Genomic DNA, 220978 nt, shown 5'->3' with positions numbered 1-220978 from the left:
TCTAGGCCAGTCTCTGCTACACAGCAAGTTCAAGGCCTGCCTGGGCTACATGATACCCCATCTCAAATAAAAACATAATGGGGGGGGTGGAGAATGACTGAAGTAGTAGTCTCTGTAGCAAGTACTCACAGGGAAGAGATGCTGTACTTAATAGCACGAGTATACTGTGTTTAGAGTAACCATGAGCTGGAAAGATAGCTCAGTGATTAAGAACATTTGTTGCTTTTGCAGAGGACCCAGGTTTGATTCCCACTACCGACATAGTAGTTCACAATCATTTGTAACTCCAATTCCAGGAGATATGATGTCTTCTTCTGCTCTTTTCAGGCACAAAACATACACACTAATTCATAGACATACATGCAGATAAAATACTCATCCACAAAGTAAAATGAATAAATCTAATTTGAAATGTTTTCAAATAAAGATTAGTAGTAAATATATGTCAAAATTAAATAGGGTTCCTTAGAGGAGCAGAACGAATATATATTACAAAGGGGACGTGTTAGATTGACTTGCACAACACCTGGAGAGGTTAAGAGCCCTGCAGCAGCTCAGCAATCCCAGTCTGTCACTGGATGCCTGGAGAGCTGAAGAGGCTGAGCTCTGATGTCAGGAAAGAGTGGCAGCACTGTAGCAGCAGCAGAGTGGATTCACTTACCAGCAAGCGGCAAAGTCAGGCAGGAGGGAAGCAGCTTTTTGGTAAGGCCTCCTTACATCTGCTTGCCCCTCAGTGAGAGGACACGCCACTGAGGAGGAAATACAGGTCTTTACAGTTGGTTCCAGCCAGATCCAATAAAACTGACAACCAAGATTAACTACCACACCATATGCTCCAGTTTTTCTAGATAACTCCCAATTTTGAATATTTGCTATCACATAAATTAGGTTCAATCATGTATACCATAATTTGTTGCTTTAAAAAGAAATATTACCAACTAAAATCAAAGTGGGAATATTTTCCATATCTTCTATTTTTTGTGTAAAAGAGTAACAGTGGTTACATTATTGGATTCCTATTTTAAGTCACCATTTTAAGCACTTTAAAGTGTTGGGCCTTTTTTTTCATAGAATATCTGTAACAGCCCTAAGAAATTATCTTTATTTATAGGTGATTTTTTTTTTGTAATTTTTGGGGTGGAGTAGGGAGATGAGCCAGTGGGTAGAGTATTTGTTGTACAAGTCTTGAGAACTGGAGTTCACATGCTCAACAGGGTAGCCAATATAGGTGGGTGTGACAGCCACCAGTATTCCCGGCTTGAGAGAGGTTGGGATGGAGGCTCTCTGAAGGAAGCTAGCTAGACAGACTAGCTGAATTGGAGTGAGAGATCACACCTCTATATATAAAGTAGAGAGCAATCAAAGAAGATACCCAACGTTTAGCCACCACACACAAACACACCCATGCACAAAAATACTACCTTCTTTCATAACACAACTAAATAAAAACTAAAGGCAACTAAATAATTAAATTGTCTTTCATATAAAGACAATCTTTTCTGATTCCACACTTTGCTGTTTTTTATTTTATTTTATTTTTATTTATTTATTTATTTTTGTTATTTTGAGATAGGGTTTATCTGTAGCTTTGGAGTCTGTCCTGGAACTAGCTCTTGTAGAACCAGGCTGGCCTCAAACTCACAGAGATCCGCCTGCCTCTGCCTCCTGACTGCTGGGATGAAAGGCGTGCGCCCCCACCGCCTGGCTGATTCCACACTTTGCAGAGATTCATACGGATTATGAGTTTATTTTACTAGGCTCTTTGGTAACGGAAGGGCTAGTGTTTACCAGCACTCTAGTGTTTACTACCACCACTGCTAGTGTTCAGCCATGGGGTTTTTTTTTTGTACTAGCTACTGTACAGATTCACAAATACAAAAGACTACAATTCCAACTCAAGTTCAATTCCAAAGTTGTACTATTATCACAATGCTAGTCCTTGAAAAGATATGTCTTTACTCTGTAGCCATCCTGGACTCCCGTGTCTTAGCTGGTATTTGCTCCCCAGAGTCTAAGGTTTCAGAAATACTTATAATCACAACCAGTGGCTGCCACAGGTATGAGTTTCACCTTGAGTTTCAGAAAAACTAGATCTATTAAAAACAGTTTAGTAGGGCTGAAAAGATGGCTTAGTGGTTAAGAGAACTGGCTGCTCTTCCAGACATCCTGAGTTCAATTCCCAGCAACCACATGGTAGCTCACAACCATCAATAATAAGATCTGATGCCCTCTTCTAGCATGCAGGTGTACTGATGTAGAGCACTCATACCTTAAAAATGTATAAATAAATACAACTTATTTAAAAAACAGTCTAGCATACATTAATTGCACAAAACAATGGATATCACTGCAACCTTTTCACTCATGTACATAATAAGCTTTGATCACATTTCAATCACCCCCATTACCCTCTTTTGTCTCCTCGTCTTTCTCTTCCCAAATATTTCTTTCTACTTTCAAGTTACTGCTGTTTTTAATCTAGACTCAATTCATGAGGGAATATGTGATATTTGTCTTTTCTCAGTCTGGTTTATTTGGTTTAACATAATGATCTCCAGCTCCACCCATCTTCCTGTAGATGTCATTATTTCATTTGTCTTTATAACTGAATAATACTTCACTGTGTATACAGACCATGCTATATTTATCCATTCGTTTTTTGATGGGCACCCAGTCTAACCATGATGCATTTTGAATGAAACCAGGAAATACAATATAAGCATAGTGTGCTTGCTTGTTTGGCTATTTTTCTCATAATAGAGTAGAGAAAATATATATATATATACAAGTGAAAAGGGCAATATTCAGTTTAACTTCAGTACAGCTCTAGATGTATGTTGATTTTCTTTTTTAAAAGCATCATTTAGACGAGAAAAGACAAATCTAAGAAATAAGGCAGAAATGGAAATAAATCTCTGTCCCCTCTATTGGATCATTTTCCTCTCATGAAGGGATGCCATGAGTATAAAAATTATCTAAACCTTTGGGTGGTTTAAAATTGTAACTAAGATAAAAAACTAAATGGACAGTCATGTGTCTTTTAAAATGACATACGTAAGTAAGTGAAAAATCAAACTGAACAATCATCCCAGATTGCAGGGAGCATAATAAGCAGAGGCGGGGAAAACAAACCTGCAAACATCAACTGAAGCAGAGAGCAAAAAAAATCAGATGTGGAGCATGGCAGAGACATGTCCTCCCCACACATTGCTTCACCTTTTACATAGGAAATTATACATCCATGAAAATGACAGCATTTCAAAATTCTGAACTGTTGGTAACATATGAACACATGTGCATGATTTATCCTACTGTCTTACATTATCTTCCTGGACAGCCAAAGCTATTATTTTCCATATTTACCTGCAACTTAAAAAATATGTAAAATTTGAGCTTCTTTTCTGACTTATCTGTTCTCAAAACCTCTGGGCATATTTCTAGGAATCCATTCTCTGGCTTTCTCAAGACTATTGCAATACATACTCAAATTCCAGAGCATTTGTGCTTTACAGCTTGAAGGACAACCTGGTATATAAAAGCATTTTGAAAACAGTAAAATAATTTTTCCAATCATTACTACTATATTTAATATACACTTAGGGTCATATCTGAGACCGTTGTAATGCCAGTAATATTGTTACCTATACAGGAAGCTTCCATATGTGTGAGGTAGTCTGTGTCCTTTAGGAATTGCTTCCAAATTTAGTGTGTGTGTGTGTGTGTGTGTGTGTAACTGCTGCAAAGGTGGAAAGACAAATGGCTTTACTGAGTGACTTATAAAAAATACTGAGTGGGTTTGGGTCTGGGTTTAATTGTGTACTTTCAATGTCTCTACTGAGTGAAAACAGATGCGTTGATGTTGTTTGGCTATAAGGAATCATTTGTTTTCGTTCATAAAGTTTCAAAATGATGGCTTGCAGTTATGTTGTTCATTTCTTCAGACTTTACCCAACAGACATGTTCTCCTTGTAATTTTGACCCAGTATGACAATATCCAATACATAGCCACCATACTGAAGAAGCAAATGGGTTAACCAGATTTGAGTTTTGAAAAGGTGTATGTTATCATGTAGAGCAACTCCAATTAACATCTGCATTACACAAGCACTTATTTGATGTGGGAGTCCCCTCTGTATGCTGTGAATACAACTGGTGAATAAAGGAACTGCCTTGGCCTGCTGATAGGGCAGAACTTAGGTAGGTGAGGAAAACTAAAGGGCATGCTGAGAGAATGGAGGCAGAGAAAGGGAGAAGCCATGTAGCGTCGCCAGAGACAGACGCTGGAACTTTAGCCGGTAAGCCACAGACACATGGCTATACACAGATTAATAGAAATGGGTTAAATTAAGATGTTAGAGTTAGCCAATAAGAAGCTAGAGCTAATGGGCCAAGCAGTGATATAAATAATATAGTTTCTGAGTGATTATTTCGGGGTTGAGCAGCCAGGAGCCAACAAGTGGCCTCCTTACAACACTTATTTAAAACGTCTACTACATGTGGTGCACAGACACACATGCAGGCAGAGCATCCTTCCAAACAAAATAAAAAGATTTAAAGAAAAGTCAACTAACTACAGAGGACTAGTGATATAGCTTGGAATCGGAGAGTTTACTGAGTATTCATTCATGAGGCCTCATCCTGTCGGCAACATCACAAATTTAAAGACACAAATTACAGAATCAATTCGTGTACCAAATGCAGAAACTTTTGAAACTATTTACATTGTCTCATCTAGGATTTACTAAAATGCATATCCTTCATACTGTGTGTTATACAATGAAATCCTAAAATTAGGATGCTAGCAATGTGTTATGATGACTTGCATGCTGGCAGTTCCTGCAGCCTCTAGCCAGCAAGTCACAAAGGTCTTAATGAGGTTGTAGTGCCATCTACTGGTCATTTTCATAGCACCTTATCACTAATATGGACACCTATATACATGGCTAATGAAAATGTTCAGGTTGGTTGGAGTACACTTGTAGTAGACAGCTTGCTCAGTCCCTGTGGGGTTGGAGAGGGGGAGGAAGAGAGAAACCCAAGGGAGGATCCTAAGGATACCAAAAGTTAAGGGAAATGACAAAGGACGTACTGCTAAAAACACAGGGAGTAACCAAAGGAAGGATTCCAGAAGGCAGTGATCTAGACTGTCAAACCATGGAAGAAGAAAGGAAAAGAGTGACCAATGCCCTTTGGATTTAGCCACATGAAAGCCCCGAGAGAAGAGGAGGACTGGGAGAAAAGGCACCGAGTTGACTGTCTTTAGGCGAGAGCTTTATTAAGACATTAACTCCAAAGACAGCACAGCTGCGGTCTGAGGGAAGCGGCTCCAGTCCCTGTCCTTCAAAGCCATGGCAGGTGTCCACTCTTCAAGGTTTCTAAGGGAAGGGATGATCCTTGCATACTGAGAAAGTAGGTCTAGTTAATATATGACCCAGGCCGCAAGGCACGCATGACAGGAGTCAAGGAGACACTGGACAGCGAATGGAGCTGGTTAATGTGTGACATTACTCAAGCTGTGTTGGACCCTGGGCAACAGCAGGGTGGCGAGGTGAGGATTTGCTTCTCCTGAGTGCTGGTGAGGAGAGAAGAAGACAGGTCTATGAGGCTACTGACAGCTGCACTTAGAGCTAAGTTCCTTACAGCAACTTTGAGAGGAGAGAAAGATTCTAGTTGGGTGTGGGGCTGCTCCCGAGAGCATCTGGAAGGTCTGTCCAGATGTCTGTCTAGCACGATCAAAGGCATGAGTCTTAGTTACTGTTCTATTGCTGTGAAGAGACACTACGGCCAAGGCAACTCAGAGAATAAATAGTTTACTAGGGGCTCACTTAGTTTCAGAGGCTTGGAGTCCATGACCATCATGGCAGAGACCATGGCCATGGGCAGACTGGCATGGCACTGGAGCAGAAGCTGAGTCCCTACATCTTTTTCCACAAGCACACACACACACACACACACACACACACACACACACACAGAGAGAGAGAGAGAGAGAGAGAGAGAGAGAGAGAGAGAGAGAGAGAGAGAGAGAGAGAACAACTCAGGGTGGCATGGGCTTTTGAAACCACAAAGCCCACCCCTAGCAACACCCCTCCTCCAACAATCCTTTCCCAAAAAGTTCCACCAGCTGGGGACCAAGCTTTCAAATATATGAGCCCATGGGGACATTCTCATTCAAACCACCACACCAGGTCCAGTATAACACAAAAAGGATGTAGTGCCACATGCTTGTTTTCCTAGCACCCAGAAGTAGAAGCAGAAGGATCAGCAGTTCAAGACCACGCTTAGCTACACGAGTTCAAGGCCAGCCTGGGCTATTAGAGACCCAATCTCAAGAAGCAGCAATAATAGTAAGGACAACAAGAAAAGAAGCCATTGGTGCTTCTGGTGAGAATGGAGGGAGGGGCAATGGAAGAGTACAATTTACAGTAGTTTAGGGCTCAATGGGAGATAAAAATGAATCAGCCTTATGAAAACTTCTTCCATGAAGTGTGGCAGAGAAATACAGAAGTACTCAGAAGAAAGGTATTTGTTTGGAACACCGACCTTGACATCAGTTGCTCATTTATTGATGCATTGCTAAAGCTGTTGCTATAGATATGGCTATTAGCTTCCTTTCCTTCTGACTCACACCTTCTGCCATATTCAAATGGAGCTTTGACTAGTTTTGCTCCAGTTTGAGCTGGGGACTCACTACATAGCCCAAGCCAGATCAAACTAGGGGTCCTCCTGCCTCCTCTAAAGTGCTAGAATGATGGTCATGTACCACCATAGCCAGCCTATTGTTACTCTATTAAGAACAATGGCAATGGGTTTCTGATCCTACTGCACGCACTGGCTTTGTGGGAGCCTAGGCAGGTTGGATGCTCAACTTACTAGACCTGGATGGAGGTGGGGGTTCCTTGGACTTCCCACAGGACAGGGAACCCTGATTGCTTTTCGGGCTGGGGGGAGACTTAATTGGGGGAGGGGGAGGGAAATGGGAGGCGGCGGCGGGGAAGAGACAGAAATCTTTAATAAATAAATAAATAAATAATAATAATAAAAAAAAAACCATTAGTGCCTTTCCTCAATTTACTGGTGTGTCCTTATGACACTGGGGTTTGATGTTGTCATTTACAGATGTGTTGGGTCACATTCAAAAACACCCTAGGATATATGTAGCCTGCCAATGGCGGCCTGCCAGTGGTGGGCTACAGGTTAGACATACCTGTTCTAAATGTTCCCTAAATGCCAGCTAAGCTGGACCATGCAAGCCCTCTGCATCCTTCAGTTTATAGTGTTGCATTTGGTTAGAGTATTTGTCTCCTGTCTTTGTTTCTTCCAGTCCTGCTGGACCTTCAGATCCCATCTAATATGTAGTCACACCTCCCTTCCTGAGCCAACCCCTCTATCTGCTGCAGTTCGTCTGAGTGCTTCCTCCACTGGCATCTAATGAATGCCGGTTCTCTCGCTTTCTGCCTGTCTCTCCAGCACATTTGGCCTTGTTATATTGGGGGTTGTTATATTCCTGTATATTACTTGAAACTGGCTTTGTCTTCCTCATTCTTCTCTCTCTCTCTCTCTCTCTCTCTCTCTCACACACACACACACACACACACACATACCTTTTGGAAGCTGGAACAATAGCTCAGCAGATTAGAGCACGTGCTCTTGCAGTTCAGTTCCCAGCACAAACATGGCGGTACATAACTACCCATATCGCTAGTTCTACAGGGTCTGATGCTCTCTCCTGACTCACTGCTGCACAAGGCACACACATGGTGCACATACAACACACAGGCAAAACACTCATACATATAAAAATAAATCTTTCAATCAAAGTAAAAAATAAAATTACTTTTTGGATTAAATTAGATTGACAGAGCTCTGAGGTTTGGGGTCCCAAGGATGGCCTTGAACTCTTGATCCTTCTGATTCAGTACCCAAAGAAAGGGAATTGTAGGCATGCGCAACTGTGCCTGATTTAATCATTATTTTAAAATGTAGTTTGCACTGTACTGCATGTCAAACCCGGAGCCTCACATGCTAGGCTAGTGCTTGCCACTGGGATGCATCCTCAGCTCTGTCATTACTGTAATCTTTCTCAACATAATTTAAAAGTGGCAAGCATTTCTTACTTTTTAATTGATGAACTATTTGTCATACGTGATTGTCCTCATTAGGTTTCTATTGCTGTGATAGAACACCATGATGAGAAGATACTTGGGGAGGAAAGGGTTTATTTCATCCTCCAGTTCCACATCACACTCCATCACTGAAAGAAGTGATGCAGAGCTCAAGGCAGGAGCTACAGGCAAGAGCTGATGCAGAGGCCATGGAGGAATGCTGCACGCTAGCTTGCTCTTCGTGGCTTTCTTTTTTTTCTTTTTCCTTTTTTAAGGATCCAGGGCTACCAGGCCCAGGCAGCATCACCCACAGTTACCTGGAACCTCCCACATCAATCATCAAACCCTAAGAAGGCACCATAGGCTTCCCCACAAGCCAGTCTTGTTGGAATATTTTCTCAATTGAGGTTCCTTCTTCCTAGCAGACTCCAGTTTGTGTCAAACTGACATAAAACTAGCTAGCACAGGACTTATAATTTAAGCTTTAAAAAGTATACTCATTGGTAGTGGCACACACCAGTAATTCTAGCATTTCAGGGGCTGGAGAATGGGATCCTTCATCAGTGCCAGCTAGGGATCCATAGTGAGATTTGACTTAAAAACAAAGGGAGGGAGAAGAGAAAAAGAAAAAGAGAGGGAGAGGGGGAAAGTAGCAACGGAAATAAATGACATTCTATTGTCTGACTCTGTCACCTCCACCAAAACTGTACTCTTAGGAAATGAAAAAAAAATGGAAATAAAGAGATTAAGTATTTTCCTGAGGCCATATAGCTTCTAATCCTGTTTCTTCTAACATTCAATAATTCATTCAAAAATGTTGACTAAACACGAACTATGTCCAAGCACTGTTTTAGTTCCTGGGTTGCCAGCAACAGGCAAAATAAACACGACCTTGCTTTCAAAACCTTATATTCTAAGACACAGCCTACATCATTAGGTGCCAAGTGCTCTGAAGAAAAACACAAGAAGGTGAAGAGGGAGGAAACGTGAGCTTACGTTGCTGGCCTCTATACGACGCACGTCATTTTATCAAGCAAACCTAAAGGGTAATGGGCAGAAGGAAGGGCGGTCATGGTACAGCAAATTCTAATCCTGCAGTCCGGAGCACCCCTGGCTGCCATTCCGCCACTTCTTTATTTTGGGGGGCTATATCACTATCTTCGTGTGCTAAACAGCGAATGTAAGCGGTACTGCGTGGCCTTACCCAGTTGAATACGTAATTTTGACATAGTGAAATATATAACTTTGTCGGGTCGCCATATCCCTCTCCAACCCAAATCCTGGGGTCCGCTTTGCTGAGCAGCCCAGTTTGAGTCTCAAAGCGGAAAAAAAACCCGCGGGAGGTCACGTGTCACGGGGAGGCGGGAGGAGGAAAATTGGGCGGGCACGTCCGCTGCCGGCCCCGCCCCTGCCGCCTCCGGGATTTCCCCCAGGTCCTAACGGAAACGGAACAAGCGCCAGGGGGTTGCGGCCGACAGCGGCTTCCGGGAGGAGTTTTGGACCGCGCGGGCCCCCGTCGGCGCGCCACTTTCTCCTGAGGCGGCTGTGGAGAAGCCCGGCCCCGGCGGCGGCTGTTTTGAGAGCCGCTCGGTGTCAGCATGGGCGACCACGGGCTGGAGCTGGCGTCCATGATCCCCGCCCTGCGGGAGCTGGGCAGGTAGGGCCGCGCGTGGTCACCAGCCTCGCGACGCCGGCTCTCCGCAGTCGGCGCCGCGGCCTCCTCGCGACGGTTGGCGGGAGCGCGGTCGCGTGCCGGGTGCCCGGGTGCCGGCCGCTCCGCGCGCGAGGACTTGCCCGTGCGAGTTTCCGCTTTGCGTGAAGGGTCTCTGCTGTGGTTTTAGCACACGCCTTGGCTTCTGGGGACCCTTCCTCGGGTCTGTTCCCTCTGATCGCTGCCGGGGGCGTGACGGGCTGCCCCGGCTTCTCAGCCGGAGAGAAGCCGTGCTTCGGTCAGCTTAAAGATGTGACCCCCTCCGGGTTGACCGGCCCGTCATTTTAGTCAGGAATCCGAGGGACTCCCCAAGGTCCGCAGAGTAAGGTGCACAGCGCCCCTCAAACTCCGAGGTGGGGTCCATGTGTAAATGCCTCTTTCCGGCCTGACGGAGCGTCGCGCGCCTTTAGTCCCAGAGCGCGGGAAGCAGAGGCAGGCGCACCCCGAGGCCACCCGGGTCTAAACACTGAGACCTTGCCTCAGAAAAAGCAAGGGAGAAACCAAACCTGGTTTCTGTCCACCCCAAGAGTCAGTCCCCTGATGAAAACCAGGCTCCAGGGTGAAGATGGTGCTCGCCACGCCCCTCGCCGCTGGTAGGCTCCCTCTCCGGAGGCCAGAGCCGCTTCTCGGTTTGCACGGAAAGTCGGTGCTCACCCTAAGTCTGTGGGCTATCTGCTGCCGTTTATTTTTGCACCGCAACTGTGTTCATTTCTTCCAAAAACCTAAATTAGAGAATAAATGACCACTTTCGTCCTAACTGCATTATCACCCTGTGATTTTTTTTTCTTACTTTGTATAATTGTGGCAAATATATTTTATGGGAGCATTTGGTAATTTTTGTCTAAAAGTATTTGAGTAAAAGTGGTGATTTGGGGAAACTGATAATACAAATTTAGGTGGTCATTACTGAAATTCTGTCTCAGCAAAGATGGAAGCAATGACCAACTAACTCCCAAGGTTGTCCCCTGTCCTTAACACATGCACCAGGGCATGAGTGCCCGAACTCACATGAACATGTACATACATACACCATACATAGAGACTTAACAAATAGTTAAAAATTTAAGAGTTTAACAGCTGTTACTATATTAAAAACTTATATAGCTCAACATAAAAAAACTCATAATTCGATGAAAAAAAATGGATAAGAAAATTGAACAGATTTTTCTCCAAAAAGGGTATAAAAATGACTAATAAGCAAATATAAAGATAAGTGTTTGAAATGACGAATAGTAAGGGAGACACGAATCAAAACCTCAAGGAAGCTGTTGTGATGGTGTTTGAGGACAGCTTGAGCTACCAAGGAGTTAAAAGGGGCTGTATAATGAGGCCTTGTCTCAACCTCCCTCACAAACTAAACAAGAAGATACCATTTCATACCATTATAGTAACTGTTGTATATATTTTAAAAATTGGTTAAGGTATGGGGAAAGTAGAATGATATAACTTAAATCCCTGTGGAAATGAAATGAAGGTACTACAAAAAAGGAGGAGAATAAATAACGTAATTACCCTATAATCTAGCAAGTGTTTTTAATATATACCCAAAATTAATTTATTTATTATATATACTGTATTCTGTACCAGATCTCATTACAGATGGTTGTGAGCCACCATGTGGTTGCTGGGAATTGAACTCAGGACCTTCAGAAGAACAGGCAGTGCTCCTAACCTCTGAGCCATCTCTCTAGCCCCCTACCCAAAAGAATTTAAAGCGGAGATTTGAGCAGATATTTTTACACTGTTCACACAATATCTAAATAGTGGAAGCAAATGTTCACCAGCAGATAAGTAGACATAACCCTCCCAAATGTGGCATAAATATAGAGAATATTATTCAGTGTGAAAAGGAAAGAAATTCTAACATGCTACAAGATAGATTTTATACTAAACCAGTGGTTCTTGACATGGATCATGATCCCTTTGGCAAACTGCTACCTCTAAAAATATTTACTTTACAATTCATAACAGCAAAATTACAGTTATAAAGTAGCAATGAAAATAATTTTATGTTTGGCAGGCACCAAAACATAAGGAACTGTATTAGGAAGGTTGAGAACTAAATGAACTAAGTCACACGTGATAAATACGATACACAACTAATATAAGATTCCTAGAGTAGTCCTGTCCATAGAGATAAAATAGTGGAGTGAATATTGCTAGGAAGCTTAAAGGGGAAATAGTAAGTTACTGCTGCTAAGGTGTAGAGTTGCGGTATGGGAAGGTTCTGGGCGTGGGCAGTGGTAATGTGCTGAACTTAATGCTATAAAAGTATACACTTTACAATCATAAATGGTAAAGTATATAATTTATATCTATCAAAACAATCCCAAAAGATATTTTCTAAAATTGATCTGATCCTATTCTCTGTTTCCTTTGTGAAATTCCTATCTCGTTGGCATTTGAATCAACCTCAGATTTCTATTTGTCTGGCCTTCCCGTGTCTCCTTGTGACTCTTCTAACTGTAGCTTAGGTGTTTCCCTGGTGTTGTTATTAATTACAGTTGCATTTGTGTCCCAGGCTTCCACTGACAGGAGTTGTGTGACTGAGGTGATTTAACTTCACTTCATCAGATCCAGATTAGCTTTAGCATCCTATCTTGTTGCTTATGAGTTGGAGTAGCATTGACAATGTTTAGTCTCATACATATTGTATGGTTATATCTCCATGCATCTTAAGATCTAGACGTATCTATTTATCTTGTAGTTATCCCATTTAGTTATTGCCTTGAAACCTCAAAGAGTATTTCAGCTGGTTTTACTTTTCTCCCAGATATGTGCTTCTTATGTTGACTGTTTGGTAAAGGGCCTCATAGTCTACCCTAATTTATCAAGTCTCCACTGAGCTAATGCTTTTGCTCTCTCAATATTAGCTTTTTGTGCATTGTGCTCAGTAAATTTGCATTGACTATAAGAATAGCTGTCATCATGGTTGTAGCACAGATTAGCTACATTTTCTGTTTTGTGAGATTTTATGTAAAGTCACAGAGCTCAAGCTGAATTCATTCAGAATTTTAGGGAACAGTTCTGTTGAATTGTATTTTTCATTCTCCTCTCCTCCCCCAATTCTGATTGAACTCAGGGTTAATTAAAGAGATATACAGTGCTCTGCCACATTGTATTTCTCTTTAATACTTTTTCTTGAGAAGCCTTAAGAATAAATATATTTTTTCTTAGCATTTTGTTACCTTTTTATTATGAAAAAAATTAAATACAACAAAAGAAAGAAGAAAAAACAAAAGAAGAAAAAATTGTATATTGATTTCCTCTTTCATAGCCTTCTTTCTCTCAGCACATATTATTCTGCACTAAATCCCAGATATGATTTCATCCATGTCAATATTTACCAGTAAAAGATAGAGACATCTTTTATAGGTTTATTTATGTATTTTATTTTGTGTGTGTAATTTATTTTGACTGCATGCATTTGTGTGTGCTGGTGCCCTCAGTGGTGCCCTCAGAGATCATAAGAGGTCATTGGATGCCCTAGAACTGTCTTTATTGATCATTGTAACAATGTGGTGGTTGGGAACCAAACCAGGATCCTCTGCAAGAGCAGCAATGCTCTTAATACTGAGCTGTCTGCCCAGTACCATGAGCAAGATGGCTTATGGTTCCACTAGTGATTGAACCCAGGACTTTACATGCATGACACAGATGTGATGGCTGCTACACGACGGTCACTTGTTTGAGACTTATAAAATATAATCATGGTACCATTATCAATTTAAGATTACTAATGCCCATGGTACCATTATCAATTTAAGATTACTAATGCCGTTTGAGGTCTAGATGGCATCACAAATTGTATTTATTTGATGTGGCTCTTAAGTTAATTATAGACTTTACTTTCTTTTCTACTCTCAGAATTTGTGGTTGGTTTGTTTGAGGCAGGGTCACTCTATGTTTGTCTAGTGTCCTGAAACTCACAGAGATCGCCTGTCTCTGCTTGCTGAGTGCTGGGATTAGGTGTGCCACCATGCCCATTCACAGAATTCCTTCCTTTCCCTTTCTCACCTGCCTGCCTTCCTTCCTTCATTCCTTCCTTCCTTCCTTCTTCCTTCCTTCCTTCCTTCCTTCCTTTCTTCCTCCTCCTCCTCCTCTTTTTTTACTTCCAAGATAGGGTTTTTCGGTATCTAGCTCTAGCTATCCTGAAACTCACTAGACCAAGATGGCCTTGAACTCAGAGATTCACCTGCTTCGCCCCTCCTGAGTGCTGGGATTAAAGGCTTGTGCCACCCCTGCCCGGCTCAGAATTAATTAATTAATTATGGTTTTTGGTTTTTCGAGACAGGGTTTCTCTGTAGCTTTAGAGCCTGTCCTGGAACTAACTCTTGTAGACCAGGCTAGCCTTGAACTCACAGAGATCCCCCTGCCTCTGCCTCTTGAGTGCTGGGATTAAAATCATGCACCACCATCACCCCAGCAGAATTTATTTCTTAAAGAAGCTCTAGATCAGACTGTTTAATGGGACTATAGTAGAAGTTACATATGTAATTATTGAAAATTTTCTAGTAACCATATTTGAAAAAGTAGGAAGGAAAGAAGTAAAATTAAGTTAGTAATGTGTTTTATAAGCTGTGTATTAACTCATGGTATCCAAATATTACCATATGTTTATATGTAACTAGTATAAGATGATTAATGCTATGTTAACTCTTTTGTGCAAGTATTTGTAATCCAATATGTATCTTATACTTACAACACATCTTATTTTGGAGTAACCTCATTTTAAGTATTAAATACCGTTTTAAGTGCACATTTTTAAAATCTGCAGATCAGATTCCTGTGCTGGCATTTAGGACCCTTCCACCCTCCCCCCAAATTATTAATGTCTTTAGATTTTTTTTATTTTTAAGAAGTAGAATACCATCTATGCCAACACTTAAACTAATCACATTTTACAAGTACAACTTTAGAGAGCTTTCTTACAAATTAAAAAGTGAGTCCTTTTAAAGACTAAAATCTTTTTGTTGGTTTATTTTGTGAGACAGACCTTTCTAAAGTATCCTATACTAGCCTAGAATTGCTAGCCTCCTGCCTCAGCTTCCAATTATAGGTGTGTTCCTGAAATTTTTTTACCTGAATTTATCAGGAGGTTGAGGTCACACACACTATAGACCAGGCTGGCCTTGAACTCACTGGAATCCACCTACTTCTGCCTTCCAAGTGCTGGGATTAAAGGCTCGAGCCACTAGAGCCCAGAGAAAAGGAACCATCAGTCCCCTCCCCCCCCTCGTTTTTTCAAGACAGGGTTTCTCTGAGCCTGTCCTGGAACTTGCTCTGTAGACCAGGCCGGCCTCGAACTCAGAGATCCGCCTGCCTCTGCCTCCCAAGTGCTCCCTGTTCTCTTCTAACAAGCTTTTCTTTGTATTTTAGTGCAACTCCAGAGGAATATAATACCGTTGTACAGAAACCAAGACAAATTCTCTGCCAGTTCATTGACCGAATACTTACAGATGTAAATGTTGGTAAGAAGGAATTATTTCTTACACAAACTTCAGGAATTAGGTGGTTTTCCATGTAACCTTATACTACCATTTTTTTCCTCTAGGCAGTTTTAGTTATACAGTTAATATTTGTTAGAGATACTAAATTCTAGCAAGTTATTACTCAGTGTTGCTTGTTACTTAAAACATACATAATTTAGACCTTAAAGCAAAGTTTGTGTTTCTGTTAATAACCATGATTTTCTACTGGCTTCCTAAAGATGTTTGATGTGCTTTAAAACATTTGATCAACTCCAATCACATGGATTTTTTTTATTGACAACTTATGCCGATAGTAGACATATAGCAAATGCCACAAACAAAACAAAAGAAAAACAAAAATAAAACCTGTCATAGCAAAGGGAAGGGAAAGTGGAATTTGGTACCAACACATTGTATGATTTAGATTTATCATAGTCATTTAAACTTGTTGTTTTCAATCCACAAAGTTTTAGGTTGCTGGAAAAAATAGACAAGGACTATGAGCACTTAAGGAGATGTGGTTTTGTATATGTTCCCTCTGTTTTGGCCACTTGCCTTTTCCCTCTGCCAACTTCTCATCTAGGAAATTCCTCCCCATATTTTTCCAGAACTGTTTCCTTTCATCCTGAGTTACCATGTTCACTACTATTTTTAACTTTTTTGATTCCTTCACCAGATTATTGCTTTTGTTTTCGTTTTTATCTTCAGATTTTAGCATGCTGCCTGGCATCTTATAGGCCTGCCATCTTGCAGAATTGATGTATAATAAATTAATGTATATGGTTATTATAAAATTAGGTGGCAGACTGGAAAGATGACTGAGACATTGAGCTGACTGCATAGCATAAGGACCTGCCTTTAAATCCCCAGCACAGTTTTAAAAAGCCAGCTGCCGTGGTGCACACCTGCAGTCTCAGAGCATATCCAATGGAGCTTTCTGGTCCAGCCAATATAGCTAAATTGGTGAAGTCCAGGTTCAGAGAGAGAACTTGTCTCAAAAATGATTGAGGTAGACACTCAACATTGACCTCTGACCTCCACATACACATTCACACACATCCACAAACATTTACAAACACTTATACTACACACATACTAAAAGAATATTAGATAAACTCATATTTCTCTATATCAGTTTAGCATGAATACTCTGCTGGACAAAAGTTTTGATTACCAAAGATTAGTTTCCTAACAAAAGCTCTATTTAGTTTGTTGTGACTTTTCTTTTGTCTCTTAGTTGCTCTCGAACTTGTAAAGAAGACTGATGCTCAGCCGACCTCTGTGATGTTACTTGATTTCATCCAGCACATCATGAAGTCTTCTCCACTTATGTTTGTAAATGTGAATGGAAGCCAGGGACAAAATGAAGCCAAAGACAGTTGTATTGGCAAGTGGTGTTATTTTATGTAAATTGTCAGTTTTATGAGATCTCTTTTCTGCTTTTCTGAATATTGTTATACATGATCACATACTTCTAAAAGTCATATTTCTAATATATTGAGGGGAAATGTGGTAGCAGTTTTTTGTTTGTTTTGTTTTTAAGTTAGGATCACTATGTAACTGGCTGGTCTAGAATTCACTTTGTAGACCAGTCTGGCCTGGAACTCAGAGATCTGCCTGCTTTCTGAGTGATGGGATTAAAGACATGTACCACCACTTTCAGCTTTTAGCTACTTATTTTATTTATTTATTTATTTTTTATAAGGTTTGCTAGAACATGCTCTCTAGTTACTACAAAGCCTGTTTAGACATCCTATTCAAAAACACTTATTTATGCTGGGTATGGTGGTACATGCCTTTAATCCCAGTGCTCAGGAGGCAGAGGCAGACAGATTTTTTGAGTTCAAGGTCAGCCTGGTTATGGTATGAATTCCAGGACAAACAGAGCTACACAGAGAAACCCTGTCTTAAAAAACCAAACTAAAACAATAGCAACAAAAACTTACTATATTGCCTTTTAAGAAAAATTTTCTTTTTGTATGTTGAAGCTTTTTTCTAGGCTTTTACCTTATTGCTACTACCCCATTGATCTTTTTTTTTCCTAGTTCCCTCAAAGGGATGCAAAGTAAACTTTTTCTGTGTAATGAAATATTTTAGAATTTGTTGGTAGTATTACAAGTATCTGCTTTGGAAATATATCCTTCAAAATGTATTTTTTTGACTCCTCTTGGCCGCCTGGGACTGCCTTGGTTGCTGCTGCTTTATATGTTCTTATTATAGAGGTCCTGTATTTTTTTCTGTCATAAGTTCTTAATTTATGCTGTAATCATGTCAGTTTTAGCTATATTTTCTAAGTATGGACTATAACCCACGAGTGGGTTATGAAATAACTTTAGAGTTAGTAATATTTAAAACAAGATGAACTGGGTGTGGTGGCACACGCCTTTGATCTCAGCACTTGGGAGGCAGAGGCAGGCAGATTTCTGAGTTCAAGGCCAGCCTGGTCTGCACAGTGAAGTTCTAGGACGTCAGGGCTATGTAGAGAGACTGTTTCAAACAAACAGGTAAATATATAGACAGACTCTGTCTCAAGTAAGAAAATGACATGTACATATGAATAGGAGTTGAATCTAGCACCTTACATGGAGTAGATAAGTAATCTATTACTGAACCACACCTACAACTCCACAATCAGTAACTTTTCATTGAAGGAAGCTGGGTGTTGTGGCTTATACATTAATTCCTGGCACTTGAGAGGTGAGAGCAGAAGGATCATCAGAAGTTTAAGGTCATCCTTGGCAACATAACAAGTTCAGGGCTGTATGAGCTACATTACATGAATGAGACCTTGTCTCAAAAAAGAAAAATAGGATTTTTGTTGATGCAGTAATAGTAGCTATTTGTTGAATATTTATTATGCTTTGGGAACTATGCTATTTCACATAAGTTACATTACTTATTCATCACAATAACCAATAGCATAATGCATCTTCAGAGAGGTGGCGTTGATATAACTAGTAAATGGTAAACTAGAACCTTTTTTTCTGTAGCTCAAAAATTGGTATTCTGAGGTACAGCCTTTGTACTTTGTGGGAAACCTAGATTGTCCTCTTAGTGAGATTTATACTTTAAAAAATCAATCATAATGCATTTAGCAAATTCACACTTAATGGTATACTTGCTTATTTAATATATTTTCTGTTTGTTTCAAAGAATTCAGTCATTGGATCATTACAAGACTTTTACGGATTGCAGCAACTCCATCCTGCCACATGTTACACAAGAAAATATGTGAAGTTATCTGCTCATTATTATTTCTTTTTAAAAGCAAGAATCCTGCTATTTTTGGCGTACTCACAAGGGAATTACTCTTTCTTTTTGAAGACTTAATTTATCTCCACAAGAGAAATGCAGTGGGTAATGTTATGGAATGGCCAGTGGTTGTTAGTCGATTTTTAAGCCGATTGGATGAATACCTGGGATGTTTGCAGCCAGCTCCTTTGCAATTCATGAACATGCAAAATGTAGAATTTATTGAAGTCACTTTATTAATGGTTCTTATTCATATTGTTCCAACTGTGTTTTTTAGAAGACAAGAATTGTTGCTATGGCAGATAGGCTGTGCTCTGCTAGAACATGGTAGTCCCAAAATCAGATCTTTAGCAATTAGCCTTTTAACTGAGCTCTTTGAGCTTGGAGGATTACCAGCACAGCCAGCAAGCACTTTTTTCAGCTTATTTTTGGAATTACTACAACACCTTGTAGGAATGGATGCGGACCAATTGAAACTGTATGAAGAGCCGTTGTCAAAGCTGGTAAAGACACTATTTCCCTTTGAAGCAGAGGCTTATAGAAATATTGAACCTGTCTACTTAAATGTGCTGCTGGAAAAACTCTGTGTCATGTTCGAAGATCGTGTGCTTATGCGGCTCAAGTCTGATTTGCTGAAAGCAAGTTTGTGTCATTTACTGCAGTATTTCCTTAAATTTGTGCCAGCTGGATATGAATCGGCTTTACAGGTCAGGAAGATATATGTGACAAATATTTGTAGAGCTCTTGTAGATGTTCTTGGAGTTCAGACACATATTGGGGTAAGTAATTATTAAGACTACACATTACATGTTTTGTTCATTTAAGCGTATAGGCTCTATTAACAAGAAAAGAGAATATCTCACACAATGATGCATGTCGAGGGCATGATGATTTTCATCGTTTGGTTTCATTCCCTATCATAGACTTTTTACTTCCATTTCAGAAAAATTTCATTATGTTAGTGAACTGCCAATGGAATAGATTGTTTTAAAGTAGAATTTATAAAATATTTGTTTATAGCAGCATTAATTGATTTAATCATTGAGATTTTTATCTGTGAATGATTTCACTTTAGAATGAGTAATGATATCCTGTTTGGACTGTGGGAAAAGACAGGCAATAAAATATTCAGATATGTAGTGACTTGATTCAGGATTTTATACATTGCACATTTCATTTAAACTTTAGTCTATAAGTTTTGCTAGATTTGTAGTATGAAAAAGTTAGCAATTCCCTTATAAAAATTTCTGTATAGCATTTTGAGAAAGATTATAGTATATATGTGTTGTAGACCTTTTTAAAGCTATAGAACCATTCTTAATTGATAGAATGCAAAATAATATGGATTAATGTGGATATTTGATTTGCCTTATAAGATTCAGAAATAGTTTATCTTCCTAGAAAACATGTAGCTAACACCTAATGCATTTTTCTGTTTATAAATAATGTAAACATGTCTCCTAAGAGATAGTATTTGAATTTTTTTTTTGTTTTCTCAGTATTTGTTGGGACCATTTTATGCAGCCTTGAAAATGGAAAGTATAGAAATTATCGAGGGAATTCAGTGCCAAACTCAACAGGAAAATCTCAGTGGTAATAATGATGAGGTGTCACCAAAGAGACGTAGACTCAGCTCTTCTCTCAACTCTTCCAAAAGGTTATCCAGACAGTTTGAAGACTATGATCTCATTCTGTTTTATTTTAGACAGTTCATAAATTTTATTTACCTTAAAAAATGTTAAGTGTTCTGGTTTAGAAACATCTTTCTAAACATAGGCAATGAGAATAATTAAAATATTTTGCTAGTCACTGTGATTTAATCTAATCTATATGTACATAGTTTCTTTGAATGTTTTTGCATGCCTGTATTTGAAAAGTGTCAGCCTGTGTTTCTATTGTATTTTAAATCTTAACAAATACACTATTTTTTATATGTAGCCAAAGAATTGCTATAGTTCAGCCAAATTGAACATTGTTTTAAATCTACCCTAATGTAGATAAAAGTTGATAATACATTGCAATTTTTGTTTTATTATTATAATTACTGGTGTGTGTGTGTGTGTGTGTGTGTGTGTGTGTGTGTGTGTGTGTGTGTGTGTGTCTTGTCTACATGTAAGTATATACCACAATTACTGTGTAGAGTACATTATGTGGCTCAGATCAAACTCAGATTCTTAGGCTTGGTAGCAAGTGCCTTTATCTGCTGAGCCATCTTGCTGGCTCTTTTGTTTTGAAAAGAGTTGTTTACTTATTAATTTTGTGCTGGAATGTAAGCCTGTGTATACTAAGTAAGCATTGCATTCCTGAGCTGTATATTTTGTTTGAATGAAATACATTTGTATTATATATTAATACCTTTTACTGTAATTATAATTGTTTGTAGAATTACTCATGTGGATATGGACAAAAAGAGCATATTATGGAATGTACTGAGACAGAAAGCTGAATCCCTTCAGATTTCTCTTGAATGTGGTACTCTAAAGAATTCTGTTGCTGAGAAGTTAGAAGGAATCACTGTTGTATTACAGCTGACTGCTCTCTGCACTGTTCACTGTTCTCATCAAGACATGGATGGGTAAAAAAAAGAAATATTAAAAGATTTTTTTAAGTATTTTATTATGTATGTGTGGGTGCATGCATACCATGGAATGCATGTGGAGATCAGGGGACCAACTTTGTGGGGTCAGTCTATGCTTTTACATAGGTTCCGGGGATGAAAGTCAGGTCATCGGGCTTTTAGGACAAGTGCTTTACCCACTGAATCAGCTTACTGGCCCACCAATGTTTTAATTTTCTATGTGGGCTTCCTTTAATGAATTTGTATTTACCATTTTAAGAAACTTCATTACTTACTTGATTTTTGTGACCTTAGGACACAAACCTGGTAGTGAAGTAGTTAAGAAATTTTCTACTGAGTATCTGCTAAACGAGGTAATATGCTAAAAGTTGCTTCCATCTTAATCTTTATGTCAATCCTAGAGGTAACTGCTGTTATACCTATTTTACTGAATAGAAGTTAAAGTGCAGAAAAATTAGATTTTTTTCTTAAGCCTAAATAACATCCCAAGGATACATAATATGAAGGTAGCAGAATATATTTACATACAATCCAGAAATTCATGTTCATTTGACTATATTTCTTGAAATAGAGTAGAAATTTAGAATGCAGAAGAGGCAGACTTTCTGTTTAGTGTCCTTATGTAAATTTTCTATCAAAAGAAACAAGTATGACCTTTAGAAGACTTATTTTTACTGTCCCAATTTAGAACAGCTTGTGATCGATCATTCTGTGCTGATTCATAACTAACCAATACAGAGCTATAAAAAAGGAGATTTTAGGAAAAAAATAAATTAATTCTGATGCCACTAAACTTAGAATTTGAGATGAATTGAAGGAATAGATTAGATTCTTCTCCTTTTCTAAAGAGCATTTGCCATATTAGTTGCTAACTACACAGGCATGTTTTCTGTCATTATTTCAGCCTGGTAATGCCAACATTCAAAGATCCTAGATCAGTTCCCACATCACGAGTGATTTAAGAAATTAAGACAGGAGGATTGTCACCAGGCTGGCCTAGGCTACAGAATTAAACTCAGTGTATGTGTATGTCTCCTTCACATCACACACATACTACAAACAACAGAAAAAAAACAGTGACATACACCAACATTAAGAGAATACACTTAAGGCCAGGAGATGGTGGCACATGCCTTTAATCCCAGCACTCAGGAGGCAGAGGCAGGCAAATCTCTATGAGTTCGAGACCAGCCTGGTCTACTGAGTGAGTTCCAGGACAGTCAGGGCTACACAGAAACCCTGTCTTGAAAATAAAAAAAATATGAGAGAGAGAGAAAGAATACACTTAAACAAAAGGTTGGTTTGCATACTGACTTTAAATTGAGTTAAGGTTATAGGTTAGTTCTGTATTTAATTTTGGCTTTATTAAAATATAATAAATGTTAAAATAAAACATTAAAATATAAAAATATTGGACTCTAACAAAATTTTAATTTTAATATCTTTTTAAAAAATATACTCATTGCAGCCATAATTTGAAGGACTGTCAACACAAATATAAGAAGAAACCTCCAATAGTGATAACTTGGATGTCTTTGGATTTTTATACAAAAGTGCTTAAGAGCTGTAGGAGTTTGTTAGGCTCTGTTCAGAAACTTGAACTGGAATCAGTCATTGATAACGTGGTAAAAATTTATGATGCTTTGATGTATATGCAAGGTGAGTACAAATAAGTGAGACATTAACCTTAGTCGTTATAGAAGTAGGCTTTCTGTTTCTACCTAAAGTTTAAATGAAGAAGTGTGCAATATCTAGAATATTATCAAAATTTCTGTTAATTAAGCTTTCTGAGTTTTACATTTATTTGTGTAATATTTTGATTAATTTTGTGAGTAGATATTGATTTGAAATATTTAAATGTTTTGGTTTGAAAATCTGAAGAATACAATGATCTAGACAGTGCATAGATGTATATGTTTTTAAATAACATCTGATTTTATTGATCTCACAGACTTCAGCATGGGACTAGAAGTACAGCTCAGTGTTAGAGTACTTGTTTAACATGTGCAAGGCCTGAGTTTGCCACAGACCACCCCCAGTTAAAACAGAGGATTGTTTATGGCCCTTCGTTTTAAGAATCCTTGTTCGGGCGGTGGTGGCGCACGCCTTTAATCCCAGCACTTGGGAGGCAGAGGCAGGCGGATCTCTGTGAGTTCGAGACCAGCCTGGTCTACAAAGAGCTAGTTCCAGGACAGGCTCCAAAAAAACCACAGAGAAACCCTGTCTCGAAAAACCAAAGAAAAAAAGAAAAAAGAATATAAGAATCCTTGTTTATTGAATGTTGATTATAATTCCACTTGATGTTTTGGATGTCTACAGTCTTGAAAATAAATATGATGAAGGAATTGGTATAATTTATGTCCTTTGTCTATCTCTGTAGTTAAAAGTTCTTTTGAGGATCCTATTCTAGAAGAGTTATGTGGAATGCTTTCACTTCCGTGGATTTGTTCCCATTCTGATGATAACTCTCTAAAGTTGACCACATTTGCTACTAATCTTCTGCCATTAAGCCAGAGGGTTTGTGATAGTTACTGTAAGTAACCACAAAATTGTCTGATGTATGTAGCTTATGTTATGCATAATTGATCTCTGTGTAGAATTTATAACACTTTATCACTTATTTTTCAATAATTAAAAGAATACTTCGAAGAGCACAGAAAGGAGTTTGGCATATAAACAGAGAAGGGATGCTTGTCCTATACCTATGTCCTTTCTAGCTGTACAGAATTGGAAATGTATACTTGAAGCATGATTAATAAAAACTCAAAGAGAAAAATTGGGATTCAACCTGAAGATCCGAAAAGCAAAACAGCCATCCACTGGCTCTTACCTCGACTTCCGAAATGGCGGCCCTGCCTCCAGGAATCTCAGAATGAGACAGTGACTGCAAACTGTCTCCCCCCCCCCATAGTCCTTTCTGGGGTTGAGATTAAAGGCATGCACTGCCTGGTTTCTATGGCAACTAGTGTGGCTACTGGGATTAAAGGTGTTTGTTTACCACTGCCTAGTCTATAAGGCTGACCATTGGGGCTGTTTTACTCTCTGATCTTCAGGCAAGCTTTATTTATTAAAATACAAATGAAGTGTCACTACATATACTAAAGTATCTTTATCTTAAACTGGGTTTGATGACTCATACCTGCCATCTCAGCACTGAGGAGACTGAGACAGGAAGATTGCCATGAGTTCTAGGCCAGCCTGAGCTACCGAGTAAGTCTTCAAAACAAATCAAAAATGACAAAAATCTTCATTTAAGAAATCTATGAGATATTTTAGGACTATACATAAAAAGGAGAGAATAGTATTCTAAACATACCAATTTCCTACTTCAGTAAATAAAATGTTAGTGCTGGGAATGTACCTGTTCAGTAGATAGAGCTCTAACCTAGCAGATTAGAGGCCCCAGGTTTCATCCTCAGTGCCACTAAAAATGGAATGGTGCAGCCTTTAGGCTTGTAATGTCTCAGAACAAAAAAAAAAAAGACAAAATGTTAAGGGTTTAGAGAGAGTTCTTTGAGGTGAATGCAGTGGTGCATGCCTTTAGTTCCAGCACTTGGGAGGCCACAGCAGGAGACTGAATTGCAAGTTCAAGGCCAGCCTGGACTATATAATGAGACCCTGACTCAAAACATGAAAGATAAGTAAATAAGTAAACAAACCCTTTGATTGTTCTTTGCTAGTTTTATTTCTATTTTTCCTAGCCATAACTACTATCCTTGCTTTATTACTTTTATTATATATGTATTATATAATATAAAGAATTATCTTCATTTTCACAAATTGTATTTTGTTAGTCAACATGTCTTTATTTTTTAGAATGGCTTTTATATAAAACAGGCTAGCCCCAAATTTGACTGTGTTGATGAAGCTGGCCTTCAACTTCTGATCCTCCTAAGTATTGGGATTACAGGCATGTGCCCTTGTGACTGACTGGGTCGGCATTGTGTTTATGGGATTTATTCAGATGATTCATGTATTCTCTCTTATTTTTTAAATTAATAAGCAATTATACGACAAATAGTATCTGGGCTGGAGAGGTGGGCCAGTGGTTAAGAGCATCAGTTGCTTTCTCTTCTAGAGCACCTGAGTTTGTTCTCAGCATCATATCAGGCAGCTTATACTGTCTGTAACTCCAGCTCTAGGAGAGTCCAATGTCCCTAGCTTTCTCAGGCACCTACATTCACATGCACAGTCCCACTCCTCCACCTCAATTCGTAATTTAAAACAATACAACTAAATCTTTTAAAAAAATAAGCATTATCATGGCACTGACAGACAATTTAGTTGCTGACAATCTTAAGTCTGTGAATATTTTCAAGAAACTCTAAATCTTCCCAAGGCCTTGATCTTTGAACTATTGCCCATAGACCAGTAGTGTAGCTTGTGGGAACTTCTTAGAGTATCTTCTGCCTGTAACTCTTGTTCCAGGAGATTTGATACCCTCTTCTGACCTCTATAGAGACCAGACATAAACATGGCAAACAGACATACATGCAAGGCAAAACGTTCATACAGTTAAAGTAAATAAAGATAGAAGATTTAAAAAGGAAATAGAGTATCTTATGTTCTGCTAGAATATACTGGTTGAGAATCAGAATTTTCAGAAAAGATCGGGATATTCATATGCATACTACTTAAAGCACTATTTGAAGTTAATTACCTGGGAATGGAATTACTAGGCTGTAGAGATTCCACATATTGTATTCTGTACTGTTGTATTGCTCCCCAAAGATGCATCAGTTTACATTCTTGCTAGTAGAATATGAGAATTGTGTTCAGTCCTTGACATCACCAGGTTTAAAATATCTTATGTAGAACAATAAAAATTCAGGGAGAAAACTCTCTTAATGTTATTCAATCTGATACATGTGATTTTCAATTTGCATTTCTATAATTACACAAAGTTGTATGTAAACTATCAGTGTTCTTGCTTTATTTTCTTAGAAGATTTAATTATGTTTGATAGTGTATGTACTTTAAATGCTAATTTCACAGCATACATGTACAGGCATGCATGTGTACACATGGGTGCATACACACACATATAAAATTAACTTCTTAGAAACTTTGCTTACTGGCTGACAAGGTGGCTCAGTGTGTAAAGGGTCTTGCCACTGAGATGATGTCCTAAGTTTGGTCCCTGGGACCTGTATTGTGGAAGGAAAGAAGTAACGCCCACAAGTTGTCCTCTGACTTCCTCACAAGAGTTTTGGCACATTTGTGCACCACCCCCAATAAGTAAAAGCTTTTTAAAGAAATCTTGTTTAATAAAGTTTATTCTTTTTAGCTCCACAGGCACAGTCACAATGTGTGTTTCTTCTGACTCTGTTTCCAAGAAAAATATTCCTTGAATGGAGAACAGCAGTTTATAATTGGGCCCTGATGAGTTCCCATGAAGTAATCCGGGCTAGTTGTGTTAAAGGATTTTTTATCTTATTGCAGCAGCAGAATTCTTGTAACCAAATTCCCAAGATGCTTATGTATGTATTAAGACTTTAATTTGAATATGTGACTTGATTATATAACCCATTAATCTGAATGTCTCTCTCACTTATTATTGCAGAGTAAATAAAGCAAATACTGCTTTTAGCTTGAAAATTATATTTTTCCTTTTGAAGTTTTATCTTTTCTTTCCCTTTGTCTCAAATTAAGGAAATCTAATCCAAAATATTTATTAGGAAGATTCAGTACTTTTTCTTTTTTTTTTATTTTTCCCAGAGATAGAGTCAAAGATGATTCTGACATTGTCAAAAAGGAATTTGCTTCTGTCCTTGGTCAGCTTGTCTGTACTCTTGATGGCATGTTTTGTCTGACGAGTTCCTCAGTAGAGCCTTTCTTTGAACATGTGGACCTGTTCTGTAAGAACTTGAAAGCCACTCCTCAACATGAATGTTCCTCTCAAGTACGAGCTTCTGTCTGCAAGCCATTCCTTTTCTTGCTGGAAGAAAAAACACCTAGTCCAGTAAAACTCGGTGAGCAGTCAATTAGGGTTAAACACTTTTCCAGTGACATTGGGTATGAACTTGCTGGAGTGTTGAGATTGCCACACACACTTGGACGATCCTTGTGTTTAGTAGTAAGTTGCAGTTAATTCACAAGCTTTCATATAGTTGGTAAGTGTTTATAGGAACACCCTAAGTTCCGTAAAATTGATAAATCTAAGAGCCCTTTTAGTTGAAAGATTTTGTTTTAATTAAAGTTTAAGTCTAAGACAATGATCTACAAGACCTAAAAATGATCATTTGATAACTTAGATTCTAGAATTTATTTTAAATTTGTCATTTATTACCTTCATTGAGTATAAAATAATGTAAATTGGTAAATTTGCTAGCTGTAGTGGCACATGACTTTTTTAATCCCAGCACTTGGAAGACAGAGGTAGGTGGATCTCTGTGAGTTCAAGTCCAACGTGGTCTACAAAGTGAGTTCCAGGTTAGCCAGGTTTCCACAGTGAGAACTGTTTCAAAACAAACAATAAAACAAAATGACCAAAAAAACTAAACAAAAATAAATTGATTAATAAATTCTAATCTCTTTAAAATATGTGAGCTATGTATGTCTAAATATTGACATAAAGGCAGCAGGGGATTGTGTTCTGTATCCTATTTGCTGGCAGTATTTTTAAGTACAACTTTGATAAATGATGTGTCAAATTAGAAAATATATATTGTCTCACTTTAGCTTTCATAGACAATCTGCCTCATCTTTGTAAACATCTTAATTTTCAAGAAGATGAAACAGAGGTAAAAGCAGTTCTTGGAACTTTATTAAATTTGATGGAAGATCCAGACAAGGATGTTAGAGTTGCTTTTAGTGGAAATATTAAGTATATATTGGAATCGTTGGACTCTGAGGATGGATTCATAAAAGAGGTTAGAATTTTTAAGTTAAAATTTAAATTAAAACACAGATTTTTTTTTAATAAATGTAGCACTAGAACTTTTCTGATCAATAAAGTTTGCTTTTCTAGCTTTTTGTTTTAAGAATGAAGGAAGCTTATACACACGCCCAAATAACAAGAAATAACGAACTAAAGGATACCTTGATTCTTACAACAGGGGACATTGGAAGGTACGTTTGACAGTGTTTAAAATGAAACTTACTATTTTTCTTACTGTCTTATTTGCTGAGCATTAGAGACAGTGGGGCTGGAGATGTAGTTCAGTGGTGGAATACTTGCCTACTGGATTCGTTCCTCAGCACTGAGGGAAAAAGAGTAAATGGTGATATGAGATGTATATTATAGAAAAATATGATTCAGCATATATTTATGTGGATCTGCATTAGTTTCTGAGACATTAACCTTATGTATACCTGTGTTTTTATTTTCAGGGCAGCAAAAGGAGATTTGATACCTTTTGCACTCTTGCACTTACTACATTGTTTGTTGTCTAAGTCAGCGTCTGTCTCAGGAGCAGCGTACACAGAGATTCGAGCACTCGTTGCAGCTAAAAGTGTTAAACTGCAAAACTTTTTCAGCCAATATAAGAAACCCATCTGTCAGGTGAAAGCCAGCATTCAGCCTTTAGATAGACAATAGCAACATTTTGCAGGCATTGAAAAAGAAGTAGAAACCAGAATTACTTTCCTTGGAAAGCTGAGTTGGTATGGTCTCTTAAATCCATACTGGGCTTAAGAAAAACAACATGCAGATGGGCTGTGGTGCCACACGCCTTTAATCCTAGCACTTGGGAGGCAGAGGCAGTTGGGTTTCTGTGAGTTCGAGGTCAGCCTGGTCTACAGGGTGAGTTCAAGGACAGCCAGGGCTACTGCTAGAGAAACTCTGTCTTGAAAAACTAAAAAAAAAAAAAAAATCCAAAAGAGAGAAACGTGTATGTAAGTCTTATCTTGTTTGTTTTAAAGAATTATTTTTAAGATTATATTTATTTAGAACTGAATTGCTGCCATTTGTATTTAAGTATATTGGTCTGAAGATATGGGTTATAAATGATAAGGAATATCATCTTACAATAATTTGTAAAATTACTATATTCTTGATAAGCTTTAGAGAGTCATCATTTTTTAGCCTGGTTAGTGATGCTAAATTTTTTTATATCTTGATATTGCCAACATGACACTTATTTTCAAAAAGGTATATTAATCAATGACTGAAAAGTTAGACCAGGTTAAAATACTGGTTTACCCTGTGTTTGTGATATAATCCTTAGCATGATATTAAAGTTTCTTAACTAAGTCTGGTTGCTTTTCTGTAAAATGGAGATTATGACAAAATTCACTTCATTAAAATTATTACAAGAATTGAATGAGTAACTCTGGCAGTGTAGAACTGGATACTACTCTCATGCTAGCTTGAAAAGTATTAGCTGGTGGGCAGAGAGACGGGGTTAGAATGCCTTTCTTGTTTGAAAACTAAAAAGAGTATTCTTGCTTTAGTTTTTGGTAGAATCTCTCCACTCCAGTCAGATAGCAGCACTCCCAGGTACGCCTTGCCAGACTGCTGAGATGCGAAAGCAAGATGTAGCTCACCACAGAGAAATGGCTTTAAATACCTTGTCAGAAATTGCCAACGTTTTTGACTTTCCTGATCTTAATCGTTTCCTCAGTGTAAGTTGCAGTGTGTGTTTAATTGATTTATTTGAAGTTTTTAATTAAATATTTCATTTGTTTGTTTTTAAAGAAAACCTTACAAGTACATTAAAGACCATATGGACCCAAGATTTTCAAAATCTTGAAAATTTTGTGTGTGTGCATGAATGTGTCTGTAGGTTAGAGGACAGTCTTGACTGTTGTTGCTGTGTGTGTGTGTGTGTGTTTAGGACAGGGTCAGTTACAATACCCTGGAGTTTGCCAGGTAAGTTTGAATGACTGACTACCAGTAAGCCTTTAATATCTCCCTGTCTCTGATGCATTAAGAGACAGTGGAATTACAAATGTGTCACCATGCCCAGTCTTTTTCTGGGGATTGAACGCAGGTCTTCATGCTTACATGGCACCTGAGCTATTAACCTAGTCCCTAATTGTCTATTTCTTTTTACTTTGAAGAAATTATTGCTTGCACAGTAAAACTTAAATTTATGTATATCTTTATTTACTGTTTTATGTATCATACTCATTGATAACATATTCAAGTTAACTATTGTGAGTCTTTGTTTTTAGTACCATCCTGAGTTCTACTGGTTATTGAAAAACTAATATTTACCTTTAAGAATTGAATTATGAAATACAGAATTGGTGGTATGATTTGTTATGATTTCAGATGACAGGCTTTGCAACATGGCATGGCTTAGGAAGCCTGTGGAATTCATTAGGCATAAGTCTTGAAGGATGATGGAACATACCATTTTCTCGTTTTTGCCCCAAAGTCAGTGTATTGTCAATCTGATAAATCGTGATAACAGTTTGTACAGCGGCTTTCCCTATAACATTATTTTAACAAACTTATATTGCTCATAAATTGGTTATATATACAAAGAAAGTGGGATGGTATATTATAAGAATCACAAAGATATTCATGCCTTTTTACTCATTAATTACATCAAAACCCACAGATGTTTATTGCAACATTACCCATTGGCAATATAAAACTGAGAAGAAACTAAATGTCTAAGTATGAGTCATCTTAATCTTAAAAATAACCATGTTAATCTAAATATAACTATGTTAAAAAGAATAACATAAAGTATGTCTGTGAAGACAGACCTATTTATTTGTTGTTTTGTTTCTTTTGTTGTTCTGTAGCACAGACTGGCCTCAAATGTGCTGTCCTGCCTGAATCTCTTGATGTCACACCACTTAGGCAAGGGCTGGATCTTGTTCATTGTCACATTCCATGTTTAGAATAATGGCATACATGTAGTTGTATTTTTTATATATGTATAGAATAAGTAAACAAAATTATAATTATTTTAACTTTGGATTTTGTGTGAATTTAATGAATTAGATCTTAAAAGAAATAGACCAAAAATGAAAGTAGATTTATTGCAGTATTGGATGTTAGATGTATTTAACTGTTTTCTGTAATGTTGCAGCATCAATTCTATAATTGAATTTTTTTTTTTTAAAGAAAACTTTTTTTTAGCTGGGCGGTGGTGGCACTCTAATCCCAGCATTTGGGAGGCAGAGGCAGGTGGATCTATATGAGTTCAAGGCCAGCCTGCTCTACAGAATGAGTTCCAGGAAAGGCTCCAAAGCTACATAGAGAAGCTCTGTCTCAAAAACAAACAAAAAATTATAAAAACTTTTCTTTTAATGTTATATACATTGGTATTTTTTCTGCATGTATGTCTGGGTGAAGGTGTTGGGTCCCCTGGAACTGGAATTACAGACAACTATGAGCTGCCATATGGGTGCTGGAAATTGAACCCAGGTTTTCTGGAAGAGTAGTCAGTGGTTTTAACCGCTGAGCCATCTCTCCAGCCCTAAAAAATTTTTTAAGTTTTTATTTATGGCTATTGTTTATATGCTTATTCTCTAAATGTAGGAAAGGATACGCCAGACTGACGACCTTTACTTTAGATCGTGCATCTGTTTTAACAACATACTCATGAAAAATTTGCTTCTTTTGAGTTACATACAATGTAATAGAAATGAAGAATTAATCCAATCTTCATTCCTTATCGTTCACTATCTCTTAATGCATATAATAGAAGCTCTATGCTGTTGGTTCTTGCTTGTTTTGTTCATTGCTTTATATATAGGACCCGAGTCATAGTAATATACACCATTGTATTTATTATAGTCAAGTGAGTAAATGGCAAGGTTGAATACAAATATGAATTCATGTATAACTCCCTGTGGTGTTAAAGAATGTTTTTGTGGACAGCTTGTTTAAAAAGTTTATCACCCAGACAAATGTACTTTTTGATAATTATTGTGCTCTTTTTCAGAGGACATTACAAGTTCTACTGCCTGATCTTGCTGCGAAAGCAAGCCCTGCAGCTTCTGCTCTCATTCGAACTTTAGGAAAACAATTAAATGTTAATCGTCGAGAGATTTTAATAAATAACTTCAAATATATTTTTTCTCATTTGGTTTGTTCTTGTACCAAAGATGAATTAGAACGTGCCCTTCATTATTTGAAGGTATTTAATTATTTGTGTGTGTTTTATTCTTTTGTTTAGTTTAGCATTTTTTGAAAAACTATTTTATCATTGTAATGTAGAAAGGACAATAATTTATAGCATAAGAATATGTATAAATATGTTAAATAATCATTGTCTTGGGAGAATTCTAAATAGAATTATTTTGATATTTTTTCTGATCATTTACCATAATGGAATAGAATAGTCATCCTTTCATGGATTAGGTACATTATTTTAGTAATTTGGAACTGATTACAGTTACAAGTTACCTCATAATATACAAGTAGTTATAGGAAGAGACAACTACATTTAACTCTATGCCTGTATTTGGTTTAGTTACTTGCTACTCTGATTATAATTTGACTATAATTTTTCCTACTTTTTAAATAATTAATAATTTAGTGGGTCTGGAGAGATGACTTAGTGGTTAACAGCATTTGTTCTAGTAGAAGACCTGAGTTCAGTTCTCGGTACCCACATGGCAGATCTTCCTGTAACTCCAGGTCCAGAATCTGATACCATCTTCTAACTTCTGTGGCACCAAGTCCATGTAAACATATAAACATGTAGGCAAAACACTGTAGGCATGGAAATAAAATAAATCAATCTTCAATTTTAGAGTGAGTGTGTGTGTGTGTAAGAGAAACAATGCGTGGGTGCATATGGACCATTGTGCATGTATAGATCAGAGAACAACTTTTGGGACTTTATTCTCTCATTTCATTATGGGTGTAGACTGTTAGGTTTGCATGTCTTGCTAGTTTTTTTTTTTTTCCCCACCCCCTTTTTTTTTTTTTTTTTTTGTCTTGCTAGTTTTTAAGCTTAAAATTGTAGCTTGGGCTTTTTTTATTTTACATTAACGATGTCTTTGGGAATATAAGACTGGAAATAGAAAATCTTAATTTTATTTTTCTCTAAGAGGACAGCAGATCTCTTTTTCACTTGAGAACTAATGACTATCAATTTGTTTTCATTTATCTCAAGAATTTAACCATATGTTATGGAGACAGAATGATAATATTTATGGTGTATATACTTTATGTCAGAAGCTTCTCTGTCCACATACATCCGGGTCATTTCAGATGTTTGACAAGATAGAGGTCTTATTTCTTGTACATCTTATTTCTTGCACAAAAATGCTTAAGACTAGATTTCAGATTTTTCTTTTTTTTTTCGCACTTTGAAATATTTGCATATACATAATGAGATATCTTTAGGATGAGACCAAAGTCTAGACACAGAATTCATTCATGTTTTATACATATCTTAAATGTACAGCCCAGCTGAGTGTGGTGATACAAACCTTTAATCCCAGCACTTGGGAGGTAGAGATAGGTGGATCTCTATGAGTTAGAGGCCAGTCTGGTCTACAAAGTGAGTTTCAGGACAGCTAATGCTGTTATACAGAGAAACCTTGTCTTGAAAATCAAAATAAGAAAAGAAAAAAGTACAGTTTTCATAAAATATTTTCAAGGTGCCTACATTTTACTGCAACCAATCAAATAAAGTCAAGTATAAAAAATTCTACAAAGGGAGTTCCAGGACAGGCTCCAAAGCTACAGAGAAACCCTGTCTCGGAAAAAAAAAAAAAAATTCTGCTTCTGGTATCATGACAGTGTACAAAAGAATTGGTATTTGGGTTTTAATTAGAAATGTTCAACCATTGTTTCTCTTTACAGATGATAGAACTAAGGCAGTGAGTGTTTAGATTAGCTAACTTGTCCAAATCACAGGACAACCTATAAATGACAACTAGAATTTAAACTCCAACATTCTGATCAAAAGCCTGTTGTGTAGCACGGTCAGAGGGTTTGTGCATCTGTAAATACTGTGTTGCTGGTGTAAAAAGACTTTAGGCAAACATAGGGCTTTTTCCAGTTTTTTCAAAATTAAGTCTGGTCACTTTTCTTCATTACATACAGCTCATGGGAGACCTATCAGAAAAGAGCAAGATTAGAATTCTTTGCCAATGTCTTTTCTTAGTTCTATTAGTAAGCTATGCTATCTTACCTAGAACTCTTGATTTACAAATAACATGTTAAAAATCAGTGTACTTATTTTTAGATGCTAATGTGAGAGAAAAATAATTTTTAATATCTTTAGAATGAAACAGAAATTGAGCTGGGGAGTCTCTTAAGACAAGATTTTCAAGGATTGCACAATGAATTATTGCTACGTATTGGAGAACATTATCAACAGGTTTTCAACGGTTTGTCAATACTTGCCTCATTTGCATCTAGTGATGATCCATATCAGGGACCACGAGATATCACATCACCTGAACTGATGGTAAGGTATTTGTTTTGTTTTGTTTTGTCCATTTTGTAGCCTACTTAAGAAGCTGAGGAAACTTGTCACCCCTATTTTCTAATTTCTCTGTAGTTTTAATTAAGATCTTTTAGAAAAGGTTAAAGTTGAATAGTCACAGAAATGTAAGCTGTATATGTATCTTGAAAATGTGGATTTCCAGGTGATTCCTAGGATTTTATTTTTTCCTAAGTCCTCGTCGTCGTCTCCCCCCCCCCTCTTAGAGGTCTCCCTATATAACCCTGGCTGACCTAGAACTCACTTTGTAGACCTAACTGGCCTCAAACTCTCAGAGATCTACTTATGGGTGTTGGGATTAAAGGCATACAGCACCACACCTGGCATGATTTATATTTTCATTTAAGTAAACAAGGTTTATTTCTCTTCCCTAGTTGCCAAATATGCATTAAAATGTATTTACAGCTTTTCCCCTCATCTTGTTTCTTCTTAGAGCTAATTCTTGATGAAGCAAGCTAAATTAAATCCATTGTTAGGTAAAAGAAAGATGTGTTTTCCTTTTTTATGTGTTCTGCTTTTGTTGTTGTTGGCTTACATGTTAGTTCTAAGACAGGATCTCATAAAATCCAGATTTACCTCGAAGTCCCTACCTATTTGAGAATGGCCTTGAACCCCCTGTCTTTCTGCCCTACTTGCTGAGTTCTGGGATTACAGGCTTGTGCCAAGGCATACAGCGTTCTCTTTTCTCTTTATTTTTCAGCTTTATTCTTTTTGTATTGGAATGATTTGGAATAATGTAATTGGCTCTACCCTCTCATCGTAATCTCATTTGATCTCTTGCTTTGATGGGATGATTTTGGTGATTCCATTGTTTATGTTTCAGTTCTAACTTTTAAACTGTGAGCTTTGAACTTTGGGGTTTATATAGGTTAGATCCTAGAAGGAAATAGATGGCATGGACAAAACTGTTTATCTGAAAATATATTTAGTGAATCGTGCTAGTTCTTGTTGCACGAATAAAAACCCAGAGAAAGATATAGGGGTTCCAGCTGAAGATCAGAAAAGCAACGCAGCCACACCGCTAGAGAGCTCTTACCTCTAACAAGGATCAGACAAAAAAAAGGGTGATCCTGCCTCTACTAATCCTCAGATTGAGATTGATACCTGTCTCCTCCTGTCTTATATTCCTCTCTAGTGCTGGGTTTAAAGGCATGCACCACCATCATCCAGCCTCTGTGACTAACTAGTGTGGCTGCTGGGATTAAAGGCGTGTGCCACCACTGCCTGGTCTGTATGACTGTCTAGTGTGGCAGCTTTGCACTGATCTGCAGGCAAACTTTATTAAAACACAAATAATATACCACTATATGTTCTCAAAGGGAATTTCAAGGAATCCAGTTTGCAGTACTGGGGATCAAACCTAGAGCTTTGTACGTGCTAGGCAAGTATCTTAGTTAGGGTTGTTACCTCTGACATGATGAAACATCATAAAGAAACTTGGGGAGGAAAGCATTTATTTACAGTTCTTCATCATAGGAAATCAGGACAGGAACTCAAGCAGGGCAGGATCTTGGAGGCAGGAGCTGATGCAGATGTAAGAGTGTCTGCTTACTTGCTTGTTCCCCATGGCTTGCTCAGCCTGCTTTCTTATAGAACCCAAGACCACCAGACCAGGGGTGGCTCCGCCCTCAATAGATGGGCCCTACCTCATCAATCTTTTTAAAAAAATAAAATGGCCTACATGCTTGCTTACAGCCCACTCTGATGGAAGTGTTTTCTTGAGATTACCTACTCTCAGACGACCTTAGCCCGTGTCAGGTTGTCATCTACCATAGCAACTGCCTTATGTTGAGCTGTCTAGGTGGAACCCTAGACTCCAAAGAAGTTTTTATTATTCTTCCCTGACTTGTTTCCCCAAATCTTCCCTGCTTTGGGCAATGGTATTTTATATCATTATCTACCCATTTGCCTGAAAATAATGTATAAGCTCTTCACAATAAATCTGTAAGACCATATGTGGCAGTGTGCCTTTCCACCCTCCTTTTGTTAAACTCTCCCTTTCACTGCTTTAGCTCTATTTGCTTTGTCTTTTAAAATTTGTAACTGTTGGCTTTAGATGGTCTCTGTACTTACAATAATAATTTCCTGGATGTTTTTTACTCTTCAAAGTTTTTTTATCACCCCTAACTAAATTCATTTTTCCAGTTTCTACCACATGTTCATGTTTATTTTCTTTTAGCCCTTATCACAACCATATTTATGTGTGAATTTATTCAGTGCCTCCTACTAATTTGCCTTGTGTATTAGTGTTTATCTTAAACACATTACCTAGCATAATAGAATAGAAACACATATATTTGCTGAATGGCAGATATACATACTAAAGTACTATTTGTCTGGATGCCAGGGACTTTAAAATTTGAATATTTATGTAGATTTGAGTGCCACCTATACCTATATTTTATTTAAGAACATAGACTAGAACCATATAATTAGGAAATTGTGATTTATTATGCTAAAGTTTAATTTCAATCCAAATAAGAAATTTACAAAATGCATATTATGGAGATGCTATGATTAAACCCAATACTTTGCTAACCTAAAAAAAATTATTGATGATTTTAAAAAAATGTTCAAAAACCAAAAGGTGAATTGGAGCTTGAAAAACAAGACCCAGTTTCTTTGCTTGGTAAGTTTCTGTATGCTAAAAAGACATGTAGCATAGATACCTAACTCCTGCTCACTGTACACTAGTAGAATCTTCCTCTTCTGCACTTATCAGGGACTATAACCCCAAAAGAACCTGAATCAGCCGCCTCAACAGTAAGCTTTGCTACCTTGGAACATGTTTCAGTTACCACCTTTCACTAGCTGTTTGTCTTGCTGTTTTATGTGCCTGATACAGTTCATTGGTACTGCCCAGTAGGAGTTCTGTAATAAATCTCCAATTCAGAGGGAAAGAAGAGAGATACTTTATATATAAAACATATAATATCTTTTTTTTCAATCCATAGGCGGATTATTTGCAACCAAAATTGTTGGGCATTCTGGCCTTTTTTAATATGCAATTACTGAGCTCCAGTGTTGGCATTGAAGATAAGAAAATGGTAAGTAGTGGTATCTGAAATCAAAGGAGCCTAGAATAAAATTTATATTGAATATTCAGGAAACATAGTTCTGTTTCTGGTTACAAACATTCAAATATAAAAAGTCCTTGAACAAGCTGGGTGTGGTAGCTCACCCTGTAATTTCAGCTTGTGGAAGACCGAGGCTGAAAGAATATCTGAGAGTTCGATGCCAGTGTGGGCTACATAATGAGCTCTAACCAAGCCTAAGTGTGAGACTTGCAACAAACTTTGGTTGCAAGAGAAGCAACCAAACGTTTGATATTTATCACTGAATATCAAATATTTGTTTTTTAGACATTGTAAAAATAGAAACTGTCCCAGCTTTCACTGACGATCACAAATACGAAACCCAACTTAAACTGGTCTGAAGAATTTGTCAGCTCTGTAACTAAATGTAACTTCAGTCACAGCTTGATTCTAGATTCCAAGAACATTCACCCAAGTTAACTTTATGCATTTGTTGTTATAGCTCAGGGTGCCTTTGAATTTACGGTAGTCTTTCTGCCTTGGCCTCCTGTGTGCTGGGATTATGACGGCCACCTTGTTCATCTAGCTTTATACTTGTCAGGTAATAATAATACTAATGGCTGCAGGCCCATACCATCATAATATCTAACCCAGTGGAAGACATAAAACAGCAGTAACTGAGAGCTTGAACATCTGTTGTATAATTTAATTTTATGGTTCACCTGAGTCTGATGTTGGTATTTCTGTTCTTAGTGTGCATGTGTGTTAACATTAGTGTGCAACAGTGCTCATGTAGAGGCCAGGGACAATATGCAGTAGTTAGTACACTCCTTCCACTATATGGATCCTAGGGCTAGAACTTAGTTATAGGCTTGGCAGCAAAGCCTTGGGAGTCATCTTGCTAGCCCAGTTGCAGCTTTTATTTTAGTATACTCTTCCCTTCTGATAACTTTAAGGATCCATGTAAGACATAGAAAATTTTGCTATAAATTTTAAGTCAGTGCCTGTTATTTCAGTGTTAACTAGTAAATTTTCAGTAACTTCGATTCCATCTATATGGCTTCCTAAAACATTTATGCCAAATAAGAGAATAAATGACTTTAAGGAAAGTGGAATTTTCATGCTATAAACTATAAAGAGCTTACATGTTTAGATACATGTGTTACTAGTTTTATGTCAACTTAGGTAGAATCATTGGAGAGGAGGGAGCCTCAATTTAGAAAATACCTTCAAAAGATCAGGCTGTAGGCAAGCCTGTAGGGCATTTTCTTAATTAGTGATCCATGAGGGAGGGCCCAGCCTGTTGTGAGTAGGGCCATCCCTGGGGCTTTGTGGTCCTGGTGCTATAGAAAGAAGCACCCCTCATGGCCTCTGCTTCAGAACCTACCTCCAGGTTCCTGCCCTGTTTTGAGTTACTGTCCTGACTCCCTTCAATGATGAACAGTGATGTGGAAGCATAAGCCAAATAAACCCTTTTCTCCTAAATTGCTTCTGAACATGATGTGTTTCAACACAGAAATAGTAACTTCTAAGTACATACATAAGATTGATTGGAGACTTTCTTTACTCATTCATTAGAACCTAGAACTATTGATGCAGTCCTCATTCTCTTTCTATTCTAAGTATGTCCAGCAGCTGTTTATTGTGTTAAATTCAGAACATCTTGAATTTATGATCATTAAAACCATTACTGTCCATTGTTAAGCAATCTGTTTAAATTTTATAAATAACTTTTAAGTTCTGGCATCTTGTTTCTAAGTTCTGTTTTTAACTACTATTTTTTTGTAGGCCTTGAGTAGTTTGATGTCTTTGATGAAGTTGATGGGACCCAAACATGTTAGTTCTGTGAGAGTAAAAATGATGACCACACTGAGAACTGGCCTTAGATTCAAGGATGATTTTCCTGAATTATGTTGCAGGTAAGTGACTGTCTTAGTTGATATGTTTTCTTGTATTTCTAGGAAACACTAATGAGTTCTTACCACAGACTGATCTGGTGCTTTCTTCCTAAACAACTATAGTTTATGCATCAAGTTGACATTAAACTAGCCAGTAAAATTGACCCCTTGTCAACTTGACATACAAACACATCACTTATTAACCATAACCTTATGGTATGGTTAATGTCACATACAAAACAGTCTAACTTTTTAAAAGTCCCAGTCTTTAAATTCCAATTTTAAAATTTAAATTCTAACTTTAAAAGTTTAATTTCTGTAAAACATTTAAATCTCTCTAAAATTCCAAAGTCTCTTAACAGTGGGCTTCTATAAAATCAAAAATATGTTACATGCTTATGTACAGTCACAATCTGAACAAATCAAAGCCAAATTCCCAACAGTATAAATAACTCAGTATCCAGTGTCTAGCCTTAACTTATGCTCTTCTATGCTTCAAGTAGTTTAGACAGTCATATTCCTCTGTCTCTGCCACTCACAACATTTTCACCTTTTCATCTTTGATCTGGTCAGCTCCACTTCATAGTTGCTGTTGTCCTCATAGTTGTCCATGGTACTGACAGCCCTAAAAATGCTGGGGTCTCTGCTGCAATTGGACTGCACTTTCACTAGTAGCCTCTACTGGGCTCTTTTCAGGGATCCTAACCCTGCCACATGGTGCCAAGCCTCAGCCTCTCTCCAGTGACTCCTTTATTTCTTCAAAACAAGTACTTCATGGGTGACTCTTTCACTACCCAAGTTCAGCTGCCAGCATGAGATGCAGTCTTGGACCCTTTGGACCACAGGTTCTTTGTCCTGGCCCTAAGAAAATATTCCCAGACTTATGATCTACAAGGGTGCTTATCTTTGTTTTATTCAGTGCTAATTTCTCAGCTCCAACTAACCAGCATCAGTTGAACTTGTTATTAAACAAAGGTTTCACTTCAGTGGTACTTGTTTCTTCTTATAGTGGATTCTTAAGTCCCACTGACCAGAGCTACAGATTCTTAATTCAAAATATCAAACGGTCTCAGTAAGTTAGGCCTCCTTCATCTGCATTGCTCTCAGCGTACTTACGTTCCAAGGTCCCACAGAACTCTGTACTCTGAGCACTCAACAGCTTTCTAGCCCAAAGCTCAAATGTTACCACACTCCTCCCCAAAACTCAGTGGTCAGGTGTGTCACAACAGTGATTCATGCCGTGATTCTGGTACCATTTAGAATTTGTATTGTTGTAATAAAACAACAGCTTTTAATTCTCAGGTTAAAGTCTATCAGTGAAGTCAGGGCTGGAACTCAATCAAAGCAGGAAGCTGGAGGTGGAAACTGACACAGAGTCATAGAGGAATACTGCTTATTAGATTGCTTCTTATACCTTGCTTGGTGAACTTTCTTATATTGTCTAGAACCATTCACCTTGGGGTGGTACAACCCCATATGGGATGGGCCCACACACATCAATCAAGAAAATGTGACTGTAGGCTTCTACACAGGCTGATGTCTTGGAAACATTTTCTCAATTGTGATTACCTCTTCTCAAATAACTCTAGCTTGTATCAAGTTGACATAAAACTAGCCAGCATGCTTCACCCAGCTCTTTCATCTTCATTCCTAGGCTAGCCTGGAATTTTCTGTGCGGGCAGAGCTGGAATTATAAGGGATACCACCACACCTGTCTTTGTTTTCTTTTGGCCATACTGCTACCTTGGGTTCCTGGCTTCTGGAATTACAGGCCTGGACCAATATACCAGTCTTTAATTTTATTTGTTTGTTTTAAGCAGAGTGCAACCCAGGCTGGCCTCAAGTTTAACTTGATGTAGATAGTGATGACCTTGAACTCCTGATGTACCTGCTGTTCAGGAAGGATAACAGACCTGCACCACCAGGCCCAGTTAGCCCTCTTTTTAAAAAGCATAGCTAGTTCTTGATTTACAGGAGTGGGGAGAGATAATGACATTGTGATAAACACATTGTAAGTTGAAAATATCACAAATTGGAACTTTTTTGTATGTTTTTGAGACACTGTCCTGCTGTGTAGCCTAAGCTGTTCCAGAGCTCAACAGTCTTCCTACCTCAGCCTCCCAAGTATTGAAATTATAGGTATTCACCAGCAAGCTGGGGCTGAAAATACATTGTTAATGTACCTAACCTACCACACAGTGGAGCCTAATGTAGCCCAGCTTAAATGAGCTCAGAACACTTACAATAGCTTTCAGTTGGCCAAAGTCATAACAAAAAGTGTTGAGTATCTCATGTAGTCTATTCCACACAGAAGTATGCTATTAAGTACCATATCCATTGTTCACCCCATGGTAAAATGAAACCTTTGACTAGAAACTGTGGGTTGCTATCACTGCCCAGTATAATTGTGCCATATTATTAGTTCATGAAAAGATGAGAATTCACTTCCACTTTTAATTTTTTTTGAGCTTCTAACATAGCCCCAGTTGTTCTTGAACTCTGTGTTATTCTACAAGTACTGAGATTAGAGATGTGCATCACCACATCAACAGTTTCTTCTAAAAGTCTGTACAGCCGGGCGGTGGTGGCGCACGCCTTTAATCCCAGCACTTGGGAGGCAGAGGCAGGCGGATCTCTGTGAGTTCGAGACCAGCCTGGTCTACAGAGCTAGTTCCAGGACAGGCTCCAAAGCCACAGAGAAACCCTGTCTCGAAAAACCAAAAAAAAGTGTGTACAGCATTGTGACGTTAAAAACTCTTTTTAAAGCCAGACAGTGGTGGTGCATGCCTTTAATCCCAGCACTCGGGAGGCAGAGGCAGGCGGATCTCTGTGAGTTCGAAGCCAGCCTGGTCTACAAGAGCTAGTTCCAGGACAGGAACCAGAAAAGCTACGGAGAAACCCTGTCTTGAAAAATTCAAAAAAAAAAAAAAAAAGCAAAACTCTTTTTAAGTTGTATTATCCTTATGGATTATCTGTGTAAGCAAATGTATAAATACCTAATATTCAAGTTTTCTTTTTAAATGATCTTCACCTTGGTTTTTGTTTGGTGTTTTTAAGGTTTGTTTGACTTACTATTACTTAGAGATCATTTTATGTGTGTATTTGTATATACAAATTGATTATTTATTTATTTATTTGGTTTTTTGAGACAGGGTTTCTCTGTGGCTTTGGAGCCTGTCCTGGAACTAGCTCTTGTAGACCAGGCTGGCCTCGAACTCACAGAGATCCGCTTTCCTCTGCCTCCCCAGTGCTGGGATTAAAGGTGTGCACCACCACCACTTGGCTCATGTTGATCTTTATATCAAAAGCTACTTTAATCTCTTGTATGTATATGACTATATAAAATTGATGCTATTTTACAAATATAAAAATATTTTGAATTAATTTTTGTTTTTCACTTAGAGCATGGGACTGCTTTGTTCGTTGCCTGGATCATGTTTACCTGGGGCCCCTGCTCAGTCATGTCATAGTAGCTTTGTTACCTCTCATACACATGCAGCCAAGAGAAACTGCTGCTATCTTTCACTACCTCATCATTGAAAACAGGTATTGTAACTGAAATTAAGCATAAAATAGTTATTTGTGTTCATGGACTTTTTGAAACCAGAAGTGACATTGGGTATCTTCTTCAATCATTCTCTACCTTATTTTTGTTGTTGTTGTTTTTGTTGTTTGTTTGATTATTTGAAATAGGGTCTCACTATGTAGCTCTGGCTTTTCTGGAATTCACTATATAGATCTGGATGGCCACACACTTGCAGAGATGTACCTGCTTCTGCATCTGAGTGCTGGGATTAAATGGCATCATCTTATTTTTTGAGATAAAGTGGTTTTTAAAACCTGACTGATTTGTGTAGTCTAGCTAGTCAGCAAAGCCTCAAGGATCCTTCTCTTTGCTTCTTTGGCTCTGGGATTACAGGAATGCTTTTCTGTGATTACTTGGGATCCCATCAGGTCATAGCAAGTGCTTTACCAAATGATCAAGCTCTCCAACCCTAAAATATTCTCAAATATATTTTTATGTCTCAAAGTATTGGTATTATTTTGATAGTGTGGAGTTACTATTTTAAAATGTAGAGTCCTTGAATAAATTAAAATTATTAGTATGTAATTACTACTACATATGAATTTTTAGTGGGTGTTATTTCTGTTATAAATGTTTAAAACTCATTGGCTAATAGATCAGAAATTAAGTTTTTTTCACTGATTTTCAGTTGGTAAAGGTAATTTTACCTTTCTTCTTAACTAAGTCAGGTACCCTGAGAAAGGTTAGGAGGGATACTTACCACTTTCTTCGCCACACCTTAGTTACTTGGAATTCCTTATTGTTTCATTGCATTAACCTTTAAATCAGCCTCTCCTACTTTAGACTTTTTTTTTTTTTGCATTTCTGTTACTTTTAAAAAACATTCTTTAAATGTATTATTTCAACATGTCAACATGTCCCCTGGTTCTCTATCTTCTAACTATTGAGTTGCAAATTGGTTGGCTTGACCTTTAAAGCTGGACACATCTTATTGCTTAAATTTTTTTTTCTGCTGCTTTTCCAGTCCCACTAATTACTATAGCAGGAGGCCGTAGCAAATATGGACTAGTGACAGAAGAGATCACACTTTATCTGCACTTAAATTTTCACTAAGGCTGCTTCTTAACCTAAAATATTTGTAAGCTTTTTTTCCTGTTACTTAACTAATTCTTCTGAAAAGTTAGGATTTAAGTACTACACACCTGCCCGCCCATATGTTGTTGCCATTCCTTTAAATTATTCTGGTAACCATTCAGGCATGAAAACACAGAAGAGAAGATTAATATCTTTTTATTCATTGAAAATACTTTTATGGTTTTATTTTAGTTTTCTACATGCTAAAACAATAAAATCACTAACATCACTTTACACATCTCTTTTCAGTTTTTATACAAATATTCAAATGCTTATTGTTATAGATGGTAGAATAATTTTTCTGACATTTTCATGTCTTGGGGGCTGGAGAGACGGCTCAGAGGTTAAGAGCACTGACTGCTCTTCCAGAGGTCCTGAGTTCAATTCCTAGCAACCACATGGTGGCTCACAGCCATCTGTAAGGAGATCTGGTGCCCTCTTCTGGCATGCAAGCATACATAGAAGGAATGTTGTATACATAATAAATAAATAAATAAATAAATAAATCTTTAAAAAAAAGTTGTCATTCACTTGGTACCCGGTAGACCCTCACCTCCTGAGTGAACAAATTGTCCTGGGTTTTTTTATTGTTTCGTCCCATATCTAGCATGGGACTTAGCACACAATAGCACACATGCCAGCTATTTCTCATTTTTTTATACATTAATAAAGACTAGAATTAAAAATGTATTCAAACCTAGAAAGATTTTTATTATAATTTAAGCAACTAAGAGAGCATCAATAACGATTATTTGCATATTTTCCTCTAAAATATTCTTTATGTAAATATGTATTTGGGGATTAATTTCTTTTACTTTCTGCTATTAAAGATCACTCCAAATGTAGTACTTTAGAAACAGGGAACTCAGGCCTGGAGAGATGGCTCAGCAGTTGGGAGAACTGACTGTTCTTTTAGAGGATCTGAGTTCAATTCCCAGCACACACATGTCACCTCACAACTATTTGTAACTCCAAGATCTGATACCTTACGTAGAGATATATCCACACCAATGCACATACAATAAAAATAAATAAATTATTTTTGAAAAAAAGAAACAGGGAACTCCTTTATTTACTCATAATTTTGTAGTTTAGGCTGAGTTCAGCTTGTTATTTCTTCTGTTGGTCTTATTAGAGATCACTGGTATGGCTACGTTTGGCTACCCTGTCCATGTAATGTCAGAGCTTTTTTCTCAATGTGTCTTGTCCGTGTTGATAGACATAGTTCTTGCATGGTGACTCAGTATTTTTCTGAGCACAAAAATTGAAACTGCCAGGCCTATGCTCTTTCCTATCCACAGCATATCTTCTCCTGCATCCATTTAGCAATAAAGGAATTCTTGTACCTGTCCTGGGTTAAAGAATAAGGGGCTATAAGTGCATACTGAAAAGCATATTTTATTGTGGGCCACTGATGTGACAGACTAACAAGGATGATTTTTTTTTGTCTGTGGTTATTTGCCATTAAATATTTTAATTTATTTGTTTAATTTATTTAATTTTTAATACTAGGGATTGAGCCCAGACATTCTGCATGCTAAGCTATCGCTCTACCACTCACTGACTTATTCCTAGTAGAATTGCTAATTAGTTGTAATTTTTAAATTGTTAATTTACCTGGGACTCTAGACATGGCCAGAAAGATTATTTTGAAGTGAATAATCACAATGAACTTTTAAGTATGACTTTTATTAGCTTTATCTTCAACTTTTGCTTTACATTCATAGTCTTGCAAATCTTTCTAACTATTAGGGATGCTGTGCAAGATTTTCTTCATGAAATATATTTTTTGCCTGATCATCCAGAATTAGAAAAGATAAAAGCAGTTCTCCAGGAATATAGAAAGGTATTTCATTTCTTTACTTATGGTATGGAAGATCTTAAATACAAAATTGCTCCTGACTTCTGGTATACTGAAAATAGATCCTTCACAGTCAAAGCTGAGTGTGGTATCATGCATGCACTTGGAAGGCAGGAGCGGCAGATCTCTGTGAGTTTAAGGCCAGCCTGGTCTACAGAGTGAGTTCCAGGACAGCCAAGGCTACATAGAGAAAACCTGTCTCCAAAAAAAAAGAAAAGAGAAAGAAAGAAAGAAAGAGAGAGAGAGAGAGAAAAGGAAGGGAGAAAGAACAATATAATCTTTGTGAATAGATAATAGTACCGTGAATCCATGACTGAGGGAAGTCTCCATACCCCACCCCCACTTTGGCTTTTTTCAAGATAGGGTTTCTCTAGCTTTGGAGCTTGTCCTGGAACTCACTCTGTAGGCCAGGCTGGCTGCAAACTCATAGAGATCCACCTGTCTCTGCCTCTAGTGCTAGGATTAAAGGCATACACTACCACCACCTGGCTGGGCAGTTTTATCATTTTTTGAAAAAAATGTTTTATATTGTTTTGAAACAGTCTCTGAGGCTGTCTTCAAATACACTATGTAGCTGAGGCTCATCTTGAATACTTCATCTACTTGCCTAGCATTCTAAATGCTGGAATTAAAATCATGTGCCACTACCACGTCCTATTTAGGTGAGAGACACATTAGCATTAAATAGAAGTCACCCTCTACATTCCTGAGGGGAAAATGTGGTATGATTCCAGTTACATTGTGCTTTATGAAATTATGAAAATACATACAGTGATTTCATAGAATTTCAAGGTAGAAACTAGAATACTTTGAGTTGTGAAAGGATTGAGTAGAATTATGTACAGAGTTCACAGACCTGGTTCAAGGTCATTGTGTAACCAACCTGTGTAAATTAGTGAAAGCTTGTACTTATTTTCAGAAAGCACTTATTTTAGATACATTTTTATTCAATTGGGAGAAAATCTCTAGTTCTAAAGATGTTCAACTAAAAATACTTTCCCCTAAAAAAATACTGATGGCATAGACTTTGCAAAGAAAGGGATGAAAAAACTTTTAGTTGGGTTATGGTTTAGCTGTTTTAATAGTAACTGTTACATAGAAAACACAGGTCTTTCAGAGGTTGTTAGGATAGTTAATAAAGTATGTCTTTCTGTTCTTTGTCTAGGAGACCTCTGAGAGTACTGATCTTCAAACCACTCTTCAGCTGTCTATGAAAGCAATTCAACACGAAAATGTAGATGTTCGTATTCATGCTCTTACCAGCTTAAAGGAAACCTTATATAAAAATCAGGTATGCTAAAGAGATATAATTCAAAAAAAGTGTTGGGAACTTAAAGAAAAAAGGATAGATTGACATTTTTGCCTGAAAACTGTAAAAATTTGGTGTAATTAGTCTTTTTTATTTTACCTAAACTATCAGATCTGACTGAAAAATGAGTAATACATAAGATAGATAGATGCCCGTTAGCTTCAGTCTCACAAATTTGCAGAATATTCTGCTGTTTTGAAGGGTCCTGATTTCATAGTTGTACTTTAGACTACTGCATCTTGAATTTTAAAATATTGTTTTTATTTTTGGTGTGGTATTTGTGGTGTATTCTCATGTGTGCAGGTGTCTTTCTTTATCACTCTCCTCCTTTACGATGGTCCCTCACTGACCTGGAAGCTCACTGTTTAGGCTAGGGTGACTGACTACTGAACTTCTAGAATCCTCCTATCTCTCTGTCCCAGTTCCCAGTTTCCAGCCATAGACAACCATGTCCCACTTTTTCAAGTGTTAGACATTTGAACTCAGGTCCTCATGCTTGTACAGTAAACTCTTCACTCACTGGCCCATCCTCCCAGCCTTGACGACTTCATCATTTTAAGTAAGGATTTGAGTGTTTATCAGTTTGTGACTCTTATGTAACTACCTCTTTGATATCTGTTATATGAAATGTCAATAATTTTATTATTTTATAGTTGGACAGAGCTAACTTTATTAGTTTTTGTTTATTTAATTTTGAGTAGTTCAAGCTAGCCTCAGACTTTGAGTAGAGCCAGAGATAGCCTTGAGCTCATGATTTTCTTGCCTTAGCTTTTTGTTCATTTGTTTGTTTTTTGAGACAGGGTTTCTCTGTAGCTTTGGAGCCTGTCCTGGAGCTCACTCTGTAGACCAGGCTGACCTCAAACTCACAGAGATCTGCCTGTCTCTGTCTCCCAAGTGCTGGCATTAAAGACATGCGCCACCACCACTCAACTTTGCCTCTGCTTCTTGAGTGAGAGAATTACAGGCTTATACCACCATGTCAACATTTCTTTCTCTCTTTCGTTTTTCCCTGCTTCTATCCTTCTCTCTGTTCCTTCTATATTTCTAGTTGTAGTGCTCATATTAAAGGGATCTTTTGGGGCAAATTCCAGAAGAATAAAAAGATTGTAAGAAACTCAAATTAACCTTGATGGGATGCAGAATTCTATTTAAAAGTCATAAATTACTAATTATTTAAAGAATTCATTGGAAATGAAATGCTAGAGACTTCCAGATTGTCCTGAAATAAAGATGAATGCCTGAATCAACTCTCAATCTCTCCAACATCAAAAGAATAAACAAGGAGAGCACATTAATCCTAGTATGCTATCCACCCCCTTCAGTATCATTACAAGATAGGATCCTGAGAACTGGAGATTCTGAACAGTGTGTATAAAAAGAGAAGTAAGACCAGATCTAGAACTTCACTTCCAGTGTAACAACACTGGCAATGGTTTCTGGGTACTGGCTACAGAGAAGATACTGGAAAGTATATAGATGCTAAGGTCTCAGACAGTCATCCATGGGAGAAGTAAAAGAATAGGGAGGAGGAGGAAAACATGCTTTGAAGACCTTGTTATAAATAGAAAGAAGAAAGATAGGAGGAAGACTTAAAAGTCTTATAGAAATTTATCAAATCATACCTCTGATACCAAAAAGAGAAAATAAAATGGTGCTTTATTTATAAACAATTAACTGTACTATACTGGTACAGGTGTTTATAAAACGAAAATCTTAAAGCCATTACAGAATGCTTATTGTTAGAGCCTATATGGAGGATTCATAATATGAATAGAAAAAATTACATATAAGAAAGCTGAGTGTTAGCTAGGCAGTGGTAGTGCATGCCTTTAATCTCAGCATTCAGGAGACAGAGGCAGATGGATTTCTGTTAGTTCAAGACTGCCACCCAGGTTTACAAAGTGAGTTCCAGGACAACCAGAGCTAAACAGTGAAACCTTGTCTCAAAAAAAAAAAAAAGAAAGAAAGAAAAAAAAGGGGAAAGGAGCTGGGTGTAGTGGTGCACGTCTTTAATAATCCCAGCATTAAGGAGACAGAGGCAGATGGATCTCCCGAGTTCAAGGCCAGCCTTGTCTGCATAGAGAGTTCCAGGCCTGCCAAAGCTATATAGTAAGACTCTGTCTCAAAAAACAAAGAACAAAGTAAAAAAAAAGTGAAAAAGAAATCCAAGCATGGTACTTTAATCCCAGAACTTGAAAAGGCTGGCTGAGGCAAGAAAGATTGCTTAGGACCAACCCAAGGTACAGTGTGAGAACCTGTCTCAAAGAAAAAAGTCCTTCAGTTGTGACAGTTCTTTCTTAAAAGCAACCAAAAAGTAAAAGAAAACTAGATTTAGCACTATAACCTAAATTAAGAATTTCAAATATTTGCAAGTTCAGTAAAAAATTGCATGAGAATTTTAATTTTAATCAGAGTGCTGGACAGATGGCTAACTGGTTAATAATGCTTGCTTCCAGTCATGGCTACCAAAGTTCAGATCCCAACACCCATGTAACAAGTCATGCATTCTATGTATGCCTATAATCCCAGCTCTGAGTTGGAGGGGAAAGAATTGCTGGGGTGGTTTTCAGCCCCTTGTCTCAAAGGAATAGGTACAAAGTGATAGAGGAGAACATCCAATATCTTCTGGCCTTTGCATGCTACGAGTTTATATGCACTCACTTAAACACAGATACACACACATACACACACATGCGTGCATGCACACACTTTCACACATAAACAAATAAATGAATGTAGTGATATATTGTTGTGTTTTAACAAATAAAGCTTGCCTAGAGATAAGAATGCAGAGCTAAGCCACTAGAAGCCAGGGAGTAGTGGTGCACACCTTTAATCCCAGGATTAAACAGAGACAGAGACAGGGATTTCTGTTAGTTCAAGGACACTCTAGGCTACACAAGATTGAATCTGTCTAAAAGAGAAACAGAGCTCACACAAAGGTGATTCCAGCACTTGAAATCCCACGCCTTTGATCCCAACACTAGGGAGGTGGAGACAGGAGTGATATGGCTGGGTGGAGAGAGGAATATAAGGCCGGAGGAGACAGGAGAGCAGTGCAGCCTGAAGTTTGGTGGAGATAGTTGCAGTCTGAGGTGCAGTCTGAGCTTGCAGAAATAGGATAGGATCTCCCTTTTGGTCTGAGAATGAGTTAAACGTCTCTCTAGTGACTGGCCGCTCTGCTTCTCTGATCTCTCCTCTAATATTTGACTCCAGGTTTTTATTAAGATCAATTAAAATTCATGCTACAAATGAAATTTTAGAAAAAGTAAAGTAAGTAAATAAATGATATAAAAGACATAACCAAGAAGATATGAGCCACAGGCGACTGAACTCAGCAATCAAGTTGAAAAAAATGAACAAATTATGGATTAGACAGAATACATTTGACTATAAAATTTAAGTGTCATTGATAAAGCATTAAAAATAATTACTATATTAAGATATTAAAGCAATAGGGCAGAATTAATATTTAAACTAATTCAAGAGATCTTTCTGGAAAAAAAATCTGTTATAAATACTAAAATAATCCATTTTATATGAAGAAAATACCAAGTAGTCAACTCAGAGAAATCATAGATTTTTAGTAATTTAAAAAAATTCAGAACTTCCAGACCAAAAAAATGAAAATTTGCTTAATTGTTTTAGACTTCCATGTCTATTTTTTTCTATGTATGAATATTTTTCCTGTATGTATGTATATATATCATTCATTGTACATGCATGCCCAGTTCCTACATAGGTCAGAACTGGAACTGGAGTTTTTGCATGGTTTTGAGCCACACTGTGAGTACTGGGAACTGAACCCAGGTCCTCTGTAAGAACAAGAAATACTCTTTAACTATTGAGCCATCTCTCTAGCATTCCCACCCTTTTAAAATTAATTGGCAAAGGTATGGAAACTAGATTGTTAGGGGCGTAGAGATTCTGTCTTAAAAAAAAACAAAACACTCCAGCTGTGTTTAGAGTATCATGGTTAGGAGTGGTTTTAAATCCAAAAGAACTGAAGAAGTACTATTTTTACAAGTGAGTCCTTCCTAAGACTTTTATTTGAAGATGGGTTTCATTTTGTCTAGATGACTTTTTAGAGGAGAGTTTATAAAGAAGACTGATAACTACTATTTATATGTTAACTGTAAATCTAAGGTGAAATAATACTTGGTCAAAAAAATAAAAAAAAAAGAAATAATACTTGGTCAAAAGGAGAATCTCCATGATTGTTGCACCTTCTAATAAATAAGCTCAGTAATTGTTACATGAGCAATTCCTAGAAGCAATAATATATGTGTGTCGTTATATACCACTTTAAAACTGGCAAACTAGATATAGGCTTAATAGAAAATTACACTAAAATGATACTATCTAAAAGATAATTCTTGGGTGAGAGATAGCTTAGCAGTTAAGAGCACACACTACTCCTACAAAACATATTGTGAGCTGTATTATGTAAAGTCATCAAAAACCGACTGAAAAAATTGAAGATACAGGATTTTAATTTTGTCTGTGTTAATGTTTTTAAGCTCTAGTTTAGAAAAACATGCTGTAAGAATGTTTTTGTAATGTAAGGTGTAAGAATATGAACTTTCTACTTTTACTTTAGGAAAAATTGATAAAATATGCAACTGATAGTGAAACAGTGGAGCCTGTTATCTCACAGCTGGTGACGGTAATTTTGAAAGGCTGCCAAGATGCAAACTCTCAGGCTCGCTTACTGTGTGGGGAATGTTTAGGAGAATTGGGGGCAATAGATCCTGGACGATTAGATTTCTCAACAACGGAAACTCAAGGAAAAGATTTTACGTTTGTGGTAAGTAATGATAATTTTGAGTGATAATATTTCTCTAAGTTATTTTTGTTTTATTTGAATTTTTTATCTTGTATATGAGGGTTTTACCTGAATGTATGTCTGTACACCACATGCATGCCTATTGTCCACAGAGGCCAGAATAGGATGTGAGACCCCCCTAGAACTAGAATAACAGACAGTCGTGAACTCCCAGTGGGCACTGGAAACTGAATCCAGATCCTCAGCAAGACCAGCCAGTGCTCTTCACTGCTGAACAATCTCTCCAGCCCTTGAATTGAGTTTTATATAATTCACTTGTATAGTCAGAAATTTTAAGTATCTTTTATTACTAAATTCTCTTATGGATCTCTTTAACCAAAAGCCATAGTTTGAGCCTAATAGTTGATCTAATGGTTGATCTAATTTGTTCTATTCTTGGAAACAAAGCTTATTATCTAAATATGATAGTAATTAAGGTCTAATAAGTTATCTAAAGGTTAACATTTAAACATAATTTCTAGTGCTTCCATCAAAAACTAGTTTTTCAGGATAGTCTAGTAATTGTGTATATTTTAAGGATTTCCGTGTATAACTATCAATTTGTACTTTTTTACTGGTTTTTGCTTGTATGTATGTTTGTGATTTTTTTTTCTGTTCTTTGGTTTGTTTGGTTTTTTTTTTCCCCCGATACTAGCGCTTGATCTTAGGACCTTGCTACTAGGCAAGTGCTTTCTCACTGAGATATATCACCAATCAAAATGAAACTTTTGATATGTTAGTGTACTTGGTGAATTTGAGTAGAAAGAATGTTGAAATTACCTTTGAGTAACTATATTCTGTAAATCAACTCTCAAGTGTGTGCGTGTGTGTGTTTTTATACACAGGTAGAGGTCAGAGAATAACTTTGAGACGTTAGTTTACTTCTACCTATAGATGGGTTCTGAGGATTAAACACTCGGGTCACCAGGTACACTGCAAGTGCCTTTGCCCACTAAGCCATCTTAGTAGCCCTACAATTTGCTTTCTGCCTGTTAAAACACAAACAGTGCAAAATGATCTAACTATTCAAAGATGAATGATTTTGATACAGTTTCATAACATCCTAAGATAGCATTTGACTTCCTAGCCATGGATCATTTCAGCCATGATACCAGCTTTGTTTGAGCTTCACCCTCCTTTCCCATTTTGAAGTTGACCATGGTTAACACAGTAACTAACACCTGAAGAAAATGTGTGTATCAGTTATTGAGGGTTGTTGGTTTTTTGTTTTGTTTTGTTTGCTTTTATTAAGACTGGAGTAGAAGATTTAAGCTTTGCCTATGGATTGCTGATGGAGCTAACAAGAGCTTACCTTGCATATGCAGATAATAGCCGAGCACAAGATTCAGCTGCTTATGCTATTCAGGTAAGTATGTTTGTATATAATAGCCATTACTGACTTTACAGTATTAAATGCTAGTAGAAAAGCTATAAATTTCTTACTTGTAAAATACTTAGCTATTATCTTTATCAACTAAATAATAAATACAGATTCATAATATTTTAGAGGACACATAAGGGATTTTTTGTGAATGAAAAAGAACAAGTATAATAACACATACATATGAAAATGCCTTAATGAAATCCATTACATTGTTGCTAACAAAAATAATTTTAAAAAGCATATATTAATTTTTAAATGTATTTAACATACTACAAATACTTTAAAATTTTTAAAAGCTATACAAATACAAAATGTCTTTTATGTTAAATAATGTGAAATATTATTTATGATCTTCAATTTTATTTTCTTATGCTTAATGACCTATCTTGGAAAATTATCTGTGTTAGTAATATATAGCTAATTTATTCTTTGTAGAAACTGAATGATACTCAATATGAATATAGTACAGTGTATTTAAGAATTTTCTTGAGGGCTGGAGACGTGGCTCAGTGGTTAAGAGCATTGCCTGCTCTTCCAAAGGTCCTGAGTTCAATTCCCAGCAACCACATGGTGGCTCACAACCATCTGTAATGAGGTCTGGTGCCCTCTTCTGGCCTGCAGACATACACACAGACAATATTGTATGCATAATAAATAAATAAATATTTTTATTAAAAAAAAGAATTTTCTTGAAACATCTAGGTTGTTCTGCTACCTTTAGAAAACATTACTCATGCCGGCCGGTGGTGGCGCACACCTTTAATCCCAGCTTTAATCCCTCCTTTAATCGGGAGGCAGAGGCAGGCGGATCTCTGTGAGTTCGAAGCCAGCCTGGTCTACAAGAGCTAGTTCCAGGACAGGAACCAAAAGCTATGGAGAAACCCTGTCTCGAAAATCCAAAAAAAGGAGAAAAAAAAAAAGAAAAGAAAACATTACTCATGACTTAGGAACCAGGAATAGTGGTGCACACCAGTAATTTGAGCACCTCAGAGACAGAAGCAGGAGGATCACCACAAATCTGAGACTAGCCTAGTTGCAGAGCAGCCTGTTTACATAGTGGGGCTTTCTTTGTCTTGGAATATCCCACAAATTTTAAATTTTTAAATAAAAACAAATGCTTTTAATCCCAGTATTCAGGAGGCAGAGGTAGGCAGATCTCTATGAATTCAAGACTAGCCTGATCTACCTGGAGAGCCAAAGATACATAGTGGACACTCTCTCAAAAGTAAATAAAATAAAATTAAAGAAAATTTAGAGAACATGTATTTTATACATATGTGACTATATTAGTTGTATAAATAACTGAACATTAAAACTAATCTTAGACCAAGTATATAATTTGCAATGATAGATTTTATTTTTATAAATTCACCCACGTAAGATGGGCAGTGGTGGTGCCCGCCTTTAGTCCCAGCACTCGGGAAGCAGAGGCAGGTGGATCTCTGTGAGCTCGAGACCAGCCTGGTCTACAGAGCAGGTTCTGGGACAGGCTCTAAAACTACACAGAGAAACCCTGTCTCGAAAAAACAAACAACGCCGGGCAGTGGTGGCGCACGCCTTTAATCCCAGCACTTGGGAGGCAGAGGCAGGCGGATCTCTGTGAGTTCGAGACCAGCCTGGTCTACAAGAGCTAGTGCCAGGACAGGCTCCAAAGCCACAGAGAAACCCTGTCTCGGGAAAAACAAACAAACAAACAAAAAAAAAAAACGAAAAAACAAACAAATAAATTAGTTAATTCCCCAACTTGACAGCTCTGCCTTTTGTAACTGTTTAAGTTAATTTTTTTTTTTGTTTTGAGTTCATTACACCTATTCTTTCCCCTTTTGGTGTGTGTGGGGGCGGGCATTGGTTGTTCTGTTAGACATTTAGATCTGGAATTACACAAATGTCTAGGTTTAGATATACATTTGGATATGTATATCGATACAGAAATACATATATAGATATTCATTATGGATATGGCATTTTAAAATGCTGCATCTTGATGAAATAATCAAGAAAGGAAGTATTGATTAGAAGATTCTATAAGTCAGTAGTGGTACTTGCTTGTGGTCCCAGCTGCTCAGAATGCATAGGAGGATTGCTTTAGCTAAGGTGTTTGAGGCCAACTTATCAAGACTGTTTCAGAAAGGGAGGTGGGGTATTCCAGTCTTTAATCTTCATGAGAAGTTAGAGAATAGAAAAAGATACAACAAAGAAAAAAGCAGACAAAACAGAGCTGCCAGTGATGGTAGGAGAATGTGCTGTTCTAGAAGATAAAAGTTTGGAGACGTCTTCTCTTTGTGATCTGTATTAAATGCTGATGGCAGCTATAGTAGTTTAAGAACTGAAAACTACCCACTGGCTACGGAGACAATAGTTGACCTTGACAAGATCAGTTTCAAACATCAAAAATATAAGAAGAGAGAAAGAAAAAAAAAAGGCAAAAAAACAGTTCTTGAGGAATTTTACTATCAAGCCCAAGAGAAGAATGGGAGAGGAGCTGGGACATAAAGAACAGTAAAACTTAATTTTAAAAAATAGCAGTATTTCTATATTGCCTGGGAACAGATCATCAGAAAGGAGACAGTGATAGTGTGGAAGTGAATATAAGGTACATGATTTGCCTGATAGTGTTTATTTTTTTGAAAGTATCAGAAAAACATGTATCAGTTGCACATGATTATTTTCAATAGAACAGAAAAAGAAGAATACTATGTACTACAAGATATAATACCCTAAATTATTTGTCTTGTTTAAAAGATGGGTATTAGTGACAGGAAATCCTTCCCCCACGCCTCGTTTAAAAACATCAAAATCAATTTCTCTTCCTCTTTCCTCTTCCCCTACCTCTCCTTCCCCTCTCTCCCTTCCTGTCTCTCCCTCTTAGCTTTTCTTTTTTTTTTTTTGTTTTGTTTTGTTTTGTTTTTCGAGACAGGGTTTCTCTGTGGTTTTGGAGCCTGTCCTGGAACTAGCTCTAGTAGACCAGGCTGGTCTCGAACTCACAGAGATCCGCCTGCCTCTGCCTCTGCCTCCCGAGTGCTGGGGTCCCTCTTAGCTTTTCAGACAGGCTCTAATTATATATTTATCCTTGCCTCAAATTCTAACCTATTTCAACCTCCTGAGTGCTGGGATTACCAACATGTACCACAATGCCGAGCTGTGTGTGTTTTGTTCTTTACTGGAACAAAATAGAATCATTCAGACTCTGAACTTGACTAACAAGTTGGTGGTTTGGACTTTTTTAATTGTTTTGTTTGTTTGTTTTAAGACAGTACCTCCCAATGTAGACCAGGCTAGTCTGGAGTTCCCTGTGTAGTCTGTGGTCTCAAGCCCATGGTTTGGAATTTATAGACATCCTTGTGTGTCACTGTCGCTAATGCTGGGGTTACAGGTGTGCTCTTCTGTACCTTGGTATGAACTGATCCTTAACATTTGCATACTATTTGGTTGGATTTTAAGCTCAGTTGTTTTTTTTTTTTTCATTTTTCCCTAGGAAGGGTTTCTCTGTGTATCCCAGGCTATCGTAGAAGTCTTTGTAGAACAGGCTGGCCTCAAACTCAGAGATCCGCTTGCCTCTCCCTCTGCAATGCTGGGATTGATTAAAGGTGTGTGCCAACACTGCCTGTCCTTAAGCTCAGTATTTTATATCTAGAAGTTAAGGTGTCTTAGTTTATACACTCTTTTGGACTTCTAGCTACTTTCATTATAACTCCAAAGACATCAGGTTCTCAGGGTCAGGGCCTGGGTGTATATCTCAGTTACAGAGTGCATACTTAACATGTGTAGAGGGGTCAGTCCTTAGCACCAAAAGAAATACTCTAAGTAGTGTAATTTTGTGAATATAGAAAATTCTTTTTGTTTCAAAATAGTTATTAATTTTATATTTTAGGGGCTATTTTACAGGAACTGGCATTATAATTAAGTATTGTCTTAGCTATGTGACCCCCAAGTCTCAATGTTTCAGATCATTGAAATAGATGTCCTAAGGAAGTTTGGAATCTTAAAAGTTTTCATTTGTTTGTTTCACTGTGGATTTACTATTTTAAAATGTATTTGTAGGAATTACTTTCTATTTATGACTGTAGAGAGATACAGAGCAATGGCCCAGGTCACCAGTTGTGGAAGAGATTTCCTGAGCATGTCCGAGAAATATTAGAACCTCATCTCAATACTAGGTAATGTCTATTCATTTAAATTACTTTCACATACCTTTTTTAATTTTGTAAAATTTAATATTACCTTCATAGAGTTTTTAACATCAAACTATTATTTTTTTTTGTGGCTGGGGTCTCAGTAAAGTGCCTGCTGTGTAAGCATAAGGATCGACATTCGGATCCATGAACCTATGTAAAAAGACAGACCTAGCACATGTCCATAAGTACTGTCAGCAGGGAAGTGGGACCCATAGGTCAAACGGAATTTGTCTCAAAAAAGAAGTTGTAGAGGGATTAAACACCCAGCATTGGCCTCTTTCCTCCACACATAACATACACGTGCATTCACCACACAAATACAAAACAATAAAAAGTAATCTAAGTATATTCTTATGTGTGTTTTATGCCCATACTCATTTAAAACAAGAAGTAAAGTCAGCTCCATTTGGTTAAATTTTATAACTTTAAATATTTAGGACTAATTCATTGAAGTTAAAAGGATTTTATATCAGTTCATTCGTCAGTAGTGCTTTGAAATATCTACGCTGAGTATGAATTGGTACTTTTGCGTTCATTGTTTATGTGTATGAGGATAGACTTGTGCCTATAGGTGTGGAGGCTACAAAGGCTGGTGTCTTCCTCCATCACGTCTCTCTTTATTTTAGATAGGATCTCTCACTGAGCTTGTAGCTTACCAATTAAGCTGGTTGCAAACCAGAGGGATCCATTCATTTCTGCCTCCCTTGCTATGAGACTGCAGTTGCAAAATTTTATTTGTATGCTAGACATCCTAACTCAGGTCTTCATAAACTTGCATTTGGAAGTATTTAAATAATGTAAGCGTTTAGAACTAGTCAAAAACCCCGATTATAGATTTTCATCCTTCCTGATTTTCCATCATGAATATCTTTTTTTTTCCCTCTACTTTAAAAATGTGTTTTCTAAACCGGGCGATGGTGGTGCACGCACCTTTAATCCGAGCACTTGGGAGGCAGAGACAGGCAGATCTCTGTGAGTTTGAGGCCAGCCTGGTCTACAGAGGAAGTTTCATGACAGAAACCAAAGCTACAGAGAAACCTGTCTTGGGGGGGCGGGGAGTGTTTTCTGTTTATTTCTTCAATAACTTTGATCATTACAATTACTAATTTTAAATTTTGGATTTTTTTTAAACCGAAGTCTTTAATTTTATAGGTACTTAGGGTCATGTAATTATTAAATACATGACCTTAGGAAAATCACTTCTTTGAAGCCTAGTCAAGTACCTATACTTCTACTGAAATTTCTTATAAGAATCCTAAACCTTGTATTTGTATTTGCTGGATAACTATTTTATATTTAAAAGCATTTTTTGCAAGCTATGTATTTCTTCTGACTAGTACTATTAAAGATATGTCAATATGGAGTTTAAATTAAAATTTGGCTTTTCTTTTTTGAAGATTCCACACATTCTTCTCTTCATTCCCTCTCTCTAGCTCCCCTCTCTATGATGTAGGAGGTCCTTCTGTCTATGTGTTGTTTTTATTGGGTAATGGATAAAGAAACTGCTTTGGCCTATAGCAAGGCAAAATTTAGCTAGGCTGTGAAAACTAAACTAAATGCTGGAAGAAAGAAGGTGGGGTCAGCGAGATACCATATAGCCACCACCTGGGAACAAACAAGAAGAAACCTTGTTGGTAAACCACAGCCACGTGGCAATACACAGTCTAATAAAAATGGGTTAAATTTAAAGATATAAATATAGCCAAAAATATGCTTAAGCTATTGACCAAACAGTATTACAAATAGTATGGCTTATGTATAATTATTTCAAAATTGGGCAGGACAAAAACCTCATACTACATCTCTAGCTTTCCTTTTTAGTAGTCTCCTATATTCCCCAAGCTGGCCAGGAACATGCTTTCTTACCCATTCTGATATCAGATTCACAGTCTTATTTCCTTGGCCTTTTCAGTGCTGGTATTACAAGTGTGTGCTATCCTACCCAGCTTCTCCACTTCTTTATTCTATATTCTGGCACACCTCTATTTTTAAGACTTGTTACAATCTACCGGAAAGTTCATAGTGCTTTAAGTCATAGATATCTAAGTCTGAGTCTAGGCTCTATGTTTGCTAGTTCCCAAGTCTTGATTAAATTATTTAACAAATGTAACTTCTGGGTTTTTATTGTTATTTTGTTTTCTCTTTGGTTGATTGCTCTGAGATAGCCTCACTCTATAACTAAGGATGGCATAGAACTCACTCTGTACCCGGGCTGATCTTGAATTTGTGACAGTCTTTTTGTGTTAGCCTCTCCAGTGTTGAGATTGCAGGTATTAGCCACCTTGCTGACTGAATTTTAAGATGGGTCTTTCTAAATAAACCAGAAAGACCTGAAAATTGAGCTCCTCCTGTGTCTGCCTCCAAAGTGCTAGAATTACAGGCATGCACCACTATGATTGGCTTTATTGTTTTCTTCTTAAAAATGGATATTTTTACTCACTCATACTGATTTTTATTAGGATTATAGGAGATAATAAAGCATGAATAGAGTGGCTGACACTTAGCTGATACTCAGTAATGAATGCTTTGTTAATCTCAGCTTGTTGAATAAATTCCTTGGATTGGGGGGAGATAGTTTGTGGGAGTGGCTGTTTTTACTTATTAGGAAGTAGAAATCAGGCTGGGAGATAGCTCAGTTGATAAATTACTTGCCTTGTATTATAAAACATGAGATTAATATCCAGAATTCTTGTGAAAAAAAGCATTTGTGATGGTGCATTTTTGTAATCATAGCACTCAGTAAACAGACATGGAGATTGTGGAGCTGGTCAGCCAGCCAGCCTAGCCTACTTGACAAGCTATAGACTCTGTGGGGTGGTGTGGTACAGACCTTTAATCCCAACCCTTGGAAGGCAGAGAAAGGCGGAAGTCTGTGAATTCAAGGCCAGCCTGGTCTACAGAGTGAGTTCCAGGACATTTAGGGCTGTTACACAGAGAACCCCTGTCTTGAAACACCAGAAGGGTGGGGGAGGGGGAAAAGAGAGCTTGAGAGAGAGAAAGTATACTGCATCTGAGAAGACACCCAAGGTTGTCTACTGGGCTCCTCGTGCATGCACATTAATACCTGAACACACACTTACAGGCACACAAAAAGTAGAAGCGCACATTTCTGCTCACTTTTAAGTAGTCGTGTACAAGAAGTGACCTTAGGACAGTAATGAGAATTTGTACATGATTTTTTTTTATTTTTCATATTTATTTGTGCTGTGCGCACACACCCACGCAACCTTATGTACATACGTTCTGCAGCTTACTTGGAAGTTGTAAGGCAACTTATGGAAGTTGACTCTTTCCAACCATATTGGTTCTAGGGAGCAAGCAAGCTTAAATCATACTTGGCAGCAAGTAACTTTACTTGGTGAGCCATCACACTAGCCCAGGATAATGACACATTTGTAACTTAAAGATTTAAGGAACTTCCCAGATGGTACCATTGAGCTTTTTGATATGTAGTCTCTAATCCTAGATGACAGGTGTAAATGTTATCTATATTTGGAATATTTAATTTTAGAAACAGATAAATTCAGTGTAGTTCAAAGTTGCCCCAGAAGTAATTTGTGCCAAAAACTTGAGAATGTGACTACCCAGAACCTGACTTGTAGTTCAAACTCATTGATTTTTTTTTTTTTACTTTTATGTTTTGTTTTGTTTTTTTCAAGACAGGGTTTTTCTGTGTAGTCCTGGCTGTCTAGGAACTCAGTCTGTAGAACAGGATGGCTTTGAACTCAGAGATTTGCCTGTCTCCTCCTCCCAAGTGCTAGGATTAAAAGTGTGTGCCACTATCACCCGGCCAAACTCACTAATATTTTAAAAATAAATTCACATAAGCATTTTAGTTCCGTAAAAAAATTTCACATAAAAGTTTTTCTCCTCTTTTAGATTTGAGATGCGGGATTTCTTGTTTTTTAAAACACAGAATATAGTAAAATGAATCTTGCTTGCTTGAGACCTAGAGTATATTTATCAATTCCTGAACTTACATGATGATGAACTTACGTGAAAGAACCATGGCTTTGAGAGTCCTGCAGCTTTGTAGTTAGTTGTAAGATGAGAGCTGTTTGAACTTGTTTAAGAAAATAAAATGCTAAGGACAAACAGGAAAGTCCTATTGAACTAATGAGAGAGAATGGTACCAGCTGGGTTTACAGATTAAATTTTGAGAAAGACTAGTGGTTTATTTTTTCCTATGTGAAATAAGAGGTACAGGAGATGAGATCATTGTCCAAAAGTGACAGTAGACATGGTACAGATAGTTTGAGGGGCCCTTATAATTTGAGTGAAGGAGAAAATTCTTTGGAAGCTAAGCATTCGATTAAGTGGTCCAGCCAAAAGATTGAAGTCAGTTATGGGTTATAAAACCTGAGGAAGAAAGAATACAGCAGTGCACTGGAATTGTCAATTAATGTGGTAGTCAGTGAGTTTGGTGGATGCCCAAAATAGAGAATAATGTAACTGAGAAGCTTGAACTTGACTAGAACTTGATTGGAAGGCTCCCAGGGAGAGATGTCTCACATCCTAAAGTATACACTTGAGAAGTTTGTAATGTCCTCTTATTCCACCCTTAAGACAGATAGTAATAGAATAATACTGTCTTTTACTAGAATTCAGCAAATATAATACAGTACAGTTCTCAGTGAAGAGGTGCATTTAAATCCTTATGTTTTCTTTACAATATTTTCCTTTCCTTTTTTTTTTTTTTCCGGGTTTTTCAAGGGTTTCTTTGTAGCTTTGGAGCCTGTCCTGGAACTAGCTCTTGTAGACCTGGCTGGCCTTGAACTCACAAAGATCCACCTACCTCCCGAGTTCTGGTATTAAAGGTGTGCACCACCACCACCCGGCTCTTTACAGTATTTCTAAATAATTTTTCAAAATTACAGATATAAGAGTTCCCAGAAGTCAACAGATTGGTCTGGAGTAAAGAAGCCAATTTACTTAAGTAAATTAGGTAATAACTTTGCAGAATGGTCATCATCTTGGGCAGGTTATCTTATAACAAAGGTAAGAGAACCTAGTTTAGAATTTATTCCTTGCACAGAAATTCTGGAGGACTCCAGAACATATACCTGAGTGCATAGCATACAAGAGGATATTTCAGGCTGACAGAATTAAAATATTTTAATTATTATCTTTACATATTTTATGAAAACAGTATATTATGGTTAGTGATACTTTTGAAAGAAGATGTATCATTTGTAATTTAATGAAGTTTCTTGGAAAACTAAAGGTGTATTATAATTTTTCCTTGTTTGGCATTTGTATGAGCCTAACTAATGAAATTAAACTGTGCATTCTAAGGAAATGCTTAAGGCATGTTTAAATATAGCTTTTACTTTAAATTTACATTTCTGTTGTTAATTAATATTTTAAAATATTTCAAATATTAAATGGCAATTTTAAAGCATTTTATTTAACATTTTTAAGAGCACACAAAAATATGTGTGAAATGTAGAATATTATTAAAGTAACTATTTGTAGCTCCAATTCGTTTTTCGTTTGTTTAGTTCTTTTTGTGTTTTAAGTCAAAATTTATTATTGAGTTAAAAATAAACCTTTAAAACATTTTCTAACAGTTCAGTAATCATAAGTAGAAGATTATATCATACATTTGACTTTAAATTAAGATCTGAGGATTGTATGTTGATTTAAAGTATACATGATTTGAACTTTTTATGCTCAATTAACTTAATTTTCTATTTCTTGTTTTTTTATCTTATAGTTTATGATTACACACTGCTTAAAGTACCAGTCGCATACTTAATGTGCTGACTCACACTTTTTTGTTGCTTCACCTAAGGAATTAGCACACCAAATTTAACAATAGCTAAATAAGATATATTATAATTAGGGAAGTTAATCTATAACACATTGAAAAAGAGCTGTAAAAGAGCTAAGGCTGTTTATACTAGTGTAAACTAGCAGCTAGCTCTTTGTTGCCTAAGGGGTCTCAGGCGGTCTGGCATTTGGGATTTAATTAGAGAGATCATCTGATGTTTTAGTTGCTTGAATGTACATCCTTCACTGCATGGACAATGACCTACTCAGTCATGAATTATCTCACATGATACATTTTAACATCCAATCAATAGAATAAAATGTATAAAACTACTAATCTTTCTTAAACCATTTGAGTTAACAGGTTCGGCATGATCTTGCCAGTAAAATCTTTACATGCTGTAGCATAATGATGAAGCATGATTTCAAGGTCACCATCTATCTTCTTCCACATATTCTAGTATATGTCTTGTTGGGTTGTAATCAGGAAGATCGGCAAGAGGTGAGTTATTTGGTTTCAGACAGGTGACACAAGTTCTGAACAAGTGAAACTTTATTTCTCTAACATATTAGTATTAGAAGCTACAGAGAAGAGGCCAGTAAGATGGCTTGATGGATAAAGTGCTTGCCACACAAGACTGATGACCTGAGTTCAATCTCCTGATTCCACAGTGGAAAAAGAGAACCAAACCCTAAAAGGTTTGCCTTTACCTTCACATGAACACTGTGGAACCCTTGTAATCACACTCTCACTCACATAAACAAATAGTAAATTCCAGCACTTGGGAGGCAGAGTGGTAGGAGCATCAGGAGTTAGAGGTCATTCTCAGCTATGTAGCCAGTACAACTTGTATTACATGAGATCCATCTCAAAAACAAAAGCCAAAATCTTGTCTTACTAGCTTTAAAAAAAATGTTTACTACAAAAAGCCTAATAACATTATCAGTATATTTAACTATTTACTCTGAAATTAATTTTAATCTTCCTAAAATTTTTTATTTAAATATGGACATCACATATATTTGCAGGTGCCCAGGGAGACCAGAAAAGGGTGTCAAAATCCCTGGAGCTGGAGTTAATAGGCAGTGTGAGCTGCCTACCTCTTGTGTGTCTTCTGAACTCCCATCCTCTGAGTGAGCAGCAAGCACTTTTAACCACTGAAGCATCGCTCTAGCCCTTTTTAATCACTCTTTTATGTGTATGGTGGTTTGCCTGCAATTATGTCTGTGCACCATATATATACCAAGTGTCCACAGAGGCTAGAAGAAGGTATTTGATCGCCTAAGACTGGGAGTTATAGATGGTTGCGGGTCAACATGTGGATGCTGGTAATTAAGCCCAGGTCCTCTGCAAGGACAGCAAATGCTCTTAACCACCAAGCCATCTTTCTAGCCACCTGTTTAGTCACTGTTAATCAGTTTTTTTCTCATTGATTTAGCTATAGATAAGAAAGATTTTTATTAATCTACTATTTTAATTATTGCTATAATGTTTGGTCCTATATATCATATATTAATAAAATGTTACTATATGGATGCATTATTAACTATAAATTAAATATTTAGGTTTATGCAGAAATTATGGCAGTACTAAAGCATGATGATCAGCATGCCATCAGTACCCAAGACAGTGCATCTGATCTGTGCCAACTGAGTACACAGACTGTGTTTTCTATGCTTGATCATCTTACCCAATGGGCAAGGCACAAATTTCAGGCATTAAATGCTGAGAAACTTCCACAAAATAAACTAAAAGGAGGTAAGGTCAACTTAATGTGTGAATATTTTCCTGTAATTTCCACTGGTTAACTTGTCCTTGTATTAATTCTACAATTTAAGCATTAGAGGGTTTTCTGTTTGTTTGTTAAAGACACTGTCTCAATATGTAGCCTCAGCTGGCCTAAAATCTCAGTATACATACCAGGCTGGTCTCAAACTCAGAAATCTGCTTGCTTCTGCCTCCCGAGTGCTAGGATTAATGGTGTGCTCTATCATGCCAGCAAAGCATTAGTTTTATAAAGTCTGATTTTTTTCATTTGTTTTTGTACTATTGAGGATGGAATCCAAGGGCTTATACATAGAAAGCAAGCATTTTACTACTGAACCACACCTCCAGCCTATGTGCATTTTTAAGTTGTAATAATATACACTTTTCACTGAGGAAAAAGCAGTGAATGTATATGACCTCACTTTAGGATTAGGCTGTACTTCAGAGATAGAATGCTTATCTAGTATGTTAGAGACCCAGGGTTTTTACATCCAGAACTGCAAAAATAAAAACTAAAACAAAGAAACTGCTCTTTTAAGTTCTTACTCTTATACCCATGGACGAAATATGTACCTAATTTTTTTATATAAGATTTGGTGAGGATTGATGAGATGATATGCATGAGTGTTAAGTTGTGAGCTGTGAAGGAGATGATAAGGGGATATTGTGGCTTTGCTACCCCTTACTGTTAGCTCATTTGCTCCCCGTGCTTCAGTGTATTAGTTTATGTGTGTCATTTTCACATCTTTAAGTTTTAAATGTTGAAGAAGATTCTTATTTCATTTGCTTTATTTTCCTGGGTTCAAGTAGTGTCTGTTTATCTAGAAGAATCTGCAAACACCCTGAGCATGCTGTAGTACACACAGTGTTAGAGCTACTAGTCTGTAATCTTGTTTTTATGGTATTACAGCTTTCACTAACAAGATTAAAGAATCTTTCAGAGTTAAGTGAATCTCTTTAGAGTTACCCTACCAATTAGCCCGTGAACATTTGGTGACAAGAATTATATTGATCACACAGTAATGAATACTTTTCATGGTTTTGAACCACTTTTTTTATTGCTCTTGCAGTTCATACATGGTTATAATCACATTGCTACTGTTATCCCTCAGCCATTTTCATGGCTGTTAAATTTTTCTTGCTAGGTTTTGGGGCTACTTTAAAACTGACAATCTGATAATTACTAAACAGAAATCCACTTATAAAATTTGTAGTTTGTAAGCCACTCCCTCTCTTACTCATGCATATTAAGGACAATAGATTATTGTTTAACAAATTTTTCTATATTTGCAGATAATTACCTGTTTTCAGGAATGTTTTTCTATGGAGTATTATTAAGTAGCAATTAAGTGTTTTGTTTGTGAAATCTTATTGTTAAAAGCCAGCACTAACTTGACTGTTATTTTCATTACACTGCAATTAATATTCCATCTAACACTTGGAGGCAAGGAATACAAATGGCCCAGAGAACTTTTCCCTAAAATGAACAAAGGCCAGGACTCATCCTCAGCACTCAAGGAGGAAAATAAAACCTTCTATAAACTTCAAAATAAAAAGACCTCTTCTATAATTCTAAACTTTCTTTACTGAATAATTGTATCTTATCAGTATTTTGTAGTAATAAGTAATAAATAATTTTATTCCTTTTAGTTTTCATATTTTTAAACATTCAATCATATTTTTGCATTTACTACTTGAAATAACTTGTAAGGAAGGCAAAATAAGTATCGGTATTTCCCTTTAACATATGAGAATTGGGTTCAGTGAGTTGAATAATGTCCAGAGTTAAATTAACAATAATGGTAGAACTGGAGCAAGATTCTATGAGCAGTCATTTTGTTCTTTATTAAGATCAAACTATTAGTCCCTAAGGCATTTGTATTATTTAATGAAAAAATTAAAGTTAAATGCTTCATCTTCTAAATTTTTATCTTACCAGTCTTTAACTACTTTTTTTTTTAAATCCAGTATCAAATGTGAATTTTGAAGACTATCAGAGTGTAACTCGTTTTCTAGACCTCATACCTCAGGATACTCTGGCTGTAGCTTCCTTTCGCTCCAAAGCATACACACGAGCTGTAATGCACTTTGAATCATATATTACAGAAAAGAAGCAAAATATTCAAAAGCATCTTGGATTTCTACAGGTTTGAAATTAATATAGTGAATTTAATAATAAAAGTAGCATTGGCAGTCATGGTGATATTGTTAATTTTATTGACTATTTCAGACACTGTGCTAAGTACTAAATATTTGTAATACTTTTAGATGTTTACGGATAATGGGAAGAGATTGAAACAAATTTGGTAAAATATCTAAGTGTTTTGATGCATTTGTCCTGAAGAAGGGCACTGAATTGTCCTTAAGAGTAGGGAGATGACGGATCCAGGAATAACTTAATGTCAATGATGTTTAAAATAATCATAGTTATTAGAGATAGCTCCTTGGATTTGGGAAAGAGCTTCTTGTATGCAAACAGTAAAATGTCAGTTTTATAATGGCATTTAACAATGATAAAGGAAAGATCCTATGCCATAGAGAACCTTAGAGGATGTGTACTGGGGCAGTGGTATAATATCTTAGCTAAATGTCTATAGTAGTTGTGGAGGAAGAGTATAAAGGGTTATAAATCAAGGCACTACTGTTGTCCTTGGCAGAGGCAGTGACCTAAGTTTAGGGTAAGTAAATAAGGAGTTGTGAGAATGCTGGTGAAACAAAGGTTTAGAAGATAATATGCTGTGTGAGAAACAAAAGAGTACGTACATGGGACTAAGACAGCATACCCGCTTGTCCCAGTACTATTCTTGATGAAAAGATCAGTGGCCTCCATGTTACCAAGTTCAGTCTTTATTTTCTTAAACTCACAGTATTATTTCATGGACCTTTCTATGCTCATCAAGACTTGATTTTAGCAGATTTGATGTTACACAATGGTAAGCCCAACAGTAGGGTGGTAGAGGCAAGAGGATCAGGTGGAGTTCAAGTTCATCAAGGCTATCATGGGCTTCATACAACTCTGTCTAAAACACACAAAACAAGTGTTTTATTATTGTTTTCTCTTTTAATCTGGGAGACATTTGCTTACCCCAGGATTCAGTTCTATTTGTTTTCTCTTGCCAACGCATTTTTCCTACCCCGAAATCTACTTTATTGAGTCATAGCTGGTATAAAGAGTTGGGCTTGTGCAACATGATGTTTGTAACTAACACACAAAAACAGTCATCATAATAATACTAGGAATATCATTACTTCTAAAAATTCCCCCCATACTCTTTATTGATGGATTGACTGATATGTGCGTATATTAAAAGCATTTAACATCAGAACATTTATTGAACTCTAAACATACGATGCTGTGCTATTAACTGTAGTCAGTGTGGTTTATTCATCTTGTATAATGTTGTGCCATTGTGTAAATAATTCCCCAGTCTTCACATCTCCAGCCTCTGACAAGTACCATTTCTCCTCTCTATTTCTATGAAGAACCTAAAGTAGTGATCATATGTATCCATCCTGTGTCTGTCTTATTTGCCCTACAGTTCTTGAAGAAAAAGAACTTAAAATTAAGTGCTTTTTCCTCCCTGTAGTCTATTTGTAACTTCATTTTGCTTTTACAGGATTTTATTATTATAAAGATAATTCAAGCAAGAAACATTTTCAAAATTGTACGGTTATAGCAATATAACAATATAAATATAGCATACATATGTCCACCCTCGGAATTCCCCTTTTTTTTAGTATTTGCTTTATCTGTTCATCCATCCCACCTTCAGGTTTGCTTCAGCTTTTTTGTATTTTAGTGTAAGTTGCTGGCATTTGTGTTTTAGGTCTGCTTTATTCCTAGTTTTCCCCTCCTCCCATAATAAAGCCTGAACCCAGATCAAATATCTTAAAAGTAGTGAGTGGCATTTATCAATATCTTCTACATTTCAGATATAAATAAATGAGCTTCAAGGACAGAGCAGGAAGTTCTTTCGAATGCTCATGTTTGCTCAGTTATCTGAATTCCACATTAGTGAGCTGTTCATTTGTGGCATCTCTTGTTCTTTCACAATTGGTTGCAGAAAGTGTGGTGGTCAAGATCAAATATCTTTCCAGTTATAGATGTGGGCTCATTCTTGACTCTACTTTTTCGTAGTTCTATGTCAAATTTATCCACATAGCCTGGTTCCATACTTACCTGTAACAGCTCATTCTTTACATAATAAGTAAAGTCTCTCATTTAAAAGCTGTTCAGTTTTGTTGAGATTAAAGCAAAGTTCAAAACATGCCATTTTGAAAGTGTACATGATAGTCACAATAAGATACTACTTCACATCCACTAGAATAGAGTTCTGAAAACACCTCCAGCAGGTTCAGTTGTCCTGACAGTGACAACTGCACTTCTCTGCCTCAGAGGTGATGTCCTGCAGTTGCATGTGAAGCTTCTTATGAGTGCAGTCATTTTCAGCAGCACCAGTGCTGCTCACTGTGTGCAAGGTAGAAACTCCAGCATCTGTCTTTAGCTTCCTTTCTTCTGTTTATTTCTAGTGTTATTTTCTCTGCCTCTACAGATTTTTATCAGTAAGCCTGAATATCCCCCTTTAAGCCAGGGTGGTTTTTTTTGTTTTGGTAGCCTTTTGTGAGTGTTTTTTAGTTTGTTTATCGTGGGGTTTTTGCTTGCTTGCTTGCTTGCTTGCTTTTGACAGGGTCTTATATGGCCTAGGCTGGCCTTGAATTTAATATGTAGCCTATTATTCCTTATGTTTCTTCCTCTCCTTAACAAATGCTGGGGCCAAAGTGTGTACCCCTATATCTAGCCATGCCCAAATTATGAATTACTTGGGTTTATTGAAGTTTTCTCAACATCAGTATGTTAAAATGTTTACTTAAAATTTTTTTAAAAAATTAAAATGCAATAAAACATAGATGATACTCCACAGAAACTATTTTCATTTGGACTCAAAGAAAATTTGGGATATGAGGCTCTCTGTAGTCCTCAGAATCAATATTAGTTACTAATGTCAATTTGTATTTAAGTGGAATAAAAGTGTCAGGGTAACAGAATGTCTGAAAATTGTCCTGGAAACAAATATAAATAATAATAAAAAAAACAAACAAGTAAGACAGAAGTCTTATTTCTAGTAAAAATTTCTCATATGCTGTTTATGTATGATTTTGGCTTTATTTTTTATTATGTTTTCCCCTCTTATTTGATTGGTTTGTTTTTGTTTTTTAATGGATCAACAAAGAAATTGTATGCTGCTATGCATGAACCAGATGGAGTGGCTGGAGTAAGTGCAATTCGAAAAGCAGAGCCATCCCTAAAGGAACAGATCCTTGAACATGAAAGTATTGGCTTGCTGAGGGATGCTACTGCATGTTATGACAGGGCTATTCAGCTAGAACCAGACCAGGTGAGGTGATCATTTAAAAGCTGCTAAATAGGAATGGTAGCAACCTTGGTTTCAAAACTGTTTTTCTCAACATCACAATGTATCTGGAAAATATTTAATACTGCTATTTAATTTCCAGATCAATAATATATGAGACTTCTGCTTTATGGTTTCAGAAATTCTTTTCACTGTCAAATTCCTATGACTTTAGAAATTCCTCAAATTAGGGCTGTAGAAATAGCTCAGTCAATAAAGTGATTGCCATGCATGAAGACCTGAGTTCAGTACCCAGAATCTACGTAAAAACATAAGGTGTGGTGGCATGTTCTTGTAACACTAACACTAGGGAGGCTGAGACAGGCAGGTTCTTGGATCTCTCTAGTTAACCAGTCTATCAGACTTGGAGAGCTACAGGGTTTGAGGAACTGATTTCGAAGGCGGGTGGGAGGGAGACCAAACTGTAATTTTATTCAATCTTTTTTTCTTTTTTTTTTTTTAAGGGAGGGTGTCATTTAGCTCAGTATGGCTTCAAACTGTCTTGTCATGATGTTTGGTATTGATTATCATCTTGACAGAATATGGAATCACCTAGGATATAAGACTTTAGGCATGCCTATAGAGGATTATCTTGATGACTTTAGTTGATGGCTAGGACTATTCTCTGAGGGTTCTTGAACTATATAAGGTGAAGAAAATGTGCTGAACAGTACCCGTGAAGTATTGTCTCCTGAATGGCTCCAGATCCCATCAAGTTAGTAATTAACCAAATCTATATTAATAATATCTGTTGACTTATGATGCATAATCTTGAAGCAGGATGTTAAAGATATTGAGTATGTTTACATTCTATGTTTGGTCTAGAATTGGAACAAATTTGGAAAAATAAAATAAATTCAATCTGAAATTATTTTTAGATTTTTTTCATGTTACTTTCAGTATATAAGGACATTCATAGTACATGCTGCTGTATAGCCAATCCAGATAGTTTTGCTAAACTAGGAAAAGTAAACATAAGCAAGAATATAGAAAATTAAACTGCTCTTATTGCTTCAGCTATATTTAAAATGAAATTCCTGTCATAAATGTGTTTTTTTCCTAGATTATTCATTATCATGGTGTAGTGAAGTCCATGTTAGGTCTTGGTCAGCTGTCTACTGTAATCACTCAAGTGAATGGAGTGCATGCTAACAGGTAAGGTTTGATTAAAGAATAGGGACTTTTTGATTAGTGAATTGCATGGGTTTAGGTTCACTAAAGTAATGAAATATTTTATATGCTTTTATGATGTTGGAGAAAGCACCAAAATTATTATTGTAGGGGCAGGGCTTGAAGGGATAGGCATGCATGTTTGGAGGTCAGAGGACAATGTCGTGGATTACTACTCTCCTTCCACCCTTATGTTGCTTCTGGAATCAAATTGAGGTGTCAAGCTAACACAGTAAATGTCCCTCTCCACTGAGCATTCTTGCTAGCCCTTTTCCTAATTTTCAATATTTTAGTCTCCCAGTTAATAGCTTATAGAGTCATTCGTGAGAATCATTCTTGAATTAGATTGTTCTTTTTGTTTTATTTAGTTTCTCTTTGTAGCCCTGGCTGTCCTTCGATGAGTAGGCTAGCCTCAAACTCAGAGATCCACTTGTCTCCACCTCCTGAGTGCTGACCTCAAAGGTGTGTGCCACCACACCCAGTTAATTAGATTGTTCTTTAAGGCAGGACCTCTTCAGAGTTCACCTGACTCATACAGATAATTGACTTCAAAACTCATCCAGGTTCAGACAGTATGTAGTATTAACACTGGTTGTTTCCTATGCTAGAGGTAAAGGAACAGGAGAAAATTTTTGAGTCATTTTTGAAATACCACTATAGAATTGATTTTATTTAAAAAGATCCATCGTTATGAAAGCAATCTTCCTAAAGAAAATGGACTTGTAGTAAATTGTACATCTCCTATAACAGCAACAACAGAATGGTTGCTCATGGCAAAGAGAAAGGTTAAACACTTCTTTCAGTTAAACTGTTAACTGAGGAAATTATCTCTGCTATTAAAGCTGCTTTCCCTGAGATTAAAAAAAAATTCTATTTTGTTATACATTCCACATCCCAGCTATTGTAGGTAGGCATATTTGATCCACAAGGAATGGATCTCACTTAATTAGAAAATGCAGATTGTGTTTGTTGTCAGACACTTTGAACAAATTTATTTTCAGTTTCTTTAAGTTAAAATCTGTTATTAGAGGCTGGAGAGATGGCTCAGTAGTTAAGAGCACTGGCTGCTCTTTCAGAGGACCTGGGTTCAATTCCTAGCACCCACATGGCAGCTCACAACTATCTATGACTCCAGTTTCAGGGAACTTGACAGCCTCATGCAGATGTACATGCAGGAAAAACACCAATGCACATAAAATTTAAAAAAAAATCTGTAATTAATAAGGTCCTCCATTCAGTCAAGACTGGTGGAGAAATCCACAGAAACAGCTGACCCGAACTAATGGGAACTTACTGACTCCAGACTGACAACTGGGAAACCTGCATAGGATGAACCTAGGCCCCCTGAATGCAAGTGACAGTGGGTGGCTTGGGCAGTTTATCGGGCCCCTAGCACTGGACCCATGAGGTATACCTAATGAATGATCTGGCTTTTTGCAGCTTATTTCCTACGAAGATATACCTTGCTCAGCCTAGGCCTAGATGCAGGGTGGGGGGGAGGGGCTTAGCCCTGCCTAAACATGGTGACTTCCCATAGGAGGTCTTACTCTTTCTGAGGAGCAGAAGGGAAGTAGGATGAGGGGAAGTTGGGAAGGAAGGGGAACTGGGATTAGTCTGTAAAAAAATAAAATTTTATATATATATATATGTAGGATATATATATGTAGAATATATATATGTAGGATATATATGTAGAATATATATATATATATATATGTGGACCTCTATTCTACTTTGTCAGAGACAAATACACTTATTTTAGTTTGATAGTTATCATAGTGGAACTGATGAAGCAATGGGGAAGTTGTACAGACCTGGGGTAATTGCTGCACGCTGTAGTTATGTTTCTGCAAATTGAGAGACCTCATGAGTAAGGGATTACTGGAGTTTGAGAGGGGACTTTGTCAGGGCACAGATTGATGTGTCAAGTTCTTTAAAATATTCAGTGTACAATTAGACTCCAGTTAAACAATTAGACTTGTTTTTTGTCTGAGACCTAATACATCTCAGTCTTTGGGCTTTGGTCACTTTCATGAAAGGATACTGTATCTTAGTAAAACAAAATGGTCAGCAGGGCCACATATTTTCAATGGGAAAGATCTCTATTTGCATTTAAACAGACTTTTTCTGTGCTTAACCTATACATAATTTCCCTTATTTACTTATATTAATTATAATAATAATTTACTTATATTCTCATATTCTAATCCTCATCATTTGGTACCTTTGGTATAAGGCTTGGCATGATACATCTCTGATACTTTAATAATAATTATATTTTTATCCTGAAATTTTGATACTTTAGCATCTGATGCTAAGCTTTTAAAATTGTTTTCAGTTAGACTTTTAAATTTTAAATGTTTATTACCTTGCTCTTAGCTTTGTTCTACATTGGTTTTGGAAACTTTAATATTTAGAAATTGAATTATTCTCAGTATACTGCTATTCAGACTTTGGGGACAGGACATTTTTCAACAAGGTCTCATGTAGCCCCAACTGGTTTCAAGTTCACTGTGTAGCCATGGATGACCTGAATTTGTGATCCTCTTGCCTTCACCTCCCCTGGGATTATGGCTATGCTGCACCACAGTGGGTTTATATAAACCTAGGGTCTTGTGCATGTTAGGCAAGCACTCTACCAGTTGAGCTAAATACCAGCCCTATTTGTAAACCTTTAAACTAAAAATTATTAGGCTACTTGTCATATTTTCTTCTTTTGCAGCAGAAAGACCAATAAGGGCTTTTAAGGATAATGGTCCTAGCCCAGCCTGTTACTTTGTTCATTTGCTTTCATTGTTGTTTGTTTTTTAAATAAAATGGTTATATATGTACCTTTATGTGATGTTATTAGATAAGGAATCTTTTTTTGTTGTTTTGGTTTGGATTTTTCAAGACAGGGTTTCTACATGTAATAGTCCTAACTGTTCTGGGTAGACCAGATTTGTAGCACGATTAATAAAAACCCAGAGTTCAACTTGAAGATCAGAAAAGCAAAGCAGCCAAGCAACTAGAGAGCTCTTCCCTCTAAGAAATCCTCAGACTGAAAAAGCAATCCTGCCTCCACGAATCCTCAGAATGAGACTGTCTGAGAGATATCTCCTCCCGTCTTATATTCCTCTCTAGTGCTGGGATTAAAGGTGTGCACCACTACAACCTGGTTTCTATGGCAAACCAATGTGGCTACTGGGCTTAAAGGCGTGTGCCATCTCTGACTGGTCTGTGAGGCTGACCAGTGTGGCTGTTTTCCTCTCTGATCTTCAGGCAAGCTTTATTAAAATATAAATGAACACTGGCTAACCTTGAACTCACAGATATCTGTCTACCTCTGCCTCCCAAGAGTGCTAGGATTAAAGGCGTGTACCACTACTGCCCAGCTCATTTTCTTAGTTATATATAACATTGAATTTGAATATTGGCTATATGCTAGATTCTTTACCTAGATTTACCTAGAATCTATCTTATAACCAATATTCAAGTTATATAATTTTTAAAAAAATGAAAAGACTAGCTGCTACCATGCAATTATAACCCAAATATCACTGTTAATCCTAGTATCACCTAGTTACTAATGATGAAGGAAGGCTCAGCCCACCATGGGTGGTGCTGTCTCTGGGCAGGTGGGCCAAATCAGCATAAAAAAGTTGGCTGAATGTGAGACTGGGAGTAAGCTAGTAAGCCTTGCTTCTCCTTGGTCTCTTTGTTGTTTATTAAAGCTCCTGTCTTAAGTCCCTTGATGATGGACTGTAATTTCTAAACCAAGATAAAAACTTTCTCCTCCTCCTCAAGTTCGTTTTGGTCAGTGTTTTATCACAGTAATAGAAAAGCAAACTAGAATAGCTACCCATACCCAATTAATGGACTATTTTCTTCTAAGGATTCTACTTAACAATCAAGAAAATGCTCCATAACAGGCCACAAGCCAGGCTGATGGGAGCAGTTCCTCAGTTGGGTCTCTGTTCTCAGATGTATCAGACTGACAACTAAAGAAGCAAAGACTGCTGTTCCCCAGGAGGTTGAGACAAAAGGATGGTATAATAAGCCCAGGACTTTGGGGCCAACTTTGCTAATATAATAAGGCCACCTTTTAAGAGACAGAGAATTATATAGTGTAATATTGTCTGTGTTTTAATAAATACAGCTTGCCTGAAGATCAGAGGGCAAAGCCAGCCACATTGGTCAGCCATTCAGGCAAGAGAGTGATAGCATACACCTTTAATCCTAGGCAGAAGGATCTCTGTAAATTCAAGGCCACCCTGGGCTACACAAAATTGAATCTGTCTAAAAGAGAAACAGACCTCCCACAAAAGTTACCCCAGTACTCGGGATCACACACCTTTAATCCCAACACTAGGGAGGTGGAGACAGAAACAATAAATATAAAGGGGACGAGATAGGAATTCAGTGGAGTGTGGAGTCAGGTTGTAGAGAGCATTGCAGGATCACCCCTTTGACTGAGCTTTGGCAGAGATAAGATCTCTCTAGTGACTTGACTGGGTTCAGTCTCAATGACCCACATGATAAAAGGAGGAACAGCCTGCAGCAAGTTTTTTCCCTCATGGGTGCTCTGTGACACAGATTATATACACACAAAATAAATAGGTTTCTTTGGGGAAGTTCTTTGTCTGGTTGTTTGGTATTTTGAGACAGAGTTTCACTGTGTATCCCTGATTGACCTCAAACTCACACCTGGCCCTGCCTCCCTGAGTGCTGAGATTAAAGATGTATTCCCTCATGCCCAGCTCAATGAAAACAGTGGAAATGTTCTTCAGCAATTAAGATTTTCTTGGTTGTTTTGTGTAATTATTTTGTATCAGACTAAGAAATATAATATAAATACAATAAATAACTAAAACATCTAAACCTATAAAATATAATGCTACTTTAAATGTAAGTAGATTAAAATGTAGTTGATATGCATTTCTCCTAATAGGTCTGAGTGGACAGATGAATTAAACACATACAGAGTAGAAGCAGCTTGGAAACTGTCACAGTGGGATTTGGTGGAAAATTATTTGGCAGGAGGTAAAGTTACTTCTTAAAATATTAGCAGCTGTAATTTACTATAAATATTACAATTTAGGTAGCTTAGCAACATTCACAATTAACCTTGCCTATTTTATGATTGCCTGTTTAGTTATTTGAAGTAAAGCGAAACCATCTGTTCAGTATTTCTACTGCCCATCTCATAAAATACAGCAAAGCTAGATCCTGGACTTACTCATCACAGCATTTCTTGACTTGTATTTCAGATGGGAAATCTACAACGTGGAGTGTCAGACTAGGACAGCTCCTGTTATCAGCTAAAAAAAGAGATATGACAGCTTTCTATGACACATTGAAACTAGTGAGAGCAGAACAAATTGTACCTCTTTCAGCTGCAAGCTTTGAAAGAGGCTCCTACCAACGAGGATATGAATTTATTGTGAGGTATTTTAAGAATACTACTTTTATGTTCCTCATTTATATATGTCACCTGGTATAATTTTTATGTGTAAATAATTCTGATAATATCTTTGGTATATTGCTTAACAACACAAATTAGCTCCTATATTCTTTTTAAAATATCCTAACATAATCTCCTTTGTCTACTTATTCATCTGAGAAAAAATGATTAAAAAAATGCTATAATTGAAGTATTACAGGTTTAAAAAACAAATATAGGTTTTTTTTGTTTGTTTTTTTTACAAATATAGTTTTTAGTTAGAATTTACTATATTTTATATGGTCTTCTGTAATATCTTGGGGAAACTAGATATTGGATCACTGAATGTAATTTCATTCTGTAGCTACTCTGCTATATTTTTGTGCCTTCAACACAGTCATAGACACTGATTATTATAAAAATGCAGGAGATAGTGTGACTATATCATGGCTTCTATGACTATCACTTTACAGGTTTATTTTTACTGTATTTACTGTATCAGGCTCTCTTATATTATTACCAGTATTATATAAATATTTCATATTCATTCATAATGAGTTCGTATTTTATTTTCATGTTGGCAGTAAAATTTGATTTTAGTTTTCATATATTCTTCAGTTTAATTCACAGGAATTTTGGTGTGACATCAAGGCACTAAATGTTTTCACTAGAATAAATTGGTGTTTACACTTAGTTTTTAATCATAAAAATGTTGCTGTTTATATAGTAAGAAAATATATTAGAAGTTTGATTTTTTTCATAGCTGAGGTAAAAAGTCCATACTTACTGAGATTGATAAGACTGAATGAGGTAACATTTTAACATGTTCTGTCTGTTTTCAGATTGCACATGCTATGTGAGTTGGAGCATAGCATCAAACCACTTTTTAACAAATCTCCAGGTGACAGTTGTTATGAAGACTCTCTGAACTGGGCAGCTCGACTAGAAATGACCCAGAATTCCTATAGAGCCAAGGAGCCTATCCTGGCCCTTCGAAGAGCTTTATTAAGCCTCACTAAAAGGTGGTTCATATTACTTTAAAAAAAAAAAAAGTCAGTTCTCTTGAATTTAGTATCATGTTTATATTTTCTTTCTACATCTACATTTTCTATTTTCAATACTTATGAATTCATTACATAGTTGTAACAAACCTAGACCACAATAACCAATTTTACCAAGGACTGTAGAGATGGCTCAGTGATTAAAAAGCACTTGCTGCTCTTGCAGAAAATAAGGATTATGTTCTAGGCACCTCCTTGGTGACTCACAACCACCTGTGACACCAGTTCCAGGGATTCAGTACTTCTTCTGGCACACACGTAGAAGCAAGCTACTTTTATACACATAAAAGTAAATAAATAAATTTTAAGATAAACTGAATTTTAAACCATTTAAAGAAATTTTTAAAGAATCAATTTTATAGCCAAGCATAATGTTGCTTGCCTATAATCTTTGTACTCAGGCTAGTACAGGAGGGTCTTCTTAAATGTCGGTGAACCTTCTTAGAAGACCTTGTTTCAAAAAAAAGTTAATATAATACATATGTATGTTTTTATCATTTTAACTTTTTTTTATGTAACTAACATATCTTGAGAGGTAAATACCAATGCAAGTCAAGAATAAAGTCTTTTGCTGGGATGTTCCTAGTAGAGTACATACCTATCAAGTATTAAACTTTGGGTTTGATTCTCAAATACCAAAAACGAAAGAAAAAAGGGAAAAAAGCCTAGATAGACTTCTAAGATACAAATTAAATAGCATAAAAAACTTTTAAAACCAGTATTTGTTTGTTGTTGCTTTACAAAGTAAGCATTAAAATAGTACACCGAGAAAGTTCTATGTTGAGAAGAACTGTTTAAGTTATTGATATACACTTACAGGTGTTCTTTTTCTCCTATTTTTGCTACATTTTTTTCTTAGGCCAGATTACAATGAAATGGTTGGAGAATGCTGGTTGCAGAGTGCCAGAGTAGCTAGAAAGGCTGGGCACCATCAGACAGCCTACAATGCTCTCCTTAATGCAGGAGAATCACGACTTGCCGAACTGTATGTGGAAAGGGCAAAATGGCTGTGGTCCAAGGTACTGGCCAAGTGAACTTCATCAGAAAATGTTCTGTTGGAATTACATATTTCTATCAACGTTGAGCTGGGGAAACCCTGAGTCCAAATTCAGAACTTTCTTTCTCTGTCCTTTTCTTCATTCTCTACTGTAGTCTAGGTAGGAAGATTGCTTCTATTCTGCAGTCCTCAAATACCTATTTTCAATCCTATGGTAAAGTTCTTTCCATTTTCATCTGAGAGAAATTTCTGAGGAACATTCCAATTCTTACTTTAGTTTACTTTCTGTGTATGTAGTAGGTTCTCAGTATGCACTTCATAAATGCTTGTAGCACTTTCTTACTAGTCGCATTGGGAAACACTGTGTTACTGTCAAGATGTACTTCTGTCATCACCTGTCAGGAAGGCTTAGTTTAGGCATAGACACTTCCCAACAGCCCCCAGATTCCAGCAATAAAAATAGTAATTTTTTAAATGTATGAGCTACTTACTAATTTTATGTCCCATATTTAAATGATAGTCATTTAGCTTAGAATTTATAGTAGGCATAGCATATTTTGCAGTTGACATTTTGTAGCTGTAGGTGATGTCATATGTGATTGTAGAAACTTGGTGGTGACTAAGAGAGGACAGGGATATGTTTCCTGGACCAGTGCGGAAAGTGGTAATTGAGCCTGTGTTAGATGTCACCAGGTCATTTTATGAGCTAGCATTAGTCTTTGTATTGCCTAAACTCAGTATGCTGGAAATGCAGTCCATTGCCTAATAATAGCTATTTCTCTTCTACCTCTATCCTTTTATCTAAAACAAATCTGGGCTTTACCTGAAATTCTTTCCACATCCAACTTTAAGCTAAATCTTTGCTCTAACTTTTGAAATGTTTCTTGAATCATCTCTCTTTTTCATCCTATTCTAAATACTGCCATTATTTTCAGCCTCTAACAATTCTACAGCGTTCTTATGTATCTCATGTATTCTCTGTTTATATTTCTGTAGTCTGTAACCTTTGCAAAATGCTCTTTGAAACATACTACTTTTTCAAAAGATTCAATACTTGAAAGTATTCTTGTATTTTAGAACGTCTGAACTCTGGGAAGTACACACGGCCGTTTCTGGTTGAGTGCTGTCCTATTCCTTCAGCTTCATTTGTCCGTCTCACAAATGCTTTATATAGATTTCGCCTAAAATGAGGTTACTGGTGCTACTCAAACTTAGGTTGGGGAAACATCCCAATAAGCTCATTGTAAGTTGAAAATGCCTTTAAGTCAGAAATGCATCTAATATATCAAAACTAACAAATGCTGAAGTTTAACAGTGGTAAAGTAGCAGCCTTCATATCTTCAGCTTTGCTTTCGCTACTTTCAGTAACCTGAGGTCAACCTATGGCTGAAAATATTAAATGGAAAATCCCAGAAATAGTCATAATTTTTAAATAACTTTCACTACAGTGTATTGTTTAATTATAATTATATTACTCGTGATTGTTACTAATCTCTTATTCATAAATTTAACTTAACTATGGATATATACATAGACACATACATACATATTTGAGAAAATACTAGGATCTGTAGGGTTTTTACTGTTCACAATTTGAGGCATCCAATGGAGGTTTTCAAACATCTCTTGTAGAGAAAGAGGACCATACATACTGTTAAGTATCAGCTGTTTACTTTATCTGTATTGTAGACTGGGAACGATGGGCTCATTATCACTGCTTGGTCATAGATCATAATTTAAAGTATTGCTTTGCCAGGTATGGTAGTGTAGGCCTGTAATCATAATACTCAGGAGACAGATGCAAGGGGATCATCATAAGTCAAGGGCAGCCTGGTCTAGATAAAGAGCTCCATGCCAGCCAGTGCCATATAATGACCCCATTCCAAACCCTCAAGAGCCAAAATTAAAAATTGGTGTTTCTGGAACTGGAGAGATGACTAGTAATTAAGAATATTTGTTCTCTTGTAGAAAACATGGGTTTCAGCTACAGCATTCGTATCAAGGGGCTCATAACCACCTGTAACTACAGTTTCAGGGCATCTGATACTCTCTTCTGGCCTTTGAATATACCTGTACATATGTGGTGCAAACACACATACTCAAGCCCACACTTGTACACATAGAATAAAATCTAGCTAAAATGCTATTCACTAAATTGCATGCAGAAAAATTCCCCCCTCCCCTTTTTTTTGTTGTTGGTATATTTTTTTGTTTTTCGAGACAGGGTTTCTCTGTAGTTTTGGAACCTGTCCTCTTGTAGACCATGCTGGCCTCAAACTCACAGAAACACACCAACCTCTGCCTCCCGAGTGCTGGGATTAAAGGTCTGAGCCACTACTGCCCGGCTAATTTCCTTTTTTTTTTTTAAAGATTTATTTATTTATTTATTTATTATGTATACAACATTCTGCCTCGATGTATGCCCGCAGGCCAGAGGAGGGCGCCAGATCTCAGTACAGATGGTTGTGAGCCCCCATGTGGTTGCTGGGAATTGAACTCAGGACCTCTGGAAGAGCAGCCAGTGCTCTTAACCTCTGAGCCATCTCTCCAGCCCCTGCCCGGCTAATTTCTACTCATTTTTAAGACCAAATTCAGATTTTTTTTTTCTGAATCAAAACCAGATTTTAAAAAATTAATTTATTTATATTTTTATGTGTATTGGTGTTTTGCCTGCATGTATATCTATGTGAGGTGTTGTATTCAAGAATTAGAGACAGTTGTGAGCTGCCATGTGGGTGCTGACAATTGAACCTGGGACCTCTAGAAGAACAGTCTGTGCTCTTAACCACTGAACCATCTCTCCAACCCCCAGGTTTTTGGGTTTTTTTGGGGGGGGGGGCGGTGTAATCTTTCCTGACTACTGGTTTCTTTTATTTTCCTGTACCTTTAGATAGATTTTGGAGACTCCTTTCTCTATCCACTAAAGTATTCATCTGTGTTTTATGTTATAGCACTTAAACATGTTGGGTATTTTACATAGTTTCTTTCTTCAGTTGATTGTGAACTTCTTTTATTCTTTTTGTTTGGTTGCTTGGTTTGTTTTGTTGAGATAAAATCTAACTGTAGCCAAGGCTGACCTTGAACTTGTGGTCCTCGTGCTTGCATCTTCTGAGTGGTGGGAATATTATACACATACAACACCACATCCAGTTAACTGAACTTTTTAAGCCAGAGTTTTTAATTTATGGATTATTGTTATTCCACATCATCTATGTATGTATATCTATATCTTCAGATCCTTGTAATTTAATTTTAAAATGAATGAGTAAATGGATGCATGAAATGAATCAGTGCCACCTTACGACTTTAATTGAGAGTATAAACATTAATTTACAAGTGAATTTGTGAGGCAAGGTTTCTCCACAGAGCCCTGGTGGCCTTGAACTCAGAGATTCAACTGTACCTGCCAAGTACTGCTATTAAAGACATGTGCCACCACTGTCTGACTAAGAATATATTCTTAAATTAAAAATTTGTTAATTGCCTTTTTTTCCTTTTAGGGTGATGTTCACCAGGCACTTATTGTTCTTCAAAAGGGTGTTGAATTATGTTTTCCTGAAAATAAATCTCCAACTGAGAGTAAGCACATGTTAATTCATGGACGAGCTACACTGCTAGTTGGCCGGTTTATGGAGGAAACAGCTAACTTTGAAAGCAATGCAATTATGAAGAAATATAAGGTAACTATATATGTAATGTAAACCATTTGTTTTTTATGTATGAAATTATTTTTTAATTTAATTTTTTTTTATTTTTTTGTGCACATTTGTCTGTGTGGGGGTATCAGATCCCCTAGGAACTGGAGTTACAGAAAGTTGTGAACTGCCATAGGTGTGCTGTAATACCAGCACTTCATAGGAGGGAATAATCAAGAATTGATAGTCTTCTGTCTTATTCACTAGCTCTTCAACCAGAGCTGTATTAGGTCTGTTTGAAAAAGCTGGGTGCCACAGTATGCACTTTTAATCTTAAGAGATGGAGAGATAGGAGAACCCCCTAGGACTTACTGGCGTGTCAGTCCAGCTGAATCAGAGGTTAATAGACTATGTCTTCAAAAGAAAGTTGAGAGCAATCCTGGGTTTTTTGTTTTTCCATATGAAGTTGAGTATTCTTTCAAGATCTGTGAAGAATTGTTTTGGGATTTTGATGGAGATTGCATTGAATCTATAGATTGCTTTTGGTAGGATTACCATTTTTATTATGTTGATCCTACCTATCCAAGAGCATGGGAGATCTTTACATTTTCTGGTATATTATTCAATTTCTGTCTTCAAAGACTTAAAGTTCTTGTCGAACAGATCTTTACTTCTTTGATTATTGTTATCCCAAGATATTTAATGTTATTTGTTACTATTGTGAAGGGTGATGTTTTATTATATTTATTTGTGTATATGTTTGTATGTACTTGACATACATGCACACAATACATTTTTATTTTTAAAAACACTTCATTTATAATTATGTGTGTGTGTGTGTATAGTGGGGTAATGTGCAGGTGAGTTGAGGTATCTAAGGACAACAGAAAGGGTGTTGGGTCCCCTAGAGCTGAGGTTATAGGTTGTAGTAACTGTGTGCTGAGAATCAGACTCTACAAGAGCAGCAAGTGCTTTTAACCCTAAGTCATCTCTCTACCCTTTTTAAAAATAATTTTAAAAAATAAAAATGAAAAAAATCCCACAATCTACAAGTAACTGTTTGGGAAGCTAGAAACCTATGTGAGAAAAAGATAATATTGGACTATCTAATTAGCTAAATTTACTTCAAATTGGACTTTAATATGCCTAAAACTGAAAAGCTAAACTTATAAACTTAAAGATAAAAGAAATCAAAGGAAATCTTTCTTACCTTAGTTTAGGTGAAAGTTTTATAGGTTAAAAAAATAAAATAAAACAAACCTTAACCACAAAGGAAAGTCTTATAAACTGGAGTTCCGTGAAAGCTAAAACATACTATAGAAAAGACACTGTCACGAAAGCCGTGGACTGGAGGGGTGGGGCAATATGCTGTGTATCTACAACAGGCTATATGCAAATTATAAAAACTCAGGAAAAGTCACTCAATATATCTATCAAAACTTGGAATAGACACTTCTTACAGAGTACATATAATGGATGAAAGACACATGAAAAGATGTTTAAAGGCATTAGTAGTAAAGTGCAAATTAAAATCACACTGAGGTAGCTACTTCAGAGGATAGAATGGCTAACATCTAAAAGATTAGCAAACCTATTATTGTGACAACTAGATCTCTCTTCATGCCTGGTAGCAATATTTGTCATACACCTAAGATATGTCAGCCATTTTATTTCTAGATATGTAGCCAAGATAAATAATTACATAACTTCATAAAATCAGTTGTATAAAATAATTGTTATTTTATTCATTAAAAACAAAATAGGTCATCTGGTCTATGACAGAAAAGTGGATAAACTATGGTATGGTCCTGCAATAGAATGCTACTCCACAATTATTAAAAAATAAATTTTTAAGGGTGGGACATAGTGGTACACACATTTATGATACCAGCACTCAGGAAGTAGAAGCAAAAGGATCATGAGTTTAAGGTCAACCTGGGCTATATAATGAGACCATGCCCCCCCAATAAAAAGAGAAATGAGTTTTTTATGTATATAACAAGGCACATGTATATCACAGATGTGTTTAATGAAAGAAGAGGGATGTGATATATGCATTGATTATGTCATATTAAACCAGTATAAGTAAAAGTAATGTGTATTGACACATAATATCAATACTTGTATGGCCAGTAGGTATAGGACAAACAGGAACTCCAGAAACAGTTGTATTAATTAATATTTATTATTTTGATTGGTGCCATTGCTCCACAGATATACATATTTGTCAAACGCTTATATGTCAAACTTATATGGTTTATATGAAAATTATGCCTCAGAAAAGATACAATTTAGGGGGCTGAGGAGATGGTTCAGCAGTTAAAGTGCTTGCTATCCTAGTATGAAAACTGTAGTTCAAAAATCCTAAAAACCTACATGAATGATGGGAACACGTGGTAGTTTACCTCTAATTTCACCCTAGGAAGGCAGAAATGGGCCAGCCCCAGAGCAAGCTAGCCATATTGACAAACTCTTGGTTAGATTGAGGGATTCTGTGTCAATTAATAAGGTGGAGATGGTTCTAGAAATAAAGCTCAGGCCCCTACACATGTGCACTCGCATGCAAAAACATGCATACATGTATACATTCATACACGAAAAGTGGAAAAAGAAAAATATAAAGTAAAAGCCAAAAACATTTGGAATCGCATCAAAACTATAAAGTATCAGGATAGGGTATTTAGCTCAATGGTAGAGTACTTTAGCAATTGCAGGGTTCTGGGTTAGGTCCTCACTTCAACAAAAAGAAAGAAAAAAAGAAAAAGGAAGGAAGAAAGAAAAAAGACCAAAAAATATGTAAAACACCTAGGATTAAGTTATTCAGAATTTTTTAAAACGTGTCTAGGTTATCCAATATCAAATGGTTAAACCCTGAAACATATACAAATATCATGCAAACTGAACATGTTGTATGTATGCATTTAGGAATATATGTGTATATGTTTATGAAAAGGAAGCCATTAATTTGAAACCAAGGAGTATATGAGAAGTTTGGCAGTGGGAAATGATGTAATTATAATCTCACATTTAAAAAAAAAACTATAGTAAAAAATTATGAAAAATTATTGAGTGAGTTTTTAATTTTATTTATTTTTATGTGTTGGGTTTTTTACCTGCATGTATATTTGTGCACCGTATACCTGGTGCCACTGTAAACCAGGCAGATCCCCTAGAACTGGAGATACTGGTGGTTGTGCGCTATTATCTTGGTGCTGTGAATTAAACCTGGGTTCTTTGGGAAAGCAGCCAGTGCTCTTAACCACTGAGCAGTCTCTCCAGCCCTTGTGTGCTAAATAAAGACCTAAGTAAATTGGGGGTGTAACACAGTTTTAAATGAGAAAACTCAATAATGTAAAGGTGTCATTTCACTATAAAATGTCCTGTAAGTTTGATGCAGTCTTTATCAAAAAACAAATAGGTAATTGACAACTGGAATTTAAAAGTTATGTGGAAATACCAAGGCTGATAATAACAAAGACATTTTGTCTTACTAGTATCTTAGTTTTTTAATTTTTAATTTGAAATCATCATAAACTTAAAAATTAGCCAAAGAAGCACAGAGAATCTTGTATAGAATTAGGCTTCTCTAATTTTAGTAACTTGTACAACCATAATTCTATTTTCAGAAATTTTACCTCTTTTGTCAGTAATGTCTTTTTCTTTCTTTCTTTCTTTCTTTCTTTCTTTCTTTCTTTCTTTCTTTCTTTCTTTTTAGATTTATTTATTTATTATGTATATAGTATTCTGCCTACATGTATGCCTGCAGGCCAGAAGAGGGCACCAGATCTCATTACAGATGGTTGTGAGCCACCATGTGGTTGCTGGGAGTTGAACTCAGGACCTCTGGAAAAGCAGCTAGTGGTCTTAACCTCTGAGCCATCCCTCTAGCCCCAATAATGTCTTTTTTCATGTCTAGAATACAGTCCAGGATCCTATAGATTGTTAGCTGTCATAATAGCGTAATTGCCAGCATATCCAAGATACCTTTACAATATTGTATGAGGCTGGATACAGTTAGAAAATAGATGGCAACAGAGAGTGGTGAATCATTACCACTTCTGGATCAGAAGGAACAAGATGGGAGAGCATTTACTGAATTAAAGGATTATTACTGTAGGAAGGCAACGCTGGACCACACCTTGAGTGTAGGAGCAGAGACAGCTACAACTCAGCAGGAAGAAAACCAGAGTTTTAACAACCTTGACCCACTCCTACTCCCTAATCTCCTATATCTGATTAGAAGTTAGCAGGTTAAACAGGCTCAATGATAGAAATCATCAGTGCCAGTCTTTTGCATCCCTAAGCAGGTTGAAAAGCTATAGTATAATAACTGTTGGGGAAACCAGAGACTAACCAGCATACATACATGTCAAAACTTGTAAAGGTTTTATAATCAGAATACTATATTCTTATACAATTAGATAAACCAGTAGAGCAGAACAATTTTATAACTAGACAGGTTATAAATTATTATAGGGCACTAAAAAATACTTCTCAAGACATGGTGCTCTGTCATTTAGATGTTTCACAGTAGGGAAAAATTTATCCCATCTTCACATCATAAATAAATCAACTGTTAGTCTAATCCAGGACCTCCTTTTTAGGGTAAGTAGGTAGTTAAAATCAGTTCATGCCTTCTATCTGTTGCCCGCTAGGAACTCAGTTGTGCAAGTCATACTAGCGCCAAACTCATGGCACTTTTCCCTCAGCAGCCTCAGCACAACATGGTGAGACATGTCTATAAACAAACCAGTAACATTAACCATAGAAGAAACTGTAATTTCATAAGAGCCTCATATCATAAATATAATCTGACCTAGCATGACTGCATAGGTTATGTGCAAGAATATTTTGTTTGAAGGAGGTTTTGCTTTCTGATTGTTTGGGGCTGTGTGTGTGTGTGTGTGTGTGTGTGTGTGTGTTGTTTTGAGACAGGACTTTACTTTGTATCCCAAATTGGCCTATAACCCACTATATATATGTATCCCAGGTTTGTCTCAAACTTACTGAAACCCTGCTTCCTCAGCTTCCTGAGTGCTAGTATTACAGGTGTTGTCTATCACTCCTGACAAGAATGTTTATCAACACCATACATTTGAGCTTATTCTGATGGAATACTATGTATTAAACCAAAGTTACATACAACAACTTGAATTTGCTGAGTACTGTATTTTTGGTTTTGTTTTGTTTGTTTGTTGTTTTGTTTTTGTCTTTTTGAGACAGGGTTTCTCTATAGCTTTTGAGCTTGTCCTGGAACTAGCTTTTCTAGACCAGACTGGCCTCAAACTTAGAGAGATCCACTTGCCTCTGCCTCTTGAGTGCCGGGATTAAAAGCGTGCATCACCACCGTCCTGCTTTTATGGGGGGGTTGTGTTGCATATTTTTGATATTTAATCACATATTAGTACATTGTGCACCAGCCTACTATGAAATTTGCATAGATATGTAGCCTATGTCTTTTTTATAGGATGTGACCTCGTTTCTGCCAGAGTGGGAAGATGGACATTTCTACCTTGCCAAGTACTATGACAAATTGATGCCCATGGTAACAGACAACAAAATGGAAAAGCAAGGTGATCTCATCCGGTATATAGTCCTGCATTTTGGAAGGTGGGTATGAGAACTGCGTGTTTGCGATTAAATATGAATGAATTTTATCACATACCATAGCATATTCAGGACGTTTTCTGCTTTATAAAGCATGGATTTATTCCACCAACTTAACTGAGAGAAAATACTTTTCCTTCCTTTTTCTAATGTTTCATTTCCCTTTATTTTACATGTATGAGTGTTTGCCTACGTAAATGCATCTATATTTACCATGTGTGTGTATAGTACTCTTGGAAGCCAGGAGAAGGCATCAGATCACCTGGAACTGGAGTTATAATGATTGTGAATTGCCTTGTGGGTGCTAGCAACTGAACCTGGGTGCTCTTTAAGAACAAGCAGAGCTGAGCCATTTCTCCAATCCCAGAATATTTTTCTTCATGTAGTTTTTCCTTAGTCTTGAAATATTCCATGTGTGTGTGTGTCTGCGTGCGCATGCGTGTGTATGTGTGTACACAAAGGGTATGTGTAGATATAGTTTTAGAAAATCAACAGTGCTGAATTGCAGATATAACTTAATAGTAGAGCACTTGGATAGCATTTTTAACAACAAAAAAACTTTTAATCTACCATTTTCTGGACATGGTGGCCCGTACTTATAATTCCAATATTCAGGAGGCTGTGACAGTCATCCCCCAAAAATTTGTATAATATTTCAGAGGACCTTAAACCTAATATGTTTAATTGTTAAATTTAATGTTAATTGAGTAATTTCTCCTAGTCAAGTCCTGTAAAAAAAATTAGCAAATATAAACATTATTTTGAAGTTAGACTAAATAAAGACTTGTCTTTTTTGTTTGTTTGCTTTTGAATTTTAGGGGTTTGAGTCTTGCTTTATAGATCAGACCATTCTTGAACTCATGGTTCTCTGCCTCAGTGTCATCGGTACTAGAGTGTCAGGAATGTACCACCATGCCTGTCAGAAGTTTAATCTTGAACTAGGCAGAAAATGAAATACAGCTTTTCATTTTGTTTTGTGAGGTGGGATCTTATGTAGCTCAAGCTACCCTCAAATTCACTATGTAGCTAAGTTTGAACTTAAACTTCTTAATCCTCCAGCTGTGGTTAGAATATAACTTTTAATTTCAGATGCCAGTACACACACACACACATTGTATTTCATAATTTTTCTTGTATTTCCATGTGCTGTTATTTTCTACTGAAGGATTCTGTGTTAACAGCAACAACCTTATGAAGATCTCTTATTTTCGCGTTTTATCATTTTTCGGTTAAATATTTATAACAACGTTTAGCCAGATTTCTTTTTGCTAAGGAAATTTCTGTTTTTGTGAGCTCTAAACTCAGTTTCATTCATTTGTTTCCATAGCTGTAATTACTAATAATTATGAATATCACTGCTTTTCTTTTGTTCATTTTTTTGTTTTTGTTTTTTGAGACAGGATTTCTCTGTGTAACAGCCCTGGCTGCCTGGAACTAGCTCTTGCAAACCAGGCTGGCTTGTTTGTGGTGTGGTCTTGCCTATATAGCCCAAGCTGACATCTTAGTCTGCCTATCTTAGCCTCCTGAATACTGAGGTTATTAAATGTGTGACACCACACTCAATACTTTTTTTTCCTTTTTTCTTTTCTTTTCTTTTCTTTTTTTTTTTTTTTTTGGTTTGGTTTTTGTTTTTTTGAGACAGGGTTTCTCTATAGCTTTGGTACCTGTCCTGGCACTTACTCTGTAGACCAGGCTGGCCTTGAACTCACAGAGATCTGTCTGCCTCTGCCTCCCTAGTGCTGGAATTAAAGACGTGCACCACCACCACCCAGCATCCACGCTCTACTTCTACTGTATACTTACAGCTTAATACTTAAAATTTTGGAATTTTTTTATGCTGGCATTTAAAGTTTTTTTTAAATTAGATTTCCTCACTTTATTTTATGTGTCTTTTGCCTGCGTGTATGTATATGCTTGGTGCCTATGAAGGCTAGGAAGGCATCAGATACTCTGGAAGCTGGAGTTATAAATGATTATAAATCACTGTGTGGGTGTTGGGCATTGATCCTGGGTCCTCTGCAGGAGCAATTTTTAAATTTTTAAAGGAGTAAAAGTTAGCTATTGTGGTATATTCACTTGAATAACTGAATGCACCTTGAATAATTATTACTGCTTTACTGTGAATGTTTGTCCTCATAAAGTTTAATTGGGGAATGACACTTTAAATATACAAAACATTCAGGAATGTAATAGAATTTCTATGCCCATATAAAAATGAATGATATAAATATTTTAAAACCTTGTCTGGCAGGGGAGAAGTCATAATTACAAAGATCATGAGTAGTATCAGGAAGATGGTTTTCCTGAGATAAGCTTAGCAAATATAAGCTTAGCCATTATACTCTAGGTTTGCTGATGCCCATGGTTTCTCTAATGTGGGAAACCCACTGCATAATTTGTGATAGTTAACACTTTTTTCCAGGAGTGGATGAAGATATATATGCAGCATACCAGAAATAAAGCAGATACATCTAAAAGTTACATACTTAGGGCAAGTCTGTGGTAAAAGCTCAGGCTGCTGGCTTTGTGGTTATAAAAATATATCTCTTTGGGCTGGAGAGATGGCTCAGAGGTTAAGGATGCTTACTGTTCTTCCAGAGGTCCTGAGTTCAATTCCCAGCAACCACATGGTGGCTCACAACCATCTGCAATGAGATCTGGTGCCCTCTTCTGGCCTGCAGCCTTACATGGAGGCAACACACTGTATACATAATAAATAAAATCTTTAATATACATATGTATATATATATCTTTCATCATCAACTGTAAAAGAACAAAACATAAAAATGCAGAAATGTAATTTCCCAGAAATAGAATGACTAATGCTGACCAAAGCTTATTGCCATGGAATACAAATGAAGGTACGGATTGTAAGGATCATTTGAATGAAGTGTTAAAAACCTTTAACTCTTAAAACATCTGTTATTTTTAATGCTAACTAAATACTTTAGCTAGAAAAGATGAACGGGGGGGGTGGGAATAAGCTACTAGGAAGAAATATCAATACTGTTATTTCAGGGGCTGGGGTGTATTTCAGTAGGTAAGGTGATTGTTTAGCATCCATGAAGCCCTGGGTTTGACGTGTGGCATCAAATAAACACCCATGCTTGTAGTCTGACTTAGGAGTTAGAAGCAGAGGATTCAGGGTCTCATCCTTTGCTACATACTGAGTTCAAGAGCAGAGAGATAGATAGACAGGTGATACCATAGTTTTTGTCAGAATGCTGTACATAACTGAAGTGGAAGTTTAAGATTTTAAATTCTAATTCATATAACCTAAAAAAGAACTCTGTGCTAATCATATTTCTCATTTATATAATTGCAGATCTCTTCAATATGGAAATCAATTCATTTATCAGTCAATGCCACGAATGTTATCACTATGGCTTGATTTTGGTGCTAAGGCATACGAATGGGAAAAAGGTATAATTCTTTTTGTAAAAATTCTAAAGCATTAGGAAGAATTATAACGTTGGTATAAAATAACATTTGGCATTACAATACCACTAGAAAACAGTAATTAATTTGATAATTAAAATGCTATAATCTTGTGAGAGACTAAGTATGAGGGCTACAGAGATGGCTCAGCAATTAAGAGCACATACTGCTCTCACAGACCTGAGTTTAATCCCAGAACCCATGTTAGGCAGTGGATCCAAGCTTCTGTCCTCCGGGTACCTGCTCTCATGTGCACGTGTACATGTTACACACACACACTCACAATTGAAAAATAATAAAAGTAAATCTTAGGAAAAGAAGCAGAAAGATAGACTTTTAATGTAGTTATAATTCAGGAATGAAGTCTTTTTGTTTCTTGATAACCTTAACACTTTGAAAGATGTCAGTTTAAGTGTGTGATTTATCCTAAAATTTACAATGAATGATAAAAACAAATGCCTCTGAGACTAAATGCTTTCCTATTTGCACAAACTATCTATTGACAATGAACTAGCTGTGGGCATGGAAATAATGTATTTTTTTTTCTTTTTTTTGGTTTTTCGAGACAGGGTTTCTCTGTGGTTTTGGAGCCTGTTCTGGAACTAGCTCTTGTAGACCAGGCTGGTCTAGAACTCACAGAGATCCACCTGCCTCTGCCTCCCAAGTACTGGGATTAAAGGCGTGCGCCACCACCGCCTGGCGAGATAATGTATTTTAAAAGCAGTTTTTTATCACATTTTTTTCTGTGAAATGAATTGATACATTGATGTTTATTTTTTCCCCTGACTTAAACTCTTTTTCTTTTCCTTTCCCCTAGGTGGCCGTTCTGATCGAGTACAAATGAGAAATGATTTGTCTAGAATAAATAGCGTTCTCACAGAGCACACAAACCGTTTAGCTCCGTATCAGTTTTTGACAGCTTTCTCACAGTTGATCTCTCGAATTTGTCATTCTCATGATGAAGTTTTTGTTGTCTTGATGGAAATAATAGCCAAGGTGTTTCTAGCCTATCCTCAGCAAGCCATGTGGATGATGACAGCTGTGTCAAAGGTAGTACATTAGCTAGTGACCACAATGCCTCGTAATACTTATTATGGCCTAGATTTTTATAGAAAATATATAAATAAAAGTTCCAATGTTCTGACCTATATTGTTAGTAATAACAATAAATACTTTCTAACAGAAAAATATTACCTTGTTTAAATATTTTAGGATACTTATCATATGAAAAGAAGTGACCAGTATGTTAAGATTAAAGACTTGAACATATGTTTTCTTCATGAAGTTTTTAGTGAATAGTTGTAATAACCAGTTTTTTAAAGATTTGTTTTAGGTGTATGAGTATTTTTCTTGAATGTATGTTTGTACACCACTTGCATGCCTGGTGCCCACAGAGATCAGAAGAATGTGCTCAGTCCACTGGAGTTTATAAACAGTTGTAACTTGCCATGTGAGTGTTGTAGATGGATGTTTCTGTCCTGCCAGGTCCCGCAGCTCTTCAGTCCCAAATAAACAGACAGAGATTTATATTAATTATAAACTGTTTGGCCTATTAGCTCAGGCTTATTACTAACTATCTCTTACAACTTAAATTCTTACCTATGTTTAGCCACATGGATTGGTACCTTTTCTCAGTAAGGCATTCTCATTTTGCTTCCTCTACTTCTGGATGACAACAGTGTCTCTTGCTTTTCTCGTCCCAGAATTCTCCTAGTCTGGTTGCCTTGCCTATACTTCCTGACTGGCTACTAGCCAACAGCATTTTATTAAACCAATATGAGTGACAAATCTTTATAGTGTACAAGATCATTATGCTACAGTAGTGTGCTGGGAATTGAACCCAGGTCCTCTGTGAAAACAAGTGCTCTTAATCACTGAGTCATCGCTCCAGCCCTATGATAACTTTCTTTTCCTGAATGTTTTAATTCAAAATACTTAGTCTAAACTGAAACAAAGACTACATAATTAGTGCCCATTAGTATATTTTAATGGGAAATATTATAGAAAATTTATTATGCAGATAAAAAAATTCAGACTATTCATTAGTATTTTCTTATAACTTATATATATTCTAATCATAACAGTAAATTTAAATTGATAATTTCATATTTTCACTTAAATATTAAATAATTAACGTAACAATTGATAAATTGTATTAATACTCTTTTAGACACATTTTAGTACTTATATAAAATTGTAAAATGCTCTATTCATTAAATCATTAAGCTTTTCTTTGTTTTATTTTTCTTTTTTCTGTTTTACTACATATCAAAATATCAGATTATTTCTTCAATGTAGATCCTTTCAAGGGAATTCACAAGTTAATAAGACAGGGTTTCTCTGTAGCTTTGGAACCTGTCCTGGAACTAGCTCTGTATACCAGGCTGGCCTCAGACTCACAGAGATTCGCCTGCCTCTATTTAAGAGTTCTGGAATTAAAGGCGTGCACCACTATTGCCCGGTGGATTAAAATTTCTTTATCGCTTTTGATGTTATCAGATTGATTTCCTGTATGCTTATCATTATAAACTCACCTCATGAATATTCTCTTTAATTGATTTTTGCCAATCAGATTTCATATTTAATTGAATTTACTCTTTTTATTTGACAGTCTTCTTATCCCATGCGTGTGAACAGATGCAAGGAAATTCTTAACAAAGCTATCTATATGGAAAAGTCTTTAGAAAAGTTTGTTGGAGATGCAACTCGCCTAACAGACAAGCTGCTAGAATTGTGCAACAAATCGGTAATGTCACAGATCTTAGTGATTATCAGCCAATGTTAAATGTTATACAGAAACTTACATGTGATTTGAGCTGATTCTTTTCATTAAATTAAGATTTTTAAATATGTCAGTATACATACATCAAAATGTATTGAATGATATATTTTAATGAATCTTCTACCTCTCCCCCCATTCTTCATAGTACTAGAGATTGAACCAGAAACCACCTCTTGCCAAGCAAGTGCTTTACCACTGAGCGACATCTCTATGTCTATATGATTTATATAATAAATCTATTTTTTTTAAATTTGTAACATCTGTCCTTCTTTCAGGTGTCCTTTATATTTCTGAATTTTTCTGAAAATTTAGTTTTATTAGTTATCAAATAGTTTTAAGTCAAAGAATAAATCAACCATAAAAATATATGTAAAATGAATTAAAGCAGCCGCTAATTATTTTGTCATTTCCTTAAGCTTTGAAAACTTATCTGTTAACCCACATATGTGATAGGAAAGAGAATGGGTGGTTTTGTTTGGTAGTCTTTGCCTTTTTGTAGTGTTGGATTATGAAACCCAAGGCCTTATGCACAATGGGCAAGCACTTAACATATGATCTCTAACCCAAGCCGTTGATTTTCATTTTTTCACTATATTTTTCAGTGCACAGGCACTGTGCTGAGGTAACAAAGATTCCTAATAGAAACCTGCCTTGAATTGCTGATAGATTTGTAGGAAAATAAGCAGATGGCTATCACTTAGAATAAAAAGTATTATCTTCAGTGTACTTGTGACTGACGTAGGAAGTGATTATAGGAGTGGATCACTATTCTGTGTGAGGAATTAGGGGGAAAAAGGCAAAAGAACGTAGGGGAGCTAAAAGTGTGGGGGGTAATTATTAAAGAGAGAGGTTCTTTGTCTGTCAAATAGCTAGTGTTGTTTGCCAAATAATCAAAATCCATTAACCATTCCTAGGTAGAAAGATACAGGTGACCCTATTCCTCTACCTCCTCTCATGAATACATTCTCAAAAAGTATAGTCTTTCATTATTCCCATTAATTCTACTTGACTTCTTATGTACTTGGCACTAGGGAAACTTATTATTTAGATATCAGCCTTGTAAGGTACCACTTTATCTCAAGTGCTTAGTTCTTCATCTGAAACCTTCATGGCAAACTACATTTGGAATTTAATTCTTTTTCTGATTTTAAAGGTAATCATACTTTATATCGGATATTGTAACTGATGATAATCTGCTGGCATATCTCTTAATCAAACACACATTGCATTGATCTTTACACTAAGAAATTCAGGTATCATTTTGTTGCCAAATGAGATTTGATAACCAAAAGAAGTTATTACAGATTTTCACATGTCTCATAATAGATCACTGGTTTCTACTCATCCTCTCCTGTTTAGACACTCCTACGATAGAGTCATGTCATGGAGTAAAAGAGGTAGTAGGTCTGCATGAGGTGATTTAAAATACTTAGGACAGTGCAGTGCTGAGCAGTTGAGATTGTAAAAATGAAGTGTTTACGTGCTTAAAGTTCTCTAATTCAAGGTAAACTCAGAAGAATTGAAATGTACTATTTGTGTTGGTTTTTCTTTTCTCAGGTTGATGGAAGTAATTCTACATTAAGCATGAGCACTCACTTTAAAATGCTTAAAAAACTGGTAGAAGACCCAGCGTTTAGTGAAATCCTCATTCCTTTGCAGTCAGTCATGATCCCTACTCTTCCATCAATTTTGGGTGCCCATGCTAATCATGACCCATTTCCTGGGCATTGGGCCTACCTTGCAGGCTTCGATGATGTGGTAAACTTCAGTTTTATATTACTATAATTTTTAAGTGTAGTTAAACTTACGACTTCAAATTAAGCTAAAAATCTCAGTTTATTTGCAAAGAAAATTCTAGAAGTGTAGAGAAATGGAACTGTCTTGTACTGTGGTACAAAGGTAAGTGATAAGGAATCAGATGCACATATTTCATGATGGCCATGTTTTTACAATTTTATTTTCCTATATTTTCTTTTGTCTTAATGGAGAGTGGGTGACACAAAATATGTTTGATTTGCTTCTTATGAGGAAACAAAATTCAGATAACTTTTTGTCTGTGTGTGCACAAGTTAATGTGATCATGTGCCACAGCCTACAGATGCTCAGAGGATAACCTCAGGTGTTGGTCCTCACCTTCCACTTTGTTTCAGAAGGAGTTGCAGGCTAGGTGGTCCATGAGCTTCCCACAGTTCTTCTGGCTCTGCTCCCATCTCACCGTAAAGCTCAGGATTCCAGACATGCTCTACACTGAGGTCTTCATACTTGGGTAGTAAGTGCTCCTCTCACTGAACATCACCTCAGCTGCTGCTGAGTAATGAGCCTGTGACCTCTTCTCTGCTAGGCATAACCTTTCTTCTGTTCCACATGCCCACCCATGAGATGTGGCAGTAAATGTATGTTTATTTTAAGGAACTAGTGTTGAAGTAATTTTAGGGGAAAGCTTTTGAAAACTCCATATTTTTTCTGAATTTTCTATGGCTTAAGAGATTTTAAAACTGTTTTGAGAGTCATTTCATTGTACATTTAAATAACCATGTTTTGTTTTTAACTTAAGTATTTTTTAGTTTACTCACGACGTAGGCTCATTTTGGAGAAGATATTTTTAAATTATTTTTAATTTATAAACTTATTCTTTGAACATTTATATAATGTATATTGATAATACTTTTCCAATATGATAAACATTTTTTATGTTTAATTTTTATGTTTATGTAAAATTTTGTGACTGCTTTACAAGGACTACCTGAATATGCATTGTAAATATCTGTTTGCCAACAAAGTTGTGATTTTGGTTTGGGGAAATTTTCTTTTTTGATTTATTTATTTATTTATTTATACTTCATATCCATTACTAATATTTAAGAAACTATGTCCCTATTCATAGACAACCTTCTTTTTTCGCTTCTAGGTAACTAAGGTAAAAGGAAATTTGTAGCTCGAATTCTAATTGGTCATAATAAAAACCCGAGTCAGATATTAGGGTATGAAAGTTGAAGGATCAGAGAATCAGTGTAGTCAGCCACTAGAGAGACCTTTTACCTCTACCAATGCTCAGGTCAAAAGAGTCTTCCTGTGCTCAGACTGCAGGGCCAGTCTTCAGACTGCACTGAGATCTTGTCTCTGCCTAGCTCTATCACTCCTGTCTTTACCTCCCTAGTTCTGAAAGACATGGGATCCCAAGTGCTGGGATCACCTTTGTGTGAGCAGTTTCTCTTTCTGACAGATTCAATCTCCTGTAGCGCAGGGTGACCTTAAACTAAGAGAGATCCCTCTGCCCCTGTCTCCCTAGTCCTGGGATTAAAGGTGTATGCCACCACTCCCTGGCCTCTAGTGACTTAGCTTTGCACTCTGATCTTTAGGCAAGATTTATTTGTTAAAACAAACAAAATATCACTACAGAAATTTTGAAATACTAATTTACTACATACTCCCCCTATTCTTTTTAATATGATTTATAACTCAGTATTTATAATATTCAAGTTTAACAAAGAATGTCAGCCTTGTCTTAAATATAACACTCATTATTTTTTAGGTAGAAATTCTTTCTTCTCTTCAGAAACCAAAGAAGATCTCTTTAAAGGGCTCAGATGGAAAGTTCTACATCATGATGTGTAAACCAAAAGATGACTTGAGGAAAGACTGTAGACTAATGGAATTCAATTCTTTGATTAATAAGGTTGGAAATAGTTTCCTTTTTTATAGATTATTTTTATTATTTTCAATATGTGTTTGTGTGTAACAGACACATATTGTAAAAGAACCTGCTTTTTTTTCCCCTAGGACTGAAAACAAAAGTCTAAATAAATCTAGATACGTAGAGAGTTTTTTTGTTTTTGTTTTTTGAGACGGGGTTTCTCTGTAGCTTTGGAGCTCGTCCTGGAACTTAATGTAGCATTAATCATCTTTAGGTTAAAATTCTTGTTTCTGTTCAGAAGCTAAAGATCTCTGTTAAAAAAGTCAAATGCGCTGGGCGATGGTGGCGCACGCCTTTAATCCCAGCACTCGGGAGGCAGAGGCAGGCGGTCTACAGAGCTAGTTCCAGGACAGGCTCCAAAGCCACAGAGAAACCTTGTCTCGAAAAACCAAAAAAAAAAAAAAAAAAAGTTCTAGAATTAAACATTCTACTTTTTGTCCATACCTGATATATCAGGATTCATCAAATGAGACGTAACGCTTTCTACTAGATGACAACTTTTAAATAAAACTGTTAAAATTAAAGACTATTAAGCCGGGCACTGGTGGCACATAGCTTTAATACCAGCGCTTGGGAGGCAGAAACAGATGAATCTCTGCGAGTTCGAAGCCAGCCTGGTCTACAGAGTGACTTCCAGGATAGCCAAGACTACACAGAGAAACCCTGTCTCGAAAAACGGAGGGAAGGAGGGAGGGAGGGAGGGAGGGAGGGAGGGAGGGAGGGAGGGAGGGAGGGAGGAAGGAAGGAAGGAAGGAAGGAAGGAAGGAAGGAAGGAAGGAAGGAAGGAAAATTTTAACATCATACAACTCTTGCTTTTTTTCTTATATTTTTATTATAATTATTTTATTTTTTTGATATATTCCATCATTTCCCCTTGGAGTGGAGCATTGTCAGCCTAGACAAGAGAATTTAAACTGTATATACACAGATACTATATGCATTAATAAGGTTTTCCTATAATTTTTTTTAAAAACTTATTCTTCTCTCATATGTTGCATCCCGACTGCAGTTTCCTCTCTATTCTCCCCTCCCAGTGCCTTTCCCTTACCATATCCCTCTCCCCCACCACATCTCTCTCCCCCAGATCTACTCCTCTTTTCCCTTCAGAAGAGGGCAGGTCCAAAGATATCAATCAATCATGGCATATCAAGTTATAATAAAACTAGGTACTTCCCCTCATATCAAGGATGAAGAAGGCAAGCCAGTAGAAGGGGAAAGGTCCCAAAAGCAGGCAAAAGAGTCAGAGACAGCCCCCGCTTCCACTGTTAGGAGTCCCCCAGGAACACCAAGGTAGACAACTGTAACATGTATGCAGAGGGTGTAGGTCAGACCCATATAGACTTCCTGTCTGTTGAGTCACTGTATCAACTGGTTGTTGATTCTGTTGGCCATTTTATTGTGATATCTTGACCCTTCTGTCTCTTATAGTCCTTCCTTGCCCTCTTCTCCAGGATTCACCAAGCTTTGCCTAATATTTTGCTGTGGGTCTTTGCCTCTGCTCCCATCAATTGCTGGATAAAGCTTACCTGATGATTATCCTAGGCTTTTTTGTTTTAAGTAGATAGTATGATTCCTTATGACTTTTTTAGTGTTAGGAAGATAACAGTAAGGATTTCTTTTAGTTTTTAGATAAAATTAAACATCAATATCTGTGCTTAAATACTTAACATTCATAATATCTGTAATGCAGGAGAAACTAAAACAATAGTATTTTGTTGTTATGGTTACAATTACTGTCTTTCAAATATGGTATTCTGTTACATTCATAGTGAAGAGTTAAAAAGAAGTGGTTTTAGCCGGGCGGTGGTGGCGCACACCTTTAATCCCAGCACTCAGGAGGCAGAGGCAGAGGCAGGCAGATCTCTGTGAGTTCGAGGCCAGCCTGCAAGAGCTAGTTCCAGGACTGGCTCCAAAGCAACAGAGAAACCCTGTCTCGAAAAAAAAAAAAAAAGAAGTAGAATAGGGACATGATCCTATCGCTTCTATAGTTTCCTCCTCTTTCAGAATTATTCATTAAAGGCTTCCATCAGCACTTTTCCTAGGAAGTGAACAATATTCGACATAACATGAATTTGAATTCTATTTTTTTCATTTCTATGTTTTTCACAGAGTCTAAGAAAAGATGCAGAATCACGTCGAAGAGAACTTCATATCCGAACATATGCAGTTATTCCACTGAACGATGAATGTGGAATTATTGAATGGGTGAACAACACTGCTGGCTTGAGACCTATTCTTACCAAAATATATAAAGAAAAGGGTATTATATTCATTTTTACAGTAGAAGTGTATACTATGGATTTGTTAGCAACAAGCAGGTGAAATACAAATGTAATACTTCTTTATCATAACAATGCACATATTTTACTTAAACCTAGTGAACTTTATATTCTATATACAAAAGCATGTAAGGTCTTCTTTCTTTTCTTCCTTCCTTTGAACTCTTTTTTTCAATGGGAAAAACTTTTGAGGTTGCTTACAAAAAAAAAACCCGAATATTTTATTTTTCTAAAAAATTTATTTGCCGGGCGGTGGTGGCGCACGCCTTTAATCCCAGCACTCGGGAGGCAGAGGCAGGCGGATCTCTGTGAGTTCGAGACCAGCCTGGTCTACAGAGCTAGTTCCAGGACAGGCTCCAAAGCCACAGAGAAACCCTGTCTCAAAAAAAAAAACCAAAAAAAAAAAAAAAAAAACTAAAAAATTTATTTGTTAGCAATTCTGAAATTATTTCATGTGCCTTTATCAAATAAGTAAATATTCTATGAATATGAGCATTTTCCTGTTATCAGAGAAAGGAAAGTATTTGGCTAGATTAGAAGACTGGCCTAACTTGAGGTAACTTCAGCAAAAATAATATTGATAGTTATTAATTATAATCCAGGAAATAAAATAAGTATACCTTCATACTGATATAAACAAATACTTTCATAAGTGAATAGAAAAAGCTCTTTTATATTAAAATTGTAATGGATAAATGCAGGACTGAGAAAATAGAATATTACTAACTAGTAAACACCATAGGACTTGATGTCATAGGCAGTGATTGTAAATGGGTTCTAATATTAGTAGTCAATGTTAATTAAGTGTGGTGTTGCTTGCCTATAATCCCAGCACTCAGGAAAGCCAAGGTTGGATGGCTATGAATTTAGTGTCAACTATGGCTGCAGAATGACACTATGTCTCAAAATTTTAAAAGAAAAAAATAAGGCAAAAGTATGGTAAGAAACAGGTCATTTGTGGTCTCAAATCCTTTTTCCTGAGTTACTTGTTAATTTTGAAGAGAAAAAGCATAGGAGCTTTACAATAGAGAAAAATAACTGATCAGATTTCTGTATTGTTACATAGCTATTTTCTGTTATTGTTTTTTTGTTTCTTTTTGATATAGGCTCTTACTATGTAGACTAGGATGGCTTCAAATTCACAGAGAAAATTCACTCTGCCTCCCAAAGTGCCGGGACTACAGATGTGCACCTCCAAACATGCCTCTTTTTTCTTAGTTGACTATTTAACAATTCCATACATGTAGACAATATATTTTAATCTTTATCTTTTTTAAAATCTGTGTACCTGTGTTGATATATACAAGTATGGCAGAACTACAGTGTGCATGTGGAGGTCTGAGATGACCTAGAGTGTCAGTCTTCTTCTTTGGGACAGGGTTTCTTGTTGCTGCAGAGGCCAGGCTAGATGGCCTTGGACTTCCAGAAATTCTCCAGTCTCTACCCCCATCTTGCTCTGGGAACACTGGGATGATAAACATGGACTTCTGCATCCAGCATTACATGAGTTCCGAGGATCTGAACTCAGATCCTCGTGCTTATAAAGCAGGCAGTTCATCCATCTCCCTGGCCTGAGTTTCGTTTTGTCTACTACAATAATACCAGTTCTTGGATTATTGAATTATAATTCCACCTTAATAAACTCTTTCTTAACCTGGTTCTGTCTGCAAAGACCATGTTTTCAAATAAATGAACAAATTTTTGGAAGGTTTTGTTTTTTAAACAAGGTCTCACTATGTAGTCCTGACCATCCTGATACTTAGTTTGTAGACTAGACTGGCTTTGTACTCACAGAGATCCTCCTGTCTCTTGCCCCCTGAGTGCTGGAATTAAAGTCATGTGCCACCACCGAGCTATTTAACATACTTTTTTTTTTTTTTTGGTTTTTCGAGACAGGGTTTCTCTGTAGCTTTGGAGCCTGTCCTGGAACTCGCTCTGTAGACCAGGCTGGTCTCGAACTCACAGAGATCCACCTGCCTCTGCCTCCCGAGTGCTGGGATAAAGGCGTGCGCCACCATCGCCCGGCTTAACATACTTTTTTAAGGAACACAATATAGTCCATAACAATTAGTACTGATTAGTACTATAGTGTGGGTATTAAACTAAGCATGTTCTATAGATCATTTCATTGTTATTATTAACAAGCCCAACTATCTAAATAACTAGTTAAACTTCACATGGTGAATGGACATCTGGAACTGAAAAAACTCATTCATATGTTAGGGATTCATCTTATGAGTAGAACCCTACAACAAAAGAGGCTAAAAAATCTCAAATCAGATGCTTGTCCATAAGAAATTGTATCCAGATGACTTTCAGTCTAAAGTTTATCTTAAGAATTAGTTACATGCCAGTACTAAGCATGTTGGCATACACCTTTATTCCCAGCTCTTGGTAGGCATAGGCAGGTAGGTCTCTGTGAGTTCAAGGCCAGTCTGGTCTACATAGTAAGTTCTAAGACAGCCAGGGCTCCATAGTGAGGCCCTGTCTCAAAACAAACAAACAAAATTAGTTACATGCTAGGCATGGTTGAATTCCTTTAATCCTTTAATCCTCTCCCAGGAGGGAGAGGCAGGCAGGTCTCTTTGAGTTTAAGGTAAACTGGTCTAATATAGTGAGTTCCAGGCTATCTAGAGCAACATAGTGATACCCTGTCTCAAAAAAAAAAAAAAAAAAAAAGAAAACAGAGGCAAAAACATTTAGGGTATAGTGGCACAAACCTGTAATATCAGCACTCAGGATGCAGAAGAATGATATCCAAAAGTTCAAGAACCACCTGGTTTACAAAATAAATTTTGTTCCAGGCTACCCCTAGCTTCAGAATGAGACCTAGATTTAAATAACAGTAGTAATGGTAACTGTTTTTGTTAGAGTTTCTGTTGCTGTGAAGAGACCCCTTACAGCAACTCTTATAAATTAAAACATTTAATTGGGGTAGATTGCTTACAGTTTCTGAAGTTTAATCCATTATCATGATGTAGGGAGCATGGCAGTGTGCAGGCAGACATTGTGCTGGCCACATCTTGATCAGAAGACAACAGGAAGTGGACTGAGACACTGAACAAAGCCTGAGCCAAAGAAACATCAAAGCCTGCCCCCCACAATGACATACTTCCTCCAACAAGGCCACACCTATTTCAGTGAGCCCACAGTAACCCAAGAATTTCATAGACTAGCTTTAAATTATTTCAGAATACCAGTGTGTCCTTCTAAGGGGTGGTTCAACTTACCCCAGTATGACATCCTGATCAAATAGATTACTATAATTTTGGTAAGGGTAGCAGCATTTTCACAGCCCAGAGTGATCACCTTAATTTTTTTGAATCTTATATTCTGGAGTTATTTGATCATATTTTTTGTTTGTTTCCATTGATGTTCATCAGTGGAAATGTTGACAAATATTAAAGAAAAATAGTAGAGTTTATTATTTTGTTATGCTATCAAGTTATAACCATTTAGATGCATAACTGGTATTTTTCCATTCTTTTCAGTTGGAGCAAAACCTGACACTTCATATTTTAACAAAAATTATTTATTCTGCTTTGTAGGAGTATATATGACAGGAAAGGAGCTTCGACAGTGTATGTTACCAAAGTCAGCGGCTTTATCTGAAAAACGCAAAGTTTTCCTAGAATTACTCCTGCCCAGGCACCCTCCTGTTTTTCATGAGTGGTTTCTGAGAACATTCCCTGATCCTACATCATGGCAAGTTACCAAAAATATAATACATTATTATGGTTGAATGGTTATTTTAATTTTTTTTTAACTAAATCTCGCACAAAGTATTTGACAAGCATTGTATTTCTTTAGGTACAGTAGTAGATCTGCATATTGCCGTTCTACTGCAGTCATGTCAATGGTTGGCTATATCCTGGGGCTTGGAGATCGTCATGGTGAAAACATTCTTTTTGATTCTTTTACTGGTGAATGTGTACATGTAGACTTCAACTGTCTTTTTAATAAGGTATGGTGTGATTTCAGTTAATTAGATATATTCCCTGGAATTTTCTCTCCCCTACTATTGCTCTCCCTAGCTATACCTATTAGTTACAACTCCATAACCCTGGCCATTTCTTGACTGGTTTTCATCAGTGAACCCCTTAGGAAAGCTATTTAGGAAGCAGAGAACTTGGAAGAATGATATATGAAAGCTAGCAAGAATTTTTTTTTTTAAACATTTATTTATTTATTATGTATACAGTGCTCTGTCTGTCTGTATGCTTGCTGGCCAGAAGAGGGCACCAGATCTCATTACAGATGGCTGTGAGCCACCATGTGGTTGCTGGGAATTGAACTCAGGACCTCTGGAAGAACAGCCAGTGCTCTCAACCTCTGAGCCATCTCTCCAGCCCCCAAGAATTTTAAGTTCTGACTTAGTTACTAGTTACCTAAACATGAGCAGATCAGTTCATTTTACAAACACTACTTTCATAAAGTCAGATTGTTTAATATTTCCAAATCTGACAATATATGAAAATGATCCTGGTTAAAGAAAAAGTAACAGGCTGAGATAGTTCATTGGTGCACTTACCTAGCATTTGCTAGGCTCTGAATTCAAGCTCTAGCAATTAAATATTAAAAGCTGTAACAGATAGTACCAGGATGGGTCCTTCAGAGCAAATCAAAAGCTATTGGATACATCTCTAAAAACTTCTGTAATTTTCTACAATTAAAGTTCTCGAGGAAGATTAAAAGGTCATCTCTGTTTCTTTGACCCTATCTTTTTTGGGTTGCATTAGCTATTAAAGGAAGATGAAAAAGTTCATAGACTCAGCTGAAAAGAAAAAAATAATAAATGGTATAGATCAGACTATACAAAAGGGGAATTTAGGATAACTGTTTAGAGGGCTAAAAGAATTATGGAAAAGACATCAATAATGTCAGAAAATGAACAGCTGAACTAAGTTGTTTCTTCCCTGTCTGAGGGAAAAGTCTGTGGCTATTTCCTATTTTAAAGTGATAGTTGTAAAAAGAAAATAAGAAAGAGGAGGAAAGAAAAACATGGGAAAAGTTATATACTATTATTGAGACTAAATATTGAATGCATAAATATTCGTTATAGCAATATTCAATATACTAAGTTGTAGAATCTGAATCCATTCATCTTGATTTTATCTAAGATGAATCCATGGTTTCAAATTGCCCAAAAGGGAGCGCAGTCATAAGGCTCTTTTCAAGAGATGCCTCTCATGTAATTACATAAATATTTGGATGATATTTTTTTCTCTTTCCTAAAGGAATCTAGACATGAAGTTCCAAACTCTTTGCACAAAGGTTTTATGTTTATTATTACCATATAATAAAACTATTTGTTTTTAAGGGAGAAACTTTTGAAGTTCCAGAAATTGTACCATTTCGCCTGACTCATAATATGGTTAATGGAATGGGTCCTATGGGAACAGAGGGTCTGTTTCGAAGAGCATGTGAAGTTACACTGAGGCTGATGAGGGATCAGAGAGAACCTTTAATGAGGTAATCATCTGTGCTTTGTATATAATCTACTAGTGACCTTGAATGTACATAATGATCCCTTAATACATTTTCTTTATATGGAAACCACTTCATGTAGCTAAAGTATATTTTTAAAAATAATAACCTAAGGCTTGGAATGATAGTTCATGCTTGTTGTCCCACTGAAAGAGAGAATCATGCGAGTTCTAGGCCATCCTGATCTATATACTGAGTTCCAGGCCAGGCATTGCTATGTAGTAAGGTGTGCCCTTCCCCCCAAAAAACACTCCAGTTTTTAGTGTCTTTTTGTAAAGTCCCATAATTATTCATCCATTTGCATTCTCTAATTTTAAGATATTTTGATACAAAACTTATTTTTGGTTGTGAGCCTACCCTTTAACAGTTAAGCCATCTCTCCCACCCACAAGACACTTTTGTTTTTTGTTGTTGTTGTTGTGTGGGTTTTTTTGGGTTTTTTTTGGATTTTTCAAGACAGGGTTTCGCCGTAGCTTTTGGTTCCTGTCCTGGAACTAGCTCTTGTAGACCAGGCTGGCCTCAAACTCATAGAGATCCGCCTGCCTCTGCCTCCTGAGTGCTGGGGTTAAAGGCGTGCGCCACCGCTGCCTGGCCACAAGACACTTTTGGAGCATTAACAATCATACTCAACTTCTTACTCCTTTCCATTTCCACTAATCCACACCTATCCCTGGATTTTCTATTGTAATGGTTTAAGTAAAATGGCACTGTTCCCCAAGCTACTGCAACCACTGTGGGCCATGAAGGCAGCCAGCCCAGGCAGGGAGCCCCCGAGTGGCCTGCAGGTCCTAGGCATGGACCCGCGTGGTGGGTGAGAGACCTAGAAGGATAGGCACGCCATGCAGAATGAGGCTGAATATTTAGTGAGTTATGGAAGGGAAGGGAGGGGAGAAGAGGGAAGAGCAGAGAGAGGTAGGGGGAGGGAGAGAGAGAGAATCAGAGTGGGGAAAGGGGAGAAGTGGGGAGAAGGGAATGAGGCATAAGTTGCCTTTTGGAGATAAAAACAGAAAGGGAGATAGCTCAGGCCTGAAATGGAAGGAAGATCTGCCTACTTAGGCAGTGGACAGGGGAGGGAGTGGGTGGGGCTTGTCTCTTAAAGGGGCAGGACAGACCATTACACCTATAGTCGACATTTAATATCAGTTTGATCACATAATTTGTGGCCTTTTGAGTCTGTCTTCTTTAATGTAGCATAGTGGTTTCCAGGTTCATTCTTTTTAATTACCAAGTAGTGTTCTATTATATGAATGATACAGTGTTTTATTTATTCAACCATCAGCTAATTGACATTTTTGTATTGGTCCCACCTTTTGGTTATTATGAATAGCATGGCTGTGAATTTTGTGCAAAAGCTTTATGTGGGCAAATATTATCAGTTCTTTTGTGTATGCCTGGGATGGAACTGTGGAATCACAGTACATTGAATAACTATCACAGTTTCCCAAAGCAGCTATAAAAATTATAATTCCATTAGTAATGTATGTGAGTTTCCAGTTCTCCACCTCTTGACCAGCACTGAGGGTGTCATTATTATTTAAATCATCATACTGGGGGTGAAGTAGTATTCCATTGTAGTTTTAATTTATATTTTTTCTAATGTCCATGAATGTTCAGCATTGGTTTTTTTGTTTCCTTATTAGCATTTGTATATCTTTTTAGGAATATATATTTAAATCATTTCACCCAGAGGAAATCATCATTAAGAGAGCCTATACACAACACTTTTTTTTAGTAAAGTCAAGATAATCTTTTGAAGTGACCAAGCACAGGAGAAAAGTGTTTTGAGAAGTAAAAGGTTAGCAAGTTTTAAGAAGGAAATTGTTTTGTTTTTCAAGACAGGGTTTCTCCGTAGCTCTTGTAGACTAGGCTGGCCTCGAACTCACAAAGATCTGCCTGCCTCTGCCTCCCAAGTGCTGGGATTAAAAGTGTGTGCCACCACTGCCCGGCCAAGAAGGAAATGTTTTAAAAGAAGTAGAGGAAGAGGAACTAAAACTATCCATTCTGCATTGCAGAAAACTCGGGGTAGCAGACTGGTACTGAGTAGTGCAGCAGTAGTAGATACTAGGTGGAGTAGTATGGAGATTCCGTACAGGTTTAGAAGGGAAAACTGGATGACAGATGGACAAGATGAAGGAATGATAGCTTATTTTTCATCCAGGGCAAGACTGCAAATGACATCTGTTACTGCTTTAGGAATACAGAAAAAATAGTTAGGAAAAGACAATGAATTTTGTTTTGAATATAGTTTGAGATATCTGTAATATATCTAAACAGGTTTCCCCATAGGTAGTTGGAGTTGATGTCTAGAGCACAGAAGAAAGTGAGCTTAATCTGTATGGTAACTGAAGGTATTGTATATTCCTTGAATGTAGCAGAAGTTAATAAATACTCATTTAAGAGGTAACAGTATATATCTTGAGATGTCACACAGAATTCATCTTACTCCTCAAAAAACACCTGACTCTTCCTTACCTCTTTACATTTCCCTGACCCCTACCCCTCTACCGCCCAAAATAATTTCACATAAACTATATGAAGATGTAGTATAATCCTAGAATTTGTAATTACCTTAACTTCCTATTCTTTGTGTATTCTACTTTTTGTTGTTGTTTGTTTTGGGTTTTGTTTTGTTTCTTTTTTTGAAGTAGGGTTTCTCTGTAGCTTTGGAGCCTGTCCTGGAACTAGCTCTTATAGACCAGGCTGGCTTTGAACTCACAGATCTGCCTGCCTCTGCCTCCTGCGTGCTGGGATTAAAGGCGTGCACCCTCACTGCCCAGATTATTCTACTTTTAAATATTGATTTTAGTAAGATTTCTTTTGCAAAGGTAAAGAATTTATTACTATATTATATCTGTTTCAATTTTAGTGTCTTAAAGACTTTTCTACACGATCCTCTCGTGGAATGGAGTAAACCAGTGAAAGGACATTCCAAAGCACCACTGAACGAAACAGGGGAAGTTGTCAATGAAAAGGTTCGTAAAAGTTTCAGCTTGGCATAAGCGAATAGTCTCTCTTTGAATGAGATCTGATTCCAAATACTGTTGGTGACCTATATATTAATTACTTTGGAATCTAAAATTAGCTACAACCTTAGAGTTGACAGAAATACATTGAGGAGTCTTTCTCCTCTACCCCCATTTTGATGCTGGATTCAACCCAAGGCCTTGTGTATGCTAAGTACATGCTCTAATTAATTTCAACACCACCAGGCTTCATCCTTGTCCTGAAAATTACTTTTCTAATAATATCATTTTCAATTTTGCTTCTGGTATGCATTTTCTTAAGAAGCTGTAAAGAATTCCAAGTAGTTTACTTAAAATTCCATTTGCGTGCACTAATGTAAATTTATTAGCCATTAGAGCATTGCTACCATCATTAGAATCTTCACTCAAATATTTAAGAGCTAACATTTCAAAATAGGTTACTTTTTGTTTGCTTTATTTTGTTTGGTTGGTTTTTGGTTTTTTTCAAGACAAGGTTTCTCTGTAGCTTTGGTGCCTGTCCTGGAACTCTCTCTTATAGACCAGGCTAGCCTCAAACTCGCAGAGATCTGCCTGCCTCTGCCTCCCAAGTGCTGGGATTAAAGGCGTGCTTTACCACTGCCCGGCATCCTTCTCTATTTCTGTATACATTTCTTTGCTTCTTTTTCTATGGCTGGCCGCAGATGTCCTCCTCTCCTTCTCTTGTTCGTCATCCTTCTCTTCTCCCAGAGTTCGCCTTCTATTTATACTCTCTGCCTGCTAGCCATGCCTATCCTTGCTCTTGACCGTTAGGACCATCGGGTGTTTTAGACAGGCACAGTAACACAGCTTCACAGAGTTAAACAAATGCAGTGTAAACAAAAGTCACACACCTGAAAATAATATTACCCAATAGTAATGTGCAGAGTTACCTGGTAATTTTTGTAGTATAGAAACAAGTCCATTAGCAGATGTCAATCATTGTAAACATCAAAGCCAGCATCTCAAGTTAACTGGGTTTCATTAATCGAATGGGATATTGTTTTGTTGAACGGTGCTAACATTAAGTAGTGAAAAAAGTAGAAGCTCCAAATTACTAACAGTACTTGTTATTGGGTCTGTAGCCTTAATGACTTTCTGTATTTTTTTTAGGCCAAAACCCATGTTCTTGACATTGAACAACGACTACAAGGTGTAATCAAGACCCAAAATAGAGTAACAGGGTTGCCGTTGTCTATTGAAGGACATGTGCATTACCTCATACAAGAAGCTACTGATGAAAACTTGCTATGTCAGATGTACCTTGGTTGGACCCCATATATGTAAAATAAAATTATTTCAAAGACTATATTAATAATCTAAAATTCCTGTGTTATTAATCAGAGGTATGTCTTTAAGTCTAAATTACAACACACATTTACTTATATTCTTAGAGAAACTAGTATTTCTCTGTGATTGTTTTAACGATTATGGATTCAATTCTTAAACACTGCTTTCTTAGTACATACTTGTATATTTCACCTAGAGAGATAGAACATTGTATTCTCATGATCAAAAAACAATGTAACTGGAAGGAACCAGCCAGCCTAATTTCATTTTGTAGTTTTATAAATTTCCTTTTCAAAGTGTTAGCATAAGGTTTCATTTGAACAGCAACAAGTTATATTGGCTACATGTGGGCAGGAACTAGACTGGACCGGTCCACAGAGCTACCTCTTCTGCCCTGTAGGGAATGATAGCACATCATTAAATTCACTTCATAAAGCTTTTAGTATATATACAGGAAAACGTAATCAAGAGAGACTTAGGAAACATGAATGGAAAAATAAATCAGCTATATAATTATTTTGGTGAGGGCTGGAGAGATGGCTCAAAGGTTAAGAGCATTGCCTGCTCTTCCAGAGGTCCTGAGTTCAATTCCCAGCAACCACATGGTGGCTCACAACCATCTGTACTGAGATCTGGCGCCCTCCTCTGGCGTGCAGGCATACATTGAGGCAGAATGTTGTATATATAATAAATAAATAAATCTTAAAAAATATATATATTATTTTGGTGATACTGAAGATTGAACTATGCTAGGTATATGTTCTACCATTAAGCCACAGCTCAGCCCTAACATTCTATAATTTTAAAGACGCTACCACATGGTTGGTATGTGAAAATACACAGTACAGTAGTGATGGAAAACACATTACTTAAAATTCTCTTAAGATTTTAAAATCTAAATGTTTTTTATGTGTTTGTTTTCTGTACAGTTTCTTATAGATTAAAATGAAAAGAACTGCAAAATAATACATTTATTACAGATAAATGGAAAACTGCTATATAGAACTCTGCCTTTTTTCTCCTATGAGTAAATGTATAATGAGGTAAAACACAATAAGCCAGAAGGCATGAATGTCGAAACTGGAACGTACCATTTACTACTCACACCTTGATACTAACAGTTAAGGAAGGTCAGGGTAATAAGGCAATCTTATTTTCAGTAACAAGTGGGTTGAGGGTGCATGTGTGTCCATTTTAATTTGATTTTGGTGGTCTGTTCATATAGACATGTTCAAACTAAATAGTTAATTTGCACTGATGTATATATATTTGTTACATAGAGTACTGGATTACATAAGGATCATTTCATACAAATATATACTGTGAAAACTTCCTCCCATACTTCCTGCTGTTCTCTGCCTCAGTCTCTTTTGTTCCCTTTGACAGTGTTGTTTCTGCTTTCATGTCCCATATACGTACATGATTTGAAGTAGCTATATAAAATTTAGGAACCATAAATGAAAGAAAATGTAATCTCTCTGAGACTGACTTAATTCACTTAATATAATGATCTACACTTGCATCCATTTTCTTGCAAATGATATATAGCTTCATTTTTCTTTACTGAAAAAATATATTTTCTGTATTGATTCCTATATTTTTAAGGATCATTTTCTAAATACAATGCCAATCTAATCTCTTAGAAGGTCAGTCAATGTTTAGTGCTTTATCATCTAAATAATTCAACCAGATTTTCATTTCCCAAAGCAAAATCATATATTTTTACAAACGTAACCTATGTGAAGGTCATGAGATTTGGAAACATCTTAAGAATAAAACAAACTTGGGGTGGTGGTGCACACCTTTGATCCCAGTACTTTGGAATTAGAGGCAGGTTGATCTCCTTGAGTTTGAGATTAACCTGATCTACATAGTGAGTACCAGGACAGCCAGGGCTACATAGGATCAATAAAGAATAAAACAATTTCGTTGTGTGAGTTTGTAGACATTAAGAAGAGAAAGTGGCCGGACCATGGTGGCACAAGTCTTTAATCCCAACACTGTCTCAAAAAAGAAAAAGAGAGAAAAGGAAAAAAGAGAAGAGAAAGTGCACGAGAGTGAGTCTTTTCTATATTCTCTAAACAGTCCTTGCATGGAGAGTGAAGTCACATACGCAGAAGGTCCTCTTGACTAAAGATGGATGCTGTCCAAATCCTAATCATGGAAGACAGGCAGTACCAAAGGAAAGACTTGAGTAACTTCCAAAGTACTTACCATAATGAAAGTCACATAATGATAGAGACAGATACAGAGATGTTCATGGTGGCTTTCATCTTGTTTGACTGCGACAGATTGTCATGTAGGATAGAGTCTGGAACTTGTGTAAGTGAAGAAGACCCTGAACTCCTGATCTGCCTCCATCCTTCAAGTGCTGAGATAAAGACTTATATGCTACACCATGCTTTTTGAGTTTTTGGTTTGCGATAGGCTTTCGTGTTGTCGAAGATCGCCTTAAACTTGCTATGTACCTGAGGATGGCCTTTAACCTCTGATCCTTGTATGCCTCCTAAGTGCTGGAATTTATAGGCGTGCTGGGCCACAGCAGCCTCTTTGTTTTTGTTTTGTTGTGGGTTTCTCTGTTTTGAAACAGGGTACCAACAATTGAGGATAAGCGGAGTAACCCAGTCTTGAAACGCTGGGAAACTGCTCTTAAAAGAAGCTCTAGTGCAGATTTACATTACTCAGAAAATAACTCCCCTCACAAACTAACCGAAACTTTTCCAGTCCGTGTTGAAAAATAGTTTAGCCATCCCATAAGGGCAAGACGCAGTACAAAATCCATTGTCCCACACTCTTACTCAGGGTTTCTATTGCTGTAATAAACATGGCCAAATGCAACTTGGGAAGGAAAGGGTTTATTTGGCTTACACTTCCTCATCACAGTCCAACATCGATTCGGTGCGTCAGGAATCGAAACCACGAAGGAACGCTGTTTTCTGGCTTGTTCATTCACTCAACTTTCTCATATACCGGAGGACCAAGGGTGGCATCAGTCCACAATGACCTGGGTCCTCCACATCGATCATAAATCAAAATATTCCCAAAGGCCAATCTGGAGACAGCATTTTTCTCAGTTGAGGTTCCTCTTCCCAATGACTCTCCCAAGTGTCAAGTTGACATAAAATTAACCAGTACATTCTCCCAACTGTCTGCAAGTCCACACCTCTGCCAATCTGTATCTTCAAATTGAACTTACCACAGCAGTCACACCTCTTGTGCCGCCACCAACGAGCACGGAAAAGCGGCGAGGTAGACAGGACGCCCCGCCCACCGACACCGTCCTGCCCCTCTAGGCCCGCGGCTTACTCTATGGTCCGGCGGACCTTGTGTTGTCATCCTCCGAGCGACGGCCGGAGGCGGCGGCGTAGGCCCGGGCGGGGCGTTTGGTTTCGTTTCTGCACCTACTGGAATTAGTGTCGACGGTCAAAATGGGAGTCCCCAAGTTTTACCGATGGATCTCGGAGCGGTATCCCTGCCTCAGCGAAGTGGTGAAGGAGCATCAGGTGGGTGAGCACAGGCCGCGGTGCAAGAGGCGGGCCCGCGGGCCTGTGCGCTGTGTGGGACCCTGGCCAACCAGCTCCCTTCCGGGGCTGGTCAGCAGCCGGACAGGAGGAGGAGAGGGAGGACCGAGGGTTGGCGGTCTCCGAGTGAGCCGCATCGGGTAGAGGCAGGTACGATCCGTACTTGCGGCAGGTCTGAGCTCCCCCGGGAGAGCCTTCCGCGACTTCCGAAGGAGCCCTTAGTGAGGAGGCTTTTAGGAGCCCCCTGTCCTCCTGGGAGTCGCAACTGGCTTCACCTCAGGCTGCGAGGCTCTGAGTGGGATGCTTTCCCTGGTCTTCCACGCAAAGCAACAGACCTGTGTGCAAACAATAACAAACGTCCCTGCGGTGGAATTGCCTAGTACTCCAGCTATGAAGAGCTGCATTTAACCCCATAGCCTGGACCGATTGATGTGAGACCTTTGATACTCCGGTTAGCTCCCAAACAGTACCTATCCCGACCCCCTTTGTCTAGAGGAACAAAACGTTTAGATGGAGCGCAGGAATGGGGGGGAGGGGGGCCGCGGGGGATGGTGCTTAGCGGCTTTGATATGGCAGAAAAAAACCAGAAACATTATTACCAATAATTGGTGTATAATGACCCCACAGGAGCATTTATGTGAGCTCTAAAAGTGTGTATTTGTATATCTATATATTGGAATATGTTCACATATTTAAATAACAGAGGAGAGAAACCAAATGTTCTAATAGGTAAGCTAGACATTGAATGATAATTTAGAATGTCACACTGAATGACTTTGATAATGACTTTGATTTACAAAAAAAAAAAGAACTCGTTTTTGAAATTGTCATAGCTAATTGAATTACTTGTGATAAGTATAACTGTATTAGTACTGAGAGTTGTCACTTATATGGGATTTTTGTTTTGTTTAAGGTACAGCATTTTTTAAAAATCATAACACTTGTAAGGATAACGATAGAGTTCAGTCTCTGGAAAGAATTCTTTTGATGTTAAGGTCTAATAAAATTTGGCATATGGAAAAAAAGCTTATAAAAATTTCCAAAGTGCTAACTTGTCCTTCATTTATTTGAGACATAGGTTAAGTTAGATTTAGAGGATATTTATTGCCAGGGAGAAGAGTGAAAAAGGACACAATTAAATTGTTTTTCTTTTTCTGGAACTTTGGTCAATAAATATATGATAGTATCTAAAATGTTCAATATATTTTTATTCTGTACTCTTTGGCCACAGTCATTGATTTTGTTAAAATATCATGCAGTCAGGCAGTGGCGGTGCAGGCCTTTAATCCCAGCACTCGGGAGGCAGAGGATCTCTGTGAGTTCACAAGAGCTAGTTCCAGGACAGGCTCCAAAGCTACAGAGAAACCCTGTCCCGGGGAAAAAAATAATGCAGTCTCTATCCTGAGGAATTTCGTTGCAAAAACAATACAGTCACTAAAAGCAGCACTATGACATGAACAGCCAGACAGATTTCCTGAAAGTTTCATATTAGATTGAAATTAAAAGTAAGGATTGCTTTAAAATTACAGCAGGGCCTGGTGTCCTACATCTGTAATCCCAGTGCTCAGGAGGCAGAGTCTTGTAGATCTCTGAGTTTAAGGCCAGCCAGAGGCACACAGTGAGATCCTAACTCAAAACAGATAGATAGATAGATAGATAGATAGATAGATAGATAGATAGATAGATAGATAGAGGGCTGAGAGCTCTGGTTAAGAGGACTTGGATTTGATTCTAGCATCCACAACTGTTTGTAACTGCACTTCCAGAGCATGTAACACAGATATACATTCAGGCAAAGCACCCATGCACATAAAATAAATAAATAGAGACTTGGTGTATCAAAGTAATGCCTTCCACAAATACTTTATTAAAAGGGGGGACTGAAGAGGAAGGACCGAAGTTCTGATCCCCAGCACCCACATAAAAACTGGGAGTGGCATAGGGTACCTGTAACACTGGCTCTGGAGACTCCATTAAACAATTATAACAAGACATTTGATACAGTATCCCATATTCCTGGTTCAAAATATTGCTAGATAATGGAGAGCAGGGACAGGTGGATCCCGAGTGCTTTCTAGCCAGCTAGTCCAGCTAAACTAGTGGACTTCACGGTCACTGAGAGATCTGTCTCAAAAAATAAAGTGAAGAAGCAGTTAAGGAAAACCCCAGAGTTGACCTCTGACCTCTGTGTGGGTGGCAGGGTGAGCAGGAGCAGACCTGAGGGACAGGATGGAAGGAATAGGTTTGGGAAGTGGGGAGAGGATTTGGTATCAGCACAGTCTTTTAATCCTCACATGAAAATACAAAGAGAAACTAGATTACAAAGTTTAAAGTCTATAAAACAATTACAAGTCATGTGATACAGTATCCATATGTTACTGGTTCTAAATATTGCTAGATGATGGCAAATGATCAATAGTCTCTAGACAGGGTTATAAGAGAAAGAGGAAGAAATAGCTGATGAACTTGTGAGCAGAACTCCAGAAACTTACCCTGTTAGTTTCAAACAAGACTATGCTAGCCAATTAGATAACAGTATGTAAAATGGGTGGGGGTGGGGGTTTTTTTGCTTGTTTGTTTTTTGTTTTTGTTTTTTTGGGGTTTTTTTTTTTTTTTTTTTTGGTTTTTCAAGACAGAGTTTCTTTGTAGCTTTGGAGTCTGTCCTGAAACTAGCTCTTATAGACCAGGCTGGTCTCGAACTCACAGAGATCCGCCTGCCTCTGCCTTCCAAATGCTGGGATTCAAAGCGTGCACCACTACCACCCAGCAGCGGGCAGGTATTCTTCTTAAGATTGACTAGCTGGATAGCCATGGTGGCTCACACCTTTAATCCGAGCACTTGGAAGACAGGCGGGCAGATCTCTGTGACCTATGTCTGGCCAACCTGGTCTACAAAGCTAATTCCAGGGAGCCGGGGCTGTTACACAGAGAAACCCTGTCTGGTGGGGGGTAATGAAGTGTCATCAGAAGGAAAAGCAATACTCCTATACATGCAAAGCTGACCTTCCAAGTGAGCATCATGGGGCACAGTATACCCTAAGGAGAAACGGCTAAGAGTAAAATGTTGTCACAGAATAAAGTAAATGTTGTCATGGAAGGGACAGTAGAAATAGAGGATGGTCAAGGAAAGTTAGGAAGAATTAGAGTCAAGGAATCTTGCAAAACAAGCTACAATGGTTTTGTTTGTTTGGTTTTGGTTTTTGGTGGTTTTTTGTTTGTTTGGTTGGTTGTTTTATTTGTTTGTTTGTTTTTTGGGGTTTTGGGGGGGCAGGGTTCGAGACAGGGTTTCTCTGTAGCTTTGGAGCCTGTCCTGGAACTAGCTCTTGTAGCCCGGGCTGGCCTCGCACTCACAGAGATCTGCCTGCCTCTGCCTCCTGAGTGCTGGGATCAAAGATGTGAGCCACCACCGCCCAGCTCTTTGGTTGTTTTTGTTGTTATTATTTTAATTTGGTTTTTTTTTTTTTGTCAAGCTACCATGTTTTAAAACTTACTAAAAACTGCAAAAGAAAGCTAAGTTAAAGTTTATGTGAACCTCTAGTCATTCTAAAGCTTAAGAAAATTCAGTTCATATAAAACAACAGAAAAGGATTGAGGTCAAATGGCATACATTTTATTTATTTGTGTGTGTGTGTGTGTGTGTGTGTGTGTGTTTCCTGTATGCGTATCTAGATACCACATGCACGCCTGGTGCCCTTAGAGGGCCGAAAAGGCGGAAAAGAGCCATGGATCCTTGGAACTGGAGGTACAGATGATTGTGAACCTCCATAAAGCTTCTGGGAACCGAATCTGGGTATTCTGCAAGTGTAATGAGTGCTTTTAGCCATTGAGCCATCTCTCCAGCTATGAATACAAAGCTTTCATTTACTTCCTGCCCAGCAGTGGTGATACACATGTGTAATCCTAGCATTCGGGCAGCTGAGGCAAGATGGCCATTTCAAAACTAGCAAGAACTACATATTAAGACCCTCTCTCAAAAAAGAAAAGAAAGAAAGGCAAAGACTGGATGTCATGTGTCTTACTGCCACCCCTAGACTTAGATCTGAAATCCCCACTACTCGAGAGACTGGGTTACAAAATGAGTTCAGGAACAGTTTCGGGAACTTAGTGAGTCTGTCTCAAAGTAAAAACTTCTGAAAACAATATTGCGGATATAGCTAGCCCAGTGTTAGAACACCTGCCTAGCCTACCTGAAGCTCTACAGTTTAATCCCCCAGTACCACAGAAAAGGGAGAAGGGGGCAGAGACTGGGATTGCGGCTCAGTGATACAGCACTTGCTTAGAATGAAGGTCCAGGGTTTAATGTCCCAAAACTGCAGGAGGGGAAAACCCATTTCACTAGTGTGTGTTTGTTATGAACAATAATACATGTGTGTGAAAGACATTGTCAGCCGGATTTGTTGCAGAACCAATGCAGTAAGTACTAGAGCTGTATCTAAAATGGCTTTGCTAGTTGGTCCTTCTGTGGGAAACGTTTTAGGCATTTTCCTTACTGGAATTGCAGACCTTCTGTCCGTGTCTCCCAGATGTTAGGATTGCCAGGATTCATAATTTAGGATTTCATGGTAGGATTCATCTTTTCCTCACATAGATTTGAAAGAATGCATTTTCACATAGCCATTTTAGTGTTTGTTTGTTTATGAGTGGGGCTTTCCTTGCCCAAGATCAACACACACCACACTCTTCTACCTTGGAGCAGCTCAGGTTGATCTTATTGGGCTCAAGCAATCCTCCTGTTTCCATGTTCTGAGTAGTTAAGAAAACAAGAGACATGTACCACTGCCTTTGGAGGTTCTGTTAGTCTTGTTTTCTGATGGCTGGGCAAGTGCCCTGTCCCTCCTTTCAGTGTTAGAAATGTTTCTTCTGCATGGACATGTCACTGTTTCAGTGCTCGTTTCCATCTGGTAGCTGAGGTCCTGAGGGCCGATTTCCCTTCCTTACTCTGCCTTTAATACTGTTCCTTAGCGTTGGGACACATTTAGTCTCCTAAAGAAGTGGAATCATTCTGTATAAATTATTTCCCTCTCAAGAGCTTACAATGAGGTCGATTGGTGTTTTCAGATTCTTGAAACAAATAATAAGTCTTGAATGCTCTCTTAAACTAATGTAACTAGTAAGTGGCTTTGAGTGAACCAAATACAAAAGTCATTAAATCATTTGTAAAGACTTTAATACTCTTTTCTAAAACCCTTTGATATAAATGGGCATTATTTTCCCATTTATAGACGAAATTGACACTTTGAGATGCCAAGTAGCAAACAGGGAGGAAACTAATATTTTGAGTGCCATTTTAACTAAGTGCTTTCTCTGTTGTTTTCCTGGGACTCTTACTTTGAATAAATGATTATTTCCTCATAGTAAGTTAGGTCAAGCCACACATTATATAAGTACATAATTTCCTTTTGTGTTACTTGTTGCTCCTGTTTACTTTCCTTTGCTTACTTTATTCAACAATGATTGTTTATTCACTTTTTTTTAAGATTTATTTTTTATTTTGTATGTATATTTATGTTATGTGTGTCTGCATGTTTGTGCACATACATGTAGTACCTGAGGAGGCCAGAAGAAGGCATTGAATGCCCTAGGACTGGAGACATGGTTGGTTGTGAACAGCCTGATTGAAAGAAAGTGCCAGGATCCAAACTTGGGTTCCCTGGGAGAGGCCCCCTCAAGTTTCTCTAATCAGAGACATTACATCATCCTGTTTGGTTTTTTGTTTTGTTTTATTTTTGTTTTGAACCATTGAAGAATCACGTTTGCTGGGCTTTAAAATAGTTATGATAATTAATAATCTGGAGTTTTGTTTTTTTATTTGTTTGTTTGCTTTTTAGATTCCAGAATTTGATAATTTGTACCTGGATATGAATGGAATTATTCATCAGTGTTCCCATCCAAATGATGATGATGTTCACTTCAGAATTTCAGATGACAAAATCTTTACTGACATTTTTCACTACTTGGAGGTGTTATTTCGAATTATTAAACCTAGGAAAGTGTTCTTTATGGCTGTTGATGGTGTGGCTCCTCGAGCAAAAATGAACCAGCAACGTGGAAGGCGTTTTAGGTAAATCATTTAAAACAGGTGACATAATACAGTGCATCTTCCATTCATATTTGTTTTCTATTTAAATCTTCAAAGTAATTGGTGTACTCTATACTTATTAGCATATTTGGCTAGTCAAGTCATAAACTAGTAATTCTCACAAATTACATCTCAAAGCTTGTGTTGGGCTTCATGTAAAGTTCATTCTGTTCTCAGGTCCAGGTTGTCAAACTTTGCTTTGATAGTTCGGAGGTAGTAGAACAGGAGCAGAACACCTGTGGTGACCCACCTCCCTTTAGTCCCCACAGAGTGTGCGAGAGGCTCTTCTAATGACAGTGAGGCAGCAAACCTACAGAATGACCAGACCTAGTCTAGATGCTGATTCTGCATAAATATGAGCCCTAATTTAGCAGTAAGGCAAATGATTAGAAGGTGATTGATGGGATAGGGAAAAGAGTTCAGTTAGGGACTTGGCATTATCAACACCATTTGTAGAAATAAAAGGGTCAGAGATAGTCTTAAAATCGAACTCCTGGATGTGGATGTGTCGAGTATATCTGAGTAACAGGGAAGTCAGGCTCTATTCCTGTTGGGAGGAATTCTAAGTCCAAAGTTTGATGAGTTGTTAGCATAATGAAAGGCTTAATCATAATGACAGTATGAAAAATGGTATGGTGATGCACGTCTTTAATCCCAGCACTTGGGAGGCAGGCGAATTTCTGTGAGTTCAAGGCCAGCCTGATCTACAGAGTGAGTTCCAGGACAGCCATAGATAAACAGAGAAGCCCTGTCTCGAAAATCAAAAAGCAAAACAACAAAAACAACAAAGAGTGACAGAAGTATTCATGCATCAGATGTGGATGTTGTCAAGAAAGTTGACACGGTCTTGAAGAAACCTTCCAGTTAGACTAAGGACAGGATGGCAGGGTATTGATTAACTATTAAAACAACCAGACAAAAAAGAGTCTAAATATATTGAAAATACTGGGATCTTTAAATGCAATGACTTTTTTAAACCAAAATTTAAATTTCTAAGGACTACCTCAAGACTTAATCAGAATCTCTAATCATTGGAAAACTACACTAGTTATCAATACATGGTATTTATTAACTAGTTTTAGGGAGCCACTAGCCTAAAAACTCAGATTAGGATGCTGATGGTTCAGGCCTTTATCCCAATATTTATGAGCAAAGCCAGCCTGGTCTCCTTAGAGTTCAGCCACCAGAAGGTGTCAGTGTATTTTAGCTCTGTCTTCTAGATCTACTTTAGACAAAATGGATACCCTACTCTTTGCGTCTCGGTACCTGAATGTTACTAAGTGTTGGTATCGGTTCTTGTCACTCTTCCATCATTGCTGAACCCTCACCCCCAACAGCCCAAGTAACTCAGCTCACATGCTGGTATCATCAGACTTCCTCCCACCTTTATCTAACTAACAAAAATCAACTCATTTCTAGAAACTTAACTTCAGAGAGGCCTTCCAGCTCTATTTTTAACTTCATAACCTTTTCAGTATCAGAAGTACAGACTCTGGCTGGGGATTAAGGACCAATCAAGCCATTGGAACTACCACAACTGTATATTAAATGCTAGGCTGTCACCAGGAGTCCCATATTTCCTAGAAAGTCCCCATCAGCTTCATACTTTAATGCTTGCTGTCTTCACTCTGAGTCTGGTTTTTATCCATACTGTGCCACTGAAATTTCCTTTCAAGATCACAGGCTTATGTCCTAATCCAAAGACTGAGTCTCATTGCTTCCTCCTCCCACAGTGAGCAACAGTGCTGATCCTTCTTTCTTTCTGTAATTTCTTTCCTTGACCTTCATGTAGCTTTGCTCTGTTTGTGTCCTGTTGGACTTTTGTTATCTTCCCTTTCTCCACTTCTTTTTTTCTTAAATTATCATTGAAGTTAATTTCCTTGACTCTCGCCCGAGTAATCACATCTAATGACTTTGGTTACTATGTCTCTACTGATGACTCCCAATTTTATCTTTATGGTATTTTTCACACCCCCAAGTTCCTTTTCTATTGTAACACTTGTCTCCTTTTGGGTAGCCTAGATACCAGAAGGCTTACCATTTTCAGAACTGAATTCATCCTCCACAAAGCAACTCTTTTTCTCTTTCCTTCTTCCATACTGTGTGATTAGCTGCCCCACCCAAAGCCCAAGAGTCATTTGAACTCCTTCTGTGTCTTTATTCCTGACATCTACGATTGAGTTATTCTTTTTTTTTGTCATCTTTTTAGAATCTAGTATCTCAGCTTAGTGTGTCATTATCTTTACTTAGATTATTTTAATAGTTGTTTCTATATTGCAACTAGATTAAACTTGGCTATTCAATATTCCCTCTTCTGTAGAGTATAATCTTTAAACCCTGGCATTATTTTTGTTATATTTTATCTACTCATATCATTTATTATTAGGAAAATTATTAAAATCATTAATTGGTATAATTAGATATAGCAAACACAAGTGACACTTAAAGCCTTTGACCTTGTTTCTGGAATAAATTTGCTATATATATGTTAGAATTACTTAAGTATTGTAGTGATTTGTGTGCTTTTTACTATTTTAATGTCCAACTTCAGTAGTCTTCATATTTAAAAAAAGCCTCAATTTTGTAAGTAAAAGAAAGAATTCCTAGGCTTATTCATTTCTATTGTAATTATTCCTTAAAATTGCATAGTTTTGAACCTTAAGGCTGACAAATTAGTGTTTTGTGTAAAAATCTTTTAAACAATAGTTGTGTGATACATTTATTTTCTACAAAATGTAAGATATTTTTTCTCTTTGACTTTTAAGGTCAGCCAAGGAGGCAGAAGACAAAATTAAAAAAGCAATTGAAAAGGGAGAAACGCTTCCTGCAGAAGCCAGATTTGATTCTAACTGTATCACACCAGGTAAGCTGAAAAATAGTCTAAAGACTTAATATAGAAATTGAACATTTTTTTAATGTGTTTTTTTTTTTTAGACTCTTTGTTCTTAGGCTTTCGTTAGCCGTTTATTTTCACATTTCTGTCTACTCATCATGTTGGCTGTGAAGGTTCCTGTAAAAAGATCCACTGTAGTGTTTTCAGGTGTTGATAAGCAGATACGGAGAGGACATTGCCAGCTCCATAGAGTTCCTGACCTGACCTAGAAGAAACTTACAGGGGCTTTCAGTTTATTCTGGTCAGTTACTGGTATCAAATAGACAAGTTTCTATATCTACCCATTGGCTTCAGGATAAGAAACCCATTCTTTTAATCCAGAGAGTTTATTCCTCTGCCTCCCAAAGGAATCTAGGATTTTTATGACTTTAAGAACATAGGGCCAGTGAAGTAGCTCAGCAGATAAAGGCAGTTGCTGTCCATCCTGATGACCTGAGTTCAATTCCCAGGACCTGAATGCTGAAAGAGAGAACCAACTCCTGCAAATTATCTTCTGACATAGACACACACAAATAAAGGCATAAATATAAAAATTATTAGTAATTTGTTTAACTTTATATACATCACTCTACTTGATACGCTTGAGAGAGTTGACTGGCATCTTTATAGTCCTTTATTTTGAACAGAAATTTTAAATGGAACTTTTTAAATTCCATACAAACAAGTGATTTGTTGTTATTGTTGTTGTTACTGTTTTACATACACATTGCTCAATTTAATAAGCAGTTTCTCTTGGATATAGTTTAAGATAGTATTGCCTTTGACTGTTGGTCATCTTGAGTTTTGTTTATGGTATAATCATATATACTCACACTTTCCATATTAAAATAATTTTTCATGTTAAGAATAGTAGGTATTGGGGCTAAAGAGGTGGCTCAGTGGTTAAAAGGACTGATAGTTCTTGCAGAGGACCTGGGTTCAATTCCCAGCATCCACATGGTAGCTTTTTTTTTTTTTTTTTTTTGAGACAGGGTTTCTCTGTGGTTTTGGAGCCTGTCCTGGAACTAGCTCTTGTAGACCAGGCTGGTCTCGAACTCACAGAGATCCGCCTGCCTCTGCCTCCCGAGTGCTGGGATTAAAGGTGTGCGCCACCACCGCCCGGCTCCACATGGTAGCTTAATACTGTCTGTAACTCCAGTTCTAGAGGATCAGATGCTCTCTTTTGGCTTCCAAGGCACTGCACGCACATGGCTCATACACATATGTCTGTGTGTGTGTGTGTGTGTGTGTGTGTGTGTGTGTGTGTGTATAATAACTGAGAGATAAGTCAGTCGGTAGAGTTCTTAATCACACAAATAAAAGGCCCTGAGTTCCCTCCCCAGCACCCACATAAGAAGCTGGGTATGGTGGAGCACACTTGTAATCTTTTTGGGGAGGTGAGTTGGAGGGGTTCCTGGGGCTCACTGGTCAACATGTTTTGCCTAATTATTGAGTCCCAGGTTTCAGTGAGAATCTGTGTCTCAAAAGACAAGGTGGCTGGACACGGTGGCACACAGCTTTAATTCCAGTACTTGGAAGGCAGAAGTAGTAGAATCTCTGTGAATTTGAGGCCATCCTGATCTAGGTTCTAGGGCAGCCATACATAGAGATCCTGACCAAAAAAATAAAAAATCAGGGTGGATGGTATATAAGGAAGAACCAGCCAATCACAGGTTGTCCTTTGCCCTCCATATAAACCCTTGCTTCTACATGAACCTGATTATACGCATCTAGTAGTTGTTGGAGTGGGATATAGTTTATTTGGTAGAGCCCACCCTTTGCTCACATGAGATCCTGGGTTCATTCCCCAGCACAACATAAATCAGGTGTGGTTGTGCGTTCCTGTAATCCCAGGACCTGTGTGTAGTAATTGGATCGGCGGCGGGGCTGCGTCCCCAACACCCCAGCCGCCTGCTCGGCTAGCTTTTGCCCCGAAATAACAACACACAAACTGCATTCATTTAAACACTGCTTGGCTCATTTCTACCTAGCCTCTTCTAGGCTAACTCTCGCACCTGGACTAGCCCATTTCTTATCATCTGTATAGCACCGGTCTTACCGGGAAGATTCTAGCCTAAGTCCATCCTGGGTCGGAGCTTCATAGCGTGCATCTTCCCTGGAGCGGGGAGCATGGCGTCTCTCTGAGGCGTCTGCTCCCGAGAGGAGAGCTGTCGAGTCTGACCTCACTTCCTCTTCCTCCCAGCGTTTTGTTCTGTCTACTTCTCCCACCTATCTTCTAACCAATGAAATGGGCCAAGGCAGTTCCTTTATTAGCCAATGACCTTCCTCCATCATTTCCCCTTTTTCGGTTTAAACAAAAAAAAAAATGCTTTAACTTTAACATAGCAAAATTACATATAACAAAAGAGTTATCAAGTACAAGTTACATTAATCTTTATCATAACTAAGGAAAACTATAACTGACTATTCTTAACTCCATCAAAGACTCCAGAAAGATACAATACTACATAAGCAAACAAGAAAAAAGCAACTTTTAAAACTCTAGAAATGACAGAGACATCTCACTGCCTGGACAGTCACCCAAAGTTCCTCTGTACCGTTGGGGCATCCATCTTCAGCCTTCAGGCCCATGGTATCCAGCAGACATTTACATAAAGCAGGAAAATTCAAAGTCAGTTCAGTCACTATCTGTTGTGTCCTGCAGAATGCCTCGCAGACTCTTTCATATATCAGGAGCCCCGAAAGATCATCTCACCTTAGGCAAGTTCAGTAGTCCTCTCTCTGCGGGTTCTCTGTGTCCAGTTTATGCAATAGTCCAGGCAAGAGCAGTTTCTTGCCCAAATGGCTATCAAACTCCATAAAGATCCTCTTCGATACCCATCTTCTTCCTGAAGTAGATTGGTGCTGCCAGGAGCAGAGTGTCTCATTGTCATGAAAAACCCTAAGTTATTAAAACGTTTAAAATGCCATATTCTATAACCTTTGAAAATATGAAAAATGCCTATCTAAAATATATCTATGCACATCTAGAAAATCTTAACTAACATGACTACAAACTTGACTATTATAATTATCTATTAACTACCTATATACATTACTTTTTTAAATGAACTACACAATCACAATACCTTAATAAAGATCAGAAATACATATACATATAACAAAATTGACCGTAAATCTCTATCAATAAAGCAAAATCTATACTAATGCAAATTATTCATACCTATATTATATCACCCTTTAAATGTAAAAGAACATTTATAAACAATATTTTGGGAACATGGGCGCAGTTTTTTCTCTCCAAACTGCTTCCTGCTGAATGGGGGCGTCGTTAATTAGGTCTTTCATGGTATAACCTGTGTGCCAGGGTCATCTCAGTTGGCAGTTGAGCGAAGTAATTTTCTGAAGGTGTTCACACCAACCCTTCAGGAGGGCGTGGTCCATCATACCAAATCTGGATAGATGCAATCCACAAGGTCTGATCCTCTGCGAAAACAAAAGAAGAATCTCTTTTCCAAAGTATCATATCCTTAGATCCAAATTCTGAAATCATACCCTCATGATATCCGTTCTGGTTCCACTTGGCAGCCCATATAATGAAATGTCTCTCTGTACTTAGCTCCTTCACAGTCAAAAATTTTAAAGAAAACACAATGTACATAATCCAGACTCTCTGTAAATTTTCCATTTTTACATGGCTTATTTTTCTTTATTTCTTTTAATCTCTTAACTATCTGTACTCTGTCTCTTTAAAGACTTTACCTTTTTTTTTCAAACCATTAACTTTATCTCTATATTCTTTTTTTTTTCTCTCTCCCAAGCCTACGTACATTCATCCAACAGTGTGACTCATTTAGTGGTCTGAATCTGTCCTATTGTGAATCTGCAATTTTTTACTATCCAGGAACACTTTTGATTTGTGCCTTTAAATCACTAGGCGCTTAAGAATCTAAGCTGTGACATTCCTAGGTTAACTTTTTGCTTTTTGAGCGCATATCTTTGACCTGGAATAACCCTGTAGACCAGGCTGTCTTTGAACTCTCAGAGATCCGCCTGTCTCTGCCTCCCAGGCATTGGGATTAAAGGTGTTTGCTACTACACCTTGAACTCACAGAGATCTGTTTGTCTCTGCCTTTTAGGCACTGGATTAAAGGCGTGTGCTACCATACCCAACTACTCTCTTTCTTCCTTATTTTTGTTTTTACTTTAAGAACTTGAACTTTTAGTCTGCATATATTTTCAACACGCTGTAAACCATTTAGAAATTTTCATTGTCTTTGAATCTCTCTTTACTGTATCTCTCTCTTTTTCTGACCACAAGAGCCTTTAATTTACCAAGCAATCTCAGTAGGACTAAAGGCGTGGCTTTGCCGACTAGATGTAGCCCATTCCTTAGCTTTCCAGCCTCGTGGCATTTCAAGGTCCCTGCCAGCAAGCGAGCTTCAGCAGCCTATGCTTGCAAACCGCATGAACCACCTTCGTAAAAGAGTCAGAGTTTGCCCTGGCAGGATGGCCCAGAAAGCCAGCATTTTTAAACAGCACAGCTTTTTTCCTGCTACGGCTTAAAACCGAAAAGCATGCGTTCAGCTTTTCGTCAACACCATTTAAGTGTTTCGTGGCAGGACCTCTTAATGAGCTGCAGGCTTTGCAGCTGAAGCTGAGTCAGGAAGCCTCTCTTAGATGAGGCGCTTGCTTGCCTCTAGCAAGCAGAGCAGACCCAAGAAATTGCCATAAGAAACATGCTTTACTCTATTCTTTTCCAAGCTTTCTCAGGCTTTCTGTGGACTCAGTTAGCCACACGTCTGGGCGTCATTTGTAGTAGTATGGAGCGGCGGGGCTGCGTCCCCAACACCCCAGCCGCCTGCTCGGCTAGCTTTTGCCCCAAAATAACAACACACAAACTGCATTCATTTAAACACTGCTTGGCTCATTTCTACCTAGCCTCTTCTAGGCTAACTCTTGCACCTGGACTAGCCCATTTCTTATCATCTATATAGCACCGGTCTTACCGGGAAGATTCTAGTCTAAGTCCATTCTGGGTCGGAGCGTCATAGCGTGCATCTTCCCTGGAGCGGGGAGCATGGCGTCTCTCTGAGGTGTCTGCTCCGGAGAGGAGAGCTGTCGAGTCTGACCTCACTTCCTCTTCCTCCCAGCGTTTTGTTCTGTCTACTCCTCCCACCTATCTTCTAACCAATGAAATGGGCCAAGGCAGTTCCTTTATTAGCCAATGACCTTCCTCCATCACCTGTGAAATAAAGGCAGAAGATCAGAAGTTTGGGGATATCTGTAGCTTATGGTGAGTTTAAGACTAACCAGGACTATAGACACTATTTTAAAAAAGAAAACAATACAATTTATTAATAATATAAATGAACAATAATAGTTATTGTTGGCAGTCTAATTAAAATTACATGCCATACACACACGCACACACACACACATATATATATACACACACATACACACACAGACACACACACATATATATATATATACACACACATACATACACTTCAGGATCTAGAAGACGATTCAGTGGGTAAAAGCAAAGCACTTTCCGCACAAGCTGACCTGTGCTCAAAGCCCAGAACCCGTGGACAGAGGGTAGAGTGAACTACAAATACTGCCCCCTATCCTCCACATGTGTGCCATGGCATGCGTATGCTTACCCTCACAAATACACACCATACACAGACATAATAAATAAAATTAATAATATGCTTAGGAATCCAGCAAAAATGTAGGAAGTTGGAGTTAGAGTTCATACTGCTCCTAGGTAAATACTTAAAGCACAGTCTGCAGATGGTGGAAAACTCATGCCTGCTTTTGTGACACTGACTCCGTTTGAGATTGCTGGTGACTTTTGAAGCATTGGAGATACTTGCTGGGGACACGTTCAGTTGCTTGCTTGCAGGATAAACAAGACAGCTTTGGGCTTGTTTTGAAGATACTGAGTATATGTTGTTACTGGGAACTTAACTGTTTTTGCTATTTTCATCTTTCTCAGATTAACCTTTTTAAAACTTTTTGTTTATAGGGACTGAATTCATGGCCAGGTTGCATGAACATCTGAAGTATTTTGTAAATATGAAAATTTCCACTGACAAATCATGGCAAGGTGTTACCATCTACTTCTCAGGCCATGAGGTTAGCATCTTTTTTCATCTAAAAAATGTTTTAAAGTTTAAATTTTTTTAAAAGTTTGAAGCATAGTATATCACCACCTTGTTTTTAAACATTGTTTTTAGACTCCTGGAGAAGGAGAACATAAAATCATGGAATTTATCAGATCAGAGAAAGCAAAGCCAGATCATGATCCAAACACCAGACACTGTCTTTATGGCTTAGATGCTGACTTGGTAGGTATAACACTCACCTGTTGTTACAAGCTTCTGTCGTAGAACTAAATGCTAAGAGATGGAGTTTTTAATGCAGGAAGTTCACTGGCTGTAGCACCGAATACAGAAGGCTATGATAGCTACATTTGCCATTATCTAAGTTCTATAGAATTGGGGAGATAAGCTTTGTTTGTTTGTCATAGACTATAAATAACTGATATTGGTATAGTCTACAAATCTGAGCAACCCTAGTTCTATGAGTATGGTGCTGAAAAGGAAATACTGAAGCCAATGAAAGATGACTATTTTACCTAGGGCCATGAAAATGTCGTAATTCACAGCTCCATGCCTCAAATACCTTTTATGAGTATTTTGCCTACATGTATGTATGTGTATCATGTATGTGTATGTATTTGTATCATCTGGTGCCTGAGGGGTGCATTGGATTCCCTGGAACTGGAGTTAAGGATAGTCATGAGTCTAGGTACCTGGAACTAAACTTGGGTCCTCTGCAAGAGCAGTAAGCCCCAGATCCCATTACAGATGGTTGTGAACCACCTTTGCAGTTGCTGGGAATTGAACTCAGGACCAGTGCTTTTAACCTCAAACAGTTGAGCCATCTCAAACAGTATCCCTAGTACATAAACTGGCTTTTTAGAACCCATCCCTTATGGAGGGAGACCCTGTTTAGCCTAGATACAGGGAGGAGGGCCTTGGTCCTGCCTCTAGTGATGTGACAGACTTTGTTGACTCCCCGTGGGAGACCTCACCCTCTCTGAGGAGTGAGTGGGGGTGGGGTGGGGTGGGAGAAAGGGAAAGGTGGGGAAAGTGGGAGGAGGGGACGGAGAGGGAACTGGGATTGGTATATACAATTTAAAAAAAAAATTGTTTAGAAAAAAAAAGAGCAGTAAGTTCTCTTTAACTGCTGTATCTCCAGCTCCTATCAGAGAAGTCTTCATACTAACCAAAACTAGACAAGCAAGCTACTATAATGAGCTCCCTTGTGCCCTTAAATTACCTTAAGTTTTTTGTTTGGTTGAGTTGGTTTGGTTTTTTAAGACAGGGTTTTTTGTATGCATCCCTGGCTGTCCTGGAACTCAATCTGTATACAAGGCTGGCCTCGAACTCAGAGGTCTGCCTACCACTGCCTCCCAAGTGCTGGGAGAATAAGGCAAGTTTCTTTAAGTATTAATTTACTTAAATTTAATGTAGTCATTTGCCTCTTTTCAATCAGGATGGGTTATTGAAGCAAATTCCATACACTGTTTTTACTTAATAAATATATATTTTTGAAATATTTTTATGAACAAGTTTTTAAGGTACTTAACCACAATGCCATTATTACACATATAATAATAATTGCTTAAGATAAATAACCACATCTCCTGATTGGTTCATAAATGTTTCGTTTTGTTTTGTTGTTTGAATAAGAATTTAAAGAAGCAATATGTATTACCATTGATTCACATGTTAACTAGACTTTTGAGATCACTGAGAGAATACAACATAGAAGAAAATTAAAGTGCCCTTTTCCATTTGGGAATGGATTTTCATATTAATGTTACCCTGACCTCTAAGTATCTTCTGTATTTGTGAAGCATGGAAAAGTTGCTGCTTCTAATTTCTAATCCCTGTAAGAATTTGCAAAAATCCAGAGAACATTTTGTGATTTACATAAGGAGGAGTGTTCGGGAGGGGGAGGGGAGGATGCAGTGTCAGTCACGAGGCTCCTGGGCTCTAAGGTGAGCATAGCTCCACTAAAGTGTGCTCTCTTGATTCCGCCCGTGCGGAATTTGATTTTGCATATTTGATTTTGATTTTTACATTGTGACTTTAAAATTGTTCTCTGTATAGAAATTTTATGAAGTTGCTTTTGTAAACCTAATGGTATGGACAAAGGTAGACTAGAAATATTTCATAATTATTTTTCAACAGATCATGCTTGGATTAACAAGTCATGAGGCACATTTTTCTCTCTTAAGAGAAGAAGTTCGGTTTGGTGGAAAAAAAACACAAAGGTAAATGAGATGTTGGAAGAAGGAAGAAAGTGAAGCACGGCTAGCAGTCCTTACAGATGGGCTCTGCAGATGTTTCCTCTAACTCATGGGTGCCAACTTCGGTGTAGTTCAGCTATCTTTTTCTTTTATTGCCTATGCTTTTAATGTCTGTAGTATTCAAGAAAACACTGTCAAATCTAATGTCATAAAGTTTACCCCTATGTTTAATTCTTTAAGTTTTGTGGAGGGTTTGTTCTGCTGTTTGGGGCTTTGGTTATTTTTGCAGTGCTGGGCTTGAATCTCAGCTGCTGAGACATGCCCTGCTCTGAGTTACGTAGTTTTAGCTTACATAGTTAGATCATTGATCCGTTTGAATTAATATTTGTATATAGTATGAGGTACAAGTCCAACTCCGTTCTTTGTATTTGTTTTTGTATCACTATTTGTTGAGAAAACTGTCCTTTCCTTATTGAAGGTCTTGGTTCCTTATTGAAAATCATTTGCTCATGTACACAAAGTTTTGGTTCTTGCATTTTCTACTTTATTCTTTGTAGTAATATACTTAGTCTAATATACCTGTCTTCATACCATTTCTGGTGTATTCATGTAGATTTTAATGTGATTAACATTGAAATCAAGAAGAATGAAACCCCAACATATATTCTTTTTTTTAAATCTATTAATTATGTATACAGGTTTCTTCCTGCATGTATGCCTGCATGCCAGAAGAGGGCACCAGACCCCATTACAGATGGTTGTGAGCCACCATGTAGTTGCCGGGAATTGAACTCAGGACCTTTGGAAGGGCAGGCAGTACTCTTAACCACTGAGCCATCTCTCCAGCCCTTTATATTCTTTTTTCAATATTATATTGTACAGTTATAGTCTCTAAAGCTTGGTGGTTTTTTGATTTTTTTTTTTAAGGATAGATTTTCGTATTTTTGTGAAAATCATCATTGGGATTTTGATAGGGGTAGCTTTAAGAAAGATCTAAGAAATGTGTATATCTTTTACAACATCTTGATACTGAGCCTTTTAATCCATGTGCATACATTTTGTGTCTCCTTTTAATTTCTTTCAAAAATATTTTGTGGTTTCTCTGATATACTCCTTGGTTAAGTTTATTTCTAACTATTCAACTCTTCTGGATGCCATTTGTATATGGAATCATGTTTTTCAGATTTTTTACTTTATTTTAGGTGCATGAGTGTTTTGCTTGCATACATGTACATACACCACATGCATGTATGCTGCCCACCAAAGCTAGAGGAGGATGTCAGATCCTGTAACTAGAGTTACAGATTGTTATGAACCACCATGTGGGTTCTGGGAACTGAACCCAGGTCCTCTTAATTTCTGAGCCTCCTTTTAAGCCCCTGAAATAATTTTCTTTATTTTCTTTTGGTTTGTCCTTTGATGGTGTATAGAAGTACTACCTATCTTGTTCCCTGTAGATGTTTTATTTGTTTATTAGCACTAATATGTTTTTATGTATTCTATGGAGTTTTCTGTATGTAGAATCACACCATCAGAAAACAGATAAAATTGTGCTTATCCCTTTCCAATTTTAATTCCATTTCTTTATCTTTCCTGCCTCATTGCCCTGGCTAGGAGTTAAACAACAGTGTTGAATAGCTATGGTGTGTTGAATAACTGTGGTAAAGTAGGTATCCTTGTCTTATTCCTGGTCTTAGGAATAATGTTTTCACTCTATAATGTTAATTATGTGTTTTCATAAATGACCTTTGTTATATTAAGGAAATTTATCCATAGCTCTTTCTCTCTTTTTTTAAGAGTATATTTTACATTGTGTTTGTGTGTGTGTGTGTGTGTGTGAGAGAGAGAGAGAGAGAGAGAGAGAGAGAGAGAGACAGAGACAGAGAGAGAGACAGAGAGAGAGACAGAGAGAGAGAGAGACAGAGGTAAAGAGAGATAGGAAGAATGAATGTGTGCGCACACACACATGCAGTGCCGTGCCACAGTGGAGGTCAGAGGACAACCTGTAGAAGTAGGCTCTGGAGATCAAACTCAGGTCTTCAGACCTAATGGCAAGTATCTTTGCCCAGTGAGCCTCCTGCTAGCCCACTCTCTCTTAATTTTAAGACAGTTTCTTTCTATAGGCCAAGCTTGCCAAAACTCTATGTACACCAGGTTGGCCTCAAACTCATAATCCTTCTGCCTCTGCCTCCTGAGTACTTGCATTTCAGGTGTTATCATGGGAGAGTGTTTAATATTGCTAAATGCCTTCTCTGTAAAATGGTCACAGAAAATTTTCCCCTACACTCTCTTCATGTGCTATATGATACTGGTTTCTTATGTTGAACTACCCTTGAATTCTTGCCATAAATCTTGCTTATGTATTATCTATTTAAATATGTTACTGTCCCCTAATATTCTTCTTTATAGCTAAACTTGGAGTATAAGCCAACAGAGTGTCCTATCAATGCAAGAGATAAACTTCATTCCATAAATTTAAAAGTGTATGTCCACACTCACACACCCTTACTAATTTATACACTTCCTACAGTGACTAGTTTCTATATGTATTGTGTATTTAGACCTTATGAGTTCTTCCACCAAAAGTATAATGTAAACCAGTCATTTTTAACTTTATCATGTTTCACCCATTATGATGGCATTCTCAGATAATTGTATATAAATTACATGCTTTAAATATAAGAATTACCTCTTAATGATAATTTTTACTTAGCCATTGCTTCCTTTTGAAGTTGGACCACTCTGTTTTGATCACTTGACTAATTGCAGGGTATGTGCACCAGAAGAAACTACGTTTCACCTCCTACACTTGTCTTTAATGAGAGAGTATATTGATTATGAATTTTCAGCATTAAAAGTGAGTATTAATATAGCCATGGACCTCAGCTTTTTACCTACAGACATTTCTATAGGATTTCAGTTTATTCTCCATTTTGTCATAGGAAAAGATCACATTTGAATATGATATTGAAAAAATCATAGATGATTGGATTTTGATGGGATTTCTTGTTGGCAATGATTTTATCCCTCATCTACCTCATTTACATATTAATCATGATGCATTGCCTCTTCTTTATGGAACATACATTGCCATCCTGCCAGAGCTTGGAGGTAAGACCTCACTTTACTCCTAATTTAGTACCAACTCACCCTAAAGATTTCCCTCTCTTTGTTAGATTTTTGCCTGCATGACTAAATTAGGATAACATTGTGGGTTTCTTTTAATCAAGTGGCAGGCACTGAGGTTGTTGTTTTCAGTGGTCACTAAAGAAACTGACTACAGGTAAATAGCCTCACTCACTAAATAACTAAAGTCACCTCCATTTCCTTAAGAAAACCAGCAGACCTCATTAGTTTCATTTCATGCTGTTTATATTTCGTCGTAGAAATCCAGCTGTTCTAAATGTACCTGAAAGTATTCAATAGGAACCACAATTTTTTTTCAGTTAAAATGGAAAATTTGTAAACAATTCCTCTACAGAAAATTATTCCTTACCTTTTTCTCTTTTTTTTTTTTTGAGACAGAGTTTTATTGTGTATCCTCAGATTGGCCTCCAAATCAAAATCCTGCCACAGCCTATATAACCTCAATATGATAGGTTACAGGTGTGCACCTCTGCAGCCAGCTACACCTTTTCTTACATTAGCATGTCAAATTGAATGATCCAGATAGGCTGTAACACACGTGGTGCTGTTACAGATGTGATCCAGATAGAATATAACACTGTTATAGTCTGTTATGGTGCTGTTACAGATGTGATCCAGATAGACTGTAACACACGTGGTGCTGTTACAGTTGTGATCCAGATAGGCTGTAACACACATGGTGCTGTTACAGTTGTGATCCAGATAGAATATAACACTGTTATAGTCTGTTATGGTGCTGTTACAGATGTGATCCAGATAGGCTGTAACACACATGGTGCTGTTACAGTTGTGATCCAGATAGAATATAACACTGTTATAGTCTGTTATGGTGCTGTTACAGATGTGATTCAGATAGACTGTAACACATGTGGTGCTGTTACAGTTGTGATCCAGATAGAATATAACACTGTTATAGTCTGTTATGGTGCTGTTACAGATGTGATCCAGATAGACTGTAACACTCGTGGTGCTGTTACAGATGTGATCCAGATAGAATATAACACTGTTATAGTCTGTTATGGTGCTGTTACAGATGTGATCCAGATAGACTGTAACACTCGTGGTGCTGTTACAGATGTGATCCAGATAGAATATAACACTGTTATAGTCTGTTATGGTGCTGTTACAGATGTGATCCAGATAGACTGTAACACTCGTGGTGCTGTTACAGATGTGATCCAGATAGAATATAACACTGTTATAGTCTGTTATGGTGCTGTTACAGATGTGATCCAGATAGACTGTAACACTCGTGGTGCTGTTACAGATGTGATCCAGATAGAATATAACACTGTTATAGTCTGTTATGGTGCTGTTACAGATGTGATCCAGATAGACTGTAACACTCGTGGTGCTGTTACAGATGTGATCCAGATAGAATATAACACTGTTATAGTCTGTTATGGTGCTGTTACAGATGTGATCCAGATAGACTGTAACACTCGTGGTGCTGTTACAGATGTGATCCAGATAGAATATAACACTGTTATAGTCTGTTATGGTGCTGTTACAGATGTGATCCAGATAGACTGTAACACTCGTGGTGCTGTTACAGATGTGATCCAGATAGACTGTAACACACATGGTGCTGTTACAGATGTGATCCAGATAGACTGTAACACACGTGGTGCTGTTATAGATGTGATCCAGATAGACTGTAACACACATGGTGCTGTTACAGATGTGATCCAGATAGGCTGTAACACACGTGGTGCTGTTACAGATGTGATCCAGATAGAATATAACACTGTTATAGTCTGTTATGGTGCTGTTACAGATGTGATTCAGATAGACTGTAACACACGTGGTGCTGTTACAGATAGGTTGGAAATGTGGAAGCATTGTTACTACATAACCCATAATTTCCAGTATTTTGCTTCATTGCCTAAAATACAGTAATATAAAGGTTATAAGAACTAAAGCTGGTTTTTAGACAGTAAAACAGAAGCTTTTCTTTGCTAAAAGGATTAATCAGCTGTAGTGATATTTTATTTGTATTTTAATAAATACTACTTGACTCAAGATCAGAGAGTAAAATAGCCCCACTGGTCAGCCTTACAGACCAGGCAGCAGTAATACACACCTTTAATCCCAGTAGCCACATTAGTTAGCCATAGAAGCCGGGCGGTAGTGGTGCACACCTTTAATCCTAGCCCTAGAGAGGAATATAATACAGGAGGAGACAGCTCCTAGTCTCAGTCTCATTCTGAGATTTCTGGAGGCAGGATCGCCATTTCAGACTAAGGTAGAGGTAAGAGCCAGTGGCTGGCTATTTTGCTTTTCTCACTTCAGGTTGAACCCCAATTTCTGTCTCTGGGTTTTTATTAACCATGCTACACTCAGCAGTTTGTTGAAAGAATTTTATAGAGCTATTAGAAACTAGTATCAGTTTATACTACAAGTTTAGATTTGGTTCATTTTAGGTTACATTAATGAAAGTGGACATCTCAACTTACCTCGATTTGAGAAATACCTTGTGAAACTATCAGATGTAAGTAACAACAGGGTTTTTTTTTTCCTATCCTGGGGGAGCTATAAATGGTCATTAATCATTTAGTTAATGCCAGGGGTGAAAAACTCTAGCTTTGTTCTGATTGTTCATTCTATATAATTTCATTTGAATTATTTCATTTTAGTTACTTACGTCTAATTTTTAGAGTTAATGATATTGTATGTGTATATATATAAATATTATCCACATTAATGATATTTTATGTGTGTGTGTGTGTGTAAACATTCTCCTAATTTTCTATACTCCAGAAATTTAGTTTGTATTCTTTCACGTTTAAGTCATTTTAAAATTCAACTATTTTCGTCAGTTTGATCGAGAGCACTTCAGTGAAGTTTTTGTGGACCTCAAGTGGTTTGAAAGCAAAGTTGGTAACAAGTATCTCAACGAAGCAGCAGGTGCAGCAGCCGAAGAAGCCAGGAACTGTAAGGAAAAGAGAAAATCAAAGGTAACCAGTTTCTGGTGTTCTTTTTCTTTTTCTTTTCTCCTTCTTTTGTTTTTTAGCTATGGTGATAAAACTAATATTCCTTGTTTTCAGTGTCCTTGGTTTTCAGGGCTTGTTTGTTCTCATTTTTTCTTCTCCACAAGCATCTAGAATTGTTTTGGTTTCTTTCTCTCTCTGTTTCTGTCATATCATAAGTATGTATTTAAGAAAAATGAGTTTCTTATTTTTGCTTCTTAGGAATAGCATTTTCCTCTATTGGGAAGCCAATAAATGGGGCTGGAGAGTTTGCTCAGCAGTCCAGAGCTGGTAGAGGCCAGAATAGTATAAGGAAAAACTAATGGGAGTCACTGCCGGTAGCTAGGCTGTCAGAAACACAAGAGGAAGAGTTAAGATCATAAAACTAAAAACAGGTGGGCAGAGCATGGAAGATACGTAGGTTAGGAGATGACAAGATTCAGAGATTCAGAAGTGCTCAAATGGATTCCAGCTTAGACAGACTGCATTAGTAGCAGTTCAAAATTGGTGTCTAACAATGTTAAACTGGTAAACTGAAAAAATCATTTCATTCTTGTTTATATTGTAATTGATAAATTTTTAAGTAGTCTTGGTCTTTGTAAACAGAGGCGACACTTTTGTTTCCCAGCCATCCATTCCTGAGTCATCACACAGCTTATATTAATTACAAACTGTTTGGCCTATTAGTTCATGCTTGTTATTAACTAGCTCTTAAAACTTAATCTATTTCTATTAATTTATATTTTACCACGAGGCTCCTGGCTTGTTACCTCACATCTTGCTTCCACAGTGACTACTGGTGTCTCCCTGACTCTGCCTTCTTTTCCCCTATATATGTTTGGCTTTTCTGCCTAACTATATTCTGCCTTGCCATAGACCAAAGCAGTTTCTTTATTAACCAATGGTAGTAAAACATTCACAGCATACAGAAAGACATCCCACAGCAGGTCTTGGTACATATAATCAAATATACTTTTTACATTAGTGAGAATCATGTATTATATGTCAGTTCTATAACAAAAATGTATTATTTTATAAAACAATTGATAACCAAAAAAAAAAAACCATACAGTTTCAGGGGTTTTATCTTGTTTTTAAAGTAGTATGCTACAGTGTATTCTTTAAAGATCATTTCAGTTGTATTTAGTTTTTTTTCTAATCTCCTTTTTACATGTCTGACTTGGAAACACATCTTACTGTTCATCTTATGATGATTTATAATTTTTATAGGGCCAGGAAAATTCTTTAAGCTTGGCTGCTTTAGACAAAAGTGAAGGTGAAGTAGTAGCTTCTGAAGGTGAGTACATATGTGTTTAATGTTATATCTTCTGAAGGTGAGTATATACTGTGTTTAATGTTATTTCTTTGACACATAGTTGTTTCTCTTTTCCTTTATTAGTATTAACCCTGCAATATTGGATTGGATAAATTCCCATGATAGTTTATAAGTATCAATTTTGATATGCATTGATCACAACATTAGATAAAAAACAATATTCATATTTATCAGTTACATCTTTCTGGTTTTTCTCACAGATAATTTTGAAGATGAGACTGAAGATGATGATCTGTTTGAAACTGAATTTAGACAATATAAGAGAACATACTATATGACAAAGATGGGAGTCGATGTAGTATCTGAGTATGTTTTTTTTCATTGTTTTTATTTTGCAATAGAAAAAGTAAATTTTGCAGGTCTTCAGAAAACAACATGATTTTAATGAAATATGGGAGACTTATTGGTGTCTTCAATTATGGATTTCATGATAGTGGTTCTGGCATGTGTTCTGTTCCACATAAAATTGCTGCCAAGATGAACTAGGAAGATGAGACTTAGTGGCTAGTATTTGGCGTACTACCTGAGGACCCAGGTTCTCATTTCTAGCATCTGTGTGAATGCCAAGGCAAGTGTGGCAGTCACCTATGGCCCTAGAGCTCGGGAAGATGTCCTGAATGTAGAAGCAGGATGTTCCCAGTGCAATCTAGGTAGCTAGACTAGCCAAATTGGTGACCTCTGGGGTCAACAAAAGGCCCTTCCTCAACATATAAGGTGGAGAACAATTGAGGAAAATACCCAGCATCAGTCTCTGACCTCTGCAGACAAGGACACATGTACACAAGCACCTTCACACAGACATATACACCCACACATATGCAAGCATGCACATCACACATGCAGAAAATTACTTAAGATTTAATTACCAAATAGTAACATCCTTATACATATTAAGATATTTAAAATGCTAAAAAATAAAAAGTAATCTAAATATCCAACAAATGGACTAAGGATACACTTCAGTGCTTTCTGTGAGGCCCCAAGTTTGATTTCCAATATCAGAAAAGATAAAACTAATAAATGTCTAAGATTCAACATGGTAGCAAGTGACTGTAATCCCTTAGGAAATACCCAGGAAGCAGAGGCAGGAAGACTGCCACGAGTCTGAAATTGAAAATTTTAACATAAGTGAGTTCCAAGTTAGTCTTGGCTACATTACAAGAATCTGTTTCAGAGGGGCTGGAGAGATGGCTCAGAAGTTAAGAGCATTGCCTGCTCTTCCAAAGGTCCTGAGTTCAATTCCCAGCAACCACATGGTGGCTGACAACCATCTGTAATGAGATCTGGCACCCTCTTCTGGCGTGTGGGCATACATGGAAGCAGAATGTTATATACTTAATAAATAAATAAATCTTTAAAAAAAAAAAAAGAATCTGTCTCAGAAATAACCAAATAATTTTTTTTAAGTCTAATAAGAAGCACCATTATAGAGCCGGGGGTTGTGACACTTGAGTATAGTCAGGAGGCCAAAACAGAAGGTGGAAGTTGATAACCAGATCTTGTCTTTCATAAAGGAAGACTCTGGCTCATCATCGCTCCTCTCCCCATCTCCAGAATCTGCACAGCTATTCGATGGTGTTTGCAAAGAGTTCCCCACAACTCAGAAAGATGCTTATAACCTAAAGACAGGAAACACAATCACACATGATTATAATATACGCATTCATTGCGTGTACTTTTTTTAATTGGGTAACTTTGGTCTAGTAGTGCATAACCGGAGCTATTTGGAAAGCTGAGCCCATAATATCGCTGAATCCCAGAAATTCACAGGGCAAGGGCAAGATAGCATGGCCTCGTCTCAGCAGTGACTGAAAAGCAGCAGATGGAAATGACGAGGAATTGCTAGAAGGTGATAAGAATAGTTTTCTCCATTATCCAGATTTTTAACAATCAGGAAATACTTGTCTGAAGTAAGAAAGTATTCTGTATCAGGCTAAAAACCACATCTACCAAGAGAATTAACTCCTGAAAATTGTCTCATGACCTCCACACAAGTATATGCCATACAAATATACACATAACACATATAAATTGATAATAGAACATTTTAAAGATATATGCATACCTACCAGAAATAGATAAGAAATTTCTAAGTGATTATTTTTGACTTTAGGCTATGGCTTGCTTTGTTTTACCCAAATCTAGAGGGATCTTGTTCAGAACATATAGCACTTTTTAAAAGGGTTTGTAAATACTATTGCCAGATTTCTAAGAACTCGGGGCTTACGCTCATTCCCACTATTTAGGAGAGTGATAATACCACTTTGTGGAAAGGTCGGTAGGTGAGTCTTCAAACATTAGGCAAAACTATGTCATAATGACAACTTAAGCATGCATATCCGATTTAACTGTATTGATAGTTGGCTTAGGAAACTGTAAACAGCCTTTCATGTGACAAGATGGAATTGTAAATATTTTGCAGTTTTTCTGTTTATAATGTTTAGGTATTAAAAATACACTGAATATATTGGTCTGTCTTCAGAAAACAACATTGTTATGAAAATGCCCCTTTCTGTTTCAGTGAGTTTCTGGCTGATCAAGCTGCTTGTTATGTTCAGGCTATACAGTGGATCTTACACTATTACTATCATGGAGTCCAATCCTGGAGCTGGTAAAGACATCTCATTTTATAATGGTTCCTACTATTAGAGTCTCATTTAAACATCTCTTTTCCTTTTATTTCTACTTAAAAGAATTTTTCATATATGTCTACAGTCAATTTTAAATTAAATATAATCTGTTTTTAAATGAAAATATTTTAAAGACTTTCGACTAAGAGAAATATTTATAGCCCTAGCCTTTGTTAATCTAAAGTTGTAAAATACTTTAGCAGTCTGAGTCAGCATGGGCTTGGGGTGTAGCGTAATAAATCACTTGGATCAGACTCTAGTTGTCCAGTAGGAGAGAATCGTGGATAGAGTTCCATCATAGAACCCCCACCTAGCATGGATGAAGCCTGAGGTTGATTCCTAGTGCCACCAGAAAAGTAAAAATAAGAGAACCCCTTATCATGGCACGATCTTAACAAGTGTTTGCGTTCCAGTGATAGTTACGTGAGGGTGTTTGTAAGAGTCTCCACATTTTTGTGTACTCAAAAACAGTACTCTTTAACAGGAATAATTTCTGAAGAGTCAACTAATATTTGTGACTGAAAAAAAGGCTTTACTTGTGTTAATAAAAAGTAATATTCACCATTTCTCCTCGGTATTGGTCAGCTCTTCTCACTGACAAAAATTCCTGACAGAACAACTTAAAAGAAGAAAGATCATGTGACTCATGGTTTCAGGCTACAGTTTCTGCTCAGCCAGCTCCAATCTCTTTAGGCTATGGTGAAACAAAGTGTCATGCATGGCAGGGTGGACATGGAGAGCAAAGTTGATATTTCATTGTAACTAGAAAGTAGAAAGATAAGGAAGGCTGGGACAAGATACAACCCCTCAGGACATGTCCCTGTGGCCCAAATCCAATAGTCCCATCTCTCTAAAGTTTCTAGAACCTCCCAAATAGCCCAGCAGGTCGGAACCAGGCTTCTGTACATGAGTAGTAGGGGGTGATCTGATCCTAGCCAATTACATCTGCTCATTCACTAAAATGGGAGAATAACATCCAGATGTGGCAGCTTGTATCTGATCCCAGGCTGGAGGATCACCACAAGTTCAAGGTCAACTGTTAAACATAGCAAGATCTTGCCTCAAAAAGAAAGAGGAAAGAAAAACCCTCCAACTATAAGGCACCCTATAGTAGAGACTGCTGTGAGCATAATCAGGAAGCTCGCAACAGTGCAGAATGATGTGGCATTAGGTGTTCGTTCACTTATTAGCCAGCTTTGAAAGGAAATTCTTACGTTCTCAGGCCTCTCTTAAAAACAATCGAAGTTTAAAGATATGATCCTTATTTGTTATTTTAGAAGGCTAAATGCCAGTAATTGCTGTTTAATTGCCAAGCAGTAAAATTAGGGACTTCAAAACCATATTTTCATATACTTGAAGTAAACATCGTTTTTACTTGCCACAGATGAAATTAAAGCTCAGAAAACCAAAGTAATCATCCCAAAAAGCCAAGCCATGCCTATCTGTTTAGAACATCAGTGTATTTACACTATTTCACATACCATTCTGACTTCTAAACTTTCCTATCTAGAACAGCTGAATGCCATAATTAGGAATGTGGAAGTCTCTCAGGCAAGCAAGTTGGCTAGCAGGTAAAGGAACTTGCCACCAAGCCTGACAACCTGAGTTCAGTCACTGGGGCCCACATGATAGAGAGAGCTTACTCCCACAAATCTCTGACCTCCACACACCTGTACAGCCCCATAAACAAACTAAATAAAATTTTTAAAAAATTTAGTCTTTCCTTTTCCTTTCTTGCTCTATATCCTGAGTGTCTGCCTCCCTGTGTCCAGTGATTCAGACACCTGTAGCATATTGAAATATTTTTAATTTTATGTTCAAAGGCTTATTAGAACATGTCTATAATTAAAGATAGAAAGATATTATAAACAAAATGTATGTGATTGATTTATAGCTTAATCTCTACCACAGATGCAGTGCCATGTACCCTGATTCGAAGATAAGCTTTCTTAGAGTTGACTGATATGGCTGTATGAGCACACACCCCCTGTCCCTCTTAGGGGCTGATTAGAGCTTTGGTGTCAGTATCTACTGAATACTGAGTGCCCGGCCAGTTGCAGAGAGGTCCCAGGTTCAAGTGACTAGAATGACGCTTCTGACCACCTCATTGTTCAGTGTATTGATTGAAGGATTTGTGATCTCTACTTGAGACTTAAAAAGAAACATTCTCAATGCACACTTTAAGAAAGTTGTGAGTTTGAGGCCAGTCCTGCCTTCCTAGGTGAAACCCTGTCTCTTAAGTTCCCACCTATCAAAATATATTTATGAAAATATATTTATTGCTATCATATGAGCTAAGCTTTACAGAGATGCTAATTTCTTATACTCAAGAGATAGAATTATGTATGATACATTTTTAATTATGCCTGTGTATTTTTAAGTAAATGTAGGAAAATGTTCAATATTGGCCATTTTGTATAATGTTTTCAGTTTAAAACACATTTTCTCCCATAGGTATTATCCCTATCATTATGCACCCTTCCTGTCTGATATCCGCAACATCAGCGCTCTTAAAATCCATTTTGAACTGGGGAAACCCTTCAAGCCATTCGAGCAGCTTCTTGCCGTCCTCCCATCAGCTAGCAAAAATTTGCTTCCTACCTGCTACCAGGTAGGTTTTGGAGTTGAATGAGTTTTCTTAATATTCTTTTTTAAGGATTTATTTTTATATGTATGTACATTTCACCTACATAAATGTATGTCTATGTACCTCATCATTCTTGGTGCTCACAGAAGACAGATAAGGGCACTGGATAAGGGAACTGGAGTTATGTATGGTTGTAAACTTCCATATAGGTGCTGGAAAGACAGGGATTTTAACCATTAAACTACCTCTCCAACCCCTTATATAATTGATGTGGGAGTGTCATATATCAATCTGTTGATTTCATTGGTTAAGCAATAAAGAAATTGCTTGGCCCTGATAGGTTAAAACATAGGTGGGAGGAGTAAACAGAACAGAATGCTGGGAGGAAGAGGAAGGGAGTTCAGAGATGCCATGCTCCCCTCTCCCAGGAAGACGCGATAGCTCAGCTCTCTGAGGCACACGCGATGAAGCTCCGACCCAGCATGGATGTAGGCTAGAATCTTCCCGGTAAGCACACCTAGCGGTGCTACACAGATGATTAGAAATGGGCTAAATTAATATGTGGGAATTAGCCTAGAAGAGGCTAGATAGAAATGGGCCAAGCAGTGTTTAAAAGAATACAGTTTGTGTGTTGTTATTTCAGGCATAAGCTAGCCAGGCGGCCGGGGTGCTGGGGACGCAGCCCCGCCGCTCCTATTACTACATATAATTTTTTTTTATTTAATTCTTCATATAAACCTGAAAATACTGCTGCCCAAAATAATTTAATAAATGAATTTTTATTTATCTTAGACAATACTTACTTTGAGTTTTTTGGTTTTTTTTTTGTTTTTTTTTAAGACAGGGTGTTGTAAAGGAGAGGGCCCCTTGTTTGTCCCGGCCACAAACTGGGACAAACTTATACCCAAAATAACCACACAGAAACTGTATTAATTAAAACACTGCTTGACCATTAGCTCTAACTTCTTTTTGGCTAATTCTTACATATTAGTTTAACCCATCTCCATTAATCTGTGTATCACCACATAGCAGTGACTTACCAGAGATTCTAACTGGTATCTGTGTCTAGTGGAGGATTCATGGCTTCTCTCTCTCTGCCCTTCTTCCTCCCAGCATTCAGTTCTATTTTTTCCGCCTACCTAAGTTCACCCTATCAACTAGACCAAGGCAGTTTCTTTATTCATTAACCAATGAAAGCAACACTTAAACAGAAGAACCTTCTACACCAACAGGGCTTCTCTGTGTAACAGTTCTAGTTGTCCTTGGAACTTGCTTTGTAGACCAGGCTGGCCTCAAACTCACTAAGATCTGCCTCCCAAGTGCTAGGATTAAAAGTGTGCACCACTACCACCACCCAGTGAATAAGGGCAATTCTAGTGACTTGTTATCTTACACCAGTGTCACCTCAGGATATATTTAGATTTTTAAGCATTCCAACTATCAAATTGAAGGACCTTTCTCTTACTAATATATTTCACATAATTAGAGAAAGACAGGGTCTCCGAAGCACACTAAACATACTAAGCAGATTATAAAAGTTATTTGGTTTTTGTAGGGTCTGTGTCCGAACTTCTCATTCCATGTCTGGTCCTCTCACAATTTGGAGTAGATGTACATACATAACCCATTGCTCTTAACATTGTCATGCCTCTTCCAGTGCCCTAACCTATACTCAACCCTGGTTTCAGCCTCTGTTTCTTAAATATCTTTAATGTTTTTTGTTTGTTTTTTCCTTCAGCTACATTAAACTTTTCGTAGCATATCACTCTTAGCCAATAAGTATGTTATAATCACATTTGTTGTGTTTGTTTAGTGTTCATGCAATAGCAATTAAATTTTATATTATCATTTTAGGAATATATTACTTCATTTTTTAAATTTATAATCTTCCCTTTCACTTCCCAATCCTTTTTTGCATAAGACATCGGTATGTTTTCTTTGTTTACTTCTTTTATAGAATATAATAAAAATGTTTGCTATCAGACTCTGTTATTAATGATATTGTGGGTCTGTTATTAATGGAATTGTGGGTCTTAGATTTTACTTTTTTCTTTTTAGATTATCTTTGATGCTAGTAATCATATTACTAGAATCCACTGATTAGGGCATGGAAATAAATTGTTAATTTGAGGTTGAAATGGAAAACTCCTAGAAAAATGTGAAAGGAACTGAACTAAACTTGTAAGTAAAGGAACAGAATTTAGGTGGTAGACGTTATAGAGTGAAAAGACAATAGAAAAATAAAAATGTGGCTGACAGGAAGCTCAGCAAATACAGGTACTTGCTGCTTAGCCTGTTGACTTCCATCCCCAGTATCCACACTGCAAGGAGAGAGAGAATGGACTCCAACGGGTTGTCCTCTGACCTCCATACACACCATGATGTAATACAAGTTTCTAAGTAAAGATGACAGAATTAAAACGAATAGTAGCAGGAATGTGGTGGTGTGCACCTATAATCCCAGCATTCTTGAGACTGAGGCTGGAGACTCTTGAGTTCAAGGCAACCTGGATTACTTAAATTCTGTCTCAAGACAGGAATTAAGAGAGAAAGAGAAGTCATTCATAGTAAAAGTAGTTTTGCTCCATAACTAAGTTAAAGAAGCAGGAAAGAAATGAGTATCAAATACAATTGAAATTTTTACAGTTTGCTGAACAAGCTGACACAGGCTTGTAATTCCAACACTGGGGAATCTGCAACCAGGTGGGTCTTAATTTCAAGACCAGGGAGATGCTGTCTCAGAAAAAAGGAAAATTAAAAGGATTCATTTAGTTGGAAGCAATAATGTACCAAATACATTGTTGCAACCTAATAAGGTAAGGAAATGTTCTATATGTTAATGAATAGTTGTAATGATAGTGTCTCTTTTATCTATTTTCCTATTTACATTTTCACAGCATTTGATGACCAGCGAAGACTCACCAATTATAGAATATTACCCACCGGATTTTAAAACTGATCTAAATGGGAAACAACAAGAATGGGAAGCTGTGGTATTAATACCCTTTATTGATGAGGTCAGTATATGAAATAAGTACATATAAACACAGTCTTTTAATGTGTGTATGTGTGTGTACAAGCCAAAGATAACCTTAGGTGTCATTCTTCAGACATCATCCCCTGGTCTAACAGGGGACATACTTTTTTCCATCTACCCAGCACTAGATTCCAAGTGTGTCTACACCACCATGCCCAGCTTTTTACATGGGCAAGCTAGAAACCAAACCAGGTCTTGATGTTTTTTAGCTAATCACTTTACCAACTGAGCTATTTTTCCAGCCCCTATTATTTTTTGTTTTAATGTTTGTCGTTCTAATCGGGGTGAGATAGACTCAAAGTTCATTTAATTGTATTTCCCTGTTGGCTAAGAATGTTGAGCATTTTTTCATATATTAGCTATATTATTTTTATTTGTATCTGTTCTTTTGAGAATTGTCTGGTTAGTCCATTTGTCTACTTATTCATTAATTGTTTTTTTCTACTTAATTTTTGGGGGTCACTTAGTTTCTAGATATTAATCCCCTATCAGATGTATAGTGAGCAAGGACTTTGTCCCACTTTATAGGTTGTCTCTTAACGTTGCAGATGGTTTTCTTTACTGTTATAAACTTGACTCAATCTCCTTGAATTCTTGGGCTTATAGCCTGTGTCCTTAGGGTACTTCCAGAAAATCCTTGCCACCTACTATGTGGGATATGCCTTATTTTTTGGTTTCTAAAGGCTCGAGGTTTATTGTTTGATTATTTATTTGAGATCACTGACTTTCATAGTTGTCCATTCTCATCTTAGGACTCCCTTAGCTGTACCAGAATGCTGTGCCTTCATTTTCGTTTGATTCTAGAACCTTAAATTTCCCCCATGATCTCTTCAATCACCCATTTCATGCCAGCTTATATCATTCAGTTTCCATGTAGTTTCTCTTTGCTGTTAATGTCTAGTATTCCACTATGATCTGATAAGATACAAGGAATTATTCCAGTTCATTTTTGTTGTTGTTGTTGTTGCTTTTTAAGACAGTCTCATAGTCCAGGCTTGCCTTGATTTGCTGTGTAGCTGAGAATGACTTTGAACTCCTGGTCCTTCCAAGTGCTGGATTTACTGGGTATACTACATGTATACCTTGATTCTTTTGTATTTGTGAAGGCTTGATTTGTGGCCAAGAATGTGGTGGGTTTTAGAGAGGGTTCTATGGACTACTGAGAATGTGTATTTGGTATCTCTTGTAGATAGATACCTCATAAGTCCATTTGATCTATGATTTTCTGAAGATTCTCTGTTCATTTTTGTGTGGATGAGAGTGAAGTACTAAAGTCATCATTATTATTCTATCAAGAGTTGTGAGACCTTTTATGCCTATTGCTGTCTATTTCATGAAAGAGAGCTGCAACATTTAGTGCATGTATCTCAATTGTTATGTCATCTTGATTAATTTTTCTGTAATATATAATGGCCTTCTCACTTTGTCTGACCAATTTTGATTTGAAGTCTACCCTTTCAGATATGAGGTTATCTACAACAGCTTCTTTTCCTTCTATTCACTTGATAGACTAACTTGAAATCCTTGGAATCTCAATCTGTGAGGTATTTCTTAGCAACAACAAACAGTTGAATCCTGTTTTTCAGTCCAGTCAGCTATAGTCTGCATCTTTTACTTCCTTCCTTCCTCCCTTCCTTCCTCCCTCCCTTCCTTCCTTCCTTCCTTTCTTCCTTCCCTTCCTTCTTCCCTCCCTTCCTCCTCTCTCTCTCTTTCTTTCTATCTTTCTTTCTCTCTTCCTCTCTTTCTCTCTCTTGTTGTTGAGTCGAGGCCATTTACGTAGAAGGTTATTACTGTTGGATCAGGGTTTTGGGTGGGAGGGTGAGGGTTGTTTGTTTATTGAGACAGGGTTTCTCTGTATAGCCCTGGCCATCCTGGAACTCACTCTGTAGACCATACTGGCCTCTCAGAGATCTGCCTGCCTCTGCCTCCCAAGTGCTGGAATTAGAGGAGTACACCACTTGACTAGGTTTTGGGTTTTTTTGTTTGTTATGTTTTGTTTTGTTTCTTTCTTTCTCCTATATTAGTGTTAGAGGTTTTCTGGTTTTCTATGTTACATCATAGATTCTTTCCTACTTTTCTTTTTTGTTTTTTGGGTTTAGATTTTTTTGTTTGTTTGGTTTTTGTTGTTGCTTTGTTTGCAGGGAGGGGGGATGTCTCAATTTCAAGATGGGGTATCTCTGTGTGTAGCTCTGGCTGTCCTGAAACTCACTCTGTAGAATAAGCTAGCTTTGAACTCACAAAGTTCTGCCTCTGCTTCCCAAGTGCTGGAATTAAAGTTGTGCGCCACTACCACCTGGCTCTTTACCTACTTTTCTTTCATCTGACCTCCACACATGTGCTATGGCATCCATGCATTCACATACATATGTAAATACATATTTACACACTAAATACTTTAATTTTCATAAACAAAAATTGGGACTGGAGAGATGGCTTAGCAGTAAAGAGCACTGACTGCCCTTCCAAGAGACCTAGGTTCGGTTCTAGCACCCACATGGCTGCTCACAACCATCTGTTACTCCAGTTTCAGGGGATCCGACACCTTCCTCTGGCCTCTGCAGGCAATAGACATAAACTTACATGCAAGCAGAACACTTATACACATAAAATAAGTAAGTTAAACCTAGTAAAATAAAAACATTCATACAGTGGAGAGAGATAGAGGAAGACTCAATGTTCCCTTCTCACACAGGCAAGCATACCTGCGTGTGTGCACATCAGTCAGTAATTAATCCGTGAATGAGTAAAAATTGAATGCCTCTTATGTTTAGGTGTTCATGTCTTCTCTACAGTTGAGAATATTCTGGTATAATGTCATTGAATAGCTGGCCTATACTTTCAGTTTTTAGTTTTTTTATCCCATGGATTCTTCGTTTTGGTACTTTGGTCTCATGCCCAGCTGGGTGAACTTCTTTTCAGTACATAACCTGTCTCTCAAGTTCTCCTGTCTGTGTGTCTTTGGATTCGAGTCTACTTCTTACGCTAAATCTTCTCCTCTACACAGATAGCTTCTAGATTGCCTTCTTACTCCATAGTTTCTTCTCTCAGGACCTTTTTTGTTGTTTTGTTTTGTGTTTTATGTTGTAAGTCACGGTGGTGAAGAACTTGCTATGTGCCTGAGAATGACGCTGAACTCTTGTTTTGCTTTAATTTTATTTTCACTGTGTGTGCACACATGTTCCACAGGTAGAGGTCAGAGGACAACCTGTGAAAGTTGATTATTTCCAAGGGATTGAACTCAGGTCATCAGATAGCAACAAGGGCCCTTACCTACTGGGCTACCCCATCAGCTCATGATGTTATTTTTTAAGAGCCTAGTAGTGTACAAAGGGGAAATACTTTTCTGTATGTTGAGATTACGGTATTTGTTTTAATCATTTATTATTATTTACATCAGAAACGATTGTTGGAAGCCATGGAGACGTGTAATCACTCCCTCAAAAAGGAAGAAAGGAAAAGAAACCAACACAGTGAATGTCTAATGTGCTGGTATGATAGAGACACAGAGTTCACCTACTCCTCTCCATGGCCAGAAAAGTTCCCTGCCATAGAACGGTGTTGTGCAAGGTAATGCTACTTGGTAATTTATGAATTCTTCTTATAGATGTTCAAGTCTTTGTGTGTATATGGGAATTCATATTTGTGACAATTACTTGATATCCAATAAGCTAGGCATAGTGGTTCAAGCCTAGAGTCCAGCTGCTTAGGAGGCTGAAGCAGAAGAATCTTGTTTGAGCCCAGGAATTCAAGATCAACAACATAATGATTCCCAGTCTCAAAATGAAATTAATAATTATTGAGCAACAGCCAGCTGCTTAGCATCAAAGCATCTCTCTCCCTGGACCACGTCGCTCTCTCCTTGGAGAAGATGCTAATTCCTTCTACTACAGCTTTGTGGGTTTTTCTGTCTAGTATATCTCTCACTTTATCTCTAAACAACTTCTGTATTAGGTTTTTGTGATTTGTGTTTTCATTGTTCGTGTCTCTATTCCCAGCAATATTTGATAAACATAACTTAACCTTACAGTCATCAACTAGCGAACCAGAGATTAAAAAAAAAGTTGAGAACCCCATTTTCCTTTCTTGTTACTTTTTTTTTTATTTTTTATGTATACAATTTTCTGTCTGTATGCCTGAAGGCCAGAAGAGGGCGCCAGACCTCTTTACAGATGGTTGTGAGCCACCATGTGGTTGCTGGGAATCGAACTCGGGTCCTTTGGAAGAGCAGGCAATGCTCTTAACCACTGAGCCATCTCTCCAGCCCCCCCCCATTTTCCTTTCTTAAATCTGTTTTTGTCATTCTCTTCCCATCTTTATTTTTTCTCTTTTCTTGCCTTCTTGAAAACCATGTATATAAATGACAGTTGAGCGAATGGTTTTTTTTTTCAAGTACAAAGAACAATAAAATAGACTGTGAAATGTTATTCCTTTAGAACATGAAGTATAGATTTACATTTCCCTTTGTGTTTATGTATAAGGGTTTTTTAGTTTTTTGTTTGTTTGGTTTGGTTTGGTTTGGTTTTGGTTGTTTTTGAGATAGGTTCTTCACTGGACCTGGAACTCACCAATCTGGCTAGACTGGCTGGCCAGCAAGTGCAGGGGTCCTCCTGTCTCTGCCTTCCCCAGCACTGGGATTACAGAGGCATGCTCTCACGCCCTCCTTTTTAAGAAGATGCTAGGATCGTCCTCAAATCCTTAAATTGGAAAGCAAGCAAGTTACTCCCTGAGCCATCTCCTTACTCCTCGATTGTTTGTTTGTTTAGAGACAGGATTTCTCTGTGGAGTCCTGGCTGTCCTGGAACTCACTTTATAGACCAGGCTGGCCTCAAACTCACAGAGATCCACCTGCCTCTGGCTCCAGAGTAATGGGATTAAAAGTGTACACCACTACCAACAGGCCCCTCGATTTAAATAAATAAATAAATTATATGTAGCTTGTTTAAAAATAGTGGGATAAAAACCTTTACTTAGTAATCTACAGACCTAATTGTACCTAGACTAGTAGCAGTAGAGAAGCTGGATTGCTCTTAGTTTTCTGATTTTGTTTGCTTTATTTTAGGGTTTTGTTGTTTGTTATAGTTTAGAATGTTTGTTTTATTTTACGTTTTGTACATTTCTTTGTGTGTGTGTGTTTGTGTGTATGGAGAGAGAGAGAGAGAGAGAGAGAGAGAGAGAGAGAGAGAGAGAGAGAGAAAGAGAGAACACAAGTATGCTATGAGTATATGGAGATCAGAGGACTTTTGGGAGTCAGTTCTTTCTTTTTATCATGTGGGCCCTAGGGATTAAACACAAGGTATCAGTCAAGCTTGGCAGCAAGTGCCTTTACCTACATCATTGGCCCCTGAGTTGGTTTTGTTGTTTTGTTTGTTTGTTGAGGGCAGAAAGGCCTTGTGTTGGGAAATATTAATTGAAGATTTGTTAATTTGTTTATGCTGTGAAATATTTGTTAAATGATGCAAAGATGTGTTGCATTCTTTTATGTTGCATTTGTTTAACTCTGTAAAGCTGTGTCGCTTTGCCTGTCTAAAACACCTGATTGATCCATAAAGAGCTGAATGGCCAGTGGCTAGGCAGGAGGAAGGGATAAGTGGGACTGCCAGGCAGAGAACAAACAGGAGAGAAGAGAGAAGAGGGAGGAACAAGAAAGGGAGAAGGAGAAGAGGACACCAGGGGCCACCCAGCCGCCACAAGTAAGGAGAAAAGAAAAAGATATTCAATAAAGAAAGGTAAAAGTCCAGAGTCCAGAGGCAAAATATAGCTAAATAGAAACAGGGTAATTAAGAAAAACTTAGAAATAATACAAGCTAAGGCCAGGCACTCATAAAAAGGAATAAGCCTCTGTATGATTTATTTGGGAGCTGGGTGGCAAGCCCCCCCAAAGAGTCATAAAAAACCAACTACAGCCGGGCGATGGTGGCGCACGCCTTTAATCCCAGCACTCGGGAGGCAGAGGCAGGCGGATCTCTGTGAGTTCGAGACCAGCCTGGTCTACAGAGCTAGTTCCAGGACAGGCTCCAAAGCCACAGAGAAACCCTGTCTCGAAAAACCAAAAAAAAAAAAAAAAAAAAAAAAAAAAAAAAACAACTACAGCCTTGTGCACACAGATAGGCACTGGAGGAGCCAGGAAAGTTAAACACACGGCTTACCTCCGCAGTGGAATGAGGTGCGCAGCTGCTCTTCCTGGAAGGCTAGGAATGATGCGGTTTTACAGCCTGGTGATCCTTTGCTGTCTGCTGAGACAGGATCTGCCCATATCTCCCAGAATTCGTGTTTTTACTTATTGAAGACCTTTTTCCCAAAACTTGAGCATTGCTTTTAGATCATAAACCCATTCTTATGAGTGTGGTCTCTTGTGCTTTATAGCAGCCTAAGTGACTTTTGCGTCATCTCAGGGCCAGGCTAGTCCTCACACCCACAGGTGTCATGGTTACCTCAGGCAAGCTTCCTAGACCCTAACTTCTGGTCATTCTTTCTGAGTCAACAATTCCCATTCCTGTGAAGGAAGCCAGATGTACTTTGTAAGAAAAAAGTGCACTTGAGGCTGAGTTCACATTGTTATCTGAATACTTTTTTCTAAATCGTGCTGTGCTTAAATAGGACTAAAGTAAAATGGTCTGGGCCACATTATAGAAGTCTTGGTCCAATCCCAATTACAACAAAGTCAGGCTGAGCCGAGTTTCATTCTTGTCTTCGAGTCTTCAAGGATCAATTTTTCTTGCTTGCTGTAAAGCCTGCAGGGGAATCACCACAGTTTATTTCCTGTGAGACATGATTTCCTTGTGTAGCCCCAAATAGCTTTGAGTTCGGTACAAGTCTTCCTGCCTCAGTCTCCCTGTTTGGGATTATAGGTATAAACCACTATGCCTGAATTTTCTTTCAAGGACTAATTCACCTCTTCTACTGTGGGGGTGGGGGTGTGGTTGTGGTGTTTCTGGGTCTCACTATCTGCTTAGCCTAGCTTAGAAGTCATTCTGTAATTCAGGATAGCCTTGAACTTGCGTTCTCCTGCCTCTGCTTCTCTCTAATACAGACTCATGCTACCACACACACCTCTCTTTTTTAAAGCAAAAATGGTTCTTATGAAGTAGTCAAAAGAAAGTTAAAAGTTGTAATTGCTTGTAATGTTTGAATTTTAAATTACCTTTATTTATTTTCTAGGTATAAAATAATATCATTAGATGCTTGGCGTGTAGACATAAACAAGAACAGAATAACCAGGGTTGACCAGAAGGCTTTATATTTCTGTGGATTCCCTACTTTGAAACACATCAAACATAAAGTCAGTGGCTATTTAATTCAGATGTTTTTCACTTTATTAAAAGTGGAGTGCTTATAAAAATTAAAACTAAATTATTTGAATTCTTTTAAAGTTTTTTTTGAAGAAAAGTGGTGTTCAAGTATTCCAGCAGAGTAGTCGTGGTGAGAACATGATGTTGGAAATCTCAGTGGATGCAGATTCAGATGAACTTGTAAGTACTTTATTTATTCATTTACTTATAGAACAGTAGTCATGCAAAAAACTGCTTATACCTGCCAAAGTGTTTAACAGAGAGATTTAATGTGCATAACTGAGATTCAGCTTTAAAGATAACGCACAGAAACACGAGTTAGGTGGCGCTAAGTGCCTCTATAACTAGCATCATGAATGGGATTTGAAAAGGAAATGAATGGCTGGAGAGATGGCTCAACGGTTAAGAGCATTGCCTGCTCTTCCAAAGGTCCTGAGTTCAATTCCCAGCAACCACATGGTGGCTCACAACCATCTTTAATGGGGTCTGGTGCCCTCTTCTGGCCTTCAGGCATACACGCAGACAGAATATTGTATGCTAAATAAATAAATATTAATTTAAAAAAAAGAAAAGGAAATGAACTCTGCTGGCCAGTGACTAGGAACACGCATGTATGAGCAGACACTTGAGCTAGGTGCTGACAGACATTAGGACAAAGAAAAGAAGGGCATTCATTCTCCTTGAAGGAAAGAAAGGAGTATCAACTTCAAAATAAAAGAGTTGGGATGCATTATCTTATTTTTTTAACCTTTGTGTCTGAAATATTTCTTAATGCTGTTGCTGCCTGGGGGCAGTTTCTAGATAGCACAGGGCTCGAAAGAGATCCAAGGGGTGGACATATGCTAAGACTTTTCTATCTGAGGGGTTGAGGGAAGAAACACAGTCTCTTAATGGTTTCTTTTAGGCCTTTGCATTCTCTATTCTTTACTTTCCTGCTGATCTCCTACTCTCATTCTTGATGTTTTCCTTCTAACTCTGTCTTTATTTTTGGTGTTTTTCCTCTAGTTCTTTCTCTCTTATTCTTGATGTTTTCTTTCTAATGTTCCCGTTTTTGATGTTTTCCTCCTAACTCTCCCATTCTTGATGATTTCCTTCAAGCCCGCTGTAACTCTAACTCTATCTCTGTTCTTTCCCTTGAAGGTTATATACCCAGCAAAATCTTTCAGGCAATTTAAAAATTACAATATGGTTACATTTTGTTTTTCAAACGAATGATTTCAGTGAATACTAAATAAATAGTAAAAAACAGCATGTTTTCCATATCCCTTACATGATAAAACATTTTTTGTATTACAGTTGAAAAACAAATTATCCTTACCCAAGCAACTTGTTATGGCTTAACCGTGTGGGCAAGCAAGGTGTTCTTGTCAGGTTTTTAACTGGCAGGCTGCATTTTGTAGTTACAAAGAAAGGGCCAATTACTTTATTACTTATCTTGAAAGGTAATCTTATAAGGAATCACCAACCTAAATTTATATGTGAAATAGAATCAGTTACTTCTACTTTAAATCTTTAGGTTATACCCACTCATTAATAATTTTTTAGATCAGGAGATTGAGGGCAGAAATGGGTATAAGGACTTAATCATCACTTTGATTATCAACCAACCCTAACAAGGAAAGTACATCAGCTAGTAACAATTGGGCTGCTTTGTATTTTTTACCTTAACTATGTGTCCTTGTGAACATTAGATTATATTTTAGGGTTTTTCGTCTCAAAACTGTTATCAAAACATCTGATCTGACCTTAAGTTATTTTAAAGCGTATCCCAGGCTGATCTCAAATTTCCTACGAAAGGGAGGACAACCTGGAATTCCTGATCCTCTTGCCTCTGTTTCCCAAGTATTAGCATAAAAGGCATACACGACTGTGGCGGGAGGTCCTTCCGCTCCTCCAGCCAATAGCCGCTGAGATACCAGCCCATTGGGGCATGGTCTCTCTCCCTTTAAAAAGTGGCCACTTCCCTTCTCGCTCTCTCTTACTTCCTGCTCCGCTTCCAGTGACTAGACTCCCTTCCTGATTGCACAGAGGGCTGTTGTCTGGGATGGTGATCTGTAAGTTTTTCCACCTTTAAATAAATAATCATTCTATTAATCATAATTCTAAACTGGTGTGGGATTGTTTTTGACTTACGCCTTCGCCTTCACACGACTGCCCCCTGTTACGTAGTTCTGGGCATTGAACTTAGGACTCTGAATGCTAAGCAGGCCCTCTACCAGCTCAGCTGGGAACACAGTTCTGTTAACAGAGTTCCTATCTAGTGTGCACAAGCCTAGATCCCCAAAACCATGTTAAACTGGGCATGCTTAAAGGGGCACATCTGCTGTCCAGCACTTGGTAAGTAGAAGCAGGAAGTCCAGGAGGTTCACGGTAATCCTTGGGTACATAGCAAGTGCCAGACCAGCCTAGGCTACATGTTACCTTTCTCTTTTTTTTTTTTTGATTTTCGAGACAGGGTTTCTCTGTAGCTTTTTTGGTTCCTGTCCTGGAACTAACTCTTCTAGACCAGGCTGGCCTCGAACTCACAGAGATCCACCTGCCTCTGCCTCCCAAGTGCTGGGATTAAAGGTGTGCGCCACCACCGCCCGTCCATGATACCTTTCTTATCTCAAAACAATTAGCAAACAACAAAAAGATTAAATATAATTCAAAAAACAAATAAAATTTATACTTAAACACCAATTTCTGCTACAAAGTTGTTCTCTAACCTATATGCGTAAGTTGAAAATATCTTCTTCTTAAAGCTAGAATTTTTTACTTTAAATATTACCTTGTACAAAATAGTATATTATTTTTCTTTATCCTCAACATTGGAAGGAATGTACTATCCTTTCTGTTCATAAAGAAAAACATAATTTGGTCAGAATTTGAAAGAAGTAAAACAAATTTGGAACTGTGTCCCCTTTCTTTGAATCTAATGTTCTGTTTTGCTAACATGCCACAAGTGAAGTGAGATACTTCTTTTTCTTATGAGATAGTTCTTAGATTCTGCTTTAAGTATCGTCCAGAATGAAACTCAAAAGCCATTACTGCTGTTCTCAGATTTCTTTGTTATCAGAGAAGTAAGAAAGATAACTATGAGTTCAACAAGTAAAATCAGAATTTTCCTAGTGGAGGGCATTTTGTAACATCATTAATCTGCCTCATTCATTTTACAAATTGAAACTTAAATGGAACTGGAGAGTTTTCTCTTGGACATAAACCATGTATGAGCTTTTTTGTTTGTGCTTTTAAGAGTATAGAAAACATCGCCTCATCGGTGCTTGGAAAGTCGGTCTTTGTTAACTGGCCCCATCTGGAAGAAGCTAGAGTTGTGGCAGTATCAGATGGTGAAACTAAGTAAGATAAAATTCATGGTTTCTCTAACATATTTACTTTGCTGTTTGATAACCTTCATTTATTTTTTTTTTTACGTTTTTTTTTTCTTCTTTATTTTTCTCTTGGTTTTTCAAGACAAGTTTTCTATGTGTATCCCTGACTGTCCTGGACCTCCCTCTGTAGATCAGGCTGGCCTCCAACTCACAGAGATCCACCTGCCTCTGCCTCCTGAGTGCTGGGATTAAAGGTGTGTGCCACCTCCACCAGGCTATGACTTTTCTTCTTAAAAATGGCTTTAGCTTTTCTAATTTATTATATTTTTAAGAGAGATTGTTCTTTATCTATTACTATTGAAGGATTTTTATAGCAATTGTATTAAACCTAAGGATATAATTGTTCATACTCATAACTCCAGCACTCTGGGCTGAGGCGTGAAGACCTTTACAGATTCAGCACTAGCCCAACCTATGTTGAGGTTCAAGGCTAGCCTATACTACATAGCCAGTCCCTGTCCTAAAAGAGAGGTAGGGGTGAATGGGGACAAAGGGGAAGACAAAGGGAAGAAAAACTTAAAAACAAGAAAAAGAAAAAGTTTTATTCATATAGGTGAATTTGGGAAGGTTTGGTACTTTTATTGTATTTAATTGTCTAACCTTTGTATGCAGTATACCTCTCCATTATTTAAATCTTTGATTTATTAATGTTTTATCTTCTCATTGTGCTAATGATATATCATCTTGTATTTATACATGAATAGTTAGTTCATCTTTTCTCGAGCTGTGTAGGATGTTCTCAAATTCATGCTCAAGACATCTGCTTCCCTCAGCCCCTCATATAACTGGGTATCCAGAGAATACCATTGTGCCCAATGTAGAAAATTTCCACATGCCTTTATTCTCCAATTTATTGTATTCAAAGAAAAGGTTGGGGTTTGAGGGGGTTGTTTTTGCAATTGTACCACATAAAATTTGTTCACTATGAACACTCACCTTGCAAAAGCTCTACATTAAAGCACAAGTTTAGACTTACATAATTTCTCCTTTGTTTTTATGTCTAAGGTTTTACTTGGAAGAACCTCCAGGAACACAGAAGGTTTATTTGGGGAAAACTGCTCCACCATCTAAAGTCATTGAACTTTCAGATAAAGAACAGTCGAACTGGACTAAAGAAATACAAGGAATTTCAGAACAGTGAGTATCATAAGAATTTGGTTAGGGCTGGAGAAATGGCTCAGAGGTTAAGAACACTGGGTTCTTTTAACCAGAGTTAAGACCCCCATGTAGTGATTTACTGTTCTTTAACTCCAGTCCCAGGGAATCAGTGCCCTCTTCTGGTCTCTGTGACATCACGCACACACATGGTACACAGACAAACATGCAGACAAAACACCCACACATACTAAATAATACATTTTAAGAAATAACTTTGTCGAGCATGAAAGTACACAACTTTAATTCCCACACTCAGGAAACTGAGGCAGGAGGACTATGAGACTGATTCACTCTTCTTAGCACAGTGTCACATAGTGGCGAGGAAATGGAGATACAAAGTGCAGGGGACTGGGGATCGGAGCTCAGTGTGCTCAAGGCCTGAGTTCAGTCCCTAAAGCCATTGTTAAAAGAATGGTTAGTGATAAAAGGTGTGCTATTTTACCTGAAAGCCAAAAGAATCAATAAGGCAAAGGTGATTATTTATGAAAAGTGTGTATCACATATAAATGGAAGAAATGAGCCTTTGCAGTGAATAGCATACTTCAGATGCCCCTCAGTTTGCTGAGCTCCATGCTGCCTTTCTTCACTTTCTCTTAAATTTTTTTTATTCCATTTATTTTGTGTGAAGCCTTTGAATGTAAAGTTCTAGAGTTTTTACAGATTGATTTCTCACTCAGTCATGTAGACAGTGGGAAAATGGTCCACAGACTAAAATCAATACTATCAAAGCTTTTGTGGCAATGATTCTCAACCTGTGGGTCAAGACCCCTGTGGAGTCAACCAGCCCTTTTTACAGGGGTCACCTAAGACCATTGGAAAGCACAGATATTTACATAACCGTTCACAACAGTAGCAAAATTACAGTTAGGAAGTAGCAACAAAACTAATTTTATGGTTGGTCACCGCACCACGAGGAGCTGTAATTGGAGGTTGTAGTATCAAGAAGGCTGAGAACCACTGCTTTTATAGGGTGCTGAAAACTGCCCTGCCTTTATTTGCCGTGTAAGGGTTTGATTGTGAGTAGTTGGTTTGATTGATGATTATCACCTGGACTGCATACACACTTCTACACGTGTATCTTTCTTTTTTATTTTTCCTTTAGATACCTAAGAAGAAAGGGAATAGTAATAAATGAAACATCTGCCGTTGTGTATGCTCAGTTGCTCACAGGTCGTAAATATCAAATCAGTCAGAATGGTGAAGTTCATCTGGAAAAACAATGGTCAAAACAAATTCTTCCTTTTGTTTATCAAACTATTGTTAAGGTAAGGCTCCCCAAGTGTCAATCCTTTCTTAATATATACTTTACACCTTCTTTAGGTCTTGTGGCCCAGGCCTGTAATCCCAGTGTTTGAGAGGCTGAAAGAATGATTACAGGTTCTAGGTCTTTCTAAACCAAATATTGAGCATAAGCAACTGGGCAACCTAGCAAGAATGTTTCTCAAAATTTTTTAAGGGCTAGAGATACAGTTCAGTGATAGAGTAATTAATTGCCTAGCATTCATGAAGTCCTAGATGTTTAAAGACTCGGCAATGCCAAAAAAAGTCACAATAATTAATATGTGGCAGGAGAGAGGACCTGCTCCTACAAGTTGTCCTTAGACACAAACACACACATTAAATAAGTGGTTTGGTTCTGGTTTTGGTTTTGTAAATTTTTAAATATTATTCTGTATAAGGATTATTCCATGCCCACTCAGCGTGTGCAAGTAGGGAACATGGTTTTGATTTTGTGGTAGTTTTGTTGTTGTTGTTCCTTTGGTTGGTTCATTGGTCTTTGGTTTTTTTGAGACAGGTTCTCTGCTATGTAGCTCTGTTTGTCCTGGAACTCACCATATAGACCAGGCTGACCATGAACTCACAGAAATCTGCCTTACAAACCCTAGGGTTGTTAGTGTATATCACCATGCTTGACCAATTTTATGGTAGTTTTTAAGAACTTATTTTCTAGAATAAATTTTCCATAACACACCATTTGTAACATGTTGACATATTTTTTTTAATCCTTCCAAAAATACTGGCCTTAGCCAGGTGTAGTGATGAACACCTGTAGTCCTGGCATTTAGGAAGTTGAAGCAAGAAGAATATGTATTTGAGAACGTGGTGGATAACATATCAAGACCCTTTCTTTTTTAAAAAAAAATTATTTTTGCCTGAAATAGACAGTGAATATTAAAGTCTTTGTCTTTGTGCGCATAAGCTCTAATATTGTAAGGGGACAGGAGGCACTCTGGATAACTGCTTGTGACTTCAGTTACCTTCATTCAGCCAAGGTCTTCGAATATTACCTGGAAGGGGCCAGAATTAAGGAATTCATACATTTTAAATTGATCACCATTCTGAGTGTTGAGACAAATCTTGTGCTGTCTCTCAGATGGAAATTCTCTTGGTCCCCTGCATCCATGCTGTGTGCCTACCCTGAGTAGTATCTCAGCGCCAGCTCAACTGTTGGAGCATGGTGACTTTTATTTTACATAGACTGAAAAGTATAAGAGGAATGTCACTGGCAATTAGAATATGCCCCCTTTACATGAAAAGACGAAACTTTCCCTCATATGCCGAGGGTGGTCCTATTACAGATAGTAAGGATGAACATACCAATCCTGAAATTGTAAGGGAAGGGCTTGTTTCACCACTGCTGCTGCTCCACTTTTTGTTTTGCTTTTTGTTTTTTGAGACAGGGTTTCTCTGTGTAACAGCCCTGGCCGTCCTAGAACTCGCTCTGTAGACCAGGCTGGCATCGAACTCACAGAGATCCACCTGCCTCTGGCTGCCGAGTGCTGGGATTAAAGGCACATACTACCACCCCCTGGCTTTGCTGCTCCACTTTTAGCTTGGAGCATGTGTCCACATTTCATAAGTTCTCAGTCATTCTCATCATGGAGACATGTATCGTCACATCATTACATGATGGGGAAAGGTGAACACAGTGCAAACACTTTGAAAGGCAAAGACCACGTTCACATGGTCTTAGTCTTACAGTTATCTCTCACTGTATAAAGTAAATTCTGTCATAGATGTGTAAGTATAAAAAAAGTCTTTGTAGGTATTAGTACTGACTGTGGTTTCAGACATACACTGTGTAGAGGGGACTTGAAGTCTAAACCTATCCCACGGATATGGATAAGATGGGGGGACAGCTATCTGGGAAATAAACTATAGTGTAGTAATTTATAGCACAAATTGCCCGAGGTGACTTCTTTACTATGTGGCCTTGTGCCAGTCTTCATAAGATGAGGTTACTAGTAAATGTCAGCCACCAATGGTGGGGTAAGAAGTAAATGAAGTAGAAAAATGGATGAGGTTTCTAGGCAAGAGAATGATGCGACAGGGCAGTATGTTTTAGACTTTGGTATTAGTTGTAGTGATGAGGTGAGCAGGCCTGCTTTTTGTCCCGCCTGACTCCCACACGGCTAGCTTAACACCCGAAATAACAATACACAAATTATATTCATTTAAACACTGCCTGGCCCATTAGTTTCAGCCTCTTATTGGCTAATTCTCACATCTTGCTTAATCCATTTCTAATAATCTGTGTAGCACCACGAGGTGGTGGCTTACCTGGAAAGATTCAGCATGTCTGACCTGGCGGCTGGCTCCATAGCATCTGACCAACTATGCTTTCTTTCTCCCAGCATTCTGTTCTGTCTACTCCACCTATCTAAATCCTGCCCTATCAAAGAGCCTAGGCAGTTTCTTTATTAACCAATGAGAGTAACACATAGATGACCCTCCTCCATCAATTAGTATATAGAAAATTTTCATATTTGACATTTGCAGACGAAACAGATTTAATCCCATGCAGAAAAAAGATGATATGCAGACTTTAGAAATACTAGCTGTGATGATTAACTTTTCTGTTTCATTTTGTTTAGGACATCCGAGCTTTTGACTCTCGTTTCTCCAGTATCAAAACATTGGATGATTTGTTTCCTCCAAGAAGTATGGTCTTTATGCTGGGAACTCCTTATTATGGCTGCACTGGAGAAGTTAGTTTCAATTTTGTCATTCATTGACTTTTTATTAATATAATCATTAATCTTAAGTGCAAAATAAAATGTAATGCTAAAGGGGAAACATGAGAAAGAATTCACTCGTGTAACTTAAGGACACAGTATTGTGCTATCAGACAGATGATCAGAAGGTGGGAGAAAGGAATTCACAATCTGATGGGTTTTTGGGGGGTTGAAGGGGTTAGAGGGTTTCTCTGTGTGACCCTGATTGTCCTGAAACTCACTCTGAAGACCAGGCTGGCCTCAAACTCAGAGATTCACCTGCCTCTGCTTCATGCTGAGATTAAAGGTGTACGACACCTTTGTTTGTGTTTTTAATATACTTATTTATTAGGTTATATCTGAAACAATCAAAATAATTTTAAGAAGATTTTACATACAGGGTTAATGTATTTTTAAATGTATTGATATGTTTAATAATTTTACTTCTCACACAGGAAAAAGTATATACAGATATAGAATAAGAAAATATAAGAGTCTGTGGGGCATGGATTGGCAATACTGTTGGGAATTCTGAAGCATATGTGTATATGGCATGTGTGCATGTGTATGTACATACATATTTTTCTGACTATTTTTCAAAAGAATAAGACACAGAGACTCTCTGGTAGTGGTGAACATATGTAATACTTAGATCATGACCTCTAAGACCATAACACCTCACTAAAAACCTTTAGTCCTTCTCACTAAAGTGTCTGATTCTAGGTCTGGAGCAGGTAAGATACAAAACAAGCTTAATATATCAAATGCCAAAAAGTAAAAAGTGCTCCAAAGAACTGAAAGACCCATGCCAGGAAGCCCAGAAACAAGGTGAAAGGCTCCTACTCAGACAGTAATGGTTTGTGAAGCAGTATAATTAAGTACAGTAACAAATTAGAAGGTGCTGAGGGGAATCAAGAATTCATCATTGCATGCTAATAATAAAAAGATAAAACTAGAAAAGCTTCTATTGTGGACATAGGTCAGTAGTGAAGCACCTGCCTAGCATGCACAGGTTTTGCAAATGAAAAATTAATCGAGTCAGGGAATAATGAGTCAAACTGGGGCAGGTTTTTCATGGTCTTCAGACTGTCTTTTCACAGACTGTTGATTAATTACAAGGAAAACAAAAACTGTAATTGTACAGTGGAGAAGTTGAACACCGTAGTGACTGTGTGATAGTAACAGTTAGGAATTGACTGATGCTCTGTACATCAAATATGATGTCCTAACATGGACATGTCATGTAGAGGATATCCTGGCCGATAAGGTATAACTGTAATAGATTTTTTTTAACTCCTTTGGAGGCCACACAGCTCCCAAATAAATACACAGAGACTTATTCTTACTTGTGAATGCCAAACCTTAGCTTGCTCGTTTCTAGCCAGCTTTTCTTAAATTATCCCATTTCTCTTTAAGCTACATTTGTCTCTGTGCTTTTACCTTTCTTTATTCTATATATCTTTCTTCTTACTCCATGATTGGCTGGCCGGCTGGCCCCTGGCGTCCTCCTCTCCTCCTTTTCTTGATTCTCCCTTTTCTCTCTTCTCTTCTATTTATTCTCTCTGCCTGGCAGCCCCACCTATCCCTCTCTACTGCCTGGCTATTGGCCATTCAGTTCTTTATTGCTCCAGTCAGGTGTTTTAGGCAGGCAAAGTAACACAGCTTTGCAGAGTTAAACAAATGCAACATAAAAGAATGCAACACATCTTTGCATCATTAAAGAGATAGTCCACAGCATAAAGAAATATAATGCATCTTAAACTATATTCCACAGCACATAACTTTACTACAAAAAACAAAACAAGGAACTTGAAGGGAACAGTGCTGCAGTTCAGTGATAGAGTGCTTGCTTAACACACTACGTTCAGTCAGTCCCCAGTGTTACATAGAGGGAAAGGCAGTGTGAACAGTGAGGAAGAAATAGCATTCTTCTTATATTATTTTTAAAACACACACCAAAAAAATGATCTGGATATAGTCTAGATTAAAGGATTTTACATGTGCATCTAGAGGCTGGGAACATAGCTTAATAAAACCCCGTTTCTAAATAAGAACAAAGAGTGGGTGTGTGAGTGTCTACAATCTTGGCATTTGGGAAGCCGGGGCAGGAGGATGAGTTTAAAGCCTGCCTGGGCTACATAACATTGCCTGCCTCAATAACAAGCAGACAGACAGCTAAGTTCAATATCTTATGCTGCTTTGGAGAGGGAAGAAAGAATTCTGCATAGGGCATTACTGGGTCCATTGATAAAATTGGAATATAGAGAATAGCTGAGACTAAAATACCAATGTAAACTTATATGCCCAATAATAATACTGCTGTTTTATAGTAAAATATCCTTCCTATGATGTATGATAGACACTAAAATACTTAGAGGTAAAGGGCACAATGTCTGTAAGGTATCATTGAAAGGACCTGGGTATTGTGGTGTATGCTTATAATCCCAGGACTCAAGAAGCTAAAGTAGGGGTCACCAAGTTTGAGGCCAATCTAGACATCACAATGACTTCAAAGCTAACATACTGTCCTGAAGCCCTGTTTCAAAATACTGGATAGTAGTAGTAGTTATTGCTGTTGCTGTTGTTATATGCATGTGTATGTGCACATAATATGCAAATGTTAGAGTCATTCTTTATAGTATTAGCAATGAGTGAATCTAGGTCAATGCTTTCAGACATTATTTGCAACATTTTGGTAATAATTTGAAGTTATCTACAAGTTCAGTTCTTCTTCCTTTTTTTTTTTTTTTTGGTTTTTCGAGACAGGGTTTCTCTGTAGCTTTGGAACCTGTCCTAGAACTAGCTCTTGTAGACCAGGTTGGCCTCGAACTCACAGAGATCCACCTGCCTCTGCCTCCCGAGTGCTGGGATTAAAGGCAAGCATCACCACTGCCCGGCCGAGTTAAGTTCATTTTTATATGTGATTAGCACCTATTAAAACAAATATAAAATGACTCACTCTTATAATATTTTAAAATCCTATTAGAAATTATAAGAAAATTTTCACTGTCTAATTTTATGACAAAAGTATTTTTTAAAGAGAATCATTCAAATAAGGAGAAAAATAAATGAATGTAATTAAAGATTAAAATGGTGTGGTTACTCTTCCCCCAGGTTCAGGAATCAGGTGACGTGATTACAGAAGGTAGGATTCGTGTGGTTTTCAGCATTCCATGTGAGCCAAACCTTGATGCTTTAATACAGAACCAGCATGTAAGTACAATAGTTGGTATTGTTTAGAATAAGATTTTTTAGTGCTGGGATGTTTTTTTCTGCCAACTTAAAATTAAGCTCAGTATTTAAGAATAAGTATAAGAGGTTAGAGAGATAGTTCAGCCAGTAAAGTATTTTTAATAAAGCATGAGGACCCTAGTTCATATCTGCAATACCCATGAATGAAAACTGAGCTTGGTGGGGCGGGGGGTGGAGGGGGGCTGCTGGAGAGATGGTTCAGTGATTAAGAGCACTGACTCCTTATCCAGAGAACTTGGAGCACCCACACAGCGGCTCACAACTGTCTGTAGCTCCAGTTCTAGAAGACCCGACACCCTCAGAAAAATATACATTCAGGCAAAACACTAATGCACATAAAATAAAAATAAATAATTTTTAAAAATTGGGCCAACAGCACATGCTATACATGCCAGTGCTGGAAGACAGGCCTCTGGGTCTAGCTCGCCAGCCAGCTGAGCCTAGTTGATGAATGCCAGGCTTAGTGAAACAAAAGACAAAACTCAAGGAGGTTCTCCTCCTCACATGCTTTGTGACGTGCATGCCCACTCATAAACACACACACACTGAAAATATAAAGGAAAGTATAAATCTGTTCCCCAAAATTCATGTCAACCTAGCATAGCATGTTAAGTACCCAGTTTTAATCCCTAGCATTGAAACAGGATATACATGTTTGTAAGTTTAGCAAAAAAATTAGCAAAAGAAATTACGTTATTAATTAATGTAATTGATTACATTATTAATTGGTATTTATTTTGTATTGTTGTGATCTGGCTTAAAGTATTAAGAATCAGCATACCCATGAGGGAACATGGTGACGAAGGCAGAGGTGTCCCTAAAAGTCTTGCCATCAGCTCTCTGCTATAGACGGCATGGTCAGAAGGCATCAGTGTCCCATTAGATGAAGAAGCTGGAGCCCTGTATAAAAGAGAATATAAGCTACTCCATTTCCCTCACTTTCTTTACATGGTATTTTAGCTAGGCTTTTTATGTTTCCTAGGGTACTGTTGATTTTAGTTAGCTTTTAATTACAGCGCAGCTTAGAATTCTCAAATGGAGCACCCTTAGTACTTGGAATAGGACCCTTTTATCTATGGCAGCTATGTAAATAGGACATTTTGCCTCTAAGCTCTAAATGCTAGTAACCTATGCCAGTTATCATAACTGAATGTGCCTCTACACATTCAAAATGCTTATTAATAAAGTGATACTTGTTATAATTAAGAAATACCACCTTAATTATTTGATGTGTTTTGCAAAGCATACTTGTTTTGTATTTTATTATTTCTAAATCTGATGATACTCTTGTTGAACAACCACGTTCTGTATGTCTGTGTAAGAGAAGAGACAATATTTTATGTAGCACAGGCTGGCCTTTAACTCACTGAGTAGCCAAGGATAACCTTGAACTCCTGATTGTCCTGCCATTGTCTTCTAAGTATTAGGGTTATAGATCTGTACCACCACATTTTTCTACCAGCATATTCATATATTTTATATAGTAATTTGTTTTTCCAGCCCACCAAAACCAGTTACCTATTTGGACATCATTATGGATATATATACTCAATGAAATAATGGTGGTTGATTTTATGTTGGTGAAAATACTCCCATATTCATCTATGAGCAGAAAGTAAGACTATACACTAGTGGGGCTGAGGATGTAGCTCACTGTTCAAGTGCCTGCTTTGCTTACATGTGGCTCCCTGGGTTCAGTCCCCTCACTGCATAGGCCAGCTTAGTGGCCCAAGTCTATAATCCCAGCTCTTAGGAGGTGGAGACAAGAGGATCAGAAGTCCAAGATTATCCTCAAGCACATAGCAAGTTCAAGACCAACCTGAGCTACATGAAATGATCTGTCTCTCATATATTCCATGTAACTTACAAAGTATTAGACTATAAACAAAAAAGTAACGTCTTTCTGTATGTATCATATAAGGAGTGGATATGATTGTTAGTGCTAGTTGGTACTGGATTTGTAAATTGTTTTCTACCTAGTTAAAAATTACGCCACCTGATAATGATACTTTTTTTGTGTGTGTGTCTTTTCTTCTTTTGTCCTATTGCTTGATATATTTTATATTTTTAATTGAAATGGATTTTCTCATACAATATATTCTGATCACAGTTTTCCCTTTTTCTTAGTTTCATATTAATTAACTACACAAATTAAGTTTCCATTTATTTGACTGTGACTTTCATATAATAGTATTAGTGGAAAAAATTGCTTACATTCATATATGAACACCATTTTTTACTTACCTACTTGCAACTGTTTTTATGATGAACTGATGCTTAATTTCAGTATAGTAATTTTTGAAGCCTTCTTTTATTCCATGTACTTGCTAGCTATCCCTGTTTAAAATAAAAAATGAAGAATTTTTTGTTTAGTGCTTACAGAATTTATTTATTGAGACAGATTTACAGACTGTGTTTCCTGCTCCTTCATCCTTATAAAGACTGCTGTAAAGAGAAAGAAGGGGGCTTTCAGGTTCTTCAGGGTGGGGGTCCAAGGGATCACGTGTTTTTATGTTGCCAGTGGTGTCTTAATTATCTACAGCTCTCAAAGGTAACCAGACAGTACTTAATGTAAACATGTGTTTCCATAATTGACCTCTCTATTTTTATATTTAAAGAAATACTCTATAAAGTACAACCCAGGATATGTGTTGGCCGGTCGCCTTGGAGTGAGTGGATACCTTGTTTCAAGGTTTACAGGAAGTATTTTTATTGGAAGAGGATCTAGGAGAAAGTAAGTTTGTGTTAGGGACATTTGCTTAAAGTAGCAGAAAAATTAAATATAGAGATTAAGTGCTTATTATCCCGGTATTGATTTTCTCCAATTAATGCCTGTGGACTGAGTTGCCCATAAACTCCTCCAGCGGTGGTCCTTTACATAAACAACATATGTTTTAAATACTTTCAAAGTCAGTTTATATTTTTAGCAGCTAACCTTGAAAAAAGGTATCAGAGGGTGTGTGTGAGCCTTGGGAATATATTTCTGTGAATTTTGTTATCTTCCATTTTTATAATTGCATAATTTATTTATATGCTTTCTTAAAACCTGCCCTGTAGCATTTTACGTACTACTAATTAGTAGTAACCGTGCTAACTAAGATGCAGAACAGTGAGAACTAATTGAGCTTTTCTAAAGGTTGAAAATAATTGTTGGGTTGGTGATAGCTAAATGCCATACCACTTCTCTGGCATGCGCAGGTCTTTGAATTTAATCTCTAGTACTGTTTAAAAAAAAGCTAGAACTTTTAATTTTGAACAAATTTTAAAACACTTGTGTGTATATGTGGTTTAAATTTAGCCCTCATGGAGACCATAAAGCAAATGTGGGTTTAAATCTCAAATTCAACAAGAAAAACGAGGAAGTCCCTGGCTATACAAAGAAAGTTGGGAGTGAGTGGATGTACTCATCGGCCGCAGAGCAGCTTCTGGCAGAGTACATGGAAAGGTGAGCGCCCAGCGAGCTTCTGCCCGCCTCTCACTCAGGCCTGCACTGCTTATCATGCCTGGCTCATGCCCATCTGAAAGGGAGACCATGCTTACCTATGTAATGCATTTAAAGGCCAGCCTGGGCTATGGGAGACTGTCTGAAAAATTAAAATGTGTACAACATATTTGCATTAATAATCCCATAGGGAATGTGTTACCATTTTTACTGTTAACTGAGTTACTGAGAGTTATAGTTAATATTTTGCTCCTGAGTTACGATTTAATGTTCTTTCTACTATTGCACAGAGGTCCGTCCTCCTTGTCTTTGAGGATCCCTGGGTTGGTTTCCAAGGGTTCTCATAATAAAGTACCACAAACTAGCTGGTTTTACCAAGGTGAACTTAATATCTCACCGTTTTAGTAGCCAGAGTCAAGGTGTCAACAGGATTATAGTCCCCTAGCTCTTACAGTCTTGTACCTTTATGTGTTACTTGGCTTGTAGACTGATCGTTCCAATCCTCTATCTTCAAGTGACAGTCTCTCCCCATGTGTCTTCACCTAAATTTTCACCTGTGTCTCTTCATTTCTCATTTTTACAGTGTAAAAAATCATGCTGGATTAGAGCCCTCTCTAATAGTTGTCTCTACTAGAACTCCACTTCCAAATAAAGTCATCTTCTTTAGCTACTCTAAAATATTATTTTAAGTTTACTATTGTGTGTGTGCATCCACAAGAGAGTGCACATAAACATACTTGGCGAGGTGTGTGTCTCACTATGTAGATGGGACAGTCTGAAGACAAGCTTGTCATAGGAGTTCTCTCCTACCTTGACATGGGTACAAGAATTTAACTAAGGTTGTCAAGCTTACATCGTCAGGAAGCAGATCTGAGCTGTCCCCTGGCTCAAGATTCTGTATTTTTTTTTTTTTTTTGGATTTTTCGAGACAGGGTTTCTCCGTAGCTTTTGGTTCCTGTCCTGGAACTAGCTCTTGTAGACCAGGCTGGCCTCAAACCCACAGAGTCCGCCTGCCTCAGCCTCCTGAGTGCTGGGGTTAAAGGTGTGTGCCACCACCACCCAGCTTTCAAACTTCTTTTCTCTGGGTTTGGTCTGAAGAACAACAAAAAATAAAGTTCTGTTTTTCTAGTTGTCATATATTTATTGATTTCCAGATGTAAAAGGGATCTCTGAGTTCCAGCTCTTCTTCTGTCTCTCAGTTCCCTATAGACATGAAAATATTTCTTACAGTTTTTATTATAATTTGGTTTCCATGATTCTGCTGAATATGTGAAGCTAGACCATATTATGTATTATGATCACATTTTCTTCCCTGTCCGCATTTTTATTTTCACTGTTTTTTTTTCATTTGGTATTGTCTGTACACATATGTGTTAACTAAGCCAAAAATTATGTCGAACAGATTAGGGGTTCTCTCAGTTCCATCTGTGTTCTAAAGCCTTTGGTCTCTACGTCAGCTGAAGCTGGTGATTGTAGACAGAAGTTTCTGTCCCACCCAGTCCCACAGCCATTCAGTCCCAAATAAACACACAGAGGCTTCTATTAATTTTAAACTGTTTGGCCTGTTGCTCAGACTTATTACTAATTATTAATATTACTTATTAAGACTGACTCTGTCTTTCCTCTTCCCAGAATTCTCCTAGTCTGGTTGTCCTGCCTATACTTGTCTGTCTGACTACTGGCTAAATCAGCCTTTTATTAAACCAATATGAGTGACAAATCTTTACAGTGTACAAGAGCATTATCTCACAGTATTTATCCCCCCTCCCTTAATTTTTTCAAGAACCTTTAAACTTCTGTCTACAAGTGATTCTTAGCTTATCGCCAGCCTTCAGTCCAGAGACACTGCCTCTATGGCCCCATACAAAGTCTTTCATTTTCTGGCTCCCATTTCTTAATCTGTATATCCCCATGATGATGGTACATTTAGCCCTAGTAGCCTCTTGGGGTAGGGGTGGGGGACTTTGTGTCTGGAAATACTTTTTTTCTTTTTCCTACCTTAATTATAGCTTGTCTAGGTAGAGAGTCCTAAACGGGAGATTCTTTTCACCCAGGATTTGAAAACACTGTTCCATTCTTTTCTTGTCTCCTTTTTTATCACTGACAAATCCTGTGAGCTCTGATTCAATTCTTTGCATTGTGATGTGATCTATTTGCTTTTTCTAAAGAAACTATTGTTTTAGGTTGTTTTGTGTGTATGAATGTTTTGTCTGCATGTATGCCTGTGCTCTATTGTGTGCCTAGAGCCCCTAGAGGGTCAGAAGAGGGCCTCAGATCCCTGGATCTAGAGTTATAGATGGCTGTGAGTTGCCATTTGGGTGCTGGGAACTGAAACCTGGTCCTCTGTAAGAACAACCAGTGCTCTTAACCTGTAAACCATCTCTCCATCCCCTTGGTGACCTATTTTCATTTTCTGGACCCTGTCAATTCTGTTGGCTGTGATGATATGTACCTTGGTACAGATTTTTTCCCCGTCTCTTCTCTTGGTTAGCCCCCAGAACTGATAGCCCATTAACATAATGTTATCTGATAATCTAGATAACATTCTTGGAGATTGCATTATGATGCTTCTTTAATAATTGATAAAATCAACCTTTTTTTCAGTTCTTTCCTAGATTGATCCTTTTGTCTTTGTTCTCTTCTTCCCATCCCTTTTCTGTATTGTCCAACCCCAGTATTCGTCTTCAATTTTATCATGTTTTTGTTGGCTGGGTGGTTGATTGGTTTTGGTTTTTTGGTTTTGTTTTTAAGGACAAGATTTCCCAGTATGGCTCCCCCTCCCCCTATAGGCTAATCTTAAAGTACAGACTGGCCTACTAAGAGCTAGTATTTTAGGCATGCATCAACATTCATTGTGTGTGTGTGTGTGTGTGTGTGTGTGTGTGTGTGTGTGTTAACTAGAATGTCTTTTTCTTGTAATTAATGTGACATACATAGTGTGTCCCATATGTTTGTGGAAACCTGCAGAGGCAAGAGGAAAGCATCAGATCCCCTGGAGCTGGAGTTCCAGGCAGTTGTGAGCCACCTGAATGTCTTCTTTTGATTTCATTTTCTCCAAATTATTTTTTCCCCTATTTGATTTATTTCACCTTTTATGGTAGAGATTTTTTTCCCTCCACTTTCTAGTGCTCCTTGGTGTCTGTGTTAAACATGGATGTACCAAAAAGCATCTTGGGGATTTAGTGCACTTGGGTCGGGCTTATCACATGGGATGTTACTATTTCTAAAACTGACCTTCTAATATCATTATTCTGTCTGTATATCTTCTCTCTAACTGGCTAATTTTTCCTAGAGAGGTATCTTCTAGCCTTTTCCTTGCATGATGGATGTAAGGAACAAAACTGACTGCTAGTATTCTGGAAATTAACCAGGTAAAATGGGTTTTGTTGCCTTGTGGATTCTATGATTACTTCCCACCCACCCCAGATCTTTCTTAAATTGAAGGATCTTTTTCCCTGGTAGTAGTGATGCTGCTAACAGCCCTTCACCTTCAAGCTCTCTTCCAGAATCTTGTGGATAGAGAAAACTACCTCACCTAGGGTCATGTTCCCTTTCCACAACGTAGGGAGATACACAAGGAAAGGCAGCCAATTCAGGACAAATATGAAGGGCTACCCAGTTTGAGGTCTTTGTGGGACTGGCCAGAAAATTCACTGAGAAAAATTTACAGTTCAACATCTGTTTCCATTGCCTAGTTCTGCTTGTTTTCTTTTCCCTTCCCACACGTGTTGATTTCACGAGTCTCCCCACTAAACTTCATGTCTGTCTCCTCTCAGAGTCTGCTCCCTAGACATGTGATGCTCCTGACATGCTCTGTAGTATCTACCCGTGCATGAACTCCACATATAGCACAGCACCTCACCTTTGCCCCTTGCACCATCCCTACCCCCTAAAGCTCTCTGTCTCTGGTATAACCAAAGCCAGAGTATTTCTTGGCTGACCCATCTAAAATACAGCTACAGGTATTAATGCAGGGGTAGAAGCCAAGTAAACAACTATTCCAACTGCTTGCTGCAGCACGAACCCAGAGACAGATACTGGGGTTCAACCTGAAGATCCAAAAAGCAAAACAGCCAGCTACTGGCTCTTACCTCAACCTCAGTTTGAAATGGCAATCCTGCCTCCAGGACTCTCAGAATGAGACTGTGTCTGAGAGCTGTCTCCTCCCGTCTTATTTTCCTCTCTAGTGCTGGGATTAAAGGCGTGCACCACTACCACCCAGTTTCTATGACAAACTAGTGTGACTACTGGGATTAAAGGTGTGTGTCAACCACTACCTGGTCTGTAAGGCTGACCAGTGGGACTCTTTTACTCTCTGAACTTCAGGCAAGCTTTATTTTTTAAATACAAATGAGATATTACTACAGCTTGCTATACACATTTTCAGTGTAAATACTGTTTTAATAGGCCTAAAGCCCATAATTCCTAAGTGTTTACAGATTGGAAAAAAAAAAAACTTGGACTTTTTGTTTACCTTTTTTTTTTTTTTTTTTTTTTTTTTTTGTATTTTTCGAGACAGGGTTTCTCCAAAGCTTTTTGGTTCCTGTCCTGGAACTAGCTCATGTAGACCAGGCTGGCCTCGAACTCACAGAGATCCGCCTGCCTCTGCCTCCCGAGTGCTGGGATTAAAGGCGTGCGCCACCACCGCTCGGCCTGTTTACCTATTTTTTTCATTTGTGTAAGTTTATTTGTGCGTAGCTAAAAAGCAATTCACAAGTGAGAAACTGACTGTGAGCAAGAAACTCGCTTTTCATACAGCTCGTGAAATGCTAGACCAGAAGTGCTGTGACCTTTCTGTGATTGGCAGCTACTCTGTCATCTGGTGGCTTGCCCTGTTTGTTTATTCTGCTTATTCCTGTCCATCAGTTCAGCTGAACCTCCTCCGTCCAGTGTCTGATGTCTGAAAGTTTGTTCCCCATCACAGGGCATCGCACCCATACCCCTCATTTCTCTTTTTGTCTATGTCCAGTTTCCTGCTTCATTGTTCTTCATATGGGGAAGGAACAAAGATGATGTACATGATTCCAAAAGAAATAATTTTGAAGAACTGTTTTAGTTTGCTATTTTATGAAATGTTCTAGCTTTGTTATAAAAATAGAAAATTAACTTTTAAAACCTAGATATTATTGTAGCATAGTTATCGTCCCAGCACTGAGGAAGCTGGCACAGGAGGATTATAAGTTTGAGGTTAACCTGGGTTGCATAGGAACCCTGTCTCAAAAACGGAAAAAAAAAATGAACTCACAAATACTATTTTTGTGCATCTACTCCCTCATGTTTTTTAATTTTTTTTATTGTTTTTAATTGAGCTATACATTTTCCCCACTCCCCTTCCATTCTTTTCTTACTCCCTCATATTTTAATCAAAAAAGAATCCAAGTCATAATTGGATTTTTTTAAGTAATTGACGTATTTCTCTCTCAGCTGTTGGAAATTTTCTTGGAGCTATAGGAATACTCTATCAAAACTTTTCGTCCCATTCCTTATGAATACTGCTCCTTAATAATACTATAATAATCCTCACTCTATTCTACATGTCCCCATTAGAATCCAGAATCACTTAATAGGAAGCTATGTGAAGATAATTGCATATTTTAAAGCAATATTTTATTTCTTTGTTGACTAGAGCACCAGAACTGTTTAGTTACATAGCCAAAAACAGCCAAGAGGATGTGTTCTATGAGGATGACATCTGGCCTGGGGAAAATGAGAACGGGTAAGCAAGGTTTGTGGTACCTGTTGCCCTGCAGTTCAGTTCCAGGTTTCCATTTGGAAGTGTAGCAATGTTACCTTTTGTTTTTTATTGTTTTAATTTTGCTTTAATTTCTTAAATCTGATAATTTATAGTTCCCAGAAAGTTTTTATCAGATCTTTAATATAAACCCTCAGAAGGCTGTAATCAGGTCTAATGACTACTGTTTTTATTGTAGCGCTGAGAAGGTTCAGGAAATTATCACTTGGCTAAAAGGACATCCTGTCAGTACTCTGTCCCGCTCTTCTTGTGATTTACACATTCTGGATGCAGCCATTGTTGAAAAAATTGAGGAAGAAGTTGAGAAGTACAAGGTACTAACTTTCAGTAACCTTAGTTACTGATAAGAGCTGAAGTTAAAATGGACAACATGTTATCATTTAGCTGTGTTTCGGGCCAACTAATGTATGTACTTAATGATTCTCATTAGTACTGAATAATTCTGTAGCATTCCCAGCAACCATTCGGAAGTTAAATATATGTAAATATATTTATTTATGTATAAATATATAAAATTTATAATTTACATAAATATATATGTAAATATATTTGCCAAAACTATAAATTTTAAATTTGCTTCTTTGTAATGTTTCTAAGTTTGTAACTCTAGTTACAATAGAAAGTTTGTGGATAAAAAATAATAATGATTTCCTCTTACTTAAAATTGTAATTGCATTCTTTAAAGACAATTCAGAGCTGGTGAGATGGCTCAGTGGATAAAGGTGCCTGATGACATGAATTCAGTCCCTGGGTGCACATGTTGGAAGGAGAGAACCACACTAGTCTCTTATTTTTCTGTTCTGCTGTTTCAGCAATAAGCATATAGTTGACTTAACCTATTTTTAAATAAATAGCAGTGGATTGGTTATATTGACTTTTTTAAACTTTAATTTCTCTTTTTATTAATGATGCCATGATAATACGGTTTTTTTTTTTGAATTAATACCAAAATCAGTTAAGGCTTGGTCTCAAGAGCCATTCCTACCACCATGAACTTAAGATTCTTTTCCAGTATTTTAATTTTTTATTCTTCCATTTCATTATTGATAAATCAGTAATAAAATAATGCCTACCTCATAAATTATGATCATCAGTAAGACCAGCTAGAATAAAATGTGTTCTCTTCAGGACTGGGATGTGTCTCAGTTGATAGAGAGCTTTCCTAGAATACATAAAGCCCTGATCTTATCCCAGCACCACATCAAACCAAGTATGGTTGTACACGACCATAATTTCACCACTCCAGAAGCAAAGGTAGGAGAATCAGAGTGAGTTCAAGGGTAGCCAAGGCTACACAGAAAAATTCTGTCTTGGGAGAAAAAAAAATCTGCTTGCAGTCCCCAGCTACTGTGAACAGTGGTGGTGGTGGTGCTTGGATTCCTATGGAAAACACTCAGACGCTGTGGCGAGAGCCACGGAAACCACAACCGTGTGACTTTTTCTATTTGAGGGAAGGTTAATAGGCTCACAGCCAAGAGAATTGTCTTGTGCCATGTTTTGTTTTCAATACTGTGAATTAGGCAAGGACATCACCAGTGAGATAACATCCTCAATCCTAACAGTTTAGTTATTCAGAGCAGGGACTGTAGAGGTGATTCCATGGTTAAAAGTACTTGGTGCTCTTAGAGAAGACCTGGATTCAATTCCCAGCACCCACATGGTGGCCCAAAACCATCTATAACTTCAGTTCCAGAATACCCAACTTCCCCTTCTGCCTTCGCTAGACAGTGTATGCGTGTGATATACTTACATACCTATAGGCAGACATATATACATACATAAAATAAAAATAAATACTTAGAAACTTTTTCAGGCCAGTGAGTTCATTTGGATGCAGAGGATTTTATGGTGCTCCCATCTGTGATCCCAGAATGTGGGAGACTGTAATAGGAAGATTGCACTAGTCTGCGGCCAGCCTTGCTTGTCTGTGTCAGTGAATTCCAGACCAGCCAGGGCTAGAGTGAGACACTGTCTCAAAAATAAAAACAGGCTAGGAAGATGACTTACTAGATAGGACTGCTTGCTGTACAAAGGTGAGGACCTGAGTTCAGAAACCAACCCTGTGCTCACGTAGAAGGCCAGGCATGGCCACACATGCCCAAAACCCCAGCATTTCTTAGGGGGTTTTCGGGGGGAAGAGTGGTTAGGAGGCAGACAGGATTTCTGGGGTGTGCTAGCTGCCAGTCTAGTTGGGGGTTGTAAAGGTAAGAACAAGCTTCAGGTTTATGGAAGATACCCTGTCTCAAAGTCTAAAGCAGAACATGATAGAGGAGGCTCTCTGACCTCCTCTGGCCTCCCCATGTGTGTCTGTAGGTACACCCTCTCATGTATGCATCATTCATATATTCACACACACAACAATATTTACTCTTATGTATGTACAAAATTATAGTTTATTATTTTTATTACAATGTAAGCATATAAATAAGGCAAGAATTTAAAGTATATTTATGTGTGAAAGGAGTGTAATTAGGTCTTAGTGTGGTATTAGAGTAATAAAAGAAGAAAAAAACTACATACAACATTTTGAAAATGATAAAAACTTCTTAGCTAGGCAGTGGTAGTGCACACCTTTAATCCCAGTATTCGGGAGGCAGAGACAGGCAGATCTCTGTGAGTTCAAGGCCAGCCTGGTCTACAGAGTGAGTGCCAGGACAGCTAGGGCTTTTAGACGATGGCGTGCTTCAGTGGTAAAGTGCTTACCTACAGGTCTGAGATTTGGATTGGATCCCTCACACACCACATACACATACAAAGTGTGAGTTTTCCTTACTAGACAGTAGTTCTCATAATGAAAGAACATTTTTAAACATTCTGGTTTCACTCATGAGCAGTGGTTCTTAAACTTTAAGGTACAAGTAAATCACCATGGAATCTAGTTAAGTGCTGGTTCTGAAAAGCCAAGTGTGGTGGTGCACACCTGCAGTCCCAGCACTGGGGAGGTGGCTACAGGAAAATCGCCATAAATGTACAACCCAGCCCATCCTTAGCAAGTTCCAGGCAGGCCATGGCTAAAATAGCAAGGCCCTGTTGAAAGGAAAAGAAAGAAGCTGGGTCTGTTTGGTTCTGAGATACAGAGAATTAGAGCAATGTCTCATTCCCTAAGCTTAAGGCTGCACTGTGCTTCCTCTGAAGTTCTGACAGGACTGTAATGGGTGATGTAAGAAACTACACTCTAAAGCTCAAAGCCATGCAAGATAGTGACACGCTTCCATGTAACTATTCTTGGCCAGGAACCGTTCTTATTTTTTTTCCATCACTTAGAAAAGTTTTTATTCATTTATTCTTAAATTTAAAAAATATTTAAAAGTTTAAAGAGTTTTAAAAAAAGATAAAAAAAAGTTTAAAAGCAAAATTACAGGGCTGGAGAGATGACTCAGTGGTTAAGAGCACTGACTGCTCTTCCAGAGGTCCTGAGTTCAATTCCCAGCAACCATATGGTGGCTCACAGCCATCTATAATGAGACCTGGCGCCCCCTTCTGGCTTGCGGGCACACATGGAAGGAATGCTGTACACATAATAAATAAATAAATATTTTTTAAAAAAGCAAAATTACATATACTTATACACAATATGATACATTAAGAAAGACCGTCTAAGGATCTTTCTTTTCTGTCAGTATGAAATGAGTTAGTTTGGCCTTAAGTTGTCCAGAATTATAGGTAACTAGACCTTTAGAGATTCCTGTAAACTTGACTGCAAGAGGTGTGAGTGTCAGGTCAGGTCTGGGTTCAGGAGTTTGTCAAAGGGAACACGTGGTTATGAGAAGTAAAGTGTTCTGCACACATAGAGATAGGGATGTGTATGACTGGGGACCACAGGAGCAGATGGGGTTCCTCACTGTTTCATATCCCAAACCAACCTATTTTTTATTTGTTCTGTAACAAAGTCCAAGTTTTCACCTGTGTATATTTCCCAGGCTCCTTCATGGCCAGATGTGACCACAAAGTGTAAGTCTGGCCAGAAACCTGGGAGCAAAACAGTTATGGCTAGCTCCCTACGGCTCGCTGCAGCTCCTCCCTGCCTAGCCTGCTCTGCTAGCACAGGCTTTCCATCTTTACTTGCTCCCTCCTGCCTTAAGACTGGAAGTGCTGGCCTTGTTAGCGGCTTAGTCTATCTTGTGACCTTGGGAGTGAAAATCTTTTTTATCAAAGTTAGAAAGAAAAGACTTTATTTAACAATTATTGTATCCTAGAAATCCATTCCTTTTCTTCCTTCCACTTTCCTCTCAATGTTTGGGGGGAGGGGGTTTGGTAATATTGATTGATTGTTTTGGTTTATATTTTCTTTTAAACCAACAGAATAAATTCCAGTCTATTGCAGCAAAAACAAAAAAGCAACTACCTGGTTCTGAGTCACTTGGTCTAAGGTTAAGACTTGAGCAAGCCTTCACACGCCCCAGATAATGTTTTTATAGATCAATCTTCCTTAGCATAGCATGGTGATTGGTGCCTGTAGTCCCAGTACTCAGAAGGCTGAGGCAGGGTGATCATCATTAATTTGAGGATACCCAGTTACACAGTAAAACCTTACCTCAAAAAAAACTTTCCTTGACTATTCTTTATAATTCTTTTTTTTTAAAAAAAAATGTATTATATAAAGTTCAAAACAAAATATAATCTTCCAGGCTGGAGAGATGGCTCAAAGTTTAAGAGCACTGGCTGCTCTTCCACAGGTTCTGAGTTCAGTTCCCAGCACCCACGTGGTGACTCTCAACCATCCATAATGAACTCTGGTGCCCTCTTCTGGCATGCAGGCAGAACATTTTATACATAATATATAAAATCTTCTGTATTAAAAGTAAGGGGTTTGTTTGTTTCTTTGTTTGTTTTCAAGATAAGATCTCTCTGTTTAACTACCTTAGCTGTCCTGGAACTAGCTCTTGTAGACTAGACTGGCCTCAAACTCACAGAAATCTGCCTGCCTCTGCCTCCACCTCATAAGTGCTGGGATTAAAGGCTTGCGCCAACACATGGCAAAAGTAAATTTCTTTTTTTTTTTTTGTTTGGTTTTGGTTTTTTGAGATAGGGTTTCTCTGTGGTTTTGGAGCCTGTCCTGAAACTAGCTCTTGTAGACCAGGCTGGTCTCGAACTCACAGAGATCCGCTTGCCTCTGCCTCCCAAGTCTGGGATTAAAGGTGTGCACCACCACCGCCCGGCCAAAAGTAAATTTCTTATGGTTTATATAATAAGCTTATTTCTTGGGTTGGGCAGAGTTACACATTAGATGTACTCACAGCAAGACTGGGCTACAGCTCCAGGTAGAATGCTCCCCTAGCACCACTAAGGACATGAACTCGGCCACCAGCACTGGGCAGGGGACTTTTTCTAGACCCGCTCACGTACTCCTGCTGTGAAGTTAACTTGATATCCCCTTCTCACTGCTGCACTTGAGTGGTCTAAAATAATAATCCACATATACTCCTAACTTTGAATTTTTCTGTTTTATACATCAAAACAGTTAACTGGGGTCAGTGAGCTAGCTCACTGGGTAGACGGGCTTGTCATTAAGTCCAGTAAACTGAGTTTTAAGCCCCAGGACCCACATGGTGAAAGAGTACTGCCATACTGACATCTTCAAGTTGTCCTCACACCTCCTCCATTTCTAGGCCATGACACGTACTCACATGCACACAAAAATTTTAAAAATAAAAGTAATTAAATATAACTTGAATGTTCTACTTTAAAACTTATATAAGTATTTAGGGCCATGGCTTATACCTTTAATACTAACATTTTGGAGGCAGAAGCAAGTGGATATCAATTAGTTCAAGATTAGCCTAGTTTACATAGCAGGTTCCAGGACAACCAGGTCTACATAGTGAAACCCTACTTCAAAAAATAGGGCCAGCAAGATGGTTTAACAGGTAAAAAGCTGTAAGCGGAGACTCCATTTGTTTCCTGGCTTCCCAGACACAAATAATAACACAGAAACTATATTAATTACAACATTGTTTGGTCAATAGCTTAGGCATATTTTTAGCTATCTCTTACATCTTAAATTAACCCATAATTTTTGTCTGTGTTAGCCACGTGGCTTTGTACCTTTTATCAGGCATTCTCATCTTGCTTTCTCTGTATCTGGGTGATGACTGCAGACTGAACCTTTCCTCTTCCCAGAATTCTCCTATTCTGGTCACCCCACCTAGACTTCCTGCCTAGCTACTGTTATTAAACCTATACAAGTGACAGATCTTTACAGGGTACAAGACTATTCATTGTCCCATAGTATAAAAGCACTTGCCACCCAATGACCCGAGTTTGATCTCTGGGCTCTTTATAAAGTTAAAGGAGAGAACCAACTCCACACATAATACCTAAAATAACTATATTTTAGACTTTAGGCTGTATTCATCTTATTTCACTCCTGCAAGTGCAAAACCTTAGGTTTTCGTAAAATTAATATTTTTATTTGGCTTTGTAAAATTCATAAATGGTGGAACTGGTGAATGGTTTTATAATTTTCTATTTGTATTTTTTTCTTCTTCAGCAAAGAAAGAGTAATAAGAAAGTACGTGTGACAGTGAAGCCCCACCTGCTGTACAGAGTAAGTGTCTGTAGAGGAGTCCAGAGTGGCTGTTGTTGCTTTGAAGATGTGTAGGAAACAAGCATTGTCTCAAGCCTGCCTGTCATCCCAACACTCAGGAGACAGAGGCTGCTGGTTCTTCTAGGGAATGGCTGAGGCTGTAGGAGACGTTTGCTTTCAAACTTGGCTCATGAGACCATGCCTCCGCAAAAAGCAGGTTTCCAATGTGGCGAGGCCTTTTCTGCCTTAGAACACATGCTCTCTTCTTTTCAGCCCTTAGAGCAGCAGCATGGAGTCATCCCTGACCGGGATGCAGAGTTCCGCCTGTTTGATCGTGTCGTGAACGTGAGAGAGAACTTCTCAGTGCCAGTCGGCCTCCGGGGCACCATCATTGGAATTAAAGGAGGTAAGACTTCATTTGCGTTCACGTTGTGAAGTAGCACATAGTTTTGTGTGTCATATGCATCTAAGCATAAAACTCATCAGAGAAAAAGCTAAATCCTTGTATGCTTTAAGTGCTTTTACTTTTTTGGTACTTCTTTCCAGAGAAAATTTTCTTTTTCTCTTTCACATAGTCATCTGAGAAGTGGGTGAGTAGAGGGACGTTGAGAAGAGCTGTTGGTAACTTGGTTTATGTACATCACACTAAAACAAGATCTTAGAGGCATACTTACATTTTTATGAAACTAAAAGGAAATTTTCATCACTCTGAAACTTGACCAATCTTAGTCATAGTTTTGCCTTTATTTGCATTATAATCTATAGGTTTGAATAAGCCTGATAATCTAGAAATCTCTCTAAATAAACACTATGTTGTTTACAGTGAAAAAATTTTAGATGATTCTGCATATTAATTTGCCTTTAGGAATACAACTAGATCATAGCCGGTGGTGGTCTGCACTTGAGAAGCTGAAGCAGTAGGATTACTACAAGTCCAAGGCTAACCTTGGCTACATAGAGAATTCCAGGCCAGTCTAGGCTACAGGATGAGACTTTGTCTGAAAAATAAGAAAATAGAGATAAGGAGATAGTCTGTTAGTGCTTGCTAATAAGTATAAGGACCCATCCCAAGAAGTCATGAGAACTTGAGTGTCTCAGGGTTTCCATTGCTCTGATGAACACCATGATCAAAAGCGACATGGGGAAGATGGGGTTCATTTGGCTTACTTATCCCAAGTTGTGCTCCACTGAGGGAGTCCAAGATAGGAACTCAAACCGTGTAGGAACCTGGAGGCAGAAGCTGTAGAGAAACTTAGTGGCTTACTGCCCAGGTGCATATTGTGTATGGGAACATGTGGAAGTCAGAAGACAACTTGTGGGAGCCAGCTAGACTGACTTAAATGAAAAGGGGCTTGTGGTGCAGCTCAGTTGATAGATTGCATTCCTAGCATGCGGTAATGCTCTGGGTTCAGTCTCTAGCACCACAGGTAAACACAGAGGCTGCAGAAGTTCAAGGTCATCCCTGGCTCCAGGGTGAGTTCAAAGACAACCTGGGCTACAGCAGCCTTTACCTCAGAAGAGAAAAGAAAGAAAATAAGGAAGTGGCAGCAGTGCCGCGGAGTGGCTAGACACGTCAGTGAGAATGTGGATACAGCCACTTTGAAAAGTAGTTTGGTAGGTCCTTTAATATTTTTTTAAATTGAAGAGTGGTATTTTTATTTTTCAACATAGTCTCTTCATAGCCTAGGCTAACCTCAAACTCATGATTTTTGCCCATTCGCATCCCAAGTGCTGGAATTTGTTTGTACACTACCATGTCTGGTTTTGTTTGTTTCCTTTGTTTGTGACATGGCCTTGCTTATGCAACCAAGACTGTCCTGGAACATAAAATGTAGCACAGGCTGATCTCAAACTCAGCATCCTCCTGCCTCAGTCTCCCAACTGCTAGCATTGCAAGTATTGCAATAAATTCTTTTTCTTTTGTTTCTTTTTCTTTACTCTAGATATGTCAGTGTGTGTGTGTGTGTGTGTGTGTGTGTGTGTGTGTGTGTGTGTGTGTGTGATAGAGAGGGGGGGGATGTGTGCATGCTCACTTTGGTGCCATAGTGTGTGTGTGGAGGGTCGGAAGATAATTTGTGGCAATCATTCTCTCTTTCTACCATTTGGGCCTGGAGGTTATAATCAGATCATTTCACCAGCTATGATAAGTTATTAAAATTTGAATATACACTATCTGGCTCAGTCATTCCATTCCTAGATACCAACCCAGGAGAAAATAAGACTTGAATTTACATTAAGCCTTATGTGATGACCAAAAATAAAAAAAATCCAAATGCTTGCCAGTAAGTGAATGAATAAACTGAATGCTGTGTAAGGAGATGCTTCTCAGCAATCAAAAAGAAATCAATACATTCAAAATGAATGGCTCTCAAAATAATTGTGCTAAAAGAAGCCAAACAACAAAGAATATAAGCTATATGATCTTACTTAAATAAAATTTTAGATATATGCACTAATCTATAATGACAGCGTTTTAATAGTTTTCTGATTAATAAAATGTGCATTACAAAATGACACAGAAGACTTTGAGAATAATTGTCCCATTTATTGTGGCTTCTTTAATTATATATGGTAAATTTATTACATTATACATAGTTTAAATATGTAAAATTTATCATATTCCAATTTCAATTCAAAAAATTTTAAATGCATATCCTAATACCTAGTAATTTCATTTCTAGGGAAGGATTAGCCTACTACATAAAGGACACATTTATGTGATATTCATAATAGCATTTTTATAATACCAAAAATTAAAAACTAGATGTTCATTAGCAGAGAAAACAGATAAGCGATGGTATAGTCATTTCTTGTATACAAGAAATACTGAGGTATATTCAGGAAACAGGAATGAATTTCATAATTTTAAAACAAACACAAGTGTGTTACATCAGTGTTTTCCCTTTTGTATTTATATGTGTGTGTGCATGTATATGTGTATTGCTTTAGCACTTTCAAAACACTACTATACATTATTTCAGATGTGTCCGTAGATAGTAAAAGTGTAAAGATATATATAGGAAACTAAATTGCCAAGGTAAAAGTTGTGGTTACCTTTCAGGGAATAAGCACATGATAGTCTTCTAAGGCATTTGTGGTGTTCATATTTAAAATGTTTTTGTGAACTTTTAAAATAAACAAATGTGTCTGGGCCCTCTTAAGAACTTCCTGCTGGCTTCTTGTTGTCTGGTTACCAGTCTGACAGCTCTCTTCCTCTTTAACAGCTAGTAGAGAAGCTGACGTGCTGTTTGAAGTATTATTTGATGAAGAATTTCCTGGAGGCTTAACAATAAGGTTTGTATTCCAGATAATAAGTGTACTTTGTGAGTAGACATGCATTGCAGGCTCTTTGACTTGGTGTCTGTGAAGCGGGTTTGCCCACAGTTTGACAACATAGTTGATCCTCGTGTTATAACAGTAAGACATTCTGTCTGCCTCTGGAGTTTTCATTTCAGCAAAGGAGATTCAGCAACTGACTATCTAGTTAATTAAAATGTGACAAGCTCATGAGTAGTGGCTGACTGGGTGACGAGGGAGGAGCAGAGTGAAAAGTGCTCGGGAGGACAGGCTGGACCTGCAACAGAGAACATGCTCTAGCTAAATGGCTGAGGAGTAGAGCCCGCTGAGTTCATGGCATGTGAGTCTTCATCGTCTAATGGAGTGGAGTTGTAGATGCTTAGCCAGATATAATCTGTGGCTTGAGGAGTAAATGGCAATCTAGTAATGGAGACAGGAAACTTGACTCTGAAGGGCAAAAGCAACCATTGGAAGTTTTCGGGTTTAAAGCCATAGAGTCGAGTTGCTTTTCTTTCAGAACAAATGGAGGATAGTGTCATTTTGAGGGAGCTCTAATGCAAAGTGATGCATCTATCACTGAGACTTTGTAATAAAGATTGCTAGAATATTGGGAGGAAGAAATAGGATCCTTTTCCAGCTTTTCTTTCTAAAATGTAACTGCGAAGCTGGCGTGAATTTCATTTCCTTTGTGTCTGTTTTAGTTAGTGAGTAATTATAATTTTAAAGCTACTCTTGTTTAGCCTCCTGATATAAAAGTCTAGCCAGGCGGTGGTGGCACATGCCTTTAATCCCAGCACTCAGGAGGCAGAGGCAGGCAGATCTCTGTGAGTTAGAGGCCAGCCTGGTCTACAAGAACTAGTTCCAGGATAAGCTCCAAGACCACAGAGAAACTCTGTCTTGAAAAACAAAAAAAATAAATAATTAAAATCTTAAGTCTCTACTGAGTGGTTTCTACAAGATGCCATTATTGGGCCAGCTAGATGATGCAGCAGGTATAGGTGGTTGCTGCACAAACCTGACAATGAGTCCTATCCCCAGGATACAAGTAAAGGTGAAGGAAGGAAAGAACCAATTGCATAACATTGTGCTCTGTCCTTGTGCCCGTGTGCACACTCAATAATAATATAAAACTTTGTAAACGGAGACTGCACTTTCATTTCCTGGATGCACAGACCCAAATAATCAAACAGAAACTTTATTAATTACAACACTGTTTGGCTGATGACTCAGGCTTATTCCTAGCTAGCTCTTGCACCTTAAATTAACCCATTTCTATTCATCTGTGTATCGCCATAAGGCTGTGGCCTACCAGAAATGTTCTGGCTTCCTTCTTCTTCGGTGGCTACAGCTACGTAGCATCTTCTTGACTCTGCCTACTCTCTCTATCTCTATTCAGATTTCCTGCCTGGCTTTACTCTGCTAAACCACTGGCCGAAACAGTATTATTCATCAACCAATAAAGCAACAGATATACAGAAAGACCTCCCACATCAACACTTTCATTGTTTTAAAACTTGAATATGCTTCTTCCTCTAAGACCTTCCAATTTTTTCTCTTCAAATGTGGCAACAGAATTTGGATCTCTATTTAACTGTTTGGTCATAACTGCCCTTTGCACAATAGCTGCATCTATATCTAATATATATATATTACATGACTTTTTGTATTCTCCTATGTGTGTTTGTTTTGAGACAAGGTCTTGATCAAAGTTGGCCTTAAACTCAAGGTCTTCCTTCCAAATGCAGGATTGACAGACAGCCATGTGACAGTACACTGTCAGAATACACCTGTATGTTTTAGGTTTGGGGTTTTGTTTTCTTTTTTATTCTTGTAATTCTTTGACAAAAGGTTTCATCTAGCAAACTAGTTTCAAGTTTGAAATGGAGCCAGGGCTGATTTTGTACATCTGCTGTCCCTGCCTCAGCCTCCGGTGCTGTGATTCCAGACATGTACCACCATGCCCGGCTTGGTTTGTTGTTTCCCACATGTCTTTTCTCCTAGTCCTAGTTCAGGGCGCCTGGTAGAGAGCTGTGTGAAAGATTATCTGCATGTTAGTGCTTTTATAATGTAGAATCAGCAGTAAGTGCAGTTCTCATGAAAACATTTTGTAGCAACCTGAAAGGCATTAAAGAGCTCTACTTTTTTAGTGTCCCTCAGTAAAAGAAGATGGTATTTTGTTGTATTTTTTGTTTTTGTTTTTTTTCAAGACAAGGTTTCTCTGTAGCTTTTTGGTTCCTGTCCTGGAACTAGCTCTTGTAGACCAGGCTGGCCTCGAACTCACAGAGATCCGCCTGCCTCTGCCTCCCAAGTGCTGGGATTAAAGGCGTGCGCCACCACCACCCGGCAAGAAGATGGTATTTTGAAAGAGGAATAGTACTAGGTAGCAGAGTTGAAACAGTTGACAAAAGATTTTTTCCCTCCTTTTATCAAGTGCAGGGGTCCAACCCTGAATTACATTTTCAGTTTTTTTTTTTTGTTTTTTGCTTTTGCTTTTCTTCCCCATTTTTTAAAAATATTTATTTATTATGTATACAATATTCTGTCTGTGTGTATGTCTGTAGGCCAGAAGAGGGCTCCAGACCTCATTACAGATGGTTGTGAGCCACCATGTGGTTGCTGGGAATTGAAATCAGGACCTTTGGAAGAACAGGCAGTGCTCTTAACCACTGAGCCATCTCTCCAGCCCCTCTTCCCCATTTTTTGAGGCAAAGTCTTACTCTGTAGTACAGGTGGCCTTGAACCACTTGTGTATCTGAGGATGACTTGGAACCCCTGATCTGCTTTCTCCTGTCAATCACTAGTATTATATGCATGTACAACCAGACCTACCACTAAACTAACCTTTTAATTATAGGTGCTCACCTGGTAGGGGTTACCGACTGCCAACAAGTGCCTTGGTGAACCTTTCTCATGGGAGCCGATCCGAAACTGGAAATCAGAAGTTGACAGCCATTGTGAAGCCACAGCCTGCTGTGAATTACTGCAGCTCAAACTCATCGACTGCATCTGGGCACTTGGGAGGCCTCAACCATTCTCCTCAGTCACTTTTTGTCCCTACTCAAGTAAGTTTCTTACTCTTGATTCCTCTTTGCTCTCTGCAAATCAGAAATCATAGAGAACTCCTAAGTGGAAGCTTCACTTGACTGAGTTTTCTTTTTTGATTTAAAAAAATTGGTACAGATCCTGATATAAAAACACACACACCACACACCTTTTGTTTATTTTTTGCTTTGTTTTATTTTTCCGAGACAGAGTTTCTCTGTGTAGCCCTGGCTGTCCTAGAGCTAGTTCTGTAGAACAGTCTGGCCTTGAACTCAGAAATCCAAATCCATCTGCCTCTGTCTTCCTAGTGCTGGAATAAAGGTGTGTACCACTACCCCCAGACTAGATACACACACCTTTAATCTCAGCACTTTGAAGGTTAAAGAAGGATGCTGTCCTGACCACTCGTGCTGTTCCTGAACAGCTACATACTGAGGTCCTGTATCAAAGACAAACAAAATGAATATCTTGGTACTATTAGTAGTATGTTCTTGTTTGTTTTCTCTTAATGTATTTATTTTGTAATCGATACTTGTTTTAGTTAGGATTTCTAATAAAATGTAATAAAATAAAATAAATAAAATGTTTTTCGAGACAGGGTTTCTCTGTGGCTTTGGAGCCTATCCTGGAACTAGCTCTGTAGACCAGGCTGGTCTCGAACTCACAGAGATCGCCTGCCTCTGCCTCTGCCTCCCTAGTGCTGGGATTAAAGGCGTGCGCCACCATCGCCCGGCTTAGAATTTACTCTGTAGACCAGGTCAGGCTGTCCTAGAATGTGCCACCACCGCCCAGCTCAGTTTGCTTTTTTTTTCCTGGTTTTTCGAAACAGGGTTTCTGTGTAGTTTTAGAGCCTGTCCTGGCGCTTGCTCTGTAGAGCCTTGAACTCACAGAAATCTGCCTGCTTCAGCCTCCCAAGTGCTGGGATTAAAGGCGTGTGCCACCACTGCCCAGCTCAGTTTGCTTTCTTATAGCACCCTGGACCACCAGCCCACGGGTGCTACTGCCCACGCTAAGCTGGGCCCTCTCACATCAGTCACCAGTCAGGAAAATGTACTGCAGATTTGCCTCCAGGCATTTTCCCAATTGAAGTCCCTCTTCCCAAATGACTGTCTTTTTCATTGACATAAAACCGACTAGGATAATACTTAAATTTCTTATGTCATCTAAATGTCCTATGATACCTCTTATGAGTGACAATAAATTTGAACCATAATGGGGAGATTATTATGTCATATTCATCAGAAACAAATTTCAAGTTTGGATATAGTGACACAAACCTATAATCCTAGTACTTGGGAATTGGAGGCAGGGGAATCTGACAATCTCATCCTCCACCACATGAGATTGAGGCCCTCCTGTGCAAACCTAACAAGAAGCAAGTTCCAGATTCCTGCCATGCATTTCATGATTGTGTTTTTCATCTTTCTGAGTATAAAAACTAGGTTATTGTCTGTGAGACAGTTTTAATTCCATGGTTCCAAGTCTTAGATTCAGTCATATTTTTTTAGCATAAATGTCATGTATCATTTATCCTGGCAAAACTGATATATGTTTATTATAAAGCAGTTTGAAAAAAGAGGTAATTAAATGTTAATAAACACAAGCAAATTTCTCTCCAATTACACAAGTAAGCACAATTGAGTTTTTCTTCTTTGGGGGTTTGTTTGCTTTGAACAGGGTCTCCTTTGCAGCTATGGCTGGCCTGGAACTTGTTATATAGACTAGATCAGGCTGAAGTCAGAGAGCTCTGCCTGCCTCCACTTCTACCTCCCAAGTGCTGGGCCTAAAGGCAGACGCCATCTCTACTGGCACAGTGTTAAGTTTGGTGTATGTTTTTCCAGTCTTAATCTTCATGAAGCCATTAGCATATTGTATCTAGTTTTTAAAGTTATTAGGCTGTTTCTGTGTAAGATGGAGATTTGTTTGTTTTTAAGCAGTTTCTCCCTGGGTAGCTCAGCTTGGCCTGGAGGTTGTGTTCTTGCCACCTCCTCCCAAATACTGGGATTCTAGGTATGAGCCATAGGCCAGCAAAGGTGAAGGTTTTTAAATAAAGGCTTTAGGTGTAAGGTTGAGTAAGTTAATAGGTTAGCACATTAAAAAACAAGAAATAAACCTGTTGGTGGGGATATTTTTATATCATCCTTTGAAGGGATGTTTGAGACAGGTCTCACATAAGCCCAAGTTGGCTTCATACTTGCTGCATAGCTGAGGCTGACCTCAAACTCATGATCTTTATATGTTCACCTATATATATTATCTTTATGGTATAGTTGGCTTGGGCTTAAGTACTTTTCAATAAAATCATTTAGAACCGTATATTTATGAAGACAAGTTACATTCCAATATAGTGCTTTAGCAATACTGCTCTCAGCTGCAGAGCAGGGGAACTGGGAAGTTTAAATAGTGAAAGTATCCTGTTTATCATTCTATAAGTTTAATAAATAGTTTTGTTTTTAATATTATATAAATTTTTGTTTATTTACTAGGTACCTGCAAAAGGTGATGATGAATTTTGCAACATTTGGCAGTCTCTACAAGGATCTGGAAAAATCCAACCTTTTCAGCCGACGGTACAAGAGAAGGTTGGCATTCTTTGCTTGATAGACAGTTTTAAGAGAAGAGTTTCTCTTTTCATTTGCAATGATATATTTCTCTCCAAATTTCATGACAATTTCCATCATGAATTTTCATATTTCCTTTTAGGCATACATAAATTTGGGGCAGTAAGTGGGAATATAAGTTCTCATTGAAATCAGTTTTAGCATAATTTTTATCTGTTCACAAAATTGTAATAATTACATTTTGAATTTAACTAAGGCCTTAATGTCATTCATTACTTACATTTTCCCACTTGAATATACAATGTTATGCTGGTAGTGAAGAAACATTTACAGAGGCTGTCTCTCACGAGCTTAACCCGGGCACCTCCAAACGAGAAAAAAGGCACAGTGTCTAGAGAGTAGAGACTTGGGTCAAGAAATAAAAGCAAGAAGAGAGGCATTGGGAAATTGGCTCAGTCGGCAAAGTGCTTGCTGTGAAATCATGAGGACCTGAGTTCAATCCTCAGCAGCCACAAGGAAAAGCCAGGTATAGCACACCAATAACTGTGTTTAATCCCAGTGCTACAGAGCCAGATGTAGGAGGATCCCTGGGGCTTTGCTGGTCAACCAGGGCAGGTGAATCAGTGAACTCAGGCTCAACAAAAGACCCTGTCTCAAAATATAAAGTGGTGGGCAAAACACCTAATGCACACATGAACCAGCGCAGATACATGTGCACATGCGCGCGCGCACACACACACACACACACACAAACATCTGCATGTGTGAACATACGCAAAAGAATGAACTCCACCATTCATAGTGGTATGTGCCTATTATCCCATCACTCAAGCTGAAGAGGCAATAAAATCAATTACATAGGGAATTTGAGGTTACCCCAGGCTACTCTTAAAACCTTATCTCAAATTAAAAAAAAATTCATTAGCCTGAGAATACTGCTTTTATCAGTGTGGTGGTTTGAATTAAGAATGGCTCCCATAGGCTCATGTATTTGAATGCTTAGTCACCAGCCAGCAGAACTTGTTGATAGGATTAGAAGGATTAAGAGATGTGTGTGGCCTTGTTGGAAGAAGTGTATCACTGGGGTTGAGCTTTGAGGTTTTCAAAAGCCTGCGCCTGGCCCAGTGTTTCTCTATTTTTCTCTCTCCACCTGTGGATCGGGTTATAGCTCTCAGATACTGCTTCTGCCATGATGATAATGGACTAATTCTCTGAAGAGTTGCTTTGATCATACTAAGGGGGAGCTGATGTCCTCTTCTGGCATTACACATGTGGCAAACATTTATATACATATATAGATAATCAAATGTAATAATATCTTTTTTTAAAATAGAGAAAGGAAGAATTGGAAGTAATATATATAGGTGACTTGTACAGGCATTTTTAAGCTACTGTTCACTGTCTCTACCTCCCAAGTGTTGGGATTATAGGTGCCAGTATACTGTGCTCAAAGGATTTTGCTCTAAAAGTGTTAGCAAGCTGTACACAGTAGCCTATCCTTGTGGTCCCAACTACTCTCTGCAGTTTAGAAGGCTAAGAGCTTGCTTTTCCAACATTCGACTAGAAAACAGTTACACTGAAATGAGCAAGTTTTCTTTCCCCTTTTGCCTTATTGCCTGACTGATGACTTTGACTCTTTCCTATCTAATCTATAATCTCTGGTCCTGACCTATTAGTCAAGTATCGCATCCAGTATCAGCAGTCTGTAGAGAAGGAGTCTGGATCCTGCACTGTCACATCAACCTCAGGCTCTCCCAAAATTAACCCTGCCTGAAGCCTCTCCTTTTACTCCTGTCTCTAACACCATTATTGCCCAGGTTGTCAGTCTAAAGAACTTGGAATCAAGAGCTTTTGTCCCTACAGATGTGACTGAGTCCCCGTCTGTCCCACTCTGTCCACACTGGCTTTCTGCTGCTGCTTTGGTATGCTGCCACCCCTAAAAGAAAGTTTTAGTTATTGTCTTCTTTCTGTTTCCTAAGTCCTTGAACTTCTCAGTTCCCACAGTTAGACTTCAGATTTTTCCCCAGGTCTCACCTAAGCTCTAGTCTGTGTTCTCCCATATAATTCATCTTTCACTTAGAGTTCTTTGTATATAATAGTTCCTAATCTTTCTGAAAAATCCTTTCACCTATACTGGTCTCGAGGCATAATTGGGACAGGTATCTGCTAGGTTGGAAACCACTTTATGCCCTGTAGCAGTAGATTGTACTAAGTACTGAACCTCAAGTTCTAGAATCTGTTAAGCCATTGGCCAAAAGCAGGTTTCCTAATACAAGTTACAGTATGTACTTGTTTGGACTGTGGTGATCTCACTGCTGGTATCTTTGCCAGCCCTAAAGGTGTGTCACTCTAATTTTGAATGCATTGGACTCCCTGTTCAGTAGCATTGAGTTCCGGCCTGAGTGCTCCCACTCATAAGGTCTTTTGTAATCTATTACTGATGTAGGGAGTTATTAAATAACTGGCCAAAAATAATGTAATGTATCTCAAAGAGACAATGACAGACTAAATGTCTGGAGGTTGAGCACTGGCCTTGAGTTGTTCTGCTGCTTGCACGTACAAATCTGATTCTTCCTGGTGTTAAGTAGGGATTGATGGAGAAAAAAAATAATGTTCTATGTCGGTGGAGGTTTCTGCCCCTCCCAGTACCGTAATAAACACACAGACGCTATATATATATTATATACACTGCTTGGCCAATAGCTTAAGCATATTTCTGGCTAAATCTTATATCTTAAATTAACCCACTTCTATTATTTTATATTTTACCATGAGGCTCGTGACCTACTGGCAAGGTTCCATCTGACGGCTCACGTCTTTCTCCTCTGGTGGCTACATGGCTTCTCTATGACTTTGCCTACTCTATATATCTCTTTCAGCCTGGCTTTACTCTGTTAAGCTATTGGCCAAAAGCAGCTTCTTTATTAACCAATGGCAATAAAACATATTCACAGCATACATCATCTCCCACATCAGTCATAGAAATCGGCTTTTGAAAGTATGTCTGTGACTTGGTTGAAGTGCTCTTAAACATGTGGTAGAACAGTCCCCTACTACATGTATGGAAAGATCTTTGTGACACATGGCCAAGACCCTAAGAAAAACTCAGGCTTCATAGACCATGGGGGACAGACAGACTCTTGAGCCGGCCTTCCCTCTGTCTTGAGAGTCCACTGGCACTTTGCTCTGACAAACCTACCATTGTTGAGTCTCTTCTCTGTCTTTTTTTTTTTCTCTAAGACCAGAAAGCTTTGGGACCTCTAGTCCAGGAACCATACTAATTCATGTAAAATATGTCCAACTATTGGATAAAATAACATTTTCAGAAAAACTCTTTACTTTCCGTTTCCCACAAATGGTTTATATTTGGGACTGTGTGTTCTTTTTGTTCTTTCCACTCAGAATATACTTTCTTCCTTTACTGCTGAATCTTTCCAGATCTGGTTCTAGGTCGGTTCTTTCCTTGAGATTCATGAGATATATTGTTTGATAATCTGTACGTAATTTCTGTTATCAGATACAACTTATTTCAGCTAAACACAGTCATATTTGGTCTATCTCCTGTATATTCCAAGAACTGTAAGCTACCTAGAAGCTAAACTTGGTCAGGCATGGTGGGCGCACACCTTTAATCCCAGCACTTGAGAGGCAGAGGGAGGCAGATCTCTGAGTTCTAGGCGAATATCCTGGTCTACAGAACAAGTTCCAGGGCAGCCAGGGCTACACAGAGAAACCCTGTCTCAAAAAAACCAAGAAGGGGAAGAGGAAGAAGAAACTGAGCTTAAGAAAATTCTAGAGAACTCACCAAAATTAAAAAAAGAAGAAGAAAAGAAAAGCCCGGCAGTGGTGGCTCACACCTTTAATTCTAGCACTAGGGAGGCAGAGGCAGGCAGATCTCTGTGGGATAAAGGCCAGGCTGGTCTACAGAGCTAGTTCCAGGACAGCCAAGGCTATACAGAGTAATCCTATCTCGAAAGAAAGGAAGGAAGGAAGGAAGGAAGGAAGGAAGGAAGGAAGGAAGGAAGGAAGGAAGGAAGGAAGGAAGGAAGGAAGGAAGGAAAGAAAGATAGATTGATTCAGGCGTTCCTTAGCAATATATAGCAGTGTGCCCAACACAAATACTTTTGTTGAATCAAACAGAAAACCCAAAGAGGATGCCAGAGTGACAGTTTCACAGTTAGGGGTAGTGGGGACTTCTAATTGCGAAGCGCTCAAGTTTGGTTCCCTGCGCCCATGTGAGGCAGCTCACGACCACCTGTACCTCCAGCACGTGCGTGTGCACACAAATAGTAAGGGTTTTCACTGAATGACCCAGAACTAGCCACAGCATTTGCTTTCCATTTAGAATTTTATATCTTTTTTAAAGTACTTTAAACTTAAATTTTGGAGATTGAGCTCAAATATCAGTAATTCTTCAATGCAATTATCACTTTGGGCTTCAACCCAAATAAACCAAAATAAAAATATATTACAACATTATTATGATGGTAACATTATTATGCTGAGATAATAAAAGCAAAATACATTTAGCATATCTGGCAGTAATAGACACATAATTTATTCACGTCTATCTATTGGTATTTATTTCTAATTCCCTTTCTTAGACCCAAACCCCTCAGAAAGTACTACTGTTCCCAAAGCTCTCCCAGCCATCTTGTTTGATGGTGGACTCTCATGCCATACGTGTGAACTCACTGGGTTTTTCCCCCCAAACTCCATCCTATATCAGTGTTTTGGGACAAGCTCAGTGCCTGCTAGCATATGTCCTTTGTATCCAAAATGAATTTGTATGTGCCCAGAATTGAAATATATAGAACTTACCAAGAAAAATGAAGAAAGGTAATTTTTATTAAAGCTCCCCAGCCTCTACTTTTACTTCTTCTTGCAGATCTCAGCTTTAACAAGTTGTTTCTTTTCGCCCTCGGACTTTCTCTTTCTTTCAAAAAACAAAGGATCTTAAGATTGGCTAGTTGGCTTAATGGGTAAAGTGCTTGGACATGAAATTGGGTCCCCAGTACTCAAGTAAAAGCCAAGTGTAATGTCATATGTCTGTAGCCAAACACTGGGTTGTAAAGACAGGCAGATCCTAGGGGTTTGCCGGCCAGCCAAGTCTAGCTGAAATGGTTTAGTGAGAGACCTCGTCAAAAAATTAGGTGGAGAAATGATTGAAGAAGGAATGCTGACATCAATGTGTAAGCACATACACGTAACAGTATACAAGTGCGCACACACACACAAGAGAAAAATGATCTTGTAAAATACTTACGTGAAACTTAGTTATGTAGTTTTGCTATTGTGCCAATTATAAAGTGTCTTAATTACTATGGCTTTGTGATCAATCTTGTTGCAAAGATTTGTTTCATTTGGCAATATATTTTTTATTTTAATTTTTTTTTTTTTGGTTTTTTCAAGACAAGGTTTCTTTGTGGTTTTGGAGCCTGTCCTGGAACTAGCTCTTGTAGACCAGGCTGGTCTCGAAGTCACAGAGATCCGCCTGCCTCTGACTCCCGAGTGCTTCATTTGGCAATATAAATATTAATTTTAAAATCAGCTATTGGGGAAGGAACATAGAAAAGAATATAAATCAGTTAATATTCTCAACTTTCATAAAATACAAGAAAAATTATTAATCTTAAAGCTTTTTAATGGAAAATCTTTAACATTAGTGAATCAAGAGAATCATGCAGGTGAATCCACGTGTCCCCGTAGCTTGCTCCCATCATCCCTTGTTCTTCTGTTACAGCAGCTCACTCCTTATCCCCACTTAACATTAAAAGTGGATTTGTTTGGAAGCAAATCAAGAGAAATATTTAGAGAAGTTTCTAGAGGCCTGGAGAGATGGCCTAGAGTTTAGAACACTCATTGCTCTTGCAAAGGACCTTGGTTTGGTTACCATTGTCCATATGGTGGCTCACAACCATCTGTTCCTCCAGTTCCAGAGGATCTAATGCCCTCTTCTGACCTCCATAAGCACCAGGCACACACACGGTGCACAGACATAACTTGAAGCAAAGTTTGAATTATTTCTGTTGAAAAGAGAACTTTGGGAATTTATCTTTCTAACTAACACATAGAGGAATGCTGGTATAGTAGCCATTAGATTAATGAATCTTAATTCCAGGGTAGTTTGGGGGTAGTTTTAAAAATTCTATATAATTTTCTTTGTGTTTTTCTAATAAGCTGTGTAATTTTTATTGAATTAAATTTAAAATGTTTTGAAGTTATAATATTAAAGTTTTGTTTGATTGATTTCTGAGAATTTTAACTTCTAGGGTGCTGTTCTACCTCAAGAAATAAGTCAAGTAGCCCAACCACATAAAACTGGCTTTAATGACAACAGTGTTAAATACCAGCAAAAAACAAAACATGACCCTCACCGAAAACGTAAGTTTAAGGTAGAAAAGTGTTGATCTGCCTTTTTTCAGTTGTTTTTGTTGTTTGTCTTTTGAAGAGCTTTATTGAAATGTAACTCATACGTTAAAATAAATTCATCAGGCAAGTGAGGTGGTTCCGCAGGTAAAGAGGCTTTCTGCTCAAGCCTGGCAACTTGAATTCAATCCCAAGACACCCCTGGTGGAAGGAGAGAAACAGTTCCCAGAGTTACCCTCTGATCTGCCTGCATGTATACCAACACACCAGAAGAGGGCAGCAGATCTTATAGATGGTTGTGAGCTGCCATGTGGTTGCTGGAAACTAAAGTCAAGACCTCTGGAAGAGACATCTCTCCAGTTCCCCGAGAATAGATTTTTTTTTAAATATGTATTTATTTATTTATTATGTATACAATATTCTGTCTGTGTGTATGCCTGCAGGCCAGAAGAGGGCACCAGACTCCATTACAGATGGTTGTGAGCCACCCTGTGGTTGCTGGGAATTGAACTCAGGACCTTTGGAAGAGCAGGCAATGCTCTTAATCTCTGAGCCATCTCTCCGCCCCCCATCCCAGAATAAAATTTTTAAGAGCTTTCTTACTTGTCTCTTACACTTCTTTTATCTAACCAAGAATGTATTGCTCATACTTTAATCTTACTAAATTACAATTCTGACCAGATTATTATTGCTCAGAACCTTTCTGTGATTGCTTGCCCATTGCTTACAACTTAACTCCATGTGTTTCAATATCTCCCAGCTTATGACTCACCTGCCTCTTTAGTTCCGTTAGACTTGACATTATTCCTTATCCTCCTGCAGAACGGACACATTAGGTACAGCCCTTTCTGCTTTCATGTCTTTTCTCGAACCTTTTTCCTATAATTCTAAACCTCCTCTTTTGCACTTGGAGACCCTACCACCCTTCCAAGCCTGATTCAGATGCCACTCTCCTTTCCCATCTGATCATCTGCAATTATCTTTCTCCATCTCTTCTGGGTTATAAATTTCTTCAGTTCATGCTTCTTCTCATTTGTTGCTGTGGTCACTGCCTGCCATGGACCAGCACCTAGGTTTGAGCTCCATCATTGACAGCATGGGGGTAGGGGCAAAGACACAGGAGAAAATGAAACACCTTGAAATACTTTAAACACTGTTTTGCAGTGGTAAATACATGATGATTTAACTGGTATTTAGTAAGCTCTTTTGTTTCTCAAATTTTCTGTTTTCTTGTCTCCAGTTAAGGAAGAATATAAGAGTCCTAAAGCTGAGTGCCAGACACAAAAATTGTCTAATAAGCAGGTAATTTTTAAAAAATGTTTAATATCTGGATATTCTTGTACAATTAGTTATTGTATAGCATCTAAGTGATTTTTGAAGCCTCTTAAATAATCCGTAAGGAATGCGCTGAAAGCCATAGTCACAGTCACATGATGGATGTCACACAGCTGGAGTCTAGGGTTCAGAATAGACATCTGTCATCCTCATTTCACCACTTAAGAGTTGGGTAGTCGTAAGCAATTCTTAACAACCTCGAGAGGCTGGAGAGATGGCTCAACAGTTGAGCACTAGCTGTTCTTCCAGAGGACCTGGGTTCAATTCCCAGCACCCATATGGCAGCTCACAATTATCTGTAACACCTGTTCCAGGGTATCTGACACCCTCATACAGACATACCTGTAGGCAACACTGATGTACTTAAAATAATTAAATTATTTAAAAAAAAAAAAACAAACCTCGACTTCTTCATCTTTAAGATGGAAGTAAATTATTGGTCACTTAAAACTTTTCTCATGTATTAATAAAATACTCGGGAGTGTCTGTGTGTATGTACACTGGTGGCATCATTTAAAAGGTGAATTGATCGGGCAGAGGTGGCGCACACCTTTAATCCCAGCACTCGGGAGGCAGAGGCAGGCGGATCTCTGTGAATTCGAGGCCAGCCTGGTCTACAGATTTAGTGCCAGGACAGGCTCCAAAGCTACAGAGAGAAACCCTATCTGGAAAAACAAAAACAAACAAAACAAAACAAAAAGTCAAATTGCACGGAGTTAGAATGAGGGAGCTGAGATCATACATTATATTTTATTTTACAAAGTCTCCACTGTTCAATAAAGAACATGTAGACATCTTCAGAACCAAAGAATTTGAGAATTATGTATCCTTTTAGACATATATATCATACTTAACTACACATCTTTGAGTGGATCTCTTGGCTTGGGAACAAAGGTCAGTGGGGGCAAATGCTGATTTGTAGACAAGGTCTCTTATAGCACAAGTTGGCCTCCTAGTAGGTAGCTAAGGCTAGCCTTGAACTCATGATCCTTCTACCTCTACCTTCAAAAGAGTACTCAGATTAGAGGTGTATGTCACTACTTTCAGCAAAATAATGTTTTTAATAATAGAGTAAAATACATAAGTTTGAGAGAAACAATAGTACTAAAATACAGTTAGGATCTGGTAAGATCTGTGTCCTCTAAGGGCTTCTTCTTGGCCTCTAGGTAGAGGCTCCTGTCTTAAATTCTGACATGTTAGAAAGAATGCGGTTTTCTTTCTTTCTCCTTTTACGGTTGCTAATTCTGCTGTGAAAATGCCACTTCATGAAGCTGATTACCTCCTGATTGAGGTGTGGGGGACACAAACAGAGTCCTTATCAGTGGTTGTTGTTCATATTCAAAATTGAAAGAAATCTAAATCTTATTCACAGGTTAGTGAGAATAAAGATAATCCCCTCCCCATTCTTTCTAATGGCAGTAAGAGAAAGCAGTACTTGGAGCCGGAGATTTGGCTCACTAGTTAGGAGCACTGCTTGCTCTTCCACAGGACCTGGGTTCAATTCCCAGCACCTACATGGCAGCTCACTTAAATGGTGCTGCACTGACATACATGCAGGTAAAAACACTCACACATAAAAATAAATAAATATTTAGAGAGAGAGAATGCAATACATAAATACTTTGCTCAATTTAGTCAGAATACTGTTAAAATAGTAACTATAAGTTTACTTGCACAAAAACTTACTCTTTCTTACAGACTTCTGGAGCCTCTGCCAAATGTAATATTAAACTATTGAGGAGAAATGAAAGTCCAGGAGTCTCAGAAGCCCAAAAGGCTGTGACTGGTTACCCAACTGCTATCGATAAGGTAAGTAAATAAATAAATCTTTTATTCGCTGTTTCTTCCAAATTTTTACATCTAGGAGAATTACTGCATGAAAGTTGAAATTTTAGAGTAAAATCTAGCTTTTTACTACTTCTTTCTTCCTTTATCTTTATGCATAAATATTTATTCTTTTAGCCTCCCTCGGGAATTGAGAACTTTTTAGCATCTTTGAATATCTCTAAAGAGAGTGAAGTGCAGTCACCTCATCACGGGGAGCCTCCAGATGAGGAGCATCTGTCTCCACAGTCGTTCGCTATGGTTCGTATGCTCAGCAGCTCTAGAGCTGCGGTCTCTCTTCCATTGGCCATGTATGCGTGCCCCGTGCCCCTGTTCAAACCCTGTGTCTCACGTTGGATCATATCTGTATCACTGTCTGTTTTGGTTTGGTTTCGTTTGGTTTTGGTTTTTCGAGACAAGGTTTCTCTGTGTAACAGCTCTAACTATCCTGGAACTCGCTCTGCAGACCAGGCCAGCTTTGAACTCACACAGATCTGCCTGTGTCTTCCTCCTGAGTGCTGGGATTAACCCCTGATTCTTGTATCACTTTCATCATCAGCTGAGGAAAACCAGGATGCCGTGAGAGACAGCCATCCCTTAGTGCTGCTGCTTTCGTAGGGTTTTTTTTTCCCACTAAACCGTAGGTCCTTGCTTTTTAAACATTGCTGTTGACTAGGCTATAAATTAAATAGGATAAAAATTATCTTTGTACGTTGAAATATGAACGTTTTTCAGGCCTTGACCATCTATCTATTTGTCTTAGATGGATTTAGTTAGCATCTTAGTTTTTAACAACAGCAACTCTTAAAAAGAAAGAGCAAAGGCTGGGGAGATAGCTCAGTAGTAGAGCTCCTGTCCAGCATGCATAAGGACACCTCAAAAGAAAACCAAGAAGAAAGATGTATACTTTACGTAAGCCTAACATTTGCTTTCTTCTCACCCCCACATCTACCTATGAATCATTTTCTAAAAAGAAAGGAACACGGATGCTTAAAGAAATTCTAAAAATTGATAGCCCTGATACAACAGACAGTAAGAATGATGGAAAACAATTTGATAATGAAGTCACTGCTTCTCCCAATAGAAGAGATGAGCACGGACTCTTACCACATCCTGAACCAAGTAAGAAGCTGGGTGAGTTAACTGAGCACAGTTACTAATAGTGACTATCATTTCCAGAAGTTTGCTTCGTTTGGTGTCTTCCAAAAAAGTTTATTAGGTCTGTCTGCCTGTCCGTTTGGTGTGTGTTTACCTGTACAGTACACATGTGACGATCAGAGAACAACTTGAAGGAGTCCGTTCTCTGCTTCCGTTGTGTGTGTCTCAGATTGAACTCGGCTCATCAGGCTTGACAGCGAGCACTTTCCCCATTAAACCGTCTGACCAGCCTCATTTGTTCCTTTCAAAACTAGGGGGCTGGAGAAGTGGCTCAACAGTTAATACTTGCCACATATTTGAAAAGAGCTGAGTTCACTTGTATAGCACACATATAACAAGCCAGGAAGCCCATAAACACCTATTATTCCACCTACTAGGAAAGTAAGAGGATTGCTAGGTCTTGCTGGCTTCCAGCCTATCCAAGCCCCAGGTTCAAGGAGAGACCCTGCCTCCCAGGAATAGACAGAGTGATGGCAGAGGATAACCTACACGCATTCTGGCCTTCCCTTCCTGTGCACACAGACACACACACTCACATGGACACACATACATGAAGAAATAGGGCTCAAGAGATGACCCAAGTTTAGAAGAGTGTACCTCACTTGCAAAGATCCAGACTTCACTTCCCAGCAACCATATCAAGTGTCTAACAGCCAGATAGAACCCAGTTCAAGGGGCTCCAGCACTTCTGGCCTTCCCATGAGCCTGCTTTCATGTTCATAAACCCACACATGGGCACGCACACACACAAATTTAAAATAACATCAAATCTTTTAAAAAATTGTTTTTCCATATAAAGTTGATTATTGTCCTCTCAAGATCTGTGAAGAATTTTGATGGGACCTTGATGGGGATTGCATTGAATCTATAAATTGCCTTTGGTAGAATTGCCATTTTTACTATGTTGATCCTCCCAATCCAAGAGCAAGGGAGATCTTTCCACTTTCTGGTATCCTCTTCAATTTCTTTCTTCAATTCCTTAAAGTTCTTGTCAAATAGGCCAGGCCATTCACACCTTCAATGCCAGCACTTGGGAGGCAGAGGCAGGCAAATCTCTGTGAGTTCAAGGCTAGCCTGGTCTACAAAAGCTAGTTCCAGAACAGGTTCCAAAGCTATAGAGAAACCCTGTCTCAAAAGACAAAAAAAAAAAAAAAAGTGGGGGGGGCGGTAAAGTAAATACTTGTTCTTTGAAGCCTGGCTTAGTGACTCACACATGCAGCCTCTGAGCTTAGAAGGCTAATGCAGAATTTCCGTGAGTCCAAAGCCAGCCTACACTGCATAAAGAGTTCTGGGTCAGCCCGGGCTAAATCACAAAACCCTATCTGCAATAAAAATAAATAAATAATTTTGTTTTGCTTTATTTTATTTTTATATGTTTTTGTCTTTTTTGGTTTTTTTTTTTTCCTTTTTTTGTTGTTTGTTTGCTTTCTTCGAGACAGGGTTTCTTTGTGTTACTTTGGAACCTGTCCTTGAATGCACAGAGATCCGCCTGCCTCTGCTTCCCAAGTGCTGGGATTAAAGACAAGTGCCACTACTACCAGGCTTTGTTTTTGTCTTTTCTTAAGATGGAGTCTCATTGTGGAGATATGTAGTTCAAACTGGCCAAGAACTCCCTCCACACACCCAAGACAGGGTTTTTCTGTGTAACAACCCTGGCCATCCTGGAACTCACTCTGTAGACAGGATGGCATTGAACTCTCAGAGATTCGCCTGCCTCTGCCTCCTGAGTGCTGGGATTAAAGGCGTGCGCCACCACCACCCAGCCTGACCAAGAACTCTTAAATTTCCTGACATTAGCCGGAGTGCTGGAATTACAGGCATACACCAACCACCATGCCTTGCTTGGTTTTATTTTGGGCTTCCTTTTTTTTTTTTATAAAGATTGGACCTCTATATGTAGTTCTGGTCTGGCTAGCCTAGAATTCACAAAGATCTACCTGCCACTGCCCCTCCCCCAAGAGCTAGTATTAAAGATCTATGCCACCATGCCCAGCTGAGAATAATTTTTTAAAGCAGATTTGTTAATGTACACCTTTAATCCCAGCACTTGAGAGGCTGAAACAGGAAAATTGCTTCAAGTTCAAGGTTAGCCCAAGCTACGTAATTGAACTCTGTCCAAAAACAACAGTTTTTTGTGTCATTTATACAGCAATATAAATATATAATCAAAAGATCTGTCAGCCCTACATCTCTTGTGGCAACTTAAATTATTACAAATAAATACACAAGCCTTGAAAGACTGCCACATCCTTTTTTCCCTCATAATTTAAAGGTGATTGTGTTTGTATTAAATACATTTTTAACTTTTCTGGATATCTTTCCAGTTTATAAAATGAGCAATCATTACAGAAAACTTGTGATCGTAATAGGTAAAGCAATAGCACATCAGACCCATCATAGATGCTGTCAGTTGACATCGTCACATTATAATAACTTACCCAGTGTAGAAACTGAAAAAGCTATCAAATCAACTAAAAATTATTGACAAGGGGACACATTAGAAGTATACTTTAAATCTCTGAAACATGTGGTGTAGCACTTGGCTCAGTGATGAATTTCGTTACATATCTGTCATTGTTCCTGTGCTTTAGGGGCCTTACATTTTAATATTGTGCACTTACACAATGATCTGCCAAAACTGACCAGGAAGAATGACTCAGACAAAACTGCATTTGAACAGAAGTTTCTCAGAGTATCAAAAAAAAATTTTAATAATTTGATCTAAATTTATTAAGGATCAAAATCTGGACCAAAGACAGTGTAGCTCTTAATATACAACCGTAAATACTGGGTAATTAATAATTTCAAAAGCTATTAAAAGCTGGGTATAGTAGCATACCTTTAATCCCAGCACTTAGAGGCAGAGGGAGGTAGATCTATGTAAGTTTAGTGCCTGTATAGTCTATATAGACAGTTACAGGACAGTCAGAGTTACACAGAGAAACCCTATCTTTAAGATATATTTTTATTATGCATATATATGTGGAAAGTATATATACATATATATGTAGTTATATTTATAGCTTTTTAATGGATTTTTTAGAAAATATCTTACATTTATTTATTGTGGGCATGGGATTATACACATGCCATGATGTCATTTGGAAGTTAGCGGACAACTCATGGCAATAAGTTTCCTTCTTTCACCGTGTGATTTTTGGGAATCAAATTCAGGTCTTCTGGCTTGGCAACAGGTGACTCTAACCACTGAGAAATCTCACTGGCCCTAAAAAGCTATTAGAAATTCATTACATATTTATCATAGTGATAGATTTATTCCTGAAGTAAATCAAAATAATTTTTAAACAAAATGGACACATTTCCAAAACAAGTAAGTTTCACTTAATTTCAGTAGTTTGAAAACTGAAATTGTTTCAGTTTTCTGTGTCATACAACTAACTGGTTCTGTGACTTTGGGCAAGATCGCTCAACATCCTGCCCTTTCTGTTTTATAAAATACTCACTATAAGAGATTGAACTTGGGGCATCAAGCAGGCTAGACTGTTCAACCACCAAGCTATACCCCACAACCTTTTTTTATTTTGTTTTTTGAGATCTCATTAAATAGTCCAGGCTGACCTTGAACTGGTGATCCACCTGCGCCAGATTCGTAAATACCTAGAATTAAGGATCTGCCCCACCTGAGCCAGTGTTTACTCTATGAGAGTGCAGCTCGGCTGGCAGAGTGCCTGGTTGGTAAGTAACCATTGTGCATAAACAGATTGTCTGGATGCGCACACGTGCTTTCCGCCCTTGAGAAGTAGAGGCAAGAGGATAGCGAGTTCAAGACCAGCCTGGGCTGTATAAACAGGTCTGAAGCTAATCTAACTTTCATGATACCCAGTCAACAGCAGGGAGTAGGAGATAGATATGGTGGCACAGCCCTTTAATCCCAGCAGTCTGGAAACAGAGGCAGACAGAGCTCTTTGAGTTTAAGGGCAGCATGGACTACTTAATAAATTCTAGACCATACACAGTGAGACCTTGTCTCAAAAAAAGAGGCTGGGTTAATTCTTCACTGACTTATGTTTATATTCAGGTGTCCTCTGTTATGCTATTTTAAAATTTTCATCTTGTTAATTATCATTAACAACTATAACCATCTAAATTTGCTTCTTTAACCTTTTGTATTGGTTTTGGAGACAGAATCTCATTTTGTATCCCAGACTAGACTCAAACTGGTGACAATCCATCTGCCTCAGGATTTCAAGTACAAGTCACCATGCACAGCCTGTCATTTTTTAATTATTTAGCAGTTTTCTGTTTGATTTACTATAAATCTGCTATAGCTGGTGTCTTGGTCACTGTGAAGAGACCCCATGACCAAGGCAACTCTTATAAAATCATTTAATTGTGGGCTTGCTTAACAGTTTCAGAAGTGAGTGCATTATCATCACGGTCACATGCATGGCTCTAGAGCACTGGCTGACAGAGGAACTGAGCCTGGCATGGGCCATCCCCAGTGACATTTGTCTTCCAACAAGGCCACACCTCCTAATCCTTCTAATCCTTTCAAAGAGTTCATCTCTCTGGTAGCTAAGCATTCAAATATAGGAGCCTATTAGAGCCATTCTCAAACCACCACAACTGGGTAGTCCAAGATCATTTTAACTAACATGAATACTCCCTTTTCCCTTGTTAGCGTGTTTTATGAACAAGCCTCATGGTACTAATGAATACCAAAATGTTCCATCTGTGGATAATGTGTGCTGGCCCGGCCACATCCCTCCTGTGTCCACACCAGTAACCGAACTTGCTCGAATTTGTTCCCTTGTTGGAATGCCACAACCAGATTTCTCCTTCCTGAGAACAACACAGGTATAGTATACTGCTATTTGATGTCTACATGGATATAAATCTTTAACTGAGCAGCATAATTGGGTGAAAAGTCTTTAGCTAGAAAAAAATACAGTGTTATGTAGGTTGTTTTGAGTGTGAGGGGTTTTTTTGTTTGTTGTTTGAGGAATTTATTTTCAGCAGCAATAGGAATTGAACTAAAGGCCTCATATACTCTACCAACAGAATATATAAGATCACTCCTAAAGCTCAAGGACAGTAATAGGTTATCTGCTGACACTGGAAGCCAGATCAAGTTAAACTGAAAAAGTGTTACAACAGGTACATTGAGCAAATAGCTTCCAGGCGGGTTCTCCAGCCCCAGAGATCAATCAAGGCCAGAGAAGTTACGCACCCAAACTAAAGCAGGGAGATTTTATAAATTGTAAGCAACGGGTGATGATTTGTCTGCCACGGCTGGGTTTGTGCCCAAGTATCATCAAAAGCTGAGCTCTTAGGTGGGCACTTTGGCAGCTGGCAGCTTCAGGGGAAGAAGCTGCAACAGCTACCAAGAATGTAGGACTGGGCTTTTTGGTGCCTTTCCTTCATTCAAAGTGCCTGTGTGAGTTGGAAATAGGGGAGGGATTAGACAGAGACAGGAATGGGGCTTTCCAGGCCTTGTAGGGGCCAGCTTGAGTTCACATATAGGCAGCTCTATTGCCAGGTGCTACTTAAGTGTGGCAGGAAACATGAGTGTGCCAGTGTCTCATCCTGTGGGCCAGTCGTGTCACAGCTTCTCATCTCTACAATAATGGGAAGTTTTTCATAAGCAATTTGCGGTTTTGGTTTGGTTTGGTTTGGTTTTTTGAAGCAGGGATTCTCTATGTAATAGCCCTAGCTGCCCTGGAACTTGCTCTGTAGACCAGGCTGGCCTCGAACTCATAGAGAGTCTCTGGCCTCTGCCTCCTTAGTGCTGGGATTAAAAGGTGTGCCACCACTGCCTGGCTGTTTTTTTGTTTGTTTTTAATGTAAAACTTTGTTAGCAAAAGGCTTAGTTTGTCAATTCTTAGAATGGAAATGAAAAGGCTTTGCTAGCCTTTGTTTTCATTGAAATGCTTGGTGCTCAGTCTGTTTAGACACCTTGTTCTTTTGTTCTGTTTTAAACTTCTTTCCTGTGTAAAAATATTGATCTCTAATTCCTAAATGCAAACAATCCCATCTTCCCCCATCAGACTTCAAAAGAGCTAGGACTTTAGGCCCTGCTTAGAGAACATTCTACCTTGTGAATATTAAAAAATAAGGCATTAATCTGCAACATTCAGGAGGCAGAGGCAGGCAGATCTCTAAGTTTAAGGACAGCCTGGTCTATATAGAGAACTCCAGGTCTGCCAGAACTACATAGACCCTGAATTTTTATTTTTTTTTTTAAGAAAATAAAGATAAGGCAAAATTCTAAAACAATTTCCTCGTAACCTAAAACTTAAGTGAGATTATTCTTCTTTGATTAGACAAAGCTTTAGGAGAGGAAGTTGGGTTCCTAGACAGATAATCTTATGGATGCCTATATTCTCTTGTTTTAGACAATGACAGTTTGTCAGGTGAAACTTTCCAATGGTTTACTGGTGCATGGGCCACAGTGCCACTCTGAAAGTGAAGCCAAGGAGAGAGCTGCACTTTTCGCTTTACAACAACTGGTAAGAGTCATTCGTGAATTCCCTAAGTTTCTAAGATTAAGAGTGTCTGTGTGTGCACAGTGAGACCAGAGGAATGGGGGAGTCAGACCCCCTGGATCTGGAATTACAGGTGGCTGTGAGCTGCCCCACGTCCATGCTGGGAATCAAATGCCATCCTCAGGGAGAGCAAGTGCTCTTAACCACTAAGCTGTCTCCCACCTGTTAGTTTTGAAATTTTTTTTCCTTTTTTTAATTGATTCTTTGTGGGTTTCACACCATGCATCCTGATCCCATTCATCTCCCCACCCCTTCGTATCCACCCCCTGCCCTTGCTAGCTCCTCCTCAAAATACAATAAATTTTTTTAAAAACTAAGAGGAAAAAAACATGTAAAAAGTCTCGGTGTAGAAGCTGTGCTGTGACACTGAGTCACACAATACACCCTTTAGTCCATTCATCTCTACTTGTAAGTATTGCAATGAGTCATTGGTCTGCTTGGCTTCTGCTACACCCTTGATACTGGGCCCTCACTGGGACTCATCTTGGATACCCTGTTGCTACCTTATATCATGGAGAACCTGTAGCTTTGGATCCACGGGTTTGACCCCTTCACATGCTCCAGCAGTTCATAGATGAGGTGGATTGGGATGGGCCAACTCACAGCCCTGGGTGTTGGTCTGCCTGCCAGCTTTGCCTCATTGACCACCAGGGCAAGCTCTCCAGCTCTGCCCCTTCTAGCTCACTCAGTGCAGCAAGGACCCGCTGGTTCTCCTGCTCTCTCGCCCTCTCACACCTCCAGGGCCAGCTCTACTGTTTTGCCCAGGCGAGGTACAGGGCCCACTCTCCCACCTTTCACAGATGGCAAGGGATGGGGGCGTTTTTCCCTCTCCCATGCCACTGTATGGCAGACGAGCAGGGGTGGGATTAGCTCTCTACTCTCATGCCCTCAGAGCCGGCTCTCTTGTACTCCCTTATCTCTACAGTGTTGCTCAGGTGAGGTGCAGGGTATTGTTCTTCCACTCTCTCAGGACCTCAGGACCAGCTCTCCCACCCGCCAAAGCCATCTGTTAGATTTTTTATTAGTCTCTACAGAAATGGTTTGTTGTTTTGCCTTACAGTTTTTCAATACTTCCACAGGGCTCCTTTGGTGTGAATTATCCTTTGCCTCCACCAATATTCCCCAATTATCCTCCAGCTGTACCATCTGGAACCATTCCTCCCATTTTTCCCCAACCTGCTGGTAAGATATTTTGTTTTTCTAAGTCTTATCCTTGAGTTACTATTTTCTCTAAATTCCTTTAAAAACCATATTTTTATTGAGAGTTTTTTGAGGGTTTTGTGTTTTTAATTACATTTAGTGTACACATACATCAAGATGTACTATTTTTTATGTTTTAGGGTCTGATTTCTTTTTAAGACAATGTTTCATGTATCCTAGACCAGCTTTGAATTTCTAATTTCTCCTTCTCTGCCTCCTGAGTGCTGGAATTACAGTATACCCACCACCCTGAATTGAAGAACCATCACTAAAAATCAAAAAAGTTTATAACTTGCAGTTACCTTTTCTTCCTGCCCTATTAGATTATGTAATAAGGAATTTTAAAAGCAAAGCCTTTGGGGATAAATAGAGAGAAGAAATATCAGCAGAATAGAAATTTGGAAACAGTTTGCAGTGAATAAAGCATGGACAAAGTCAGCTTAGCCGAGCAGGGTTAACTGCAAACTACAGGCCCTGCAGTAAGGGTTACCAGACTCCGCATCTTCGCAGACCGCATTTGCTTAGCGTATGCAAAGCTCGAGGCTCAATCTCCAGCTCTGTGGAGCCAGCAAAATAAAACCAGGATTGTATGAAAGAAGAATAATTGAAAAGAAAAATGATTTGTAGTTGTATCCGTTACTCCCTGTCACTGCACAGAGCAGCTTACAGAAGGAAGGGTTTATCTGGTTTACAGTTTCAGAGGAGGAGCCCTAATGGGAGGGAAGGCAGGATGACAGGTGGCTATGGCCAGAAGCTGAAAGATCCAATAGATAAAACAAGCTGGGCATGGAGCAAGGCCATAAACTCAGAGCCTGCCCCCAGTGACACACCTCAGACTTCACATCCTCAAGCTTCCATAACTCCCCAATATCCGAGCCTATGGGGTGCACTTCTCGTTCTAAACTAGCACATCCTGCTCTGCCTGTGCAGGCTCATGGCCATCTCAGAATGCTGCATGCATTTAGTCCAGCCCTAACAGTCTGAGTAGTCTCTGTCAGTCTCAGCATGGTTCAGAAGTCCAAAGCCCAAGTCTCTTTTGAGACCCAAGGCAGTCTCTTAATGTGTAGATTCAAAAGGCAAGTTACTTCTAATGGGGAGTCAACAAAGTCTAGGGCATTGCTTTGAGGCAGGACCAATACCCTACCCACTATATCTCGGCTGAGCAAGGAATCCCTCCAGAGAGAATGGGTTCCAAAATGCCAGAACAAGCAGTAGGGATAAATCCTGGTCTCACTGCCAGGGGCTCCACAGTCTGTCCCAGCCATACAACTGTCACCCACATTCAGAGGGCCTAGTTTGATCCTGTGCTGGTTCCCTCATGTCAGGCTGGCGTTGGAAGGCTTCCATTAGCTTAGATAAACTGTTTCAGTGGGTGTCCCCATCATGGTCTTGACCTCTTTGCTCATATTCTCACTCCTCCCACTCTTCTACTGGACTTTGGGAGTTCAGCCCAGTGCTTAGGTGTGGTTCTCTGCATCTGCTTCCATCAGTTGCTGGATGGATATATGTTCTGTGATGACATTTGAGATAGTCATCATTCTGACTACAGGGCAAGGCCAGTTCAGGCACCCTCTCCACTATTGCTTAGGGTCTTAGCTGGGGATCCTTGCGGATTCCTGGGAATTTCTCTAGTGCTAGGTTTCTTGCTAGCCCCGTAATGGCTCCCTCAATCAAGATAACTCTTTCCTTGTTCTCCGTCTCTATTCTACCCCCCATTCGACCAACCCATTCCCTATAGTTCTCCCCTCTTCCCTTTCCCCCCTCCTCCTCTCCTTCAGCCTTCCCTTCTCTTCCCTCCCTCCAGTTATCTCAGGAGATGTTGTCTATTCCCCTTCCCCAGGGGATCTATGTATGTTTCTCTTAGGGTTCTCCTTGTTACTTATCTTCTATAGGGTCTTGGACTACAGGTTCCTTATCCTTTGCTTTACAGCAAGTATTCATCTATGAGTGGGTACATGCCATGCTCATATTTCTGGGTCTGGGCTGCCTCACTCGGGATTGTTTTCTTAGTTCCATCCATTTGCATGCAAATTTCAAGATGTCATTGTTTATTACTGCTGAGTAGTACTCCATTGTGTAAATGTAGCACACTTTCTTTATCCATTCTTCAGTTGAGGGGCATCTAGGTTGTTTTCAGGTTCTGGCTGTTACAAATACTCTATGAACATAGTTGAACAAATGAGGACTGCATGGGGGGTGGGAAGAGGGAAAGATGAAGGGAGGAGGAGAAGGGGAGGGAGTGGGAAATGGATTTGAGATATAAAATGAGAAAAGATAATTTTTTTAAAAAATGAAAAAGAGTAAGATAATTAAAAATTCTATGAAATATTATATTCATCAATGTATTTTATTAAATACTTTTAATACTCTGCCCCCAAAAAGGGCAAATTACATACTTCCAACATAGAATACCAAAGAATACATCCCTAGTTCAAAAGAGAGAAATGAGGGCATAGTAAGGATTGAACCAGAACAGGATCTAGCTCAACAGAGCAAACACAAAATCCCACAGCTGTATGTCCAATGTCTGGGTCTTTAATTTCATAAGACTTAGATGGCTCCGGCTTTACTGCCAGCAACATACTTCCCTCCCTCTCTCCTTCTCTCCCCACCCCCCACCCCACCCCCCGCCTCTCTGTCTCAGAGTAATTCCACTCTCTGTAGGGAGATGTCTTTGGCAGATGTCTCATGACTATGATCTTCAACATCATGGGGTCTCCACCACAACTCAGATTTCATATTCTTTTTCTTTTCTTTTCTTTCTTTTTTTGTTTTTGTTTGTTTGTTTGTTTTTTCGAGACAGGGTTTCTCTGTAGCTTTGGGACTTGTCAAAGCCTGTCCTGAAACTAGCTCTTGTAGACCAGGCTGGCCCTGAACTCACAGAGATCTGCTGGGATTAAAAGTGTGCACCACCACTGCTCGGCTCCCCAGACTTCATTTTATAGCTATATATGATGGCCTCTTACAGGCTCCTTATAGGGATTCATCTGTCACACATTGTCTGGCCTCAGGTGTTACCTGAAAACATGCCAATAGAATCCATGAGCCCATGAGCCGTTCTCCCTGATTTTTGCATTTTTCATGCCTCCAAAGATGGTACACTGTCTGACTGCCATGTAGGGTTGGTCCTCACCCCCTTCAACCACTGTAGAAGCAGGCTTTCATGAACTGAAGCTGTTACTTTCTAGGAACAAGCTGCAGTTTAGCTTTTTTCTTTTACAGGTTGGAGGCTTAGCTAGGATAGGATCTTCCCTTGTGGTATTTTCCCCAGTGTTCCAGTGCAGAGCAGGAGATCTCTCTTTAAGTGGCAATCATCTCCTTAACAATGACAGCCTCTTTTAGCAATTGCCCTGGCTGTACATTGAGCTTCCTATTGTACCTAAAATACCGTAACCTTAGCTTATTATAGACCTGTGTATACATTATCAATAAGAAGCATGCCGTAGACTCGATGTTATGCCATCTTGAAAGTTCTTCTGTAAAAGAAGTTAACCTTTTGAGTTCAGCCTCATGTAAATTCTCAGGACATGGACAGAAAACAGCGAGATTGTTTACAGAAATATCACAATGTCTCTACTGCAGTAGTTAACACAGTCCTTGTTCCCCTCCAAACTTCATGAACTAGGCCTCTCTCTTCTGCATTGCTCTCAGCCATACTGTTTTCTAGAATGACCCATTAAGCTCTGGTTACAGCATTCAGCCACTTTTCTAGTCCAAACTTGCAAAATCTTTCCCATTCCTGAAAAGTACCGCATGGGCAACACCCGACTCCTGTATCAGTTGCTCTTCTGGGGGGGGGGGGGGGGTCCATAGTGGATGCAGACACGGCAGCAGGCAGACACGGCAGCAGACGGCTGAGGCTGAGCTAAGAGAACAGCGCGCGGCTATAAACTCTCAACGCTGTCTCCCAGGGTCACATTTCCTCAGCAAGGCTCCATCTGCCAAAGATTCCATAATTCCCCAAACAGCACCACCAACTGGGGACTGTATTCAAATACCTGAGCCTGTGGGTTACATGTCTCATTTAAACCATCACAGTTGTTGACTTGAAATTGTAAAAGTGTGATAAAAACTAGGAAATAAGAAATAACAAAAATTTAGAGTAACAGTGCACAGATCTGCAACCCCTGTTTTAGGCACTCCAGAGAAAGAAATGAGAGGGAGGAAGGAAGGGAGGGACGGAGAGAGGGAGGGAGGGAGAGAGGGAGGAAGGAAGAGAGAGAGAGAGAGAAATGTAGTGTGGAGCGGCGGGGCTGCCTTCCTGGCACCTGGCCGCCCGCACGGCTAGCTTTACCCGAAATAATTACACAGAAACTGTATTCTTTTAAACACTGCCTGGCCCATTAGTTCCAGCCTCTTATTGGCTAGCTCTTACATATTGATCTAACCCATTTCTAATATTCTGTGTAGCACCACGAGGTGCGCTTACCAGGAAAGATCTTAACCTGCGTCTGTCTGGAGTGGGAGAATCATGGCGACTCCCTGATTCAGCTTCTTTCTCCCAGCATTCTGTTCTGTTTTCTCCGCCTACCTAAGGGTTGGCCTATCAAATGAGCCTAGGCAGTTTCTTTATTAATTAACCAATGAAAGCAACAGATTAGAAAGAAATCACTCCCACATCAGAGAAATTCTTAGAACTAAAGAACATGCATCTCTAGACTAAAAGGAACAATATTATAATAAAAAGAAGCAGGTTGTCTTGAAATTCAAAATACCAGGTCCAGAGAAATGGCTCAGTAGGTAAAGACCTTGCTGCAAAACCTGAAGACCTGAATTAAATTTCTGTGTCCCTCATGGTGGAAGGATTCCCATGATTTGTCCCCTGATCTGCACACAAAGATTCCTGAGACTCAAGAATCTGGCTTGCTAGATTTCAGTCCCTCTGCTTAGGAGTCTGCATTTCATAAGCTCTCGAAGTAGCTCGGTGTGTTTCCAACAGGCAACATAAAAGAGTCCTTGAATTATAATACTAAAATAGAGAAAAGAAATTCTCCCTGTCCCATGAAAGTGATCATATTTCAAGAATAGAGCTTTGGGTATTTTGTAAGTTGAGCTCACTGTGGACACAACTTAGCATTTGGGTTAGGTGAGAACATTATGATATCTGTCTTTGTTCCCAGACCTTCCTCAGAGAGAAGCTTCATGATCATTTATGTGGTCATGAAACCAAACAAACAGGATTTTGAGAATAAGGAAGGGCCAGAGTTCTTTGCAATCCACACCATTTCATACCAGTAAGCCAGGTCTCCGGAAGCCAATGAAATGATACCACAGGAAAAGTCCAGCTTCTTCAAAGTCCCATAACTATGGCTGTTCCTAAGGCTCATGGCACATTTGGTCTGTTGGCCTCTGTGGGCCAGCATCACTGTAACTGCATTTATTTATGTAGTTTTACGGCTCTAAGAAAGAGCCCCAGGGCTGAGTGACATAACAGACAAGAGCAGTTACAGCTGCCAGATGAGGTAGAGGAACTAAAAGAGGCTAGCAGAGAGAGTCTTAATCTCCGGACCTTGGTTTTTAACAGCTAATATGATACCTTCATCGCCTCATCTCTTTGGCTCAGTGCCATGGAGACCACCAGTGCCCGTTGCTGGGAAAGCCTTCCACCATCCTTCTTATCCTGGAACCATGCCCTTGGCTGGAGGAGTGCCAAGTGGGGCACACAATCAGTTCATACCTCTACAGGTGAGAGCTGGGAAGGAAAATGTGGTTTTTAACAGTTACTTGTTTTTTAATATTCAGAACACAACTATTGATAAAAAAAAAATTATATAGTTATAACTTCCTAGTACTGACTGGAAATTCTTTGTATATGAACTAAGCTTACAATAGTGATACACTTCAGCTGATCTCTGGTCTGAGTTTATATTCTAAGAAGTAATACTAATTGTAGCAAGTAATAAAAATCTTTTTAAAGTTTTATTTGGGTTTAGTTATGTGCATGGGGGAGGGTATGTTGTTCACAAGGACAGATGCCCTGGGAGGTCAGAGGCATTGGATCCCCTGAAGCAGAGTTACAGAGCAGCAGACATGGACACTGGGACCAAACTCAGATCCCCTGCAGGAGCAGTACCCCATCCTCTAGCCGTCTCTCCAGCCCCTGTTAGAACACTTCACTGCTAATAATAAGTAGAAGTCAGAAATCAGCAGCGACTGCAGCCTAATTTGTGGTGTTTTCTGACACCAGCTCCCCCTCACACACTGTTAGTTAATGATACTGTTATTCCTTAAAGGTTACGAAAAAAAGAGTTGCAAACAGGAAGCATTTTGAGAATAAGGAGGCCCAGAGTTCTCAAGCCACACCACTTCAGACCAGCCAGCCAGGATCTTCTGAAGCCACCCAAGTAATTCCACAAGAAAACCCATCAGCCTCTTTGAAGTGCTCTCAGGATGCCCAGCCCGTGTCGTCTCAAGTGGACACCGCCGCCCAAGGCCATGGTGTGTCCCACCAGAAACCAGCACCAAGCTCCTCAAGAAGGAAATCAAGGAAACTGGCCGTCAACTTTAGCGTTCCCAAACCTTCTGAATAAATTTGGTACCTGGGAATTAATTTCTTTTATTTCCATCTACCTTTTTATAAATTGATATCTATGTGTCAGAAATGTGCTATTTTAGAATATGTTTAGATTGAATATTTGTATTTTTAAGTTATCAGGCACTTTTCATGCTATTTAAGACTATATCAAATTGTGCACTTTAAATATGTGCAATTTGTTGTATATCAGTGATACCTCAATAAAACTAAAAAAGATCAAATTAAATCTTATATTAAAATAAATATCAAATTGGGCATGGTAGTTCATGCCTATAACCCTCATGCTTGAGAAGCTGAGACAGGAGGATTGCCATATATTTAAGGTTAGCCAAGACTACATAATGAGTCCCTGGCCAGCCTGAAACCTTGCTTCAAAACCAAAAATATAAAGTAGATATCAGTGGGCTAAATGTTAAAATGTACCACTCTAACTAACCATTGGCTTCCTCATTAGAAACATCCTTGACCTATAAATTAGTCATCATATTATCATAATTATAAGCTTTTTTATACTATTATTGAGGGATAGTTAAATGCAGCATGAATTAGGCCTCCTAATTTCCTAAGTATGGGTTTTACTTCTCTTTAATGACGTGGCAACGTGGCTGGGAGAATGGTCCTTGCTCCATCATCACATGAGTCTGTTGCCAGAGGCGGTCCCAGGATGCCCTGGAGCCAGCGTGGAGCCAGCGTGGAGCCAGCGCACTGACTGGTGCTGCCAGCGTTGCTCTGTTCTAAACCTGTACCAAAGCAGCTCTAGAAAACCCTCCAATCATCCGTATGGCTGCTTCGAACTCGGAATAGCAATCGAGAGTTGAGAAATGACTTTTTTTTTAGATTGTTCAAAAACCAGCATTAAGAATTTTTAATAAAATTAAGTTTCACAATCTCCAGGGTACAATGGTTACAAATCAGTCTTCAAATAGAGTACAGTGCAAAGTGTTAATCGCTTCATTCTTGCTTAGGCTTCTTGGCTTTTGTTCGTCTTGAGATGGGGTCTTGCTGTGTCGTGCTGGCTGGCCTAGTACCCATGGCAGTCCTCCAGGCTCTGGGATTCCAGCTGTGCATCAGCACACCCACTTCTGTGACTTCTTCCCTGCTTACTTCATGTATGTGAAAGCTCATCGGGGTCCATGTGTAGAGCTTCCCTGGACTGACAAGATTTTAAACTTTTTAAAAATTCCAAGGTGTTTGTGTGTACGTTATTTCCTGCCTGGCCCATAAGTTGTGTGTTTTGGTATTGCTGAGCTGCTCAGTGATGCCACATCCGTCTCTGCATGTCACTCATGTCTGTTCATACTGCTGAAATGATTTGGATTTTATGAAATTTCTCAATGACTTCAGGACCCGCATTTGTATATGGACATATATTTATCTTGTAGTTTTGTGATATGTTTATATTTTTAAGGATAAAATGATCATACTTTTTAAAAAGTAAGAACCAGTCTCTGTATGGAGCTGCCGATTGCTGTGTGTGATTTCATTAGGTCTCTGCAAACTCTGCCATGCGTCCCTACTGCTTTTGAAAATGCTGGTGGTGAACTGAGTTCCTTTCTCTGCTGATTCCAGTGTTTCTCTAAATGAGGGCAGGATATATGTATACTAGTGCCTTTAGTATAAAAGGTAAATGGTCGTTTCCTTCACTGTCTGTGCTCATGTGACTTTCTGTTACTGTTTGTCAGTGCCCAGCACTTCCTCACATGCTGGAAGCCTGGGGTAAGGCTCAGGACATCCTCGGTGTTTGTCCTCTCAAACTCACCCTTTGCAGGCGCAGGGGAATGCTGGGATATGGCGCTGTTGTGATAGCCCCTTCCAAGAATCCCACTCAGATTTTTTTCTACATTCACTTACTCCTGTATGGTGGTGCAGAACACAGAGAAAGGATCCCTTTTGAAAATCGCCTGAGAGATTTTAGTCAACACAGTGCCATTGAACCTGTAAAAGTATTTCTCTAAAATTTGAGCACAAGCTAGTAATTCTATATGGAGAGCCATTAAGAATATTTGACCTTCCTTTTAAAAACAAAAATAAAAATGCTAAGAGTCAAACTTAAAGAGAAAATAAAATAAGAGAGGATTGTGTATTGGCAGATAGGCAGTATGATGTATTTTCTGCCCCCTCCCCCAAAGTCCTGTTCTCAACACAGGTCTGCCGTCTAGGGCAGGTGCGGCCTCTGGAAGATGTAGGGCATGCCTGTCCTGACAGCTGAGCAGCTATGAGGACACGGGATCTAGCACATCTCTGCAACAGCTGCACTGTGGGACCCTACAGCTTCCACCCTCAAGATTCGAAAATACGCTCAGTTGGCTGTTGAATCTAAGAATTTTGGTGAAAATGGTGAACTCTGGTCACAAAAAAAAAAGGTTCTCCCCGACTGTGTTCATGTAACTAGAAAAGTTATTTGATTAAACCTTCCCCTCCTTACTGGAAGCTGTTGCTAATATCCTTGTTCAACAAGTCTTTTTTAAGCAAATTAAGTTAATTTAAAGATGGGTCCTTTTAATCATTGCTTCTTTTCACAATCCTGTGTGTTACTTGGTCACTACCCTAGTTTTAAAATTTGTCAGATAAAATGCATGAATTGACTCAAACAACTTCATAGACTAAAGGCTTAGACATCTAAACCTCGGTTGTGTCGGCAGATTCTGTCCTCTGAATCAGTTTCAGTTTGAGATCTTCCCTGGCCGAGAATGGTACCCAGCACATCGTTAATCCCGGCTCTCTGGAAGCTGCAGCAGAACTGAAGCCTGGGCTGTGGAGATAGATGCTGCCCAGAGCAGTAAGTAGTGAAGACTGCGGCTGGTCCCCTCCTTCCCCAGGTGGACAGAATTAAGAGTACAATGGCCATTTTCCTGTCACCATTTCCCTTAGTGTTTAGACAGTACTAGGTTCTTGGTTCTCAGGGGAGGAGGCACAGAGAGGGAGACAGGCAATATCCAGTAGTATTTGCACACTTCGATGTACCTTTTTTTCGGGGGGAGGGGGAGTTCCAGACAAGGTTTCTCTGTGTAGACCTAGCTAGCCTGGAACTAGCTCTGTAGATCAGGCTGGCCTGGAACTCACAGAGATCCGCCTGCCTCTGCCTCCCCAGTGCTGGGATTAAAGGTGTGCACCACCACCGCCCCAATGTACTTTTTTATCTCAAGGAAATAAGCTATAGGGTTATTTTATTTACTCTTATTTTATGTGCCTGTTCTCTTTGTATCAACAAATATTTTTTTCATACTGGTTATTTAGTTTTCTCTGTATATGACAGAACTCCATGGCTCTTCACTAAAGGTAGCTCTCACACTCTTCTCTGCTATATTTCTTTGTGCCCTCTTGCTTCCAGACTTTTCTTTTACTATAGAAGAGAATCTATTAGAAATTATTATGAGACATATCCTATATCTTTTTTTTTTAAATCTGTCACCAAAAAAAATCATTATTTTCTTTAGAGATTGTGAGCCTTCTACATTTGTTTTTCAATAAAGTGTTGTTTTTTTTGCAGGCACTTCTTTTGCTATCAAAAAAAAAATAAAGGTTAAATTTTTAGTGTTTTTCAGACTGACAATTCGTATTCTTGTTAGACATCCTTATTTTCTGTCAGTCCAGAAAGAGACAGCCAGAGGGACAGCGGCTCTCCAGTGACGGGAGAACAGACAAGCAGGCTTAATGCGACAGAACTGGACCTTTTTTGGAAGAGAAGACAGGAAGGGAAAGAGTTCAAGTGGCAAGAATGTTAGAATCAATGTGTCTGTGGGTAAAATCTCCCTGCTCTTAGTGATTGCTGAAGAGACTGCTTTCCAGGAGATTGTATTTTATAATCGTGAAACCTGTATGTAGAAGTTTATTTTCCCACCACTTGGCCCATTACAACCAATTATGACAGCAGAAGATGGTCTGTGTAGCTGCTTAGGGTTAGACACCACGTTCTCATTCTGATTCTCTCAAAATGATAGGGGGAGAATCTGCTCCACAGCCTGCTTTAAGTGCTTGCTCCCTCGGGCTCCCTCTTTCCTCCCCCTCCACTCCATCCCTCTCCCCTCCTCGCCCCTACTGCATAGCCCTTTCAGTCCCCCAGCCTCCACCTCCTAAATTCTGAGGTTACAGAGTATGGTTCCATGCCCAGTGTGCTTTAAGTACTATTAATCCTGCCTTTCCTTTACAGTTACAGGTACGTGCGTGTGCGTGTGTGTGTGTGTGTGTGATGTTTCAAGACAGGAATTCTCTGTGTACCCTTGGCTGTCCTAGAACTCACTCTGTAGACCAGGCTGGCCTCAAACTCACCGAGATCCGCCTGCCTCTGCCTCCCAAGTGCTGGGATTAAAGGTGTGGACCACCACCACACAGCTGGATTTTAATTTTTAACTTTTTTTGGGGTGGGGGTGGTTCAAGTATTTTATATTTCCTTCTTCCTAAACATTACTTTGAGTGTTTTCATTTAACACTTGAATAGTCAGTGGTGTGCTGTGTATCAAAGTGTTCAGCATTTTCCTCATTAAACGGCGGTTCATATACATCTATCTTCCTTGGCTTCTTCCTCGTGTAACTATTTTGTAAGTAACTGGAATTTTTGATTAGATCTTAGAGCAGTATTTTATTAAAAATTCCAAAGGGAAGACTTCTTTATGCCCATTTTGTAATTTTTATTTTAAATATCTTTACACTGTATGTCAACTTTATCTAAAGTGTTTTAAACTTACCTGGGATGGACTCCAAGTGTATTGTTATGTTGTACATTTGTAAATTCATAGCACGAATTTAACCTCAAAGTGTTGTGCAAAGGGATTTCAACATGCAGCAGTCACTAAAGATCTGGACGTGTTCGTGTTAAATGTGCTGTGGTTTGATTAAAGACTGAATGGTGGCGTACGTGCCTTTGCTTACTGTTCTGTGCATTCATAAGAAAGCTGACGTGTCAGCTTGTATTTCAGCCCCGCTGTACACAGCGTTTGGTTAGAGTCTTTCTTGTTCTCAGTTGGAGCCTCATTTCCCATGCTGATGTCAAACCATGAGATTCTCCTGCCTCAGACTCCTGCGAGTTAACGTTACAGGCCTGTGCCACCATGCCCCACCTGGATGTCCTTTTAGCTCTTAATCTAGTACTCCATTATTATAAGTTGAGTCATTGTGACTGATGGAAATCTGAGTTACACAATCAGGTGGTGTGATGCACATCTCGGCTCTACATCTTTGTGCGTACACCACAGTGACAGTGTTGTCACAGGCTCTGCACCCCGAGAGGAGACAGACGCCATTCCCCAGGGTCTGCCTGGGGAAATGATGAGGTGAGAACAGACCTCTCATCTGAGGTTCCTGGCTCCAAATCTTCACATGTGAGTTCAGAACCTGGAGTAACTGCAGAAACCAAGAGAGTAAAAGGGACCAGTGCATGGGTGGGGGAGCAGTAGAGATGGGAATAGCAGGATGCAAGCGCAGTAAAAGGGGAGGATGGGGGATCTCATTAGAA

The 220978-nt window shown here is 38.2% G+C and overlaps 2 protein-coding genes across 3 annotated transcripts; both read left to right on the top strand.

Annotated features, from left to right (window-relative positions):
• Positions 1 to 9574: 9574 nt before the first annotated feature.
• On the top strand, positions 9575 to 110489 carry Atr (ATR checkpoint kinase). The gene is made up of 47 exons (XM_075964966.1): positions 9575 to 9762; positions 15196 to 15287; positions 16525 to 16674; positions 18441 to 19318; positions 20039 to 20196; positions 20923 to 21114; positions 22586 to 22776; positions 23498 to 23650; positions 26405 to 26597; positions 26836 to 27089; positions 27799 to 27989; positions 28088 to 28188; positions 28450 to 28621; positions 29512 to 29682; positions 31965 to 32159; positions 34263 to 34448; positions 37439 to 37531; positions 39308 to 39438; positions 42820 to 42963; positions 45830 to 45923; positions 47104 to 47229; positions 51848 to 52054; positions 53325 to 53438; positions 57498 to 57613; positions 62509 to 62629; positions 63768 to 63905; positions 64970 to 65162; positions 67140 to 67318; positions 70403 to 70567; positions 71646 to 71737; positions 76683 to 76774; positions 77002 to 77179; positions 78017 to 78196; positions 79095 to 79254; positions 82733 to 82912; positions 88335 to 88477; positions 91800 to 91897; positions 92730 to 92962; positions 94524 to 94658; positions 96252 to 96452; positions 98227 to 98370; positions 100498 to 100648; positions 104216 to 104372; positions 104478 to 104631; positions 105988 to 106139; positions 109021 to 109126; positions 110267 to 110489. Exons 1-47 carry the CDS (start codon positions 9704 to 9706, stop codon positions 110438 to 110440), a joined length of 7887 nt encoding a protein of 2628 aa, XP_075821081.1. The 5' UTR covers positions 9575 to 9703; the 3' UTR covers positions 110441 to 110489.
• A 3263-nt stretch (positions 110490 to 113752) lies between these two features.
• Positions 113753 to 215725, top strand: Xrn1 (5'-3' exoribonuclease 1). 2 transcript variants are annotated; one of them, XM_075964967.1, is made up of 42 exons: positions 113753 to 113946; positions 119793 to 120025; positions 122809 to 122906; positions 128914 to 129023; positions 129125 to 129235; positions 131150 to 131232; positions 133978 to 134065; positions 134151 to 134319; positions 136779 to 136846; positions 137175 to 137312; positions 138555 to 138621; positions 138861 to 138966; positions 141182 to 141271; positions 143745 to 143901; positions 146775 to 146894; positions 150312 to 150481; positions 154073 to 154193; positions 154285 to 154383; positions 157439 to 157542; positions 158580 to 158711; positions 159835 to 159997; positions 162608 to 162721; positions 165842 to 165940; positions 168598 to 168713; positions 169278 to 169424; positions 175048 to 175137; positions 175352 to 175487; positions 181664 to 181720; positions 181973 to 182105; positions 184924 to 184993; positions 187851 to 188058; positions 190525 to 190620; positions 196872 to 196983; positions 198209 to 198270; positions 200002 to 200112; positions 200266 to 200388; positions 201102 to 201261; positions 205928 to 206103; positions 207642 to 207755; positions 208871 to 208973; positions 214516 to 214676; positions 215225 to 215725. In XM_075964967.1, the coding sequence occupies exons 1-42, from the start codon at positions 113872 to 113874 to the stop codon at positions 215519 to 215521; spliced, it is 5187 nt and encodes a 1728-aa protein (XP_075821082.1). In that variant the 5' UTR covers positions 113753 to 113871; the 3' UTR covers positions 215522 to 215725. The 2 variants fall into 2 exon arrangements, with proteins under 2 accessions (XP_075821082.1, XP_075821083.1); XM_075964968.1 differs by having other exon boundaries at positions 201102 to 201249; positions 215225 to 215665.
• Positions 215726 to 220978: the final 5253 nt, after the last annotated feature.

Source organism: Microtus pennsylvanicus, chromosome 3, assembly GCF_037038515.1.
Source record: "Microtus pennsylvanicus isolate mMicPen1 chromosome 3, mMicPen1.hap1, whole genome shotgun sequence".
NCBI lineage: Eukaryota > Metazoa > Chordata > Mammalia > Rodentia > Cricetidae > Microtus > Microtus pennsylvanicus.
The sequence above is the reverse complement of the archived record's forward strand: the minus strand, read 5'-3'. Positions and strand labels throughout refer to the sequence as shown.

Excerpts from the sequence above, each read along its gene's own strand:
- Xrn1 (XM_075964967.1), top strand. The coding sequence starts at position 113,872 with ATGGGAGTCCCCAAGTTTTACCGATGGATCTCGGAGCGGTATCCCTGC. Across the intron at positions 136,847-137,174 it reads ACCTTGTGAAACTATCAGAT|TTTGATCGAGAGCACTTCAG; the intron begins GTAAGTAACAAC and ends TATTTTCGTCAG. Across the intron at positions 168,714-169,277 it reads GGAAGAGGATCTAGGAGAAA|CCCTCATGGAGACCATAAAG; the intron begins GTAAGTTTGTGT and ends GTTTAAATTTAG.
- Atr (XM_075964966.1), top strand. The coding sequence starts at position 9,704 with ATGGGCGACCACGGGCTGGAGCTGGCGTCCATGATCCCCGCCCTGCGG. Across the intron at positions 15,288-16,524 it reads ACTTACAGATGTAAATGTTG|TTGCTCTCGAACTTGTAAAG; the intron begins GTAAGAAGGAAT and ends TTTGTCTCTTAG. Across the intron at positions 47,230-51,847 it reads AAACCTTATATAAAAATCAG|GAAAAATTGATAAAATATGC; the intron begins GTATGCTAAAGA and ends CTTTTACTTTAG.